At 38.3% G+C, this 272383-nt stretch overlaps 17 protein-coding genes across 32 annotated transcripts; 8 read left to right on the top strand and 9 right to left on the bottom strand.

Annotated features, from left to right (window-relative positions):
* Positions 1–50018: 50018 nt before the first annotated feature.
* arl4aa (ADP-ribosylation factor-like 4aa) lies at positions 50019–53957 on the bottom strand. Its single transcript, XM_017696880.2, has 2 exons — positions 53870–53957; positions 50019–52932 (listed from the first exon to the last, which is right to left on the bottom strand). The coding sequence occupies exon 2, from the start codon at positions 52851–52853 to the stop codon at positions 52257–52259; it is 597 nt and encodes a 198-aa protein (XP_017552369.1). The 5' UTR covers positions 52854–52932; positions 53870–53957; the 3' UTR covers positions 50019–52256.
* Positions 53958–54602: 645 nt separating this feature from the next.
* Positions 54603–61576, bottom strand: si:dkey-30e9.6 (uncharacterized protein LOC564083 homolog). Its single transcript, XM_017696729.2, has 6 exons — positions 61492–61576; positions 58664–58770; positions 56009–56464; positions 55818–55902; positions 55361–55503; positions 54603–55023 (listed from the first exon to the last, which is right to left on the bottom strand). The coding sequence occupies exons 2-6, from the start codon at positions 58724–58726 to the stop codon at positions 54940–54942; spliced, it is 831 nt and encodes a 276-aa protein (XP_017552218.2). The 5' UTR covers positions 58727–58770; positions 61492–61576; the 3' UTR covers positions 54603–54939.
* Positions 61577–61655: 79 nt separating this feature from the next.
* Positions 61656–91024, top strand: vwde (von Willebrand factor D and EGF domains). The gene is made up of 32 exons (XM_017696730.2): positions 61656–61728; positions 65063–65253; positions 66326–66557; positions 66658–66723; positions 68173–68405; positions 70610–70699; positions 70802–70931; positions 71694–71908; positions 72383–72456; positions 72586–72862; positions 74079–74275; positions 74642–75345; positions 76273–76409; positions 76645–76791; positions 80106–80210; positions 81159–81273; positions 81640–81890; positions 82853–83072; positions 83191–83328; positions 84232–84318; positions 84546–84692; positions 84862–85227; positions 85737–85832; positions 85917–86012; positions 87651–87746; positions 87907–88002; positions 88149–88244; positions 89065–89160; positions 89382–89477; positions 90102–90197; positions 90422–90519; positions 90678–91024. Exons 1-32 carry the CDS (start codon positions 61671–61673, stop codon positions 90684–90686), a joined length of 5055 nt encoding a protein of 1684 aa, XP_017552219.2. The 5' UTR covers positions 61656–61670; the 3' UTR covers positions 90687–91024.
* An 857-nt stretch (positions 91025–91881) lies between these two features.
* Positions 91882–95373, bottom strand: LOC108426917 (von Willebrand factor D and EGF domains). The gene is made up of 5 exons (XM_017696731.2): positions 95127–95373; positions 94820–94915; positions 94299–94403; positions 93927–94022; positions 91882–92637 (listed from the first exon to the last, which is right to left on the bottom strand). The coding sequence occupies exons 1-5, from the start codon at positions 95353–95355 to the stop codon at positions 92525–92527; spliced, it is 639 nt and encodes a 212-aa protein (XP_017552220.1). The 5' UTR covers positions 95356–95373; the 3' UTR covers positions 91882–92524.
* A 7325-nt stretch (positions 95374–102698) lies between these two features.
* On the bottom strand, positions 102699–110496 carry tmem106ba (transmembrane protein 106Ba). Its single transcript, XM_017696889.2, has 8 exons — positions 110265–110496; positions 109201–109399; positions 108810–108873; positions 108220–108379; positions 107533–107673; positions 105814–105863; positions 105654–105707; positions 102699–103831 (listed from the first exon to the last, which is right to left on the bottom strand). Exons 2-8 carry the CDS (start codon positions 109385–109387, stop codon positions 103711–103713), a joined length of 777 nt encoding a protein of 258 aa, XP_017552378.1. The 5' UTR covers positions 109388–109399; positions 110265–110496; the 3' UTR covers positions 102699–103710.
* A 3406-nt stretch (positions 110497–113902) lies between these two features.
* On the top strand, positions 113903–125345 carry lsr (lipolysis stimulated lipoprotein receptor). Of its 8 annotated transcripts, none has more exons than XM_017696885.2 (11): positions 113903–114118; positions 116771–117097; positions 119136–119255; positions 119600–119656; positions 120504–120650; positions 121035–121232; positions 121352–121408; positions 121605–121718; positions 122116–122431; positions 123892–124345; positions 124559–125345. In XM_017696885.2, exons 1-11 carry the CDS (start codon positions 114076–114078, stop codon positions 124592–124594), a joined length of 1869 nt encoding a protein of 622 aa, XP_017552374.1. In that variant the 5' UTR covers positions 113903–114075; the 3' UTR covers positions 124595–125345. The 8 variants fall into 8 exon arrangements, with proteins under 8 accessions (XP_017552374.1, XP_017552373.1, XP_017552372.1 ...); XM_017696884.2 differs by having other exon boundaries at positions 122113–122431; XM_017696883.2 differs by having other exon boundaries at positions 121605–121733.
* A 2130-nt stretch (positions 125346–127475) lies between these two features.
* Positions 127476–154162, top strand: mag (myelin associated glycoprotein). 4 transcript variants are annotated; one of them, XM_037546384.1, is made up of 13 exons: positions 127476–127577; positions 137267–137349; positions 139635–139733; positions 141539–141612; positions 141722–142090; positions 143929–144225; positions 145524–145781; positions 145984–146244; positions 147885–148193; positions 150014–150113; positions 150622–150724; positions 151362–151415; positions 151729–154162. In XM_037546384.1, exons 4-13 carry the CDS (start codon positions 141567–141569, stop codon positions 151885–151887), a joined length of 1956 nt encoding a protein of 651 aa, XP_037402281.1. In that variant the 5' UTR covers positions 127476–127577; positions 137267–137349; positions 139635–139733; positions 141539–141566; the 3' UTR covers positions 151888–154162. The 4 variants fall into 4 exon arrangements, with proteins under 4 accessions (XP_037402281.1, XP_017552380.1, XP_017552381.1 ...); XM_017696891.2 differs by lacking the exon at positions 127476–127577 and adding an exon at positions 132324–132453; XM_017696892.2 differs by lacking the exons at positions 127476–127577; positions 151362–151415 and adding an exon at positions 132324–132453.
* Positions 154163–158972: 4810 nt separating this feature from the next.
* Positions 158973–172357, top strand: si:dkey-24p1.7 (sialic acid-binding Ig-like lectin 9). Of its 5 annotated transcripts, XM_017696897.2 has the most exons (9): positions 158974–159150; positions 159899–159994; positions 161318–161374; positions 161486–161638; positions 162006–162290; positions 165172–165216; positions 166999–167155; positions 167958–168030; positions 169243–172357. In XM_017696897.2, the coding sequence occupies exons 2-9, from the start codon at positions 159931–159933 to the stop codon at positions 169627–169629; spliced, it is 1221 nt and encodes a 406-aa protein (XP_017552386.2). In that variant the 5' UTR covers positions 158974–159150; positions 159899–159930; the 3' UTR covers positions 169630–172357. The 5 variants fall into 5 exon arrangements, with proteins under 5 accessions (XP_017552387.2, XP_017552386.2, XP_017552383.2 ...); XM_017696898.2 differs by lacking the exon at positions 161486–161638 and having other exon boundaries at positions 158973–159150; XM_017696894.2 differs by having other exon boundaries at positions 158975–159150; positions 161318–161638.
* Positions 172358–173771: 1414 nt separating this feature from the next.
* On the top strand, positions 173772–177727 carry irgq2 (immunity-related GTPase family, q2). Of its 2 annotated transcripts, XM_017696733.2 has the most exons (3): positions 173785–173844; positions 175403–175480; positions 175557–177727. In XM_017696733.2, the coding sequence occupies exon 3, from the start codon at positions 175567–175569 to the stop codon at positions 176704–176706; it is 1140 nt and encodes a 379-aa protein (XP_017552222.1). In that variant the 5' UTR covers positions 173785–173844; positions 175403–175480; positions 175557–175566; the 3' UTR covers positions 176707–177727. The 2 variants fall into 2 exon arrangements, with proteins under 2 accessions (XP_017552221.1, XP_017552222.1); XM_017696732.2 differs by lacking the exon at positions 175403–175480 and having other exon boundaries at positions 173772–173844.
* An 807-nt stretch (positions 177728–178534) lies between these two features.
* On the bottom strand, positions 178535–180409 carry LOC119265791 (protein FAM200A-like). Its single transcript, XM_037546797.1, has one exon. It carries the CDS (start codon positions 180407–180409, stop codon positions 178535–178537), a length of 1875 nt encoding a protein of 624 aa, XP_037402694.1.
* A 2536-nt stretch (positions 180410–182945) lies between these two features.
* Positions 182946–187645, top strand: LOC119265810 (B-cell receptor CD22-like). The gene is made up of 6 exons (XM_037546902.1): positions 182946–183094; positions 184179–184580; positions 184713–185000; positions 186168–186425; positions 186561–186827; positions 186997–187645. The coding sequence occupies exons 1-6, from the start codon at positions 183061–183063 to the stop codon at positions 187272–187274; spliced, it is 1527 nt and encodes a 508-aa protein (XP_037402799.1). The 5' UTR covers positions 182946–183060; the 3' UTR covers positions 187275–187645.
* Positions 187646–193718: 6073 nt separating this feature from the next.
* Positions 193719–213921, top strand: si:dkey-24p1.1 (uncharacterized protein LOC556718 homolog). Its single transcript, XM_037546901.1, has 16 exons — positions 193719–193898; positions 197658–198056; positions 198188–198475; positions 200795–201052; positions 201223–201489; positions 201783–202064; positions 203099–203377; positions 203491–203760; positions 206372–206629; positions 206881–206965; positions 207207–207306; positions 209066–209196; positions 209299–209356; positions 209490–209551; positions 210493–210550; positions 213416–213921. Exons 1-16 carry the CDS (start codon positions 193865–193867, stop codon positions 213641–213643), a joined length of 3057 nt encoding a protein of 1018 aa, XP_037402798.1. The 5' UTR covers positions 193719–193864; the 3' UTR covers positions 213644–213921.
* Positions 213922–219066: 5145 nt separating this feature from the next.
* LOC119265747 (putative uncharacterized protein DDB_G0290521) lies at positions 219067–227520 on the top strand. Its single transcript, XM_037546434.1, has 9 exons — positions 219067–220235; positions 220992–221462; positions 221553–221724; positions 221907–222137; positions 222916–223170; positions 224183–224248; positions 225511–225581; positions 227093–227136; positions 227321–227520. The coding sequence occupies exons 2-9, from the start codon at positions 221262–221264 to the stop codon at positions 227370–227372; spliced, it is 1092 nt and encodes a 363-aa protein (XP_037402331.1). The 5' UTR covers positions 219067–220235; positions 220992–221261; the 3' UTR covers positions 227373–227520.
* Positions 227521–230586: 3066 nt separating this feature from the next.
* On the bottom strand, positions 230587–239631 carry LOC119265790. Its single transcript, XM_037546795.1, has 18 exons — positions 238457–239631; positions 237374–237699; positions 237125–237239; positions 236955–237017; positions 236480–236863; positions 236282–236380; positions 235974–236206; positions 235286–235464; positions 235084–235177; positions 234593–234940; positions 234408–234470; positions 234244–234298; positions 234051–234142; positions 233841–233955; positions 233653–233763; positions 233205–233372; positions 232111–232263; positions 230587–231970 (listed from the first exon to the last, which is right to left on the bottom strand). The coding sequence occupies exons 2-18, from the start codon at positions 237458–237460 to the stop codon at positions 231765–231767; spliced, it is 2565 nt and encodes an 854-aa protein (XP_037402692.1). The 5' UTR covers positions 237461–237699; positions 238457–239631; the 3' UTR covers positions 230587–231764.
* A 5054-nt stretch (positions 239632–244685) lies between these two features.
* Positions 244686–255072, bottom strand: LOC108426921. Its single transcript, XM_037546794.1, has 15 exons — positions 254709–255072; positions 249270–249611; positions 248078–248374; positions 247880–248000; positions 247719–247751; positions 247400–247426; positions 247167–247214; positions 246985–247017; positions 246828–246854; positions 246602–246643; positions 246354–246386; positions 246199–246225; positions 246059–246088; positions 245034–245076; positions 244686–244880 (listed from the first exon to the last, which is right to left on the bottom strand). The coding sequence occupies exons 1-15, from the start codon at positions 255070–255072 to the stop codon at positions 244842–244844; spliced, it is 1506 nt and encodes a 501-aa protein (XP_037402691.1). The 3' UTR covers positions 244686–244841.
* Positions 255073–255629: 557 nt separating this feature from the next.
* On the bottom strand, positions 255630–262193 carry LOC119265789. Its single transcript, XM_037546793.1, has 4 exons — positions 262049–262193; positions 261665–261952; positions 255800–256093; positions 255630–255697 (listed from the first exon to the last, which is right to left on the bottom strand). Exons 1-4 carry the CDS (start codon positions 262149–262151, stop codon positions 255630–255632), a joined length of 753 nt encoding a protein of 250 aa, XP_037402690.1. The 5' UTR covers positions 262152–262193.
* A 779-nt stretch (positions 262194–262972) lies between these two features.
* LOC108415740 lies at positions 262973–269654 on the bottom strand. Its single transcript, XM_037546792.1, has 9 exons — positions 269345–269654; positions 269107–269178; positions 268825–268888; positions 268172–268555; positions 267728–268018; positions 267251–267541; positions 266368–266742; positions 263854–264216; positions 262973–263073 (listed from the first exon to the last, which is right to left on the bottom strand). The coding sequence occupies exons 3-9, from the start codon at positions 268859–268861 to the stop codon at positions 262973–262975; spliced, it is 1842 nt and encodes a 613-aa protein (XP_037402689.1). The 5' UTR covers positions 268862–268888; positions 269107–269178; positions 269345–269654.
* Positions 269655–272383: the final 2729 nt, after the last annotated feature.

Here is a 272383-nt window from a genome sequence, read left to right as displayed (position 1 = left end):
ACAGTTTTAATGTCTGGAGCCTATATCTGCTAATTCATCCTTTAACTCTGAAGATTGGCACATTGGTCACACAGCAACGCAGACAGCAAACTTGCCCAGCTAGTAGCTAACAAAAAGTCAAAGAGAGAGAGACGAACATCGATAATTTGGAGACAAATGGACTTGTTGGCATTTAAAGCTCAGCTGGTTTCCTGATACATTAAATCTGCAACAAGAAACTGTCAAACGCTAAAAAGTCCCATTCACCAGCTTTGTAAAAGTTGAATGTTAAGAGACATTTTACAATGAACTATTCTACTTTTACAGAAGTTTCCTGTTGGAGATATGAGAAAAGCAGGTACAGCTGAGCTAAAGCTTTAAGCAGAGCAAAGTAAGTTTGCATTGGTGTTCATATTATATTGTTGAGCCTATACTGGTTCATTAATACATACTGAGACATATTCACAGCCATGATGGTAAAAAAGGCATAAAATGTTGTGGCTCCCAAGGTTGTTTGATTCTTGTTGAAAGAACAGTATGGCTCTTCTTAACATGTTGGTTACCGACCACTGACCTAACCTAATCAGAGTCAATCAGTCATAGTTGAGCACATTTGTTGTCCAAAGTTTGCTTCTTTAGTTTGGCACTGGAGTTACCTGGCATTTCTTTAACATACATTAAGTTAAGAATGTTAGGAACATTATCCTTTTTTGGAGATATAAGGTTTTGTAAGCACACCCTTGATTTACAATCTCATTTTATCCAGCTCAGTTTTCATTCTTATTTTGTGTTTGCTGGACATTTTAGCGTGGATGGATTTACAGACTTCTAAAAAATGCAACATTATTCCTCAGAATCTCTCTAGAACAACAACAACAACAACAAAAACACTGCATGTTACGTTGCTTGCTTAAGCTTACATTTTGATCTTATATCAGATTTACACACCAAGGCTTTGTTTGGTAATTGCTCTTAGCAAGCCGATCAAAGACGGCAGCAGCGCTGACTCCAGAGAGCATCGTAGTGGTAGAACAGTAATTGACGCTGAGCAGAGACTGAATCCAGGCATTGCCACTGGTTGACACTCATTACATCCTTCCCTGTTGCTCTCTTTGCGGGCTTTAAGGCAGATGAAACACCAAAGGACTGGGGCTTTTTAGACACATGGATGGCACTGATGAATAGCCCTTAATGTGTGCTCACACACTGGTGAAATTGGTTATAATGCATCTCTGTAGCTCTGGGTTACATGTGTCCAGAGAAGGAGTAAAGGATTGCGATGGTGAATTATGTGGAGCTGAAAGTTCCATGCAAAGGATATTTTAAAATCAATGTAAGATGCACCTGTTTGGGGGCATCTAGGAAATGACTACTATAACATCACTAACCTCAGTTTGTAGGAAAAAGCATGTTAAAAGTAGGACTTTGGAGTGATTCCCATTTTCACTATATTTTCCATTTTTGTTGTTGAGTCGCACTGAGAAAAGTTAAAGCCTGTCACAATGCAAAAAACTATGTTACAATAATACTTCAAATATCAAGCTGCTAATAGCTGACTGCACTCTTAATTAAAGTTGTAAAAAGGATTTTTTGAGACATGTCATAGTAGGGGTGTTCAGTCTTATCCGCAAAGAGCTGGTGTGGCTGCAGGTTTTTGTTGCAGCAAAGCAGAGCACACATGATCAGTTGTGTAAAGACTGAGAGTGATTGATTAAATAAGTGGAATCAGCTGAGCTCTTCTTTTTTGGAACCAAAACCTGCACCCACATTGCCTCTTTGCGGATAAGATGGGACATCCCTGCCAGACCCACTCATGGTTCCTCAGAGAACCTTTCAGTATATGTTTTTTAAAGACTCATTTCTGTAAATGAGACGTGTAAGTGTGAAGAAACTTTATAAAGTTTAATAACCTCACAAAATGTAAAGGTCTTATAGCAATTAAAGCCTTTTCCTAGAGCAGTATGTCTATGCTAATAACAGGGAGGTGTAAAAAGCATGCATAATCAGAAAAGATCAGTGAATTAAATTATTGAGTGTCTAATGTAAATGAAGTCTTCCTACACTATAAACCTATATGTTTAGCTTCAAAACATGAGCTAAACTAATTTCTGTGATACTTACATGCTTAAAAATGTCAGTGTTTAGCTGAGCTGTTGCCCAGTTTGAGAACACATTGGGTAAAGATTATGATTCCAAGCAATTCACAGAATCCAAATGTAAGAAAGAAAGAAAGACAGAAAAGAAGAAAGGATCAGAAAGGAAGACAGAAAGAGAGGTTCATAGGAAGGAAAGAAGAAATAAAGGTTGAAGTGTTGAAGTATGAAAAAAGAAGTGAATAGGAAACAAAGAATAAAGGAGCAGACACTTTGCAGTCACACCCAGAAAGGAGCACTCATGTGTGCAGGACTCTAAAACGCACTCGATGCTGTGAATTTGAAAAACCTGCGCTATGCACAACACTAGAGCTCCTGATAGCACAAAGTAACTTCGTGGAAAGAGCAGCGTTATATATCATTATTGATGATTTGCCACGTAGGACAAACAGCACATTATCCATCATATGCTCACTGCCGGCAGCCTGTGCCATCGTTTTGTACACAAAACAGGGTCACACGCTGTTTGAAGCCGTCCCAGCCAGTCAGGCTGCAACTGGCCCCCTTTGCCACAGCATCACACAGCGATGCTGGCGAATAAAGAGGCTCTTCACCTTCCACAATGTCGTTTGATCTCTGCCATCCTGTCGGGCACACACAGGTCTGCATAAGACTGTCCTCAGAGAGGTGGGCCAACCCATCTGTCGCCAATAGAGAAACAGAGAAAAAGAAAGAAAGAGAGAAGGGTAGAGAGAGGTGGGAGAGGTCTAGAAATATGATACCCCAAGATTTTTATGCCATTTCATAACAGAACTGTGTAAGGCCCTTCCTAATGTTCCTCTCAGATCTTCCAGGTATGAACAGATATCGCACTTAAATTGAAAAGAAATGACCCAACACGTCACGTACCTTTGCCCAAGTAATTTTCACAGATGAAGTGTGGTCATCGAAATGCCTAATATACTGATAGGGGCAGCGTGAAGACTAATGTTGAAGAGGTAAATTTAGGCCGAGACATTTATAACAAGTCCTGGATCCTGAAATAGCCATTAAAAAAGAAACCTAGAAATAGGTTCCTTGAATAATGACGTTTCTTTCTCTGCTTTGCTTAGTTTTTACAGAGAAATTGGATTTTTGCGCTAACATATGGCCCCTGTGTCAAATCTGATAAATAATGCATTTATTACAATGTACCTTAACTCCTTAATGATGGAAATTAATGTGTCTTACCCCTACAGGCAACAGGATTGCAGTTGTAACCCTTGTAGACAGAGACGCAATTCTCAGCTCTCTTGGGAAACGGATAAAGTGGCATCAAATTGAACCCCCTCGGGTTGTTAAATTAAATAAAAAGCCTCCCAAAATAGTACCTCAAAAACAAGACATACAAATATTTCATTTACTGAGAGCTTGATTAGCCTGACCTGCAAGGGTGAAAATAGCCAATGCACATAGCACACAGGTTCAACATCTTTAACATAAACAAAACAGTGTCCTGTATGTTGATCTTTGACTTTAAATGTGAAACCCGAAGAACAATGTGACCACTGTGGAAATGAGGTGCGCTGTATGTGTGATTTATGGCTGTACAGAGTTGCTCGGCTGTTAAGGTGGTTAGGTCAATTTGTATCAGAGCAATCAGAAACTGATTTAAGCCGAATGTTTCAACCATGTTGCATTTATCCAAATAAGCAGTATTTGTGCAGCATTAATGACTTTCTGAGATTTCCACCACTGGATTGTTCATAATTCTTACTACATTTACATTTACAGTATTTAGCAGACGCTCTTATCCAGAGCGACTTACAAGAAGTGCTTTGTCTGTCTTGAAAGTATCTTTGCTAGTTACCAATAGGGTAGAGAGAAAGCTAGTCCTGAGCTCAGAAACCGCCAGAAACAAAAAAGTCACTGCTGATCCTGAGAGAAAATGTGCTTGTTATCTTACCACCAGCACAGAAAAAGAGCATTTTGAGAAGCCTAGCCAAGTCCAATGACATTAAATGTCTGCATGGGCTAGCATTAGCAAATCGACACAGCACTTGTGCTTTAGCTAACATAAAGCTGTGAGCATAAACCCCTCAAAAATTCTTGTTTGTTGTTATGCTGCTTCAGAAAGAGTGCACGTGATGTGGTGTTAGGAGGGACATTTATTTCGTTCTCTTTTTTTGCCTTAAAAACAGATGGTTCCTTGTGTGTGGAGCGGAAGTGTCTGTTAACTCGGTTGGCTCATGATTGGTGGCTGTCGTCCAACGACAACACGGCGATTGGGGAGGGGTGTGAGCAACAGTGCAGTTTTGCTATCTTCAGATGTGCTGTGAAGAGAACAGAAGGAAGTCAGGTGGTATTGCTGCACTACACTGCTGCTCTCCAGGTCGATAGGCCTTGTAATGGGCGGAGGTTCGGGTCTTGTGGGTGCAGACATATGTAAACGCATAAGCAGAACGCAGGAAGAAAGCGCTGATCTCGACTCCTTCCAGTGAAAGTCAGCCAACAAGCTCATGATGAAGCCTGCTGGGAGGCTAATGGGTTATTTGTTTAGCCTCTGCTCAACCTCACTGCTGTATGGAGATGGACAGCCAGCAGAGGAGGCACAGGCTTAGTCTTTAGGTCCAAACTGCTGAACGTAGACCAGGGTAGCCTTGCTTTGTAGTAATTCAGACTTACATTTGGGTGTAACTTTGTTTTAAACAGTTCTGGGACAGGGATGAGATGGGACATTAGGTTAAAATAAATAAATAAATAAATGCATGTATGTGTAAGTCCCAGTGCCCCTGTTAAACACTTCTGGTCTAAGCTGAACTTGCTTGCAAGCCATTCTTCATTTCCATGCTGAACTTTTTTTTTCCACTTTGTAGAACTCCTTAATGCTATTGTTACATTTAATTGATACGTAATGAAAGTGGTCTAACAAAGACAAAAATTCTGAGGCTTTTATACGTTGTCCATCAAAAGTTGCCATTCGGAACAAGAAAACACAGGAATAAGAATATAAGTCACTCAGTCACGCTTTAGTGTTACTGTGATTAAACAAAACCACAATGTACAGTTACTGATCTAAATTTTTTTTCTGAATGAGCTCAAAAAAATATGTGTGCTTCCACCAAAAAAAAAAAGCCTTATGCATATTGTACATAGTGATAGAAAACATGCCCGCACACAGAAAGCTCAGCTGAAATTCATATGATCATTTTACTGTAATGGGAATATGTATGTGACTGTATCAGGCTTGTCACGTTCATGTGGTTAAATCATAATGTAGGTTGCTAGCTAACAGCTCTTGCTACTGACGCACAAAAGAATTCATGTTTTATGTGTAGTACACAGTGACAGCAAACACCTCTCAAAAAATTGGAAAAATGTAGCATTTAGCTATTTTTTCATTATCTCAGCAAACACAAGTGTCCTTATTTATTGTCAGTACATTTCAAAGAGTACTGAGGACCAACACCCACTGTCTCCTGTGTAAACTATAGACAGTGGTGGACATGGACAGTAACTAAGTAAGTGTAATGCATTACTGTACTTAAGTATGTTTTTCGTGTATCTGTACTTTACTGAAGTATTTCCATTTTGGGCGACTTTTGACTTTCAAATATCTTGCTTTTTTCTCCACTACATTTCGCTGAATCTGTCGTTCCTTTTGGTTTATGTGTGTATAAAAATGTAACATGTCAAAATGAAAGAACACCAATTAGGGCACAGCGCGCACTTAGTTTTGAGCTTGTTTTGACCTGTTGGACATACCGACCCAGTACAAGCACATGGTTCAATGTCAGCACAGCAACGTAAAATTTTGGGAGTGTCTGTTCAACATAAATGATGGAACTAACCTAACTTTATGCAGCGTTGTGTACTTGTAACTGTCGTGTCTTTATTCTGAATTGATAAAAACACTATTTCATGTTATAGTAAATTAGTTTTGGGTAGTTTATATTTGTGAACCGACACCTACAGATAAATATAGTAAAGAAAAACTCATTTGTGAACCTGTGTTTAAAGCAGGTTTTTATTAAACTTAAACTTGTAACTAAGTGGCATTAAGTTAATTAATCTTTTACTTTTGATACTTAAGCACATTTGAAGGCAAATACTTTTGTACTTTTACTCAAATAGAGGTCTAAAGGGAGGAACTTCCACTTTTACTGGAGTAATATTTTGCCTTGAGTATCTCTACTTTAACTCATTCACTTAATTTGTGTACTTCATTCACCACTGACTATAGATATGTTTTATAGTACTGCTGATAATGGCTTTCACTATTGATTACATTACTGTTGGAGTAGCTGATTATTCTGACCATTAATCAAGTGATCAGAGTTATTTTAATGGGATTTTAAAAGACTAGCTCTACTGTTGATATTTAAAATGCTTATAATGTGTGGATTGCTTTGTTGCCTTTAATTATTTAAGACAAGATGCTGGGAAATTAGAATATGACATCAGCAAACATGCAATAGAAAACAGTATACAATAAATAATCATAAAATATGACACAAACAACACTGACAAACAAGACAGAAAAATAGAATATAGATAGGAAAAATAGTATAAAATTATATTGCAAAAATGTATTATCACGGATGATTATAATGCAGCAACTATGTAAAAGATGGAGTGAGGTAGTGCAAAAGTCCAACACAGAACTGCAGAGTACACCTGTGTAAAGAGTTATTAAACTGTGTAGTTACAGTTCAGTGAAAAATTCTGTGTATGGAATTCAGAAGTAAAATGTGTGTTTGATGTGCAAAATGATATGTCAGTGTTGAATGGGCAAATGTCTTTAAAAGTATGAAAAGTAAAATACTCCTAAATAAACAATATGAAATCTATCACACTTTGTCATACGTGACCACATTTAAAATCGTTGTAAAAGCATAACATAATTTGAAGTAACAAGAGCTCATAACACTTCACATTAAACCATCTTTGCAGCTGTAATCTCATGAGTCTCAGTAGGAGGGTATTATCTTCATCACAAAAGAAGGCCTTTTTTATGCATATGCTCCTGGGCTAACACCAACATGTGCTGCTGTATCCAGGGTTTTATATATAATGAAAATTCCACGCCTGACGCGTTCACTTAGATTTCTTCCATTTCATGGGTAAAGGGCCTTTACAGCAAACAGCTGCTGATCTCTTCTCATTCTAGATTCAGTGCACAGATAATACACATAACTTGTACTATTGGTAAGAAAAACAGGCAAGCTGACTAGCACATTTAAACAATAACTATAGCAGAGAAGTTGTTGTAATTTCAGAGTTGGGGGTACAGATAAAGGATCAGGTGTGAGTTCAGTAGAAAGCAAGCAGTTTAGCTTTTTGTGGGCCCATCCCCTGCTGGACCTTACATTGTCTGCCAGTAACCTTTCTTTTGACACAGTGTTTTATCGAATTATACATATTTGGATCAAGCACATTCGTCATCATGTACGAACTGTACAGCCTTAATGTAAAACACAATTGCAATTAATGTTAATATTTTTTATTTGCAACTCAAACACCCCACTTAGTAATCAAACTGCATTATCATTCAGTTTTATTATGCAATGGTTATTTCAGAATCATTCTGTATTATAGTTAAATACACATTATGTGTGTCACAGCATTACAATTTAAACCTTATTTGCTAATGTAAGAGGGTGGAATACTCAGTCAAGATAAGTTGGCATCTACATTATATGTAAATATATATTTATATTTGAAAATATTGATAAATACTGAATATTTAATTTTCTGTTACACTCTGAAGAAGATCCAGAATCATTCAAGTTTGAATCCAAGCACAAACTCCCTTGTCCATATGGTTTTATTTGTGTGCATCTGGCTCAGCAAGAGGCATACAGTTACAAACCTATATTTCCAGCTTTATTCTCACCTCGCTACGAGAGCCAAACGTGAAAATTGAAGGCAGAAGGATCGTGTGACGGGATTAATTAGACAAGGCCAAGTGAAGTCACACTCTTCATGGCAACACACTTGAACCTTCAATTACACACTGCACAAAGCAATTAAAAGCCTCCTTCTCCTGCACTGTCCTATGGAGTCTACCTGTTACTGGAGCTCTTTCTCTCTGTAGGGTCCCCCCAGGGACACCAGACAGACTACAGGTCCAATCCGCAGGTCGGTAATTACAATTGATCAATTGTTGTCAGGAGGTGAAATGACTTGGTTGTTTTAGCCAGGGCTCAATTTGAGGACTCCATTTTTAAAGTCTTATTTATATGTCAGGCAGTTAAGAAAACAAAGGGAGGGAGAGAGACAGAAAGAGAGAGAGAGAGAGAGAGAGAGAGAGAGAGAGAGAGAGAGAGAGAGATAGAATTGACAATTTCTAATCATGATGGCTTTTGCCCTTTTTTGTTTCTTTGTTTCTGAGAGCCTGAATTGACAGAGAATTGGCCAATTTTATACACAGTTCAGCTGAGCCCATTCCATTTCCCCCTCTTTATTTTTGCAAGTTGGTGTAAAAATCAGCTAATAAAGATTTACATCATTTCGGTGCTTGTGTGGCTACAGTACATATGGAAAAAGATGTGTAAACCTTGTCTACTAGATAATCTACATTCAGAAACCTCAGTAATTGTTTTAATGGTCCACTTTAGATGCTTTGTACCTGTCTTTTCTATGACATAGGATGTTGGGTGCAGATCTAACTTTTTACGTAGATCATTTTGACATATATGAACAGTCCATTTGTACTAGGGTGCACACTAAACAACTGAACCACTTTTCACACCTAAAATCATGGGTCTCCATTCGCTACCAAGTGAACCCTGCTGGTGGGAACACCTTTTACAAACCCATTTCCAAAAATGTTGGTGAAATGACAATAAAAACAGAAAGCAGTGATTAATAAATTCTGTTTGATCTGGATTAAATTGAAAACTGTACAAAAACAAAAGGTTTTATGTTTTCCCATATGAACATTTTTGTAAATACATATATATATATATATATATATATATATATATATATATAAAACAATAATTGTTTGGACACTGAAGACACCAAGTGATTCACTTTTGGATGTGGAATTTTTACCCTTCAGTCTTCATCTGTACAACCACCAGGCCTTCATTGTCATATTTAGCTTGATAATGCACCACACGTTTTCAATGGGAGCCATTTCTGGACTGCAGGGAGGCCAGTCTAATAGCTGCAGTCTCTGATTATGCAGCAGTGCTGTTATGGTACATGCAAAAAGTTTCTTGATGTTGTCATGTTGAAATAAGCATATGGGTCCCTGAAAAAGACATGGTTCAAAAGGCAGCACATGTTGATCCAAAATATGTTCAGTATTAATGGTGCTTTCACAGAGGTTCAAGGTCCACTAATACCCTCCATACCATAACAGATACTGACTTTTGAATGTTCATTATTTCCATAAGCGCTCTAAAAGGTTAATCAGACCACAGCACACATTTCCACTGTGTATAAGTCTATTTCAGAGGAGCTCAAGCCCAGAGAAATTGGCAGTGTTTCTGGACTTTGTTGACATATGACTTCCACTGTGCAAAGTACAGTCCTAACTTGCATGTGTGGATGCAGCAGCAAACGGTGTTTATTGACAACGGCTTGTAAACATATTTCTGAGCCCATGTGGTGATATCCATCACAGATGCATGTCAGCTTTTATAGCAGTGCCTTCAGAGAGATCAAAGGTCATAGGCATTAAATGTGGTTTTCAGCCTTGCCCTTTAAGCACAGAGATTGCTCTGAATTCCCTGAATGTTCTGATGATATTATGCATTGCTGAGTGTGAAATACTTCAAATTCCTGCAGTTCATGGTTGAGGGACAGTATTTTTAAACTGCTGGATTTTTTTGCTGATATATTTTTGGCAAAGTGGTGAGCCTCAACACATCCTTGCTTATAGATGACCAGACCCTTCATGAATCATCCCTTTATATCACCTGTTTACAATGGTTTTTGACAATATTCACAATTCACGATATTTCTAGTCTGACCACACTAAATGAAAAATGTTACAAATGTCACTAAATGTCACAAAAAAACAAACTCTGAAAATTCACCTAACAAACTACAGTCATGTGAAAAAATTAGGACACCCCATGAAAACATGGGCTTTTAAACACATTATCTTCATTTTAACCATACTGAGTGATTGGGGTAATATAACTAAACAAATAAAACTGAAGAAGTGTCTTTGAAAGATCATTTTAAAAATGACATCATTAAAAATGTGATTATTAGAAATTAGAAGTTTTATTGAGAGAAAAAAAAGTTAAGACACCCCCACATTTATTACTACTTAAAATGTCTAAAATTAGATTTAAGTGCACCATATCAGCTGCAAATTGTTAGAACGTCTTTAGAGAGGATTTTGGATGAGACGGTCTTATGTAAACCTCAGACAAATAGTTTGACTTGCTCTTTATTGTTGAAGTAAATGGTATCACCTTGGTGAGGTCCAAAGAGTTCTCAGTGTCAAAGTGCATGCATCTACCATCAGAAAAAGACTTGAATTTGATTTTCATGAGGAATGAGTAAATGGCAAAACCTTGCTGTCAAAAAATCATCAGGGCAGGACTAAAGTTTGCCGGAGAACACATGAGTTGGACAGATCCACAGTTGAATTATTTGGCCACAGTAACAGAAGACATGTTTGGCATAAACCAAACCCAGCATTTGAGCACAAGTACTTCCTCGCAACTGTGAAGCGTGGAGGTGGAAATGTTATGATTTGTGGCTGCTTTGCTGCAGCAAGGCCTGGCAAGCTCTCCTTCATTGAATCCACTATGAATTCCTTACTGTGTCAGTGGATGCTTGAGGAGAATGTGAGACCATCTGTCCCAAAACTGAAGCTGAAGTGGAGGTGGACCATTTGACATGACAATGACCCAAAACATTCCAGTAAATCCACCAAGGAATGGCTCAAAAGAAAGAAATGAAGAGTTCCGGAATGGCCTAGCCAAAGCCTGGATCTTAATCCTATTGAGATATTTTGGGTTGATTAGAAATGGGCTTGCAAGAAACCCCTCAAACATCACACAGCTGAAAGAATTCTGCACGGAGGAGTGGAAAAAATATTCGCATGGCTGATGACTGGTAAATGATTAATTGAGGTTACTTCAGCCAATGAATAAAAAACAGGTATTAGGACATATGGTGTCCTAACTTTTTCCTCAGCTGGAATTGCCATAAATAAATGATAAAGTCAAATTCTCATTGTTCTGGCAAATGTTATGCAATCATATGACCCTTATCTATATTGTTTTGAAGATGATCAAACACTGATATGTCCATATTTCTTAATAAAGAACTAAATATTTAATGCAATGTCTTAATTATTTCACATAGGTGTGAAAACAGCCTAACATTCAACTACCTATTCATTCATCTGTCAATACATATCAAAGAAAATCACAGGGCATTTTCCTTCTGTACTGTGATGTATTGTCAGCGAAGGTCTCTGAGCTAGCTAAACACTTGATAGGTTCAGGTGGTTGGAGATGGAAGTGAAACATAATATTATAATAACATAATGTTATTATTATCATAACACTAACCATAATGCAACCCTAATTAATGCTGTTACTCATCTTTATCAGATAGTTTGTTTACAGTTTGAACTATTGCAGAGATTAAAATAAAGTGTGACTGGAAGATCTCTTTGAAGATTTATACAAAACCCTCTTAGATAGCAGGCATGTAATTCATTAACATGTCACAAAAAGACAGCCAGTTCACCGTGTCTGTGAACTTGATGTATACACTGTATGCAATACAATGCAGTCTTTGATACTTGATATATGGTCAGTGTTGTATTGAGTTGACAGTGGTAGATGACACCCAGCCTATGTTTCACAGTAGGTCCTTTCTCCTGGATGGGATGTACTTTACTCTCCTCTGGTTGGTGTTGGCCTTAGGGATGGCACCCCCAGCACTGCCTGCATCCATATGGGACACTTGATTGATTTACACTCATTCTTCACTGGCCTCACTGATCTTTAGCACACATGATGCTAGACCAGGTCCTGCTGACTGGATGGTGCCAATAAACTTTATTTATTTCTGCAGTGAGTCTATGTCTCTCTCTCTCTCTCTCTTTCTCTCTCTGATCCTTGTCCTGAAGCCATGTTTAGCCCAGAGCTGTATGCTATAAATCAAGACACAACAACCAGAAAGCCATGAGAAGAGCAATAGAGGGAGACAGAGAGATATAGAGATGTAGAGACAGAGAGAGAGCAGGAGACAGAGTAAGCCCTTCCTCTTCTTTAAATTCAGCCTCATAAAGCTGCAGTTTAGTTTGTTTCTTATTTATAGCCCAGAAAAAGTATTTGATTTGATAACTATTCCACCAGGACAGGAGGTCTATGATATAATTTATGCGCAGCCGTGTTCCGTAAGACCAAATTAGGCGTGTTTTTCTGTGTTTACACTGTCATTGATAGTTTCTGCCCACTGGATATTCCTTAAAAATTCAGTCTGTATGAATATGCAAAACATAGACATGATGATGTTCAGGGGGAGGAAAAAAAAAATCAGAAATCATAAGCTAATTGCCCCCTTTTTATTGCCAGTGTGGGTAAATTAGCAAAGAACACAACAAACTGTGCGAAGCCGTTATTTCGTAGTAAACATTTGTGGGGCTGTTTTTGGCGAGTGACAGACTGAAGCTGAAGAATGTTCATGGCTCTGGCTCTGCTGTTGTGATGTGTACCTTGTTAACTCGATTATTTTCCTGTTCGAAAAACAGACCCTAACTTGAACAATGCTGGCCTTAATTCTCATTGAGGCAGTAAATTGACAGACCTCCTTTAAGATCCTGACAAGTAATGAAGATTTAATGCTGAAATTATGATCATTATAACAAAATGACTGATCCAGAGGGCAGATGATGAGCTATTAATTTAACCTTGCCTTCCTGTAATAATGCTGGACAGTCTGCCAGTTATTAGATCATAATTAGCTTGGGCTATCTGCATGGAATCAGCGGCACAGGGGACCAGGCACTGGGTCACAATACTTCTCCATAGCTCCATGCTACAGATATTTTATGATCTATTAAACATTTACAGGATGACAGTCATTCACACATGTGAGGGGACGAAGTAATTATGATATTACACTATTCGATTATGTGAAAAACAAATACCTAAAAAATGTTGAACAAAAACATGAGCATGGAATAAAAATGAGCACACAGAACACAAGCACCTACAGACAAACACAAACAAAAGAAAACAGACACACAGTAAGAAGTCTCACCCAGAGATTGTGGAGAATAAGCATGTGTAGAGAGAACGTGGGGAGAGAGAGAAAAAGAGATAAGGTGAGAGAGAGAGAGAGAGAGAGAGAGAGAGAGAGCGCTCCAAGTGGCAGTCAGCCATATGGAAGAGTCCTACGCAGAACTGGCCAGCAGTTTGTTGTTGTGATACTGTGACCACATAAACAAGAAACATTTAACAAATGTTTTGATTGACTGTTTCTGCAACATTTACCATTAATTATCATTCAGAGCACAGGTCAGTTTTAAATTGTTCTTGCATCCATAGCAAAGAGAACTGTCCGCATGTCAAATGTGGTATGGTCACAAATCCATTTTCTTTTTTCTTTTCTTTGCCTTTTCATTTGGCCTTATACAATAGTTAGGTACGATGGCACATTCTATATGATTAAGAATTGTTCTAATTGTGATAATAACACATTTCACATTAACGGGATCTTTCAGGTCTTGTTGCTAAGTAATGACTCACATTACTCTGCATCATTAATACATTTCTATTGTAGCACAGTGAAAAATAACTGAAGATCATAATACTAGTACTAATGATAATAGTAATACCTTAGATAACTTCTGTCCTGATAATATTTGACCTGCAGCCTATTTGTTTAGACTCTTTTCAGTCTACATCTGTGATGATGGAACAACTACACAAGCTGGAAACCGAGAGTCTGGGATGACAGACTAAAAGGAACAAAAACGTTCAGATAAATCTGGAAAATATTGTAAAAACAGGACTGAAGCTGATATTGCAATAGTTTATGGGGTATATCTGTAATGCAAAAGGCTACTACACTTTTTTGGCAGAAGAAACAATTAATATCAAAGCACATTAACTATCTAAGCCTGGCCTTCAGGATGCCAAAAAGGACAAAAATATGAAATAAAAAACACTTCTACAATAATATTAATTTCTTCTAGCATCCCTGTGGGATTCTAATGGTATATTTAGTGTGTTTTTTTGGCCATTCTAGACTGAAATCTGTAAATGACATTTTATATTTTATTTGCTGCTTGTAACAAGTATATTAACATATATTTGACCTTGTATCAGCTTTGACTTTAGTAAAGAGCCTTAGCACAGAGCTGCTGATGTTCCCATTTTCTAACCATCTGGCTAGTTGGTCAGGCAACCACTAATTAACAGACAGTGCTGCATCTAGAACCCCCAAAAGCCTAGAGTGACATTTTTTCTCAATAAATCAGTCCCACTCATTGTGAATCCAAACAGTTTCATTGTGTTTCAAGAATTTAACCCCTATATAATGAAAATACTTTAGATATTAGATACACTTTAGGGTTTAGATACACAGAGCATGGTGATGCTATTAAATAAAAAATAATAAAAAAAATTACAGACATTTTTTTTAATTTCACAGATATTACTAGTTCTCCATTTGAACACTCAAAGCTGTGCATTATCACAAATAACTTCACGCTTAATATGACATCACAGCTGTAATGTTATTCGCGATAACACACTCCCTCTAGTGCTTTGTTGCTTAGGTGAGACATGTGTGTGATTTAATCAATTGACAACTCAGAGCACGTGTATAACTCATGATAACTTGCACACAAAACATGATTTTTCATTTCATTAATTTGCTCTGCCTCTTGGTGAATTTTAAACTCACTGACCAATCAGTCTGACTGTTGTCTTTGGTGTTGGCATAGCGACAACCAAGCTGACGGATGGACTGTGTCCCAGCAGCTAGAACTTTTGGAAAAACACTAAGAGGATGTTGCTTTGTCACCAATGGTGTTAGCATCTCCAACAGGTCAGCAGCTCGAACAGGATATCTGAGTTACATGTGGAAGAATACATAATGTTTGAGCTCTCCACACTAGTTTGACTTTTCCAAAATGGAGAGTAGCCTGTCCGAAGTTTGTCCTGTTTTGTCTGCTTTGAAAGGAGCAAAGGATATCTTTTTGTACTTGAAAATGTCCCATCTGTTTGAACAACTCTGCAAAATTCTACAAAAATTGTTGATGTCATAAATGATTTTGATGCCAGAAATTGTGTCCAAATATTTGGCTTTGTCGGGCTGTTTATTTGTATCATGCTTGGTGTGTTACAGCCCAGACACTGAGGAAATGTTTATGTGGCACATATAGTGTCTGTGTAGTGTCTAGTTGAATGTCATAAATAAGCTGAACATTAAGTGGGTGTGTTAGTTATCAGAATTTGTGTGTGTGTGTGTGTGTGTGTGTATGGTAGTATGCCAGCACAGTGGTAAGAATCTGCTTTCTCAGCAATTTTCTCTCCTCTCTCTCTCACACACACACATACACATACCATAGAGTATTGCACTTCTGGCATTCACCCACAGTTTCTCCCGGCACTGCTCCAGGTACTACTCACCAACCAGCCTATTAATAGGCAACATATTTGCTTTGCAGTGCGCACTTATCGTGTCATGTTCTAATAACTCCCCACCTCTCTACTGTGGCAGTGCAGGGGGCTGCGTTCTAATATGTGAGGAAGTCACTGCTGTGGATGAGGTGTGATTGCACCCAGGGGTGCTCAGCCTGTCTCCTTTGGGTGAGAAATATGAAGCTGAGAATTCAGAGTGGAGCTTCACATGTCAAAGCCCCGAGCCTGCGGTGTTTGGAACGTGATGGCTCATGCAATTAAATGCACTTGTGTTTTTTTTTCTCTCTCCTTGTCACAGTATGATTTGTACTGTTGCAACCCAGGGTGCTTTCCTGAGACCAAGTATTGCTAATTATAAAGAAGTTGCGATGCCACTTTTTAAGCAAATAATTCAAGCTATGTTTGGTAATAAGCTACACAATAAGATATAGACAGAGATGATGGAAATAGACTAGGAAAGATGTACAAAAAGTAGCTAAAAGGAATATGAATGACCTACAATTTACGACATAGTGCCCTCAACCAATGACAGTGAGGTTCTTTATGTTTAGCACAACAACTGCCTTGTCGATAGCTATTTTTGTTCCAAACTAATAAGAATTGTCAGAGACATACAGAACTATACAGAAAGCAGAAACCACACATAATTTTTTTAAATTATGCATTTAATTTACACTCATCAGCATCAGTGAATGTGTTTAGGATTATTTGGGTTGTGAGACGCAGAAAATATAACCAACATTTAAGACTGAACTTTGGAGGTGTGGAAAAATATCCCTGCAGATTTCATCAAAAAACTGAAAGCAAGTCTCCCAAAAAGAATGTTAGCCATAATAAAAGCAAAGAGTGGACATTTTGAATACTGAAAAATGTGATATTATGTTTAGCTGTTGAGGCTTATGTGTAATTTTGGGTAACGATTTATTTGGATGGTCCACTGTAGATGCTTGGTAGATCATCACTCTATTTTTAACTAACTTTCAACTAAATACATATGTCACGATTGACCCCTCCCAGTCCTGTCCATGTGCGTTTGTTTTGGTTTAGCCCCCTTGTTTCGTGACTCCGCCCCTGATTGTCTCCACCTGTTTTCCACCTGTCCCTCATTTTCCATGTGTATTTAAGCCCTGTGTTTGTCCCTTGTGTTTGCTGGTATTTGTGCTGTTCTTTGCATTGGTCTTTGCTTGATCGTGCTGTTTGTTTGATGTATGTTGGCAGAACTGCTTGAATCTCTGTCTGTGTTTGGATGTTTATGCCTGTGTTGATTTTGTCATGTCTGTCTCTCCTGCTCTCCATATTGGCTATTTGAACCTGGACCGTTTGGACTATGACCCTGGACCTGCCCTTAATAAATCTGGCTTATCTCAGCACGTGTGTCCGCCTCCTTGCTCCCCGTTACAACCTATCAAATGCAACTGACCTTCCATGTGAAAGACTATATTCAATCTGTATCTAAACCTAACCCTAACCCTAACCTCAAGGTAAAACCTCCTAAAAAGTATCATCAGAACTTTTGTTGATAATATAAGTATCCATAGATCATCTATAGGGGACAATCCAAATAAAGTGTGACCTAACTTTCTGTTAATTATAGGTTTTTGCTTTTTTCCTCATGCTCAGAAATGAATAGCTTGTACTCAACAACCGTTTTGACAGGAAGATAATCATTTGTGTTCTTTTGCACCGTAATGTATACTTGCCAAAATATTTTACAAGTCACATTAAGAGACGACCTCACATATGAAATATATGTGAAATATAAGCTTCTGTAAATTCAGGACAAACACTGACATGCTAAAGTCTCAAGTTTGTTCTAAAACTATAACTGTAAAAAACAATCATAGAAATATTTTAGCCCAAACAAGTTTCCATCAGAAGACTGTCAGAAATGAAGGTACTCTGCAGGTACATTTTTCATTCCTCAAGGGACAAACAATGTAAATGTTCCCTCAAAGGTACAACAGTGGTTTTAAGGTCCAATTGTGTACCTTAAATAAGTTAATCACAGGTGAAAAATACATATTTGTACCTTTCCATAAACTAATGTTTTAAAACAGATCAACAAAATCAAAAGTCTGTAGTTGAGACGGGGAGCGTGGAATCAATACAACTTACAGAATATAATTTCAGTGGTTTACAGTACAGTTATGTTCCCCGACTAAAGGTACTGAGATATGCCCTTGAGGTTACCACTTCAGTGACAAGAGGGGTACTGCCCCAGTGACAGTTTCATGCTATACAATGTGTACAAGTCAATTGACAGTGAATGAAAGCACAGGACTACTTTTACCAAACACAGACATAACAAAACTTATTATGTCTTAGGTAAGTGTACTGACACTAAACTCATAAATCCGCAGACCTGTGAATGTGTTTATCAGCTGTGCCGCAGAGCATCATTGTCTAAAATAGCATTAGTGGCGGAGCTGAGCTCCATGTCCTGTTGATTGGAGCGCTGATGGCCCACCGTTTGTCAGCGCTCTCTAAAGCCTCATCGCAGAGCAGCAGGGCTCCCTGATTACTTAATTGCTTGTAAGAAGCTCATTAAGGCCTCCTATCCATCATAAGTTGTGTGGTGAGGAAGATGAGCCAGAGAGGAGAGAGATGGAGAGTAACAGAGCCACCATCAGAGCAGCTGGAGAGCTTGGAAATCAAACTTGGGCTTGGAGGATCACGTTAATACTCAAAAGTCTATAAGAGCAAAAAAGTGTTTTAATAAAAGTACAGGACTAACTTAACTGGTATGTTTCATGTTTTTAGAAGGCCTGTGAGTGTGAATACTTATTTAGTAGAAACATTCAAAGACGTTATATGAGCAATGCTAAGAACCAGAACAGTGAATGATGAATTTTGAATCATAGTCATCATATGTACGTTGCCTTGGGCAGATTTCCAATCGTACTAAATGCAAGAATGTCATTTGAATATTTCTTTTTTTCCCCTGAAAGTGTAATTTGCATTTACCACAGTTTTAACTTCCTAAAATGGCTGACTGGAAAAATGTAAATAATGTTCTTTTATTCTGCTCTGAGGGTTCGTTTTCGCTCTCAGGTGCGCAGTGCATTATCAGCCTGGAACTATCCTCAGAGTTTTGGAAAAACACAGCGGATCACCATGAGACAAATGCAGCTACAGTTCAAGACAATGTGTGGAGCACCTTAAACATGATGTGCTCATAAAGTCCATAAAGGCTTAATATATTTATCTATTACTCACACAGAGAACTCACAGAGTGACTATTTCCAACAATAATGTCTTTTGCAGCTGAACCAGATATTAAGAAAAATCTAAAGCATTTGTACCTAGACACAGTACATTACCCCGAGTTTAAACTTACACATAAACAGGTGCAGAATAAGGCTTGGATGCTTGGCATATTAATTGCCGATCATTTGCAAAACGGGGTGAAAAAAAATCCTTTGCCAAAAGCAAGTCTTACAAGCCTCCAGCTGGGACCGTCAGGGGCAGGCTTGTTGGCATCGTGGCAGCATATGTTTGGTGCCAAGAACACCAATGATTTGCATTTTCTTTATATCAATTTTACAAAGCCAAAATGCTCGCTCTTGTGTAGAAATGATCTGGATTTGAGTCTTGCAATTAATCACAAGTGAAATATATTTGCCGATGAAAAGCCCTAATTCTAGTTGGGATTTTTTTTTTTTTGTTGAAAGTGGGAGCAATCAGTTACTTGCGTAACATCTGCACAGAGCTTCTCCACGCAGGGTGATGAATGTGCCTTTAGGGTTGTATAGTTTGGCTTCATTTAGACTGGCTTGAAGGATAGAAAGAAAAATAGCACCGTGGTGTAAGTGAGGTACCGCAAACACAATCAGTCATTCGTGGGGTGAAGCAAACCATTTTCTTTGTCTCAAAGACTAAAATGCACATTTTCTACGAAAGCTCTCGCTGAATATGAAATGGCATAAGGCCACGTTTTGACTTTGTATGGCCGACATTGTATGAAACTCATGTACACTTTCCAAAACGCATTCACCCATTTGAGGATTTTCACAGTGCCTTCCAAGTTTCTTGTAGCAAATTTGTATGGTTGATGACAAGCAGTGGGCACCGAGATGAGCAAGCTGCTTATTTTTTGTGTGTACAGTTGAAAAAGGTGATCTTATTGAAAGTTGAAGATTTTCATTGATAAAATACAATGATGTTAAAAGCAAAAGTAGTGAATCAGCCACAGATGCAGAGACATTGTGAATGAGCACATGTACAATTTGCTGGCAATGATATATGACCAGTTTCTCTGTCTGTTAGGTGTTTTGACTGGCCGTGTCACAAGCCTGTGGGTAGGAGTTACATGTTCCATTCTGTTTAGGAAGGGCCTTGATGTCTATGAACTTTTCAAACAATGTTTATGCAACAAGTTTAATGTAATAAAATATTGAGGTTGTTATATTTTGAAAAAGGAAGCAAAACAATTGTATTATACAGCGTGATATGCTTCAGTTCAATCTCAATGTGAGCTCAAGGCTTTAACCATGCTTTTGTACAACCATAATAATGCATGGCCAGTGGCACAATGGAGGTCATCTGACATTTGACCCATTGCTTTTCAAATGAATGCCTCACCACTCCTTGAGTTGATTATTTAAAAAAAAATAAAAACAAAACAAAAAAACATTCTTCAGAGATTCTTCAAAGTTAACTATCTGAGCTTTGTCCAGTGAACCCCACAGCATCAAAACTAACAACACTGACATTGTTTGTGAAGAGGTGACAAACCAGGACTGCTTCCAAAAATAATTAGAAGATATGGAGAAAATGGGACTCCTAATAACCATTAAAGACCTGCTAAATCATCAAGACTTTCACCATTAGATAAACATCCTTAACACGTTGCTCTTTTTTCTGTTTCTGTCCATCCTTCTACTGTGAGAGAAATGTTGAAAGGATGTGTAGCTGTCAAAAAACAATTACAAAACAGAACATTCGTGAATCAAAGAAGCTGCGGGCGATACCAAAACAATAAACTGACCACTCCCGAGTCCAGACCTCAACATCACAATGTATTTGGACCTTCTTAGATAGTGAGAAGCAGGAAAAGCAGAAAAGCAGAAAATGTCTAATACTGAACTTTGGAGATGTCCCTGCAGATCTTTTAGAAAAACTGAAAGTATCCTGAAAAGAGCGTCAGATATAATAAAGGCAGAGGGTGGACACACTAAGTACTGAAAATACTGACATTACTTGTAGTTGATGATGCGTCTGTGTAATTTTTTGTCAGATATATATTTTAAGCCAATATTAAATAAATAACTTTTGACTTTTGCATGGTAGACAGTGACCTAACTATGTTTTGTCAGTCGGAGAAAGAGATCAGCTCCCTTATACTAGTGTGCTTTAGTCAAGTCAAGCCAAGTTTTTTATTTTTTTAAATATTACATTTTCTTTCACAACTTTTAGAGGTCAGTCTCTACCCATGGAATGATAAAGGTATACTTAATCTTTCTTTTGAAGCTTTGGAAGTTTACTGTATAACCTCCTTGTACAACAACAGGATCTCCTAAGAATGATGTTGTTTGGATGTGCCCAGTTAAAGTAAGGGTAGTGCTGAGAGTACCTCAGAGAGAGGCCTGAACTCCTCCAACATTTCCACCATGAACCAACTCTTCTCTTCACAGTTCCTAATTTCAGGCCCTGGAGTTAGTTTAATTAAGCATGTTACTTGTAATGCTGCCAAATCCCATTTGAGCTCCCTAAGTAGATTCCCAAGTGGTGCGAAGTTTACAACAAACACAAGAATTACTGACTTAAAGAGGAAAAAAAAAACTTTAACCAGTGACCCCACTTCTCATCCGCAACTTTTTCCCCTTACACCTTACGTTTTCAAGTTTCGGCGGCGAAATCATGGGTGCTTTTTTTTCTTAGGATAATGATTTACAAAATGCCTCTCATCAAAGAATTCATTAACAAAGAACATTAATTAAAAAATAAATGAGTAAACATCAATATCAAAATCTCAGCACTGTGGAAGTGAATACATTATGCGCGGTAATGATGTTTGAAAGGGATTTTAGCACCTCAGTGGGACTCTTTTAAACCCCTTACCTCTTAGGCAGTTGCTTATTTTGCAACCCTTTGTTGTTAAACAACAAAGAGAATGGGCTCTCATAATGTTATATTAATCAGCGGATTAATATTTCAATTTGATTTTCTTTATAGTTGAGGTGCTGTTGGCATTTCCATTTTCCCTCCATATGTGCAGCGATGTTAAGTGGTATCATTACCATTTCTACCTGGGGGTTCTGGAGATAACAGGCACCCGTGATAGCTCTATTCGACGCAGCGAGAGCAACGTTGGGTAGCGGCTCATGCATTTTTAAAGGCGCTGTTTGCTGCCGCTCCGCTGCCATTCTTTTATAATGCAGCATGCAAACAGCTGAGTCACAGACTTTGTGTTCTCCTCAACATTTCCCCTTTGACTGGAGCGAAGAACCACAACAGAGGGAGAAGATCTCCACACTTCGACCGCAAAACCCTCAGCGACCTGTGCATTCATGCTAAGTTTGGATCGGAATTGGGGACATTGTCTTTCTTTGACTTCAGAGAAGGAGAAGGTTTCATCAGATGTTAGATCTGTTCAGGTATGAGTCAAACATTGACTCAGTTGTACAACACCATCTCATGAAAAGGGAGTGCAAGTGTATCACTACTGTGCTCATGCTCATTTGGGCCTCTTATAGCCCACTGCTAATGTCCAGAGAAGTTTTCCTAGCTTTATCTGCTCCATTCTCTCTCACGCAATGTTGTCTATGCAGCTCACTTATATTCCAAGCCAATTTATTTAATGTTCTCAATCACACTGGTGGCTAATCAAACAGCGCGCCGCTTAGGTAACACTCACCGCAATTACATAAGGCTCCATTTCTCATAAACATCATGCAATTCGGAATAAAAATAACATAATTGCAAAACACTTTTTTGACTGACAGGCTTTGATTGACATGCCATTAGGTAATTGTTTGCAACAGCTGATTAGTCAATGACAAGTATTATTCAAATATCACAGCAACACCCTGGAAACCAGAGCAAAGCAAGTTCTCATCTGCATGCAAAGTGATACCTCTGTGTGATATACGATTAGGTTCATTATATCAAGAACTGACATAGGAAATAAAATGATTTAACACCTTTCCCACAAATTATGAGATGTGTAAATATTTTCCCAGTGGATTATGGGAGTTTGGGAACAAAATCTGGCACCACCAGTTTCAGCAGAGAATCTGCCGGCTCGGAAAACATCCAAATTCCCACATTTCAACATGATGCTTTGGTTACGGTATAGAACTTTTAAATTGTGAAGTGGATTGTTAAATTTGCTCAAATGGTTCTCTTGTTCTTTTGACTCATTTTTATAACATCATTTGCGTTTATTTACTTAGTTCATTAAACTTCATCGAACAATTAAATGCCACCCATCTCATTTTCCATAACCCATTTGAAGAAACTCATTTGTTAAGATGATGTCAGTGGAAAATCATTTCTGTATATTATCTGAGTATACTTCCAATGCATTCATGTCATAATACTTTACGAACTACCTGAATTCACAGTTGTTTCACGGTTTCATGCTGGGTTTCTTAGCATCTTAGCATAAAAAAGATTAAATGGCAGCCTGAGCATCTCAATGAACGCTCTCTCTACCAGTTAAGATGATCTGATCACTAAGACATTTTGGGACTTTGAGGCTAAAAGACTTCATCTACACTCTTAAAATTGAAAGTGTCAAAGACATTTTCTTTGGAGAGATTCTGTATAAGAATCACTTCTGGTTATTTAAAAACCTTTGTAGAGGCTCAACTTGTCTTTATAACTAACATATAAGTAAATATCTATTAAACAGTATTAAACTTTAACATGCAAAACTTATTCAGATCTATATTATTTTCTAAAAAAAAACAACAACACACGTATGGCCTCAGACGCTGAGAAAAAGATTAATGAGAGTCAAAAATGAAGTGGTTGCAAGGATAAGCACTAAAATATGTAGGCCAGTAGACCATCAGGACGACTAGGGCTGGGAAAAAGTACATTCTTAAAAAAGATGGTTTACTAAAGCGTTACTTAGTGAACTAAATAGCTCTATAGAACCATGAGTTCTATGTAGGACCATTTGCTTAAATGGCATTTGGCGTGTGGAAATCTTCAGATTGATGGAAAACATGTTGTATATTATTCTATTAGAATCTTTTTAAAAATGATTCTATATGGCACCAAAAATGGTTTTTCTATAGATACACGCTCATATCGCAACAATAACAGAACCCTTTTTGGTGTTATATAGAATCCTTTCAAACATGGTTCTTCATAGAACCATATACAACACTATTGCTATAAATTTGAAGAACCCTTTCAAGATACAACAAACCCTTTAATCATGCAAAAGGTTCATGGTTCTATACATTTTCTTTGCTAAAGAACCCTTAAAGAAGCATCATTTTTATAGGTGTAAATAAGCCTCAGTTGTTGGCACCTCTTCATGTAACACTTTGTTCGGTCTCTCTTTGCAAAGGTGACAGCTTTGTTTCTTCTCCTATGATGCTTAATGACACTGGAGAACACATGGCAAGAGATCTGAGACCATTCCTCCGTACAGAACCTCTCCAGATCTTCTAGATTCTAAGGTCAAAGCTTATAGACTCTCCTCTTCAGCTTATCTTTAAGTTGTGTATGGAGTTTAAGTTGAAGACTAAGCAGGCCATGTCAAAACCTTAATTCTGCGGTCAGTGGACGTTTCTGTGTTGATTTTGAGACGTGCTGTTAATCATTATCCTGCTGGAAGGTCAGTTTGAGCTTCCTGGCTGAGGGAGTCAGGCTTTGATTTAATATCTCCATCCATCCATCCATCCATCTTCTAAGCCGCTTCTCCGTCAGGGTCGCGGGGGGGTGCTGGAGCCTATCCCAGCAGTCTTCGGGCGGAAGGCAGGATACAGATTTAATATCTGGTGGTACTTAATGGAGTCCATGATACTGTGTATCATGAGGAAGTTGTCTAGGGCCTTTAGAAGAAAAAAAACCCCACAATATCACAGATCCACCACCATACTTCACAGTGGAGATGAGATACTGATCTGCATGGCTATCTTTGTCTCTATGGCAAACTCCCATCTGGTGCCTGTTACAAAATGCTCTGTTTTGCTCTATCCTTACCATTGAACATGGTCTCAATGAAAGTTCCTGTTACGTCTGGTGAACTGTTGAAGTTTGACGAACATTGACAGCAGAGGCTTTGTTCTGGCGACCCTTCCTAACAACTTCTGGTTATGTTTGTGTTGTACTGGTCTTGGTTTGGGAAACTTTCTGACCCTAACTAATGCCTGCAATTCTCCAGCTGTAATAATTTAGTATTTCCTGCTAAACTTCTTAATTATTGCCCTGATTGTGGAAATTTTAAACTATTTTGATCATTTTTGTAGGCATTTCCTGATCTGTGCCACTCAACAACCATTCGTCGCACATCATTGCTGTATTCTCTGTTCTTTCTCAAAGTGATGAATGGCTAAAGGAATTTAATCTGTGTGTCACCTAATATTCATACCCCTCTGAAACAGGAAGTTGCTAACCATTTAAGTGTTCCTAAGTGCTCAGTTGAACTTTAAAGCCTAAAATAGTTATGAGAAGATACTTCAGTTAGATTTCACTCATAAGAATTTTAGGGGTGCCAATAATTGTGGGTCATATGGACTTAAGAAAAACATTTATTTCATCATAAGATTTAGGTTTACTTTTGCAATCATTGTACTTCAGAATTAAGATTTTTTTTTACAATTTACAGAAATAATAAAAAGTTTTTTTACAGTTTACAGAAATAAACATCCCATCCATTGCAAACAGATATCCCATGAGTTCCCTAAAAAAAAAAAAAGCACAAAAAAATCACAGTGGAAATACCCTTTATGGCATTAGTGTGAATTTGCAATGACTCAATACAAATGAACACTTAGCAGCAAATAAAAGCTGATTTGCTAATATCTAATCTAAAGCACTCAATATCTAATTTTACCTCCTGACTCGCTGACCTAAGGCCTGCACGTATTATTAGCATCTAATAGGACAGCTTATACTCCCTAATTCCCTCAGTGACCTATGAGCTCCAACACACACACACACACGGTCACCCCCTTCCACACACGCTGCTCACACACACAGACACACACACACACACACACACACACACACACACACACACACACACACACACACATATACCCACATATACACTGATAATGAGCCTGTGATAAAGGCCCTTCAGACTGAATTGCCCACAGCTGCAGGGCCCCTTGTTGCGCTGGCAGCAGTGCCCCTGTCATCGAGCGCATGTGCCTATCTGACCTGCTAATTTGGAGCATATGTAAGTGCTCTTAAAGTGGCGGGCCTTTTGACATGCCACAAACAGCAGCTGCCGCAGCTGCCCTCCAGAAGCTTCATTTAATTCAATTACATCTCTGGGAGATATGTAAACGAGGCCAGGGCTTGGAGAGAGAGCTGCCGTAGGGGTGGCACGCGGCACTGGAGGGGGGGGAAAAGGGGGTGGGGGGTGGGGGCTGGATGAGGACGGAGAAAGGCTTGGAGAATGCTGAAACTCCCACCTCCCTTTAAGCCTTCCCTAAGCCAGCCTACCACAGCTATTCACATATACACAAACCCAAACCACCTCCCCTCAACCACCACTGTCACCAGCGTCGAGGCCCAGGTGGCTCAGTAGGCAAATGGCTGGGGTGACGATCCAAACTTTCCTCCCCCACTTCATTGCCACTGCCACCTTTGCTGCAGATCAGAGGGTGAGGGGGGCATGGCATTGGGGCTAAGTAGGGGGGGAGTGGGGGGGCTTAATCAGGGTCATAGGCTTCTATCACTCTGATCACGGGAAAACTCAGCCCCCGGGCAGCCCTGCAATTAATGCAACTTTTGAGTGAAGAAGGGGGAGATAAATATTCACCATCTGGCAATTAGGCTTCGCAAGGCTCGTCTGGCTCAGTCGCCATGACTGCGAGATGATCTGCTATGATGGAAGTGCGCTAGGGCTGCTAGCGCTGGTCTAGCACCCACTAGATGCACGACAAAGCCCTCAAAAGGCCGATTTTGATCCCATTTTTGCCTCTTCTTTTTCTGGCCTGCTTATGGCGAGCATTTAGGGACCATGCCCCCCAGCTGCTGGCTGGCTGTGTTGGAGCGCATGCCTGAAAGGAGCCCAGATCATGGTGATCAAATTAAACCCCCCCCCCCTCAAAGGGGCGCAAAGGTTGTCAATGTGCAGCACGTCGCATTTCAGCGCCTCATTGATGTTATGATTACTCATTTAACCGAACAATGAGTGCCAAGCAGCTCTTCTGAATGCCCTCCCGTGTAAAAAAAAAAAAAAAAAAAAGGGAGAGTGCCGCTTGTTGAAAGATAGTGATTTAATAGGAGCGGTGATTCTTTTCATCCCTTTTTTTCCATCTGTGTATTGTGAAACACAAATGGATGGAAGACAAATACAGTGATTAGCTTGGGTGATTAATCTCAATTATTTGAGTTGCAAATGTGGGACCTTTTACCCTACCAAAATGTGCAGAATAAGAGCATTGGCTTAAGACAAAAGGCAGACAAAGAGGAGCAATGAGGTAGCAGAACCTTCTGTCAACAACAACAATGCTGCAAATGCTGCTACTACTAGTCACATGTTTGAATACAAAGGAATACTAAAGGTCAGAGGTGAGGTAATAGTGTCCATTTCACTTCATGGCTGTACCTTTTATGCAGCATTTGAACTGTAAAAGAGAGCTTCAAGAGGTCTTGATCCCTTTTGACATTTGCCATAATAATCACCTACATAATTAGCTGACACTGTCAGTGACATTGCTTTAAACTGCCATACATATAGATGCATATATATATATATATATATATATATATTTTTTTTTTTTCCAAAAATGATTGATTACATTACTAAAAAAAAATCTTTTAAGCCAATGTTTTGGCAGGTAAGACTATCCACTGTGATGATGTTCTAATGCGGTCAATGTAGCCTCCTTCTGGGTCTGATCGGATGACCTCGATCTTCCACTAATTGCCAAAATCCCTCCAGCTTCCCGCCGCTGTTGTGCTTCTCTGTAAAGGGATAATTACACACTTTGAATTATTAAGTGTCATTATCAAAGCTTGTGCTTAACTTGTTTTGCTGTACTGTACGGTTCCTCTGATCTTTGGCGATCATTACTTATTAAAGGCACTGGATGCTTTTTCCCAGTAGGAATATGTCGACGTGTGGCTTAATAATGCAACCATCTTGCATGCCCTCATATTTTAACTCCAACTAAACGGCGGCAAAATATTAGGGTTAGTCGCCACCACCGTCCCCGCTGATAATGTGAGCAAAAAAAGTGTGGATATTGGCTCAATTGGAGTCATTATCATATTGGCAAATTAATTAAACTACTATTTTGATATGAGTGTGTACTTAGCTGAGAAGCCCAGTGTTTATAAAGTCTGTTTCTCCAGGGCACCAGCTACTATGGCACTTAATGGCTGTGACTGCCTCCAACTGAAGAACTCCAGTTTTAGTACTAGTTCTAGTGTTATTTCTCTAAGAGAAACTGGGGATGGCTAAATAAAGAGATTGCATTATAAAAGCACTCCTCTTTATTGATAAAAAGTAATCAAAAATATGGACTAATGATGGTCATAAGCAATTGAAGTAAATGAAAAACACAAGCTGTGCCACAGTCATCTGAAAGGTTATGGAGGACACAAATGAAAAACTTCTTTATGAACCAAACTTCTCAAAATATTCATGTGTCATTCTAATAACAGAATTATCTGCCTGAGATAAAACTGTGAAAATATTTGTTTTGAAATGTAACAACACATCAACAGCACTGTTTTCTGTTCTGTAAAACCACAGGTGGTTGCATGTGGAGGGCTTCAGTGGGTATTTCTGGAGTGTTTGCTATATCAGTCACTAGGTCGGGTCAGTTGAAAATGTGATTAGTTATGTAAATAGTAAGGAAAACAGTCAGGATTAGAAAGCTGGAGAAAGAGGTGTGGTTTAGAGTCTATATCTGCCTTTCTTGGTGTATTTCAGCCCTGAAAATAACATGCTTATGTAAAGTGCTGACCAGAAACTATCATGTGTCAAAACATATCAACCTGCTGTTTAGGAGGTTCGTTTATGAGAGCGCACTCCAAACAAACAGTGCCAACCACATGGATGAGCGTTCACCTCTGCGTGACCCAGGCTGTTACTGTATTGGGCACTGAAGTGTACACACATACAAAGAGAATTATAATGCTTCACTATGAGTGTAGTTGCTGTGGATACGAATTTTTGATATGATTCAATTTTAAAAAAAGGTGTCACTGAAATGGAAGTTTCATAGATGAAGGAAAAATGTTCCATAACTTTCAAGCATGTTAATGTAGTGAGACTTTATTCCAAGTATTTTTGGATTATTTCTTTTGGCCCATTCGTCATGTAGTGTCCACACAATATAATGAGGAACTAGCATTTTCAAATGGTGTGAAAAAATTGTAATATGGGTAATATTGTTTACTGTCTGTTGTACTTTGGCAGGAAAATAACACGTTGTTTTGTTCTATAAATGGCAGCTATTTGTTTGCGTCAGGAAAAAAGCAGAAAACACATATTCAGCAGAAAATTACACAGAAACTCAATGACTAAAGTAAGTAATGACCCTTAGCCTTTTGTACAGCTTCCATTCTTTTTCAGGAGACTTGCTTTGAGTGTTTTAAAGAACTCTGAAGGGATATTTTTCTGCACCTCCAAAGTTCAAACTTTGAAGTTGGTTGTTTTTTTTCTGCTTCTCACAACTCTAGCAATCCTAAACACATTCAGTGATGTTGCAGTCTGGACTCTGGGGTGGGCAGCCCATTGTTCTGAAAACACCAGCAGCTTCTTTGTTTGATTTCCAAATTTTCCTCTGTTTTGTCTTATTTTGTCTAACAGCTTCTTGACAGCTACACATCCTTTCAGACCCATAGCATTGAGTTTTTTTCTTGCACTAGAAGGATAGACACCTGTGGATTTTTTCAGATCTAAGTCAAGATCTCTCACAGATGAAAGCTTTAAGTACCTTTACCTGATCAAAATGGTTTTGGTGGTCTACCACGTCTTGCACAGTTGTAAGGTGTCCCATCTTCTCCTTCTATTTTTTTTTTAATATTTATATTTTTTTATGTTCATATTTCCCTTTGACTTTCCCTTTCATTATGCAAGTGAAATATCTTACATATGATATCCTCAAAAATATCTCCTTTAAAATGAATTAAAAAAATAGAAATCTGTGTGTAAAACCACACCTGCGCGATGGATATTATCGCATGTGCTCAGGAATACTTTGAAACTCTGATGACAATAAACACTGTTAAACGTTGCATCAGAAATGCAAATTCTATACACAGTGGAAGCCAAAAAAGAACAGAATCATCCAAACTGTTACCAGTGTAAAGTTCAAAAGCCAGGGTATGTCATAGTATGGGGGGTATTAGTGCTCACTTGAACATCTGTGAAGGCACCATTATTACATATATTGGAGTAATATGTGCTTTCTTTTAGACAATGTCTTTTTCATGAACATCCATGCTTATTTCAACATGACAACAGCATGTCTGCATAATCAGAGAGTGCGGTTGCTAGACTTATTTGCCCACTGTGTAGACATATCTCCCCTTAAAAACATGTGGCACATTATAAAGCGTAAAATAGACAAACAAATGTCCTGTATGGTTGTGCAGATGAAGACTTGTATAACACAAGAATGTCAAAAACTCTACTTTCAAAACTGGAGCTACTGGTCATTCCAGTCCTTAAATAATTTACAGGGCTGTTTTTAAAAGAAAAGGTGATGTAGCCCAGCGATAAACATCCTCCCGTCTTAACTTTTTTAGAATACGTTGCAGGCATTAACTTGGACTGTATATTTACAAATCAATCAATAAATAAAGTAATAAGGGAAAACATCAAATATTGAGTTTTTGTACTGTTTTCAATTAAATACAGGTCAAACAACTTCCAAACAACTGCTTTCTGTTTTTATTTGCAAACTGTCGCAACCTTCTTGGAACTGAGGTATATTGTATATGTGTGTAGGTTTAAATGTGTAAATCTTTATGTGTAAAACTGAGAGAAAAATAATTCCCACAAACGCACACCAGTACCTCCTTGTTCAGCCTTGATTTCCTGCTCCCTGCACTGCACTGTAAGCATGCTTTCACCAGACAACACGTGTCCGTTCCCTCACCTGTAGACCAAGCCTATCTTCTGACAAGCATGTAAAAAAAAAAGGCCATTTGTCCCTCTCCCTTTTAGAGCGATGCGTGAGTCAGATTAAATAATCATTGGGAGCAGGGTGCGTTTCACCTTGGGGACATATTGTCCCCTGTCAGTAGAACCTTCGGGGACAGAAGGCTGCGCGGTGGGGGAGCGCAGTGGGGAGTGCGCGGCGCTGATGAAACGGAGCTGGCTTAATGAAGGCATGGCCCATGGCTTCCGCGGCTACGCCATATGTTTCGCCAAATGCAAATGGCCCCCCAATTCAAACAACTTTTTCATCTTGATCTATGCAAATGTGTTTATAAATACAGCCTTATAAATATGGCATTGTGCGTTTAAAGGAGAAAGCTCAAACCACCCCCACCCCCCCACCACACCACACAAGCTTGAGCGAAAATGGCCATCAGACGTGGGAAGGATTAATGGCGTCCCGTGGGACAGTCATGGACTCCTTCACGTGCACACACAGTTAGGGCCCACACACACACACACACACACACTTTTGATACAGTGGTTTGGCATTATAGGGGAACTCCACCATTTTCTCAAAATTTTCTGTGTTGTTAAGATGTAAACAAAGACATTTAGAGTGGTTTGCTGCAAAATCCTCTATTCTCGCAAAATGTATAAAATTGCATTTTTCACAGCAGTGGTGATAGGAACCAGACGTCTGAGAAGTTCAATGCCTCGAAAAGCTGCTTCACTGAAAGTTATTACATTAAACGTTACAAATGCACTACCTGATACCAGAAACTGTTTGACAATATTTTTGAGGCAAGCTGTGGGAAACATTCAACTATCTTTAAATTCATTCATGGCAGAGGTAAACAGGAGTGTTGTAAGGCAAACATAAAACCCCCAAAAAAACACATTTTTGTAGATTCTCCACTATTCTACCATTTTCAACACGTGTAGCTTGTGGTACACTGAGTGAATTAACTGGCTATGTTTGCATTGTAGATATTGTTACTTCTGGTTCTTATTACCTGTATTGTAAAGAAATTTGAGTCTGTACATTTTTCTACAAAGTTTTCATTTCCCAAGTGCAAATATTTGTTTCTGAAATATTTCAGAAACTTACATCCTGATTTTATTATAAATAAAAAAAAATCAAATAATCACTGACATGTAAACAAAGTCATTCAGAGTGTTTTAATGTGAAATGATGATGGAGAGAAACTTACTGACTCAGATTTCTTTACAATGATAAGAGGAACCAGCGGTTGCAATGTCTGCAATGTAGTTATAGTCATTGTATTTACTATCCTAAACAACCATTGGACCTACATGTGTCTTCTGAGTTTATATAAGTATGTTGATGATGGTAAATTAGTGGTTTATCTGATGGATACTATTGTCCCTAACAATGCCCTGCATGTACCCATCCTCTTGTATCTGGCAACAATGTCTCAGGCATCAATGAGTGCATTCATAACCATTTTATTTAGTAACTTTCTTTTTAGCGTTTAGCACTTATTCATTTTTGTACTGCACATTGTATTTTATGGGTGTATTAGTATATTTTGTTGTTTATCTTATCTAGTATATTTTGTTGTATACTTCTTCTATTTATGCTTCTGTATAATAGAATATGGCAATACTTTTGCTCTTTTGTTCTTTACTTTGTGCTGTTGTAATAGATGATTTTCCCGATTAATAAATCTATCTATCAAATACTTCAGACATCTGTCTTCTATCCCCATCACTGTAAACACTTCTAGTAATCTGTCTACATGTAAATTTCTCTAGAATGACATTTTCACATCAGATCATTCTGAATAACTTTGTTTACATGTTAATGACTGCATTGGAGAACCTTTGATGTGACATGATTAAAGACCAGTCAGCACTATTTTGACCAAACTTTTTACATTTGTTCGATTACATGACTTGACATCTGGAACATCCGAATCTTGGCGAAAATTCTCAAAGCACAGACACAAAAACCATAAAAAAAACTTGTTTAAACTGAATTTGGATTTGTACCTTTCTGCAAGATCAGTTCTGCAAAAGACACTATTGCCACTGACTTCCAATGTATTGCACAGAATTAGCTTCATTAGCATCCTAGTTTCACTCTCTATCACTCTCTGCCATCACTTAGCAGAGAGGTGATCAGATTGTCAGGAGAGCTGTGGTAACCGTAGTGACTGCACCTGAGGCACTGACTGCATGCCAATGTCTTTATCATGGCCCTGTGGCCTGCTCAGTGCCAGACCCGTGACAGACCTGTGCCCAGCGAGAGACACTGCGCTGAATCAAATTCTGTGGCCATACCTGCTCAGCTTAAACAGCCGCCTATACAGCCCATCCTGCACTCAACCTCTACAACCAGCATTCACTTTAAAGTCTCTTTGTTCTTCATACAAATGGAAAAGGCAATAATATCCAACACAAGAGATACAGATTCCAAGATTCTGGTTTAATTCCATGCTATCAGAAAAAACAGTGAGATATGAAGAATGATGATTTGTTTAATAAATGTTTCTTGGATAATCATAATGAATACAGGTTATTGTTGTGGTCTCTGTTGTTTTTTGTACTGGCCTTTGCATGCATGTTTGTATGTAGTTATTATAGATATTTCTGTAAATGTGGCACATAAGTAAAAGTAAGTACACATTCTCTAGTAAAACTGTATGTGATGTAAAGAATATAACATGAATTTGCTTAGAAAAGTCAAACAAGCTAGTACTAATCCTGCCATCCACTGACCACTAAAAACAACTTTTAAAAAGTAAATGCACAGCACAGTTATGGCACAGACATTGTAATATTGGGACTGTTCTGATTGAAAGTACTTTTACTGTTTATTTTATCAGCTGTACTTTACTAAAAAAAAAAAGTCTAGGCTTCTCCCTCTCACTGGTTCTGTCTTGACTATCACCCTATTACATATAGGGGTCACTGAATAATTGAAAACATATGTGACATATATGTGACTATGTACCAGCCTATATGCAACAACAGCAAGAATAATAATAAGAAGAATCATCATCATCATCATCATCATATGTTCCATAATGTATATCATCACTGATGGGACTGACCCGCATTTCTTCATTTTTATTGTTGGTCTTTCTTTCACATCATTTAAATACTTTAGTTACCCTTTACATTGTGTCAAAACTTTTAGAGGCCAGAAAGTACATGGGATTAGCCATTTTTCTCCATTATCTTCCATTAAAAGTTAGGAACACTCTTCCTCTCTCCTTTAACTTTTTGGAGAGGACGTTTTTGTTCTGACAATACTTCATACCTATGTGTGATAAGAATGTTATAAGGGTAACTCTAAATCTAATCCTAATCTTAATCTCAGTCATCTTAAACTTTAAGTTTTCATTCCTCGTTCTTTGAATTCCTATCTTTGGGCATTTCCATTGACTTCTATATGACAGTAGGCAAATGCTGCTTTGCTAACCTCAGCAGCCAGAGCACAACCTGCTTCACTTTTTCTAACAAAAGCTACATTAAAAATCCTCATGGGAACTATTCAGATGTCTCCACAACCAGGGACAGATCATGGTTTTGTGAAGCCCCTGGAGACCCTCTGCACTCCAATGATAATGCATTAAAACCTGAAAACAACATTGCAGTCTTTTTTTAATAAAAAATAAAATGAGTCTTATTAATTGGCCTCATTATTGATTACTGAACAACGTCCTATTGTGTCTACATTGTAACAGTTTGTGCTGTTTTGTAAGATTTGAATTTTGTGGGGTTTTTTTGTGTAAGGTTTAAATCACGATTTCTTTTCTTTTTCTGTCAGCCTACATAATGCAATGAGTCATAATGCAAAAACAGTTCAGTGGGAAGAATAAATTCTAACAACACAATCACATGCCATCTAAAACATCCTATTTGACTGCCAGTGAAATCCTATAAGTGGAGAGTAATGTAAAAGCTGAGGGCCCTGAGATCCCCACAGATCACATTTCATCATTCACTCTGTTTATTTAGCCATGTGTACAGGTTGAGGAACGATTCCTTCATCTAATATTTACATCTGCAGTGGACTGTCCCAAGTATTTGAGCCACCTAGATAAGGACCTCAGAGGCCCTTAGCCATCAGTGGCTCCTGGGTACTGGCCCCTAAGGCCCCCTCAGTAATCCATCCCTGCCCACGATGTTGGGGATATTTGATCCCCACAAAGAGCTGAAAACATTCACATGTCCCTCTTTCCTGCACACACCCCCCTGTCTCTCTGTAACCCTCCTAAACGCGGTGAAGCTCATCAGCGCGCGCGCACCCCGTAACGTGGGGCTTGCGGACCGGATGCTAATGAAGCACGCGGCGCCTGTGAGCGCGCATATCAAACAGACCGCGCGACTTGAGTGGTGTTGTTTATGCAGAACGACGCGAGCGAGGTGTTAGCAAAGAGCAAGGTGTGTGTGTGTGTGTGTGTGTGTGTGTGTGTGTGTGTGTGTGTGTGTGTGTGTGTGTGTGTGTGAGTAAGAGAGAGAGAGAGAGAGAGAGAGAGAGAGACAGAGAAAGAGAGACTATCAAATTGTTTTATTGTTTTATATAAACATTTTGTATATTGTATATATTATATATGCATATTTAACATTGCACTAAAGTAAAATAACTAGTTGTTAATATATTTAGATATAAAGAGCCTTCAGTGATAATTCAGTGCATAAGAAGTGTTCAATACAGTGTGCTTTTATTAATCTGTATTATTTGGCTGAGACCTTTTTTGCTGACCTATGGGTTAAAGGGATCAGTGCTGTGGACGAGTGGTCTTCAAACTGAGTCTGTGAGTCAGTGCCACAGGCACAGAAGAAAATGAGTCCTTATAACAAAACTCAAACAAAATTGTAGATGATCACGAGTGCTGAACGCTTAAAATTGTTGTGTGGCTAAAATGTTACAACAAACTAACTTACAGCTCAGTTGGTGGATGATCCTTTTCATACCTGGCGTCTAAACTCTGGAATAGCAGAGTTGAGCATATCAGAAATGCATCTTGATAAGTCTGTAAAAGTATATTTCCTTATGTTATCATATGCCTAGAGTGGTAGGGCTCAGTTCCTCAGATCACTTTGCCATGAAAGCACTTTGGGACAAAAGAAAAATTGCTATATAAATAAAAAAGTATTGTTATTAGTTATAATAGTAGATGTTATAGTAGTATTAGTATTGTGGTCATGTTAACTTTAGAGTTACATGTCATAAAGTAAGTAAATGTTGCCTGGGGGGATGGGGGGCACAAATAACTCTGTAAGACAGTTCCCTCCAATTAAAAATAAAACACTGGACCCCCACTTTACCCTCGTGAGCAGGTCAACATATCATGATTATGTTCTAATAAGCTGCAATGGCTCCATCTACTGGAAGACTATAAAGCTTGCAGTTTGAAGTAGACCGGCTGGGGGATTCATCCTTTAAGGAAAAACTGCTCAATTAATCAGTCAATAAAAGTAATCAACAATAAAAGTAAACAATAAAAGAAGTTGAAAGAAAGTAAGATTGCACTTTTTTCAGTATTTGATTAAAAATATAATTTAACTAAGGGGCAGTAATGGGGTAAAATAACCTGTTCCAAGAGGCACAACCCAAAAGGCCACAGGAGTCCAAGTATAAATGAATAACAATTCTAGTTGCAAGATCATTTTACTGTAACCCAGACTGTTTTAAGCACTGTATTCTTAAAATCCATAATCTTGTACTAATAAAAAGTAAGATCAATTTATCTCTGAATTATTTTATTCATAAACTTATGTAGATGAGGCTAAACAGATCCACCTGAAGTGTTAAAAATAAGATTGGCTGCATTTTGCGATTTGGTGGACAGGTAATCTTGGGTGGTGTTCTACTCCAGGGACAGTTTAATCCCAACCTGCATTCATTTAGCTCAGTTCGTTCATGATTTTACCTTGAATAACTTCATTCTGGACTACAAATTATGTCTGACATCCTTTAAAGTTTGCGTTTCAAGTTGCTGATATCTGTCACTTCACAATCAACTCTTGACTCATAGATTCCTCAGTTTGAGACGTGCTGTTCAAAAGCAAAAGTGAAATACGAGAGAGAGTAACTGCTCTCTGCTCATCATTGAAGCAGGAGTAGCTTGTGACCAATAGAGGGGGATGCGGCATCATGTGGTCAGTTGTCACAGTGTTTGACAGGCATGGAAATGTGAGGGAGAATCATGTGCTTTTATGTAACTACACCTCTGATGAACGGGGAATTCCACTGAATTTCTGATTAGCTTTCTTCATCACTCATTCACCTGAGTTGTAAACAGTCTTACATAATGCTTTGTTATGAAATCCTGCACTGCAGAGAAACGTGCTGACTGAGACTTCTGTAAAACTTTATTTTGAGTGGTCTTTTTTTAGATGAAATAAACACTCAACAGACATATAACATTTAAACAACATACCAATGATTTGACGTTCAGTAAATGTGTAACTAAAATGTATTTATAATCTGCTGAATTCAGTTATTTTCACTTTTTTGTTGTGTCCAAGTTCATATCTGTAAGTGTTTAACCTGAGACGTCACTGAACATGTAACAGGTTTAATACAGACTATCTCGACATCCTCAACAAGCTGTTATAGACACACTGCTGACACCATTAGGTAAGTGGAGCTGAACTGGATTAGTCTTAAAGTTAGGGTTGAGGGTTAGGATTAGGTTTTGGGTCGAGGTTAACGTTAAGATTAGGGTTCGGTTAGTGTGGGTTAAGATTAGGTTTTGGGTTGAGGTTAAGGTTAGGATTAGAGTTAAGTTAGTGTGGGTTAAGATTAGTTTTTGGGTTGAGGTTAAGGTTAGGATTAGAGTTAAGTTAGTGTGGGTTAAGATTAGTTTTTGGGTTGAGGTTAAGGTTGGGATTAGAGTTAAATTAGTGTGGGTTAAGATTAGTTTTTGGGTTGAGGTTAAGGTTAGTTTTAGGTCTAGGGTGTATGTGAGTATTAGGCTTTGGGTTAAGGTTAAGGTTAGAATTTGGTTTAGGGCTAGGGTAAGGGTTAGGAATAGTTTTTGGTTCGAGGTTAAAGTTAGCATTAGATCCAGGTTGTGGGTTAGGATTAGGATTTTGGGTTGAGGTTAAGGTTACGTTTGAGATTAAAGCCAGGGTTAGCGGTAGGTTTGGAGACTGTTGGGTAATGTAAGTAACATATTAAGTCCACTTCATGTAACATAATAACACATCTACTTAAGTGTAGTTAAGTCTAGTTAAGTAATGTATCAACAATCTATCTCTTCAATGTTTGTATTAGGCAGGTATTAATATGACAAATACTATATCTCTCCACTTGCAACCCACCCTCAATACTGATATCAAGCAATATCTCCTCACTTCTGAGGCTTCAGGGGCATCAAACATCTCACAACTAATTAGGTAAACTGGCAGCAGGTAAGTGACATTATTGGGCATAAAAAAGCAGCCCAGAGAGGCTGAGTCCTTCAGAAGTAACGGTGAAGAAGTTTCCCCACTCTATGAAAGACTGTGCAGCCAAATAGTACAACAATCCTACAACCCCAACTCCAATGATTGTTGGGACAATCTCCTCAGTACCCAAACACTTACAGAGTGCTGTTTAAAGAAGTGGTGATGAAACAAAGTGGTAAACATGCCAACTTTATTGAAATGTGTTGCTGGCATCAAATTCAAAATGGGCAAATATTTTTCAATATTTAATATATTGTCTTTGTACTATTTTCACATAGGGTTTAAATGATTTGCACATCATGTGACCGTATCACTGACATTAACATACTATTAAAAACAGTCTATGGTTGTGAATGTCTCAAACAGGGATGCATCAATACCAACACTTGTCTTGGTTATCGGCCCTATACCATAGTCATTTACTCATATTCATATAAATTCAACATTTGAGACCACCTGATACTGTGTGATGTAAGCTGAGTGTACTCTGCCATGCTAATGAACAAATGACTGAAGCTGGCAATATATGAGGGTTTGCTGACTCTGTGTCAGTTGAACACAAAGCCAGCCATATTGACCATAATTTTCATGAATTTGTATTGTAGATAGAAAACTTCACTCTGGAACTACTTACCACTTCACTCTTTGTGTGAAGTATTGTGAACAAGGTCTAATGTTTACTGTTTAATGTTTACAGTATTAGCTAAACTCCTGTCTCAATTTTAATGGTTTCCAACTGACTTTACTTTGCAGGGCGATTAGCACCAGAGCCCCGCCCCCATATCTGCTATTATTGGCTTACAACTCTGAAATAAAAATATAGTGATGCCTAGTGATGCCCTCACATTTCACATCAAACCACTCTTAATTATTTAAATATGCTTCAATCTTATTAATTCTAATAATTTAATTCTACAGAATATGTTTTAAAATTACTGGAATTTCTGTAGTTCAGCTCACATTTAAGCCACTCAACCAGTTTTAGTTGTCATCAAGAGCAACTTATGGCCTATGCAAAAAAAGAAAGAGAGAAAGAAAGAAAAAGAGAAAGAAAGAAAGAAAGAAAGAAAGAGAGAAAGAAAGAAAGAGAGAAAGAAAGAAAGAAAGAAAGAAAGAAAGAAAGAAAGAAAGAAAGAAAGAAAGAAAGAAAGAAAGAAAGAAAGAAAGAAACAAACAAACATACTCATTCTTGCCTTCATATTTACTGAACAGAAGGTATTTGGCAATGATATAACTCTTTTTATTGCCAAAGATCCCACAGAGCTTTCCACCACAACACTACTGAAAAGGTTTGTAATGTTTGCCAGCTGAAATTTTTAGTCCCCACAGCTTCAAAGCAAACTCATTTTCTGTCTTATTAAACCAATACAGTCAAAATGTAAACATGAAACCCACCACAGAAATCAGGAGGACCTCTGGAGTGCTATGTGTCTACAAGACCTAATGAGCTTGTTAGAAAAGGCCAAAGGAACATATATTCCCAGCACAGGGGCTGCTTAATGCAATTACTCTCACATTCAAAGCACAACGGTTCCAGTAATAACATTCTCTTATTGATGCTCTGTTTTCCAGTCAGTACTGTACAGCAGCAAATGACTTCTGTTGATATTCATCAAGGCACCTACTTAACTTTGCTGTACTGCATTATTCACACACAGCTGCATCCTCTCTGTGTAAAAAGGAAAGGTTTGTGGGGACGGTGTGTTCTCAACGTTGAACTTGTACCACATAAACAGAGAACATTATCTAGCCAGTAAGACTTTGCCATTAACCCATTAATGTCCATCTGAAATGCTACATTTCCTGCTTTCTCTGAACTTTCCAGAGCACAAATCTGAAGCCGTGTTTGGATCATTGAATTCATATAGCTATAAGTGAGTTTTAGCACTTAATGTATCATAATAAATTGATTGTATGATTTGATTGTAGATGAAAGTGTGAAAATTAAACCTACATGTAACCAAAAAAAAATCAAATGGGTATAGTCAGATGCTTATCCAAGATATAAGTACACAGAATTTCATCATTTTAGACCAGGGATCTCAAACTACCAGCCCATGGTGCAGGAGACAGTTTCATATGCCCATCACATGAGGTTGTGCCATAAATCCAGCTCACAATTATTTTTTTCCTAATCTTTGCAGCTAAATATTTACATCCAATGTGTAGATTTTCTTTATCCACAGACACTGCGGCTGGTTATTCAACACAAGCTCTATAAAGTCAGTTTAGGCTGATGCTTATGATGTTAAAAGCAAAACAGAGCCACATGCAAGAAGAATCATTTAAATGAAAACCCAGTGCAGTATGAATGCTGTGCACTGTGCAGGCATGGCTGTAATTTAGCTTTAATTACTTTACCTGTTATTTTTATCAATTTCTCTTACAAAATCCATTGCACTCACAAAACATTTGCAAAATTTATGTGAGGGAATGCAAAACATTTGCAAGGGAACACAATAATTCAATAATTAACTCAATAATTGAATTTTGTAGAAATTTTGAAGAAAAAAACAAACAAACAATGGAATTACCCTTTGATTGGTGGGTTTAAATTCACACATAATCACATTAGCCTCTAAGCTCCAGTCTAAAGTAAAGGTTGGACACCAAACATGTATTGGCTGATTGACTATAATTGAGAAAATTATTTTGGGCAAACCATCACTTTAAGACAGGAATGTTAACTACTGCCTAAAAACATGTTTCTAATGATTATTCTCTTTCCTGACAGAGTTCAACACAGATCTCAAGTCAAAATAGAGTACAGAGACGAACTAACAAAACTACATATCTAAATGTAATTTGTTTTATGTAAGTTACCTCCCAGGCTCTCAACATTGCTGTAGATGGATCTAATGTAATTAAAATGTCTTTCCAGGTGCTGCTTTTGGGCTAAAACAGTGGCATTAAATATGAATGAATGTAGGCACGACTGTTTAGTGCTTGCTCAGCAAATGTAAAAAATGAGCTAGTAGGCCTACATATCACTTCTGCAAACAAAGACACACTTTTTAGCTTCATTACAGCTATCGAAGCTCTGCCTCGAGTGTCTTCTGCGCCCAGAAAATCCAGAGAATCCCCACAGACAGTGAAATTTAATTAAGACTCGGGCTAATCTGTGCCTTGAAATCTGGCTCTTGGTGCGAGACTGATTCCCAAAAGTCTTGGATTAATAGGGATTTTTGTTAATACATAGATAAGAGAAAATATAAAGCCAACCACGATGGCCCACACATTAATACTTCCATGGAATGGCATCTCTTCACTGCTGTGGAGTTGATCTCACAGGCACCAAGTTGGCATGTGATTAGTATTAGCACTAATACAGCTGTATGTACACTATGAATAAGAATGCGGCAGTTAAAGAGTGAATGCAGAGCGGCACATGACACAGCTGACTCACACATAGCCAGTGCATCTGTGTGAGACAGAACAACTCTCGACAGCAGCAGCTGCAATAGTCGGTAAAACTGAAAATTGCAACGTTCAAAATTGTTTGAATGTTTTACAAGCTTCAAATGCCGTGTTTAAGCTAAACATAGAGTGAAAGTAAAAGTAAACCACCGTTATCTGGGCTGGGTGGGTCAAAAGGACACTTAAAGGTGAATGTTCGTGCATTAAAACTGAAATAAAATGTGCATATTTATAATTATATCACATGAATTGAGTGAATGTCTTGTGTTTTGTTTCATGTTGTTGTTTTATCAGAGCACCTTTAAACCTCTTGTGCATCTGAGGTAATGCATATTTTTTCTCATTAGGAATAGACTAGTCTAATGCTGTTTAAATTTGTTTAAAAATGTTGACATTCGAATAATAATAGACATGATCATGTAGTAGTGATAAAATGTGGCTAATTGTACTGACAGTGTACTGAAAAATCAAAATGTTGTCTGGGTTTGTCCTCTTGAGACTGTTGTCTGCTCACTTTGCTTTCTTTCAACTCTCTCTCACTGCTGACCACCCATGCCGATTTGACATGGTCAGTCAGACAAAGCTGCACCGACTAGAATCCAGTGCAAGACACATGGCACAAACTATGGGCTATGGACACTCCCCAATGGCCTGACAATATCCGATGGCTGGTGGCTTGCCTGGTTTGTCAGGGCCTTTAAGGATTATTTCAGCCTGGGCTGCTTTTAGGTCACTGCTTTTATAGGTCTATCTTAAAGGCACAGTAACAGAAACAAGCTGTTTAATTAAGGGATAAAGATGGTGTTAAAGGGATGCAGATAATCTCATGATCAAATTTGAATCTTCTTAATATAGAATATTTTGTTTATGAATATATTTATTATACTTTGGAATAACAGTTCTTTGGCTTTTGTGTCTCTGTGAGGCCTGCGATGTTAACCTGAGAAGGACGCTGTGACCTGAAGTAAGGACTTTATGCCCACCTCCAATCTATCCCACCAGACATGGTGGCAACCTGCACCGTAAACTTAAATTAGTCAACTTAAAAAAAATGCAAACTTAATGCCTCAGAAAAATGAAGTAAAGTTACTTAACAGGTTCAGGCTTAAAGAGCTTTCTGTATGAGTTATAGAGACTTTCTAAGTTTCAGTAATACACGCTTCTGTAGCAGCTAAGGTAATTGAAACAGCCCATTAGTTATAAATGGTTTCTGCTAAACTGGCTTCACTCTGCCTTTTCAAGTACTGCTTACTGCTGAATTAGTTAGCCTTGAAGCAAATGTTCTTTTTTGTGTATTGTTCAAGCTGTATTGGCATCAATTTAAACAACAAATAATATGGTAAAAAAAATGGGTATGATTATACTAGAACCCCCCATTTCTGAGAAATTGTGATAGCTTAATGCTGTTCTGCCATCCTGATAACTTTCATAATGATAGACTGAACTTGTAAACCTGAACACAAAACACCATCATGGTAAGAAGAGCAAGCACGTAAAATGCATTCAAACTTTACATTTAACGTGGCAGTTTGCTGAGATACAAAACTAACATTTGCCAAGAGAATTATATTTATAAATTAGACAAAAGTTAATTAACAGAAACCAGCAAAGCTGCTGGGAATTCTGGGAAGCTTCTTGGGCACCAGACTCAATTTACCATGGTAACTAAGGATTATACAGGAAATAGCAGGCGTTACTAGTCTTGTATTATTCATTTAATTAGTTTGTACGAAGTCAGTGCAATCATTGCGCTTTACAGTGAGTGAGCGCTACAGGACTTAGAACTGGGTATTTATATCTTCATATAACTGGGTCAAAAGTGATCATTTGGGAACCTTCAAGGCCTTTGGCCTGACTGAGACCCTTGCTGACGTCTTTCAGAGGGACACTCTCTTTGGTAACTGAATCTCACCAATGACAATGTGTTCAATGATGAACCCATCCAAATCTGCATTATAGTCATTTTTTGATTGTAATGATGAATCAGCAATTGTATATGTAGAATATGTTTAATTTACATATCATTTGCTTAAAGGTACAACTGCTTTGACCAAGTCTGTGTTAAGCAGGAAAGACACCTTCGTGTTTTTTCGGGTTTCTCTATCTCTCTCTTTCTGCTCTTAGTTCTAGCCTGCTGATTTCCTTTAAGCTTTTGACATAGTTAAGCTTTGACATGTGAGGTCATGTGAGTTTGTGTGAATGTCAACCTGTTGAGATATTTTTGTATTTATTGATTCTTTTATGTTGCTGTAATACTGAAGAATATTTTTCTTATTAAATGTTATAATCTATTTAACTTTTAAAATTCAAATTAGGGACTTATCTGCTTAGTTTTTGGTGTATATTGCATCACAAATACAAAATGAATATTGATGAATGATTGTTTTTCATACATTTATACGTTTTTATTTCAATTATGCTGTTCAACAGTCTAAAATGTAATCATGTATGAATTTTTGGTACATAAATGCACACAAACACTCAAAGTGGACTAAAATATGATAAAGTTTAGTATAGGAATCCTTTAAACACTACAAATGCATTAAAGTGTAGGCCATATCTTTAAGTAATGCACTGAAATAGTGCAAGGCCAAAACATTTCTCACTGCTGATTTAAAATGTGCTTTTTCTGTTTCTTATGTGCGGATGAAGAGAAGCTAAACCTCAAGACCAGCTCTAACAGTTCCAGTGCACCAGGCCAGTTCTCATTGTCATTACCGTTAATTCCTCAAAGAGGTAGGTTACATCTAGGCATTGTTCAAAACTGCTGATGTTTCTGCTATAATTTATAAAGCTGGATGTAAAAGAAGGAAATTTTCCGCTGAGACCAGCATATCAGGATTACTTCTACCCGTTAGGCAAGATTCCTGTTCACAAGTGCCACATCCTTCTCAATGTGTAGAGTGAGACACCTCGAACTTCCTCTTGAGGAAACACCTGGTTCACTGGAAAAAAGTATTTGCTGAGGCAAATGAATAGTATTCACGTCATCTAGTCCCTAAAGGACTGGATAAATGTTCAGTGGATGGCTGAAAAATATACAGCTGAACACTAAGAGCAGTCCCTGTTTGTTCTCTGCAAATGGTACTATATCATTATTGATTATATATTTTCCTTACAAAGAACTTCAAAGATTGTAATAAAACATTGTTATTAAAGAGTCAGTTACTCTGTTGAGTTTCCAATACAGCTTCACTATTCGAAAGAATGACTACAGAGTTCTTCACATAGTTGTGCCTTCTATGTGTTTCAGTTCTCAAGTACTTTTGTATTCAGTCTACAGGAAGGTCTTCTGCACTTAAGGCTGTCTAATGATGTTTTGCAATTCTCCCAAAGAAACCTGAAGATCAACCCCTGGCACCATTCCATCACACCTCCTCCACCCTCTGGAAAGTGACTGAGACCGACAGTGTGGGGTAAATCATTTCCCTGTTCAAGTCAAATGAAACAAAACAAAGACTTGCTGTTTGTTCTTTTATCTCTCATTTTTTCTTGAAACTAATGTTTATTGTTTTCTCTGAGAATATTACTGGCATAAAAACTTTACAGGCATTAATGAGTGTCAGAGAGTCTGTGTGCACATGGAACTGCAAAAACTCACCGGCTATGTTTCATTATAAAAAAATCTAATTGAATAAAAACATGATTGACTGATGCTGTCTGATATGTAAATGTGTGATTTGTTATTTGCGTGTGTGTGCTGTAAATGCATGTGTATATTCATATAGACTTTGTAGTGGAGATAAAAACAAACTCAACACTCTCCAAACATGTAGAAATTTCCATGTAGAACAAAAAGCATTAGTCATGGCAGCCATTTTTAGCATACAGAAAGGTAAAACATTCTTCTTTTCATATCTTCAAGGGTTATCTCTCTGCTCGAGCTGTGGGCCTTACCTATGGCACAATGAATGGACCATTTCAGAAAGAAAGAAAAGCAGCATGTAGTTCAGACAAGAGGGAGTAATCTGACATGCCTGGCCTGTTCATTTACATCACTACATGCTCTAAAAAAAAAATAAAAAAAAGAAACACACCTGTTCTAGCTTCCACTAAGGTTGTATCTGGCAGAATATATATATATATATATATATATATATATATATAAATATAATAAATAAATAAATAAAAAACACACACACACACACACATCCTAGATGTGAATGAATGAAATATTCTCATTGAATACTTTGTTCTGTACAAAGTTGAATGTGCTGACAAAAATCACACAAAAATCAATGGAAAGTCAAATTTATTAACCAATGGAGGCCTGGATTTGGAGTCACACACAAAATTAAAGTGGAAAAACACTACAGGCTGATCCAACTTTGATGTGATGTCCTTAAAACTAGTCAAAATGAGGCTCAGTATTGTGTGTGGCCTCCACGTGCCTGTATGACCTCCCTACAACGCCTGGGCATGCTCCTGATGAGGTGGCGGAGGGTCTCCTGAGGGATCTCCTCCCAGACCTGGACTAAAGCATCCGCCAACTCCTGGACAGTCTGTGGTGCAACGTGGCGTTGGTGGATGGAGCGAGACATGATGTCCCAGATGTGCTCAATCGGATTCAGGTCTGGGGAACGGGCGGGCCAGTCCATAGCTTCAATGCCTTCATCTTGCAGGAACTGCTGACACACTCCAGCCACATGAGGTCTAGCATTGTCCTGCATTAGGAGGAACCCAGGGCCAACCGCACCAGCATATGGTCTCACAAGGGGTCTGAGGATCTCATCTCGGTACCTAATGGCAGTCAGGCTACCTCTGGCGAGCACATGGAGAAATGCCACCCCACACCATTACTGACCCACTGCCAAACCGGTCATGCTGAAGGATGTTGCAGGCAGCAGATCGCTCTCCATGGCGTCTCCAGACTCTGTCACCTCTGTCACACATGCTCAATGTGAACCTGCCTTCATCTGTGAAGAGCACAAGGCGCCAGTGGCGAATTTGCCAATCCTGGTGTTCTCTGGCAAGCGTCCTGCACGGTGTTGGGCTGTGAGCACAACCCTCATCTGTGGACGTCGGGCCCTCATACCATCCTCATGGAGTCGGTTTCTAACAGTTTGTGCAGACACATGCACATTTGTGGCCTGCTGGATGTCATTTTGCAGGGCTCTGGCAGTGCTCCTCCTGTTCCTCCTTGCACAAAGGCAGATGTAGTGGTCCTGCTGCTGGGTTGTTGCCCTCCTATGGCCTCCTCCACGTCTCCTGGTAGCGCCTCCAGCCTCTGGACACTACGCTGACAGACACAGCAAACCTTCTTGCTACAGCTTGCATTGATGTGCCGTCCTGGATGAGCTGCACTACCTGAGCCACTTGTGTGGGTTGTAGAGTCCGTCTCATGCTACCATGATTGTGAAAGCACCACCAACATTCAAAAGTGACCAAAACATCAGCCAGAAAGCAGAAAGGTACTGAGAAGTGGTCTGTGGTCCCCACCTGCAGAACCACTCCTTTATTGAGTGTGTCTTGCTAATTGCCAATAATTTCCATCTGTTGTCTTTTCCATTTGCACAACAGCTGTGAAATTGATTGTCAATCAGTGTTGTTTCCTAAGTGGACAGTTTGATTTCACAGAAGTTTGATTTACTTGGAGTTATATTGTGTTGTTTAAGTGTTCCCTTTATTTTTTTTGAGCAGTGTATATATATGTCATGGTTCATTGCCTTTACCTGAATATTTTCTTATCACTCTTCAATTCTTAGAATTAAACAGGCTATTTTTGTTACTCTGCCTTCAGGCTGATATATGTAAATGACCTGTTTTTCATGTATTATGCCCCATTCAAAAAGCAGTCCAGGCTAACATGTTTAGAATAGCAATGTTTGGGGAGAGATGTTTCATCACGAATAGGTGAGCTGAACCAAAGCAGGTCAAACAGGCAAATTTATATTAATTTGTTTTATATATGTATATACGAACTGTGGAACAAACATTTTGAAACTTTAACAGTGTTTATCTAGCCTAACTTTTATGCTCAAAAAAAAAGAAGAAACGAATATCCCATGATGTAGCCAGTGACCGCCTTAAACCACAGTTTTACCTGTGCAATGTTTGGGAAACCTACACCCTCTTACAGCATTTCAGCTTGATTTAGATCTGATGATAGTACTGCCTGGAAATCGAGGCTTGATCAGAAGATTCACTCGAGCCACATGCCATTTCCTCCACTGTCTGCAATTTGAGTTATTTTCAACCCCACACTCTCCTTTCATTCATTTGCATTGTTGTTCATTTCCTCCCTTCATTCAACATTAATATGTTTTAAACTCTTATCCATACCTTCATGACCAACTCATCCCAGTTCTGTAAATGTCTGGGTGCCAGGCTCCGTTCTATAAGACTAAAGACTCTGCAGCCAGATTATGCACCCAAACCACAATATTAGCTTACATAAGCAAGGCCTTCTACAATGGCTTTCCATTTCAGCATGCATATAGCTCTTCACAATACCGATGTTTTATTAGGAGCTCAGAGCATCCTGACCAATCACACATGTTCTTTGGATGCTGGAAAGAATAAAAGAATAAAAAGCACCATCGATTCTCAGGGCATGCTTTGTGTGGATGGGAGGCAGATCCAAAGAAAAAAAAAAAATCATTCCAGTGTTGTAGTTTACCTATTTAACCAGTGGAGCTTGACTATCTTAAAATAATGCACCTCTTAAATCCCTCTAAATGTGCTCTTTCAATTGGCAAGAGTGCTAATCAGACCTGGCATCAGCAATTCTTTTAGTGGGCCAATGTCCCAGCTACCTTTATTTTTCTGGGTAGTACTGCTATGACTATTTCGCAGCATCATTCAGCCATTGCCTTACTCTTCATACACTCCTAGGTCCTGACACTCGTATACCTACCACATGCCTTACACCAGTTTCCTCCTGGGTGGCACATTGTTCAGCACAGTAGCTTAAAAACCCACTGAAACTTACTTCTCCACCACATCTATCATTAGTCTTTCCATTTTGAAAGCTCAGGTCGACACCTTTTTACACAAACATATGGGTATTTAGGAGTTATCTGGTGTCTCTCTCTCTCTCACCCGTTTAGGATTCCTTGTCTTTACATCTTAACAAGTATGCACCTTCTACCCTTTTATCTAGTGCAAACATCTGTGTTTTGTTTGTGTTGCTTGTATCTGCTGTCTTAATCTTTCCTTGTAATGTGTCTTAAGGTGCGAGAAAGACACTAGAAAAATAAGTGTTATTAAAGCAAAGGTAAATTAAGAAGCTGAAAGGGGGATTCAAAGCTGGAGTTGTTGGACAGGAGAAATCAGTGTCCTATAGCCGTCTACTAGATACCATTTAGTCATATAAGTTACACTTGAATAGCAGTACAGAAAATAGTAGGTCACACTGAAGAAGTGAGGCTAAGCCCTGGTGCTAAACATTTAGTGGAAGTTTAGTCCAGTCAAGCTGATTTTGTGTAATCTTGCATGACCAGTCTTGTCAGAAGTCCATTCAACTCAATTACACACACTCCTGAAAAAAAGAAAACCTAGGGGTGGACGATAATAAAGGGCAAAAATATTAATTTTATCTTTCTTAAGGGGGTATTATGACAATATTGTGTTGCATGGTGCACTTACAGTTGTACAGAAAGGTTTAGGCATCCCCCTGCAATATATCACTTAACTCAATATTAAAAGTACTGAAAAAAGTGGTTCAGGAATCAAGGCATCAGTATTTTTATCGATGTCAGAAAGGAACAAAAACTGAAGATATTTCGGTCTGTGCCTACTCTATTGCTACAATGACGGCAGGTTGTAGTTAATCACTGGGTGAAACTTTAAAATTTATACCAACCATATGGCAACATTAAAGATGTTAAAAGTCTAAGTGTCTTGTCACAATAATGAAAATAAACCCAAACTTGCACTTTACACATGCAAAAAAAAAAAAAAAAAAGAAAAAAAAAAAGTCATCTGAATATTGCCTTGAAGCGCATTCACTTCAGCCAATTGCAGGTGGCACAGTTCTCATGGCTCATGTTTCAGAGGATGTGAGAGAGAGGGATTCAGATGTAAATGTGCTGCTTCCCTTCACAAAAGGAAAATGAATCTACCAATAACAAGAGTGCACAATGAAACGAGGGCACAGTCTGTTCACAAGCAGATCCATAGGGCAAACGTAGGGGAAATAATCTGAGGCCTAGTGTGAAGGAATGCAGTTTTGTAGGCTACTCCTCAGTCAGTGTTGGGCATGAGAAACAGGGCAGATTCAATGAATACAGCCAACAGGCCATTTATGTATTCAACAGAATACAGAGGTTCCATTCTGAATTAAAAAAAAAAAAAAAAAAAAAGTACATATCAACCTGAAAGCGATAAATAATACACCGTACATCATGAAGCTACACTAGATTTTTTTCTTTTTTAAATTTAGTATCTTTGTCTAGAATTGATTTCAGCCAACCATAACCTGTACATTTTGATGTACTTTGTAAGCACATATTGCAGATAAAGCTCAATTCTGGTCTAGATGTACCACCCTGCAGAGTTTAGCTCCAACCCTAATTTAACACAACTGATCCACATAATGAAGGATTTCATGAACATCTGTGTATTAGAGCCAGGTGTGTCAGATCTTAACTCTCCAGGGTGGAAGATCTCCAGGATTTGTGTTACAATACGCTTTTCTGAGCCTTTCAGGACTATCAGCAGTCCTAAAAACACTGATCTGAGTGCATGTTTAATTACAAAGAGAGCATATTTAGTCCTGGTTATCTGGATCATGTGCAGCTCAGTAGGTAAAATACAGAATACAATCAATGTATTTATTTATAAATGTGACGCTGCAAATTCCACAAGATGTCTGGAAAAAAAAAGTGACAAAACGTCTAGAAGCGTTGTGATATACTTTTCCATATAGCCCAGCTCTAACTGTATACATACATTTACTACTCATAACAGTAAGATAAGACTAATAGTGAAAGTAATAAAACACCAAAAGACACAGGTGTGACACTAGCCTGTAGATATCAACAAAATGAGTGTGGGAAAGGAAGCCAGTTACTGTCCTAGCTCACTCTTACGACAGCTAAGTGGAACAGAGGGAAGAGGCCTTGTCAGTTTGGATTTATGGGGTGTAGCTGTAACAAAGGAAACCATGTGACGCACAGTGGCTGAACCCACATTTCCACCACCCCCCTCCCTTCACACTCATTATTTCAGCATTATAGTCCAAGAGGGGAGGATTTAGGTCTACTGCCTTCACAAGAACAACATTTAACCCTCTAGGGCCAGAAAGAAGCCAGGCTTCAGAGCTAAACAGTAACTTCTGCTTCCCTGTTCACCAAAGTGTTAAAGTCTACAAGGTATGTCACAGTGTAAGCAATGATATTTACTCAAACAAGAGGGAGTGAACTCTACAGAACACTGGTCAATATGGGTGTGACCACAAAACTCGTCAAACAGAAACAAATAAGGGCCATATAAGGGCTTATGTCTGTTTCACCTACAACATGTACACGCACATCGGGAAACATTCATTTATTAAAATTTAGTCAAATAAATGTATTGCAGAATAAAACCCATGTGCAAAACATTTTCTTCCAATCTTTAGACTAATATTTTTATATCAAGTCAGTCTCAAAGTCATTCAAATAAAAGATCATGACTAAAGTGCTGTAAACAACTTGTATAGAAATGAGAGGAAACTAGACTTTGACACAGGAAAATAAGAAAGCAGCTGATAGAAAAGCATTTTCAAGTACAAAACCATTCCTACCCAAGAGGGATGCGCGATGAGGTCATCATATCAATATGGGCAGTTATTGGTATCTAACTGATGTTTAGATTTGACTGATACTATAAACTCAAATCAAAGTACATTTTATTGTTTTCTATTTCTAGTATAGTGGGATACTTTGCTAAAATATGTGCATTTTATTCATTTTACTGCATTTGTAATCATGTATTAACTTCAGCAGATATCTACATGAAAAATAGAGAGCAGCACTGGCCCACAGCTCCTTCCTACTAGATATGAAACTAAATAAGTAGCAAATGTCTTATACCTTTAAAATATAACAATACAATGAATTAAATATTTGTTGTTTAGCTGACCTGCAGTGTTCTATATTTACCGTAACCCAGAAAGTTCTCAATTTAATATGTTCTCATGACCCTTACTACTCACTTTCCCTCCACATTCAACTAACAGGTTTCAGATAGGTCTGCACTTCTCAAGTATGACATGTGTGTGTGCGTGTGTGTATACACACACACACACACACACACACACTTTCCACAAAATATCCAGTAAAAAGACCAAGAAATACAGTTTGTGCCATTTATAGCTACAAACTCTTTTATGCTCTTTTTAGGAGCTTCCTTTAGAAAACCATGGGCTTTAATATGTAGTAAAATATCAGTCTGTAAAACTGATAAAACTCAGTCAACTGATAAACTTTTATGCCTTCATAACACCTTGTCCCATAAAAAATAAAGCATCAGAAATAGTGTTCACTTCTTTTTCTGCAGTTTTAATATCTTCCTCCGTTTGAGAATCATGTCATAGAGTCTTTCAAGTCCCTCTTTTAGACCATCACCTATTATAGCACAGGTTGGCTGCAAATGCCATGGCGTGGTGGCTCCTAGTTCATTGAGTGCCAGCATCTTCTCAACTTCTGCCACGGTTAGAGAGTGCCTAAGGTCCTGCTTGTTTGCGACAATAAGCACAGGAACGCCTTGTGTCTCTGAAGCACGGGTAATCTTGTGCAGTTCAGTTTTGGCCTCCTCCATCCTCTCAGCGTCCACCGAATCCACCACAAACACAACGCCGTCTGTGCAGCGAGTGTATGACTTCCATAGTGGACGGAGCTTCTCCTGACCACCAACATCCCAGAAGTGAAATGCCACTGTAGAGCCCCCAAGCACTAGTTTTACCTTCTCAGCATTGAAACCTTTAGTGGGGACAGTGTTCACAAATTCATTGAACTGCAGTCTGTAAAGCACAGTGGTCTTCCCTGCAGAGTCCAATCCCAAAATAGCAATGTGAAGAGACTTGAAGAAGGGAAGATTTGAAAATATGCTGGACTGATCTGATATTCCGTTCCCCATTTTCCTCTGGCGTTGGTATCAGATCAACCCAAAAAGATTCATAACTTTACCCAGACTCCTGCTTATCCTCCCAGAGGTTCTTAGGAAAAAGAAATAATTTAAGAGGTAACTTCTACCAACTATAACGTGAGATACGTTTATATTAAAAACAAACAAACAAAATCAGTAGGCTGGATAACAGATCAGACTATCAGACCAACAGAGAGCATATTAACAGCTACAAAATTTTTAGTTAAACTCTTAAAAAAAAGATGGTTCTTCATGGGTTCCTTAATTAAGGCGTTCTATTTAGAACCACAAGTTCTTCATAGAACCATTTCATGCTTAAGTGATTCTTTACATGGTGATTAACGGTGAATGTGTTGCAAATGGTTCTATATATACAATCTTTCTTGAAAATAGTTGTAACCTGTGTAAAAGGGTTCCGCTACTGTTCCGCTGTCAAACCTGAAGTCTTTTTGGTGCTTCATAGAACTGCGTTCAAAAAGGGTCAATACACAACACGCGGTCCATCAATCATTTAACGTTTAGCATGAAATGGTTCTATGTAGAAAGCATGAAGCCATACCCTTCAGTATAGAACCATGGAAGAGGTGTGCAGTTTTACAACACCAAGCTAATTCTGTTCACCAGATTCAAGACCAGACTTCACACCTGTTGTTGATATAATAAGCCCCACTGCCACATTAACCTAACTCAGCGTGGGCATCAACATGTATGACGCAATGCTAGCTTTGCTCTGATGTAACATCCCAGTATTTAGTATTTTAGACCAAAGGGGCTAAAGTCAGTCAGCCAACGACCTGAACACTTAAACTGCAACGAAATAACGTTAGCTAAGCTAGCAAAGCTAGCCATAACGCCGCACAGCTAACTAGTAATGTGATAAGCCACGAGGTAAACGAATTAACAAACGTATTATAAGTATTTCAGTTATGATGCCCTTTTTATTTAGGAATCTGCTTCCAGATGTTTAACGAAGGAGAAACGAGTTTCTGCCCTATTCTTCCACTCACCACTGTGCCTTTACAGGCGGTTAAAAGTTTTCAGGTGACTCCAGCAGCAGCCGCTCTCCTCCAGCCCACAGCGCCGCTCCTCTCACTCTGAAACCGCGACTGTTGGCACGTAGCTGCTCATTTGTTTACCTTTGAAATGATTGGTGGACAGGCTGTGACGTAGGCTGCCACTCACGAAGGCGTGAAGAGTCGACAAACTGCTTTATTTGATGACGTACAATGGAAAAAAGTGTAAGATAAATAATTATGGCATTAATATTATGCTAAAAAAATGTCATTTAAGGTATTACACCTAATTTATCCAGTGAAACTTGTTTTGGAAAGATTCGTTAGGATATGAACGACACCTGCTTTTTTTTGTTCAGTTTTTTTTTTTTGTTAGATTAGAAAAGTAAACGATTCTCCATTTGTTTCATGGTGGTAATAATATTAAAAAATGATAATATATATTTAATATAAAAATATATAATATATATTTTATATATATATATATATATATATATATATGGTTGTGAAATTGCTTCATTTGTTTTGGCACGGTGCTGATGAAAAGCTGTTTTGGAAAGGCGTAGATGTGTAATTGGTTATCTTGTTAGTTATGTTTATACTGTGTTGTAAATGACCTCATACCACCTAATGAAATACCTGAGCTCACGTAAATACAACAAACCTGTCTTATATATGCTATGTAGAATAAAATAAAAACAAAAAACAAATACATTGTGACATTGTCTTTTTATATAGCCTGTAAATACTGGCTGCCTCCAAGTGACACAGTGAAAAGAATCACATAGACAGTGCATTTTCTCCAATATTACCAGAGATGTTTAATTGAGAAAATATGCATACTTCAAAAACCACAGCCATTATGAATTGAATCCCTTTTGCCCACCCCAGCTCCTACTGTGGAGCAGGATCATGTCTGTGCCATGAGAGAAAGGTTATGCAATGCTAATTTTTTTTTGCAAAGGATCAGGTGAAAGACAGTTTAGACAATAAGTCACCTACACCTGCCTGAACTTGTTTTGTCTGACTTGACTGAAGGAATTTTTCCACGATCAGAAAATATACTATTCTTTCATCCAAGATCTGGTGAGCTTCTCCTCCACACGGTCCATGAAAGCACTGTGCACTCCTCTTCTGCGTCGATGCCTCTGGAAAAAGTGGAGAAATGTGTATTTTTAGCCTGGAGATCATTCCTAAAATCACACAATCACGCCAAAGCAAGGTTACTCTTATAGAAAGCTGCTGGGAATATTACGCTGGTTGTTTAGAATGAACGCCTCTGTGAAAGTGAAATATATTATTACATCTTGTCAGTACTCCAAAACCTAAATAACGATATGTTTTAAACACATTAGATGTTTTTTTATGGGCAAATATATGCATTATTCAAATATCATGTAGTCTTTTTAAAGTCCACAGCCAGTCAAGCTGTGGTCAGTGGTTGATCTATACACAGCGCATTCAACCACACCATACTCCACTCACTGTGTATGAAGCCGACTTGGGTGGCCAAGGAGACTTTGGCAGTATGAGTCTTGGATCCCACTTAAGTTCTGCTGGTTTGAAGGTGTCCATGCTCCTTGTTGGCTCTCTATGCGGATGGTCTGATTCAGCTCTTACTTCTGCAACTGTTTGATATTTATAAATCTGTTATTTTCTATCTTATATGCAACTTTCCCACTGGTGCAAAAGACAAACCTAGCATTCCTGATACATCAGAGGCCTTCAATACATTTTGCTTCCCAGTTCTAACTTTTCTTCTTTCTCCAAATGTAGATGATAGGCTAAGACATGTCTGGGGTCTAAAGTTTGCCTCTTTGGTTTTGCAAAGGAAATATACAGTATACATAATGTAGCTAAAAAGTAATAAACGTCTATATGCAAGCCATTCTGTTAACATAGCTGTAAGCTGTGTTAAAATGGAAAAAAATACTAAGCTTACTTGCACCCAAGGACTGAGTCTTAAACTTCAAGTTTCCAGGATCCTTTTCTATACAGGTCACCATATCAGGCAACTCTTCAGCACACTGCGGTTAAACAGAAGTACAGGTAAAATCCTCTTAAAGGCTGCCATCTAGTGTTAATGTTGTACAATGGATTGAATAAAAGGAACAAACCTCAGTGTAAACTTACAGGTCTGAAATTGTGAGGCTTTGGGTCCTTGTAAGGAATGCTGGGAAACTGTCCTGACTTCACAAACAGTATCCTCAATTCTAGCAACCCAGGGGGTCCATATGATGTTATGAACGGTGGTTTATTCCTGTTCTCTTCCAGTTTTGGTAGCATGAGTAGAGACATTTCACCAACCATTGGAGACAATTCTGCCAAGCCATCTTTGAGTGTGGCTGGGTTGAGGGTTTTTTTCTTGATCCGTGGCAAGTTTAGACTCCGGTACAGCTTAGGGCTAAAGTCGGGGGGCTTTATTTTCCACAAGTCAGTCTGACTGACAGCTATGTTTGGAAGGGTAAGCTTATGGCCACGGGTTGAGGTCAGTTTTTGACTGGCAGAGAACAGGAGCTTTCTGTTGAAATGAATGGACGTTCCTGAATCCAATATATCCCCAGAACTCATTGCTGTGTGCATTCTCTCCTAGATTCAGTCAGCAGATAATGACATTGCTTGATATATATCTCATTTGTCAGCAGATTCAGTGTTTCTGAAGCACGTGACACATATGAGATCTGTAATTTTTTTCATCCATTTAAATGTTAATGAGATAATGAAATACAAATGTTCAGCAAAACCACTTTAACAACAACATTACATTTACACCATTTGGCTGACGTTCTTATCCAGAGCGACTTACAATTGGATCATTTTACACATTGAGGCCAAGGCGGTGTTGGGAGTCTTGCCCAAGGACTTTTATTGGTATAGTGTAGGGTGTTTACCCAGGTGGGGATTGAACCCCAGTCTACAGTGTTCAACCACTACACTAACCAACCACCTGGAGATTAACAAAAAAGATAGAAAAAGGGAGGGGAGGAAGACAGGGGAAGATGAGAGAACATTACATTCATTCAAGCTAAAAATGAAATGTAATATAACTCATAGTTTTATGATTAAGGGCTGATGATCTTAAAGCTAACACACGATGATATTCAACTGATCTCAAATATGACATTTATACAGTATACTTCTCAATCCTAGTGATAAAAAAGAGACAAGTCTAAAGAGTGTGTGTTGACAGAACAATATCAAAACTCTAGCAGTAAAAAGTAGTTGAATGTTGGTTTTGGATTTTTTTACCTGAAAAAAGACACACATCAAATAAGGTTATATTTTAAAATAAAGCTAACTTACCCTTAGCACTTCGGCCATCAGTCATGTCTGAGGGCAGTGGGGAGTTGATTGAGTTGTGTCTGTGAGTCTAAGCACAGCACAGCATGGGGCGTGGAGTACAATACAAAGGTTGCTAGGAAGCTTAGAGTTTGGAGCTTTTACTCAGAGAGCAGGGTTATGAAAAAGCACTGTGGGGAGACTGTCAAGAAAATAAAGGAATGTCCTAGTAACCACCCAGCCATGCACGAGGACAAGTTTAACAGCAAGTGCTTGACACTGTCATGTAGCTATTTTTTAGTGTAGCAACCACACCATTTAGGCTAATTCCCCATTAAAACCAATAGAGGGCAGCAGAAGACACATTTAGGACATCTTATTCTTCTTTAGCTCTATGCTTAATATTCAAAACAATGTTGGTGAGTTTAGCTTCTTCCACAGGCAGTTCTGAGGACATACTGTGGTTAGAATAGATTAATAGATTTAGATTAACTTTGCGACACTGTACATGTGAACATGGGCTATGCACATAACATCTTGTCGAGGGTGATGGAAAAAACGAAGGTAATTTGCCTTCAGGCTGTGGAATAATGTATATTCAAATGATTGTCAGATTTCCAAGTGACTTTGTCACTGTCAATTGGACCTGAGGTGGAATTGGAGGAAAGCGGTGCATTTTCTTCTATGGAGTCAAGTAATTGCATTATATAGATCTACCAAGTTAGAATTAATATACAGAATATATAAACCAACAGAGAGTACACAGAGTGCAGTATGCATTGCCCAAATGAGGATGGAAGACCGGAATTGAGTCTAAAGTCTCTTCACAGGCTGTTCACTCAATAGGTCAGGGGTCACACCTGGGTTTTATTGGGTTAAAGCTTAAGGGGGAGGAGAAGCCTGGAACAAACCCTCATTTGCTCGTCACAGCAGACACAGTTTTTGTGGTGCTAAGTTTATTTAGGAAGACCTGAAGTGCCGAATCAGTGTAGGGAAAAAGGTAACAAGCCTCTGGGTCCTTTCAAGGATGAGTTATACCCAATGCCCATGACCTTCTTAAGCCTTTTGCCTTTGGAAGAGCTTGAAGAGCCATTGCTTTAGTTGACTTCTGCAGACTTTGTTGAGAAGATAACAGATTTACTGCACAAAGGTTGCTGGTTGACCCATGAAGGAAGAGAGGAATAAATACACTTTACACTTTAATGCAATCCTTTGATCGACATGCTGCATTTTAAAACTGGGGAATTCACTCACAGACTTCACTAATGCATAGAATGGCCTTGGAAAGATAAAGGTGAAAGGAGGCCGTTTTTTTTATGTAGATGGGCCATTAAAATGAGTCCACCATGCTGCTAATGAGGCACTTTTCCCCATATAGGCTCATCGTGGCTGTGTTGCTCTGTGTTAAATGTATGTAAATTCATAGTCCCTTGATAACCAACCACCATTTGGGCCCCACAAATTTTACAGTCATGTAGTGGTGTGTACTGTTCAAAGGCACAACCATACCTCTGAATGTTGTTGGAGGGTTTGTCCTTCTACTGAATAAAGGTTTCTTGGCAACAAGGTCATAACATGACAGGCTGGGCATTGTCTGCCCCTGCGCACACAAGCCACTGAAAAACAAAGTAATAACCAAAAGCAGTCAGTGAACATTGTATGTTGTGGATAATTCCTGCATTTTCCTCTTATTGTTTATTGTGTGTGGAAAGCAGCTTGTCAAATAAGTTGTATTAGTCATCCACTCTTAAAAGTCTTAACGGTAGACTGAATTACTTTGAAAGTAAAAGAGTTTTATGTGTTATATAAATAGGTTTGAAGTTTTCAAACATATCTTCACTCCCTGGTCCATAGAGTCCATATATGGAAACTAAGCTGCAACAAACAGTCTGTTTTGAATTCACTGATTATTGCAAACAGGTGAAAATAGATTGGAAAATGATTGTGTGAAGGTGAATGAAAGCAACAAAAGTTCTTCCGACAGGTGCTATCACACCTTCAGTGAGTCATGTTTGTTTGTTTGAGCTCATGATGTGTCTTCAGTTGGTTTTGTTAAAAAAAAGATGTTTGGAAAAAATGCTAGCAGGTAATATCAGCTATGGAATATTGTGATCAGCCAGCGGATTCCTGACTAATGCTATGTTGGATTTTGTGAAATAGATATTATTCCCCTGGATTAACTTTCCTTGTGTCTATGTGGAGCTTAATGCTATATTTTATGTGTGGTTTACTTTCTAATGACTAGAACAAAACATTGGGCCTCAGCTACCATCCCTTCTTAAGAAGAAACGTCTTCTTAAAAGCCACTTACGCAGTTTTTACGAAGATTCTGACATTCAACATTGTTTTCTTATTAGAGATTTGTTCTTAGGTAAGAACAGAATCTACACACACTCAAGAGCACAAAGGTACAAACAATTCTGTGGTTTAAGAACACGTCATGAAGCCGATCTAGACTGACGTAGAACAAATTTAAGAAGACACATAGTAAGATATTGACGAATGAGGCCCATTGTCTTTGTGAAGGATAGCATCTTGTTACATTGAATGTAACCTTGCTTTGAAAGCCTAGGAGAGCCAAAACACATATGTGGGTATGTCTGTATTTTGTGTATCTATGTTATCATAGACTTTGCAGTGTAACTACTGTGTCTATGAACAGCTAATTGTTACAAATAAGTGCATTTACATTCTGCTTATAATAATGATAGTGTGAATAGTGTGAGACAGTCATTTAATTAATTTCATACAGTGTATAAATACCCCTCGGTCTCAGAACAGATGGCTGTACGAGATCTCAGTATTCATCCTGTGAATGTTATTCACATCTTAGAAAGGGGCCTGGGACAGCCTTGATAAAAACAGTTTAACAGATGCCTTCTGGTGAACTGACTCCTTCACATAGTCTCATAGGCATCACACAACAGATTGTGTTTGGCTTTTCTTGAGAGAAAGTCTTTGGCTGCTACACAGTGTTGATGCATATAGTCAAACAATGAGTGATCAATAGTGTATGAAGCTGCAACAAAAGGTCATTTGCTTCATTTGACCAAGCTGTTTTTTTTCTCTTTTATGGTCAAATCTCTGAGGTTTTGACAGCTTTCTCCCAACAAGGAAGAGACTCTCCAAGTACAAAGCATTGTTTACTACTGATTTATAGAAGCCATTTGTGTCACTGTATATTCCTGTAATCAACCATATCTGCTAAAGTATTAAAGCTGCTGAGACAAACTGAAGAGACTGTCATGTTTTGCCAAAGTCATACTCATATTTCCTCAGAAAAAGACACTGTGGGACATCTGGTTCCCTCTTTAAAATGTTACATCTAAATGGCATTGGATCAGGCTGAATATTAAAAAGAAAATTTTGTGTCCGATTCATTTTTACCAGATTACTATCCGCTGACTGTTTTATCGATACAGGCCTTTTGTTTATGCCAATGTCTGTTATTCACATATTAACAGATGCGTGCTGGATGTCTCCGTTTCATACACTCACTTCATTCAACTTAGCGGAATCATCCACACAGAACCCCAGGCTGAAGTAACACACAGCCACAGAAAATAGCTGGATTATTTTATGAGTTAAACATTCTCCACCAGCTGAGTGTAAAATCTTTAAAAAAACACGCTACTTCAAAGGTTGTTTGATGAAAGCATTGCTTGGAAGAAATCATGCTAGCTGTTAATAACAGTTATGGAATAATGAGGTCAGCCAGTGGATTCCTGACTAATGTCATGTTGGATTTTTGCCCTCAGGGCAACTTTCCTTGCATCTGTGCGGAGCTAAATACTATATTTCATATATCTAGTTTACTTTCTGATGACTAGTACAAAACACTGGGCCTTTAGTAAAGGGAATGGCTCTATTCAGAACCATGAGTTCTCTATAGAACCATGTCATGCTTAAATAGTTCTTTGAAAAGATTCTTCAAATTGATGCAGAATGTTTTGTTCTATATAGAACCCTTTTTGAAAATGGGTCTGCACCGCATTAAAAAGCGTTCTTCTATTGTTACAAGTTTGGCAACAGAGCCCTTTTTGGCGCTATGTAAAAGGTTCTACATAGAACCATACACCACACACTTTCCATCAATCTGAAGAACCATATGACCATGCGAAGAACCTATTAGGCATGCAAATGGACTCAGTTCTAAACAGAACCATTCCCTTCACTAAGGAACCCCTGAAGAACCATCTTTTTTAAGGGTGTGGGAGTTTGACTCTATAGCGGATAATTGAGTGCTTGTGATTCGAGCTCCAGCTGTGAATGACTGCGTCTCGGACTCGAATCAGGGAACACTCCGCAGAGCTGTGTCGGTTCACAGCCATTTTTACCTGCATTCGGAAGTTTATGACAGTTCTCTTCGTCGCCGTCTTCAATATATCCCTCAAATCAGCCGGTAAACCGGGTGGCAGCTCTTGGACTAAGTTGTCTGAACGCCGCTTCTGGTCAGGCGTTGAAAATCAGAGGACGTCGCGGTGAAACTTCGCTAGTACGTGCAGCGGGTCTGAAAATGTGGCTGGATTACTTTTACCTGGCTCTGGTTCTCTACGCCGACGGCTCTCAGGCAGGTAAGTTTGCTCGCTGAGCTGCTTTACTGTACATTACGGCTTGATACGGAACAGCTTAACACCCTGAAGACTGTTTCGAGACCAGACTGCAACCTGAAATACTGTCAGCTGGACTTTACATGACGACGTTTTTCACATAAAACGTGAACCTGCCTCGCCTGTAATTAATTTATGTCAGTTATTCCGCCCTTTTCCCAGGACGTCGATGTCAGTTTGCATGTTTTTGGAATATGCCAGTCTAGTCTAGCTCTGATAGTCTTCCAGCATCTGTGTGAAATTCTAAGCCCACCAAACTATTTCATCTACCTGTAACGAGGCTTCTCATAGTGCCCTGCATACTGCATTTCAAACAAGGCATTTTAGCAGAATTGCACTTTAAAGCCCCAGATGTATTTACTGTTTACTGTAAATAGCCCAAATATATTATTCCTAATAATCCAATAGGTATTTTTGAAATACGTTCTCCAGTCTATGATCAGAATGTAGATTCAGCATCATTTTTATTGGTTGCCCTCAGTGTCTTGATTGTGACACCCAGGTTATATCTCTGTGGTTCAGCTCTTAAGTTCTTAATGGGGAACTCCATAATTTGTTCTAAATTTCTGCATAAATCATTGGTTGTGATATAAATAAAGGCAGAAGTAGTTTGATGTGCAATTCTTCGTCTGCCTCATAGAAAGTTATTACATGAAGGTTAAGCCTGAGACATTGCTTTGCAGTAGATTTGAGAGGAGATTTTTAGTTTGAAATATATTTTTTAAATCCATTCATGCAGAGAGCTGTACAGCAAAACAATCCGCACAGAAAACTTGATTTTTCAGACTATTTTACCTTTATCAACATAGCATATTAAAATCCAGAAGACGTGCAAATTCATTGGCTGTTTTGGATAGTGAATATAAAGTAGACTCCTGGTTCCTACAACCACTGTAAAGAAAAAGTTTTATCTACAATGTACTGTTTCATATCAAACAACTTCAAGTTACTTTGTTTATGTACGGAATTCTCCTTTAATTTGTTCCACTGGTGTTGAATGGAAGTCTCTTTTTTACCTGGTTATACAGCCAAATCATATGCCCTACAGCAGAGACGTTGTTCTCAGGGTACGCTGGCATTTAGTTCCATGAGTTTGTTTCCATTCCATTTCCATTGCACGTGAATCTCTGTAAGTCTGCTGATTTACTTCCAGTGTTCACTCATGCATACTTATCATCCATTTGGTTTGCATGCTTACAAAGGATGTCCAGTATTACCTACAAAGTGTCAGAGTGGCTGCAGGTTGTTATTCCAAACCAACAGGAGCACACCTGACTCATGTAATAAACACATGTTTATTATTGATTTTAGTCTTCAAACAATTGATCAGATGTGGTCCTGATTCAAATGAAAACATGCAGACACCTCTGTGTCTATTTGTACACCTCTGTCATAAAGTGTCAGTATTGTCATTGTCAGTCAACAGTGAATAGAAATAGTGAAACAGGCAACATCAATACATCCATCCATACATTTTCTAAGCTGCTCCTCCCTCAGGGTCGCGGCGGGGGTGGGGGGTGGAGGTTGTGTGCTGGAGCCTCTCCCAGCGGTCATCGGGCGGAAGGCAGGATACACCCTGGACAGGTCGCCAGTAACATTAATACATGTATAAGGTCAACTTTTAACGTGATAATCTGTTTTCTCTTCATGCTAAGTTCCTTCATGCTTGTACTTCTTAGACTTGACAGCACTTTTTATGTGGATGACAACAGGAACAGACAGAAATTTGCCTTAGTAGACTTTGCTGACAATGTCATATAATAAAAGTAATCTTGACCTTTTATATTACTTTTATATTCATTTTCCATGGATGCACTCATATGGAAACTGTGGACCGAATACTGTTATCTAGTATATATAACAAACAATAGAAACTGGGACTGGGACTGTATTCACAAAACTCCTCAGAGTAGAAGTGGTGATCTGGAATCAGGTTCTTTTGTCATTTAGGTTGACTTCACTGACAGAAATGGATCCTCAGATCCACAGATCAGCACTCCGACTCTGAGGAGCTTTGTGAATATGACCAGGATTAGCATTACAGAGCACTATCAGTCAAATCTAGTCATCTGTTTGGTACCATTCTCCAGTGAATACATTTCTCTGTCTGTCAGTATGTTGGCTAAGCCTAGTGACTCTAGCTGCCTGCTCCCTTTCATGTTGGTCATTACACCTCATCTCCTCTCACTCCTTCTGCTGCCAATTTGTGATAGGTCTAGAGGACTCATTGAGACAGGAGAAGGTTCTGATCTGACATTGTGCTGAACGCGGCTTGTAGCTGCTTTCATTTTAGCGCCTGTTTATTTCCTTTTAGCACATGAGAAAACTTTATGGAGACCTTTTACCAATTTCAGATCAAGCACTACCTTTGTAAAGGTGCGAGAATGGCCTGGTATGTCTCTTGAGGTAGAGGTAGACATAATAGATTTGTGTGGTGGAGGTCTATGGCACTCGTCAGAGGCTTGTCCGATGGTTTGGAGTGTTCACAAACTTCTTTCTCAAGGGAAACTGTTTCTCCAGACATGTCTAATAATGTTTCAGAGTCTATGGGCTCTGGATCCTGTCTTCACACAGACTTTGCCTATGGTCCCATGTTTGTTGAAGACCTGAATGGATCAAATCCAAATCCAATCAAAAATTGATTGGAAATTGTAACTTTTTCTGATGTTGTTCAAAATCTTCTTGAAATGCAGGAGGTTAATTTTTTTACCCTTATTTCCTTGTGTCCTTGTTTATATGTAAATGATGCAATTTTATAAAAGTATAAACATTATAAAAGTACAACAGAGACCTTAGAATGGGGCAAAGGAGTTCTACCTGGTTTCTTAGTAGCTTAGAAACTCTAAACAAAAGCTGTTCTTTGTAATGTAACAAAATCAAATCAAACAATCAGATTTGGTGTGAAAAACAAACACAAACAGCAGGAAATGTCATCTAACAACCACAGCCACAAGCAAATGCATTAACAGCAAGCTAATGCTGTAGCCCCGTGCAGACGTGCAAGCCACAATACAACCAAGCAATATGACATAATGCATTATGATACAACATGATGCATTGCATTGTTACATCCTAATAAATAGAATAGATTCTATTTCTGTTTGATTCCAGGTTATTCATTCAACTAATCTGTGCCATTTCAGATGTGGTCATCAAATACATTTTTTGTGCATTCTGTGTGATCATTGTGCTCTGAATGGTCAGATATTTATGGAAATCTGCACATTCTGCATTTTAGAATCTGTGTACATGTTTCATTTGTGGGGTTTTTTGTGTGTGTATGTATATACCTTCCTAGTACCTCCAGAGTGCAGTCCAGGGGGTCACACTGTTCTGCAGAACCCCTACCGGAGCACAAGTTTCACCTCTCAGCAGCTGCCCCAGTCAGCCCTGCAGGAGAAGCTCATCTGTGACCACTCACTGGCTCCTGGGTGGTACCAGTTCCAGATCTTTGATAAACCAGCCCGTATGCCCACCAAATGTGTGGAGGTAGTGTAAATATGTTTCATTTGCCCCCGCTGAGATCAAAAGCTAGATCTGACTTTATCAAGACCTTGCTTAATCTCTAGTTGTAAATTCAGTAGTTGGTAAATGCTTCAAGTGCTCAGATGTTAACAAGAAGAACATTTTCGTTGTTGATTAGAATAGAACAGCTCATCATTGCAGTGGATATCAGAGATGTAAGTGTTTCTAATTTGGCCACAGTAAGGGTAAGCCACCTACACCTAAAAGCTAAATCTTACTAAATAAAGTAGCCTTTTATGTTACACCACCAATAAACACTACTGATTTTAAATGATTTCAAATCAATTTATTTGCTGATAAATAATAATTCTAATACTGTACAACTGCATAGGTTTCAAATAGTTAGCAGGAAGCAATGAAACCTCTGGTGTCTTGTTTACAATATTTAAATTTCACTGTTAAGGATGAGGTGAGCATTAATTTTTTTGGCCCATTCTGATTATGATTTCTTAATAGCTGATTTTTATTAGCATCTAGATTTTTTAACCCAAAGTTTTAACACTATCTGGACTAAATAAACACATGAAACACAGTAGCACTTTTTCAGTACTTGCAATTTACACTTCTGTTGCATTTAAAAATCAGTTACCTATTTAAATAACATGAATCAAATATAGCACTACATTGACAGTAACTGGTTGTTTAACAGTTACCTTGGATGTAGTGATTTATGGTAATTATGCCTTGACATTTTGGTGTTGGTTTAGCAGAAGCTTAAACATGCAGCACTAGTGCACGCACTTGGCTCGTGTTATTTACCTCATAAAATTGCATCACAGACAAATCGACCAACTGCTTATTGCATTGTTGGAGCAAAAATCTACTGTTTCCAGTTTAAACTGATTTCAATCGTGCTTGCTTTATCTCAAAGGTGGATTGGTGTACTTTAGGAATAACTTTGTTTATACACATTCAGAGCTTTACTGTAACTGTAATGTGACTGCTATATGCTCTTTTTCCAAAGCCCTACAGTACTGGCCCGCTCAGAGAACACTTACAATTGAACTTATCTTTTGTTTTTCTGTGATCTCACTAGGTGAATCACTGTGGAACCCAAGCTCCTGTTTGGCTCTCTCTGGCTGAGGGGGAGAGTCTCCCCCAGGCCCTAGAAGTAAAGCAGCTGACCGCTTGTGCTACCTGGCAGTTCTTCAATGGACCCAGTAAGGACTGCTGTCTGTTCCGGCTGCCTGTGTCTGTGCGTAACTGTGGGGAGTTCTTCGTGTACCTGCTCCAGCCTACACAGGGCTGTATGGCTTACTGCGCTGAGGGTAAGTCATCTGGGTTCACACTGTTCCACAGATAACACATTTAATCATTTTTCCAGTCAAGTTCGTTAATGCATTTATTTCTTTAATTTTATATGCACAGAAATGTCAGACTCCACACAGCTGAGCTGCGAGCCAGCACACAGGAATACAGATGGAACTTGCAATGGTAAGCAAACCAAATAACATGGCCGTTGCAACTTTCACCTTACAGGCTTTGCAGAGTTATGAAGACATAAAATGTAGAGGAAACTTAGGGAAAACGCTCCCCTTAAGAACAGTGCCCATTTACTGTAAAGCTAAACCATATTATCTGTGCATGAGTTTAGCATTTACAGGATGATATTGTTGTCGGGAAATGAACTGGAACAGCAGGCTGTTCTGTTGTTATGCTACAAACAAGAATTTCTTTACAGCCCTCTTGCCCCGATAGTGGGCCTCCCTACCTGGGGTAAGAAGACCTCCTGGTGAATCTTGCATCAGTTTGTCATCTAGGTTTTAAAGAATGTACAGTTTAGATATCAGTTAAGACCTCTTTCAATTTATATCTTAATGATTTTAGTACATTTTGACAGATGACAGTAAAATTGAAAAACTTGAAATGTCAGTTGTGATTTTATTCAATACAAAATTATATGATGATGATGATGATTATTATATGTACATGTAAATAATTATTAGGTGCAACAGGACAGATCAGGTTCATCTCAAATGGGTTCATCTCCAGCTGATGGAGTTTTCACCAGTGATGAAAACCATCCATCCATCCACCCATCCATTTTCTAAGCCGCTTCTCCGTCAGGGTCGCGGGGGTGATGAAAACCTTATAATAAAACTTATCTATAACATAACTAAGCAGAACTTTGTGAATATGCAATGCATTTTTCAGTTTCAATCCTTGTTTCTATGTCATGCTCTTTTGTACAGTTCTATCAAGCTATTTTTACTAAGAATGTTAATGGATGTTTTTTGCATGGAATATTCACTTGCCTTTCAATTTTGAATCTGATTTTTTTAAATCAGTTTTTGGTATCTGGATTGTTTCAAGACTTCATTTGTCTTTCAGGAATTCTTGGTCATACAGGCACCAAAATAATTAGGGCCAGAGTTGCCAAGCCTGTGGAATGTTCCTCTCTTTAATGAGCTTAGCATGTGTGTTTGTGTGTTGGGGGCAGCTTGAGATGTTGCCATGGGTTCCAGGTTATAAGTGATCATTCAGCTGGTGTCGATGGGCCCCAGTAGAGGCTCTCCGTAACTACACAGGCAACAAAACACCCACCTAGAGCTTCTGATCACTATGATCGTGTCTTTTGAGAGCTTATAGACAGTTAATAATTACAGCCTGATTTCAGTTTTAGCAGGATGTGTGTAGAAATGGCTTTGTGATGTATTTCTTTTATATAAGCCATTTGGCTTGATTGTGCCTTCAATGGCAATGTTGCCTAAATTCAGAACAGTCTTAGCCATTTCCTCTTTGCTTCTTCATTTTGTTATTTAGAAACTCCACATACATTGGTGTCATACACATTATTGTTGTCTACGTTAGCAACCCTAGTGGGGAACTTTGTACTGAGGATATTGTATAAAATCTTTAACTGTGATTTTTTTACTCCTGCAGATAAGCAGCCCCCATCTCCCTCTGTGCCTGAGATTGTGGCTGAGCTGTCGGGAACCAGTGTGTACCTAAAGTGCATGTTTAATGGTCTCAGTGGGAACAGTTCTCTGGGTTATGTTGTGACGTGGTGGCGTCTGTCCCCGGACAGCAGCAAAGAGGATCTCAGGCAGGAGACCACCATACAGACCTTTGCCTTCATTGAGTTAGATGGCATCAACCTGCGACTAGGAGACAGGGTATCCGCTCAATACAATCATTTTTAATGACTACATACACTGCACACACATACAGTTGTATTGTATTTACAGTCAATGGCTATTTTATCAGCTACACCTATCATATAGATTTAGATGTACTGATCGTACCCTCTGTGTTGCTCCAGGATTTACCTTTTCTCTACCTCATCCATCTATGGAAAGGGACCACCACAGGTCCACCATAGTCCAGACATCATTTGGATGGTGGACCATTCTCTGTTGCTGTGTCAGCATTGTTGCTGACATGACAATGACATATTACTGTGTGTTTAAACACCTCACTGTTAGTCTGAGTCTTTAATAACATTACTTTTCCAGTAGTATGAATAATGCAGTGAAGTTTATTGATGGATTTGTTTCTTCAGTTTTGTCTGTGTAGAGTCTGACAGCCAAGCTGAGAATCAGAACACAGGAATATAGATGGAACCTGCAATAACAATATCCAGCTAGCAGTGGTCCTGTCAGAAACTGACACTGACCACTGATGAAGGGCCAGAAGGTGACTAACACACACTGTGCATGGAAAAAGACAAAAGATAGATATTAAGTAAGTAAGTTTTATTTATATAGCACATATAAAACCAAAGTGCTTTACAATAAAGCACAAAAAGGATTTCCACCTTCTGATCAGATGGACCGCGACCCTGACGGAGAAGCGGCTTAGAAAATGGATGGATGGATGGATGGATGATCAGATGGAAAGCAGTTACAGTCAGTAATTCAGTCATCAGTCAGTAAGCCAGCAAAACGCTCTTACATGGAAGGTGTACCTGATAAAATGGCCAGTGAGTGTGGACACAAGGTGCAATGCCATGAAAAAGCATTTGCCTGATTTCTGCTATATTTGAATGTTTGTCACACTAAAAGGTTTCAAAAATGCCATGAAAATTGTGTTTGTAAGATAAGATGAACATGAACACATTTTTTAAAAGATCATTCCTTTTTTAAAAGAAAAATGTTTTGCAATACCCCATCTGAAAAAGTAATCGTGTGCCCCCATGTAAACTTAATAACTGGTTGTGCCATCACAACACCTGCAACCATACGCCTCCTATAACTGGGATTAGTCTTTCACATTACTGTAGAGGAGACATGTCAGTCTGGGGACCTTCCAGGCCAAAGTGCTGCAGACATCAACGTTTACCCTCATCTAACGATCTAAACTCAGTTCATGAAGGCCCTGCAAATTAATGAATGAGCATCAGATGTGTTTAATAAGGCAATGTAGTGAAGTCTACAGTTTTTTGACCCATTTTTGACCGCAGAATTCATGGTCCTGTCAATTGGCAAGTCGTCTAGGCCCCAAAGCAGCAAAGTGTCCCCACACTGTCACGCTGCCACCACCATGTTTTACTGTTGATATGATTTTCTTATTGTGGAATGCTGTGTTAGCTTTATGCCCGATGTAACAGGACCTCTTTCTGCCCCCAGAACAATACTCCCAAAGGTTTGGGGGTCATCAAGGTGTGTTTTGGCAAATGTGAGACAAGCCTTTACATTCATCTTGGTTTGCATTCTGCTTGGTTGCAACTCTCCCATAAATACAATTTTTGCCTGATCTCTTTCTAATGGTGGGATCATGATGGCTGACCTTATCTGTGATGAGTGAGGCCTGCATTTCCTTAGATGTTTGTGTAGGTTCTTTTGTGACTTCCTGGATGAATCATTGCTGCACTCTTGGAGGTATTTTATTAGGCAAGCCACTTCTTGGAAGAATCCCCACTGTTTCAGGTTTTCTCCATTTGGATATATTGGCTCTCACTGTGGTTCAGTTGAGTCACAGAGCTTTTGAAATTCTGAGAAACGGTGTATGTCTAGTTTAATTGATCCTAATTATCAAATAAATTGGTTAATTTAATAGTTAAGTTTAAGTTACTTTTTCGTATTGGGCCAGTTGTTGGTGGTGTTTTTCCTTCGACAAATCAAGATCAAAAACAATAAAGTATGAAAAATATTTATGCAAAACAGAAGAAATCAGGTGGGGGCAAATACTTGTTTCATGGCACCACAGAAATACCTGTTTTTGTAGGGTTAATGTATAGGTAAATTACAGGTGCATGCATACTGAATTAAGATTCCACTACAACATTATCAGAGGTCACCATAAAATGCGGTTTTCTCTGATACATATAAACATGTTCTTTTTCCATCCTTGCTCTCTCTCACTCTCTCACTCTGTTCAGATCTATTGTAGTTGCTCTAGTTTCTTTCTGGATGCTCCAGATGTACAGGGTCTCTCAGTGGAGAGTGAGGAGTTCTTTGCTGGGATTCGGGTATGTTACCTTATATTCTTTTTTCGTTTGTTTTATCAGTGTGAATGGACTCTGCGTCACAACTTATAACATCATAGCTTCTTTGGTTGGGTTGGGTCTTAGCTGAAGCCTGAGCTTGCCTCCATCTCAGAGGATGGGAAGGAGTATGAGCTGGTGATAGAAAGCACTGTTCCTGTACCCTGCATTTCAGAGACATGCACACTTCCATTACAACTCAGCACCAGCAGCCAAGGTACACATGTATACTACCCTACACTCAAATTATAACTGCATTTTCCTTGCCTTGTATTTAAAGTAGATAATTAATGAACATTGCAATGTTCACCCATGTGCAATGCTTGAAGAAGTACAGTAAAGAACAACATATTATTGATGAAGTAGCACTATATTGTTTATCATAGTGTTTGCAGAATTTTGGCTTTTTGCTGCAGCAGTAGGACCTTCCAGGCAACTCTGCTACCAGTAATTTATGTAAAATAAACACTGTTAAATGAACTATTAATCTTACCGTGCACATCACTTTAAGCAGTGCAGTACTTGTGAATTATTTATGGTACGTTACCGAATGCTTTGTTATTCATAGTACATTTTACAAATATTTGCAGCACATTCCAGTGAATTATTTTGAAATAACCACAGTAAGAGTTTGGTGTAGTATGTAAACATTGTTATAGTGTCAAAACATGCTTTTCACTCCTCAGTTCATACAGTCCAAATATAGAAACTAAGCCACTAAAACAGTCAGTTTTGAACTCACTGGTTTTGTGCTGTCATGAAAACTGTCTTATTTACATATATTCACCTGTTTGGCCCACAGCAGTTTAGTTTCTCCCCTTCATGCCGATGTTAGTGTAAGTGTTTCATCATTGACTGTCTCAATAGCATTTCTCTCATTTCTGACGTAAAACATTATCCATGTGTGATCAACTATTAAACAGGTCCAGTCTGTCCTAATACATTATTATGGGTAACTAAAATATTGTGTGTTGCTCAGATGAGGAGTCTCTGGGTGCCGACCTGGTTCTGTCCTCCTGCGAGGTGAAGCTGTCTCAGGCGTTATGCCACAGTGGAGTGTGCGGTCAGGCACTGCTGCACTACAGCCCAGTCACTGACACCATCACAGATGGAGACAGAAGCACCCAGATTTACATTAAGCCTATAGTCAGCACCAACTTTCTCTGGAATGGATACACACCTCAAAATGTGCAGGTTGTTTTATTAATCAAATATAAAAAGTTTATATCTTTTTTAAAACCTTGTTGTTCTGAATAGAAAAATAGTAATAGTCATGTGCAAAAGTTTGAACACCCCTGGTCAGATTACACATTCTTTACAAGGAAATACAGTTTAACATATGGGAAAACAATGAAATATGTAGGTGCCATAACTTTGCACATGTCACATTTTATTTCATTTTTTTCTTCAATATGTTAAATTCAGCAGATAAACAGGATTAGTTTTAATTGTGCATTAAAATGTGCAGAGGTTTTCTGTAGAGGATGTGTTCTCATATTTTCACTTAGAAAATCAAAAGCATGTGTCATTTGACCAGGGTTGCCAAACCTTTGCAACCAACTATACTAATGTGTCATGTGTCATGCTTTGTTTAATATTTTATATTATATTTTTATATTCTTAAATATTTATTTATATACGTTATTATCATTATTACTTTTTTTTCAGATAATTGTAAAAGACATCCCATCTGCTTACTGTTATGTTTTCACTGATCCACACATCATCACCTTTGATGGCAGGTACAGTAATGCATCTATAATCATAATTACAGCCTTATTTCTTTTGTGCATCTCATGGTAAGAAGTGAAGATACCACAAGGGCTGTTACTTATCTGTTTATCTATTTATCTGTTGCTCTTTGTTCTCAGGAGGTATGATAATTTCCAGATAGGCACTTTTGTGCTGTACCGGAGCTCAGCTCGGCCATTTGAGGTGCACGTGCGTCAGTGGGAGTGTGCTAGTGTGACAGCCCACCCCACATCCTGTGTGTGTGGCTTTGCAGTCAGAGATGGTGGCAATGTTATCACTTTTGACATGTGTAACGGCTTGGCTGGAGAGACAAAACCACGCCTGACAGTGAAGAGTGGAAGCCTGGTGAAGAGTGGAATCCGCATCACTGAGTCCTATCAGGGCCGCAAAGTCACTGTGAGTCACCATTTCCTGAACTATATCACCTGTTCTCTATATTAAACAGTGTTAATGTTCTCTTCATATTGAGTTAATGTTACTGTGTTTGTCTGCTCTCGCAAGTATGTGGCAAGTATGTGGCTTTAGGGATGAGACAGTTACCAGTTATAATGATAAATCATGATATAAAACACAAACTCATTTAATAAGACAGTATGATCAACACATTTTTCAAAAATAGCGCTTAATAGCGTATAGTCTCTCTACAAGTCCCTTGCCACAACAGAAACGTTTTACATGGTTATAATCTGATCAGTAGACAGTAGTAGTGGCGGTGATACATAAAGATTTTATCTAGTCACGGTCCAAAAAATAATGTATTTTCAAAATAGTAGCTTTTTCCAAGGTGGCAAAGATCATTTTAATGCACATTAATGTAGAAGAATTTATTCCAATTAATTTGGGTGCATTTCTGTTTGTCCATTAACATTGTCTGAAAAAGGTACTAAGCAGATACGGTTTTCATTCAAGATACAAACAATGTAAATGTACCCTCAAAGGTACGGCCGTGGTTTTAAGGTCCATCTGTTTATCTTAAATCGTTTTTTTCTTCCTATGAGAAAGGTATGTTGGTAGCTTTTCACAACCTAACAATGTTTAAAAAATAAAATAAAATTCTGGAGTGCAGACAGGATAATAATACAATAAATGTTTCTTTCAACGTTATATGGTACAATTATGTTCCCTGACATAAGGTACCACCCCAGTGACAAGAGGGGCACCACCCCAGTGATAGTTTGGTACCATTTTTTCTGAGTGTGTATCATAAAATTTACACAATATAAATTATGCAGAAAAAATACAAAAGTTTCTTTTCCAAAAAATGCAAAAACTTACTTTACAAGTGAAAAAAAGTTATTTTTAAATTAATTTGTAAATCAACCAAACATTTCATTTATACATGCTGTACGTTTGTTTTTGGACAATGAAATATTTATTTATATTGTAGGTTTTTTTTGGTGTTATAAAGTAATATAGGAGTCTGTAAATGCAGTAATTTTGATGTGACATCAATGTGTTTTTATTGCTTTTTAAATATTTTAATATATTTGAACAATGCTGTAATAATATCAAAACTAGTGATCATTTAATCATCTTTATGTGAAGAGCTAAACTTGTATGTTTGGGGAATTGTAGTCTTTAAAGTACTTTAAATGCTCTCTCTTGGTTCTAGCTGTCATTTTCTTCAGACACATTTGTGCGGGCAGATGTGGCTGACTGGGGCATGAGCCTGACTGTTAGGGCCCCTAGTTCTGATAGAGGCCACACTGAGGGCCTGTGTGGAACCTTTGATGGACGTCCACTCAATGACTACCACAAGGAGGGAGGAGAGGCCGTGGAAGACAGCGCTTCTTTCATTAACACATGGAGGTGGGTAGGAGTTTTTGTTAACCATAGATTTAGGATCTTTCTTTCTTCCTTCCTTTCTTTCTTTCTTTCTTTCTTTCTTTCTAATTTAATAAATGATTAATTATTTAACTGGTGAACACAGTATGTTGTTAGTACGTTTTCCATTGACATTAGTCCATTACTGTATAGTTTGTAAAGAACCGCATCACATCAACATCACTGCACTTGCCTGGCTTAAATAGTCAAAGTTAATAAGGCATGAACTTTCATAAATTTATCTGTTTACAAAATGTTGCTGCCCTCTCTAAATTTGGCATTCAGTGTAAATCTTTTACTGGCTTTAACTGTAACTGTGAGCTTTTAAAAAGTATATTTGTAATTTGCTAGGATAACACCAAGCACCAGCCTTTTTGACAAGGTCCCACCCGATGAGGGCACCCAAAACACCCAGCGCTACTGCCAATGTAATCAGGAGCCCCGCCAGTCAGGCCTTAGAGCCCGACCTCAGTTTAGCCCCTCCTCTTGCTCTCATTTGGCCCACCTCCATTCTCCTTCCATCATCCCTGCTCTGGATGTCACGGCAGACTACATCAGCTATCAGACCGTCAAACAAGCCTCCTTCTCCTCAGCTTATCAGAGTCTAAGTCAGTCAGACCTGGAAGGCTTTACCTATTTTTTCCCTGAGGACCATGTGGTGTCTAACCAGCCTGAACTGTCCACACCAGCCTGGCCCACTGAATCTGGCCTGACGGAGCCAGCTGCCCGGCAACTCTGCAGGGGAGCCCTGCGGAACTCCACTGCTGGACTGGGTTGTGGTGATCTCCTGGTTGGAGTGATGGAGCATGCCCTGGAAATGTGTGTGCTGGACCTGCAGCTGAAGGATGACCAGGCCTGGCTGATAGGCACTGTGCCCCTGCTGGAGAATGAGTGTGAGAGGAGACTTGTGGAGGAGGTGGGAAGAAGGGAGGAGCTCCGCAGTATACTAACTTTCCTCAGGTGCCCCAACCTTTGTAGTGGCAATGGACAGTGCACTGAGCGAGGCTGCACATGCTTCCCTGGGTTTGGCTCGTATGACTGTAGCCACGTCTCTGGTGAGTGTAGAGGCAGGCAAATATTCTGTAAAAACAAGTAAACGCCCTCCTAGGTCCCCCAAACATGTATGCCTTAAAATGCCTTTTTCAGCATTTTGTTTACTTGATGTTCATAGCTGCTTGGAAACAGTTGTGATTCTAAACTTGCAATCAATACCACATTTGTATAAGTAGAAAAGGAAGTGGTTCATAATTTGAACTAGGTGAAAGCATACAGTCTTGTACTGCATAAAGAATGCAGAATGTAAATGTAATTCGTGGTATAACTAACTGTGTAATTTTATATGTAATTATGTTATAATGTACACTGCAATGTATGTAATGTAAATTGAATGTATAGAAAAATTCTAACAATCCCTTTAGAGCTGTAGGGGTTTAAAGGTAAGAAAAATGCAGTTATTTTATTTATTTATTTATTTATTTTAATCATCTCCAGTCATATGAAAATGTTTGGCACCCCTGGTCAAATTACATGTGTTATGAAAATAAGTTAACATGTTCCCTGCAGAAAACACACTTTGGCACATTTTAATGCACAATTACTGTTTCATTTACCACACTGGGGAAAAATGAAACATAAAAATGGCCTGTGCAAAACACATTTTAGATTTTATGTTTTATTCCAATGTTAAACATTGAAACAAGAGCTGAAATTTGCAGGAAAATGATGTTTAAGTTTATTCCCTGTTAAGATTGTGTAACTTGTTGTCATTTAAAATTAACAAAACATGTCATTTGACTGAGGGTGTTTTTTTTTCAGATGACTGTTTGAGACATTCTGTGTGCATATTGGGAAAGTAGAACAGCATTAGCAGTAGATATTTGTTTACCCACCACATTATATGTAATTACTGTCAGACTCATGTCAGTTTATGAAAGCTCTACTGGCATCTCTGGTACATGTCTTCTCTGTTTCATTTTTTTCAGATGAGACTTCAGAGATCACTGAGCTGGAGGGTGGAGGACTCTGTGATGTTAGACACAGCTCCTGCTCTACCGTCCGAGTTCTGGGACAGGGCTTCAGAAACGCTTTTGAACTGAAATGTGAGGTTATGAAGGAGAAGGTGAGATCTTTCTTCCCAGTGCATCCAGTTTGACTCAGACAAAACTTCTTTTTACAATTCTTAATGGATTATTTTTACAAATATCAGCCATGTGCATTTCAAAAGTTATTTGTACATCTCTTCATATGATTCAGTTATTAATTGTAATAATTATATTCACTGATTACAGTAAATGAGGACTGAAGTGGTAATGACACCTCTTGCAGAATCTGTATTATGTTTGCTGTTTGTACAGGTAGTAGATGGTGAGTGGTCACTTGGTGATTCTCTGATGGTTCCTGCATCGTTCCTCAGCTCTTCTGCATTAGAGTGTCAGCTCCCTGTAGAAGACATGCAGTCTGCTGATGGCCCACATCCACCAGTCACTCGCTGGCAAATCAAGGTGGGTCAGTGCTTTTAGAATAATGTCACTTAAAATACTGTCAAAAAACAGTAACCCTATAAGAGAAGAAAAACTTTTCCATTTCACCTCACACCCATGAGCCATTACATTAAAAGCACCTCCTTGTTTCTACGCTCACTGTCCATTTACTATTACAATACACACTTATTATATAGGTGCACTTTGTAGTTCTACAATTACAGACTGTAGTCCATCTGTTTCTCCGCATACTTTGTTACCCCCTTTTACCCTGTTCTTCAGTGGTCAGGACCTTCACAGAGCAGGCACTATTTGGGTGGTGGATCATTCTCAGCGTTGCAGTGACACTGACATGGTGGTGGTGTGTTCATGTGTGTTGCGCTGGTATGAGTGGATCAGACACAGAAGTGCTGCTGGAGTTTTTAAACACCTCAGTGTCACTGCTGGACTGGACTGCTGGACACCGTCCTGTGGGCAGCATCCAGTAACCACTGATGAAGGACTAGAGGATGACCAACACAAACTGTGCACAACAGATGAGTTACTGTCCCTGAGACATCTGCTAGGTGGAGCAACAAGGTAGGAGTGTCTAATAGAGTGGACAGTGAGTGGACAGGGTTTAAAAACTCCAGCAGCACTGCTGTGTCTGATCCACTCGTACCAGCACAAAGCAAACTAACACACCACCATGGTATTGTCAGTGTCAGTGGTGTCAGTGTCACTGCAGGGCCAAGAATGGTCCACCGCCCAAACTCTGTGGTGGTTCTGTGGGGGGCTTGACTATTGAAACAGTGAAAAAGAGGGGTAATAAAGTATACAGAGAAATAGATGACCTATATTTCAAAACACTGCTGACACAGCGCATGAGGCAGGGCATCCAGGCCATCACCAACTACAAGTTACCTCCACTTGCTTGTGACAGTGATGGCTCCCTTCCAGACGCACTTAATAACTTCTGTGCTCGGTTTGAGGCACAGAATGGCACGGCAGCGAAGAAAACCACACCTTCTCCAAGTGAACAGGTACTGTGTCTGTCCACAGCTGATGTGTGGAGAACTCTACACAGAGTCAACCCACGAAAAGCACCAGGCTCCAGAGAATGCGCAGAAAAGCTGGCTGATGTTCTCACAGACATATTCAACATCTCTCTGAGCACTGCAGTCGTTCCAATATGCTTCAAGTCCACCATCATCATCCCTGTGCTGAAGAAGTTTCCAGTGTCCTGCCTCAATGACTACTATCCTGTTGCCCTCAGTCCCATCATGATGAAGTGCTTCGAGAGGCTTGTCATGAGGCACATTAAAGACCAGCTTACTCCTTCACTGATCCACTACAGTTTGCGTATCATCCCATATTGCTCAACAGACAATGCCATCTCCACCACACTCCAGCTGGCTCTCACCCTGGACAATAAAGACACCTATGTCAGAATATTGTTCATAGACTTCAGTTCAGCATTCAACACCATCCTCCCTCAGCAGCTTATTGGAAAACTGAGCCTGCTGGGCCTGAACACCTCCCTCTGTAACTGGGTCCTGGATTTCCTGACTGAGAGACCTCAGTTAGTCAGGATAGGTAATAACACCTCCAGCACCACCATACTGAGCACCGGTACCCCTCAGGGCTGTGTGCTGAGTCCACTGCTGTTTACTCTGCTGACTCATGACTGTACTGCAAAGTACAGGTCAAATCACATCAAGTTTACTGATGACACGACTGTGGTGGGTCTGATCAGCAAGAATGATGAGTCAGCATACAGAGAAGAGGTGCAGCAGTTAGCGGACTAGTGTGGAACCAACAACCTGTCTCTGAATGTGGACAAAACTAAGGAAAACTAAGAGTTGTTGACTTCCGAAGAGTGTGAGGTGACACCCCCCACTTAACATCACTGGCTCTGCTGTGGAAATCATCAAGAGCACCAAGTTCCTTTGTGTCCACATCACAGAGAACCTCATCTGGTCCCACAACACCAACTCCATAGCCAAGAGAGCCCAGCAGTGCCTCTACTTCCTGCGGAGACTGAAGAAGGCTCATTTCCCCCTTCCCATCCTCACCATGTTCTACAGGGGGACTGTGGAAAGCATCCTGAGCAGCCGCATCATCACTTGGTTTGGAAATTGCACTGCCTCAGACCGCAAGACCCTGCAGCGTATAGTGAGGACAGCTGAGAAGATCGCTGGGGTCTCCCTCCCCTCCATCATGGACATAAAATAAGATAAGATAAGATGCCTTTATTGTCATTGCACAGTGTACAAAGAAATTGAGCAGAGGTCCAATGGCACTTTACACACAAAATAATTAAATATAAGGCAAAAATATATAAAGAAAATATTAAGAAAAATAGTATAAAAATCTTAAAAATAAAGAAAAATGACTATAAAACCATATATTCTAAACAGACTATAGACAAGTGAGGTAGCAGTTAGTTATTGCACATTCCTTGTTATTGCACATCTACACCACATGTTGTATCCAGAAAGCCACTAGCATTGTGAACGGCCCCATCCATCCCTCACACTGACCTTTTTCACTGCTGCCATCTGGCAGAAAGTACTGGAGCATCCATGCCACCACTGCCAGACTCTGCATTAGCTTTGTTCCTCAAGCAATTAGGTCTTTAAACTCACAAGGACTGAGCTGACACCCACCCCCCTCACACACATACTCCACACACACAACTCTTTTGGTGCTGTACTTGCACTATCTGGAACATTACTGCTACACTGTGTTTACACTGTTTTAGTACCTCGGTAGCTGCTGTGTTTATGTATGTCACCTGACTGCGAGATTCACGGATCACAGCATGTTAAATATCTCTGCACCTTATTCTCACTACCTCATGTCCAGAATGAGTGTTGTGTCGGTGCTGCACTGTCCTGTCTGTTTACTGTGTCTAATGTCTGTTTAATTTATCATATTTATTGTTTCTTGTTACATTTTATGTTTGCACACTATGTCTGCACGTTCGCACTTTGTTCTTTTCGTTCCTTGTTGCACCGTGTTGTTCCTGGAGGAACGTAATTTCACTCCACTGTGTCTTTGTACGTAGACAGAATGACAATAAAAGCCTCTTGACTTGACTTGACTATAGTCTGTAACTGTGAAACTACAAAGTGCACCTACATGGTAAGTGGAGCTGGTAAAATGGACAAAGACTGTAAAAACAAGGATTTAAAGGTTTAAGAATTTGTTAAATGTGATTTTAGATTTCTATTGATCAGTTCACCATGAAATGTTTACAAACTCTTATCCAAAGATAAAAAAAAAAATTAGAGTACTGAGATTTTTGGGTTTTGTTATGACAGTGACAGGAGTTGCTCCCGGTGTTTTTACAGGTTTCCAATGATGGCTACAGCTTCAGCAATGCCAAGATTCTTACTCTGTTTGATGGAACATGTCAAGAGTGCACACTCAGCGACGGGGTTCACTGCACTTTGAAGGTGTGTGTAGTTTATTGCTTTTAAGTTTGCTTTTTTAATCCTGTATGAAGTTACTATTGCATGTAAATTAAATGAATTTAAGAAACATTAATAATAAATCAAAAGAGCATAAAACCGGCCAGTATTGTGCTTAAAATGCTTTGAACTGGTCCTGTTGGCCAATGTTAGAAGTTAAATGTTTTCACAGAACTGATTCTAAGCCATTAAGTGTGTTTGCATTTTTGAGGCACCTACTGGAAACAATTTAGCACAGTTTGTGCTTTTTTGCTGTGTAGACCAAAGGCTTTGCATTGATCAGACAAAGCTGGCATTGTTCTTTTGACTTACAGTTGATGAACTCAAAATTTGAAGGCAAGCAGATGACTTACTTTTTAACTTTGAATCATTCTTTACAGAGCAGTAGTAGAGGGCTTTATTGGTATTCATCATTGTCATGGCCAACAGGAATGTTTTTACAGTGTTTTCTGCAATCAAAGATGAATAATTTAGTAAGCTTTTTTTTTTTACATCATGTGAAATGTCATGATGAATGGACCAATAGAAATTCTCAAAATTCACCTATGTATGTATGTAAAACCCACCCATCAGGAGGGTGGAGGAGCTGTATACATGCATACAGTATGGGTGGTACATGCATACAGTAGGGTGGTTGGTATAGTGTAGTGGTTAACACCTCTGGCTTCTACACTGTGGACTGGGGTTCAATCCTGTGGAGTTCTGTGTTCAACTCTGTTCCTTTTTTTGGGTATCTACAGGGACTTTTGTTTCTAGCAGTATCTGAGCTCAGGACTGTCTTTCTCTCTAACCCATTGGTAACTAGCAAAGATACTTTCTCTAGATAGACAAAGCACTTCTTGTAAGTTGCTCTGGATAAGACCGTCTGCTAAATGCTGTAAATGTAAATGTAAATGGTGGTTGTGTCTTGGTTTGTTTGTTTCACATCCTCAGAACAGAAGCTGTAACATTGATGGTCAGTGTTATGGAGAAGCCGAGCGCAGTCCCAGCAGCCTGTGCCTTACCTGTCGGCCTGAGCTTGCCAAATATACCTGGTCCATCAGTGAGAGTAAGGTCTAGAGACACAGTCTAATCTAAAAATGCTAGCCATGATTCTGTCTGACCACTGCTGTATGTACTCAGGGGCCACTCATCTCTATCAGTGTAACCTAAAGCTAGCATTTTTCATGCTCTTACAGTAATGGAATATTTAACAACACAGTTTCCTGAATTAAAGAGGAATGTCATTTACTCTCTCTCTAGTAATCTGGGGAGGTAGTCATGTAAAGCTTATGATTGTTTGCAATGGTTAATAATTAAGTGATCTTTGCATATATGCTTCTTGGCCCTGAACTCTGTTTAGCAGTGTAATCAACATCAAGACTTAAGTGTGCACAGTAATGTGCAGCTTTAGGATTCTCTCTTTATGTTCCAGAAAACGAGCCTCCAGTGTTCCACTCAGAGCAAACTTACCTGCGGACGTTTTACGGGGAAAACTTTGTGTACCAGTTTTTAGCCACTGACCCTGAAGGTTCTGCAGTTCTGTTTACACTGGTGTCAGGACCTAGAAGTGCAGTACTCTCTCCTGCTGGCTTGCTCATTTGGAAAGCTCTGTCATCCTCCCCTGTGACCTTTGAACTGGCCATAACAGATGACTGTAATGCAGAGACTCAGGCGGCAGTAGAGGTGAGTGAGGAAGGCACACTTGGTTTAGGTTTGCCATTTGGCTACTCAATTAGGTAAGCTGTATGATGAACAGTTGTTCTAGAAGACAATTTCCTTTAGATGCCTCTGGATCTGAGGGCATCTTATTTATCTCTTCAGATAATGTTTGAGGTTTTTTGTTTACAGTGATCATATAAAGCAGCCTAAACAAAGCAATTTCAATTAATATCTTCCATTTTCAACTAGAAAGCATTTTACTGTATTATTTTTTTAACATGCAAGATTTCATTTAACTTGACATTAAGACTGAAACTAGTCTGAGTGTTGTTTATCTGCTGTTTATGCTACTTATTGTGCATGTGTATATTTTTATAACTGTCATGACCACGAGGGGGTGCCGTGTGTCTTCCTGCAATATGAACGTATCTAAGCTTTCTACATTATTTCTGTCATGTCTAGTTTTAAAAGAATATCCTAGTGTTTGCTAATCAAATGTTCTAACTGCACATCTGTATTTCATTAACCACAATCACATCACATTTTACAATAATAAATTCTTTTCAGACCACAGAACAAAAGTCAGAGACCACCCATTATTTATTTAATTTCCAGTAAAACATGCCAGTAAGAACAAGAAGTTTTTCAGGAGTTCTTTCTGAGGAGATTAGATATAAGATAATCCACTTGCGTAAGGAAGAAGAAAGTCAAATGAAAATGTGGGAAAAACAGGACTTTCCGAAACTGGAGTTCAAAAACAGAGAAAATGGGACTCCTCTCAACAGTTCAATACCTGGAAAAAACCTGATGTTAATTGCATTTTGACTGGACGTCAAGTAAGTAAAAGAAGGGTGGTTTCTGGCTTTTACAGAGTACTGTCAGCATCTCTTGTGCTAAATGATCTCAGCCTTTGACTTGTGATTGCATAAAAACACTGCTCTTTGATTGACTGCTTTATCTGAGTAATATAACCGCATATCTCACAGGTTTCAGTTCGTCAGTGTGAGTGCCATCATGGAGCCTCCTGTGTTACCAACATTAACTTCCCTCCTGGCAGTGGAGAGTACCTATGTGTGTGCCCAGCTGGTCTAGAGGGAGAGAAATGTGAGACTGACAAGAATGACTGCAGATCTAACCCATGCTGGAGGGGTGAATGTGTAGATGGGCTGAATTCTTTCACATGTCGCTGCCCAGAGGGTTTCACCGGTAAATACATCTCAATCAAATCACTTTGCCTAAAAGAGACTGTGGCATATGTTCCTATAGCTTTAATGAATACATTTGTGGCTTCAGTTTAGTCATTTTGATGCTGTTCGTCTGGCAGGTGTGATATGTGAGGAGGACATTGATGAGTGTCTGTTAGCTCCATGTTTCCCTGGAGTGGCCTGTGAAAACACACTTGGGTCATTTAAGTGTGGACCCTGCCCTGACCACCTTAGTGGGGATGGAAGAAGCTGCAGCCGTAAGTTCCTTTCTCTTATCTCTCTCGTTAACCCTTGAGAAATCTGCAGTTTAAGCTCACTAAAGCCTCCAGTGTAAGCCTAAATCTATAGAGTTATTATTGTTATAACATTTTATTACACATTACAATTTAATCTTTAATAACCATTAATTACGCAGCTACACTACCTGCTCATCCAATGTTTCTTCCAAAATGAAGAGTATTTAAAAGGAGTGCTTATGAGCTCTGCTACTGATAATGGATGATTAGTTCTGGATCTCAAACGCCACTCCAGCTCATCCAACAGGTATTGGCTGGTGTTCCATCATTCTAGAGAATGCAACTCCACTGCCCCACAGCCCAGTGCTGGGGGGCTTCATACCCCCTAGCCTACGCTTTGCATTAGACCTGATGACCATCATATGCATCTGCTCCGTAGCATCCTGTTCTATTGTCTATTGTGCACCTTAATGCAGCCAAATTCACTAATAAGAAGGGGTGTCCACAAAATTTTGGACATAATTTTACATTTACATTCCAATGGGTTCCAGTCTGCCTTCTTTCTATTTGTTTTGATGTAAGAAAATGACAAGAACAGCAAACATGTGAAGATTTTTATTTTGTAACAAACACAAATATAGTATTGATGGTTTAGAATCTAATGATATAATACATAATATAGTAGATATGATTTTATTAATAATATAATGGACATAAATGTTCTACTTGTTTCATTGAATAAGATATAATTAACAAAAATTAATAAAATGTAAAAAGAGGTATTAAATGTGTTTACCATGGGGACCTAGCAGGCTTGTGAAAGAACACTGTGCACAAATACCACTTTGGTATCATGACCATTATTGCAGTCATTCTAATTAATGGAGCGTATTGTAACAGAACTCACTCATCCTGTTTTGAAAGGTAAATCGGGGCTTGATGTAGATAGAGAACACCTGGGAGCTGACAGGGGAATTAAGTTTGGACATTCTAAACCCAACCTTGGGCGAGGTAGGATAATAAACCTCAATACAAAACAATGGGAATATTACAAATGACCTAAAATTCTATTTTGTCAAAATATATTTTCATTATTGCGTTGATATTAAATGCTGATATTAAATGTCAGGAACGTCTGACAGTGTGTATATATATATATATATATATATATATATATATATATATATACATCGTTCTGCTTGCCTTCCATTCAATTTTTTTTCTATCTGCCTGCTCAGTAAATCAGAGCCCATGCTCCAATCAGCCCTGTGATCCAAGAGTCCAGTGCTTTGAGAGTGTGTATACATCTGCTGGCTACGTTTGTGGTCCCTGTCCCCCAGGACTCCATGGCAATGGGCAGACCTGCACCTCAAGATCAGCAAACAGTGAGTGGCAATAGCATAATGATGGAAAAGCATATGAAGGAGAGAGTGAAAGTGCTGTGAAAGTAGTTTGGACATGGTGGCTGATTTTGGAATTAAGTTTCAAAATAGTGTGATTCGATTAGCATTTCAGTTCATCAAGCTTGGCCTTCTGACCTTCAGTGTTTTGCAGGGCAAACACCAGGTACTAGAGAAAGAGACAGGCCTGAAGTCATTCCCCCCACTTCCTCCACTTCTCAGAAAGCTGCTGAACCTCCTGTGAGAGCTGAAAGACCAACCCCTAGCAAGAAGAGACCCTCACCCACTAACCGAAAAACCTCTTTAAGCAGTGCTGACCAGACTATCAACCATGCTAAAGCTTCTGAGACTGGAGAGCAGCTGCATGAGGAAGAATTTGTGCCTGCGTTGGTTGAGGATGGCAGGACTTGTGCAGACTCCCCCTGCTTCTCTGGTGTGGCTTGTGAGCCTACATCCACTGGACACTTCAAGTGTGGCCGCTGTCCCCATGGCTATAAGGGGGATGGAATCACCTGCAAAGGTTAGCGCTAACTCCTAAGGCTAACACAAATGCAGAAATCAGGGATTATCATAATATATGCAGTTTTAGTCACCAGCAGTATATGGTATTAACATGTAATTGACGGGGATATTTTACAGGGGTGCACTTATGTGAGACATGGGGACACTGACATTTTCTAACATCTTCATATACATATCTGCCAGTGCCAATACATAACCAGTTACAAAACGTAAAAATCTGGAGAACATCTATGCTCATTAGCATTAGCATTAGCACACAGAAGCAGGATGTTTATTTCTGTATAAAATGTAATACAATGCAGGCATTTTGGAACAGTAGCTCGGCATCACATAAACCTGAAGTACAATAAAAGTATCATCAAACATTGGTTTGAAATGTTAATCAAATCTAAACATCCATCCAGTGACAATAATTTTAAGTAATTAATGTTGATTTCAATATCATTCTGATATGATTGTGCATCCATAATGTTTGAATATGTGGCTGAGTTTGTCTTGTGTGCACAGCGGTATGTCGCTACCAGTGTGGTGAGAACATGGAGTGCACTCTTCCTAATACTTGCAGCTGCAAAGAAGGATACACTGGCTACAACTGCCACATTGGTGAGTCACATTCTACCCAACATTTTTCATAAACCTTTGCATGATACTCGCCTTTCAAACAAATGATGTTGATGATGTTGGCAGCTGTTTGTCGTCCTGACTGCAAGAACAGAGGGAAGTGTGTAAAGCCCAATGTCTGTGAGTGCCCTGCAGGATACAGTGGCCCAACCTGTGAGGAAGGTGAGCACTGTCATAGATAAATATTACTGTCTTAACTGTTACTTTTAAAACCTTACAACCGTTGAACTTAAACTGCATTAGGTGCATTATTCAGATATTAAGAGGACTTCCACTGATAGTTCACAAGGTCAGTAAAATTCAGTTGCTGAGACATACAAAGTCATTTAGAGTGGCTTAATGTGAAATGTTGCATTGTAGAACTATGTACCGACTCACATTTCATTACAATGTGTGACAGGAACCAGGCTCTACAACAAATAAAGCCATTTTATTGACTATCCAAAGTGATCAGTGAATCTATCTTCTGAGTTTTTTATGTAATGTTGTCAATGATAAAATAGTAAATCCAAAAAAAATAATAATTCTTTGTATACAGTTTTGCCACAACCCACAACACCCTGCCTGTCCACCATAGATATATATTAAGCCCTTTTTGCATGCCATTCTGGCATTGAAATGGACTCTTTTTTCAGTAATATAATCAAATAAAATAGTTTAATTCAAAATATAATTTCATTTGAATTAAAATGTTTTTTATTAAATTGTATAACAAATATTACAATTCAGAGCTGAACTGAGGGACCTCTGAAATAGGCAGAAATTTGACTTTATGGCTACTGTGAAAAGGGATTAAACATATATTTTAGCCCAAAACTATCACAAAATAATCTCACAGGGATTAGACATCATCCTCAGAACCATTTCGAATAATAACAAGGAAGCTTATACACTGTTAGAAATAAAGGTACCATGCAGGTACATGTTTCGTTCATCAAGGTACAAACAGTGTAAATGTTCCCTCAAAGGTACAACAGTGGTTTTCATTTCCAATTGTGTACTTTAAAGTTTTTCCTAGTGGAAAAGTAGACATTTGTATCTTTTTATAAACAAATTTTTTAAAACAGAACCATTTAATAAAAAGTCTGGAGGCGAGACGGGGTGTGTGGAGTCAGTACGTCTTAGAAAATATCATTTCAGTGGATTATAGTACAGTCATGTTCCATGAGTAAAGGTACTGAGATGTACCCCTGAGGGTACCACCACAGTGACAAGAGGGGTACTGCCCCAGTGACAGTGTTGTACCTTTTTTACTGAGAGTGTATAGGCAATAATCTCTTCAGACATCTGGTTCCTTTCACCACCACTGTGAACTACTACTGGCTCAAGACATTTCTCTACAGTGGTGCTTCCCATGTTACACCATTTTGATTGTCTATAATATATGTAATATATAATGACTTAATTGTGCAGAAATTTGGAAAAAATGTGGGAATTTTCTTAATTCTTTAATCTTACTATTCAGTAACTACTATAAATTATTTGGCAACTCAGATTTAAGTGTTGTACTTGTGAAAATGAACAATTTAAGGGTGGGCCCATGTATCATTCCTTGCAATTTAGGGGGTTAACCTTTATCACTTTTCTCCACTCTCTCCTCCTCCTGAACTCTTTGTCACAGCAACTATAGGTGTCACTATAAGTGTACAGATGTCCTTCCAAGAAGAAGAGGGATTTTTTTGTTATTTTTGTTCAAATACACTGCTACTTTTACAATAGACCACAAAAATGGGAAAAGGTCATTTAAGAAGCTGTGTTTGTAGCTGAAACTGTGTTATTGGTCTCCACTTTGTGTTTCAGTAAACTGTGATCCACCATGTGAAAATGAAGGCAGCTGTCTGTCCAGAAACCTGTGCACTTGCCCCTATGGCTATGTGGGGCCACGTTGTGAAATTAGTGAGTTTTTATGTGTCTCATAAATAACATCTTTCAGACAAAGAGATGCACTGAATTGGTTAATAATGCATCACACTATGAGATGCAGTTACTGAACAATACAAATCATTCCATTTTCTCAGCTGTTCTTAATGCTGTTCTGGTGTCTGTATGTGTACAGTGGTGTGTAACAGACACTGTGAGAATGGCGGGGAGTGTGTATCTCCTGACGTGTGTAAGTGTAAGCCAGGCTGGTATGGACCAACATGTAACTCAGGTACCTTCTCTCTTCTCTTCCCCAAGATGTGTTTCAGCACATTTTGGTGGGTTTAATTTACCCACACACTTGTTTTGCATTCCAGTCTAGGCTGCGTTCCAACAACATAATTGATTACGATCGTTTGCAATTTGTTTGTCTTACAGCTGATTGTAAGCCTGTGTGCCTGAACGGCGGCACCTGCATCAAGCCTAACATCTGTGCATGTCCCACTGGCTTTTATGGATCACAGTGCCAAATAGGTACAGCGCAAGAACATCTTGACTATTTAGAGTTAATTGGCCATTAGTTTAATCTAATATGTAAGTGACATAAGCATTTATCAGCAATGGTTATTAATGTGATAATGTACAATGATATGGGTAAACAAATTGTGTAAAGCTTTTCTTTGGTAATACAGTGACAATAGTTTACACAGCGTGTTGTGTTTGGTGTAAAGGGAAATGCGCCTAAATGTAATTTTTTCAGTATTGAATAGTGTTTTCACCCTTTTTTGCCTTCCATTCTTTTCATGAGACTTTCTCTTAGTTTTCCAAAGAAACCTGCAAGGACACATATCCACATATCCACAGCGCCAAAGCCCAGTCTTAGAATTTGGTTGCATTTTCTGCTTCTCGTGATCCAATTATTCCCAAACACATTCAATGATATTGAGCTTGGGACGATGGGGTGGTCACTTTCAGAACACCAGTAGTTTCTTTGTTTGTTTTACAATTTTTTTTTGTCTATTTTCTTTTCTCAGTGAGGGCTTCTTGACAGCTACACATCCTGTCAGACTGTTGGGAGTGCCATTTTCTCAAGTTTTAATCATTTTTTGGACACTTTGGACATTTTTTGAACATATTCCCTTGGCATCTCTCCTTCCTAATGCTAGCCGATTATCTTGTATCTGATGTCTTCAGAAAAATCTACTGAAAAATGACTAAATCAATAACTTGGCAGTAGAAGTTTTGACTGGAAATTTAATAAATAAAGATGGTCTCTGGCCTTTATTATATTTTCAATGTGTAACATTTTTATGAGTGACCAAACTGAAGTGGTGCACTGTATTCTGTGTTACAGCTGTGTGCAGCCCACCCTGCAAAAACCGCGGACAATGCATGAGAAACAACGTGTGCTCCTGTCCTGAAGGTTACACCGGCAAGAGATGCCAAAAAAGTGAGTTTGGTATTTACTGGAAGGCATGATATAGTGTTTAATATCTGGCAATTAACAAGCATAGACTGGTATAGTCTGGATTTCTGCTACCTTGAACTCTACTGTGACTTTTATCTGAACAGTCAGGAAATCAACTTGTTTTCTGATATCATTTTTATGGCTGGAAGGTCACATACACTATTTTACCCATGCACATGTAAAATCTTTATGTTTGTGTTTAGGTGTGTGTGATCCCATGTGCATGAACAAAGGAAAGTGTGTGGGTCCAAACACTTGTTCCTGTGCCTCTGGTTGGCGGGGGAACATCTGCAACATCCGTGAGTGAATTTTAATGTACAAAATATCCTCCTTTATTTAAAAACCTTGGCATCACTGTTTTCAATAATAATATAATAAATAATGTTGCTACAGGTACAAAAAAAGAAAATAAATGATATTTGTATTAAATAATGATGTATCCAGTGTGGTGAGCATAGCTGTACTTGATTCCTTAATGACTGAGAAAGCTGTAAAACATTGAGAATGAACTATAAAAGTAACATTCAGAATGTCTCATATTGGAAATGTGGTGATCAAATCTCAGATGTACAATTTATCAAGAAATGACAATAAATAAATAATTACTGTACAGTATTTATCATTTAATTACTCCTTGGCATTCCCAAAGAACTTGAAATATTGAAAGAAAGTCTTGAAAATCTCAAAATGTGGTGTGTAGCTTTTAGTAGTTCAATCTATGTTGTATAATTTGTCACTGAATCAAATGACAGCAATTCTTAACAGGATTCCAAACTTCTGAATGCCACTGTATGTTTGCCATGTTATGACATGTTTCAGTAGTGGTTTCACTTATTTTGAGCAACATTTTAAAACATTTTGAATTCTGTATGTGTATTAATAAATATATTAAACATAATGTGTGATCTCTGTTCTTTATATAGCGGTGTGCTTACAGAAATGTAAAAACGGGGGTGAGTGTGTGGGTCCCAATACCTGCCACTGTCCTGCTGGATGGGAGGGTTTGCAATGTCAGAATCGTAAGTCCAGTTAATGTCCTATTAATAGCTGACATCTAGTGCAGGATATTTAGTTCAAAGACTTGGAATTTTGATTGGAACTGGAAATGTTTTTGATAGATAATGACAAGTAAGGCTATTCCTGATTGAGATGCTTGAGATGTATGTGAATATGTGAGTGCATCAAAGAAACTAACAGTGGCATTGAATCTAATGGATTTTAATGAATGACGTAACTGCCTCAGCCATCTGCAAGAATAAGTGTCTCCATGGTGGAAGGTGTGTGCTGCCCAACTACTGCCACTGTCGCCCGGGGTACAGCGGGCCCACCTGTGCCACTAGAGTAAGCCAAGCTTCAGTTCATCACTCTTACTTGCAGCTTTGTGATAGATTTTTTGTGCATTCATATTAATCTAAAACATTGTTTTGATAATATGTGCTTCATATGTCTTGTTAAAATGCTGTGACTTTGACAGCTGAACATTAATTCTGCATTTTCAGACCAGATGATGAAAGAAGAGCAGGAGACCAGGCAGACTTGAGGAACTGGCTTTGATGAAGGTCCTGTCTGTGGTCTGCCTCAGAGAAACTATGAGCAGTTTAGTAGTGTGCGTATGAGGGTGTGTGTCATACAGACACTACCGGTCAAAAGTTGGAATTACTGTTTTTAAAAACCATGTTTGTTGCAGATTCATGCATTAAGTTATTGAAATATGATGCTAATATTCCAGGTTTCAAATGTGACAAAATCTCACTCATCAAATAAATAACAAGTAATGACTATATGGAAAACTTTGATTTTTGAATTATATTTTGATGTTTTTCAAAATCAGTAAAGTAAAAGTACATGAACTCATCACCTCATTATCTCTAATAATAATTTTTGCACATTTTTATGCACGGTTCCTGTTTATTTGCTGGATATAACTATAAAAAACATACAGTAAAACAAAAACTGTGCAAAAGTTATGGCACATTTAATATTTTTTGGGTTTTTTTTGTTTAAAATAATGTTCCCTGTAGAGGATGCGTTAATGTATTGTCACTTAGACAAAACATCAGTATAAATCAACAAAACATCATTTGACCAGAATTGTTCAAATTTTGCCAACAACTGCATGTTATTATTTAAGAACATTTGCAATTTGTCAGAACATTTTATTATTTCCAAAATACGGTACATTGGTGACTAGTTTTGGTGTCTAGTTTATAATATTTCACTCTAAACTGTAAAAGTTATTATCAAATAACAATTACTAATAAGACCAGTGATTCCAAACTTTTCAACGGTATAATAAACAGAAAATAAAAATTATTTCCTTCAGGATTTCCTGTTTTGGATCCTGTTCAGGATACCACACTGCTTACTGTTTCACTCTGGGACGTAGGGTTGCTGGAACTGAGTGCCTACAGAATGCTGTCTGACTCTCCACAAGTTTCTCTTATTGTCTGTTTTCAGCTAGTTTTGCCAGATTTCTTAACTTGGAGATTTGTAATGTCTTTAATCATATTTCACAAAGTGGAAATCTGCACTGTACAACCCAGAACTTGTTGAACATAGAACATGTACAACATAAGAGCTTTAAATTTATACAGGTTCGTTTCTTTCTACTGTATTTTACTGGCATATTTTGTTTCTATTTTGTAAAATCAGGTATAGAAAAATATGTTGAATGGTTAATGTGTATGTATATGATTCCTTGAAGTCTGTAAATTAATGTTTTTATTGGTTTCAAAATATACTGTTGACACTGGGTATATGTATATGTAACTCCTGTATCAGTATATATAAACTCCTATATCAGGAATTAAGTTGATGCTTACTAAAATAGAATAAAGTACAAAAACAACAATAGACACTGTTGATTATATTACATGTATATCTTTTATCGTTACTGTCAGGATAAAATGTATCTCCATTTTTTGTTATTTTGACATAATCTGAAATTGCCAGGTGCCCTTTATATTGTGTCAAAATTTAATGATGAACAGTCCAGTAGAAATGGTCCAAAATGCCTTGGAATAACTGTTGACTACCATGACAATTGAAGGAGGTTGTTCAGGTCCACCTTTTTTGGAGGTTTTATTCTGACAGTAATGATATAGCACATTAAAATTGGTCGATACACCTCCAAATGAACCTTCTCACACACACACTCACAGTCTCACAGTTTTTTAGTTACCATGAAGTACAAGAAATAATCAATTACACAGCGTATTTTGTAATAAGTCCAGTAAATGTAAACACATAAGCAAAACATCAGTCACATAGTCTAATGAACAAGCACAATCTAATAGCACCATTTCGAAGAGGCTTGAGTCCTGGTGTGTGAATGACTGTGCTGAGGTTAGAAGAGCTTTTTCCTCTCCTCACACTGGGGGCCGGAGAATGGAGCACGACAGCGACAGGTGTCAGGAGACACACACTTCCCCCCATTCAGACACGGCTTCTTGCACACGGCTGTGGGGGGAGAGGCAGCTGTTAAAATGTGTTACCCTGCCTGTGGCTGCTCTGAGATCTGTTTTGAATGGCTAAACGCAGCACCAATCCAGCAAAAATGTTCTGCCTTATATTTATGTGTGTTAGCATGGTGATAATAATGGAACCACCACCATAAGATTATTTAAAAGGCACATATCATAGAAAACCAAGGTTTTAAATAAAAGTTTGCAGCAGGACATAAACATTTTTCATAAGCTTCAAATTGTATTTATATTAAGCTACATATAACCTAGTTTTGAATTCATTGTTTTTGTGATGTCAAGAAAACCAACACATTCACATCTATCAGTCTCCTCAGTGTACAGCAGTTTAGCTCCACCCATTCACACTAAAGTCATAATGAAGTGTTTCAGCCTGGGCTGCTTTTTGAAGGAGGCACAATACAGGGAAGCCAGTCACAACAGAGATCATTTACACACAGTTGCGGGCAAAAGTTTAAAATATGTTAGTAAAAATGAGTTAACAACTCTACAAAGAACACACTTTCTCACATTTGACACAGATACTACATGTAGCTTCTGCAAAAGTTATGCCACGTTTTAGATTTTATGTTTTGTTTTTTCCAATATGCTAAATCAGCAAATAAATTGTGCCCAAAATGTGCAAAAAGATGCCATATTTAAATGCGTTTTCTGTAGAGGATGTACCTTATTTTCGCTTAGAAAATCTACCAAACATGTAATATGACAGGTTCAAACTTTTGCACACAATTGTACATCAGTCTGAAAGACATAGCAACAAATAACAAAAACAGCATGTTTCATTCTATAGGATTCTGTAGGTTGTTTGAAAATGCTCATGTAAGAATGAATTATGGTAGTTTTGGCTGACTGAGGAGCCCTTGGGCAGGCACCTAACCCCCAACTGCTCCCTGGGCACTGCAGATAGGGCTGCCCACTACTCCAGGCAAGTGTGCTCACTGCCCCCTAGTGTGTGTGTTCACTAGTGTGTATGTGGTTCACAGCATGGATGGGTTATATGTGGAGGTGAAATATCTCCGTTGTGGAACTAATAAGGGTCACATAATCTTAATCATAAAACTTAAAATGGACATCAGGGATAAAAATAAATACAAGAAAAACATAGAATATGGGCCTTTTAATGTACTTACACACAGTTACATTAATCAGTGATGTCATAGCAACAAGTAATTTAAGTAGGTTGGAATCATAGCTAGCTAACATCACAAGACATAGTGACTGTATACAGTCATTGTCAGAGGTTATGCTATGTTTATGTGATCTGACCTGTGTGACAGGCTCCCCCTAGCCATCCCTCTGGGCAGCTGCAGATTCCCGGAGCCACACAGCTGCCCCCATTCCTGCAGCCCTGTGGACAGATTGCTGTAGAAAAAAAAGAACACATGCTCAAAACATCATGCAGTTATTAATCACCCATCTGGACGAGTTCATTTGGACCTCATAATGAGGCATTCTGAGAAATTTCACCTCTAACTGTGGACTGTAAAAACTGCCAGAGGAGGAAGGTGCATCAGGGTTCATCACTAAAACTCATCACTCAAATTACAGTTAACTACATAAATTAAATGAAGTTGATTTATCCCTGTGTATATACATGCATGTGTGATTTGGATGCATTAGTAGATAACATCATCATACCCTCCTGACATCTGGAGCCAGTCCAGCTGGATGGACAGATGCACTTGGCTTCTCCATTCACAGCAATGCAGTCCCCACCATTCCAGCAGCCGCCATCACACATCACTGTTAAACGCAAACACTCAATTTACAATCCTATACACCCCCACCCCTTACCCTCTTACTGCTCCCCCACTCTCGTTTTTCTTATGTCTGCTGTAAATGATAAATCCCTCCCCTCAAACATTTCATTCCAAAATACTGTATATCCAACTGTAACATCTTGGGAAAAAGTTTTTTTGAAAGAACAGCAGCGGTTGTGAAATGAAAACACATTATTTTTTTCCAGTAAAAGTGATATTTATTGTAATACAGCTTTGATATTTCTTGTATGTGTAAGCCCACTCCCAGCAATGTATATCATGAAAAAGAAGACGTTCTTGGAAATGGAGACAAAATCCTTCATTTACAAATATACAGTAAACAGACAAACATTTGAAAAGTATTAGAAAAACCTAGCTTTAGATTAAGTGTCCAAATACCTTTGTGGCAGTATCTTCCCCCAAATCCTGGAGGACATCTGCATTTCCCAGGTCGAAGACATTCACCTCCGTTTTTACACTTCGGGTAGCAGTTTGCTGAAATCAACAAGCATTTCTGTTCAGTTTAGCTCCTTCTTAGAAAACATGTCAGTCTAAAAGAGAACATGATCACTGTACTTCACTGTAAACTGTTAAGCATGTTCCTCAGAGAGAATCACAATGGAAATCTGATGCATTTGTACATACACACACAAAAACCCCTGACCTCCCACATTCTTTAAATAAGTAAACAACATGGTAACTTCACCATACTGGCAGGTCTCTCCCTCATATCCCTGTGAGCAGAAGCAGGTGTTGTTTCGGATGCAGATTCCAGCGTGTTTACAGGGAGGATCACATACTGCTTTGACGTCGAAGACAAAAGGCAGGGAGACCCCACGGGGCGCATCTGACCGGCCTAGGCACACACCGGCCAACAAGGCCAGAGTGGCCAGCAGGAGCTGTGTCCGTAACAGGGTGGATGAATGGCTGAGCATGGTCAGGAACGGTCTCAAATGCACACTCACACAGGCAACTGAGAAGAGTGCAGCTCCTGGAGCTGTGAACTAGTCCCTGCATATTCCACCCCCCTCAACAGCACCCCTGCTGGACAGAGGAGAAAAGCACAAAGCAGCAGCTGGGAAAGTCTGAACAGAGAGAGAGGAAGACATAACAAAGAAGTGATGGTTATTTCCATCAAAAGTAAGACCCTGTATGTAGACCTACTGTTGGTGGGTTGGTAGAATGTGCATTTGTGTTCATGCTTCAATTTAAGATCCGTCCATCTCAGAGTCACATTATATAAATGATACTGTAATATAAATAATCCACAGACCATTTCATTAGAATTTAATGAAAAGATTCTTATACCTAAAATGAATGTAAAGGCTAACAGTGATGATACACTGTATATCTCTATGAGTTTCAGTCCACAAAAACAGGAGTGTAGTCATGAAACTCTCAGTCTCATTGTAAAGTATCACATTCCCAGATGTAAGGAAATGGTTTCTCCAGATGTGCACCAAATAATTCCCCCCAACCCAAGTACAACTTAATGTTTTCAGACCACTGCTGACCCATTTCCTTCTCTCAGTCAAAGACAAACTGTCTGCATCCAGCATTCTTACATCATGGATTAAAGAGCAGTTAACTGTTATAGAAAGTGTGATTCTTTCATCTCATAATGATCTATGACTACGACTATTTCCCAATAATCGTCATAGTTCTATAAAATCTTATTTGCAAACATAACTGCTGCAAAGTCTGCAAAGGCTTCAGTTTTCATTGTTGAGTGCAAAACACGATCTTTAACTACTGCCTGAAAAATCCACTGAGTGCACATATTAGTCTGTTCACAAATGTTGTGTCAAAGCAGACAGAATGACTGTATATAGATAATCATCCATCCTGGAAATGGTTATAACCACTGGCTGTTGCTTCAGGGCTCCTATAAAGTAGAACTAGAATAGGTATTTCTCTTAACACTGGCAGAGGAAGTGTGGAACTTAATGGCATCAACAGATGTGCATAGTCGTTTCCTCAAAAGACATGCAATGTACTGCATTTGAGCCTGTAAATAGATGGCCCACTAACACAGCTATGGCCATATTAAAGGGTCCATATCATGGAAAACTGGATTTTTGCCACTTGTTTATTTAAATAAAAGAGTTTGATGTAGTATGGAAACATTGCTTCAAATATATATTCACTCCCCACCCCATACAGCCCAGGGAAACTAAACTGGGAAAAGACAGCATATGGCCTAGTGTATAAATGTGAAGAATTTTCGCTGAACAAAGAACATTTACTCTCGGCATAAAATGAATGCAGATCTAGGCTTAATGTGTGAGGCAAACCACTGCACAATTAGAGACAACATGATACCTTCTTTCTTTTTTTCAGATAGCAATACCGATATTGAAAGCTGATACTGATCTCACACTTTTTTATTTAAAAACTACTACTTGCCATTAATTGAAGCATTTCGCTTAAGATGAGTATCTAAAAGCAGTCTATCATGCTGAACCATCTCGACTAACCCACAGAAGGAAACACACAGCTATCAACAACACATCATATAAGACAGACTTTTTACAGGATTGGATCTGATTCATTTATTTTTCTCCCTCTGATATCTGATACAGCATTTTCTGGTGATTTCAGTGATATTGATATGGGGATTATAACTGCATAACTACATCACACACAGCACACAGCTGATTTTACACTGATAGCTTTTCACTTTCATAGTCACATAAACTCTGTTTTATCCTGCCCTAATTATAGTCTGCCATAAATTCTTTGGTTACACAAGCAGCCTGCACACCACCTGCCCTGCACATTTCCATGTTTTCCTGTTCTAACACACTCAGGAATGGTTCGTTAATGAGCTAATGCGTTTAATGTTTTAGTGAACCCACTAAAATGGCCAGGATGGTGATACTCCTGAGAATATGTGACCTAGGCATTTTTGTACATATTCAGGTAGATCTTATTAATTATTAATGCTATGGATATATGTAATTGCTCACAGTCAATTTTTATGCTGTTAGATAAAAATACTTAATTTTGCTAAACATTGCATTTTATTTTAGGGTTTATGGTTCATTGTCATGTATAATTTGCCTGACTTAAAGGCCATAAATGGTCAGACAACACGGCTGCACTTTACAGGAAAGGACAGAGCAGACTCTACCTGCTCAGGAGACTGAGGTCATTTGGAGTGCAGGGGCCACTCCTGAGGACCTTTTTTGAAACAGTGGTGGCATCAGCCATCTTCTATGGAGTGGTCTGCTGGGGTGGCAGCATCTCCACTGCAGACAGGAAGAAACTGGACAAACTGATCAGGAGGGCCGGCTCGGTCCTGGAAACCCCTATAGACCCAGTGCAGGCGGTGGGAGAAAGGAGGATGCTAAACAAGCTAGCATCCATGCTGGAGAACGACTCCCACCCCATGCATGAGACTCTGGCAGCACTGGGCAGTTCCTTCAGTGACCAGCTCCTTCACCCCAAGTGTGTAAAGGAGCGCTATTGCAGGTCCTTCCTTCCTGCTGCTGTGAGACTGTTCAGCTAGCATTGCTCCCGGTAGACCATACACACATACAATATACACACATTCAGAATGCGAACATTTTTTCATTGTACAATATGTTCCTAAGTGCAATACAGATTTATATGCAACTCTTATTTTATTATTATTATTATTTTGTTGTAAATAGTCTTGATTTAACTTTAATTTATATTATTTATAATGTTTATACTGTTTCCCATTTCTATTACTGAGTGCCTAACTTCTATTACTGCTGCTGCTGTAATACTGTGAATTTCCCCACTGTAGGACTAATAAAGGATTATCTTATTTTATCTTATCTTATCTTAAATTACAAACAAACTTAAACTTGGCATTTATGTCAAAAAGTGGTCCATAGTGACACTCGTAGTTAATTCTATGCAAAGTGTTAGTACAATTGCGCCATCTCGTGACTATAAGTTGTACTTGCACCACACTTCTACACCATGCAGGCAGAATTTTTTAGGCTCCACTCGAGGATGTCAGGTTTGAGATATATATATATTATAATATTATAATTATATATAATTAATATATTATTAATTAATAATGATTATGCAGTTAAAAAGCAGCTCCTGGTTTGACCAATCGGTGCTTCAGTAAATTGTACTAATGATGTAATTGATGATATTAACGAGTCTCTGTGGTGGCTGTGAAGGTGTCAAGGAAAAATATGGCCCAAGAAATTCTTGTTATTTTTTATTGTTTTTATGTTTATTTGAATTATGAATATGACTTTATTCTGATGTATATTGTGATAAACTCACTGCTGAGGTCAATTGTTAAAAAAATTGCTTAGGTGCCTAAAACTTTTGCACAGTACTGTATACACACACACACACACACACACACACAAACACACACACATATATATATATATATATATATATATACATACACACACGTCTGTGTATGCAAAGTGTTTGGCCACTCTTGATCCTCAAATTACATATTTCTGATTTTTCTATGTGAAAAATAGAAAAAATAGAATATGAATATATATATATATATATATATAAAACAAAAACAAACAACCCTACAATGTAATGGGGGTGTGAGCCCTCAATGAATAGAGGTGAATAGAGCTAACTGGCTAAAAATGAAAAGCTAAAATCGTTTCTAACCACTTGACCAGAGCTTTCCTTTAAATCTATAGAGTTGGAGTTCGTATGTCACTAACAAAGCAAAGAAAACCTACCGGCATGTTTCCTTTTTCTACAGCAAACGGGCTTGGAGCAGCAGGACTCCAGCCTCGCTGCTAATGACGGCTGATTGGTTGGCGAGCGGAGCAGCTCATTGGCTGTTGGCGCTCACTGACGTCATGAACACGCATGAAGCGCCGTTTCAAACTCTTATCCATCCATCCATCCATCCATCATCTTCCGCTTCTCCGGGGTTCGGGTCGCGGGGGCAGCATCCTGAGCAATGAAGCCCAGACCTCCCTTTCCCCAGCCACTTCCACTAGCTCCCTGGGAGGGATTCCGAGGCGCTCCCAGGCCAGCTGGGCGATATAGTCACGCCAGCGTGTCCTGGGTCTTCCCCGGGGTCTCCTCCCCGGTGGACTTGCCTGTGACACCTAACAAGATGCCCGAACCACCTCAACTGGCTCCTCTCGACGTGAAGAAGCAGCGGCTCTACTCCGAGTCCCTCTCGGATGACCGAACTTCTCACCCTATCAAACTCTTATAACTCTTAAAACTCTTAAAAATATAACAGCGGTGTTTCATGTTTTACGCTCTTCTGTGTTCCGGGAGTTTGTTTGTTTGTTTATTTGTTTATTTATTTATATATATATATATATATATATATATATATATATATATATATATATATATAAAGTTTAAACTAAAATGTTAAAAATTTTATAAACTATGTTTTTGTTCAAACGCTCCATCTATACTTATTTGTTTCGGACCCGCTTCGAGTAAATCAGATAACTTGAGAAGGCGCTCGCGAGCGGGTCCAAAACGTGAGGGCGTTTCTTGTTTTGCAGACACGCTCACTGACTTCAGTTTATGGACTTCCCATTTCTCCCATTAAACTAAAAACGTGATTGTAAATTGCTAAAGCCAGTCCTCAATTACTGGGAATGAATGAATGGGGCTAAAACCGAAAGATTAAGCATGTTAATCATTTATCTGGGACATTCCTTTAATTGGGGAAAGTAGAAGGATGTATTCCATTAAAACGTGTAAAGAAAACTTAGCAGTATTCCATCTTTCTGTCAAACTGGATTTGGCCAGTAGGATGATAGCATTACTGCTGCTGAGTGCTAATTGGTTGGTGGGCTGATCAGCTCGTTGGCTGAATAATGATGATGGTAAAAAGTAAAAATAAAAAGTGCAAAATAAATTCAGTTGTAACACCCCACATATCTCTTCAGAGTGAATGGAAAATGTCCCACTCCAAAACCTTATCGTAAAACAATATCTCAGACATCAGGGATCCCATTTGTACATTGTGAGAAAGGTTTTGGAGGCATTCAGTGCTTTGGATATCTGTTTCCTGTCACCACCACTGCAAACAGTTCTGACTCAGTGTCTCTAAAACGCACATTTCATATCAAACAACTTAACCACTTAATTATGTAGAAAATGTGAAAATCTGGGAAGCTCATTTAAAGGGGAAGTGTGCTTTATCTTTGAGATTTCCAGTGATGTGGTGCCTGCATCTGTGACAGGAATGACAAATAAATCTCAACAGGCAGCCGTTACTACACTAAAGGGGCGCCCGAGAACAATGGAGCTTGTGAATATTGAGCCAAACAGCTAATTCTAGTTGCAGGCTGTGGAGAAGACTACCCAGGGCTTAGTTGGTAGGGGCCCTCAAAGGGCCTGGACTAAAAAGTTGGCTTTGGTGTGGTGTAGTACTATTGGAAATGTACTGCATGTTGGAAATATTGGAGGATCTCCCTTGCTTCTCCTGCTCTCTGTAATCACAAATTGTGTCGGTTGCTCTTTAATTAGATTTCACTAGAACATGCACTCAGCATATGGGGCACATTCAGCACGAGGCACATCTACAGCCATGTTGGAAAATCATTCCTGGAGGCTCCTCATGAAGCTGCTTGAAAGAATGCTAAGAAGATGCTTTGAGGCACAGGAGGAGCTAGGCTGAAAAATAAATATAAGATAGCTTTAATTTTGTCAGTTCCACATGTTGTTATTTTGGTGTCTTAACTGTAGTTTCAAAATGTAGAAAATAGCTCCACATTCTTTGACTAGGTGTGTCTAAACTTTTGACTGGCAATAAACAACACTGATGTGACACGTTACTTGTTGAAATGCAAGATTTATGTGAAAGAGGGGTGTGTGTCTAATCAACTATGAATTCAATGTTTATGGATGCTTTTTCCATAATCCTGTATTGTAAATTCAGTACATATGATTCTTAATTATATGCAGGCTTTCCTGTTGTTTGTCTGACAGATGGAAAACCAATTACAAAACAATAGAGCAATGAAATTCTGTTGGAAAAAATAGAACATAACTGTTCACTGCTCATGTTCATAGCCAAAGTAATATTTTTGTGAGCATTTTTGTGGTAGACATTTAAGGAGACTACAGTCCAGAATGTCCACCAGTGGAATAAAGCATTTTTCACCATGTTTTGGAATTTCTTTAAAGAAACTGCTTTATGTGCATAAAGGTTTGTTTCTCATTAAATAAGAGTTCTACAGGAAAACAAAGCTTTGGAAATGATCCATGTATGAGATAGGAACTGAAACTATTATCACATACATTATATGGCCAAAAGTATATGGACACTCCTCCTAACTAGAATTCATGTGTTTCAGCCACACCTTCTGCTAATAGATGTATAAACACAAGTGCAGCCATGCTATCTCCATAGACAAACATTGGCAGTGGAATGAGTCATATTTAAGAGCTCAGTGACTTTAAATGTGGCACTGTCGTATGATTGCTTTGCTATAAGTCAGTTTGTGAACTTTCTGCCCTGCTAGATCAGCCCTGGTCCACTGGAAGTTCTATTGTTGTGCGATAGAATCTAGGAGCAACAACAGCTTAGAGTGTTGAAGTGTGTAAAAATGGTCTATGTTCTGTTGTATCACTGTGTGGAGTTACAAACTGTGTCTGAAAGCAACATCAGCACAAGAATTGTGTGTCAAAAGCTTTGTGAAATGGGTTTCCTTGGCCAAGCAGCTGCACACAAACCTGAGACCACAATGCACGAAACCATGTGTCGGCTGGAGAAGTGTAAATTACATTTCCACTGGACTCTTAAGCAGTGGAAACATGTTTTCTGGAGTAATGAATCTCAATTCATTATGTGGGAGTCTGACAGACAGATCTGGGTCTGGCTAATAGAAGGTGAATGTTACCTACTAGAACACATGGCATCAACTATAAAGTTTGGTGGAGGAAGGATAATGGGTTGGGGCCTACAGCATACAAAGACATTTTAGACAATTTACAAGTCTGGTGTAGAGGAACTGAAGTGCACAGATCTCAGACCACAACTTCACGGAACACATCCGAGATAAACTGGAACATCGATTGCAAGCCAGACCTTCTCATCCAACATCAATGCCTGACCTCACATGTGCTCTCAATGGGCACAAATTACCATAGATGCACTCCAAAACATTGTAGCTAGCAGCCCCAAAAGAGTGGAGGCTGCTATGGCTGCATAGAGGGAGAAACTCCATTGGAATGCCCATGATTTTGGTATGTGATGTCTAATAAGCACATACAGGTGTGATGGTCAGGTGCCACATATTTTCAGTTCTGCATAGCTACTTAACAGTACTTCATAGTGCTTAATTATTTTAATTGATTCATGAAATTCTTATCACAAATTACACAAATGACAAACACGTATCAAAAGCATTCATTCATACTGCACTAGTATGAACCAACCGATAGTTCATGACTTTATTGTAAACAGACCATCCTGGAAAACTGACATAAGGAGTAAAACATTTGTCTGTAGATTCCCTTCACAAATGATGTGGACTTAAAAATCACTCACAACACTGCACATGTCCTATATACAGTTACAACAGATGAATATAACAACACTTGAGCAGGGTGGCAGCTGAAGACACAACAGAAAATTGATTAGCCATGGTACCTTTACGCATAACAAATTTTTATCTTACAAAATAAATGTCTTTTACATGTCACTGAAACATGCATGTTCTCTTCTGTTTATGCCTTTGAAACTAAAAGGCTTTTAACATTAAAGAAATGTTTGTAAAAAATATATACAAAATATAAAATGCCTTTATTTGTAATGTACCAACATATTTCACTAAAGGCAGTTTACATTTCATAACTCATAGCTGTGCCTGGAAATTGGCTTCTACACTTGCTTTAGAAATCTAATTAAATTTTCATTCTCTGTACATGTCATATCTGTGTAAAGGTCAGAAAATGGTAGTGGTTCATGACTGAAGCCTATTGGTTTGTGATTGCAGTCCATAACTGGCAATACATTTTGCATGTATGTGATTTGTTCAAAATAAAACTCTCTTTACATCAGACTCTTCTTGGATAAAGTAAGTGAAGGACAACTAAGGAGTAGTGGACCAACAAGCCACTGAGGATATTTCTCTAATGAACTCTGTGGCATAAACTACGTTTCCTACCATGCTTCTATCTCCCAAATACAACCCTGAAGCCTGCTCTGATAAGTTCATAATGAGAACCTTCTGACCGAAACCTTACAGTCTTTCAGACATGACCATGCATGGGCACACAAAATTGATTAGGGCAAGAACCATAGTAAGTCAGTGGGTTTGGTTTCAGGGGAAAGAAGGTCACTGGATCACCATCATATGTCCATTGAGGCTAGTGGTGTTCGTGCCACAGTCAACATACAGGTATTTCTCCTGAGAGATCTGCTCGGCATGCCCAAAGTACACGGTGGTCACGGTCATCCTAAAGGGCACAGGTGAAAAAAAGAAGGTGAAAAAAATGATAAACCCAAGAACAAAATGTAGGAGTCTCTAAACTAAAGAAATAAACAATATTCCTCATACACCAACACACTAGTTCCTTTCAAGGTTGGGCGATATGGCAAAAATAGTACAAAATTAGTTTGTTTTTTTTTTTCTTTCTTTGGTTTGATAAGTTGAGACTGACACAAAGCCAGAGTGGTTCCACTAACAATACTATTAAAAACTATTAACACAAGTACAAGGTGCAAAAAAATAGCAGATACAAAACCTAGCAAACTCAAACAAAATATGTTACAGTAAGAAGCTCAAGTTCATTTTGCACCCAGATACATGGTGAAAAAACAACGCAACAAGGCTTGCAAGGTTAGCCGAGGTAACGGATGATTAGTGGTCATCTTTAAAGGCTTTAGACTGACTGCCTTTATGTAAATTGCAAGCATTTTTGTGACCTGGCTGAGAGTTTAATTTAATGTAGTAAAAACAAAATGCTGAGTAGCATGCTTTGGCACTTCAAGAAATTGGACATTGCTGGTAGTCAGTGAATGTTGGCAGTGTTGTATGCGGCTTCATTGCAGACAATAGTTTTACATTTTTTGGACACAGCACATCACTTGAGCCTGTAGATGCAACAAGGGCTGCATTGGTCTAATTTGGATATTAAATGCAACATTCATTAAAGCTGCAGGATATCAGGATGACAATATAAGAAATAATAAATGATTATAAAAATATTTTGCCTCTGACTGGATGTGACAAATACATGTACAATCTAAACTGCCTCACCTATAGCCACATAACAAAATACTGAATTACAACAGCACCATTCACTATTGTGCAAAATAAAAAGAAACGAAATACTAACAGCTGCTTACATCAGAATTACAAGCACATTTTTAAGCACTGAAAGGCTGAGACAGTCAGCATTACCCAAACAGCATTTTCTACAAAAAACATTCATATTTATTTTTATACAAGCACATGAGAATAAAGAAATATTTTTGATTAATTATACCTCATATACTTAAAATACAGGGTGTAAGAGCAATCAGGCTCGTAGTTCAGGATGGAGTAGTTCTTGAGCTGTGTGTTTTTAAATGAAATGTTTAGCTGAATAATTAAGTTACTCATCCCCTGCAGGAGACACCAGGGTTCAATCCCAACCCAGAGAAACACTGATTGGGTGTCTGTCATTGCAGCTCTTTACTGTTTGTCCATCATGGAAACTGATTTATCATGAAGCCCAAAATTCTGCCTGAACAGTTTTTGAAAAATGTCCTAACAAAGTCATACGACAGATTTATGATACGTTTTTAAACTGCAGAATTGCTCGCACCTTTGTGCAATAGTGTGTAGTTTTCATTCTAACCAAACAATAAATCCCAAATAGGAAAACACTGGTGAATCTTTGTGAAAGATTTCTTCTTGAAACTGAGCTTCTAGAAGAAATTTCTTCTGAGTGGTTGGGGAATGAGGCACAATGTTCCTAATCAGTTCTTTGCTTGGACGTACATTTGTAGCAAAAGACTTTATTAAGTACAGAACCATCATATTTATAACTTTGGTTTCTTCACATTCACATATTTTATTTACAAGAACCAACCACTGAAAAGTTTTAGTGAACTAAACATGGTTCTTTCATGGCATCACTGAAAATTTTTGGGAACATATTTGACAAACTCAGAACATACAAAATAACTAATTACTAATGATTTGTAATGATCTCTACAAGCAATGACCTCCTAATATATTATTGATATATTACCCACCATATATTTTACTCAAGGTAACAAATCTTAACTTACTGCATCATGATCACAATATTGTGCACCTTTATGGACTGCATGGTGCAGAAGTCACTGAAAAACAAAGACAAATTTTAACACACACACAAACACGCACACAACATATCAGTACATATAGCTTAATAAACACAAGTCAGAACTTAAAAAAAAGAAAACTTACAAGATGTAGCTCATCTCATTGGCTATGACAGTAGGAACAGAGAAGTCAACCTGAACAGGAGCAGACGGAGATTCAGAACAGAGATTAGCTTTTAATGTTATTCACAGTATTTACTCAACACTCAGTTGTCTGATTACAAAGACGCATGCAACAGGAAAAGGGTGCGCTTTAAAAACTCAAAGGTCATTTGCTGTGGAAAAACATTACTATACTACTCTACACTACCGTTTGTTTGTTTGTTTTTCTTTTAAATAAAAGCCTCATAGCACAAAAGATGTTGAGGAAACTCATTTCAATCCCTCAACATTAAAAAGTTCATCTAATTCATAAACAGTCAATAAACATTTTTATTGTTCATTTATTATTAGAATTTACAAAAATGGATTGTGAAATAATTAACCAGTTTTGTTACTATGGTGAGAAAATATTTCTGGAACATTCACATCTACTCTGCTTCTCCAGTGTACATTCTACTGTTATCATGGTTTCATGCTGACTAAGAGCTCATTGGGGTGATGACTTACTCTGAATAGGATCTGAAAAGCACCATTCAAAGGCACTCCCTAATCTTATCTAGCACGGCATGAAAGCAGTGACTGCATTCAGGCCACAACCATAACCAGGAAGTGAAGACTTGGACATCTGATTTCAGAAAGACTCATAGTTAATCTTAACATACAATGATGCTTAAGATACTATAGGGATTTTTATATTTCTTTAGTTTGTACATGGCGAACAAAAAGCAGCTTTTTGTTCCAAGATTAAAACTTTGCTAAAAAACAAAATGTTGCTTTCTAACATCCAGGTTATCTAGTACCGCTAGAGATGCCCAACCCATCGTGGACTGACAATACCATCATGGGAGGGCTGTGGGGGTTATGTCTTAACACCATGTTACTTTCCATGCCTGCTTAACAGGTGAAAAACACGCTTTCTGGTCAGACACTTGCAACTTAACTTCGTTTTAATGTGTTTTGTTAGCTGTTGGCATATCAGCTTTTGCTATAGGTCTAATACTTTGTGTTTACATCTTATAAAATGCTTAAAGTAATAAAATCAGCTAACCAGTGTGAAGTAGCCTAAAGACTGTTTAGTGCAGCTATGTGTGTAAAGACTGATGTAATCATATTGTAAAAATCTACCATGCACATTTGTGAGGGAAGCCATTCCATGTCTGGAAGGCTGCTCAACAGCATTATCGCTTTAACAAGCACCACCACACGTACGTCACTGCTACTAAAATGTTCTGAAAATGTTCTGGACAACAAATCATGGCTGATTCAGGAGATGAGGCATCAATACAGTAACTTTTGTGCATCTTAATGTCACTGATGTCATGTTTTTGGACATTTAAACTATCCAACATGATCGTAAAATCATGTCAGGTGGAAACTACTTGCTAACTACCATGTTTTTATTCCAAAACATGCCATTTCATGTGCATGAAACATGATCATACTAGCTAACTGTAGCTAGATGTCCATTAACAGCTAGCTGTAAGCAAAAACTTTAATCTTGGAAAAACAGGCTGTAACACTCAAAGTAGAAGCGTCTTTTTTCCATTTAGGATTATTTGCTGACAAGCACGCTAATGCAGACTAGAAAAGGTCAGTGATCATATATTAAGATCACATATGCATGGATATGTGGAACAAAAATCACAGGTAAAACTTATGACAACTGAAATATGACATTAATACACCATCATTTATAACCTACCTGTTGCATATCCAGAGGCACAACAGTGGTCACGTTGCTCATGAGAGATTTTCCAATCACTGTCTTATAGAACTGCACCTGCGCTGTGATATTCGTCACTTCTACTGGGTAGTAGTTGTTGTTGGTGATGTTGAGAGTGTTCTAAAGCAACAAAAACAAAAGCAGATTCTTTAAATATAATTTACTATATCAAAGTTTTAAATGCCTATTTGTCATGACTGAGTCAAATTAGGCTGGTTACAGCTACAGGGTGAAGTTTCATGCAACTAGTTGCACAAGTCCCATGCAACAATTTAACATTCACAAGGTATTATTTACATATTTGCAGCATTTTTATTATCACTGTATTTTTATCATTTGTATTTTTTTATCGTAACTTTTTATTTAAATAACTACATGTGCGAATTTTGTCCGTGTACGATTCTTTGTTAAATATTTGACCTTTTGTTGGACAGCATGCCTTATTCCGTGAAGTTAAAATACTTGCAGCTGCTGAGTTTCAGGGATGCAGGGTGTGCAATTTATTCTCAAGTAGGTTTCAAACAAATAAAGTTGCACAAAAGTTTCACTGTGTAAACCAACCTTTAAAGTTCATCCAGAAAAGTGATTAACCCTGTGTGGGCCAATGTTTCAGGTGAAGGCTTAAAAACAGCATTTACTAACTTACATACAGATATAAGATCTTACAGTGATGTTGATATAGACGATTCGATTATCTGTATCAAAAGTGACATATGAAGACTTCACGCCAATGTAGGAGACATCAATGGTGCGGGGGAACAGGAAGAAGACAGCCAGGCCAGAAAGCAGGAGGCACAGCAGGACTGACAAACATACATACAGCTTTCTGCAAAAGTAGAGGAGTCCTAATTACAGTCAAATTGATCTTTCTACAAGGTAACTGGAGTATAATACAGCTCAATTACACTGAAAAGGGATTATAAAGACTCTAATCAAGCTGAGGCATCTTTTCTAATAACACACTCAGGAATTGTGATCAAAAATATTAGCATCAAATAATCAAATTGATTAAAACCTGTCCCAATATAAATTTGTTGGCAGGGAACAGGATTGGCGCACCAACCTATGAGTCAAAGTCCAGGCCATGGTCAGCATGGTTGTAAATACGTTAACTTGTACAAAGAGCCATGGAAAGTTATATGGCATGACTGAAGTAACTGCAGTCATACATTAACTACACAACTTGAAACAATGCTTTTCATCAAGTTAAAAAGCATTTTTAAAAAAAAATGCATACTATACAAGAACAAACTTACGTTCGTCTTGGCCTCAGCCTTTGGTCACTGTATGGGATTAAAGCAACAAGCTGGTTTTCTTGTTCTGAGCAGAAAAAGAATGCATACCAGAAATTAGGTTTAAAATGCTTAGCCACTCTTTCGGAAACTTCACAAAATTATAGGCACACTAATAGGTACCATGTAAGCATTATCTTGGTACTAAAATAACACTGGCGTTCTGTTCTGGTGCTCTGCAACTTAAAACAGCCATTTTAAGTGTTATTTTCAGTTGGGAGCATAAATCAATTAATGCAATACAACTGATCAACTTACAGTCTACACAAGCTTCCTGGTGCTCATTTAATAAAGAATTGTGCAAGTGCACCTCAAGTTAACAGTAAACAAGAGCTGATGGGAGATGACTTCTTACCTCTTGGTATTCTTCCTGTGCCTTGACAAGTGGGACAAGTAACACTGTCCCTGCCTGTAAATTCAACATATGGGAACTGTGAAATATCATTCTTGTCCTCTTCTGTATCTGACTCAGACTCCTTTGGTGTTAGATCCTCATTGCCCTCAGATTTTTGCTTCGGCAAGCAGAAAAGTGCCTTCCCCATGGCTAGTTTATCCTATAAGAAAAAGGAAACGCAATCAGCGAAATACACCATGTGCCATCAATGTTTTTAGACCTACTCCTTGATGAAATAACTAAGACAGCTTTTCAACATGAATACTAAAACCACGTCTGAAAGCCACATAAGGGAAAACAAGGTTTTTGACTAATTAAAGCCACAGTTAGGGATTTATCATCAGTAAAAACTAAGGCTGTGTCTTAATACGTACTTGTGCACTAATAAGAACGCGTATCTAATGTACAGAAGCCGTCCGCCGCGAAACTATCCGCACTAGCTAGAAGTTCTCGTTAGTACGCAAGCTCGTAATTAGGATGAAGCCCAACATCTCCATCACTTATTCTGGTCAGCGTGAGATGTACAAATTATTTCATGTTGTAGCATAAATGCCACAAAAACTGCCCTTACTCTATAGCGTTACTTTGTCAGCAGACAAACAGAAGAGCAGACCAAAACATCACGTGCTCGCGCTAAGAAAGTTAACGAGCACAACAGAGGACAATAAAGCCGGAGACGAGTCGGCCTGAGGGTGTAGGAGTTATGGCCGGCTGTCAACAAGAACACGGTGTACTTTTCCAAAGAAAAGACCACCTACCACCCGTGATTCTCCTGTCAGGTGGTTTATTTTAAAGCGAACAGGGAGCTCTACACGTAACTAGGTTAGTGGATAGCGGCAGGTTAGGATCTGCGCGTTCATGCAACAACTAGCTTAGTTAACGTTAACTAGGTTAGCTAATCGTCTTGACCACACATTAAAATGTGACTGACGGAGCACGAAGACACAGACGCCATGCACTACAGACCGTGACAAACACATATATTCTGAGGAATGGACACCAAACAAACCGAGATCACTTCTTACCTTCCCTGTTACGGCTATTCAGACGGTCGTCCCTGTGTTGACAGCAGCACGACGCCCTCTTCATCTCAGGACGCCACGCCCATGCTGTCTTCTTATTGGCTGCTGCGCGGCGTGACCGGGAACGTCACGTTGTTTCTGTGGCTTGCCTGCTTTACTGTCGTTTCCTAGAGGAGGTCAGTGGATCACTATGAAGAGCAATACCACTGATTTTATTTCCGAGCTGATAACAAGTAATGCCAGTGCTAATATGCCGATACCGATACAGACACTGACCCTTTAAAAGTGTAAAAAAAACCCAACTTTTTTGTGATTTCACAAAAACGGTAAATAAGGACAAAACCTGCCATAAGGTATCAATATTTTTATGCAAGGACTGATTCTCAAAAGGAACTGTAAGGAGGGAACGTACTGATGCTTCATTATTGACCCACCCATCCCTACAGATCCTATGAGTCAAACATGACCTGGCCCATGACACAATCCTATCTGGACCACAAAAGTGTTTTAATTTTCTAATGCACTACAATCCCCAGCAAGCACTGCAACATATGTGCTCCAACTCTCCTGCTCCAACAACAGTCTATGGGACAGCGGACACACCTCAGTTCTACACACTTCTACACAGTTCCACACCAGTCATATCACCAAACACACTAGCTAATCTATATTATACATGCTATATACATACATTACACACAATATACACTTTACTTTTGCTCAGCAGCTCAGAAATTGAGCCCAAGGATTAATGAACAAGGAAATTATGGGGTCTTGTTCAAGCAGATAGATAGGTTTAAAACAGAGAACTCCTAGGGACATTTAAATTTTGAATATTTCAAGAATCTTGTCTATACAACATTTGAACTGTCTATATATAAGTGTCTATAATTTTTCTGTTGAAGTTTCTGCTTATTTTGAACAGTGGTCAGCTCGAGTTATAGCAATAAAACACAGGGGTTCTCTGGCCTTCGGATTTGTTCAGATTTTTAATATGGCCCTTTTAGTGACACCCCAGGTATAGATAATTTACCATCAAGTACTTCTAACTGATCCTTTTTAAAGGTGGATTCTGCCGATTTTTAAAACGTTCTGCATAATTACATGTAAACAAAGACATTCAGAGTGGTTTAATGTGAAACGCTGCTCTAGAGAAATGACCAAGTTAGAATTGTTCATAGCGTTGATGATAGGAGACAGATGTTTTTAGATAAGATTTTGACCTGAAAATGAATTTTAAATGCATTCATGGTGGAGAGATACATGCCGGGTGTTGTACATAAAACTTAAGCTGTCTAATTTGTCACTTTTTTCTTCTATAAACGATGCATATAAAAACTCTGAAGATGAGTGGGTCCACTGGTTGCTTTAGGCATAACATGGGCTCTATCTGTGTTCATGACTCCTGGTTCCCATCGCTGCCACTGTAAAGAATGACAGTCATTCTCAATGATCAATAATAAACTATTTCACGCCATATGAGTAGAGGAGTATATATATATATATATATATATATATATATATATATATATATATATATATATATGTGTATAACTGTTTAAAGCTGTGTTTGCTAGAGTTCTGCTCAGGATCTGTTAAAATTGTCATCATCGAAACGGTCACTGCAGAAACATTTGCTAAAGTGCCAGTAGTAAAGTGTCTTGATCGTTATATATCCTTAGCCATTTGTGTTGTTCAGTGTTGTAAGTTTTTAGTTGTGTATGTGTTAGCTGTGTTGTTCTGTGTCAGATGGTATGGGTTTTGTGGGGGTTGGGGTTGGTTAGCCTCAGGGTGAAACATGTGGCTAGTGGTGACTTTCCCTGGTTTCGGTGTTCTGCAGGTGTTCCTTCCTGCTGGTGCGTTTAGTAAAGAGCTCTTCTCTTCTCTTGCAGCAGATCATGGCCTCCTCTGTGTCTTACTCTCCGCCACAATGCAAAGTTGATTCCTGTGAATTTATATTACGTTGATGAGAAGTTTGGTTTGAATTATTAAAGATCTGAGTCATCTTGCTGGAGATCCGTCTTTAATGTAACAGTTACACCTGGTTTGTTGTATTACTTTTCAATTAGTTGCACACATCATTTAAATGTTATTGCTTTGTTTCTTACATTTACAGCATTTAGCAGACGCTCTTATCCAGAGCGACTTACAAGAAGTGCTTTGTCTACTAGAGAAAGTATCTTTGCTAGGTACCAATAGTTTAGAGAAAAAGACAGTCCTGAGCTCAGATACTGCTAGAAACAAAAGTCAGTGAATATTTTTTAAATTGTGGGGTCAAAAAACACCAATTGTTTTTATTACTGCCCCAAAGAAGTAAAAAATAAAAATCCATTGCTTGTTTCTTGGTGAAGACATTTAAGGTTTAAGTGATTAAGTGATACTTTTTTGATCCCACAACCGGGGAAATTCCACCTCCGCATTTAACCCATCCGTGAAGTGAAACACCACATACACACTAGTGAACACACACTAGGGGGCAGTGAGCACACGCTTGCCCAGAGCGGTGGGCAGCCCTATCCACGGCGTCCGGGGAGCAGTTAGGGGTTAGGTGTCTTGCTCAAGGACACCTCAGTCATGGACTGTCGGCCCTGGGGATCGAACTGGCAACCTTCCGGTACCAGGGCCAGTTCCCTAACCTTATTATTATTATTAATCATCAGTTTGCATAAAATTAGTAATGACTGAACAAATATGCAAAATTCACATTTCCTATTTGATGGAGGACATGTTTATTTTACTGTGCTTTGTAGTTTGCTCTGGCTTCCTAGCATTATAATGAAGTGTAACAGACATAAATTGCTCAATGGTCTTAATTTTAATGCATATTTAATGGTGTACCTCAGAGTAAAAACATGTTTTGTAAAGAATGCAAAAACAAGAAATGATTTGACATATAGACTTCACAATGTAATAATCATGCCAACTGATGAATTTCTCTCAGGGGCTTTCCTTCTAAAACCTTTAATGTCTTCACCAAGAAGCAAGCAATGGGTTTTTTATTTTTATTTTTTACTTGTTTGGGGCAGTTATAAAAACAACTGGTGTTTCTCGACCCCACAATTTTAAAAATATTCACGTCTACCAAACGGTCGAGAGGCACTCGGTGGAATGAACAGTCACTCAAAATGTGCTCCACCAAACGGTTGAGAAGAACATTAAAGGTAAGGTAGTTGGACACCTTTCCCCAAAACTCATGCAGAGACGGTTTTAACAGTGCGTTTAAATACATACAGCAGTGCTTTCTCTTCCCCCACGCTTAGCTTGGTGAACACGAAATCTGGCCTCATGATAAAAGACTACGTTCCCATTCTGTTATCTTACTGAGCCTCTCGCCGCCAAACCGCCGTCGCACTGTTTCAGCAATTATTAACCTTTCTGCTTGTGTACAGGACCAAACCATCTTCACTCCTTTCGAGGACTGTTGGGCGTCGCCGGTCAGCGCAGAACGTCCAAATTCCTAAAGACATGCCGAAAAGAGAAGAGATGAACCAAACTAGCGTAAAGCAGTTACTTTAAAAGAACTACTAGAAAGATACTGCCTCGTAATTCAGAGATACATGTGAAGTGGTTTCACTGTGAACCCCTATCAGAGCAGATAAGACCTTCCTGCTTCACCTGCTAAGTTTCAGGTTGCAGTCTCATACCTCCACAACACGACAGTGACAAAATGGAGGACTCACCTGTGTGAGGGAGCGAGTCGAGAGGTCTTCGGATACGTGTTTCCTGATGAGTGGTCGAGTTTTCCGTTCGTGCTTTTGTTTTTAACGTTGGGGAAAAGTAGTTTTGACTGTTGAAGAGTACCGTGTTTCAGAAAATGCGCCACTTTTTAATTCTAGCCGTCCTCTTGATGGTAACAGGTACGGACGTTTTATTTTCGGTTCGAATTCTTTTCTCCGGTTGTTTATGTCTGTCTAGAAATCTATAATTTAGGAGTTTTTGGTAAGACTGGCATTTAGGCATTGCTTAATATATTAACTATAGTATAACAGATCAGGCCTCATGTTGTGGTGTCAGGTGCCTATATAAGGTGCTATTAACACCTTTTACTGTTATGATGACTTACTGTCGTGTGAAACTGGCCTTATACTGGCTTCTCAATAGAAAAGACACTCTTGATTTGTTATTGGTGCGTGATGCAGGATTAATTTGCTGAAGCTCCACTGTTGGAAGTCAAACAGGGCTTTAACATATGACTAAATCGCGAATTGAATATACTGTTTTTAAACACAAGCAGCAATGAATCCCTAAAAGCTAAAAGGCTGAGTTGTGGTAAAGTAGGGAGGTGCTTAGTACATGTCTCAACAGCTCAGTTTCCACAAAACTTGAGTCATGTGCAGTGCAGTCATATCGGTTTCGGTAACAATGCTTTAAAGTTATGTATCAGTTTGCAGTTTATTGAAACAATTTATTCTTCTTGCCAGAAGTAACTCTATATTATTGTCATATCTTTATGTATAAGGTTAATTTTGTGCAAGAAGTTTCCAAACGAGTGGTCGAGTTTCCATTCATGCTTTTATTTTTAACGTTGGGTGAAAGTATTTTTGACTGTTGAAGAGGACCGTATTTCAAAAAATGTGCCACTTTTTAATTCTAGCCGTCATCTTGATGGTAACAGGTATGGACGTTTTATTTTCAGTTTGAATTCTTTTCTTTGGTTGTTTATGTCTGTTTAGAAATCTGTAGTTCAGGAGTTTTTGGTAAGACAGGCATTTAGATGATGCTAAATACCTAAACAATAAGTTCACCTGTTCTCTCTAATCAAGTCAAAGTTTATTTATATAGCGCTTTTTACAACAGACGTTGTCAGAAAGCAGCTTTACAGAAAAGGAAAAAAAAAAACCACATTCTGGGTGTGAGCCCCCATGAGCAAGCCGACAGTGACCGTGGCAGAGAAAACTCCCTAAGAGCAAGAGGAACAAACCTAGAGAGAAACCAAGACTCAAAAAAGGAAACTATCCTTCTCTGGTCGACACCAGATAGCAAAAATAACAATAGTAGCAGGGGATTTAAACAATTAGTGTGATACAAAAAAGGGGGAAAAGCAGATAATAGCCAGCTGTCTGTAACTTTACATGTTCTGCTATGCTGGGGGCGGTTCATGTTGAGTAGCTATGTGTTCAGAAGACCTGTTACTCCAAATCAGTTGAATAGAAATCTTTTTGAAATTAATAAGTTTGAGTTAGTGCGCATAATTGGCGACCACTTTCTGCAGAGTCAATCACTACAGACCTCCAAACTTCCTGTGGCCTTCAGATTAGCTCAAGAACAGTGTAGAGAGCCTCATGGAATGGGTTTCCATGGCCGAGCAGCTGCATCCAAGCCTTACATCACCGAGCGCAATGCAAAGCGTCGAATGCAGTGGTTTAAAGTGCCGCCACTGGACTCTAGAGCAGTGAAGACGTGGATGAGTGTGTTTGGTATGGAAGAATTTGACTGGCCTGCACCTGACCTGATGGAACACCTTTGGGATGAATTAGAGCAGAGACTGTGAGCCAGGCCTTCTCGTCCAACGTCAGTTTCTAACCTCACAAATGCGCTTCTTGAAGAATGGTTAAAAATTCCCATAGACACACTCCTAAACCTTGAGGAAAGCCTTCTCAAAAGAGTTGAAGCTGTTATAGCTGCAAAGGGTGAGCCGACATCATATTAAACCCTATGGATTAAGAATGGGATGTCACTCGATCATATGTGTGTGAAGGCAGACGAGTGAATACTTTTGGCAATATAGTATAATGTGTTCCTCTGAGGACTCACTTTTTTTCTAGTTATTTCAGATTCAAAACTGGTGTTTGGTGATGTATTTATTAATATTGTCTTGTTATTACTTGAGCAACACATAATGAACAGCATTTAATTTCCACTTAAACTAATACACCTCTTTACATCTGAGGCCCGTAGACAATAACAGAATTAACAGAAATCCTGAGACTAGCTGCTGACCCTTCATAAACAGGAACAATAAGCCTGGGATTTATGTATTCTTTGATGGCCAATGTAGAAAGCATCAGAAGTACATTATATCCCCTATTTGCAAAGAAATAATTGTGTAGTGGAATTGTTGTTAACTAAGGAGCAAAGGTTTTGGACATCTCGTCCCCTTGGAATGATAAGGTTTTATATGCGTTCTGAGCAATTTTGAGATATTGAGCTTCAGAGACTTTGCATTCCAAATAGCAACACCGTAATGTGGAACACGTCTCTGTCATACCTGAAAATGACAGATACCTAAATTGTATTCTAAATGCACAGCATCAGGATTATATCAAATTTGTAAATGAGTTTTGTTAAACAGGCCAAATGGAGAAAGAAGCTTCTAATCCCTTTCTGCTTGGAATGATGAGGTTTTATCTGGCAAAGCATGAAAGAAGCAATGATTTTCAATAAACACAAACTCAGGAGTCTCATTTGTTGACTTATGTTGAATTTCATTCAACCATGCTTGACACTGACTTTTCATGTGTTGACATTTTGTACAATATTAACTACGTCTGCCTCTTCTTTTCCTACAGACTTCACTGTGGGAGTGAATGTCTTTTGTCCAACGAAACGCTATGTGGTCATCCTATTTCAGCCTGTGACTCTTAATTGTGACTACACCACCACAGCCACATCGCCTCCTATCATCACCTGGAAGTATAAGTCATTCTGCAGAGACCCAATTCAAGCCGCCTTAAACCCTGGAAGTGCAGAGAACACCTTGGCCCAGGCCAACCCCAACTATAACCCTAACATTGAGTGTGCAGACAGTGCGAGGACCGTACGCATCGTGGCTTCTAAACAGACTGCAGTCACGCTAGGAACCGATTACCAGGGCCGCAAAATGAGCATCCTCAACAGTAAGTATCAGTGAGGGCTGAAATGAAGACTATGTGAACTCTGGTTTGGGTCCTTGATTTAATGCTTTTTTTGGGCGTCCAACAATTTACAGTTAAGAACGTTTCTAGGAAAGCTGCCTTTACCTTGGGTTTAAAGATTTCAAAAGATTTCAAAATAATGCAACACCAGCAGTGATTTGTTAGGATTAGTAGCATTAGTGGTAAGATTGTGATAATAGTTACAGTTAAATGCCGCTTTAGCATTAGTCATTAGTTACGTATCTGGACGAGATATTTAAAAAGAGCCTAAATGCAAACAGAATGATAATATGGTTTCACAGCAACATATTAGTAAGTAGGTAGTAAGTCAAAAGTGTTTATAAAGCATGTTTTTTTTGTTTTTTTTTGCTGCCCAGCAGCTTGTTTCCATCAAAATGGGTTTTAGTGATAATGCTGTACATAATAATGTAATTTCCAACGTAGGATTGTGCAATATTATAAGTACTGATTAAAAATGTTCTAGGACTGTCATGGATATGTAATTTTAGCTGATGATTAATTGTCATACATAATTGTGGTCAATTTAACTAAAACACAAGTCAAAAGTGACCAAATTGGCTGATTAGCCACCTTACTTGCTATTTACATTTATCTAGTAGCTAACACTGGTTTTACTGTCAAACCAACACTGTTGCACAATTTTGCATAATTGCATAATTTTGCATAATTTTGAATTAGTGTAAAGAATTAAGCAAAGCTACATGTTCTTCTGGAGTGAAATATAAAATTAATTCTGCCAGCATACCTGTTAAATATAGAAGAATTAGCTATGTGGCATACAAAAAACAGCATAAAAACATTATTCAGTGATGTTTTAATAAAATTCTTATATTTACAGTAATGTGCCTCAACACAATGCACCCAGTTCAGTTTTGCTGCATAATATGATGGTGAAATCTAAGGACCGTGGAATATGACTGCAGTCAGCTCAAATAATTGTGATCATGTCAAATACATATGTTTTGTGTAATAATTGTGATAGGCCTACAATATTCTGTTAAACATGAATGGGGAACGTTATATGAACATTCAGAAAATATTAGTCAGTTTCTATTTACATTTCCTTTCTGAAGCATTAAATTCATTTTAAAAAATCTGTTGGATGGAAATGCAGCTACAGTCTCTCTGATGGGCTTCTAAGAGAAGTCATTGGTTTTCAGTGGTTAACCTAAATACTTCTGTCTAATGACTAATTGCTCCTCTTTTCCCCTTTATCACCTATTGTATATTCATTAGTCAATATTCCATTCTTTATTCATATTGCTCTTGTCGTATTATTGTTCTGCCGTCTAGTGTCCACCAGAGGTGGAGGGGTTCCATGGATTCATAGTTTCTTCCTCTTGCTCTAAGAGAATTCATCTTAGTGTCATCTTATAGTGACAACAGCTGTTGTAGAAGGCGGTAAACAAAAAAAAGGTATTGATAGTTGTATTAAATAAATATGAACAAATAAATCATAAAATAGAACAAAGACAAACGTGAGACAGAGCAGTAGCTGCCTTACTTACATCCTTAAAATATGATAACAAATGACAAAAAAGAAAGTGCTCAAAATACTAAAAAGTATGCTTTAGGTCTTGTTTTAAAAATGTTAATCAAGTTGATTTCACAGCTAGGAGGGCCTGGGTTCGATTCCCTGGCTGGGCCACTGGGGTCCTCTCTGTGTGGAGTCTGCATGTTCTCCCCGTGTCTGCGTGGGTTTCCTCCGGGTTCTCCGGTTTCCTCCCACAGTCCAAAGACATGCAGTCAGACCAATTGGACGTGCTAAATTACCCCTAGTTGTGAGTGTGTGAAAGTGTCTGTCTGCCCTGCGATGGACTGGTGACCTGTCCAGGGTGAATCCTGCCTTCTGCCCAATAACCGCTGGGATAGGCTCCAGCACCCCCAGCCCCCGCCCCCTCGACCCTGAAGCAGCTTAGAAAGTGTGTGTGTGAGTGAGAGTTGTTGTCTTGGGCATGTTATGTGTTGTATGACACACATTTGTCTATCTCTGTCTCAGAAGCGGACCTCAACATTGCACAGACTGCATGGGGTGACAGCGGTGTGTATGTCTGCAGTGTTGCTTCATCAGAGGACCTCTCGGGAAATGGGGAGGACTACACTGAGCTTATTGTGTTGGGTAAGATTTATGGATTGTGTTGATCTCCACAGGTATACTTAAAATCTAATCCATCATTCTTCTGTTATGAAATCATCCTTTTGCCACTGTACACTTCTGGTTGTTTTCTTTGGTGAGTGATGCAGTTATTTTAGAGTATTATAGAGGATGTGGGAGTGTGAAGTGCTCTTTTGCTTTGTGATGACTAACTGGCTGGTGTTGGTCCAACTTGAGCAGCCACATCTTGTTATTTAATGAATTTGTAGACTACAGAAATTCAAGAGGAAAATATATATTTTTTTAATGTTTGGGTAGATGCAGCAGAGCCTTTTTTTAATAATTATGGCTTTGTTGTTCTTTCACAGAGAGAAAGTCAAATACTACAGACCTGCTGCCTGGCATTGACTTACTGATCATGGAAGGTACACAAAGTGCACCTCTGTAGTCCTAGAAGGCTACTTGAGCTATGGACTTTTATCTGCTCTGAGGTCTTCACAAGGGAGGCTACTGTCTGAACAGATAAAACTGAAGGTCATGGGGTGTTTCTCAAAAATCAGTAATGTCATAGTTTCTGAACATGCAAGCACCAGCACTGGCCAGTGGCTTTTAAAAATTGGACTTGCAAAATGACCCTTTCAGGAGGAGCCCTGTGGTTGATGAAGATCTCAACATAATTCAGTTTCTTGCTTCTAAATTCTAACACTTCAGTGAACAGCTCTACAGGTTGCTGTGGAAGGTGCTTCATATCAGGGATAGTGACAGTAGATGTTGTGGCGTTTTTTTTGTGCAGTTTTTATGTGAATGGAGGGGTTGTTATGATTTTTGTGGCAGCTCGACTGGTGGTGTTTTAAAGGCAACCTGTCGGACAGGTTTTTCTGTCTCTGCTTTTTTTTTTTTTTTTTCTTTCCCTGATCTGCAGCACTACATTGTGATGTGTTATGTTTGTTGCATTACTCATACATTTGGAGGCATTACAGCGTCTCCCGTTTAAGCAGTATGCACAACACATACACAGATGTTCTGTTGAGAATATTTATTTTAAGGGCAAGTCACCCAATTTTTCAGAATCATCCACTCTCAAAGACATCTTTAAAGGAGAATAAGCTGTATCTGCTGCCTTTAAGTTCTGAACGAATGTGTATGCAGTTCTGAAAAATTGTTGACTCTTTTCATAAACCCTGTCCTGACAGTATCTGATGAAGCAAGTTATTCATTACTTGTGAGTTTTAATTTGACCTTGTTCTTTATCTTAACCCCCATTTCTCTCAGACTGGCTGTTGGTAGTGTTGGTGGTGCTCGGGTTCCTGTTGCTGCTGCTCTTGATCGGCATCTGTTGGTGTCAGTGTTGTCCTCACACATGTTGCTGTTATGTGAGCTGTCCCTGCTGCCCAGATCGCTGCTGCTGCCCACGGGCACGTAAGTACACATGTTCAGTCATTTACCCTCCATGCTACGTCTGTCCCTTCAAACATTGGTGAATCAACTTCAACATAAAAGGCAAAATTTTACACTTAAAAATACGCAGGAATAAATTAGTGCAGTTTCTTTGATTTGATTTATAAAGAGCTGCAAGGATCTTACAAAGCTGGGATTAAATCAGTGTATAGTAAATGCATACTGATCTGAACGGCATTCCGAGTACGGTTTCACAGAGCATCCAACAAAGCATCCAACAATAAAGTCAGCATTGTTCTTCTTTTATATAGCACTCAAAGCTCCAATTTCACATGCTGATCCGTTTTACTGTGGTCAAGGTGAACGTCATTAGACATTCTTATCACTGTTTTCTTCCATTTAAAGTCTATGAAGCTGGTAAAGCAGTGAAGGCAGGAGTTCCCAGCCAGTATGCAGCAAGTCTCTTTGCCCCCAGCATGTATGGGCAGCCGGTATATGCTGTGGGGGCTCAACCGCCTCCCATCCCAATGCTTCCTATGCCACAGGGTGTGACTGGCGTGCCCCCTAGTGGCTATGGCAGGGAGTTTGACACAGCCAGTTCAGGTGAGTACCCCTTTTATGCACAGTGTTTTTCTCTTCTTTAATTTCTGTTCTATAAAAAGATAACTTGTTAGCAGATTTTTGTAAAAATGCTCTCTAATCTTTAACCCTTATTGATGTAGTTGGTCATGGATCTCAGGTACCACTGCTACATGACCATGAAGGAGGTGCAGGCCAGAGTAAGTGTAAAAGAGAACACTTAAAGCTTATAAAATTATGCTGTGCCATAAATTGCCATGTGATCTATGAACAGGAAACCAGATAAATCAAGTTTGAATGTTTTCACTGGCTGTGTCAGTTATATTGCATATGTTTTTAATATTTTGAAAACTTCATGTAAAATTTAGCTTGTGGGACAAACTGGTTGTGTTTCAGCTCGCAGTGGTTATCGCATCCAGGCAAATGAAAATGGGGACCCTACTCGAGTGCTGTACTACATGGAACGAGAATTGGCCAACCTGGACCCCACTCGCCCAGGAGATGCAGCAGGCAAATACAGTCGCCGTGAGTGATCTTGGGCTTGGGTCTGTCCTGTACTTTGTTTGGGGTATCACTTATATCTTTTGTGAAATGATGGTGGTGAATGCAAAAAGCCAATCTGGGAGATACTTAAGTTTCTCCTACATTTACTTTTTGCCTAAAAAATTGAAGAGGGTGGTTGTTTTTGTGATTTTTGTGGTGTAAAAAAATAAATTTTTCTTTTTTGGTGTCTTTACCTTTTTTCTTGCTTCTGTTCACTTTTTTCTTTTTCACTTAACCTGTTGTTCAATTACTCTCTTACTCACCTACTCACTCAAACCTGTACTTCCTCTCTCACGCATCCCATCCTCTTTCTTTCTTTCTATCGATTTCTCTGCCGTTCTCTTTCTCTCGTTATCTCCAGCAGTGGATAGCCTAAGTGAGATCAGCTCCCTGCATGATGGCGGTGACCCTCGTAATCGTGGTCGTGCCAGACCTCCACAGCTGACCACAGTGTATGATGACGAAAACATGAGTACCATCAGCAGTGTGTCACAGAACATTCGCAGAGATGACCCCAGAAGGCCTGGGCCTGGACCTGGACCTGCACATGGACCTGGGCATGGACCTGGACCTGTGGGCAGCCGTGGCCGTGCTCGTTCAATGGATAATCTTGATGATATTGGCCGCCGTTACAGAGACCATGATAATTCTTCCCCTAGGGACAGAGGAGGCAGGAGAGGGTGAGTTAAGAGATCTTCATGGTAACTCTCACCTATAAATTAGTTTTTATACACTCATAGCTTTTATGATTTTGTTTCAGATAAGACGATGCTCATTCCACAAGTCATCTAAACTGATAGTCACATGAACTTTAAGCTTTATTTTAGTAAACTTCTAGTTCACTTGATTTAAATGGCATGGGAATGTCAGTCAAGAGGCTTTTATTGTCATTCCATCTATGTACAAGTACACAGTGGAGTGAAATTATGTTCCTCCAGGAACAACACGGTGCAACAAGGAACAGAAAGTGCGATCGTGCAGACATAGTGTGCAAACAAAAAATTTAACTAGAAACAATAAATATGATCAATTAAACAGACATTAGACACAGTAAATAGACAGGACAGTGCAGCACCAACAACTCATTCTGGACATGAGGTACTGAGAATAAGGTGCAGAGATATTTAACATGCTGTGATCCGTGAATCTCGCAGTCAGATGACATACATAAACACAGCAGCTACCAAGGTACTAAAACAGTGTAAACACAGTGTTAGCAGCAATGTTCCAGATAGTGCAAGTAGAGTGTCAAGAGTCAGTTGTCCTCATCAAATGCTGTAGGGTCTTGCGGTCTGAGGCGGTGCAATTCCTAAACCAAGCGATGATGCAGCTGCTCAGGATGCTCTCCACAGTCCCCCTGTAGAACATGGTGAGGATGGGAGGGGGAGATGAGCCTTCTTCAGTCTTGGCAGGAGCGCTGCTGGGCTCTCTTGGCTATGGAGTTGGTGTTGAGGGACCAGGTGAGGTTATCTGTGATGTGGACACCGAGGAACTTGCTCCTGATGATTTCCGTAGCAGAGCCAGTGATGTTCAGTGGGGGGTGGTCACCTCACACTCTTCGGAAGTCAACAACCATCTCTTTAGTTTTATATTTAGTCTTAGTCCTTATATATTATTCCATAAATGGAAACTAAGAAAAAAAAATCATTATTTTTGTGAGGTCATACAAACTGACACAATACACATCCACCTATTCATCCAAAAGCAGTTTAGCCCTGTGAATTCTCATTCAAGTTATATGGAGTGTTTCAGCCTGAGGTGCTTTTTGAATGAGGCACAGTAGAACAGAGGTCATTTACATGTCTTTTATTGGAAGAAAACCTTGTATCTCCAAAGTGGTCACTTTACAGGAGCAGGGAAAAAACAAGCTTTATTTTTAATGTAAGTTAATGCAACATTTTTGGGCAACTATTTGTAATTTTTAAAGGCAAACAGTAATTTTCAAATTATGTCAAAAACTGAAAGAACCAAACAGAAGATGAGATTTTCTTCCAGCAGCAGCGATTTGTCAGTCTTAAATGCAAATGCAGTATGTGGGTGAAATTCTAGAAAAATGTAGACTGTGGACTCTTTAAACGGATTAAGATATACATTTGCTCTCTGTTCACATTGTTGTTTTATGTGCCATGTCTCGTTGCAGCTCGGGTGATGAATGGAGCAGCAGTGCTCGTGGATATGATCGAGACTTTGAAGATCGACGCCGGCGTGACTACTCCCCAGATGATCATCGCAGTGGTGACTCTAGGGGTGTAGGCTTTCAGGGCCGTCGCAGCCGTAGCCGTGATGACCTGATGGACCTGGAGCGTGAGAGGGGTCGTGGAGGCCGAGAGGCATATGATGACAGCTTCCTACGGGAAGCTATGGAGAGGAAGAAACTGGGCGAGCAGCAGCGGGCTCGGAGCCGCGAGCGCCTGGGCAGCGACAGTGATCGCTCTGACCGCTACAGGGGTGCTCAAGGGGGGCCACCCCCACTCCCCCTCACCCGGCCTGCAGGAAACCCTGATCGCCGTGGCAACAGCAGCTTCCCACCTCCTCCTCCCTACAATGAGGATACTGATAGCTTAGCGTCGTCCAAGAAGAGTAACCTGCGCAAGGTAAGGAGTTAATGCCTGTCTTTACTTTTTGTTTTAGTTTATAAATTGCTTTCATTTTTATTATCTTTACACCACTCATGGTTCATACGCCATAGTTTTAGACCATGACAGTTGTATTTGTATCAAAAGATACCATGGAAACTACAGTTTCTGGAATTTATAGTACAACCTAATGCATTGCTTTGTGTCTGAAAAAATGTCTCTCTTTCACAGAATGGGGCTGTGAGTCGTGAGAGTTTGGTGGTGTGAAGCATAAGCTCAGTGAGCTCTCTCAGCAAGACGCTTATTTGATGTATTTTGTAAGTTTGTGTCTTTCAGTGTCAGTTACATGTTCATCACAATGAGCGTGTGATGCCATACTCATTTACTGTATTGTTACTGTTTTAATCTTTTTATGAATTTGTGTGGTGTTACGAGCAAAATTTGCATCTGTATATTTTTATGCTTACATTTAAAAAGCTATATTTTGCTAAACTGAGATTTTGAAAACTCTTGAGTCCATCACACCTTTTATTCATTGTAGAATTGAGTATTTTTTAATGGTGTACAGATGACTGCAGTAATAATTGATTTAACAGATATGTTTCAGCTTTTTAAGCTCAAAAACAAAGTGTAAAAAAGAACTTTTCAGATTTCTTGCTTTGTAATATTTTTTTTCTACAATAACTAAACTTAATATAATAAAGGTTTCCTTGCTGCTCAGTTTATTACCATAACGGCAATGCGTAGTCATACCTGTACCTTGCTAATGTCTAATGATCCTTGCATACAAAAAGCTGTTGGCTGTCTCTTGTATGTTAATATTTGAAATGTGATAAATGTGCATTTCCCGTATTGTCTGGTTTGCCTCTGAATTAACCAGAGATTGTGTAAATTGTTTCATACATTTTCATAAAGATTTTCAGTAATTTGCTGTAGTTGTATATTTTTTCAGCTATGATGTCTTAGCTGTTTTGTTATTGGTTTACAAATCATCTGGCAATAAATCTTTCCTACATGACACGAGTATGTGTTCATGTGTAGCCACTAGGTGGCATTAGTCGTTTTTTTTTTTAAAACGGCAGCAAGGGAAGCAGAGCCACTTAGGATTTGATGTGCAAATCTTTATTTTAAAACAAAGTTAGTGATCTGTTCTGGATGTTGTTCCTTTCACATTCATAAACAGCTTTAGAGACTAACACCAATATTAATTAATCTACAAAGAGCCTTAATTCTAAAAGTTTAGAGAAAGCAAGTGTTGTTACTGAAACCCCTTGGAATGACTCATGATGAAATGAGAAGGATATTGTTGTGAGTTCATAGAAGTACATAAAGATTTTTATTTATTCATATATTTATTTAGCCTAAGCTGTACATCTCAGGAATAGAAAAGAAAAGCTTGGTTGAGCAGTAAGCATTCCAGTCATATTCATCTGATATAAAATGTGTTTAAAGTCAACCAACATGTTCTCAAATATAATCAAGAAGCAACTTTGTTGTTTGATTAGGTTTTAGGGTGATTTATATATATCAATAGTGAAACGTAGCTACACTTCATCAGATCTGTAGAAGACTGCCAGCATTTTGCAGTTGAGTCTTTCTGTTTCTCGGGTTTTCTTTATTCGCTTTAGTTTTTCAAACAAGGTTATTTAAGATGATGAGTAAATCTACCAACACCACAAGTCAGAAGGTAGCACTAGAAGGATTGCTGGCCTTTTAGCTTCACTGTCAATGTAAAGATATTATCAGAAGATCACAGACATCTCTAGATTTCAGCTTCAGAAGCCCCAGAACTTCTTTGCTTGCCAAGATAACTGCAGAAATGCACACATAGACCTTTCCTCCATCTGGTGTCTTAAAGCAGACTGCTGCTCTTGACGCTACCCAAAAAGATGTTTCTTAAAGAGATAAAACAGGAGGGATGGCAACAGCCTCATTAGATCTGATAACCACTTGGCCATCTTCAGCAGACAAGATTCCCTCAAGAAAAAAATCCCTTGAAGTTGACCAACAACCAGGACACAACACTGGCAGAGGAAAAGCTTATGTACTGTGGCCAACTATAGGTGGGACATTAGGCACCACGGCTTGTATGTGTACCTGAGGATGTGCACATTGACATTTTGGAAACGTGTGGAGAAGGTACTGTTGTGTATTTGGCCAGCTGTAGTCTTACTGTGAAAGGCTGTGAAAGATTGCCCTTAGGGCTGAGGCCGGCTGCCTGCACTGAAACAATGAAACCTCAAGTCATGTTATGTCATTAACATAATCAGCAAAGATATTCAGATACACCGGCACATGCACAGATGAGTAAAAGCCTCCTTGGTCAGGATGTATAATAATTCTCTTCTTCTGAATCATCTGAATCATGATTTGACTGTCTTTAAAAATGCATGCAATGTGCTTAATTTGTGTTCTGGTTGCCCTTTTTCCCTTTGAGACCTTGACCGACCCCCTACCAAAAAAAAAAAAAGACTCTGCACAGGTTTGCAGGTTCACCACACCACTGGGGCCATCACACTGCCAACACTGGCTTAGAAGAGTTCCATGGACTCATGTTGGACCAAATTTGAATCCACTAATTATGACACAAAAAGCAACTTTTTTCTGCTCCTCAACAGTCCAGTGTTGACGCTCCTCTGCCTATTAGAGACATGCTTTCTTGTTCTTGTTGTAGCCCAATTAATGGAACGTCTGATAAGTGGTGCTTTCAGAGATAGCATACTGCCCACCAGTTGAACTCTCTCATGAGAAAGCTGTTTTCATCCACAAGATCTGTGGCTGTCCTTTTTTTTTCACACCATTTTTGGTAATTGCTTGGAACCTTACCTAACAGGCTGCCAACTCCATGTGAATGCCAACAGTTCTTCATCATTTATATGCGGTGAACAATAGTTACAGTATGAAAGTAATTACATACAGTGAATAAAAGTGGTCCAATTACATGAAAATGGTTGTACACGGTAGTAAATGTTTTCAAAGACGTAACCAGTCTCGGAATAAGATTACGATTACTGTTACCATGCACTTCCACATCTTAATGATCAGAGCACCACATACTGCTAAAGAATACATATGGTGCTGATAAACTGAGCTGAATGTGCAAGAGAGTGAGTGTGGTGGGGGGTTTGGAAAACAGGGATGAAGAGGGAGGGCTTGGGAGCACAGATGCCATAGGGAAAGAGACTGCCATCATACTGGCTTTGCTGGCATTTTGTTTTGGCTGTTTATGGAGTGAAGATCATCCACGAAGGTAAGCCTTCTCTTCCTTTATCATCCACTCATTCATGATTTCATGCTTAAAATACGATGCCATTGGTCTAAACAAATGAAAGGTTGTAGTTATGCAGTTATATTTTGTTAATGTTTGAGAATGATCAGCAGCACATGATGTGTGACAAAGCGTGTCATTTTGTTTGCAAATGGACACAGACAGTAAGTGTGTAATATGGGGTAGTTCACATGTGAAAAGTATGTAGACGTCCGTTAAAGGCTCCTATTGCCAAAGCATGAATATTGTAACTAGAAATTATATATTCTCTTACTACATTTTGGAGTGTGATAGCATCCAAATGAGGTGATTTGTGGGTTATTTATTATTTTTGTAAGTTAAATGATCATTTCTGAATTTGAAAGATCAGTAGATAAAAATAAAAATGTAGATTTATTATCTTTTGAAAACTTTGACTGTTCAAATACATTAATACTGCATGCCTGATGTGAAGCACACAGACATTCATTTCATGAGTGCTTATGTGTTGAGTGAGGCTCTGAAGTGTTAAGGGTGTAATGATATACTGTAGTACACAAGTGGGTGGTGCTACACACACACACCCTCACAGGGGTTGCTTGGCCAGATAGGAAACAGATTGCAGACTGATTTCAATCGCCTCCGGAGTGAAAAGAGGTGGCCATGTAATAGAGCATGCAGCATCTTGCTTTGAACAACACTGCTACTTCTATTTACACTTGACTCAGAAACTTTATCATTGTTGTTAGTTATTTTGAAGATTGGTGTTGTGATGTTTAATAGAAAATGAAAAACAGTGCTAATTTTCAGTAAAAAATAATAGTTGTTTAGTGGTTATTGTCACAACTGAAGGACCAAAATATATAGATTATTAGTGACTATGCTTTGGTGTCTGTATGTAGACGCTCTTAAACAACCTGTATGATTGAAACCCAAACTTGCCTCACTTGGTGATGTTATATGTAAGTTTCAGTACATGCGTTCTAACCTCAGGCCAAGTCTGACATGCAAACTAGGCTACGAAAACAGCTCGTTTTGAAATGTTTTGTGTTGTGTGACGTCATTGAAGCACATTCTCATTTCCACCTCTTCAGCCTAGAGCAGGTTAGTTCCGATGATTCATGCTGAAGTTATACGTACACTGTAATAAATGGACCAAAAAATCAGATCAACCAAATAAATACTTCATGTAGTAACATGTAGTTGAACTTGTTTTATTCAACTCAAAAATCATTTTGATTGAAAAACATTCATTTTCTTGTTTCTATGTACCAAATTTCTTTTAGGTTCAACTGATAAGCCATTTTTTACAGTGTAGTGTTTCAGCTCAGACTGCTTTTTGAATGAGGCACAGTACAGGGCAGCCAATCAGGACTGAGGTCATTTACATGCACTAGCCTTAAAGGCACAGCAACAAAAACAGCATTTAATTCTAGAGGATAAAGAGAAAATGGCCATGTGAAGATGAATTGTGTCTGTTTTGGTACACAAACACACAAAAACATTATAATTGGACCACGGGAGAAAAAAAGTAAAAGAGAAAAGAAGTGTAAGTTGAAGGGCCCTTTATACTATCTCTCACACCTGTAGCATGAGGTCAAATAAAACAGATAATGCACACTAACAAAAGCCTTTACGTGTGGTGCTCTTGTAAACTAGTAAATAAAGCATTTTTCCTTTTTAGATAGAAGAGTGCCTTGGCTTTGGCTCAATTACTTTTGTTGGACCTTCCAACCACCACAGACATTTAGTTTGACCACAGATAATGATTTTGACAATTACCTTTTTTGTGAGAAGAACAGAAAACCTGTCCAACTAAGCAAACCTATAAGATAAGCTGGACAGGTATGAAAGCAATTGCCCAATGGCTTTTATAATAAGAGAATTTTGAGTCAATAGGTTTCCTGATGATTTTTTTGGTGGTAATCAGCAGTGAGTTACAGGCATTGGAGAATGAGGTTAAGTTGAAAAATACTGGAGTGTGTCTTTAAACTTTGCAGAATTCCTGTAAAATATACCCTGAAAGTGAATACTGTGGAAATGTAAGTGATTATGCTGTACTAAAGCTCTGACACTCTGCTGTTTGATTATCTCAGGCCTCTATAGCTGCTCCTAGTTCAGGTCCTTCACACATCATTATAATATGTCATGACCTTGGATGTGGATATTGCTGAAGTTTAGCAAGTTTAAGTGATTATGCTATAAGACAGTAGTAACATGCACTCTCATCCATGCATTTTTCCTTTGAGAAGATCAGCTGCCCTTTACATTGTATGAAAATGTCATGATAATTGGACCAAAAGAAAAGCTTGAAATAAAATCTCTTTATATTAATTTACATTCAAAGTAAGGAATGGTGTGCCTTCTCCTAAAAAGATGCCAAGTCGGAAATATTTGTTTTTTTCTTTTTACAGTGATGATATGCAGTTCTACTGTATGCTTATCTCAGGCTTCTAAAGCTGGTTCTGGTTCAGATTCTTCACACATTATCATCAGAGTCAGTCTGTTCCATGACTGCTCTCTCTCCAAACCCTTCCATCTTTCCATTTCACCGCAAAACTGTCTGTTACTCCAGGCACAATCCATCAAGCCTGTCTCCCTGACACACAATAGAAGGACAATCGTCCTTTTCTCCAGCAGTGTGAGCCCAGGAGCATGCTCTGCAGGGCACGAGCTTTGGCCCGAGATACGCTGACATCATGGCCTGTACAAATGAACTGGAGTGCGTTCCGGAGGGGGTGTAGGTGTGTTGACATAGTGTGATGTTGCCATGGCAGTATTGGTGAAGGTACATTTTTTATGTGATACATCATACGACTGATGGATAGAGAAAAAGGAAAAAAACAAGGTCAAGACTGATATTGCAGCTAATTTGCAAAAAGAAAGGGGGAATTGTTGTGATTTGAAGGACAATCAGCAGTGTACATCAACTTCCCTGTGTTGCGTGGTGTCAGGCTCAAGCTGGCCTGCCCTGTTCTCCTCTCAGGCATTCAAGACAATAGACCCTGTGTGTGGAAGCACAAGGGCAGGGGTGTGTGTGTGTGTGTGCGTGATGTATGGTGGGTGTTTGAGGGTGTTGAGGGTAGCATTCAGATCGTCACTTCACTTTGGAGAAGTGTGCTGCTATTGTCAGATGACATAAGCATGAATAAGTGTTATACTGTATTCGCTAAAGCCACACCCTCATCTCTGATATCACATCTGTACCATAAGACTACGTAAAGCATACATCAGGCCAAAATGACTGCCTTCTGGTAGAGAGACTCGAGGTTAAATACAGCACGTCCCCCTGACTGTGCATTAACTGGCTAGGAGTCCAGGCTTCCAGTCCTCACATCTTCTTGCATTTTTTTTTTTGAAAGTCTAAGGACATAATTTATATAATATATAATTGAAACCCTTTGCTTTCAAGGGTGTAAGCTTCTATCAAACCCCAGTTTTATTTGGAATTGGACAAATTGTAGTTTCATACTACTTAAAGATGGGCCTTAATATGTTGTTATATTATGAGTTTCAATGAACACAGACCAGAATTTATTGGAAATAATAATAATAACTATGGAGGATTTTACTGTATTAGTTCAAACCCTTATTTGAAAAAGGAATCAGCCTGTAGTTTCAGTAGTTATGATTACTTTGTTTGTGACAAAATAGAATTACAATTAAAATATATACATAATTAAGGCACATGGTAACTGAAAGCTAAAGGATTTTAGTCTAAAGTCTAAGTCAGTTAAAAGTCTATAGTTGCTTCATGAAACAGCAATGTGCAGATTTTGAGTTTTGATCCCTACTGAGCTGAACTTTGGAGACAGATGTCTGATTTTCCAGACTTAGCCTAAGCCTAGACTAAAAAGGATTTTGGTAAAACTCTTCCTGAACCCTGCTACATAATCGCACCATAAATATGCCAAAACACGACATTGCAGATGTCATATGCTGTCTGGAGTCGCTTTATCAGACTATGTTCAGAGATATCACAGTGTCATGTACCATTTCCAGTAACAGAAGTCATAATGGTTGAAGACAGGATGGCTAACAGCAAAAATAAGCATGTCATGACATCAGTCATCATAGCACTGTTGTATTGAAAGGTTCAGGTAAAGTTTTGGTGTATTTTTAATGGTGAACAGGTTTGCATTGCAGTTTATTCTAAGACTTTAATAGATCTAATCAGGTTTAATACATGCTTAAGAAACAGTCCTGAGTGACTGTGTTGTTTATTTGTAAGGTGCTGATGACACACTTTAAAGCTATTTTTAAATGGTCTGGAGGAACATTGTGTTGATCCTCTGTGTGAGTCAGCACAACTTCATACCAGAGAAGTCAGAAAAGAGCCAAACATTACTAAACTGGTCCAAGACATTGTATCATCTTCTCTCTCTGTCTCTCTTCTCTCTCTCTCTCTCTCTCTCGCTCCCTACTCCATCCATTCTCCACACAAACAGCTTCTTGCATTCTTCTCATTCCACCCAGCCTAAGTGATGCATATCATTTATTCCTTTTGTCTTCATCTTCTCAGATTTTTTCCTTTTTCTTTGTTGGATAAGCTAAGCTACCTCTGCCTCACCCATATTTTGTTGTGCCAGAGGAACAGTGGGTCTCTTTGTGGGCAGTGGGCAGTGCGGGGGGTCAGTTTATGAATGGCCTGAGGGCCAGAACAATGCTGTGTACACTGGGGTCCTGACATTTCCATATAGAATAGGGGGAGTGGAGAGGGAGCTGGGGCGTGGTACAGAGCGAGGCGAGAGAGAGATGCTCATCCAGGGCGGGTGGTGTAAGGGGGGTGTGTGCGAGTGTGTATCAGGGTACGGCTGCTTGCACTGCTGATTAATGCTCGCTATTGGATGAGGAGAGGAGGCCTGGGGTGATTTGCTGGGTGAGTCTTAATGATAATATTAATATTTAATTCTACCTTTTTATGCTCCGATGTAAAAACTATGACCCTACATTTCTCTGTCTTTGCTGCCTGTATGTAATGTTTATATCTGGAGTGACCCTTTGGTCCTGGTGATGTACAGCCCTGGAGAGTTTGGCTCTACTATTTAGATGCTCCTCAAGGCCTTTATTTACTGTGTCAACTGCATTAGTTTACATTTAGAGCAGACCACAGGTGGACAAATGGGATTTTATAATTTGATAAATGGTTTATACTGTAGAAATATTTAATATATTCAAGTTTTTTAAGGATATGACTCTACTATCTTGGTGCTTTTATTGTCCGAGACTGTAGTGGGTCACCTGCCCCCTCGGTGTGGTGCCCATGACTGTGCTGTGCTGTTTTGGACAGTATCTTGAGAGTGGGTGTCTTGACGGAGATTAGCTTCACTGGCATGAGCACACAGGATGTTACTGAGACAGAGCCAGCACAGGGATGGAGTGTAAGAAAGACAGAGAGAGAGGTGCTCAGGTGAAGGAGGGGGTGGAAGGGGTGGGGTCTAATCTTCATGCTCCTCAGTCATGCAGTAATCAGCAGGCAGATTTATCTGTGTCATGCAGTGACAGGACACTGCAGCTACTGTTTCATGTTCATTTAGACTAATAGTGAAAATTCATTATTTAACTGTTTGTGGTCTCTTTATTTTTCCTCTCCCAGTCACTCTTTATATTGTGTGAACATTTCATGACCAAGGGCCAGGAAATTGAAATAAAAATTAGAGATGCATGATGACATGAGAATCTTAGCAGTATTGGCAAATAACTGCTCGAAAATAGTATTGACAGATGTTTATAGACAGATGTTTGATCCGACTGATATTTGATGATGTCTTTACTGTACTCCAGAAAAGCAGAACATTTGGATGATGCTGGGTTCTCTGCAAAAATAACATCTTTTGAAGTCAAATGATCTTATTCTAATTGATTAATATAATATTTGTTACTTTGAGATGCTTATGCCCTCATTATAGGATTATTTAGATTATTTAGATCAGCACATTTAAAACAAGCTAAATTATCTGCCAATATAGTGCGATACATTGACAATAAAATCACTTAAAACAAGTAAAAAATGATTTTTTTTAAAGAAGTTATAATCTATAAATAATCTTAAAATAAACACACAACAATCTCAACAGGAGAAATATTAATTTATTGACTAGATTTAAGAAAATTGTACTTGACAAGCCACATCAAAGTCACTGAATGTGTATGTGATTACTTGGATTGTGAGGAGCATAAAATGCAACAAACTTCTATGACTGAACTTTGGAGGTGTGGAAAACAGCCCTGGCTTTTTCTATTGAAAAACTCAAAGCAAGAATCCTGAAAGGAACAGAAGCTGTAATAAAGACAAAAGGTAAAGATAATAAATGCTATAAATTTGATAATATATATTTAGTTGTTTTCTGTTAATTATATGTTTTTGTCTTTTCTGAAAAATGAATGGTGGTATTGACCTAAAATAAAATAAATGAAAAGTAGTTTCTGACCTTTGCACAGAACTAATAACCAGTTGACGTAGTCCTCATTTCTACTCTTTACAGCTGTTTATATATCAGCACAGATATAGGCATCAGCATGTACATGTGAAATATTAGATATTGGCAGTACCTCACAATTCACAATTGAAATGGTCTAAACCTGGAATAAAATCTCGTTATCTTAATTTAAATTATATGAATTAAATTACTAGAGATAAAAGGTTTACTTACTTGCTTCAGAATTATGACACTATGGCGACCGCCCTAGGAATATGAGATAATCTTTTTTGCAGCTTAGAAATATCAATATTAAAGAATAGTTTTGCGATTAGCAGTGCTTTGTGCTTCTATGCAATGGGTCGAACCATATCCTTGAAGAACATCAAACTACTCCACCAATTTTATCTTTCAGTTGAACATTTGTCACATTTTTGGATTGTGGTGATTTGATTTCAAGACAAACAGAGATAAATGATGCTGATTGCTTTTGTCCCTTATTATCAATGCTCTGTGTCTTCTTATTGCTTTTAAACTATAGCTTTGCATGTCTCAAACCTTTTTGGTGGGTGGTTTTTGAGAATGATTGCACTTTTGCTTAGCGCTGCTCATCTTTAAAAAGCACACAGTTTTAAGACAGTTGGATTTGATTGACAGGTTTTTATTAAGAATAACAACCACCCACTTTGCAACACGGATTTTCCAAAGCACACATAAGAGGAGGAGAGTCACGAGAGGTTCCTCTGAATTGGAACTGGGCCTCTGACTAACCACCCTGAGGTGTGGGCAGGAAGCTACTGCACAGCACAGAGCGACTACTGAGTCCACCATCTGCCCATATCTCCCTACAAGACAGTATACAGCACGGAAATAACATACTAATCTGCCAGCACAGAAAAGCTCACAGTATTATTCATATGTGAAGGAATGTGCTGTATTATCATGGTTGCTATTTAATTGCTCATAATCTTTAACATAATGAAGGGTCAACTGTCAGACTGTTGTTGGCGCTCTGGCTTTAGTTTAGTTTGACTAATTCTGATTGGATTTTAATGTTTGGTCACAAAACCCAAGACCTCTGCTCATAATAATAATAATAATAATATAACCTTTAATTTCCTTTCATTGTAATGTCAATCTAAATGCATTGCCTGTTTCTTTCACAAGGGAGCAGTCATGTTTTAGGACCATCTGGTCCTCTGGTAATTTTAGTGAGCACCTGTGCAGGCGTATGGGGTCCACGTCACATGCTAACAGCAAAGCAAGCTGTGCATAGACCTGTTCTGGAAAAATACTTTTATTCCTTTTAACACAAAACAAACACTCATACCACAGATATTAAATGGAGCCCTGCATTTAAATAAGATCTTCACTCCAACGGCCATGTTCATGTCTGTATTATGCCGTGCGTAATGTCTTACAAAAAGTATTCTACCCAGCATTCATTCTTTGACAGAGATGCTCCCCACTGTAGAGGCATGCTGCTTTATATAGGGGGCAGAGTTGCTTCTGATTGGTTGATCCAAGCTTGGGAGCTGCTTACGTGTTTGTTGGTCAAGGTTAGGTTCTCTTTCATTCAGAGACAGACAGATAAGCATCATTGGGAAAGGTCATGTTGCTGCTTGGTTGCAATAGCAGTCTCATAGAGCCGTGTGCTGCAATGTCTGTGTGGGAGGGACTTATCCCTGTGTGGGGTTGCTGTGGCATGTTGTGTGTCATGAACTTACACAGGCTCCCTGTTGTACTTTCACTCTGACTGATCCCCTTCCATCTTTACCACATATGGTTGTTCACTTTTTCCTGCTCAGGATGTTTTAATCACAGAGAAGTAGAATTCAATTGATTTTTCAAAAGAAATTCAACAGAATTTAATGGATAAGATTTAAACACGGCCATTGAGAGTGGTTTGATGTGAAATGGTGCACTGTAGAGAAACATAACAACTGATTTCTTTAGTGGTGGTGATAGGTACCAGGGCTCACAGTGTCTATAATGCAAACATAGCTATAGTATTTGCTATCCAAAAGCACCAGTGAGCCTACATGGCTTCTGAGTTTTAGTATAGTATATTAAGTCCTATGTCCTATGTTCCTCTGATTGAGGTTGAGTTTCTTCAGGTTTGAGGAGTTTAAACTCAAGACTAAAGTAAGAAAACCACAGTCCACACTCCTACCACCACAGTTTAATGCATGAGTATCACAATGACATACATTACCAAAATCCCCATCCAACACCATGCAGCGCCTTTATAAGCACAACAGGAACCATTTATTCAGTCCACGCTGTTATAAGCAGGTGGGTTCTTTGAGTGATGCCTTAGAAGAACCCCTTTTGGTTTATAAAGAACAATGGGCCTCATTCACTAATATCTTCCTATTTTTTTCTGAAATGTGTTCTTGAGAAAGGTCCTTAGAAAAAGTTTACATCAGATTCATGATGTGTTCTTAAACCACAGAACTGTTTGCCCCTTTATGCTTTTGAGTGTGTGTAGATTCTGTTCTTACCTAAGAACAAATCCAACCTTAAAAAAAAAACACTGGTGAATGTCAGAATCTTCATGAAAACTATGTAAGTGGGATTTAACAAGAAATTTCTTCTAAAGAACAGTTGGTGAACAAGGCCCAGTGTGTGGAAAAGAGATTAGTTTTTACTAAAGTTTACTAAAGTTTTTAGTTAATACTAAACTACTTTCTAAGGGTTTAAGGTGTCCTTCACATAATGTAACAATTCAAGAGCTTCTCTTATAATCTTTACATTATTTGAAGCTCTTTAAGCTTTAAAAAAGTTCTTATCCCACATCAAATTTACAAAAAGGGATATTTAAAGAACCACACATAGAAAGATTCTTTAGGGAATCAAAAATGGTTCTTTAGTAGCATCACACAAAGACCCCTTTGCAGAACATTTACTAAGTGTAAGATATCCGAATTTTTAAAACGAAGATGATTTGAACATTTTAAAGTGTGCTATAGTGTGTGCTGATGCTTCTACCACTGTAGAGCATATATATGAAGAGCAAAGTGGTGTAGGCCCGAGTCTTACCCAGGAAGGCTGCTTTGAGAAGGGATTAATGGGCAGAGTGGATTGACAGATAGCATGGAGTGGAATGTTTGGTGTGGGTTTTTTAAGTATGGAGAGAAATGTCTGCATATTCACTACTGCCCACGGCACGCATTCACACAAGTCCGCAGCTAATGCACCCTTTATGCTCTCCCTATCTTTCCCTGTCCATCTCTTTGTCTCCCTCTTTCTTTCTCTGTCCCTGTCCTTCAGCAGTGGGGCTTTTGGAGAAGCGGAGCTGGAAGAGCCGTGCTTTAGCCTTCAGAAGGCCAGGGCAGAGCAGGGAGCTGGAGCTGGTATGAGGCAAGTGCTTTGGTCATGATGTGAGAGACTTGTTTGTCTGCTATGAATGCTCTGTTTGTTTTGCTGGAGCATTGTCTCACTGCCTGAACTACACGAAATGTTTTCTCTCAGCTATAGCTGTCTGCTGTTTAGGTCTTCGTAGGTATGATGCATGGAGTTTGCACTGCTTCCATGAACTGGTTTTAAGAAAAGCAGTCATTATGTTTTAAAGGTGCCATAAAGGGTTTTTACATGGAGGCCACAGAAGAACCATTTTTGGTTGCATAAACATAAAATATAAAATAAATAAAAAGGATAATGTTTGCAAATGTGATGCATGAGCATCCAGATCCTTTAACGTTTAAAGAACCACAACATAATGTAAAGGTTCCATATGAGGTAGCAAACGTTTTTCCTAGAATACCTCTAAAAACTGTTTACCCTTTCTTTAAGAGTGTAGGACAACACAGATTGAAGTGTTCAAAGGTTTTAATTGGTATGTGATGTTAGTTTGTCTTGGCATGTCTTGGTCTTTCAGAGGCCTGGGATTTTCAACCTGGTTTTTAAATTGTGTGGTAGATTCTTTGGCTATGGTAAGCCAAACAAGCTGGAAAACATCTAACTCCACTTGTTTAATCAGTTTGTCTCAGGCCTCAAAACCATTGATCAGGTGATATCCTGCTTTTTGTTGGACTGGAAATCTGCAGCCACACTCGCCCTTTGCAGATAAGATTGGACACCCTGGTCCACATACAGTATATGTGACAGTAAGAGCCTCTACTCTTCTCGAAGGACTTCATGCTAATTCTTGCAAAATTATTATAAATATTTGATTGCATTCAGCCGCAAGAGCCATTTCATGTACATCTCCTTCCAACATACTGGATGGTCTTCAGTCACTCTAGTCACTGCATTTCCACTGCTCCACAGCCCAGTGCTGGGGGCTTTAAATCACTCTTGCTAATGCTTAGCATTAAGCATGGTGACCTTTGGTTCATATGTGGCTGCTGCAGAGTACCCCATTCCACTGATCAGTGCTTTTCTCTGGAGATTATACCCAACTTTATTTGCACAACTGAATATCTATGTCAGCAATGTCTGCACATTTTTGTATTTTTTTCCATTTTGTCTCGATTTTTGTACTAAAATATCCTTGCATTACTATTTTCCTGTCTCTCTTTATCTTAGAATAGTAGTTTCGCATTTTTGATCCAACCCAGCTTACAACATATAGGGTTGAAGGAAAATTGTCAACTGTCTGGAGGGTTCCTGAGGTTTGGGGGGGGGGTTGTTTGGGGGCTACTGCCTGAATATTGGGCTGTTTTTGTTACTGTGCCTTTCTGATTAATTCTGATTAACAACCCTGTATTTTGCCTCATTCAAAATGTAGTCCAGGCCACAACACTCCTTTTAACTTCAATTTAAATGGACAGAGCTAAACTGCTGTATGCTGAATAAGTGGATATATGTAAATATGTCAAGATTTTTATGTAATATGGGCCCTTTAAAGTAACTGATTTAAATAGATAGAAGGGTTGTCTGGATGCTTTTGTGTATCTGGCTTATGAACTCCGGTCAGCTTGTCTGTGATGAAGTGACTATTTCAGTGCAGTATGTAACTATTTGTAAAATGAATGATGAGCAAGCTTTGTACCTTTCTCTCCCTTCCAAAAATGAACAAAACTTCTCTATTTTCATCAGTGCATAAGGCGTTTGATCTTCAGATTTCTTCTACAATCCATTCCAAGGCCCACCATCTGTGGCCCCCCGTCTGTTCTTAAGGGTGCTTAAAGAGTGCGTGTGTTTGTGACACAGAGAACATCAGTGAGGAAGAGAGAGAGAGAAGGAAAGAAAGAAAGAAAGAAAGAAAGAAAGAAAGAAAGAAAGAAAGGAGAGAGGGTGGGATAGAGAGACAGACTGAGAGACAGAGTAAGAAAGAAAAAAGAAAATGCATGACATAAACCAGGGGACTCACTCTGACAGCATGCCTCCTCAGCCCATAAATAAAATAAACAGAAGCAGTTGGTGATGCCGTGCCTCTCTGGATGACGACCTCTGAATGATGTGTCATTTTACCAAACAGTGCGACCAGTATTTGTGTCAGAGACGCAGAGGCTGACGTTGTGCCATTATAATGAGCAATACTGTTCTCCCACACACTGCAGCTCTGTAGGAAACAGGTGCGGACTGTCTGATGTATATGCGTGTGTGTGTGTCTGTGAGTATGTGTTTTCTGCTGGGAGTAATGCTAATGTCATTGGTTGGTCCTGTGTCTGACTTTTCTGTTGTCTTCTTGTAGAGCGGTCAGCTGAGCTGAACTATAGCGAGAGTACCACAGTGAGCACGCGAGAGAGGGAATAAACCTGGTGCCTGTTTGACTCCCAACCAGCAGTTCAAGGTGGTTTTCCTCAATTTCAATTAACATTATGAACAAATAAACAAAATGCAGAAAACAGCTCATCAAAGAACTTCACAGTGCTAATATAAAACAATACACAGCCACTCAAGAGTTGGGAATCGCTTCTGCACTTTGTAAATCCTAATTTTATTTTATTTATATGCAATAACGTTTACATTGTTGAACTGAATATTAAACTAGACATGTTTAGATGTTTTATTCAACATTTTTATCATAGATAATTATTTTGGAAACAGGTTAGAAGAAGTTATTAAATGATAACATACTGTAATGCTCTGGTTAGCATAGTGTTTTTATAAAATGATCTGCCACAGGATTTTATCACTACTTTTGTGTTACAAAAGCAGAAGAGACTGGATGCACGCGCAGGCAGTTTAGTAGATCCACAAACCAGAATCAACAAACAAACAGTCCATGAGTCTGACGGAGGCTTTAAAAGGAAAGGGCTAATGATCTGCAGCTGTGAGTGTGGTGAAAGGGAGGGCAGAGCTGGTGATCAGTAGGCCTGAAGAGTCCAGGCCAGAGATGTGACATTTTGAAATGCAATACGTTCAGGATATTAATTTCATGATAACTTTACTGTGGGTGCAGTAGAATCTGGAGCTCATTTTTAAGCTCAATTTTTCTAATTTTAACAGCTCATTAGCTTCATACTACATGTTTGAAACCTGTACAATTGAAGAGGGAAAGTATATTAGAATAATTTCAAACATATGCTAATATAATAAAGTTTTCAATGCTATATTACAGTACTATATTACTATCACGGTGGCGTGGCGGGTAGCACTGTTGCCTCACGGTGAGGAAGGCCTGGGTTCGATTCCCTGGCTGGGTGACCGGGGTCCTCTCTGTGTGGAGTTTCTCTGTGTGGGGCATGTTCTCCCTGTGTCTGCGTGGGTTTCCTCCGGGTTCTCTGTTTCCTCCTACAGTCCAAAGACATGCAGTCAGGCCGATTGGACATGCTAAATTGCCCCTAGGTGTGAGTGTGTGAGTGACTGTGTCTGTCTGTCTGCCCTGCGATGTCCCAACTTTTAAAAAACTGCTTTGTAATATTTGAACTGATCTCAAACTCTTGCATGATAGCGTATGTTAAGTAACTCATTTTGCAGTCACAAGTATTAGCAGTCACTATATATAATTTGCTGTTGAGTGATTGCGTGATAAGATGTAAAAGACACTTACACCTTAAAGTTACGTCTTTTAGAAAAGAAAGACGAGTTTCTACATAGTCAAAGTTAAATCAGGCAAAGTAACCTACAGCACCTGTCTGACCTCCCATTGTATTTATGACAATGAAACTTTATAAACATCTCTTAAACCAATTATATATTATAATGAGCAGGGCTGTTTCTTGCTATAAGATGTATATGCTGGTTGCTAAGGCCCCCAAACCATCAGGGTTCGTCTTTGAAAGGGCCCTCCTTTCAAAAGTTCTACTTTGTGCAGTAATTTGTTACACATTTGGAGTTGATACTAGCTCAGTGCTCTGTTCTCTTGTTAGCTTGCTACTTATAGCGCTTTAGTGTTTCACTGAAAACCTAAGGTCGTAGTCAATGGGGGATGTTAATAGCATGTTGCTAGTAGGATGTGGCATCCAAATGTTTAGAAACAACCCGGACCATTAGAAAATATTTCTGAATATTTATTTATTTATGCCATTTATTCACTGTGGTGTACAATGTTTATAGTGTCCAAAATGATATCAAACATACATGTAAAGTTTCTTTCTCTAAATCTTCATTTGTGCTTTGATGACTAATGAATATGTGCTGAATTGTTTTAAGGTTAATGGTCCTACAATAAACTAAGATCATGAAGTGCTTGAAACTGCTGCTGCCCTTACTGCTGCTTGTAAGAGGTAATAAACCAACCTGTTTCTTTATTTGCTGTGGACTATAGCATATGGAGCCAGTGGAGAAGCGAGAAGAACATCTTCACTTAAGCTTTTTCTTTCTCTTTTCTCCCAGATATAAGTACTCAGTGGACTGTATGGATGCCCAGGGATATTTCAGCCATGACTAACTCCTGTGTGGTAATTCCATGCACGTTCACGTACCCCTCTGCCGTCAGGCCTTACCGGGGCACCCATGGTATCTGGTACTTTGGCCAGCCATATCCACAACTCTTCCCTCCAGTTGTTTATAAGTCTCGCACGGAAATTGTACATGAAAGCTACAAAGGGCGGACCAAGCTCCTGGGTGACTTATCGCAGAAAAACTGCACATTGCAGATCAACAATGTTGGAACTGAACTTTCAGGGAGGTACTACTTCAGAGCAGATCTAGGAGGAGCAAACATCTACACCTACCCAGATTTCACTGAGCTCAAAGTCTTGGGTAAGTCCTCCAACTATAATGAGAAAGGCTGTCAATTATGGCTTAGAATGTTTACTGTAAATTATACAGTGGTTTGTTCTGACCACATAATCCAATTGGCTCAAATGGGCTTTACCTGTGTTGTTTTATATTTGTATTACTCCATTAACTTGGCAAATCATCACTTAATTAGAACTGGTTACTTTATGGTTACTTAATTAGAAATGGTTACTTTACTGTAAAGCGGGGGTGTCCACACAGGGCTGGTGTGGCTACATGTTTTTATACTAAACAAGCTGGAGCACAACTCATTCTACTCATTAAATCAGTTTGTCTGAGTCTTCAAATCATTGGTCATGTGTTCTTCTGCTTTTTTGGAATTAATACCTGTAGTCACATTAACTTTGTGCATAAAAAAGTGGACACCCCTGCTGTAATCTGTTGGAACCAGTTCAGGCCTTGAAAATCTTTACTTTAATGCTAATTTTGACAAGTACCCCATGATAATGCTGGTGCACATGAACATTTTTGGCCATTCTAGATTAAAGAGACATTGTAAAAGACATTCCATATGTAACAGACATTACTATATATTTTATTTTGCATGTAGCGGTTTAACAGGGTGACTCAGTAAAGAGCCCTGGCATAGAGCAGTTTTGAATATCTAACTACTGAAACACATTGGTAAGGCTACTGCTAATGTTCACAATCATTGGCTTTTGAGAAGACATAAAGACTGTCTACACTTTGCATTAATATGTGTTTCATGCTCAGATCTGATCTGAATTTATTTTGGTCAGTTTCCATTTATATGTTTCATTAAAATGCACCCCTGTGTGAAAAGATGAGATCTGACCTTACTTGGCTGCGTGAAAAGCATATTACATTTTTAGATTTACTTCTGCTAACCTACTGTAATCTCATGCTTTGCTACCCAGAGTGAAGGCTTTGTCCAGCTGCTGTAATTGCTTTTGAAATTGAGGAATTTCCGCTTATGTAATTGTGTGCAGATATAGAAAATGCTTTCCATTTACAATGTGTTGAATGTGGTTAAGATTCATCTCTAACCACCTCAAATGTTGTTAAGTGATCAGAATCTGATCAGTGCATCCTGGGTGTGTTTACATGTAGTGTTTTTATTCAATGTGATACAGTCAAAAAATGCATGTTGATGCTGGGTGCATAACAGCCTCTTAGAGTGAGGTTGTTCTCACATGTTTGGTCCCACCCATTAGAAATATGTACAGTCTTTAAGGCCTAACCAGTGGAAGAGTTAGCCTAGCTGCCTGTATTTACCAAAGTAGCACTAGTTTTTTTTTTTTTTTTGTTCGTTTGGTTTTCTTTTTTTTATTATTATTGTTGAGCATGGTAAAATAAAAAAATCTACTTTTGTTTCAGATGAAAACTTGACAATTAATTAGGAGTATTAGTACAATAGTTAGAGTTTAAATGCAACAATTATTATTGTTAATTAAAAATGAACAAAAACTACAGATGTGTTTTGTTAAGTTGCTGAAAATCATCGTGGAGGAAGTTGAAGAAAGCCCTGAGAGTTCCATTGGTTGGAACTACTTTTTTGTACCCTTGACCACTTTTGTACCACTCCAGTGACAAGAGGGGAACTGCCAAAGTGACTTTAATTTGCAACTTTAGTATAATTTTTTGAACGTTTTTGAAAAGTGTTATTGAGAATAACATCATGACTGTGATGATCTGTAACTGTTATTTACAATAACACCATACTCTTGTAGCCTGTTGCTTAATGCTCACTTTGGGACACAGGCTTGAACTTGGTAAAGTAAGATATGTTTTAATTATAAAAAATGAAAAAGCATCTGAGACCTCTGCTTCTTTCTTAGATCAGCCCAACATTGATGTCCCAGCAGAGATAGTCAGTGATGAGAGCTTGGACTTGACATGCTATGCGCCGGACAACTGCCCAGACATGATTCCAGAGATCCACTGGATGTACACAGACTACCTGCCTGAACCTCTCTTCACCTCAGACTATGTGGAGGACAGCAACACCGCAGTGTTGGCCAGCACACTCACCTTCACGCCAAGACCTATACATAATGGCCAGCTGCTGGGCTGCAGGGTTCACTACCCCAACACAAGCTTTGTCTATGAGCGCCTCATCTCTCTGGACATCAAGTGTAAGCCATTTAAAGCATCAATATATCTTCTAATTAGGGATTAACCAAATATTTTGAATAATAAAATAGACTTGTATCATGATAGATGTTAAGAGGTTCATCTAGTGCTGCAAGTGTCGTGGATTAAAATGTAAGCTCATCTGTTCTGTCGGACAGACTCATAAAACACTTCAAATATTACTGTTTTTAAGGTTGATCTTGAGAATGAGTACTTGTTCAGAAATATTAATGCATATTCAAAGCTTGTAAAGTACTGTGTTTTATGTGGTTCTATATAGATCCTTTTTGACAAGGGTTCTATATCAATTTCATAGATCCATTTAACCATGCAAAGAAAGTTATTTGAGTGTTCAAGGTTCTGTATATTACCATTTTAGAACCAGAATCCAAAAATAGACATGGTTCTTGATCAGGGTGCTGCCAATTCAAAATGGAATGATCAACGGACTACAGATCCAAAAGATTTAAAAATTACAGTGATTAAAATATTTCTGTATTGAATATGTGACCAGAGACCAGCTGACCAGACGATGCTTCTTCCATCTGGTTGATGAATAAGTGCCGGTCTGCTGAAATATGTGGGCCAAATTAATGTCAGGAATGAGAACGTCTTCGGTTTGGCTGCTTTTGACAAATCTGATGCAGAAAAAAAGTGTATTTTGCAATGTTTTTAAATGTAATGTCATGAAGTCATAATGTCATAATCATGAAGTTAGAAAAACAAACCATTTCATTTGGAATAACCGGAGTACAGGATCAGAAGACAACAGATCTAATGAGGTTGAGCAAGCTACACTAACATTCAGCCAATCTTCAGTCACAAGCCAGAAAACTGCTAATTGAATCAGTCCATCAAAGCGTTAATCAGTCCATCCCTATTGGCAATAGATTTTAGCAGAACTAGCATTGTTCTTACTCATGCCAAAACCACTGAGCAGGTAAGGCACAGCTCTGAAAATCCCATCTGTGCTGTATTCCACCTGCAGCTGGACGTTCAGTATAATCCAGCTGGCCCAGATCCCAGGCAGATGAACTGAATGGCATATATTACTGCACTGTGCGTGCAGATTCAGTCAGAGCATCTATGTAATCCCATAGTCAAGTCATTAGTATTCTACTTAAAGCATGTTTAGGAACTTACAGAAGGCTTCAGCTGTCTTAGAGCAAATACCTGCAGTCTTCACCCTCCTTGACTGAATAAACAAGAACTTTCAGTGAAATATACCAAAAAGAAAAGCAGCAGATGTTTCAACTGCTCATGTATTCCATACTCAGACTGATTTTCTCTTTCCCTGTAGATCCCCCTCGCACAGTGTGGGTGAACGTATCCCAGGAGGTCATGGAGGGAAGTTTGGTTATACTACACTGCGATGTGGACAGCAACCCTGTGCCACGGATTTCCTGGCTTTTTGGAGATGAAGAGTTGATGTCGGACACAGCCTCAAATGCTTCGCTTTATCTGGAGTCTCTGACTCCTGAGCAGGAGGGCGTATACACCTGTGTAGGGGACAACGGCTATGGAATCATGAACACCTCCATGTATCTGGCTGTAAAATGTAAGTCTGTTGGTTCCCTTTTTAATGGTCCTTCATTCCTTTAATTTACACAACACTGTCTATCCATTAATCCATCCATCCATTTCACACACCCATTCATAATTCCTATCTAGATGTTACATCTGAACATTTCAGAAAACCCATTGGCTCTGTGACTGAACTGTTTCTCATACACACTTGCGTGGTTTGTTGGTGTCCATAGATCCCCCAAGGGAGCCATGGGTGAATGGTTCCCTCACGGTCCAGGAGGGCTCCTCTCTAGCTCTCCACTGCACCACTCAAGGCAATCCTGCTCCCACACTTACCTGGCTAAAGGATGGGGAGTTGGTAGGAACAATAACAGCCGATGAGGTGTCCATACTGGAACTGCTGGAGATCACGCCGCAGGTCGATGGCACCTACCGCTGCCTGGCCGAGAATGAACACGGCCGCTCCAGCAGCTCTCTAAACATCACCGTGGAGTGTAAGATAACTTCTTAACTTCTATCTGAGCTGAAAGTGTTAGAAAAAGACTAATGATTAAGTTTAATCTTAACCCTCTATGTCCTTAGCTCTTAGAAATCCGTTATTACCAGCAATAGCATATTAATTATTTTTCACTCATTGCTTATTAAAAATATATCATTCAATTAGGGCTGGGCAATAAAGCGATAATGAGATAGAACTTTTCCAGGATAGAGCGATAAGAAATGTGAGATATAATACTCCATTCTCTCACACTTCCACATTCAGCAGCAGCCATGGTGGCGTTTTCTACTGCAAGGAAAGCGACACTACTCTGCTGTCGCCAGGACAGGGCGCACTTCCATGTTTTTCAACATGATTGGAGAGGGAGGGGCGACATGTAAAAAAAGGGTCGCCAAATATACTTTAGCAACGTCTGAAACGTGGAGTTATACATTCCCTGTTTGAGTGGAGCGACCGGCGACCTGTTCTCCTGTGACCACGTGTGAGTGACAAGATCAGTGGCGTAGCTGTGCTGATCTCCAGTGAACTCACCTCTTTCTGTACACCCTAATAAGCTTTAGCAGCGTTAAATCACAATCCTCTCAACTACAGCGCCGTCAAAAAGTCATATTTGAGTATTAGTGCATTCCCAAGCAAAGAAAGTGAAAGAATGAAGTGAGTTCATGTTACAGTTACAGCCCTGATTTAAGCGAAAGTGAACGGAGGAAGCTGTGAGGTACTGGAGAGCGGGAGAACGCTCTCTTACAGGCTAGCTGTTTTACACAACAGCGATTTGATGATACTGTAGATCAAACACGACACAAAAGAACCGCTTTTAGTTTAAACTTACCTGAAAGCAGGACTCCGTTTAACTGGTGTTACATATATTTCGGTTCAGCCCTCAAACTACTATAGAGAAGCTCGTCTGCTAGCTGGGTTTGAATACCGTGATTTGCTCTGACACGGTTGCGGTAGGACTGATGACAGAAAGGCTGTTTTTGGCCACTTGTATAGCATTTGTAACGGGATAGCCCAATATTCATCACCTGATATCTAAAAATAATCTGTTTTCTTTCTTAAATTATGACTATTACAAACACTGAGGCCGTGCTTTTCCAGCTGGTAAAAACAGCTCACCAGACACTTTCTCCCACTGTCCCATGACAGATTTGTGAAATGTTCCACTGTCTGGTGAGTGTTTGTTGTGTTCCGACTATAAAGGATTTAACCACCCAGGAGCAAAAATCAGCCTTCAAACTTCAAAGAAATAATGATTTGACATTTAACGTGATATGTATCGATATCGACCGATATGAATTTAGTTTAACCTGATAACATTTTTGGCCATATCGCCCAGCTCTACGTTCAACTGATATTATTACAAAATAAACATAAAACCTCTCGACTTCCAGGGGACTTCTACTGAAGAAAGCTTCGGTCAAAACTTAGATTATTCTTTGGTTTTTAGGGGACCTTTGACCATTTAGGGTCAATCACTCCTGAGGAATAAATCCTTAATACAGACTGTTTTGTAAGGAAACCAATTATATTTGAGTGTTAGAAGAAGTAGAACAGTGATACTAGAAAGATCCAACTGGAAGTAGATAAATATGAACACGTGAATATATTTCATATTTTTTCCCTTTGTCTCTGTAGTTGCTCCCATTCTACTGGAAGATTCCAAGTGCACTATAGTACGAGAGGGAGTACAGTGTGTCTGCATGGCATCAGGGAACCCTGAGCCCTCCATTGAGTTCTACCTGCCTGACCTCAACATCACCATTAACGAGACAAATGGCCGATTCAACTACTACACGCATTCAGATGGCTACACGTCGACCGGCATGATCAAACTGAGGGAAAAGGGGGAAAGGGGGAATAATGGTGGCACAGCTGTTCATGTGCACTGTAGCATCAGCAACATATATGGCACTGAGACTATCCGGCTTGAGCTGCAGCAAGAGAGTGAGTTCATAAGCCAGCTTTCAAGGAGAGTTTCGGTGAACAATCAAGACGTAGTTGATCAGACATTTTTAGTGGCCAGATTTTGCTTCTTTAGTTTTAACCTGGAGCTTCAAGGCTAATGTTGCTGGCAAACACTAGAAGTCAACAGGTGCCCAAATCTTTTCCACAAATGCACCACAAAACCTTTCTCAACCCACTCAAACCACATCAAGGTCTTCATTAAAGTTTCACAGAATTCAGCAAAACATTTGTTGTCAGAAGTTGCTACCTGCTGCATTCTGCTACACAGAGACATTTTGTTCATTTTAATAGTTCACAGTCAGTCATACTGAGTCCTAAACTAGGGGTTCTCAACAGTTTCCACCCCAAGGCCAGCTTGTTTATAACTACAAAGCATAGCAGCACATAGGAAAACTAAAATCAACTCTTTTAATACAATCTTCTTTTTTTCTTTCTTTCCTAAATGCTAACACTGAAAACCTGAGAATCTTGGAAAGACTAAGATCATTCAGTTGTACATAGATTTGCAAAATTTGCAGATATATTAAAAAAAAACGTTAAATATACAAATGTCTGCAGTGATATTAAAAGGAGCAGAGATAAGAATAGAAATTTATGAGGGAGATGTGGCTGATGATCTGGAACTGCAGTCTGTTGTATGTATGTTCACTGAAAATGCTCCAATGGCTATCCCCAGATGAGCAATCATTGGACTCTTTAGTTTTGAGGGTTTAGTGCCACATCTGAAATAGTCAAACTACACTCCACACAACTGGGCTTGTGGATTAGCGCTGTCACAATCAACAATAATAATCAGTTTTACTTAATATCTGCTTCTTTTTTCTTTTTTTTCTGCTTCTCTTTCATTGGTTTATCAGTTTTAGTTTAACCACTCAGGTCACTGATGCTCGGCCAAAAACATGCTCTGCTACGATCGATATGTTGGAATCAAATGCATCTCTTCGCTATTATTGATTGGCTCGTCTGTCGTTTTTAACAGCAGCTTGTGCTGGGAGTCTGTAAAAAGTCAGACATGAAAACAGGCAGATTATGCTGACAGTACGGCACCGACATGCTTCTAGAAAAGGAAAGACAGCTCTGTTGAATTCAGAGAAAGCATTCCCACCAGCCCCGAACCAAACAGTTTTCGTTTGGACAGAGACCCGCAGGTTTTCCTGGAACGCAGTTCAGCTGTCTGTTTGCGGAGTGTTCATATATATCAAAATGGAGTGAACAAAAGAAAAAAAGGTGTGATAAATCCACACCAAACAATGAAGGTGTGAAGGCACCAGAGAAATTTCTCAATCTCTGGCTAGTTGGCTGCATAGCGCTCTCAGTTGCGTCTCAAAATGATGATGTTTAATCAGCCTGCTACTGTAACGTTTTTAATATTTATATCAGTCATAAGTGGGATGAGAGAAGTTTTGAGTATGGATTTACAGAAAACATTTGGGTGACTGTTGACTATTAGATAAATGGAAAATGTTTTTGCTGAACCATTCTTTTAAGATTATATGTTTAAGGTCAGCTTTACTGTTATTGGGTAATATAAAATGAATTAGGGAGATTTGCTTAATTTTATTGACAAAACACCTTATGTTTTGTAACTTCTTTTAATGTGATATGTGTCTAATTTATAGTTAAAAAGAAAACTGCAGTTGGTAATATGTACAAGTTTACCACTCAGATGTTCTACTCTAATCATCCAAATCAAGAAATCCACTACACTACTGACATAAACTTTAGTGCTCAAATCTTTGACATGTGGAAAATTGAAGATATTGAAATTCTTCTAATTCAGAGTTTATGCCATGTTTCAGAAAAATACATGATGGCTGTGATAGTGGGAACCATTGGAGGAGTGGCAGTCATCGCTTTTATCATTGCAGCTGTAAGATACGTGGGCCAAAATAACAAAAAGTGAGTAACCTGTGATTCCTATGGGACACAGCTGGGGAAAGAGGGATAACAAGGAAACACCCAAGCCTAGTCATCCATTCTCAAATGTGTTTCTTTTGGCATTTGCTATATAAACCATAACCCATCCACAGATGAAACAATTGGATCAAATGGTAAGACGGTATCTGTGCAATGAGTAGGGAAACAATATGACATGTGGATTCCAGATGACCAGACTAACAAGACAGGCTCTATTGCCCCTCCATTGCTTTCTAGCCTCAAACCGCTAAGCTATGCAAAGCAAAGCCACTTAACCTCAAGTGTTTCAGCAAACATCCAACCACTATTTTGTTTTTCCCAATGAAGAAAATTACAGAAGCAATTATATCGCAGTAGCCTCTTGGTTAGGGAGGCGAAAGCGATCCCCTTTTTATTAAAATGGATGCCCAGGCTTACAGTGTTGCCCTGAGCTAGTCAGTGGCGTCATTCCGTGTGAGACAGAGTCTGATCCTCTGACTCCACCCTCCAGAGAGAATGGCAACCCTGGGCAGGACGTGGGATCTAGAGTGGAGAATCCCTCCATGTTCTACAGCGCAGTCAAGAAGGACAAACAAAGTCTCAGGAAAAAAGTGGTGAGATATTATGCTAATGAATGACATACATATATTATTATAATACCATTTTTACATGTGCGGTTGTGATTACAGTGGTTTTTGCTGATGTCTTGGGGTTGTTAGATGCTATGCAATCACTGCGAAAAGATAATCACATTCTACCAATCACCACCATTAAATCTCTATTGCATACATTGACAAAGGACTGAGTAGTTATCCAGCTCCCGTTGTAAATAGACTGCGGAATACCTTATATTATTATTGTACTTACAGAAATCTACAAACCCAATTCCTACATGTAATAACAACAGGAGCAAGGAAAATATGTGTTTGTTGTCTGTTTTGGTGGTTTAAGATCTAACCCTGAAATGGCAGGATTGGGATTTTGCTGGTCGCTAACAGTTTGAAAAGGCAATAACAGTGTGTTTTATCTGTCTGTAAATAATTATTTGTGCAGCTTTATATGGTAAAGCATACATAGGTCTTGCCATCTATGCAAGATCATCACAGACTTTCTTGCATGCCAAGTATGGATGGTGGTTTATGATGAAGAGTCATAGTGTGGCCTTAGCTTCAAAGCATTTCCTGACTGTTCTCTCCTCCTTCATCGCTTTTCTGCATTTTCTGTCTCTCTTTCTTCCTCCTAACTTAACAGCTTAAGACTGAGCTGCTGGGCTCTAAGTTTAATTCCATCCTAGAGGAGAGCACGGTAAGGCTGCAACTTAAGACGAGCTCACAAATCAATGATTGGAGTACGAATACTAGCCTTAAACAATAGAGAAAGACAACAGTGAGAAACTATTCCTTTAAACAGCAGATTCTTTGTGCCTCATTCACTTGTAACCTTGCTTTAATACGACTGCCTATTGTCTATGCTAACAGGATATCATGCCTGCTTCCTTTGCCTGTGCTATAGTTAACTAACAATTTGCCATCTCATAACATTATTTTAAGGGCACACATTGGAGAAACTGACCAGGTGACAATTTACATTAATGCAGAATTTCCTTGCTCTTCTGCAGGGAGAGGACGGTGATTACCAGTCTGTTGGCTCAATGGCAGGCCTGGAGAGGCAAGAGCTGAACTACGCAGCCCTGGAATTCGTACGAGGGCGCCCTCGCGAGGGAGGTTTAGGGAGGGGGGATGATGGCAGTGACTACACAGAGATCAAAGCCAAATGAATCGCGATCCTTCCCTGAAGCCTCGACAAAAAGGGATATGGTGGCCACTAGGGCCATGTCAATTCCTCCTCCCAATTTGTTTGCAAATCAGTCTTTTCACTCCCCTTTTACTTACTCCGAATTTACCGTAGCCATAATTCTTTTGGCTGGAGCTGCCTGTAGCAATGTCCTATTCATCAGATTTTCTCCTATTTTGTTTTGACATGCTTTCTGCTTCAGCCCTTAGCTGCAACCATATCATATTTTCAGCAGCATTCCCATTGTGAAAGATATATATTAAGGTTTTTGAAAGTGCTTTATATCAAAAACTCAAGGGAAGTGCATGCTGATTGGTTGCAGCCCAGGGCTCACACTTATAAAGCTCCTCAGAGTAGGAGTGCTGAAATGGGATCTGTTCCTGACTGTAAAGACATAGTAACTAAAAGTGGAATCTGATCCTACATCAGTGGTCCTAGTCTGAGAAGGCCCAGATCTACACTCTTAAAAAAAAAGGTGCCAGAAAGGGTTCTTTGGAGTGATGCCACAGAAGAACTACTTTCGGTTCCCTAAAAATCTTTCAAATGATGACTATTAAAGAATCATTTTTTGGAAATGAGATGTTTTAGTGTGAAGAACCTCCAGATAATGTAAACATTGTAACCATATGACCAAGCCAAGAACTATTTAGGAACCTTCATTTTCAAGAGTGTTTTCCACTGGTGGTTCAACACTGTGTCCGCAGCAAGCCGAAGCGTCAGGGAACGAGACAGTGTATCTCGATGTTCTAGCACTACCTCCAACTGGGGGTTTGCAGACAGAATGTTTTCGCTAATCCAGAGGGTTTCTCCTCCACATCCTAAATGTACCAGGTTATACACTCAATGCAATACGCATTCAGTGGTTCTCTGACATTGTGCTATAAAGTGATTGTTTTAAGTGTCTGGGTTTCCACTGCAGATATTAACTGATAACGAAATTGTTTCCCCATGTGAGCAACTGAGCAGGAACCAATTTCTTGGAAGATGGTTTACAGAACAGCTGTCAAAGTTTTGGGTCGTTTGATTCTCTACCATTTCAGTGGAACAGAAGCTTCTTTAGTTCGCTTATGACAAAATGACACATGACATGCGCTCTTAGAAAAGGTCCTTAGAAAAGATGGTGGGCTCGTTAAGGGAAAATGTTCGACTGCTTGAAGTACAATTTCAAAAAGAGAGGTAGTCATAGGCTCAAGGACCTTTCTAGGACTGTACGTGTAAGACAAATGGCAGATAAACTAACATTAGGAGTGAAGTGGACTGTTACAGCCCTTCTTTTGCCGACATATCATTGCGTGTTGTCTTACGTTCATATGCTGAACAAACTCAGCCCTCAACTTTTCACAGTTCTGAACAAAAACACTTTGACAGACTTAAGTTTTAAAAACTTAACACTCTATGACTGGATATGGTTGTAGCAAAATATAGGTTGAACCAACCAGTATAGCAGAATGCAATCCAACAGGTCAAAGTAGGTATCTGAAGCAGAGAGTCATATGAGAACCATTAAATAAATACACATTGCTAGACAAAAGAAAAAAGAAGCATCATGCAGAAAAGTATCACTTTACTTAACGGTGCTTTGGATAAATGTATATTTATTCTTAAAAAACTCTATTGAGGTTGTATCAAATTAATTAGAATAAGTTATCTTGATGTACAATGTATGTACATATCTCAAATCTCAAAACTCATACAACTTGATATTACTAACAGTGTAACACATAGAATGACTTACCTTACATTCATATTCATTAAAGGCACCTTGGTTGGTAAAGGGATACAGTAATGTGTAAATATGTATCTGCTCTCTGTTATGAATCCTTGAAAATACATTAAAGATGATATACTTGCTCAATGTTTTTCAGGATTTCCAGCACAAAATGACATTAAATATGCAATTAGTAACACTGATTGTCCTTATTTAAGAACACAAACATATGCTTCACAATGTTTTATTTATTTGTAAACAAACATTATGACAGTTTTGTTAGTGCAGTCTAATTTTTCCCTTTGTGTATTGTAAAAAAAAAAAACATTTGTAAGCATCTGACTGTGTGACGATGATAACGTTGAAAATATTTTTTTCTTTATTTACGTAATAATTCAGACAGGAACTCTGCAATCTTTGAATGAAAAAAAGCATTGTTCAGAGCTAATCATGTATTTGATGTTTTGCTTGTTATCTTTTTGTTAAAAAACCTTTTCATCCTCAATGCCATCTTCCTTAAAGCAAACATTAAAGTGAAATGAGAAGGAAAGTATGTCTTTTGATTGTTTTTGTTAAAATGAATTGCACAAGTCATGTAAAAGACCCTGACGGAGAAGCGGCTTAGAAAATGGATGGATGGATGGATGGATGGATGGATGGATGGATGGATGGATGGATGTTAAAGACATTATTACCATATATTAGAACATGGCCAGAGTGGGACTTGTTTTCACACCAGGAGTTCCATGATGCAGACCAGCCCACCCCTGCTACACACATGCAAAACATTGGGCAAAATAACCTTTTCTGAAATGTGTGCATTTTCAGCTTCTTTACTTTTTTATTTCTTATATAATGTTTATATGCTACACTGAGATAAGCAAGGTGGCTAATTGGTGATAATTAGCTAATAACATGCATGAGTTTATACATAGACCACAAATACACCACCGGCCCACCAGGAATTCTCCTCACTTTGATTCTCCCCCTGGTATTGTATTAAAATCGCTAATAGTACCTAGAACTAATAAAGTTACATCAGGGGGGAGAGCCTTCTCATACAAAGCCCCCCAGCTTTGGAATAATCTTTCTGTCAATATTCGAGACTCAGACACAGCCTCAGTCTTTAATTCTAGGCTAAAAGTGTACTTGTTTAGTCAAGCCTTTGGTAATTAGTTTTTCCTGTTAGATTAGAGGTGCAGATCTTGAGGTTCATGGTCATAGAGTATTATATTAAACTGGGAGTATTGGTGCTGTTGTCCCGCTGCTGGCAGTGGAGCAGAGGGGCGATGACATTTCAGGGAGCCTCATGTCTCTGTTACCTTTCTGGTTTCTCCCTTTTAGTTAGGCTGGAATATCTAGACCTGCTGGAGTCTGTGCTGTTCTGTTAATACTGTAATCTGTGATCAGTCACTCTTTACAGAACTAACTCTTTTACTTTCTTTGCCGAGTTGAACAGCTTGCGTCTGATGCTGCTGCTTCTGCTGCCTTGATTGGGTGCTCACTGCTTGCCAGCCTTCTGGACCAGCTTGACCACCATTGAGCTTCATGCTGTACAACTCGGTGCAATCCTCACCCTCATGACCTGATCCTCCTGGTGAAGCTGTTGCTGCTGTATAAGCTTAAACTAATCTAATTAACCACTCTTACACCTGTTTTCCCCATTTTGTACTATAATATTTTATACTAACACTTTTTGCTATCTGGTGTCAACCAGAGGAGGATGGGTTCTCCTTCTGAGTCTTGGTTGCTCTCAAGGTTTCTTCCTCTTGCTTTTAGAGAGTTTTTCCTTGCCACTGTCGCCACTGGCTCATGGGTGCTTGTACCTAGATTGTACCTAGATTTACCTAGACCTAGACCTATATAAATAAACTTTGCTTGCTATTAAAATGTTAAAAAAATTCAACATGATAGTAAATGGAAAAATACATTAGAATTAAACCAATTCACTGCATTTATATGTAACCCAGTCAAATTTCCCAATTATTGAATTTATTTATTTTGTTTCAGAGGAAATTCTAGAAAGCTCATTTTAAGTTGTGCAGTAGTTTGTATGCGCTCACACACCTTAATTCACTGATTTCCCTTGAGATGTATATATATATTTATATTTCTTCAGACTAAGGAATATTACATGAAGCACTAAAACTCAACTGGGGTGGGAGAAAAAGGGAGACACCTGGTGGCGGTTTGAGTTGAATTTCATTAGAGCCTCTAAGTCCATTTAATTTTTGTTTACATCAAACAAATTGTAACACATCCTGTTTGTCGCCCCTAGTCAATTGGACCCAGGGTCCTGCCTTTATTTCACAGAGAGTTAGGCAGGGTGTTACATATACAACACTGTGGAATCCAATGTTATGTGCATTTGTATTACTTAAACACATAAAACCATATCCCAAATTTGCTGCAAGCATTTTTGTGCGGCTGTGCCATGTAACAGTGGCACTGACTGTGATAGGAATGGGCATGATTTTTCAAACATATGGATATAAATTTTCTTACTTTCAGTATTTAATCAGGTATTTGAAACACACACACACACACACACACACACACACACACACACACACACACACACACACACACACACACACACACACACGCACACACACACACACACACACACACATACACACACACACACACACACACACATACACACACACACACACACACACACACACACACACACACACACACATCTTCTAAGCTGCTTCTCCTTTTGGGATGCGGGGGGTGCTGGGGCCTATCCCAGCGGTCATCAGGTAGAAGGCAGAATACATCCTGGACAGGTGTATTTGAGACAAGTTTACTCAATTGGTTATTTAATCTACATCCTGGGCCAGTGTGGCAAGCAAAAAGCTCATCATGAATACAAACAAACATTTGGGGTTGACTGACTGAACAAGTAGTGATGAAGTTGTAAGTCATTTGAAAAAAGTCTCTAAACTTGTAAATGAATTTTAGATTAAGAGGACATAAAGCAATGCAACAAGACAAGGCTGCCTTCATTTTATGTTGGCCTTTTGATCATTAGAGAAGTGACTTATCATGATGAAATAGTTCCTACTGTCTTTGTTGCCTGCAGCAACGGCCTAACCAGCTTAAACAAAACATTGCAGAGTGAAACATCACATTAGGAAGGCATGTCCCCTGAGCTAGTTGAGCATTTTCACTTAATGATAGGTGGACGTGGTGGGGAGGTGAAACATGATTTATCTTCTGAATCAGGGGTCTCAAACTCAAATTACTTGGGAGAAAACTTTCCAAAGGGGACTGTTTGAAAAAATGTAGGTGAAAAACATTTATGAAGTAATCACCTAAACATATATTTAACAGTAAAATTAAACAGGACTCTTATTCTGACAGCTGACATCCTGCTGAATACTAAAACTAAATCTGCATTCTCAGATTCACTTCATAATTACACTCATTTCTTAATTCAGATGTACTGTATCTACTGCTGTCATGAACAAATCAGATATAATTAACTATTGGTCTAAATTGGAATAATAGCCAAGTTATTTAAAGCTAAATTACAGCCATGGCTGCTCAGTGTGCAGCATCCATGCTGTGCCAGGTCTTCATCTGAATGGTTTCTCTTGCAGACAGCAGCTCTATTTTTCCTTTCAGAATGTAAGAATTGGCCTAATGTCATTTTGTATGGCTTATTGGAGGTAACGAGTCAGAATGTCAAGAATTCTATCAGAAGTAAATATTTAGCTGTAGAAAAATAATTATAATGTGACAGGCTGTGTGGAGCTTCACAGGTCTGGTAGTTTGAGACCCTCGTTTTAAATGGGCTGATAAAGTGACTCATATTTAATATGTCCAAGAACTCACAAGGTAAAATTTCTTATTTTCTATTCTTATTTCAGGTTGAATTTAATGAAAATTTTCAGCTAAAAATCTAATTTATCAAATTTTCCACTTTACCCAGATATAGTCAATTGGCAGCGACATGTTTGGAGTTTAAATTTTGCTTTTTTAGTTTAGAACTGAAGTGGTGAAGAAACGTTGCTAACAAACACTAGAATGTAATCGTCATGTAAATAGTCCAAATTGTTCCTGTATGAATAAATTTCCAAAACTTTAAACATGCTTGCATGACATCTCGGTCTTTATTAAGGTTACTCAGAATTGTTGACGTGGTTAAGAGCACAGTTTGACTATAAAAATAAACTAAAGTGTGAGCAGCCACTTCAGATAACATGACTCATATTCACCAACCACCTCAAAGGTAGGAGTGCTGATCTAGAATCAGTATATGTAATAAATCATTACAATCATAAATCATAAATATGGAGGAATCTGATCCAAGACCAGTCCTGCTTTGTGAATACCAGTCCTGGTGTTGTGTGAAATGGCTGCCTGTAGTGGTGAGGTTTTGCTCATTTTCACAGATCACAGTTAGTCATCCTGTGCTATAAACCACACTGACAAGTCTATGTGACCTGTGTGAATATCAAGGTCTAGTGTCTATTAGCAACTAAACTAAACTAATGAAGCAAAATCTGGACAAAACCTGTCTTGGCGGATCGACTACATTTGGGTTAAGTGAAAAACTGGAAAAAAAGTTTGATTTTCTGCCAACTATTCTTCTTGAACGCAAAGAAGTGTTGAAGAGGAATATGACTAAAAACAGTACAAGTTGGAGTATGTGTTTTTTGAAAAAGACACACTTCCTCTTTCTGCTGTCAGGTGCAGCAATGTTTATGAGTGCCATTTGGTGGCACCTCCTAAACCCACTGTTACAGAATGAACCACAAAGGCATCCAGAAATGCTTTAGTCATAGTTACATCTTGTTGCAGCTTGTATGAACAATTGGATGAATTGAAGCACTACAACTACTACAGCTACATACAATAGACACTTTAGAAAATGTATGGACAGTATAAACATAAGCAAATTATGTGCATAGACCAAATAATAATATTCTGCACACTGTTCTATGGACTGCTGTGTGCATGTACAAATATAGTAATGCAAGATACAAAATATAGACCTATCTAAGTATGGAGGCAATTTTTTTCATAGCATTATTCCTGAGCATGACACTATCAGGATAGATCGTCACTTTATCTCAGTGCATTGCCACTTATTCAGGAGTGGTGTCACTCAGAAACAATAAGAGGGCATTTATTCTGCTGATACTTCATACCTGATATTGTCCATTTCAAACTGTAAGAAAGAAAGTGGTCTTTTGGGGAAGTGTGAGCTTGGACTCTGTACATGCTTCTTTGTGTGGAGAGACGAGTGTATGTATCTTAAAGGCCATGGTGATAAAGGATTTGTTCTCATTCTGAAACAGGCGCATATAAACGAGAAGCCAGTTCAGTTATACTGATCTGTCACACTCTAGTGAGTGCTCGGTGCAGGATGTTGTAAGCAAACTTGTGCAAGGAAATGGTAGAAGTACAGTAAAAGTGGAAGTGGGAAGAAGGTTGTGAAAACAAAACAGCCTGTGACAAAATAAAAAAAAAACACCAGTTGGCAAAATCCTTGAGAGAAGAAGACGTGAAAAGGAGAAAGTGGTAAGTCTTTAAGTTTGTTTTTCAAAAAGCTGGCTGTCTTTGTTGTGTATGAATGCTGTATGAAAGCAAAGCATATAACATTGGTGTTTAATTATTTAGCTGCTGTCATCTTCCAAACACGTCAGAAAGAAACAGGGTTTAATAGTATGGATGATATGGTACCGCTTTTTCTTTTGTGATACTGATGCCAATATGAAAACCTTGAGTATTGAGGCTGATCCGAACCAAAACTGATCTGATGTTTCTTAAGTTTTAAAATGAGCTGTTTTTAAATGCTACTCTTCACTTAAGATGGGCATCAAAAAATAAGCCCAACTTCTTAAACAACCCCACAGGAAGAAACACACAGCTAACAACATCATATCATACAATGTGGATGGATGCTGTTTCAGGATGGATTTGTTAGAGGATTAGATTGGATTACATTTTTTCTGTTTCCAATATTTCTACTAATTTTGGCCTGTTGCTGATAACCATTGATACTCATATGGCATCTTTAGTTCTTAGTCTGTTGTATCATGGCCTCAAACATTAGGTAGCAAATCTTGTGCGTAAAATAATATGTGGAGTTAACTAAAACATGTAAATATTGTTTTAGGAACTGGTCTAGTGATGAATTGTCCTCTGAAGCATGTACTACACTATAATGTAATATTAAGAGCATTTCGTGAAACCCTTCAAAACTGTAAAACCTACACATGGACAGTGTGGGGATGAGTTTGTATATGTTTATTTGCAATATGTGCAGATCAAGTTTTGGGCTGAGCTGAATGGTGAGAGATGAGAATGCAGATAACCGTCTACGTGTTGCTCCTCATGCTATTACAAAAGGTCACGTGCCACGGTATGTGCTCTTCTATACCACAGCCTGTTTCATTCTATTTTATAATGCTGTTTGTAAACTGCAAAAAAGTACTTTTTCCTTTGAGAATGCAGTAGATGTTGTTCTGAGCTCTGTTCTTACCAGGGTTTTAATTGGGGTGGGGGACAGGTCCTCCCATAAAAGAGACAAAATTGACTGAATTCAAGGATTTTCTTGAATAAAAGAAGAAGATTTTGACCACATCAACCTCTCATGAGGTGACTGTCATTTTCTCTAAGTTTTCGTATTGTTATATTAGATTCCTCTCCTTGGATAAGCTGTAAACACCCCCAGACCAATTCCTAATGTACTGTACAACGTAGGACACTGAGCTGCGTCACTCCGGTTTAAAACTGGAGAAAGTTAAGCTTGAGCGCATCTCTAATTGCTTTATGGGAAGCTTTATGTGTAAAGAAGCTGGCAGTAGCCATGAACACAGATGTGTGCGGTAAGCCGCCATGACCAACAGATGTGATTTTTATTAGCAAAGAGTTTTTATTTAATGCTGTTGGTGAACATTCGAGAGGTTTGTTCACATGAGCTGACTGCATTTCGTAATGATGTAGTTTTAGGCAATAAACAACGTACAGATGTATTGCAAAGGTTTGGACGCTTTGGGTGAAATGACAAGTGTCAATAAGTTAACACATCCTCTACAGGGAACAATTCTGCACAGTTTAATGTATTATTACTGTTTAATTGCTGAGTTTAACAAGGTGGCCTGTGGAAAAGTAGTAGCAGATTTTACTTTTTTCCCAATATGTTAAACTCAGCCAATAAATAGAGATTGTGCACTAAATTGTGTGGCACAATGCCATATTTAAGACTGACACAGGATGTAGAGGATGTATTAACTTTTTTATTTCTACTACAAATCATGCCACCTAACTGGGGTTGCTCAAACGTCTTCATATGACTGTATTTATTTGACTAGTTGTAATCTGGTTTTACTGTTTTTTTTGGGACCAGAAAACCTAAAACCTTTTTTCACTACCTAATGAACATATTTTAATTCATTAACTGAGAAAAGGGATGCTATTAGACCTGCTTATCTTGTCTTTTTGACAGCTACCAAGTGTATATATCATTTATATTGATACAGACATGAAGTTAAATCATGCCTGCCTAGTAATACTTGTGAAAAAACTACAGAGGTAAACTTCATGAAAATATATTGTGAAAATACTATTTAATGATACATTGGTCACCTCATAGTCAGACCTTCCACCAGGTGACCCCTAAGACCTCCAGTTGTAACCCTGGTTCTCATTGATAGTAAGTCCTGATGCTTATTCTTTTTTTCAGAGGAACAACAAAACAAAAACGGCACCCATGGTTCCGCTGGGGTAACTGCAGTTCCTGGTGTGTGTGCTGTCATCCCATGTGCTTTTACTGATTCTGGAATCAACAACATCACTAAAGAACAGTATAAATGGTATAAGTGTTCTGATAAAGACTGTAAACATTCAACAGAGATAAAGGATGAAGACTTTAATAGATGGCAAACAGATCCATCAAAGAATTGCTCGGTGATCATTGATCTGATAAGCAGTAATGACGCAGGCTTTTACCAATTCAGACCACAAAACAAATCACAGTATCCTTCTATTAAAGTCACAATTCAAGGTATTACTTTCTCATTTCATTTTTCACTCAATGCTCTCAAATTCAACAAAGCCACATGTATTACACTGTATGTCCTACATTTCCATCTGCATTAAATGCTCTCTTGCTGTAGCCAAGCATGTAACAAACATAGGGATGTAGATGTAAATTACTATTATGGGGTTATTATTGAATTAACTTAAACATAACATAAAAACACTCGGTCTTATCGGGTGCCATTTGTTTCCCTGAGAATGTCATTGAGTTTTCACGTATAGGGCTTCTTAATAATGGATTTAGGTGAGCTGAACATTGCAGTTTAATTCATTAAAGTTGAAGGCAAAAATAAAAAGTAATAGCATTTGTTTGACTTGCTTTATCTCCTTAGAGAAGCCTATGATACTTTCTCCACCTCTAACTGATGGAAGACAGGCCACTCTGAACTGCTCAATTCCAAATCCGTGTCCCACAGCTCAGCCACAAATAACATGGAAGCTGGGAGGCAATTTCACTAGTCTTTTCAATGCTACAACGATTGTGAACCTGAGCAACGGTGACATAACCTCGATGCTGACCTTCACCCCCTCATTTGATCTGGATGGCACTGTTGTCCAGTGTGTTGTGAAGTATGGGAATACTACCACCTACACAAATTGGACTTTAGCAGTGACACGTGAGTTCCATTTACTTTTACTGGCTATTTACTTCTACTGGCTATTAGTGTGAGTTTTAGATGTACAGTGCTAGAAAAAAACAAACTTTGATTCGTATAGAACAGGGGTCGGCAACACTAATGTTAAGACGATCCTTATCGTCCAAAAATCAAACCACCCTGGGAGCCGCAACATTTTATGTCCATTTTACAATCTTGGCTGTAAATATGTCTCAGTATGTCTGAATGTCCTAGTATGGGCTAAAAACTTTTACATTTTAAAAGATTTAGCTCAGCTAGAGCCACTTTTCTCACATCTCCAGCCAATTTAAATCTATTTGTTTCCAAATTAATGATGTTTGTCTAAAATGTGTCTTTGCTTTTTCATTACCTGCTAGCTAGAGGAGATTATTCTTAGCGTTGCTATGGTGACCAGCAGTCTGTGTGTCAATATTCAGGATTAAAGGGTGAATTAGCAGTTATATATTAGCTTCAGTGTAAAAACCATTTATTCTTTAACCTGCTTTAAAAGATCAGCGGAGCTTTATTTTACTTTATTTAAATTTTTACCTAAAAATCTAATTCTGCTGTGGAGCTGCAACAGGACGGTAAAAGAGCCACATGTGGCTCCAGGGATGTATGTTGCCGAACCCTGGTATACAACCTTTACTCAAGCAGGATCAATGGAGGCTCTTTTAAAGGGTTCTTCACACAGACTTATCTCATTTTCTAAAACAAGTGATATATTGTTCACTGAAAGGTTCATTATGAAAAAATGGTTCTACTATGGCACTGCTCCAAGGAACTTTATTTTACAAATGTATACACAGAGAGGAACCATTTGGATCACTATCAGAACAAAATCTTGGAAGTTTTCACTGAAAGTTGCCTTTCACAATATATGAGCATTTCCTGAAGAATAGACTAATAGAAATATTCCAAAATTACTTTGCAATACAATAGTTACATTAAAGGAATAGTTCAGTTTACCCAGTTTTGCATTAATCCCAGATGACGTTGATCAGCCAAGACATTCCTGGTACCCAATTTTTAGTTTAATACTGGAGCTATGAAGCTAATGCTGCTAAGGTCACGCAGATTTGCCAGTGTTGTTTAGATTACAGTATGACTTGCTGTGAACTATAAAAATTACCAAAACTTCACTGTCTAGCTGAAAACTGTGCACAGCCACTTTAGACAGACATTGTGCTACATTCAACTTACCCCTTCCTGTGCACGTATCATACAAGCATATAGAAGATACAGTTATAAGTGTCACTGTAATGCAAAGTATATATTTATAAATTAAACATAACAAATAAATTAATAAAACAATACAAATAACAAATGTAATCGAGCATCTATGTAAAATGGCAAGTCAGATTCTGCAGGACAGTCAGAATATGGCACAACATCTGCTGTCTGAAGATTGAGTCTTTCATAACAACGTTAGCTTCGTAACTCTAATCTGAAGAAGCAAAATGTTGACACCCGATAGCTTTAACCTGCTCATGCCCTGGGGCTACAGGTGGTCGTGGGCCCCATGGCTCCTGTTAAAATCCATAACATTAGTTTAACTTAACATGACGTAACAAGTTCCTGCCAGGCTGATGTGGACAAATTACATCAGATTTAGTAAGCGTGGAAAGATGTAGTCACTTGGATAACAATTAGCAGAACAAGGCAACCGCACAACAAACACACAGCATCCAAATGCTCGAAACCTTTGTTTTTAATCAAGGTCAACGCACCCATCACCACGGCCAGCAGCAACTTCCTGCACTGCCATTCTTCATCTTTCCATTGTTACATTATTTTAAACCCAGAACCAGACCACCATAAATGCTGCAGCAGTTAACAGCTGAACAGGAAGCCAGTTTTAGCTTCACACTTTATCTTTTAGCTCAAAAACAGCAAACTTATGAAGTTAGTTAGCTCATGCCATATGTGATAAATCAACCAAATTTACCATCTGTCCAATCTGCAGAGCGAGTCTGCAATGGTTCTCCAACAGGGTGCAATAGAATTTATTCAGTGAAACAATTAACATCACCAAAATAACTTTAAACTTAATTTCTCATTTTTTAGTGCCCCTTTCAAACTACACTGTTGCAGAACAAGATGTCAGTCAAATGTTAACGTGGTAACGTGGTATGGGCGTTAACCAGTGAGCTTGCTGATGTTAATGCCATGGATAGTGAACTCAAAAAGAATATTTTGGGGAAAGACAAAGGAGTGTGCTTGTGAAGTGTTTTTTACTTTCTGAGCTTTTGTTTGAGCTATTAGTACCTTATTCTAACTTTCCATTCAAATGCATCTGTTAGTGCCACCAATCAACATCAGAGCATCAGAGAGTCTTGGAGAAATCCATCTAATCAACAGGCACGGATGAGTGATGTGTATAAAAATAGTCATTAGTGTATGTGTGTGCATGGCTGGGAGGGAAAAGAATGTAACTACTAATAAAGGAGGCCCTGAATCACTAGGGCATTAGGCCTTGCATTGACTTGCCCCTGCAGATATGTCTTTGTTGATCAACTACATCTGGATACAATAACAGTAAGTCTGAACTGCAGTGCTGAGAGTCACCCACCATCATTAAATATCTCCTGGAGTTTTGGTAAAACCAGAGCTGAACTTAAGTACAAGACTTTCAATGAAATTCTCATCATAACCAATGTTAGCAGTAAAGATTTGGGGGAATACGTGTGTAAAGTGGAGCATTTCAACAAGACTCTGCCAACCTCTGTTCACATCATTCTGAACTTTATGTTATTGTATTGCAATTATTGACATCTACACACCCTAGACTTAAAACTCACACTGTATGTTCTAGAAATAAGGTAATATTTTGATCTTTTTATGTTATAGAACTTTCCTTTCTTTTTAAAACACTCTATAGGTCCAAATGAGAACATCGACAGGCAGAACGATCAAGACTCCAAAGGTACTGTTGCACAAGAACCACAAATATAATATGAAACAGCTCTGGTTCTGAAGGTCTACCATAGACTGATGAATTTCTCTATTCAAGCATGTCCATAATAGATAAGTTGAAGCAGACATGTTTAAACGGTGAATTCACTAAACTGTGTTGAACATTGGAAACCCCAGGATGGAGTTGAAGAGCACTATATAACTTAGGGCTGTAAATGATAATTAATGATCAAATAATTATTCACAGTTATTGCATTAGTTTGTATAACTCATCACAAAGAACTGCAATTGTTTGATTTGTTTTTGAATGTATTCATTACATTCAATAATTCAACTTAAACCTAAGCACAAAATCACATGAAGCCTGGGTAAACTTGAAAATACATAATGCATGAATGTAGTTTCCAATACATCCTCAGTGATGTCATTTGGTAAGTCATTTGGTGAAGTATTTTCAGTTTAGTAGAGTGATTTCAGATGTTATGAGGAGTTATACAAAAATGATCTAACATCTCAGAGGAACAGGCCAAAGCTATAGACATGTTTTAGCTAGTTTTTTATGTCAGTTGAAGGGCTCACTACGTTTGATCAGAAGGTCCACAACATATTCAGTAGTGTTCCAGTCATGCAAATGAGTTTCTCTCCCGGCAACCAGGTTATTTACTTTTTTAAGTTAAAATATAAAACTCAAAGTCATGTTAAAATAAGTCAAAGTACAGGACTCGGTATAGGATTCTACTGCACATAGGAACTGAGGTGTAAGGCATTATTGAGGAACTGAGGCACTATTCTTCTCTTTCTGATGTGTTCTTGGTCTGAAATAAGCTGGTAGACCTCAAAAGTCTGATCTAAACACCAAGCAATACAGATAAAGTCGCCAACATAACATAATGACATTACACACACAAAAAAAGGGAATTAGAAACTAAATGTTAATGAAAGTAAGAGTTCAAAAGCAGCTAACGGTAAAGTAGAATGCAGTTAAAGTTAAAATGTAGCTTCCCTTATTCACAAACATAACTAAGCAGAAATAAAGTACACATATTCTTAATTTCAGTACATGTAAATACAAATAGCACCTCCCTATTTGCTTTGCAAATGTAAATAGATTATTTTAAATTTAGTTAAAGCCTAAATCCTAAATGAATGATATGTTTTCAACATAAAATGCTTTATTGCAACTGAATAACAAACTGAGTGGTGACCAGATACTTTATTCAGACTGAGAATGACTCAGGTTCCCCCAGGACCATGGCAGCTTTTTTGTGATTGAAACATGCTGTACTTAGAAACCAGAAGAACCAAACCAAAAGAAGCAGAACAAAGAGAAGACATACTCAACAGCAGTTGCCTGACACTTCATTTTCTTGCTTGAAGAAAGAAGTGAAGAAGGTCCAGTATGATTCAGTCTCTTTTTTAAGAGTCCAGGAGAAGCCAGTGTAAATGAAATCCAAACTGCTGTGTATATTATTCATGTGGCAAGGTAGTTTATTCAGCCTGATATTTGACCTTGGCCTAAATTCATAGTATTTGTTTTTTTATAATCATGCCGAGTATTGACTGTGCACATCGTGGCTGTCAGAGCAAAATCTCCAAAAATGGGAAAAGGACATTTATAGCTTTCAGTGCAAGTTAATGTTACAAGATTTCATTCCAAACAATTTTGTACCATTTTTATGTATCTGTTCATTATGAAATTGTGCCACAATAAAAAGGTATCTGGTATCATTTTAAAATTATATAAAAAAAAGAAAAATTATACAAATTTAACTACCAAGTTCTGTTTTTAAAGCAGTTGTACAAGAAAATACTCCTCTTCAAGGTGCCCAATGTGATGACAACACGGACAACCTTCTGACAATAAGGACAGTCTTCTCATTTTTAGCAGGATCATCTAGTACAGCAATCATTGCCTGTGCTGTACTGTGCTGTGTGTGCATATGCCAAAGGTAAAGTTTAATATACTTTCTTTAATCACTTTCTATAATTGAAAAAATAATTGATTTTAGGTGAGATTTTATAGATTTTGAACTGTGACCCTCAGGAGAGGTGATTGTCTGTTCATGGTGGCATTTTGTGCTGAAGACATATTCATGAGTGGAAAATACTTCAGAATTTGTATTTAAAAAATGATAAATTTTACTATAAAAGTTAGCATTCCTGCAGGACCCACCACAATATCTTGCAGTGGGGGCTAATCTTCAGTGGCATGTGCCAGAGTGGGTGGCTAACCAGCAGGACAGCACATACGTGTGGAGAAATCCCACAAGTTAACAAACAACCTAAATGATATGACCTCTACTTTGTTATCACACACTCAAGAAAAAAAAAACATGTATGTCCATGTTCATCTTCCTACATCATTTGACCACAGCGGCTGCCCTTTACATTGTGTGAGAATTTAATTACCAATTAATTAAATTAAATTAAAATAAATTAAATTAAATGAATTAAATACTTAATTAAATTACATTAAGAGTAAAAAAGAGTAAAGCTTCCACTTTGGATTTTTGTCTTTCTTGAACATCAACAATACACAAACATTTGTGTGTTTGTGTGTGTTTGTGTGTAATGATGTGTAAAGATATAACTATAGGCTAGTTATAAAGCAGTCCCCCATTACCATGATCCCTGATATTAAGGATGTTAGAAAAAAAGTACATGAAAAAGAAAATAAATATGGGTCATAAATCACATATATGGTTTACACAAAGACCATCACAACAGTTCCACACAAATTTTCTCTTTCAGATGCGGAACTCTCAAAGCAACAGATGGAAACACAAACATTAAATTGGAGACTGTTAAAATTCAACCAAGCCAAGTAAGACATCATCATTTGTAATTTTATTTCATGGACATTTTTAAAAATATGATCTGGATAGTAACCACCCATTCCATAACATTGTTGCTGTCCAAAGAAAACCAATTTACTCAGTTTTTGTCGATTTTATTAGTGTGCATCATTTGAACATGACAGCTGTCCTTTACATTGTGTGAAAATGTCATGACGATTAATAAAATACACTGACTTACATTAAAAGTTAACATTTTTGCCTTCTCCTCTTACATTGCTATTTTGATGATTCTTTGGACAGCAACAGTATATTAAATGTTTTTTAAATGAAGGCAGAAAACCTGTAGACATGAAGTGATTAAATCTTATTGAAATAAACATCCTTTCTGAATAGGCGCTCTGCTATCCTTTCATGATGAAAATAGTGCACAGCCATAACTTATTAAGGCATAGGAAGGAAAGCTTAAAGCATGACTATGTCTCATAGAGGCTTGTGAACAAGATAGTTAAGATGTGATCCCAAATGAATTATCTCTAGTTCCTATGCCTCACTTAGTCTTGACCCAGACTTAAAGCAGCACTATGTATCATTACTGACTAGGCAGAAAAAAGATAGCACTAAAATAAGGTGTGCGTGTGCTGCTGCGAATCACCCTGTAAAGCCTATCATTTAAAAGTCAGATTTGCTGGGAGATTTTCAGACCACGTCATACGTCTTAATGTATTAACGTCACACACACAGGCCGAAAAAGTGACTCGATGTTCAGGCATCAAATGCAAAACCAACATTATACTGATGAAGATACTATGACAGTAATAGATACTTCACCTGCTTCCTTGGGAGACATATCCTTTCCCAAGTTTTGACTTGAGTTCTTTTTGAATACTCTTTCAACGCACTCGAAAGTCAGATTCATTCACTTGTGGAGGTTCAAAGTACAACCTACGTTGCCAAATTTCCCTGTTGGTGGGATTTAAAAGTGTATCTTAATTAATTAAATGTTCTTAGGAATGTTGCAATTACATATTTGTACCAGAGAGGTCTCCAAATCCCCAAACCTTACATAGTGTTGCTTTGACTATCTCATTCCATCGCCTGTCTAAGTCATGCCTGTGACTTAACTATCTTGTTCCCACACCTCATTATGTCATTGCTGTGACTTAATTAACTAGTAATTAAATAAGATGTTAAAAAAGGAACCTTGTTGACATATTGCTTCATGTTTTTGACCTATAATGGAGGCTGTTGCAGACAATGCAGGAGCAAATGAACAGACTCCACTTCAAAAACGACGTTCTGAAGAGGCTAGGTCCAACGGAAGTGGTGGACTGGAAGAGGAGGATACACCAGGAGAAGACAGGAATTTAGGAGTGCATGAGGCAGCAGGAGAAGAAACAAAAGAAGTGGACTACGCCTGTATCGACTACTCACTTATACAGAAGAGACAGGCTGAGGCCCAAAAGCCAAAGAGTGAAGACACAGAATATGCAGAGATCCATATAAAGAAGCAGGCTGAAGGAGAGGGAGATGAGCTCTTGCAGGACGGAACGGATCAGAGTGCCTCAAGGCTAGAGGAGGGGGTAGAGAGTCAGGAGCAGGAGGGAGAGGCTGAGGTAGAAGTTTAATGTGCTCATGCTTTAAAGTAAAGAAGGCATTTTCCATTGTATTAAGCATTAAGACATATGATGATTATTTTTATAAGTAAGGTTATAGAACAATGTATTGGGGAAAAACTCAATTAAGCAGTTCAGAGTTTAAGTGTAATAACACGTAAAAGAATTAATTGTAGTCAAAATTGAGTTTTGACATCATGTAAAAAAAAAGATTTAGTGTTTAGTCCTCATATAGAACCAGTCAAACATTTTGACATACTTGATTATATATGTTTATTATCTTAAAGTAATTTGCCTCTGCTTAAACAATAATCACAAAAATAATCATTTGTTTTGACAAGAGTAGCTTTCATTTAGAACTTAAATGAAATTTAGAGTTGAGAAACCTAGACTAGGAACCATATTTGGACCAGTTGGAACCAATCATTAGTGTCCAATAGTGGTAACTTCTTTGGGTTTCTTATTAAAGCAATAAGCTAAAAAAAAGTCGTGGGTTACTATGATTTTATCACAGGGAAGGGTGTCCTTAAGCTCACCTTCCCTCTGATAAAATCGCTGTAATGCCCAGCTTCAATTGCTTTTATAAATGTTGACCAAAGTGAAATGTGATAAAATACACATTTTTTCAGAAAATAATTGATTATTATTAATAATCAACATAAACAAGTATTCCACAAAGAAATGTAGTTCCATTAAAATATGATAATGTTGCCAAGCAACCATGGACTGCTGAATGCAGAGAAGAATGTTTGGTGGCCCATCACTGTATATTGTAGTCATTTCATGAACTTTTTAACTTTTTGTCATATAATGAACATATGATAATGCAGGCCTGTTTAAAGCAAGAACTTTCACTTTATTAGTATTTTTTATCACCAAATTACCACTGCGGGTCTTATTCAGCTCCAATCTAGCAGTGCCCTCTCCTCATGCTGGGGCTGAATCTCAAATGGCTCCCTGCTCCCTACGTAGTGCACTACATAAAAATTTAAATACTGGATCCTGCACCTCAACAGTGTAAAATGCATCTAAGAAATAATCCTTTGGGACTCGATATCTACATCCACACTCGATAAATGATGCACTATTTCGCTGTAGATGCTAGAATTTTGAAACTTGCATAGCTAGCACACTATTTAGGGAGTATGGAGCCGTTTGGGATTCAGCCTGGGTTTGAAGTGATTTCTGTCTGAAACATGAACATTTGAAGTGTGTCAGCCATTCAGGTGTCATTTTTATGCTTTTATACTGTTGTTTTATAATTCATTATATCAAAGTAATAATTATTTCAAGCCTGTGATATTAATAATGGAGTTGTTAAGCTGTTGGCTATTTTTTAACCTGTTAGCTAGCTGAGCAGACATTCTAGTTAAGAACATAAGTCGCCAGCCCCTCAACACAAAAAACATGTTCTTTATTTATACACTTGGTGGTGCATGTGAGCAGCATAGGAGTCAATTGTTATTCAATTAATGGCACATGGGTTTTTTTGTGCCGTGGTGTAGTAATACACAATTTAGTTGTTGTGAGGTGGTCATAAGTGTGTGTATCAGATTTTAGAACTGGAACTTTCAGTCTGTTTTATTATAAAAGTTAATTAGTGAAATGTCTATCCTTGCTAATGCATTACAGCCAATCAGATGTGTTGTGATGTGGGAGGGCAGAGTTAAATAGTCACAGTAATTCTACATTAACTTTCATAGTTAATTCTTAGTATTGTGTTTATTATTATACTACAATGTGGATAATAGTAAATAAAGAAAATGAAATGAAGACCCAATCTATGAGTCAAGGGTATCCAAAGATTTATGGATGGGGGTCTGGCACATGCTCCCCCATGAACTATTAGCAATAGATGAAAAACGTATCAAAATGCCTATTTGGTCAAGTTAGAAGACAGACGATTTGTTTATTTAAAACGAATAAACCAACATACTTAAATACTATATTTGGCCACCTACATGGATCACGGGTCTTACAAAGGTATTAAAGTCAAGTAATGCTGTCTCGTCTCTCTTGGATAAGCTGTAGCTCCTAAATATGCTATTTAAACACAGATTATGGATTAGTACAGTCTCAGTTTGTGCAACCATATAAAGTGTGATTTGGTTTTGCAGTTGTGCTTACATGTTTAATAGTCTGCGTGATGTTATTATAGTGACATTTGGCAGCTCAAAAATGATAATTTTACATTTTTGTTTAGTCTCACAATTGAAGATATATTAAGTGAACAACATTTCTACAAATTCATTATTTTATCTGAAAACTTAACCAACACTCCCTCACTTTTTTCTTGATCACTGACCTTTATCAGACCTGCTTCAAAACATCTTCACTCTGTAACTACTTACCGATTCAGACTATAAATTATGCATTTTGAATATGACCTGTTCTTTACTTTGCAGAGTGAGTAGCACCAGAGCCCACCCACATGTCTGATGGCTAGTCTAAACAGCAGAGGATTGCCATCTCTTGTTTTGTTAGAAATGCTGATAGCATCATAAGTCAAAGCCTCCCTAAGACTGGAAATGCAATGCCCCTGCTCTAAGTCATAGTGTTAATGTATAAAAACAACGTTCACCTAATGTATCTTTCAAGCATGACTGAAATAGTTGAATATTTTATCATTATTTATGTTTTGAATTGCAAAGCTAAAGCTGTTGATAAGCTAATGCTGGTGGTTTATCAATAACATACCAATATCATGCTGTAATAAACTGTGTCAGTGCTGCCACCTTCAGTTCTTTCTTGGCGTTCTTTCTTCTTTTTCTTTCTTTTTTATTCTTTCTTTGTTCTGAATATTGAACAAGATTAATAAAGAAAAAATCTGATTGTGGGTCATTCTACAGAAATGTCCACTTTTTTACTGATCGTCATTGGGGTTACACATGAGAAAGGTAACACCAGTGACATTTTAATGAAAAAAAGCATTTTATAAAATGGCTGCTACAGAGCGTCAAACCACATGATGTCAATCATGGAATATCCACTAAAATATGTAATTGAATCCATTTGTGTTCTATTTTTTCACAATGACCTAAGAATAAAGCAGGTCACGCCAGTGACTTCATCTAAAAGCTTCATATGAAATCATGAGCTAAATGAGAAAATTCTGATAACTGAAAAACACAGTGGACTTACCATGCATTTTTCCTCACAGATCTTCAGAACACAGGGAAATGGAAGTCAAGTGATGTAATCACTGTGATTGTTTCTTAAAAATAAGAGGTTTTTTGTCATGCGGTAACACCAGTGACATGACTCCTGGGGATAAGAACTTTCATTATATATTTTATATTTATTTGGCATTTGTTTTCTTTATGTCAATTAAATCATATAATTTCATAGTCATGTATAGATTATTGCACTTTAAAGTGCAGAAATAACATGTTTTTTTTTTTTACCTCAAAATATGGTCTCACCCTTTACACATAAATATGGGGATGAGCTCTTCTGTGGTGCTTGGAATTCTATAGAACTGATTTAAAAGCCAATATTGCTAAATTGGTGGCTCAAGAAGAAATTGTGAAAATTAGTTTATTTTTATTTTAAAATATACATTAATAGTAACACTAACATGTTTTTTAAATGTAATAATCTGTAAATGCCAGGGACACAAAAATGGATGTTTCTGTAGAATGTCCCATATACAGTACAAAACACTGTCTTCATCTGAACTCCTGACCTTTACTCCAGACATCTACTTTTTGTTTATGCCTCTCCTCAAGTTCAAAATATATATGAATCACTATGTGCTTTCTCTAATTAACACATTTAGATCAATATAAATCAGTCAACTATTTTTCCCTCACTCTTTATGATACACTTCAGGTTATGTTACTGCTATTGTTTCACTGAAGAGACATTTTAAGTATTCACCATATGGTGGAGCTACACACAAAGGTGTCTGCTAACTAGAATGTCCATCAGTCACTTATTGCTTTGTTATATCTGTTATATCTGTGTTATATCTGTTATATTATATGTTATATCTGCTTTTATGACCTACTTTTATAGTCATGGTCTCCTGCCTTGCTGCATTTGAGGGGTGATGAGAGCTGCTGTGTTTCTATGTGTGGGTAAGAAGATTAAGCCCAAGATTATAGGATTAGAATGTTCCACACACACACACACTGCTGTTCACTCTCAGAACATTCTCACTCCCGAGAAGAGTCTGTGTGTTTACCTTTATCACCCTATCACAACCCAGTGACTAAAAGATTTCAGGTAAGATGATTAATAAGGGCTGAATTAGTATGTGTTCTGTACTGCATTCAAATAGAAACTGCACTTGGTCTTTATTGTAAATAGCTCTCAAGAGTACAGTATTGGTGCACTAGTGCAACATTACTGTATGATATTGCAATATTACTATGTTATATTAAATTTTTGTCCAATTCAATGTTACAATAAGTTATATTAAGTTAAAAGGTCAATTTTATTTATTTAACGTTAAAATTGTGTTTGATTACACATTCTCTTACTTGAACAACTCATGTTCCAATGAACTGCTTAGAAATATCCTTGTTGGATATGCAATACCATTATCAATATCAGTGTATGGGTAGGACCACATATTGTACTGTACAAAAGTCAGAGACTGTGATTTCATTTCTTTGAAAGCATTTTCAGCATCAGCAAAAAACATACCTCTAACATTAAATTTTACAGAAGCCTGAACAACTAAATATAATACATTTTTTACTTTTTAGTGTAATCGTTGTTTTTAATGCATGGCAATGCCAAGTTCTTTTTAATTCCTCACACAATATTTTGTTATTACTCCATAAAATTAACCCCAGAACCACAAAAAAAGCAGTAGTGGATTACATGTGGCTTGAGGGAGGAAGTTAAACTAACGTTTTTAAGATAATCAGCATAGCCTAGCTTTTTCTTACATTTTATCTTTTAGCTTAAAATGAATGAAGTGTGAAGTTAGTTAGCTGATACCAAATGAGGTGATACATTCAAAATGATAAATGTTTCATTTCCTTAAATCTATACAAGTGTAAATGAGCTTGAGCTTGACGTTTTTCAGCACTCTAATTACAACACATTCTATGAAGTGTAGGTGCACTTTACACTGTATCTGCTATGCAACATTCTGCAATGGCATGGCACCCCATGGTCTTTGTTTATCTTTTGAGCATTCAGGTTTTTCAAAAGTAGACTGAACTGCATTTCTGTTGCAATACATGACAAAATGATGAATGAAAAGGAATGTATGTCATGCATGATATTCCATTGTTGCTGTATAAATCTAAACACATATTTAATTCACTCCTCCATCTAGATTTCATTTGTCCATGCTTCTTGTAAAAACCTCCAAAGTTCAGTGTTAGAAGCTGGTTGAATTTTTTCTTTCTCATAATACAAGTAATCCTGAACCCATTCAGTGATGCTGAGGTCTGGACTCTGAGGTGGCCAGTCCATTGTTCTGAGAACACAAGCAGCTTCTCTGTTTGATAAGCACATCTTGAACTTCTCAGCAGTTTGCTTGGGGCAGTTATCTTGGTGTGAAATGAAATTTCAAACAAGGATACTGCATGATATATTAAAATGTGTTTGTATTTATCAGCGTTCATAGCGCCTTCAATAAAAAAAAAAAAAAAAAAAAGACAAACAACAACTACCTTATCCCCAAACTTATGCCGATCTTCCACCATACTTGACTGATTAATATGTTTTCTGCCTTTTATGGCATGGACAATCAGTAACCTTATACTTACTGGCTTTTTTGACTAGAAATTAAATAAATGAAAGGGTGGTCTCTTTTTTTACACAGTACTCTGTGCTGATACATGATGGGGACACACGCCCTGTAATTTATCGTTCTGAGTGTAAACATATCCAGACGTAAACAGTAAGTATGTATAAATAAAGAAATGTAATATACAGTAAGACATTTAATTATTTCTAAAATGATGTTCCCTCTGTAGGTCAACAGACATGGCTGATGTGTTGAAAAGTCTTAACCTCCTGGAGAGCCTGAAAGAGTCTATTGAGAAGAATAACATTTCAGACATAAAGGATGCTGTTGAAGACATGTTGATAAGCCGTATCAACATCGCGGTGGTAGGGGAGAGGGGGACCGAGAAAACAATGTTTCTTAACTCTCTCAGAGGTCTTAGTGTTGGGGATGAAGGGGCTGCTCTTTGTCCCTCTGCTGCAGCTCCAGAGGAATTGGCTGCATTCCCAAATCCAAAGCATCCAGATTTCCGTCTATGGGACCTCCCCACTATCTCAAGTGACCCCACTTTTGACCCTGAGAATTACATGGACCGCTATAAAATCCTGCGATATAATGCTATTATCATGACCTTCACACAAAGCCCTAGCACAAACATGGTTGCAGTTTGGAAAGAGGTGAGATCGCTGCAGAAAGACACATTGTATTTTGCTTTATTGGCATCTGAAAAGGACACTGAGAAAACCCTGGAAGCCAAAAAGATGGCCAGTCTGGAGGTACTGAAAGCAGAAGGACTGTCTCAACCCAAAGTGTTCCTTGTGTGTCCTGCTGCTTTGGAAAAGCTGGAGTTCTTAAAGCTCTTAGAGGTGATGCAAGGTGATCTTCCAGAGATCAGGGCTCATGCACTTCTGCTGGCTCTGCCCACATTTTCCAGCACCTTGGTGGCACAGAAGAAGGAAGCCTTCAAGGCTCTAGGCTGGGCAGCGGCCTCACTATCTGCTGGGGTTTCTGCTATTCCTGTTCCCCTGGTGGCCTCCATGGTGGATGCCAGTGTTGCTGTACGGATTCTAACGAAAGCCCAAATCTCTCTTTGCCTGGATGATGAGTCTGTGGAGAGGTTGGCAAAGCAGAGGGGCATCGAGCCGAACAAGCTTAAGGGACTGCGAACCTGCCTCCTTTCAGTGGAGGTCAGCAAAAGCGAAGTGAAGAGGAGGCTTTCAGTGGCCGAGAAAGATACCACCACAGCAACCACAAAGCTAGTGGAGCTGGCCATGCCACGCCACGCCAGATCCGTCAGCCGCTCCTTCACAGTCATGCTGCAAGCCATGAACTCTGCCATTGATGACATGAGTGCTGATGCAGATAAGATTGTAACAATAGCAACAGGGGTTTCACAGTGAATCATGATTGTCATAAAAAGGACAACATCATGATTTAGCTGATAGAATCATTCAGGGTTCAGAAAACATCTGTTGATGTTGCAGTGTTGCCTGTAGAAGAAGTTCAAATAAGGGACATTCTAATCATCATGGTTCTCTTTTCAAAATGTGGAAGTGCAAGTGCAGGAAAATGTGTTACAAGCAGCAGCAACTCGACATGCATACTGTATGTAAACCACAGAAGAATACGACCCTTAATCATTCTGATTTTCAGCTGATGCTTGTGTAAGTGTAGTGCTGATTAAATGTAAGTGCTTAAGACTTAATACAAGTGCTTGAAAGAGATAAAAGCATGGAATGAAAACAGAAGCAAATGAAGAAAATATGATTTTGCATTCTATCTATCAATTATGATTGTGTGTGCACTAGAAGATGTACAGCTATTAAAGGGGAATTCTACCATTTTTTTAAAATATCTGCATGACTCAAGTCTATTACATGAAATGGTTATGAATATGCTGCTTGGTGCCTATTACCTTTTTTTTTACAATTTGAAAAAAATTTATCCTGAGGCATTTTTTTAAAGCCAAGCATGGCAAATAGGTACATGCAGCGTGTTGTTATGCAAAATGGTTACCACCCCCCCAACCCCCTTCTTTTCAACCAAGACGCATGTAGGCTCACTGGTCATTCTAAATACTAAGTCAAATATATATTTGACATTTTTGTGTTGTAGACATTGTGACCCCTGGTTCCTGTCACCACCTCTGTAAAGGAATCGAGCTGGCAGGTTTCTCAGTGCACCATTTCTGGATAACATTGTTTACATCTAAACAATTGAATTATGCAGAATTTGGTGGCGTTCCCCTTTAAAGAGGAAAAAGTTCCAGAAAAATTGTGTAGTTGCATCGTCAGCAGAACATCTTGTGAGTGAGATGTCTCTGAAGTGTTTATTCAGATTTCATGAGGTAAATATCTGCTATCACTGAACACAGCTTGAAATTATAACTGCTAATAAATAATTGTGCAGCTGGTTAATCCATCTGGAGTGGCCTGTTACTGTCATTTAATATAAATACATTTGACCCTTATTATTGTGGAGTACATTATTTTCATACAATTGCATTTATTTGCAAAATGGAACATCTATGTTAGATCAGCATTACAAGAATGACATTATCCGCTCTATAAACTACAGACCCAAACATATTCATCATTCCTAAAATTCTGTTCTAAACTTTTCAACCCACAGTGGCCATAAAATGCAATGTCTCCTTGTTTTGGAGGACGTCCCTGCAGTTATGTCAGTTTTATCTCAGCAAGGCCATCTTTGTGGAGATGTATGAACGGTTTTCACAGCAGGAATTCTCACCCCTCCTCTTTCACCGCCTACTTAAAATAGGGTCACACAGAAAAGGTAAGGGACTTTAGGGTAACCTGCACCTATAAGGTTGTATAGAGTTGAGTCAAAAAGAAACGCAAAAAATAAGAACCAAGGATGGAGACCACATCCGCAAAAATACAGTAAGACCCTCTAAGTGTATTAAGTGCGCACCCAGAGTGCATGTGTTGACCACACAACTCTCATCTACTTACTGTTTCACTACCCTTATATTTCCTGCCTCCAGGGGTCAGTATAGGCCACAGCTCCTCAAGGCTGTAGCTCAGGGGTCCCCAATTACATTTTCTTAAGGGCCGCATTTAGCCAACAGCACAAAAGCAAGGGCCAGCGCATTAGTTGCATAATGTTACCTAATTAGGCAGACAGTACAGTAGCTACTTGTTTGCTGATTTAGTGGATGTCATTAATTAGGTATATCAAGAGCAGTTGTATTATTTTACTCACCATTCAATGAGAGAAGTGACAGCGGCGGGTAGAAACAAGAGACCTGAAGTTGGGGTGGTGCTCTGTAGTGGCAATGCGAAGACACTGTTCTAGGTGTGCACTGGAGAGTTTATTTCTGTCCTGGCTTTTGATAATGTTCATTGAAGAAAATGAAGACTCACAGATGTAGGTGGAGGGAAATGCTGTGAGAAGCAGCATTGCAATCTGTCTTGCCTGGCTAAACTGGGGAATCATGTTGATCCAGAATTCAGTCACACTAACATCCTTGTGCTGCTCTTTGAGCAAATCTGATTTTGATATTTCCAAGATCTCCATCTGAAGAGATGCTTCATCCAGAGATGGAAGCAGCCTTTTGGCCTCAGCAGTCCACTGACCATCTGCAGAAACAGAAAACGGCTGACGCAAAAACAGGAGGATTTCACTTGAGAGGTTGAAGCTCTCAAATCGTACCTTGAAGTTTTCTATCAGTCTTCCCAAGAATGCTTGCATCACAGCATCCTCTTGCATTTTGTTCTTCTCACAGTGTTGCTGCAGCTGAGGAAAGTGCAGTTTTCTTCCTTGTATATCTCGCTGAAACAAGTCCAGTTTTAAACGGAAAGCTTCAACTGCTTCATACATGTCTGCAATGGTATGATTCTTTCCTTGCAGTTGCAAATTCAGCTGATTAAGATGAGATGTGATGTCGCATAAAAAATGCACAAACGCCATTTCTTTGCTGTCATTCAGGAATTTCAGAAAAGAGTGAGCCTTTTCATTTTGCAAGTTGCCAAGGAAAGAACAGAGTTCATCATGTAATTCGCACACTCTCTCAAACACTCTGCCTTTGCTAAGCCAGCGCACATCATTATGCAGCAACAGGTCATGATGTGCAGCAGACATTTCCTCCAGCAGAGCCCTGAAAAGGCGATGCTGCAAACTAGAACTCTCCCTAATGAAGTTTACGAGCTTCATCACGTTATCCATGGTGTCTTTCATTTTCCCACACAGTTTTGCACACAACACTGATTTGTGAATGATGCAGTGAAATGCTGTTAGAGCGGGGATAACAGCTGCTAGCCTGCTTACCAGACCCTTCTGTTGCCCAACCATGGACGGGGCGCCATCAGTGACAACAGACGTGACTTTGCTTATGTCCAATCCGTTTCTTTCAAAGAACTGAGTTAGTTCGCTAAAAATGGCCTCACCCGTCGTGCGCCCGTGTAGGGGCAGCAAACAAAGCAGCTCTTCTCGAAAATCCTTCTCATCAAAAAATCGCACGAACACGGACAGCTGCTCGATGTCCGTCCTATCACAAGACGTGTCAATGGCGAGCGACACGAAGTCCGTTTTCTTCAGACGTGAGAGCAGGTCACACAAGCAGTCCTCCGCTAAAACCTCCACCCTTCTCATTGCAGTGTTGTCCGATAATGGTACGTGCTTCAACAAATCCACCACAGTTTTCCTTGTTTTTTCATCGTGGCTCAAAACTTCTTCCACCATATCAATCGCACACGTCTTTATCAACTCGGCATCCGTGAAAGGTTTCTTAGCTTTTGCTAAGTTCCATGATACGCGCAGAGACGCCGTTGTTGCGTTTTCCTGTGCAGATGTTGTCTTATGGATAGTAGTAACAGAATGATTGTAGGAGGCAATCAAACTTGCAATCTTTTGTCTTCGAATCTCTGATTTTGCTGGGAAGTTCTCATTGAAATCGCTGTGGCGTGTTTCAAAGTGCCGCCTGATGTTAGCCACCTTGCAGACAGCAACTGTTTGAGAGCATAGCAAGCAAGTTGGCTTAGCATTGGCACAGTCTGGTAAAATAAAACAAAATTCGTCGGTCCAGACGGAACTGAACTGTCTATTTTCGCTAGCAACTTTACGTTTTTTCGCACTGGCCATGGTTTTGTGCAAGCAGGACTTACTTATGCATGCGTATGTGTTTGGCGGCGGGCCAACAGTTTGCCCCTCGCCCGCGGGCCGCCTATTGGGGACCTATGCTGTAGCTGGAAATGCTATGAGTAATATAACACAGGCATACATGAAAAAACAAAGAAAAACATGATCATGTGACCATGACAGTTACATGTAGCAGCTCAACACAAAGTCACAGCATTTCACACAGGAACTATAGCCTTCTGGAGAGATTTCGTTCCTCACTTAATCTGAGTGAAAATGAATGGCAATAAAACTGACTTAGACTTCCACTTTGACACTCACAGCCAACCATGTTCTAGTTGTTCTGATAAGTTAAATATTTTCTTTGATCTACTCCACCAGCTAATTGCCCACTATGGGGGCTGTAAGAAGACACTACAGCACTCTTTTGTCTGCTGTCCTTCAAGTCCACATGTTGAGTTATTCTTTGATATTATTGTGGGCAACAGTTTGAAAAAAGCTGATCACTAGTGCAACAGGGAATACCCCAACATGCACGTATTGAGAAAACCAAGTGGGTTTCCTCCGGGTTCTCCGGTTTCCTCCCACAGTCCGAAGACATGCAGTCAGGCCAATTGGACATGCTAAATTACCCCTGGGTGTGAGTGTGTGAGTGACTGTCTGTGTCTGCCCTGCGATGGACTGGCGACCTGTCCAGGGTGTATCCTGCCTTCCGCCCGAAGACTGCTGGGATAGGCTCCAGCATCCCCCGCGACCCTGACGGAGAAGCGGCTTAGAAAATGGATGGATGGAAGTGTAACATTATATTTCATAATGTTACAGAGCAGCATAAAATGAATGTAAATAATAGAAATTACTAGTTTTTAAATTACATTTCAATTTTAGATAAGAAATAACTCAATGACTCCTTTTTGTAAAGCTGTACATTTAAAATTCATCCACTCTGTTCTGTTCCAAAGCTAAGATTTCTTGTCACCAGACATCCAGAACTCAAGTGCCTAATACCGAGACAAGCAGACCCCTGCCGCTGCTGGCCAAAGTTAAAAATTTGTGGTAAGCATCATCTACGATCATCTGTATGCTATCACACTTGTCTGCAGGACTGAGGTAAGTATAGGTGTATTAAGTATTTCAACTGTATTTTCTTCAAATCTCAACTGAAACAAACATGCAACAATACATACGTTTGCACCACCATAGTTCTGGACTTGATTTAGCCTGAATGAGTGAAGCAATACTGCAGTAGTATTTTGATGGGTTAGATGACATAATGAAGTCTATACTGTCAGTAAATTTTCTTAGAGATTACTGTAAATTTACTGTGTACAATAAATTTCGTTACACCTTAAAGATATTATGCTACAGAAAGTGTGCTACAGGCCTCTGTGCAGATGTTCAGGTGTCAAATATTAGCATAGCATCTTTACCAGAAGTAAAGACTTCCAGACTTCATTTCTTTCCTTTCTGTTTTCTGTAATGGTGGCCATGCAAACAGCTACAGTCCACTGGGGAGTTCTTTTTTATTTTACAGAGAGTTCTCCCTTTGCTTTCAAGTTGCTTTTCTGTTTCAGTTATTATTTACTGTGATTTATATTTGAAATCCGTTGCACATTGCACTCAGGGTACAATACAATGTTCAAATAGATGAAAACATTAATGTGCTTGATAAGAAATAGTTCTTTTTTTACAGATAACGTTGCATGATAGGTCTTTTTATGGAAAGGCCAACAGCTCAGATTACAGAAAAGAAAGCAGAGGATTGGCAGAATATTTTGGAAAACATCATAGATCATTGCAGTAAGAAGTTACGGTAACACTTTATTTGAAGGCTACCCACATAAGGGCTTCATGATGCATTCATAAGCACTAAATAATGTGTTTATGAAGCATTACTTGAACATTTATAAAGTGCTTATGTCAGTTCTTGCAACCTGGCATAAGATGTTTTATGAAATAAATGACATTGTACTGACATAATAAGAATAGTAGTAGTGTCAAGTAATGCTTCATAAACACATTATTCAGTGCTTATGAATGTGTTATGAAGCCCTGATGTAGGTAGCCTTCAAATAAAGTGTTACCGAAGTTACAGACATACAGGATATTTAACCCCATACATCTCAGCCATTTTACATATAAAGGCTTATTTTTTAGGAGCTACAGGGGCTTCAGTGCAAATTTGAGCTATACAGAAGTTTTTTAGTTAAACTTTGGGCCCTGGCCACTTATGGGCTTAAATATTTGGAGGATAGGGAAAAAACATGCATTTCTATAAGATGAATTAATGTGTGGACGTGGACCAATTAATGGAGCAAATGATGGAGCAAATCATTTGGTGAACTATTTTTAGTTATTATCTTTAACAGACTGGACTGGAAATAAAGGTTATATTGTATTTTTCTGCATTTTTCTGAGAGTTGTCTCAGTTCCGTAAAAGCGGCTCTGCAAGACTCACAAAGTTTACATCTTAAAAATGTGCAGCTGTGATCGGCCAAGGTTGACCCCCGCCCCGACCCACCCACACACACACACAGAGCCTGCAGATCGGATGTGTTCGTGTTGTGTTAAACACGTTTAGAAACAAACGTAAACAAGCTGAAACACTGAATGTTTTATTTTTCTCGAGCAGCAGATCACACTGTGAACCCGAAAGGATGTGTCCTGTCTGGAAGCTTCTCCTTCTACTGGGTGTGTACCAAATTTCATTCTAATTCCAGAAAAATGTAAAGTCCTGGTTTCTTATTATATTGATTTTAAAAAAAGAGAAATAACAGTAATAATAATAATAATAATAATAAGAAGAAGAAATACACTTTACATTATGAGACAACAAAAAAATTACTATATATGTTGTTAAGGAGTCTTTGACTATCCATTATAAACATATTGGTTAACTTTTTATTAACCATTAATTACACAGCAACTGGTAGAGTAATTAGTCATTAGTAACTGACACTCTGTTAATCAATAATTTAGTTTGACATTAGTTCAGAGCTTTTTATTTCCTGCTAATTAACTGTTGATTATGACACTGCTGATGAACTGTGTTTACTCATATAAGAAAGTAACATTAAAACTAAGCAATGCTTAATCACTATTCTATATCCCTCCAAGTAAACTGATCATCTTTGTGACTAATTATACTATACAGTAGTTACAGATCTCAATTTCTTTTACTTATTTTTGTGTCATCATAAATAAAGTGAAAAATATACATACTGAGGTTGACTTACTCCATTTTTTTTGGGAGACCCAAACGCTGGAGTTGTTCATGTCAATCATAATTCTCATGATCAAAGAATTCTTTCAATTTTTATTTATTTATTTTTTTAATCTTAAAAAAATTAATTAAAAGATAACGAGATTTTTACACGGACACTAGCTAGTTATCATGTTACTGCTCTGTCTTAGTAAACACATTGATCAGTTCATCACCCATGTAACAAGCAGCAGTTAGTACACAACTAAGTAACTTAGTAAGCTGTAAATCAAGTCAATAAGCTATACATTCAAGACAAACTAGCAGAGTACTTATTACTAAGTAATGAACCATTCTTAATAAGCAGTTAACTAAAATATCAAACATGACTTATAAACAGCATAATTCATATTTACTTGAATAAGTAATTATGTGACATATTACAACAACAGTGGTAGTAGAAGTAGTAGCAGTAGTAGTAATAATAATAATAATAATAATAATAACAACAATAATAATAATAATAATGACCATGCTTGTTTGTGCATTATTGCTTCTGTTTTCTGTCTACAGTCATCTTGAGTTTGAACAGTTCACTGACAACAACAGAAAAGCTCATAACCATAACAGAGAAAACTGCCACAAGAGAGGAGGGATCATGCATCACCATCAACTGCACATACAAAGCTCAGGAAGACATGCAGCTGCTCTGGTTTAAGGATCCTCAGTGGAATGAAACTGTAAACAAGTTTAATGGGATCATTGTATATAGTAACACAAAAGATCGTCCACAGAGTCCTCAGTACTCCAGCAGAGTGGAATACCAGGGGGGTTATGAAAGGAACGGGTCACAATCAGCCTCATGCACATTAAGAATAAAGGATCTGCAAATGAGTGACAGTGGAACCTACAGCTTCAGGTTCATAAAGGGAGAGAACAAATATATGAGTAAACCATTGCATCTCACAATAAACCGTAAGTACACTGATCTCTCTTTCTTTCCATTATTAAAATGCTCCTATTCTTAATTCTTTCATGGTGGAGGAGGGCTTTCTTTGGGTTTTGAGAAGTTTGCTGTGTTACATCTTGTGCTCCTTTGTGTTGTAGCCAATCCTTGCAAGGTTCACCTTCAATATCCACAGAAAGACACTTTCATAGAAAGTGACACAGTGACTCTTCAGTGCTCAACATCAGCCCAGTGTCAGTCTTACCCTGAATGGCAAAGTTACAGCTCAGCTAATGTTTCAGAGCCTACCAGAGAGGATGAAGGTCAGGACAAGGTCAGTGAGCTGCAGTTGAAAGTGACCTGGATGGATGATGGAAGAACTTTGTCATGTCGTCCACCAGGAAGCACAGATGACTGTCAGGCCAGGAAGGTCACTCTGGCTGTGGAATGTAGGTAAAGATGTACAGTAATGACATACTGTACACAGCTTATACTTTTATGAGCTGTGATCGTCATTTTGCACTAAACAGTCCATATTTTAAATTTTTCCTTCATTTATTCATTTATTTATTTTTTACTTGTGAGTTTATGTGCCAACAACAATCCAGATTCATTTTTTACATGACAAATCTTCAACATCTCTTCATCACAATTAAACAATGAAAATAGTTTTTATTACTGTGACTTTAAGACTGATATATCACTGCCGTTGGAAGAAAACTCTCCATTTTTGGTGTGTTTTGGGATCCATTTCAGTTTTTGGGAACGTTTCACGAAGAATAGACCTAAAGAAACGGCCCAAAATGACTTCGAAATAAATCTTGTTCTGCTGATTTACATTAAAGATAAAGTAGGTTTTTCTTTTTCCTGTAAAATTACCATTTTGAAGACATGAGTGTTTTTCCAACAACAGGAATATGTAAATTGGCTTTATTCTGATAGGATGTCTTATACTGTACCTCATTCAAAAGGCAGTCCAGGCTGAAACGTTTCTCATAACATCAATGTATATAATGGGATTTAGACTGCTGTAGGCTGAAAAGGTGGATATATATTAATGCTTTAGTTTTTATGACATTAAAACAACATCAAAATGACTTGTTTTTGCAGCTTAGTTGGCATATATGGACTACATAGACTGTATAGAGTTCAGCATCAAACACTCTTTATTAAAAAAGAAACACAAAGAAAGTTTTTCATGATATGGGCTCTATAAATTCAACATTAATCACTGCGAACTTTTCCTCCATACTGTGACATGTTTATGAGTGAAACACTAGTGAATATGAGGCAGAAGGAGGAAATGAAACATGACATTATATGTTAGAATTATTTTTCAGTGTCCACTGGTGCACTATGCCGTAGAGGAGACCGAGGTACAGATACAGTCAAATAAATAAAATATATCATAAAAAATTATATTTTATTATAATATAAATGTATTGTTCTGATACATCATCTTCATTTTTGAAAATAGTTTTTGTTTGTCTCTTTCGCTTAATTATATCTATTCTGATGAATATATTTTATGTATTTTATGTACATACAAAATTATTAACATCTGCGTATGTATTGTTTATTCGTTTTCTCTTTTTTTTATTCATGTATTAATTAAGACGCGCCCAGAGAAACAAAGATAATGGTGAGCTCTGAGGATGTGAAAGAAGGAGAAACTGTCACCCTCTACTGTTCCAGCAAGGCACGTCCTAATGCTTCCTACATGTGGTATAAAGATGGGAAAAATGTATTTTCCCAGTCTACTGAAAATTATATACTGAATGATGTAAAGCCAGAAGACAGTGGAGAATACCGCTGTCAGGCCTCAAACCATCACGGGAAAAAAGATTCTACTGTCAGGATGTTAAATGTTAAATGTAAGTTTGAGACTGTTAATAAACCCATGAGTCACTTCTCAGTCAGTATTGTTTTTTTGATATTTCATTATGTCTGTAGATTCAATAAGAAGTGACCTACTGATAAAAACGGCATTTGACTCTTTTGTTTCTCAGATGCTCCTAAAGGTGCTCAAGTCAAGGTGGAACCCAGTGATGTTAATAAAGGTGATGAAGTCAGACTGACATGCTTGGTGCAGAAGAGCAATCCAGAAGTTCCACAAAACTCCTACAGATGTTACAAAGATCATTCAGAGTTTCAGGGACACAGAAAGGAATTACATATCCCAAGTGCAACACCAAATCATACCGAATGGTATCACTGTCAGGCCAATAATGGCATCAGATCTACAGACTCTTCTTCAACTGAGATATCTGTGAAGTGTAAGTACCATTATTATTATTATTATTATTATTACTGTATTATTATTATTATTATTAATCATAATATAACATTTGTAAAATGTTGTGTTTTGAATAACACTAGTAACACAAATTTGAATGACATTACTTGTCCTGAGCACTACTGTACTGTATTGCTTTCTCTCCACAGATGCTCCAGAAGGCACTTCCATTCAAGGCTCTTCTGAAATAAAGCTGGGTTCAGCTCTTCACCTCCGCTGTTTCTCTAACGCCAGTCCTGAGGCTGATCGTTATTCCTGGTATTATAAATCAGAAGGCAAGCTGGAGTATGTTGTTCTTTCACACACGACTCAGGAGTTTCGGATTGAGAAGGTGGCCGTTCAAGATTCCGGATGGTATATGTGCAGTTCCAGCAATGTTATTGGTGCAGAATCATTCTCAACTGCATTCAGAGTTGATGTACACTGAAAAGGTGGTTCTTAACATGGTTTTATGATACAGAACCTACTGTGCTGGTGAGAAAAATGTCATTGTCATGCTGGCTTATTTTCTGCAATATTGTGTACAAAACTTTGTTTAAGCTGCATTCATTTGTATGATTATACAGCGTGCAATGCTTATTAAATACCCAAGTTAAAAGGTTTAGCAGGTGAAGATTTCTCCTCTAGGGGCTGCCGTTAGCATGCAAACAGCTGTGTGTATCCATTTTTATGTAATGGACTAGATGAGTAGAAGCAGGGAAAAAAAACAGGTGTTTTTATAAATGAACTCTTATTACTAAAACTTCTATGTATACTTTTTACGTTTGTAACACAGAAGAATTAAAGAATGATATCATTCTGTTTGTTCATGTTTTTTGAATTTTGACAGATTTGATGGTGGTGGTGGTGGTGATTTCTTTGTTGATTGTTTTGTGTGCTGCCTTCTTGGCCAGGGCGCACTTATAATATAGATGTTTAATCTCAGTGTGATTACATTGGTTAAATAAAGGTAAAATAAAATAAAATAAAAAAGTCAAAATGGCCTTTAAATACAACATTTTGCAGCAAAAAAATGTGTAAGCCTCAACAACTAATGGTGTATTCAAATCAGTATTTAGGGTGAACGTTCTTTAGATGTCTAAAACATGACACATGCTGCATCACGCGGTGTCTGAAAATTCAAAACTATTGTTTTCAAATTAGATGGTGTCTTAGCACTTAGTCAACTCTCAAGAAATGCAGTCAGTATAAAATCTTTAAGCTAAACCGATAAATACTAACTGTCTGTCACCTCAGCTAAGATTACTAACAGTCTTTTTTTCAGCTTGTATGTTTTAACTCAAAAACAGGGTATTTGTGAAGAGTTAACTGGCTGTTAGCAAACAAGATTTATACATAACTAATGACGTTGAACATTTTATTCCATTAAATCTACAGGTATACGTGTTAATGATAGTGATAATGTTTATCTGTGTTCTCATTGTACGTTTTCTAGTGTAGCTGTGCTTTGTACTCCATCTTCTATGTGACACCGCCTGTGGCTGTGATATGCCTTTGCTTTTATTACAGCTAAGCTGTCATTACCAAAGTCATTTTGGGGGACTGTTCAGTTTTTCATGGAAATCAGTGGGAATCTTTTTGACGTACAGGTTCCTGTTGGAGGCATGTTTAGGAGTTGTATGAATGTCAGGGTGGGGGAGGTTTCTCTAAAATGTATTCAAGTACAGATTGCTGATTACCTGTATAAAGAATCCAAGTGTACCTAATCCAAAGAATAATTATAGTAAAGTAACTTAATCTGATTTATTGCTGTTACTTTTGGATTATTTGGCCTTTTAAAGTCTTATTTCATGTGCTAAATATACATATGACCCTTCATTTATCAATATTTGGGTTCTTAAACTCTCGTAATGTACAAAATCAGCACTAGCAACAATTGCTGATTTTTCTTCTTTCTATGTTCTCCAACTGGTGCTACAGCACGACCAACTCAAGTTCTCCTGTCAACATAACAACTCTCTAGAGCCAGTGATTTGTTTTTCCATTCTGGGCTACTGTAGAAATACGGCAGCATGACATGGCGCCATCTGTTGGAAGAGAACCTGCTCCCTATGTAGATATGAATGGACCATTCTAAGTTAAACACAAGGATGTGTAGTTACATGTACATACTATACAGTATACACTAATGAAAACATTGTGTGTATACTATATTCCATTTCTGCTAATAGATCCCCATAAAACTCACACACCACACCTTTAACACAAGGCAAAAGAGAACTGTCCTGTTTTATAAAGTAAAATGATAAATTACAGTGACTGTCTGTGTCTGTCTGTCTGCCCTGCGATGGACTGGCGACCTGTCTAGGGTGTGTCCTGCCTTCCGCCCGATGACCGCTGGGATAGGCTCTAGCACCCCTCTGCGACCCTGAGGGAGAAGCAGCTTAGAAAATGGATGGATGGATTGATGGATGGATAAATTACAGTTGACTTAATTGTCCACTCATCATGTGTGCACATTTTATATTTATTCACAAATCAGCTATTCAAATAAGGTGTGATGTAGATCCACAGAAAAGGTAGGACAACAGCAGCTGATATTGAGCCTCACACACTCAGTGATCTCACACTTAAATTGAGCAGTATATTAAACTATTTTAAACCTAAAGATGGCAAATATATAAATTTTTTTAGTTTAGACATGTATGTGTGTGATCAGTAAAAAAGATGACAAGATCCAGTTCACTGAGTTCTGAGCAACTATGCAAATGGAGTATAGTTATATATACTGCTCTCCTGGGACTTCTTTGTTGAAAATATTGCTACTGCTTACCATACCAAAGATCAAAGATCAATCTGGAAGACGACTTCTTCTTTTGACACACCTCATCAACAAGAGTTATAGAGGCCAACTCTGACTTGCCATCATTTGTATGATTGTATGATTGTGTAATGCCATTACATGTATTGTAGCGGGGCAACAATTATGTTCCTGTGTATATAAAGGAGACGGTGAGACGGCTTATGTTCCAGCTCCAAATTGCATTTTTTTTCTTTTTTTATTGAATACAATCTATAACTAAGAGTTTGTTCTTTAATTCATGCAATTTCACAGTTTAGCTCTTCATATAAAAATATACAGAGAAATCTTCATGTATGAATGCTAAATAAAAGCTCATTCTGGATCTTCACATAAAAGTGCAGTTAGACGTGTCTAATATCCATGTAAACATTCATAAATATATGACAAATACCATTATACACTGCTCAAAAAAATAAAGGGAACACTTAAACAACACAATATAACTCCAAGTAAATCAAACTTCTGTGAAATCAAACTGTCCACTTAGGAAGCAACACTGATTGACAATCAATTTCACAGCTGTTATGTAAATGGAATAGACAACAGGTGGAAATTATTGGCAATTAGCAAGACACTCTCAATAAAGGAGTGGTTCTGCAGGTGGGGACCACAGACCGCTTCTCAGTACCTTTCTGCTTTCTGGCTGATGTTTTGGTCACTTTTGAATGTTGGTGGTGCTTTCACAGTCGTGGTAGCATGAGACGGACTCTAGAACCCACACAAGTGGCTCAGGTAGTGCAGCTCATCCAGGATGGCACATCAATGCGAGCTGTAGCAAGAAGGTTTGCTGTGTCTGTCAGCGTAGTGTCCAGAGGCTGGAGGCACTACCAGGAGACAGGCCAGTACACCAGGAGACGTAGAGGAGGCTGTAGGAGGGCAACAACCCAGCAGCAGGACCGCTACCTCCACCTTTGTGCAAGGAGGAACAGGAGGAGCACTGCCAGAGCCCTGCAAAATGACCTCCAGCAGGCCACAAATGTGCATGTGTCTGCACAAACGGTTAGAAACTGACTCCATGAGGATGGTATGAGGGCCCGACGTCCTACACCGTGCAGGACAGTTGGCATTTGCCAGAGAACAACAGGATTGGCAAATTCGCCACTGGCGCCCTGTGCTCTTCACAGATGAAAGCAGGTTCACACTGAGCACATGTGACAGACGTGACAGAGTCTGGAGACACCGTGGAGAGTGATCTGCTGCCTGCAACATCCTTCAGCATGACCGGTTTGGCAGTGGGTCAGCCCTCCATGTGCTCAGACACCTTGTGAGACCATATGCTGGTGCGGTTGGCCCAACCACCAAACACAGACTCGTCCATTGGATTGGCAGACAGAGAAGCGTGATTCGTCACTCCAGAGAACACGTCTCCACTGCTCCAGAGTCCAGTGGCGGTGCTTTACACTACTGCATTTGACGCTTTGCATTGTGCTTGGTGTTGTAAGGCTTGGATGCAGCTGCTCGGCCATGGAAACCCATTCCATGAAGCTCTCTACATTGTTCTTGAGCTAATCTGAAGGCCACATGAGGTCTGTAGTGATTGACTCTGTAGGAAGTTGGCAACCTCGGCACATTATGCGCCTCAGCATCCACTGACCCCGATCTGTCATTTTACATGGCCGACCACTTCACGGTTGAGTTACTGTCATTCCTAATCGCTTCCACTTTGTTAAATTACCACTGAGAGTTCACTGTGGTATATTTAGCAGTGAGGAAATTTCACGACTGGACTGCACAGGTGGCATCCATCACGGTTCTATGTTGGAATTCACTGAGCTCCTGAAAGTGACCCATTCTTTCACAAATGCTTGTAGAAGCAGTCTGCATGACTAGGTGCCTAGTTTTATACACCTGTGGCCATAGAAGTGAATAGAACAGCTGAACTCAATGATATATATATATCGTTTGGGGTTCTTTGCTCTCCCAACTGCTACAGTGACACTATCTGGACTAGCGGTTAATGATGATGATGATGATTTTATACACACATTTTATATATATATATATATATATATATATATAAATATGTGTGTATATACACATACGTACACCTGCTTGTGAACTCACATTAGCAATTACTCTAACATACAAATGCACTGACGCATGAAATAGACTTGAAACTTTCTCAATACTTCACAAACACTCTCAGCTCAATGTGGATCCTTAAGCTCTGTTCAGCATTCTGTTCATAATACCATTTTCGTTGCATTAGCACTTTTCTGCTGTGACTGCTCTACATTCACTGGACTTGACTAAAATATTGGACCCTAACAGATGTAAATGCAAAACCAAAAGTAAACACCATCAATATGACTTCTTTTTCATAACCAGGTGAGCATTAAATTAATGAAGGCAAACTGCAAGTATAAATTAGTTTACAGCTGCAAGTAAATTAGTTAATGCTACCAGTGACTTACTGACGCTCACTGAACAAGGCAAAAAGGGCTCAATGCCAGCAGAGGGTCAAAGTTTGTCTAGACAAGCCAACAGGCTAATGGCAGCAGAGGCTAAAGCTAAAGCTAGCAGTGCCTACAGCCTGTTTATAAGTTTCATAGACATATTATATCAAGACTCTATGACCGCTTGACATACAGCAATTAGGCCCATGTGTACTAGCCGTCTCTTTGCGTGTTTAATTAACACACAAATTCCTGATGAATTCAGACGTTGAAGAAAGCTTTTATATCCTTCATTCATTAGTACATACATGAGGTAATCCTGGGTTTTTTAATCTTATGCTTGTTAGTTTATGACTTATATGAAGAAAACTGCAGTGATGCTTTCCAGCCAAGCCGGAGAGGTGTGAATTGTTTTTACAACAAAAGATTCTCACCACTCCTCTTTCACCCCATTGCTCACTAGCAACTTTTAACACAGAAACTATGCTTCCTAGAGAAACTGTGGTGAGAAGGAACGACAAACCACATTTTCTCCAATTCATCTGAAGATGCAAAAATTTGAACACAAGATGCAATGCATGCTTTTGCAGTATGGAAGTGGGCTTGATTTAGACTGGAGGAGTAAAGTTATACTGCAACTGTTAGTTTTATGGGTTACATGGCATACAATGAATGAATCGACTGTCAATAAACTTTCTTGAAGTGTACTGTAAATGTGTCTTGAACTGTTTTTTTTTCTCACACTAAAAGAAAACTACAGAAAGTAGTTGTCTGTGCATATGTTTAGGCATCAGATTTTACAACTTCTTATCTTTACCAGAAATAAGAACTTTACTTCCTTCCTTTCTGTTTTCTGTAAGGGTGGCGATGCAAATAGCTACAGCACACTGGGGAGTTCTTCTTTTGTTTTGCAGGCAGTTCTCCTTTTGTTTGAAAGTGGCTTTCTGGTTTCAGGCATTTACTTATTGTGATGAACAGTCCATGAAACCATCTGTTTGTTTTTTTTTATAGTACACAGTATTTGATATGTTTGAATTTATAATAGCTTAAATTACATGAAAAACTGAACAATGCTGCACATAAGAATGACACAATATTTCACATGCTTGACCTGAAATAGTTCTTTTTTGCGACAACAAAGAATCATAGGTCTTTTTATGTCGAAGCTGATGGCTCTGATTACAGAAATGAAAGGACTAGTGCAACATTTGACTGTGAAAACCTTGATTGCTGCAGAAAGAAGTTGAAAACACAAATGGTGTTTACAGTTTTGATGAAAGAAACATGGATAAGATAAGATTCTGTGGACCACTTAAGATGAAGCAAATCATTTGGTGAAATATTTTCAGTTATTATCCTTAACAGACCTTATTCCAGTACTTCATGCCTCATGCACCGTGTTGTTCCTGGAGGAACGTAATTTCACCTCACTGTGTACTTGTACATAGATGGAATGACAGTAAAAGCCTCTTGACTTGACTTGAGACTGGACTGTACGTACAGGATACATCGGGCTACAGCTAAGAATCATTGTCTGCAAGCAGAGTTGTCTCAGTTCCGTAAGAGCAGTTCTGCAAGACCCACAAAGTTTACATCTTAAAAATTAGTCATATGCAGCTGTGGTGTGCTAAGGCTGACTGTGTTCACGCACCCACACACAGACACTCTCACACACACACACACACACACACACACACAGCCAGCAGAACGGATGCATTTGTGTTATGTTAAATTCACTCAGAAACAAAACAAACAAGCTGAAATGCTGAAAAGTTTCATTTTTCAAGAGCAGCAGATCACACTGTGAACCGCGAAAGGATGTGTCCTGTCTGGAAGCTTCTCCTTCTAACAGGTAAATGTATCAAATTTCATTCTAATTCCAGAAAAACTGAAAAATAGGAAGTCCTTATTCATTCATATAGTAATTTCACTTAAAATACTACTACTACTAATAATAATGATAATAATGAGAGAAAGAAAAAGAAGAATATCGCTTTACACTACAGGCGACAAACGCAAAATTTATATGTTGTTAATGATTCACTGATTATCCATTATTGATATATTGATTAACTGTTTATTATGCATTAGTTATTACATAGTAACCCTTAAAGTGCTCAGTAATTCCAAGGTCATAGCTTATTTATTTTTTAACTGTGTACCAACTGCTTGCAAAATGCACGCAAAGCAAAGCACTGTGCAACACTATTGCTATCTTATGTGTATTTTATTTCCTTATTCTTTTGGTTCTTTACTTCGGTTCTTTTTTCTGCTGGATTTTTATCGGCTATCTTGTCCTGCAAGTTCCAACTCCTGAATGTTCACTATGACTGCGAATGGTGTGCTTGTATACAGCTTTTTGATCCAATGTACAGTTTTTGTACAATCATCGTTAAATGACTATATTTTTTCCCAAATGAATGAATGAGGTGCAAAAGTTTGTGCACCCAGTTTATATTACAAATGACAGAAGTTCATTAGACACCCTATTAGCCATGAAGGATATCACAGCAACCACCTGTCACCACCTAGCAACCGCCTGGGATGCCATAGCAACTGCCTATCAATACCCTAGCAACCACCTGGGACAACATAGCAACCATCTAGCAACATCTTAACAAGCATAAGCTGTGCAATCCCTCTGCATTTTATTCAGGAAATGCACTTTTATAGCTATATTATATGACATCTTGGTTAAGCCATGACAAGTTACTGATATCTCAGTGCATATTTTTGAGGAAAAACAAGATAAATACTGTCAATGTGTGCATGTTTCATTCTGTTGCATTTTTATGGAAGCTCTCAACTATGTCTTCAATTAAGCAGCCTAGAGGACTGTATCTGTGTTCAGGCTTAACCAAAATGTCCATTTATTGAAGATGCGGTGCATTTTAAGAGAGCTGTTTACCTCTCATATTTGGCGCTTATATATCTCCCATGAACATTCTGCATATGCCCTCCACTGAGAGGGTCAACAAAGTTTCTACCATGATTCACAGTCAAATGTGTGCAGGCTGCTTTCAACCATGAACTTATAGTTTTTTGGTAGTGAAGATCATCACTTTACTGTAGGAACATAGAAAACACTGATGAATGATGAAGTAACATGATTACTAGTGAAAACGTAAAGACAGCTGTAAGCACAGCTGTGAGGAAGTTCAATATGTAGAGATCAAGGAAAGTGGTTGGTAACGTCCAGTGACTCTGTTCCATTTAAAGCCTGTTGTACGCTGTGTGTTAATAGAGGTCTTATTTTAGTTTATTTTATGTCACACTGCAGGAGATGCTGCAAATAGAAAACAGAGCAATGCGAAACGTTCGTTCTCCAAAATGAGCTTAAGGGAAATTGTACATAAAGTTCGTCATTTAAAATGAGCATCATGTAGTCTGTGATTTAGAAAAGTAAAAGGTTCTTCCTTGAAAATGGCATACTAAGTGGGTTTTATAAGGCGGACAGGGTGTATAATGAGGCGTTATCTGCATCAACCAATCTTGAGTGCATTTCCCAAGTTCCATCAGAGGACCCGTCATTAAAGGAGTGAGTGATAAGCTTAAATCAAAGAGAAAGATGGGTGGAGAAAGAACGGCAGGTGCTATAGAGGAGTACAGACAAGAAGTGAAGGCAGGGAGGATCCATCAGCCAGGGCATGGGGCAGTTTGTTTACCTCAGGAAAATTATGCTTAATTATTTCAGGCCTTCACTATCTTGGTTATTACTTATAAGCTTCTCATGGCTTAATATTAGGGTAACTTATCATGAGCCTCAATGAAAAATATTACATTAACTGTTCCACTATTTTTTGTATTATTATTAGTTTTGTTTTCTGTTTTATTTCACATTACAAAGCCAAACTATGCTTTATTTATGCTCAAATATAGGACATCAAACAATACCATAACATGCTTATGATTTTTACCAAGAATGTTTTTTACTACAAGGACATAGCATGATTGGTTATTGTAGTGGTTAACACCTCTGCCTTCTACGCTGTAGACTGGGGTTCAATCCCATCCTGGGTAAGCACCCTACACTATACCAATAGAGTCCTTGGGCAAGACTCCTAACACCACCTTGGCCTACCTGTGTAAACTGATCAAATTGTAAGTCGCTCTGGATAAGAGCGTCAGCCAAATGCTGTAAATGTAAATGATAATGTACTAAAATATCTGATTCAAAGCTTTTCCAAACAATTTAATTTGCTTAATTTGATGTAAAATATGAGTAAAATATATACCTAAAATTTCTTTTTAAAACATCCTAAGAACTATCAGTGTATATTGTGTTATACTAGTAGTAGACAGTCAAAAACACAAAAGTTCACGAGTTGGATTCCTACAGTGAACTTCCCATTTCTCACTTTATTAAGGGAACACTTTGAGCTGTCAGAAAATATCCTCATTTAGATGTAAAATCTTCGAGTACAATGTCAAAGAAATGATTTGAATTATAAGCAACTAAATTTATGATGTGCCACATGTTTTTGCAAAATAAACATATTTTAAGCTATTTAGCAAAAACTGAAATCAATGTAGCTCCATTGCAATGCTATAACCTAGACCGACATACATATTTTAGATAGTATTACTTTTCATGAATTTAATTAAAGCTTAATTTCCTGTTCTATTCGTAGGCATTTTGGCTGTTTATTCAATGCAGATTCCATTAAAGACAGCGGTCACAACACTGCAGTTCAAACTAAGGTGGTTCAGAATAACACAATTCATACTACTGTGGTCCAACTGAGCTACAATGGTTTGGGACACAGTTGTTAGTTGAATAGTCATTAGTCTAACAATTCAGCTACAATCATCAATCAATCCATCTGGTTCTGCAGTGACTTGCATCATTGTTCTGGAAATGCACCCCACTGTGGCCAGCAAATGCAGGATAACCCATTAAAAATCATGTTGCATCCAAGCTCAGCAATAAGCTGGTAACAGGGCTTAGTAGCTTAGCTGTGTTGTCTATTTAAATGAGCTTTCATACTTTTTAAGTGATTTAGTATCAAATCATATAGAAAAAGGTAGCAGCGCTTCAAACTGAGCAAGTCATTTAAAATATATCCTGTTTTTTAGTTAGTGATGGCTGATGTTCGATAGGTTTTGTAGCTTGGTCGGTTTGTTTCCAGCTTGCTAAATTATCATCTCTGCAAAACAGAGAACTAATATGTATAACCTTATATACATGTGGATTTTGATTGGCTCTTGTCTAAGAGACTAGAATACAGCAGTGTTAAAACTGGTGAGCCACAGGGACTTTATGAATAGTTCTTATTTACTGTGTTGCACATTTTGCTTAGTATAGTGCTGAGTTTTATTAATCAGACTCCTTGTACTCTCTTCTTAACAGTATTTAGTATTTCTACTGCTCTAATTAATAGTAAGGTAATAGTAAGGTTATTTTTTTGATAGTAAATAATATGAAAAATAATAATATGGAAACTCACCTAACCACCTCAACACACACTGAAATCTTCTCAGCATGTCAAAACTGCACTGACAGGACATAGAACTACACAACAACAACAACAACAATAATAATAATAATAATAATAATAATAATAATGACCATGCTTGTTTGTGCATTATTGCTTCTGGTTTCTTCCTACAGTCATCTTGAGTTTACACAGTTCACTGACAACAACAGAAGAGCTCATAACCATAACAGAGAAAACTGCCACAAGAGAGGAGGGATCATGCATCACCATCAACTGCACATACAAAGATCAGGAAGACATGCAGCTGCTCTGGTTTAAGGATCCTCAGTGGAATGAAACTGGAAGCAAGTTTAATGGGATCATTGTATATAGTAACACAAAAGATCGTCCACAGAGTCCTCAGTACTCCAGCAGAGTGGAATACCAGGGGGGTATTAAGTACAGGTCATATTCAGCCTCATGCACATTAAGAATAAAGGATCTGCAAATGAGTGACAGTGGAAACTACAGCTTCAGGTTCATAAAGGGAAAGGACAAATATATGAGTAAACCATTGCATCTCACAATAAACCGTAAGTACACTGATCTCTCTTTTTTCCATTATTAAAATGCTCCTATTCTTAATTCTTTCATGGTGGAGGAGGGCTTTCTTTGGGTTTTGAGAAGTTTGCTGTATTACATGTTGTGCTCCTTTGTGTTGTAGCCAATCCTTGCAAGGTTCACCTTCAATATCCACAGAAAGACACTTTCATAGAAAGTGACACAGTGACTCTTCAGTGCTCAACATCAGCCCAGTGTCAGTCTTACGCTGAATGGCAAAGTTACAGCTCAGCTAATGTCTCAGAGCCTACCAGCGAGGATGAAGGTCAGGACAAGGTCAGTGAGCTGCAGTTGAAAGTGACCTGGATGGATGATGGAAGAACTTTGTCATGTCGTCCACCAGGAAGCACAGACGACTGTCAGGCCAGGAAGGTCACTCTGGCTGTGGAATGTAGGTAAAGATGTACAGTAACAATTTACTGTACACAGTTTTGTGAGCTGTGATCATTTCACAGTATATCACTTTACATTAAAGGGCCCAGAGCCTTTTCTCCTTGCTTTTTTCCCCCATATGTGTGCTTAAAACATTTATGTGGGTTTATGTACAAAAACAGTCCATACAAGCCATGCAATTAAACAGGAGTTTGTTTGTTGGTGCCTTTAAGACTATTAGATGTAAATAGAGTAGTGCTGTATCTCATTCACTCCCGGCTGAAACTCTCCTTTTAACATCAATGTAAATGGGCACACTTACACGGCTGCAGGCTGAATAAGAGGATATATGTTCATGGTGTTTGTGACATTACAAAAACAGTGAAATGTTCAAGATGTGCTGTTTTTGCAAACTAGTTTCTATATATGGGCTATGCGAATCAGAGAGTGAATGGTATGTTTTGAAACTTTAGCAGTGTTGACATTGTACATGAGACTCTTATTTCAAAACATGCAAGAAAATTTGTTATTTATGATATGGGCCCTAAAATAAAGTCTATGTGAATCATTACACATTTTCATTTCATATTGTAACATGTTTGAGTAAAACACTACATAATTTGAGGCTGGAGGAGGCGGTGAAACGTGATATTATTGGTTTGAATTAGTTTTCCTCGTCTGCTCGTAAACTATGAGGTAGAGGAGAGTGGGGCACAAACCAATAGGGGGTAAATGCAATTTTAGTTATTTTTTCATACTCTCACATTCAGATCAGAGATTTTTTAATTTAGTCAGCACAGTCTTACAACTAAGGGTACTAAAATAAATGATCAGAGAAGCAAATATCCTTCCACAGAACTATATGCTATGACTCAACAATCACATGGATCACAAGATTACACTTACTAAATATAAACTAGAATTATTCAAGCAATAAAACATGAGAGGGAGTATGTCATCGACTTTGGCTCGTGCCTGTGACCAAATGGCAGCTGTGATGTCACGAGAACATGTGACCTCGGGTGTTCTATTGCTTTTATACAACAGTTAAGTAAATAAAGTAATAAATAAATTGTGCCATGAATGACATTTACTATGTTTTAATGTTCGCAATTTAATATTAGAAAATGTGTGTATGTGTGTGTGTGTGTGTGTGTGTGTGTGTGTGTGTGTGTGTGTGTGTGTGTGTGTGTGTGAGTTTTTTTTTCAATTTTTGCGAGATCAAAATTAATGTTGTTTTGCTCCATCCGGTGTGTAAAGCATCTTACAGCCCATTTGGTTTGGCGAATAGCATACAGTTAATTTCTGATTCCAGGTTGTTTAGATGTTGTTCTGTCACAGCTGCTGACTGAAAAGCTGCTCATTGGTAATGACTGTCTGGGAATTTATTGTAGTCATCTTCAGAGTCTGAAATCAGCTATAGGTCAAATGTGATCTTAAAAGTATCCATTTTCTGTTTCTGCACAAGAAGTAAGAAGTAAAAATATTTAAATGGCTTGAGCGTCTCCTACAGCTGTCGAACTCATTGCTTAGCAACGGCGTCTCAGTGGAGTGATACAATGTTTGTGAAAAAAAAAGTGATGTTATGGTGAAATATCAGCACGATTACAATTCTTCTCAACCAATCAGCTTGTGTGGCCGGAACTAACTGTTGTATTAAATACAGTAATTTCCCATTTTTTACATAACATCTGTAAAAGTAATGGCGTAATGCAGCATATAATTTAGTGTAAAACGTGACATTTTACCTGATGTATAAATTGTTTTTGAAAAATAAGTGACAAATATAAACTAAAATACATTTAAAAATATATTTATGAACAAATTTATTGACCACTATTTTATGGATGTTTTGGTTGTAGAATGGACCACTGTCAGACTGAATTGAACAAGGCTGATGCTGTGCTCACTTGGTCTCTGGCAAATAGAGTTAATAAGAATAAGTATGAAACAGGACCTTAAAAAATGTCGCCCTGTCCAGGGTGTTTCCTGCCTTATATATATATATATATATATATATATATATATATATATATATATATATATATAAACTCAAACTACATTTAAAAGTAAAACATTTGCACCTATTTTACTGTGAAAATAAATAATAAATATTATGACTTCTAATCATTAATAGTGTGTAAATAAACCCAACTATGGAGATTGTTGGATGGATATTTGCATTTCTGCCACTTTCAGTTGAATTGTTCATGAGCCATAATTACAAAAGAGTGTTTTTGTTTTGCAGCAGTGATGTGCAGGTTGCTTATTTACAAAACGACTAATCTTGTTTACCTTGTTCATTTGTATATTTCTTTTGATTCATACATTTATCAAGATGCACCCAGAGAAACCAAGATAGTGGTGAGCTCTGAGGATGTGAAAGAAGGAGAAACTGTCACCCTCTGCTGTTCCAACAAGGCACGTCCTAATGCTTCCTACATGTGGTATAAAGATGGGAAAAATGTATTTTCCCAGTCTACAGAAAATTATATACTGAATGATGTAAAGCCAGAAGACAGTGGAGAATACCGCTGTCAGGCCTCAAACCATCACGGGAAAAACAATTCTACTGTCAGGATGTTAAATGTTAAATGTAAGTGTGAGACTGTTAATAAACCCACAAGTCACTTCTCATTCAGTAAATTTCATTATTTTAATAATACTCTAAAAAGCTATATCTGCAGATTCAATAACAAGTGACCTACTGATGAAAAAGGCATCTTAAAAAAGAGAACGACTCAAAATGACTCTTTTGTTTCTCAGATGCTCCTAAAGGTGTTGAAGTCAAGGTGGAACCCCGTGATGTTAATAAAGGAGATGAAGTCAGACTGACATGCTCGGTACAGAAGAGCAATCCAGAAGTTCCACAAAACTCCTACAGATGGTACAAAGATAATTCAGAGCTTCCGGAACACGGAAAGGAATTACATATCCCAAGTGCAACATCAAATAATACCGGATGGTATCACTGTCGGGCCAATAATGGCATCAGATCTACAGATTCTAATCCAATTGAGATATCTGTGAAGTGTAAGTACTATGTTAATGTATCTCGAACAAACTACAGTTCTGCACATTTTAAAATGTTGAGCTTTTGATGTAACAGATTTTTCATTGTAGGGAGGTCATCTTCTGAGGCAAAATGTCAATAAATAAATAAACAAATCCTTGCAAATGTTTTAGTGTTAGATTCTGTAATTTTTGCATAATAATAGTGATAATAGTAACAATATATAAATAGTAAAACCAACACAAATTTGAATTCTTGATATGAACATTACTTGTCCTGAGCACTACTGTACTGTATTGCTTTCTCTCCACAGATGCTCCAGAAGGCACTTCCATTCAAGGCCCTTCTGAAATAAAGCTGGGTTCAGCTCTTCACCTCCGCTGTTTCTCTAACGCCAATCCTGAGGCTGATCGTTATTCCTGGTATTATAAATCAGAAGACAAGCTGGAGTATGTTGTTCTTTCACACATGACTCCACACAAGGAGCATCAGATTGAGAAAGTGGCTCTTGGAAATTCCGGACGGTATATGTGTAGTTCCAGGAATGTTATTGGTGCAGGATTAAACTCCACTGGATTCAAAGTTTACATACTTTGTAAGTGTATTTGCTTTACTTGGGTGTGTATTCGGGGGGGGGGTGTAATATTAATGTTCAGTGCTAATTTAAATAATATAAAATTTGGCTCTTAATGTTCTTTTAATGTCATGTAAACCTACCATATTGGAGAGAAGATAATGTATTGTACAATATAATGTACACAGCCACGTGCAGTCTAAGTTGTGTTTATTTCTGTGAGAATGCTGTGACAAGAGTCAAGACATTTTAAGTTAAGTTAAGTGATACTTTTTTGATCCCACAACCGGGGAAATTCCACCTCCGCATTTAACCCATTTGTGAAGTGAAACACCACATACACACTAGTGAACACACACACTAGGGGGCAGTGAGCACGCACTTGCCTGGAGCGGTGGGCAGCCCTATCCACGGCGCCCGGGGAGCAGTTGGGGGTTGCAAACTATCAGTGCAACTTTAATCTCAAGACTCAAGACATTGATTAAAAAAAAGAGTATTTTATTTTGAAGCATATGAGATGAGATTTTAAATGTATTTATTGTTATGGTATTTTGGAAGACCAAAAGAATTTGGACAGGTAAAGGTGATAAAGGCACATGCTTGCTTTGATGTGTTTTGCATGTTGTAGTAATTCATTTTGTGTTGCGCAATTAAGCATGTCTACAGAAGCATTTAACACAGGGCTCTGTAATGCTGTGGAGCTCATGAGATATTCTTAATAACTTGATATCCAAATGATTGTAATAGTTCTGTTTGGCTTTCATTATTTCTCCACAGCTGAAGTCATCATATCTTATTCTATTTCCACATGATGCATCACACAGTTGATTTTGGTTTGCTTAATGTTTCAGCTTTTTATCCAATTAACACATTTACATTTTCATTTACATAAATCTGCCTTTTGATACACAGAGAAATACAGTACAACAGGATATTCTAGTGTTTGATGGAAAGCTGTGTAAAAATTGCTGTAGAAGCAAAACTACAAAATATAATATTTTTTATATTTTTTTTTCCTCCTAATTTTTTTTCTTTTCAAAATGTTTCTTTCGTAGATCCCCCAAGGCAACTTAATCTGATCATGGCACCTGTTGTAAGAGAGACTGAAGTGCTTAACATCTATTGCACTGTAGAAAGCTATCCTGAGGCAAAAATGACACTGAGCAGAACTTCTCTCACAAACCCATCCATAAAGACAGAAATGGTAGTGAGTAAATCATCCAACAAGCTCACTTTCTCTGGTAATGTGTCTGATTCATATGCGGGTGAGTACACCTGCACAGCAGAAAACTCAGAGGGAAAAAACTACACAACACAGGAGCTGACGGTTTTGTGTAAGTAAAGATTTGCTTTCCTCAAATCTGTTTGCACAATAAGCATATAAGCATATAATAAGCTGTAAGCAAGATCAATTACCCGTCTTCGATCCTTTGCCTTGTCTTTGCAGATGCTCCTAAAGATGTTGAGGTACTGGTACATCCAAGTGAGGAGCTGAAAGAGGGAACTGAACTAAAACTCACATGTACAGCTCGTTCTAAACCCAGTGTCTCCAAGTACACATGGAAAAAATCATTGGGGACAGACACAAAGATAATAGGAGAGAAACATATACTGACCATGCATGCACTTGTGGTGTCTGATGCTGGAAATTATTACTGCACTGCCAGCAATGTCCTTGGCATAAATCAATCTGCATCAGTACAGATCAGAGTCAAATGTAAGTTTAAACGTTTGGCTCATTTGGCTGTAAACCATGTGAACTAGGACTGTTAGACTAAGATTTAACCTGGCTATAAGATTAACATCACACACTATCAGCATAAGTAGTGTCCTTAATACCTTTAATGCCCTTAATGTAAATTGCAGGGTTATTTCTGTTTCCACATATCTGTGATTCCGGTCAAAGTTATAAAATCCAAAAAAAAAAAAAAAAGAATTGTATTTTAGTTAATAATAAAGCTAAATGGATGTAAATGCTATTCAGTTAGTAAATATAAATGCTGTAAATGAGAATGTAAATGTAGTAGAGAAAAGAAGAATAGTGGCCCTGGACCCTAGGGGTACCTTGACCTTGGGGCTACTGGTGAATGTGGGGCCTAGGTGTCTAGATCGTAGAAAGACAAAGGCAGTATTAACCAGCCCTCTTTCTGGAGACCTACTTTCCCACAGAATTTAGTTCCAACTTACATTAACATGCTCCCTTATCTAGCAGGGGAAACAGGGGAAATGACTCAGTAAGCTTAAAAGATGTTAGATGTTTACATTTTCACAAAGCTTGTTTCAGCCTTTGCAGTAAAATAGCACTGCAAACACTAAATTTGCAGACAACTGACAACAACAACATGCATTTAGCTTTGGAAGGGTAGAAAACACATACTCAATGGGAGGAAACCTCACTTTTGAATGTCTTAATTTTTTACTGCAACTAGAGTTTCAAATTAAAATACTGGAGTGCTGATAAGAAACTGAAGGCTTGGGGGAGGGTAACAGTTGCTGTGGAGTGATAAGAGTGCTGAGATAAGAAGGGGGTATTTGACTGAGAGTGTATGATTAGACAGGCCATAATACAGTGAAAGCACTCACAGAAAAAAATAATTACACCTAAGAACTTCAGCTAATTCTTTAACCATTTGACTCTGTATGCATGTGATCAATCCAGGTAGTCCCAGGAGGTAAAGGGGGAATAAATAATCAGAGACCAATCAGAGGCCCTGAATTACTCTAGGCCCCTGGGTTTTAGCCCAGGTAAGCATGTGCATTAAATCACCCCTGAGTTGGTGAGTATGCTACAATAGAATAGAAAGAATAGAATTTACAACCATTTGTCACTGTGTTTTGCACACTGTGAAATTAGACCTCTGCATTTAACCCATCCGTGCACTGAAAGACCCATATAGTGAACACACACTAGGGGCAGTGAGCACACTTGCCCAGAGCAGTAGGCAGCCCTATCCATGGCCCCCGGGGAGAAATTGGGGGTGAGGTGCCTTGCTCAAGGGCACTTCAGTCAAGGACTTTCAGTCAAGGGGATCGAACTGGCAACCTTCCGGTCACTGCCCCAGTATCTACCAATGAGACAAAACATAATGAACACTCACAGATGAAGCAAATCAGGTTATCCCAAAACAACAGTGCATGTCAAGGTCTGAGATTAGACAGCAAAAGGAAGGTCCCTACAAGGCTTATTGGATGTGGGAGAAATGGTCAGGATGTGGAGACCTAAGCAACTCTGACAAGGAGTACCTCGTTATGGCCAGACAACTGGGTCAGAGCAGGTCTGAAACAACAAGGCTTGTAGGGCGCTTGAACTGCTTACATGGTTTTGGGCACCCAAGGATCATTGATGTGAAAGGGCAATAATGGCTATCTATTATGGTCCGAACCAACACACAGGCTACTATGGCACAAGGGACATACATTTTTAATGATAGAGAAGAAATGTGTCATCCTGCTGTGGACATTGGAGCAATGAAAGAAGCTTGTCGATCAGTCCCATTTTCTATTACATCTGATGGAGGGGTGAGTGAGTATGTGTGATGTTTACCAGGTAGGTGGCCAGATATTTGTGACATTTACCTGGGAAAGTGACTACACCAGGATGCATTGTATGAAGGTGAAAAGCTGGTGGAGGGAATATGATGCTTTGGGCAGTGTTCCGCTGGGAAACCCTGCATCTGGGCATTGAGCTGGATGTCATTTTGACATGTGCCATCTACCTTAATACTGTGGATCAAGTACACGCATTCGTGGCAAAATGCACTCTGCCACGCTGCACACAATGTTCGGGAGAGTTATTAGGAGCATGACAAAGAGTTGAAGTTGTTGACCTGGCCTACAAATTCCCCCAATCTCAGTTGTGCATCTGCAGGATGTGCTGGAACAAGTACAATCTGTGTTGGCTCCACCTAGCAAATTACAGAACTTAAAGATTCTGCTGCTAATGTATTGGTGCCCAGAGAAGGCTGAAGCACACAAACCCCTTAATGAAGTAAATGTACTAGTAATCTAGTAAAAAAAAATACTCAAGAAGTATGACTTACTTTTTTTTTCTCATGTAGAAGTATAATGCTAAAACTTAAAACTAAATTAACAGGCCTTGAATAATCATTCTAAAAAGAAATGTCAGTGGTTTTGGTTTACAGGACATGCAAACAAATTCAGAACACTTAACACTTATGAGTACGGTTGCAACTGAAATGTGACCATTGGTTAGAATTTACCACCAGTTTTTGAGCTACTGATTCTCAGTGGTGTTTTCCAGTGCTCTGGATAAAGGCAGTTCAGACTATGAAAGATGTTTATCTTATAAACTTTTTTTTTCTTTTCAGATCGCCCACACATTACAATTATCCATAACCTGACCTCCTTGGGTCTGTGGGACAGGGAGGCCCCAGTCCAGCTGGCCTGTAAAGCAGACTGTTATCCAGCAGCCACAGACTACAAATGGTACAGGAAGGATGGCAAAACAGACATAACAGTGGCAATTGGTCAGAACTACACTGTTCAACCACAAGACCCAGGAATCTACTTCTGCAAAGCCAAAAATGAAATGGGAGAATCTACATCTGAGCCAGCTGAACTATTTGGTAACTGTGTGAACAAACGTATACATTTAAACTAATAAATATCAATTGCTAGGAGAGCTTGCTTGACAGATATAATGTACTGTAGTATAGGCACAGGCAGACAAACATTCATTATCAATATCAGCTTTCTAGATTTTGTTCAGCGTTCAGTGTTAATTAAATGTCAAATCAATTTCATGTGTTCCAGTTACTTTAAAGTACAGAACTTAACAGCGACATTAATAACACGAATATCTTTCCATTTGTTTCAGGGTTCTTTCATCAAATACTTCCAAAGATCCTGATTTCTATATTTCTCATCTGCATTCTGATTGGTGTCATAATTCTAGTGCACAGGTAGGAACATCTTTTGTTAAACAGTTTTGCTAAATGGTAAAACATTTCCTACTGATTCTCAAAAGCAACATACCCAAAAATTTGCTTAAGCTTTTTAAAATTAAGAGCCTCAATCTGAAAAGACAGTATGTACTGTATGATGAAAAACAGTGCTACTTTCTATGCTTATGTCTATTTTTGTAGTATTAAGACTTTTTATATAATAAACAAACCTATTGACATATTTTCTTTAATTTCACAGAATCTTCATGAGAAAGAGATCATCAGATGGAGCAGTAAGCCAGTCACGGTTATTTGCTGTTATCCCTTCTCGGTCTTCTACAGTATCAAATTTCTTCTTAGTTAGTATCCTTCCTGTATATTCAAGCATGCATACACTACACTATATGGCCAAAAGTACATGGACACGTAATCATAACACCTGAGCTTATGAGCTTATTGGACATCCCATTGCAAAAGCATAAGCATTAATATGGTGTTGGCAACACTTTTGCAGCTATAATAGTGTCTGCTCTTCTGTGAAGTCTTTTCACAATGCTTTGGAGTGTCTATGGGAATGTGTGCCCATTTGTTCACATGAGCATATGTGAGTTCAGGCACTGATGAACGAGAAGACCTGGCTTAAGTTAAGGTCAGGGCTTTGTACAGGAGTTTCTCCACACCAAACATGTCAAACTATGTCTTTATGGATCTCGCTTTTGTGCACAGGGGCATAATTATACTGGAAAAGGAGAGGGATTTGTCCAAAATGATGCCACAAAGTTGGAAGGATTTAATTATTTGATACATCTTTGTATGCTGTAGCATTATCCTTACCCTTCACCAGAACTTATTTTTGGAACTATGCATTCTGGTAGGTAGTGTTTGCCTGGCATCCAAATCCAGATTTATCCATCAGACCGCCAGATAGTGAAGCATGATTCATCATTCAACGCCACATTGGCATTGCTGATAGTATCCTTAGCCTTGTGTGCAGCTGCTTGGCCTATAAACCCATTTCATGAAGCTTCTAATGTACAGGTCTTGTGCTGTTGTTGTTTCTAGAAGCAGTTGGTAAGTAGCGAGTGATGCAATAGAGGCTGGGCAATTTTTACACGCTATACTCTTCAGGATTCTGTGGTCCTGTCTGTAGGTTTGTGAGGACTGCTGCTTCATGGCTGTGTCGTAGTCGCTCTTAAACAATTCCATCTCACAATAGGGCAGGGCAAATCTACTATGGCAGAAATTTCACAAACTGACATGTGGCAAAGGTGCAATCCTATGGCAGTGTCACGTTTAAATGAGCTCTTCAGTGCTACTGTCAATGTATGTCTATGGAGATGGCTATATGCTTGATTTTTGTTGCACCTGTTATCATTGGGTGTGGCTAAAATGCAATAAGAAGGGGGAATGTCCACATACTTTTGGCCATATAATGCAAATTTAACTATTCAAAAGTCAGGAATCACTGTTTTAAATCATTTTTATTTACATATATCAATGATTCTAATATGATACTAATATTCTCTAGGTTTTGAACAATCTGCAGGAAGCTGGAAAAATGAACAAATTATTAAGCAAGCTTTACAGCAACAACTGAGAAAGCTGTATACCATCAAAGACTGAACTGAAATATCTACAATGCGTTGTATTTGAAAAGCAGTGAACAAATCTTGCTGATTAGCTATTCACACTAATTCTGTCACTAGAAACTTTTATGAATGCAAAATTAGTTTATTTCATATTATTTGCTAATTCATACCATGTGATAACTTCTTGTTCCAGCATTTTTCAAATTATGAATAAACAAAATGTTTTTGTATCCCATTTATAACATTTCACTATATACTGTATAGTGCATTACTAAATTACAATTTTTAATATAATAAGATCCCACATGTTTGTACCATTGAGTTAATATTTTAATTACATAAACACAAAATATAGGCATTAAAGCAATATTTTAAAATGGTAGCTTTAAAATGACTAACAGCTCCATTTCCATATATTTGTTCATGATAAATACTAAGAATATAGACCTAGTAAAGTAAATGATCATTTCAGTGATCATTTGAATTAGTGACTATTTGGATTAACAACCTACAACCGTTTTGTGCACAGGGCTCATGGAACCACACTAGAGAGAACTTGATGATAGAGGACGAGATGGATTCTTGGCACCACTCAGGCAACCAGTCAGCTGCTACAGCACACTCTGATAGTTCAACAGACAGACACAACCTAGCAGGAAGGTTATTAGCTCTTGCTATTTCTGGGACTTGCAGCAGCAGTTTGTACACATTAGTGCATAAAACTTTATAACCTCATGTTTTTTCTTCTGCTTGTACTTCAAGGCCAGTTGCCAACATTCATACAGTGTATGATGCTGTAAAGCTTCCACAAGCCATACAGGTATATATTTATATTTATAATGTAATTTTGTACAGACTGAGTTTGTGTTTGTACATTATACTACATTTGTAATAATAACGATCTTATAAAATTAACGATTTTGCACTTTTATCATGGTCATCATTGCAAACAGAAGGATTCAACAGCGTCCACTGTAAACTATGCTAATTTGCAGATCAAGGATCCAACTAAAAGGTAACGTCATAATGATAACTGATAAAATGAACAGTCATTCACAAGTAGCACCATGTCAGACTAAAAAAACAATGATAAGTGCATCATAATACCTTTTATGCACATATTGTCATTGTCAGCAGAAAAAGCATATCTACAAAATGGTAACTTATAAGAAGGAGAAATTTATAACTTAGAATGCAAAGTAATGTAAATATGTACTGTAAATAAATATATACAGAAATGGCTATTTTCCTTAGGTGAGAAAAATACAGCTTTTGTACACAAACTTAGTGTCAAGAGACAGATTTCCCTATGTGCGTCTTACAATAAACACAAATGGCATTTTAAAATAGTTTAACTGTACTGAGAAGAAGATGAGAGCATGTTAAAAAGAATGCTGCCACTTTCCAGTGCACGCAAAGAGAGATGTGACTAGCTCTATATGACTAGAAACATTTCTCCAGAACAGTTCAAAAAATGTAATAAACAAAAAATCCTTAGAAGTACGCTATGAAGAAGCCAACAACCAAAATTCATATGACAGCAGTATTTTTGCAAGATATGACCTCTTTACATAAGGCTTTTTTTGGTAAGTCACTTTTATGGAAAGAAATAACTTTCCATTTTTCAGAAAAAAATAAGATAATTGTTGGATGATAACTACAAATAATATAAGCCTCCCACATGAAAAAGTTTGGAAATAGTTAAGTGAGCACATTGGTCTATACCATATATATATATATATATATATATATGTATATATATATATATAAATCACTCATTATTGTATTAATGTTATATGTTATATGCTGCCCAGATAAATCATTTTCTCAAAACTTTTGCAGTCTTCTGTATATGTATTAAAGTTTTTATTTCATATACTCAGATAGTATATATATATATATATATATATATATATATATATACACACACTATTGTTTTTGTTTTTGTGTATGCAGCAGTGATGGAGAGAGAGCTGTATATGCTGTAGTTTCAAAAAATAAGCAAAACACAAAGGTAAGTCCTACCACACAATTTTTCATTCATTAAAATGAATCATGAAATTATTCAGAGGGGTAATAAAAAATATATGCTTTATAATATTCTACCATATACTACTAACATTGTTAAGCAGGCAAGTTTACTGTTATCATATTTTTTGGTGATCTGTGTTGAAATGACATTAAATTACCTAAATAATCTGTAGTGACTATTATTGATTTAATATTTGACTTGAGACTGACCTGTATTCACTCAGGACTTGACTTGAGACTGACCTGTGTTCACTCAGGAATTGACCTGAGACCGACCTGTGTTCACTCAGGACTTGACTTGAGACTGACCTGTATTCACTCAGGACTTGACTTGAGACCGACCTGTGTTCACTCAGGACTTGACTTGAGACTGACCTGTATTCACTCAGGACTTGACTTGAGACTGACCTGTATTCACTCAGGACTTGACTTGAGACCGACCTGTGTTCACTCAGGACTTGACCTGAGACCGACCTGTGTTCACTCAGGACTTGACTTGAGACTGACCTGTGTTCACTCACGACTTGACTTGAGACTGACCTGTGTTCACTCAGGACTTGACTTGAGACTGACCTGTATTCACTCAGGACTTGACCTGAGACTGACCTGTATTCACTCAGGACTTGACTTGAGACTGACCTGTATTCACTCAGGACTTGACTTGAGACCGACCTGTGTTCACTCAGGACTTGACCTGAGACTGACCTGTGTTCACTCAGGACTTGACTTGAGACTGACCTGTATTCACTCAGGACTTGACCTGAGACTGACCTGTATTCACTCAGGACTTGACCTGAGACCGACCTGTATTCACTCAGGACTTGACCTGAGACTGACCTATATTCACTCAGGACTTGACATGAGACTGATCTATATTCACTCAGGACTTGACCTGAGACTGACCTGTATTCACTCAGGACTTGACTTGAGACTGACCTGTATTCACTCAGGACTTGACTTGAGACTGACCTGTGTTCACTCAGGACTTGACTTGAGACTGACCTGTATTCACTCAGGACTTGACCTGAGACTGATCTATATTCACTCAGGACTTGACCTGAGACTGACCTGTATTCACTCAGGACTTGACTTGAGACTGACCTGTGTTCACTCAGGACTTGACCTGAGACTGACCTGTATTCACTCAGGACTTGACTTGAGACTGACCTGTATTCACTCAGGACTTGACTTGAGACTGACCTGTGTTCACTCAGGACTTGACTTGAGACTGACCTGTGTTCACTCAGGACTTGACTTGAGACTGACCTGTATTCACTCAGGACTTGACTTGAGACCGACCTGTGTTCACTCAGGACTTGACTTGAGACTGACCTGTGTTCACTCAGGACTTGACCTGAGACTGACCTGTATTCACTCAGGACTTGACCTGAGACTGACCTGTATTCACTCAGGACTTGACTTGAGACTTGCCTGTACAGACATGAGGCTTGAGTGTAAAAACTTGAAAGTTACTTGTTACTTGAACTCAGTGACTTGTTCCAACTGTTGTTTTTATCTATGATGTGTCTATGACAAAGTTTTATGGATGATTTAGCCAAATGCAGCTTCAAATCTTAAAGCTAAAGTCACAGAAATGAAATATATTGAATACAGAGAGGAAATATTAGTCTGTTGACATTAACAGTATCCTTCCCTGAAAAGCAGTTAATCACAGTTAACCTTAGGCTGGATTTACACAGTGAAACTTACTTGCAACATTAGTTGCTTGCAATTGACAACTGCACAATATATAGGGTCCTGCAACTCACTTGATACAGCTGCAGTTGCGACAGGTTTCATGAAACAGCCGAGGCGAGGATGATGATATCAACACGATTATATTGTTTCAAACAACTGACTTCACTAGATTTAATGAACAAAAAAAAGAAAGAAAAAAAAAAACAGAAGATGGTTCGTTGTTAATTTGATCAGTTTGTGAGCCATGACAACAAAAAAGTTTTTCAAAGCTAAGCTTTCTAGCGGTGCTTCTGGGAATAAACAGTGAGGAATGAAGGCTTAACGCATGCACAACAGCTTAAAGTCTGAATAAATAATAAATAACTAAAGGAACAAAAGAATATCAATAATGACAAAATACAAAGACAAAACATTTTATATAGCATGGATGATACCTTGCATTAAAAATATGAGCTGCTAATTTGGCAGCTGCTAATGTATTGCATGCAAGCTGTGTTGGTTTTTAATTGATCTGTCACATTGCAGGGCAATACAATTTCTTTAAATCACAACATGCAGTTAGTTTCATGGAAATTTCACCCTGTAAATGTGCATGTTTTCAATTTAATTGTATTTATTTATTTAGCCTATAAAGTAGGCTGCAATACAAAATGGATGTTACTGAAGAAGATACAGCACAAAGCTGGCACCCATAGACTAATGCATGGCATATATCTGTCTCTAGTTTAGAAATGAAAATGACCTTGTAAATGCATAAATTAATTCATTAATCAGTCACCATGATGTTCTCAGGTTAACTGTGAGAATTATGAAAGCATGTGAAAGTGAATTTAGTGCAAAAAAGTTATTCATTTATTAGCTAGATATTCTGGATGTAGTGGCTTCAGTTTGCTTTGTTTCTACTCCTGAGAGGAAGAAAAGTGGAAATATGTATTTTAATGTAAACTGCACCAATGTATTGAATTAATAGCACTGTTCAAAAAAATATTGTGCTGCTGTGTTAGCAGAATCTTAGAGCTCCTAAAAGCCATACTATGTTACTCTATTCACCATGAAAATCTAGAGAAAGTCAATTGTGTATGAATCTTGCTTAATAAGAATCAACTGACTCACAAACCAACCAACCAATCAGTGAATCAATCACTTCCAGGTGGTGCAGGGTGGTAATGAAGATTATGAAAACATATCTGGTGTTAATGCTGCAAGGCCTGATTTTTCCAACATTATCTGGGACTCAAGCAGTAGTGAAGAGGAAGAGGAACTGAATTACACCCAAGTCACTGTCACTGGAACACCACTGCATAAACCCCGGCACAGAGGAAATGATTCCAGTTCTGATGAAGAATATCGGACTGAATATTCTCAAGTCAAAATGTAATATTAAATGAGCATTAATTATGTTTATGCCTCACTTTTCTTGTATAGTATGCACATGATTCCTATACTATGAACATGATTGAGTTCTGTAGGTGTTGATCTACTCATGAGCAGAATTGGGGGAAGAGAAGATCTCAGGGGAAAATTGCTTTCATTGCTTTTCTTTTAACACAGTTGTTTTGCAGATGTGCTGTGTGTGATATTGTAATGTTTATAGCTGTTAGGTGGGATTCACCGAAATGAAATGAAATCTGTGTTAAATAAAACAATATACTCAAACATGTTTGTGTGTTCCATGTTGAAAGATGCACTTGACTCAAACTGACATTTTTAGGTTTATTGGATCTTAAATCCATGTTTGGTGCTTATGCTCCAAAGCCCAGATTACTACCCTTCAGGAAAAATACAGAAAAAAATACTTTTTTTTTCACAGGTAGTGAAGCAACCTCAATTTTGTACTATGAAATAGATCATATAAATAGCAAACAGCATGTGACAAAACTGTAATGACATCAAACATTGTGACATCTGCTATGACAATTACAAATAATGGCCACAAGACATCTTTTACATTCCTGGACATAACCTGTCATGACATGTTATGGCATAATTATCTAAGTATTATGCAGCAAGGTTGAAATAAGGAGTCAAAACAATCAGATTCCAACTAAATAACATTAATAAGTACATTGTTACATTGTTGACTTGGTTAACTAATAAAAATCCAGTACAGTAAATATTAGGAGTGAGATTTTAGATGTGGTTAGTTTATATAGTAGTAACATGCAAGGTAAGGAGGGAAAGTGGAGTAAGTGATCAGATGTGGGAAGTAACTAGTTTTATGAAATAAGAGTTCCAGTCTTGAAATCTGATTGACTGAGCTGCATTTGAAGCCATTGTAAAATCCATAATATACTACAGTTATGACCACTTCACAACAGCTTAACTCTAAATTATTGTAACACTTGAAAAAAAAAAACCCACTTTGCTGTTAACGGACTAATCTTTGATTCTAATGATGATCACATGGAGCACCGAATGTATTGTTGAAGAAAGAACCCGTTTTTGTATCTAGAACTAGGTTGGTCAGCGAGCTAACAGGCTAAAAGGTTAACGTTAATAGTAGTCACAATGTGATTAACTGAAAAACGGCAATATAAAGGTCTGAAGAATTTCACCTGAATGGCTTACATCCTTCAAATGTCAGTCAGCAGTAGCATCAAACCCAGGCTGAATTCCAAACGGCTCTGTACTCCCTAGCTAAATAGTGTGTGTAACATTAACTTTAGATAATCTAGCTTCAGCTTTCAAAGTTCTGTGAAATTCTAGCACTGCTTGTTGAGTATGAATGTAGCTGAATCCCAAATTACCATTTTTAGCAATATTTTGCCTTGTTGGGGTGGAGGAGTCAGCATTTAAATTCCTACCTTGTACTATGTACATACAACCCCAATTCCAATGAAGTTGGGGCGTTGTGTAAAACCTAAATAAAAACAGAATACGATGATTTGCAAATCATCTGCAGGCAGGCCTAGTACCCGCACTATTTTACTACGAAGCCATGCTGTTGTAACACGTGCAGAATGTGGCTTGGCATTGTCTGGCTGAAATAAGCAGGACGTCCCTGAAAACGTTGCTTGGATGGCAGCATATGTTGCTCCAAAACCTGTATGTACCTTTCAGCATTAATGGTGCCTTCACAGATGTGCAAGTTACCCATGCCATGGGCACTAATACACCCCCATACCATCAGAGATGCTGGCTATTTCCAAAAACAGTTTGAAATGTGGACTCGTCAGACCACAGGACACTTTTCCACTTTGCGTCAGTCCATCTCAGATGAGCTCAGGCCCAGAGAAGCCGGCAGCGTATATATTCATATCTGGCTTTCGCTTTGCATGGCAGAGTTTTAACTTGCACTTGTAGATGGAGCGACGAACTGTGTCCACAGTGGTTTTCTGAAGTGTTCCTGAGCCCATGTGGTAATATCCATTACAGAATGATGTCGGTTTTTAATGCAGTGCCGCCTGAGGGATCGAAGGTCACGGGCATTCAATGTTGGTTTTCTGCCTTCCTCTGTTTCTCCAGATTATCTGAATCTTTTGATATTATGGACTGTAGATGATGAAATGCACGTTCAGAAACGTTGTTCTAAACTGTTGGACTATTTGCTCATGCAGTTGTTCACAAAGTGGTGAACCTCGCCCCGTCCTTGCTTGTGAACGACTGAGCCTTTCAGGGATGCTCCCTTTATACCCAATCATGACACTCAGCTGTTTCCAATTAACCTGTTCACCTGTGGAATGTTCCAAACAGGTGTTTTTGAGCATTCCTCAACTTTCCCAGTCTTTTGTTGTCCCAACTTCTTTGGAACATGTTGCAGTCATCAAATTCAAAATGAGTGAATATTTGCAAAAAACAATAAAGTTTAACTGTTTGAACATTAAATATCTTGTCTTTGTAGTGTATTCAACTGAATATAGGTTGAAAAGGATTTGCAAATCATTGTATTCTGTTCTGATATGACAAGATGCTTATTATTAATATTTAGAATACTGTCATTTTTAAAATGCAAATCAATCCACTGAATCAAATCAAAGCAAATAACGTGCATGTCCTACTAAATTTCATTAAAGCTCCTCTTTAAAACAGCTGAAATTGTCTGCAATTGTCTGCAGTTCTCATACTGCATTCATATGAAATCATACAGAAAGACAAGCTACAATCAATGTCCAAAAGTATCCAGACACACCCTCTAATGAATGAATTTAGGCACTTTAACACAGGTGATCAATTACACCAAGATAACTTTTATAATCTCCATAGAAAACAATTCCAACTCTGGAGCAGCTGAGCATGAGCTTAAGGTCAGAATGCCCAATGCGTAGTATTAGCTATAGGGGTATAAAGCCCCTCCAGAAAGCCTGTCTAGAGGAGTAGAGAACATTACTGCAGCAAAGGGGGAACATACTTTCTTTTAATACCCAGAGAAAATGCTGGATGAGCAAGTGTCTACAAACTTTTGGACATTTAGCAAATCAATCTCAGTTATGTATTATTAAACGGACCTTACAAATAATTAGAAATATAACAAGCTTTGTCCTTCACAGAATCCTCACAGCCATTATCATCCATTTCCATATAAGATGAAATCTTCATCATAACGCTGTAATGAACAAAGAAAAAAAATAGTACTTCAGTGTTTATAGTGTTTATGGTAGTGTTTATATGGCTATTAGTAGTAATCATAGTATTTGATATACATATTGATACCAAATACTGATGTAAATGTGAGGGTGATAACATCACTAAATACATACACACAGATACAAACATTCAAGACCAGACTTTAGAATGTACACTAAGATTGTTTTCATTTAAAATGTACAAGAAACTATATATATATATATATATATATATATATATATATATGTATACATATATATATATATATATTTTTTTTTTCTGTCTCTTTGGTGATAGAAAATCAGGTTTCAGAGGGTTCTGCAAACCTAGACATTTCTCTATGAATAGAACAAAGTCTTGTTTTATTATGGTTACACTTTTATTTTGAGTGGTCCTGTTGAAACAAATTACTCTTAGTAATATGTCAAAAAATATGAGGATTAGGATTAGATTTTGGGTTGAGGTTAAGGTTAGTGTTAGGTTTTGCATAAATGAAGTAACATTAACAGTATTTCTGCTTAATGTAGCAACAAAACATATTCAAGATATTTAATTCAATGTATTCAGGTTTTTCAGTACTACTACTAATGTTATTGATGTGTTACTGATAATCTGTTATTACTGAAAATCTGAGTTTATTAATCATCTGCAAAGGACCACTTAAAATAAAGTGTTAACAAATGTATAACCTCAAGTATTGAACCATATCAATAAAAAAAAAATTAAAAACAGGACTTTAGAATACACACTAAGAATCCACACTAAGATTGTTTTCATTTTCAAATAAAATATATAAAAATATGAGAAATGTTTAACTCACCGGTGATTAAAATTTGGGTGGTAAAATTTCTTTAGACTCAGCCATTTCACTATGAATAGAAAAATATTTTATTAAAAATATTTCATGTCAGAGAAAAAAAAACATGGGATTGCTTTCCAAAAGACATAAACATCATCTCAATAAAAGAATTAATCTTCATATCCAAACTAATATCCTTTTTCTCCCCAATTTAGTTCAGTGTTATTTAGTCTTTCCTTTTTTCTGAAAAGTATCAGCATATCAATGTATTTCTTACTGAAACTTATTTCAAGAAATGTGCATTTAATTATCATCAACAAAAGTCTATTATTTGGATGTGTATATTAAAGTGATGACTCTTAAAGGATGCTTTAGCACATTTTGCTAGAATCTTAGGTGCTAAACAGCAATATTGGTTATCAGTACACCCCAGAGTAAATATCTAAAATATATTTAAAGTGTAGTTGAATTTGTCAAAACAATTACTTAAGTTTACACCACTGCTACATAAGCTGTTCTGTTTAGAACAGAGAATCATTTCTACGCATAGAATATACCACTGTTGTTGGAAGAAAACTTTGCATCTCAAAAATGATAACTTCACAGAAGGAAAAAACATATTTTACTTTTAAGTCAATGGAACCAGACTTTGGAACCAGACCAGTAATTCTGAGTCAATTTCTTTTGGTCCATTCATCATGAAATTTACAAACAATGTAAAGGACAACAGGCATTTTTAAATTATGCCAAAAACTGAAAAATGACAAAAATTGAGATGTAAGGTTTTGTAACAGGAGCAGTATGTTTCAAATATACTTTAAATTCAAAGCTTTTTTGTCAAATAGAAGGTAATACACCGTACAGCTAGCAGTGAAATTCTTGGATAACTGGCCACTTACATGAAGCAATAAGGTAATAGGGGGGATATGTGACATGAAGTAAAAGGGATAAGAAAAAAGCAGTAAAATAAAAGAACAGTATTGTACAGAAAAAATAACAAAACATTGATCTATGCAATATGCACTAGAAACACAAAATATGTATGAGTTGTGTTTTCCTAATAGTATTAGTAGTATTCCTAATAATATATTTACATGTGTACTTATTTCTGTTTTTTAAAGGTACACTTAAATGCATGAATCATTCCTTGAATATATTGTAATATATTTAGTAATATTGAAAAAAAAAATGCTAAAATCCATTAGCACATTTTAGTTGGAGTATAATTCCACAATAAGCAGTTAAGTGTATCACTTAAGTGTCCTTTATGGATCTTTTTTTCCCAGGTGTTTAAGCTCTATAAAAGCAGGTATGTAACCACACTCACTTTTAAATATTTTCACAGAACTTAGTCTTTCTATTGATCCTTTTTCTTTATTATCTTGTCATGAATAAACGCAAATAAAGCAGCTGGTGAGATAGATGCTCACCAACCCGGTCTCACTCCCTATGCGTATGAAATCGTACGCAAAACTAAACACTGGGATGCGTACTCATGCGTACGCAGAGAGCTGCGTACAAATGTTACGCCGCTATCAAATACATGTAAATACTCGCCGATTCCCGACAAATCGATCCCTAGGCTATATTTAGGTGTCCAAACTGATCGTAGTATCTACTCTGTACAGTATATTAACGCAAACGCTAAAAAAAGATGAGACATTTGACGTTTTACGAGTTGAGAGAGAGAGACATAGAGAGAGATGCACTTACTGAGCGAATGCCCAGAATACAGTGGGATTCGGTCAGAATTCTTCACTAAAAAGACCAACATAATCGCTTTATTAAAACCCTTCCTGAGCAATGATGTCTGAGGTAAATATAAGCGTGCTATACACTGGAGCACAGTATGTTCAGGCCTGCCACAGAGTAAGGGACGGAGATACACACCAATGAGCACACACGTTATTATTAATTAATAATAATAATAGTATTAATATTAGTAATTAATATATTATTCATAATTCTGTTATTAATTAATAAACTATGAGAGTTTAATAGTTTCATAGTTTAGGGTTTGTTCGGTTTGTTTTTGGCTACTTTTTTCTGATGTGTGGAGACAAACGTAATTTTCACCTAAACGTATTCCTTCTTTTATTCTCTGTTTCTGGTTCTTCTCAGGTTCTGATATGCCTAAATGAACTGATTAGTATCCAAGCTCAAATAATGATGGATTTTACATCTTCAGAAGTGATGTGCGAGGTTGCCAATTTAACAAAGGAATTTACTTTTAGTCATTCTTGTTCGTTTTAGTTAACCTCACTTGTAACAGGAATTCATTCATAATAGACCACGTATGGAAACATCCCAATATATGTATGTATTTAGTTAACAAGAATGTGCTCAGACAAAGACTCTTACTGTGAAGTTCTGGTTGCATTGGTAAGGTTGCTATCCAATTTGAGCGCGATTGCGACCATCGATATCAAGGTTTTGAAGCAAAGATCGTTTAAGGGAGGGTCTAAGTTAGGGCACTACATTTCATACAGCCTCATTTATGAAAGCTAATGCATTGAAGTGAAAGTGAGCGCCCCCCATCTTTCGGACTGTGTGCACTTCCGCCCGATCCTCTGGACACGGAACCACAGCTCGCTTTTCCCTCCACACGGTGAGTGTGTAAGCAGTCCGGTGCTTAACTTGACTTCGTTTTAATAACAGACACATGCAATTCTGAATACATTAACAGTTTTTTTTCATTAATATAAACTTAAATAAAATGCAATATTAAGTAGGAGCTCGGTTTAACATCCCAAGAGTATAAGACAAATGTGCACAGTCTGGTCATGCTGCTAGCTAAACTAGTAAACTAGCTTAGATTAGCTAGCATGCCTTTAATAAACTTGAGATTTTAATCACTCTTCCTTTTGTAAGTATCGCAATTTCTATAAAGTTATGTTGCCCTGTGCACCATGTAGTAGTTTACTTTTGACATGCTAAGAATGCGTGTCGGTGTTTAACAGGTGAAAATGTTCTTTGCTAGCTAGCATTAGAGCTGGCCTAATTAGAGCATGTGCCTAATATGTATACCTAAATAATCCACAGGTCTACACTAACATTACTCAAACTGTATGTCCATTAATGAATGATATAGAAATGACATTACAGCTAGAGCTGGTTGATATGTGAATTGTGAAAACATGAGTAAGAAGTTTTCATGATACGTGGTAGTATTTAATAAATGAGTTAAAATATTTTCAGAGTATAAACGCACAATGATATTTTTTTAAACATTTCACACACTGTGCTCTACCAAATCTAGTTGGAGAGGCCTGATTACTTTTATTACTGACAGTATCTGCAATATGCTCCGAAAAATTATATGGTAACATTAAATGTTTTGACATCTATTTTTTTCTTTTCACAGACCTTTCAGATCCCTCCTCACATCCATCTATCTCTCTATCCTTTATAGCGACCCAACGGCACTTTTAAGAGCCACTCGTCTGTCTGTCTATCCATACATCCGTTTATAATCTGATTATAGATAATCAATTTGTCTATCTACCTATCTGTTTGTCTATCTATATATCTATCTGTCTATCTCTCTATCTACTTACCTACCTACCTCTCTGTCGTTCTACCTTTTTGGCTTTCTTTCTGGCTGTTCATCTGTCTGTCTGGCTGACTGGATACCATGCCAGGTTCAACCCAAAAGACCTGCCAGTCATGCAAGGCACAAATAAATGTTGGCTGTAAACACTGCAAGCTGTGTGGGGCTTCTCAGCCCCAGAAAGTGAAATTGCAGCAGGCCAAAGACAAAGCATCAAAGGAATGGGCCCAAAAAATGTTGAATGGAAGAAACACCTCAAAGCTGATAAATTCCACCAATCTTCTAGTAAGTTAACTAATAATAACTAATCACATGGACTGTTTACATACATGGGTTTTGTAATACTACTAATATGTACTTATTGTTAACTTACAGCTCCACAAGTTTCACATGTTGGGTTATTACCCCCTTCTTCTTCTTGGGAGGAGGAAGACGAGGCAGGCCACAAATTTTAGGGCAGATGTTTTTTATCCTCAGCAGTTTTCTTCAGAAATGGAGAGGACATCAATTTCTACAATTCGTTTGCTGTATGAAGGTCTTCTAAAAGGCATGTTGAAATTAAGTGCATTGAGTATTTCACTCATTCATTTTCTGTGTCTCTCATATCTGCTTATCAAATCAGGAGGAATGAATGTTAATATGTCCTTCAAAGGACTGTAATTACTATAACATTACATTATAATAGTGTGGTATTATAATAACATTATAGTAATGTTTTTCTTCACGTAGTGGCTCTTAATCCAGAAGCCAACCCCAACTCTTCAAATGCTCCTGAGACCAACACCAGCTCTGCCCATACTCCTGAGACCAACACCAGCTTTTCACATGCTCCTGAGACCAACTTCAGCTGTTCAGATGGTCCTACAGAGAACCCCAGCTCTTCAGTTGCTCCCCTTCATACTGAACCTACATACACCTTAATTCTTACTCCTGTTACATCTGAAAAGGAAAATTCCACAGGTGAGACCCTTGCAAGCAAAGAACACAAAAGTTCCTGTCAGATGGTAATATTCACTATTATTACTCTTTCAGTTTATTACATTGAACTGTTAATGGTGTATCACTACGCTCATAAATGTGTTTTATATTTGTGTATTTACACAGTCATTTATACATTGTTTATAGATACATACAGATTAGTCACAAATTTAAGCAATAAACAATAAAAATGTTCATTTGTAAGGTGATCCCAAGCTGCTAGAAAAGTTTATTGCCCCTTGGCATAGATGCAACCACCTTTATAATCCAGTGATTATTCTGGTCAAAATGCATCATTCATGTATGTCTCTTAACTAAAATCAGTCCTTCTGAGAGTGAAAGCAAGTACCAAAAAATAATGCTTAACATTCACTGAATGTGTTTGCGGGTCCAGACTTCTATTTCTCACTCATATAACATAATTTATTAAGGTTTCTATAAAGTAACTGAGTTAGAACATAGATGTTCGTGAAGGCTACATTAACTGGACTTTTTATCTTACGCACTTACTATATGGGCAATAGGCCGACACAATTAATTTTTTATCTTTGTTGGTCCAGTATTGTTCCCTTTCTGTTAATGGAAATAGAAGAGGTTTGCTGATAAATTGTGCAGCACAATCTACACAACGGTCAATTACTGTAAACTTGTAAAATATATTGGCGATGTACTTGGCACCATGAATGAAACACGAGAGGTTTGTATTATCGGTCATGCATTCTGTGGAACTGTAGTTAATAAAATATTTTCCTCAACTTAGTGGTTCTTAATCTGGAAGTCAACCCCAGCTCTTCAGATGATCCTGAGACCAGCCCCATCTGTTCAGATGCTCCTGAGACCAGCCCCTTCTCTTCAGATGGTCCTGAGGCTAGCCCCAGCTTTTCAGCTCCTCCTGAGCCCCGCAGCAGCTCTTTAGATGAACTCAATCCAATTCTCTCCCCTGTTACATCTGGAAATGGGAATTCCACAGACAAGTACCCCTGCAAGAAAAGAACACAAGAAGTAACACCAAATGGTAAATTATTAGCTTCACTATACTTTTTAAGGTTATTGCATTGAACTGTAATCAGTCATTATGCAATAATACGACAGACAAAACAATCTAAGATTACATTTTCACTTTCAGCAGAGAGTTAGCAAAAACAGCTAGCCTCTTGTTTACCATGAAAACTTGATAGTCTGTTTAATTGTTGAACAATGGCACCCATGCCCATCATTTGCCTATTAAGCAACTGACACCCGCAATGCAGACCTAGCCGTGTTTAAATATCCCATAAACTAGTAAAGTAGATGAATGAAACGTTTGTCAAATCGTCAAACAATTAGCACCCACATCGGTACAGTTAATAAAACTATTGTATCATTGGAAACAAATCTAACCTTTATTAGATTCGTATTTGTGTAATCATAATTTTATGTATGTATCTGTAATGTATATGTATATTCAAATAATAATTCTGATGAAGAAATAATGTTGTTATATTTGTCATTGTTTCAGATCACTCTTATTGAACTGCGAATGAAAATAAGTATTAGATTCCTTAACATTCACTGAAGGAACCAGCAGGTTCAGACTTGTAGTCTTCCCTCCTTAAACTTTATAATACCTTGGTTGTTTTGCATTGTTTTCTATGTAGCAACTGAACAACAATGACAGTGCAAGTGAGACAGTAGTTTCTCCAGGTTGGAACCACATGGGTGACCATGTGGTTTATTTGAGACATGAATAGAACACTGAGATGAAATGTGTTTATATGGCCTACTTGTTTTGAACTCATATGAAGCAGAAATAAAATGCAGGGTAACAATACATGTAAAAAAAATATTTAACACTACTATTTAGACTAATTTTATGTGTAGTTATATAGATGCATAGTTATATAGTTTGCCTGTTTACTTCTAAATAAGAGTTGTGTTGATGTCTTCACTCAGCCAGAATGCATTGATGTCACAACTCAGCCAGCTTGTGCTGCAGCGAAAATTTCGATGTCACAGCTCTAACTACTAATATGTTTTCTTTCATCTAGTGTCCAGCTCGACATTTAATCGTACTTTTCCCTGCAAGAAAAGAAGAATAAAGATCAACCCAAGTGGTAAAATCATATTCTCACAATCTGGGGTTCTATTGGGTTCATCTATTTAATTGAATTGATGTATAACTGAAATTGTAATTATTTTTACCTAGACTAGTTTATTTGATTATATTAAGAAGAATGTAATATTTCAGAAATATTTTCTCAGGTGCCTGAAACATTTGCATAGTACCAAATACTGGTGCATGCAGCTCAAAAATTATAATTTCATCAAAAAGTTCATTTATTTCAGTAATTCAGTTCAAAAAGTGAAACTTATATATTGTATAGATACATGACAAACATAGTGATCTATTTCAAGTGTTTTTCTTTTAATGTTGGTAATTCTGGCTTACAGTCAATGAAAACCCAAAAGTCATTACCTTAAAAAATTAGAATATTATATAAGACCAATTTTTAAAAAGATTTTTAATACAGAAATGACTACTGAAAAGTATGTACAGTATATGCACTCAACACTTGGTCAGGGCTCTTTTTGCATGAATTACTGCATCAGTGCGGCGTGTCATGGAGGCGATCAGTCTGTGGCACTGCTGAAGTGTTATGGAAGACCAGGTTGCTTTGATGGCTGCCCAAACCATCACTGATTGTGGAAACTTCACACTAGACCTCAAGCAGCTTGGATTGTATGCCTCTACACTCTTCCTCCAGACTCTGGGACCTTGATTTCCAAATGAAATGCAACATTTACTTTTAGCTGAAAACAAGACCTTGGACCACTGAGCAGCAGTCCAGTCCTTTTTGTCTGTGAACAGCCAGCTTCTTTAGCAATGACCTTTTGTGGCTTACCCATCCTTGTGGAGGGTGTCAACGACTGCCTTCTGGACATCTGTCAAGTCAGCAGTCTTTCCCATGCTAGTGTAGCCTATTGAACCAGACTAAGGGACCGCTTTAAAGGCTTAGAAAACCTTAATTTTCTGAGATAATAACGTTTGGGTTTTCATTGACTGTAAGCCATGAACATCAACATTAAAAGAAATAAACGCCTGAAATAGATCACTACGTTTGTCTATCTATACAATATATGGCTTACACTTTTTGAATTGAATTACTGAAATAAATCAACTTTATGATGAAATTCTAATTTATTGAGATGCACCTGTACATTACAAACACTGGATATCTGGTAGGTTTACAGCAAAAGGTTGGCCCTGAGTACTAGAACCACTGCATTATAGGACATTGCTTTAATTAATCTAAATATATGACTACATACATTAACAAAGCTGGTCATAATGAAATTTGTACTGTTTGTACTTTAGAATGCCCTGTCCACACTATGGCTGACACCTACCCAGTCCAAAAAATTTTATCACAGAGGGTATCAAAAGAGGTGAGTGATCATTGTTTCAGTGTATAAGATAAGATAAGATAACACTTTATTAATCCTGAAGGAAATTGCAGATCCTGAAGGAAATTCATCTTTTGAATGCAAACTGAGATAAAGGGTCCTATTTTTATGATGTGTTAGGATAAACACATGCACAGTGGGAAAAAATATAGGCTATATTCCAAAATGAATGTCTCATCGTCACAAATCATCTACGTATCCAATCCAAGAACACATTAAAAGTAATTCAGCTCTGACTTAAGACTCAGTTCTACCCTGGTATAAACATGTTTAAAGCTACAGGTGTTCTCTGAATGTCTGGTACACCAAACACCCTGATGAGGTAAAATATTATGACCACATGCCTTATATGCTGTTGACCATATGCCGCATGCCACCACAGTAGCTCCAACATGCTGAGGCAAGGCCTCTGAAGGTGCTCCGTGGTATACGGTACCCAGACATTAACTGCAAATCCTTTGCATCCTGTAAGTTGCAAAGTAGAGCTGCTGGATAGGACCTGCTGTTGCAGTACATCACAAATGCTTAATGTGATGTCACAAATGATTAAGCACAGATGCTTAATCTGCTTAAGATCTGGAGGTCAGGGAACTCTTTTGCATGTTCCTCAAACCGTTCCCAAACGGTGTGCAGTGTGGCAGGATGCATTATTAGGAGTCATCCTGAAAGATATCACTGCCATCAGGGAACCTGTACCTGACCCATAACAATGTTTAGGGAGGTGGAATGTGTCAAATTGAGCAACCCTCAGACAACCTTCTTTCATTGTTCCAAGGTATGATTCTCATGACGCATTGTGGGCGCATGGGACAAGCCTGGACACTCTGACAGGACTTTAGCTACAGCTAAACAGCCACATATAAGATAAGATAGCCTTTTATTATCCCACAGGGGTAAATTTGCAGCAAGGTGCAATACATTGTGTAGCTAGTATTAAATGTTTTTTTTTTTATTATTATTTGTGACCCAGTAGCCCAGACAATATAGCCTTCATTCTCTCATCAATGAGCTTTGAGCACCCAACACCTTCTTGCAGGTTTGTGATTTGCCATTTCTGAGATGCTCCAGATGCCCAGGCTTCTGATGATTTGGTCACTCAGGTCTTCAATCTTGCCGATTTCTCCCTAGAACCAACATGCTGACTATGAGAAGCAACTGTTCAGTTGTAATGTATCACAAACCTTGACATGCGTCACTGTCATAATATCGGTGTTTGCTTCATCTGTGAGTGGTCATAATGTTTTTTACTTTGAGGTGTATAAATCTTGTGATTTTATGATGAGTATTATCTTGAAACTGATGCTGTTTATTGTTCTGTCTTTGAGATGACAATATTTGTAGCCAAGTCCTAGACTGAATGAAACCACTGTGGTATTGTGTGTCGATTCAGCATAATGTCTTAGAAGATGTTGTGGTGTATTTGTAGCGAGACCAGGTCAGTAACACTGTAATTGGACTGTGGAGTGTAATGAATAATTTATATTTCATCATAGGGCACAAAAGAGGTCAAAGTCCGTTGGCAGCAGTGTTCTGGGTGGTATGTGAACTTTGTCATTTGTGATTTAATTCTGAAATTAAAATGTGAAAGTTTATGTACTTACATAAGCAAGTCACTGCGGAGGATAGAGAGGATTACAAGGCTCATTTCTATTCACACTCCGATTTATAAGAATGTATTTTACGTAATGTGATGCCTTATATTTTGTTTTCTTTTTTTGCAGTGGCATCAAGTGGAAAGACACATGGGAGCCTTTCAACGAGATATTCCCGTAGTAATGATTTGAAATAATACTCTAAATTATTCATTTTGGAATTTTGATGTTTAGCATAACTATTTCTAGGTGATGTGTTATTTATTCATCATTACCCTTGTCATTCATAAGGTTATTATTGTTCAATAAAGATATTGTGCAACATCTTAAAACAATACTTGTATGTGGAATTAAAGTGTTTACCCCACACACCTTTTCTTTACCTACATATCACTTAAAATTGATATAATATTGTAAAACTTCATGTTGTATTTCTAATTGTTCTTAACTTGTAGCACCACATTCTCAGAATCAGTCATGTTCGCAATTTCAGTGATACACTATATTGTCTGTTTTGCCAAAAGTAACAATCAAAACTTTTGGTCATACAATTACCTGCAGAAAGCTCTGGGGCATTGTTGGGTCATTATCACTTATTTTATTGATTAGTCAGTCACATGCTTACACCAACATTAGATTTGTAATGATTTTCACTTATTCTAAAACATCATTATACTTTAAAATTAATGGTTGGGTTATTTTTGTACCATGAAGTGTATTGCGCAGGTTTATAGACATGGCCCTGTTCTACACTGGCTGTGTACTTCAACATAAACGATAAAGTTGTGTAATGATAAAAACAGATCAGTAACACGATTGGATATAAAAGAGCATCCCAGAGTTTCAGAAGTAAATAAGGAAATCATGGACATGGATCATCATCCGGGCTAGAGGAGGAGAGGGACCATCTGGTTTGTCATCGGAACACAAAAGGCCAGCATGCATGGTGGTATGTGGTAGAGGGCTAAGTGGATAAGTGCATATGGCATTTGGCATTGTGCACAGTTTGGCAACGACAAATGACATTTGATGCATTGTGAAAGGAAAAATAGGACAAAGGACACCCCAAACCATTCATGTATATACCTGTGCCCTTGTAATTCAGGGTGTGAGTTTGAAGAGGATTGGAGAAAGTCAAAAATTTGGTCCAAAGGGTTTTTTTGGACCAAAATTTTGACTTTCTCCAATCCTCTTCAAACTCACACTCTGACTTAGGGAGACCCAAACTTGGACTGTGCTGGTCTTATTTTCAATGTAGGTCACTCCAAAGCAGAGATCTCATAATCCCAATTCCAATCTACTCAAGTCACCAAAATAGGTGGGTTTTGTACAGTAGAATTTTACAACTCTGAAGACATATATGGCTTCAGTGAAACATGTACTATGTTAATTAATGCTTAGTTTGTGAGTTTTAAGCTCATTTCTTAAAATAAACTAGCATCCCATTTCTTGATCCTACTTCACATCTATATGACATAGTTCAAATAGGTGTGAATTTGCATCCCAATTGACATTATTTGACACAGTTCATATAGATGTGAATTTGCATCCCACTCACAAAGAATGTTCATGTGGGCAGGCCCTTGTTGCTAGGTGCTTGTAACAATGGACTAACCATGTATATATAGTGAAGAGTAACACTCTATGAGGGGGTGCAGCTACCTCCATCCATTGGCCCGCACCACCCAAATCCATATTACATTATGATATATGATGTAATATATGTATGTATGTATCTAATATGATGTATCTAAATTTTGGTTCAGCTGCGCTCAGCGGTTGGCCCTGTCTGGCCCTGTCTCCGCCCTTTGACCTAGGGGTCCGTGCTTGCAGTATGTTCATCTAGGGGGACTTTACAATGCGTCCATGCAGCAGCATGTGACTGCATTCATGCGTTGGGCCACAGAAGCATGTTATATGCCTGATTTTGCCCCTATAGTGCTCTATATAGTATAGCCCATAAGGGCACCTTGAAAGGTTTGCCACGTGTCTGCCCTTTGATCTAGGTGTCCGTGCTTCCAATATGTTCATGTGGGGGTCCTATGCAATGCGTCCCCGAGGCAGAAACTGTTGAGCATTCTGTTTTTATTTACATTTTTAGGGTCATAAATCATGTCACATAATTCAATATGTGACATAATTCATCAGCATGATAAAACATTTTTTTATAAACTTGATATTTTCATATAAGCTTGAAAGGTGCCTCCTACTTTATTTCTTATATAAATAATCAATGTATGAAATTTCACATTTATATGTGAATTAGTTGCTGAATTAGAGTTTTTTAAAGTGTGCAAATTTTTGTTATTCCTGGGGGTGTTGCTGGACCTCCAGGGGTCAAATGGCATTAAGAACTGTATATATGACTCTTCTATCATGCAGAACAACCTAGGCAGAGATACTGGGAGTCTGATACCAAAAAATGTTCCCTTCTTCCCAGTTCTTATGTTATTGCTTCTAGTGGCAGTTTGGAGTTGCACAGGCACAAGGTCACCAGGCACAGCGCTGCATTCATATGCAGGCTTTGCAATGCGCAGCGCTGGACTGGTGAAACCTGTGGAAATAAGGGAGACAAGACACCAAACCCAACGAGGACTAGGTGTTTTGGATTAATACTCAGGTGATTGGGAATTGGGTAGGGATGGTGTAAAGTGTGCTCCCCTAGAGGTGGAGGCAGGAATGGAGGGAGTAGTCGTGTCCCCAGAGCTGGGACGCCGACCCCCCGTGACACCGTGCAAACACACAGTGGGGCTGCCGAGTGCTGAAGCATGTAAAAAATACCTATGTCCTCTGTTGCATGATATTCCAGGCAGTTGCTAGGGAGTTACTATGTCATTGCTAGGGTGTTGCTAAGTAGTTGCTAGGGTGTTACCTGGCAGTTGCTATGACATTCCAGGTGGTTACTAGAGTTTTACTATGTTGTTGCTAGGGTATTACTAGGTAGTTGCTAGGGTATCCCAGGTGGCTGCTAGGGTGTTACCAAGTGGTTGCTATAGAGTCCTAACTATGTGGGTATGTGTGTGCATGCATGTTAGTGTATATGTGTATTTAGCAGAAGTGTCATGAGTGTGAGGGAGAGGGACCCTGCGTGTCTGTGAGACTGAGTGGCCTACTGCTGCATCATCGGTTTAAAAAACTGCCCCATTCATTCCTATGGGGATTTTAAAATATTTAAACTTAAATTTATTAAAAACTATAAATCCTATCGGATCCAAAAATACACAGCACAGGTCTCGTCATGATTATCTATGTAACGGTGTTTGCACAATTTTCCATCTGTGTTGGTGACCTACTTTTCCTGCACAGCATGTTTGCCCATTAATATAACTTGAAGATTAATGTAATGTATAGTGCATTTTCATGGTGAATAAAAAAAGACAAAGTTCTCTACCATAAAGATTCAGATACAGTACCATTTATTCACAATGTAAAGCATTTTTTTTCTTGACAATTGTCCATATTAACATTAGACTAAGGATAAATGCACAGAATAATACCAATTCAGCAGTATCCATTATGTGCACTGGAAAGTGTACAGCGCGTTTCATGATAGTATGCAAATTTAACTGTATATGCACAATGAAGACTATATACAAGCTTCAGGGGTCTTGTCTCCTGTGCAAAAACTGCCTCCTCAATTATATAATTACACACATACACACAGATATAACAATGAAATTAATTCAGGCTATTCTCAGGCCTGTGATACATATATAGTAATTCAGCACAGCTCGAATAAGACGTGAATGAGTAGGTGTCCTTTGTAATTTTTGTGATCAAAAGAACAGATTATAAAATTTAATAATAAAAAGTGTTTTTCACTCCCAGAGATGTCTTCTCCACCCAACACAGAATTGGCCAAAGCAATTACAGGTAGTTCTCGACTTACGACGACGACTGGTTCCAACAAACCCGTTGTAAAGCTGATTGGACGTAACTCGAGTAGGCTATATGTACAGTACTGTGTAATGATGTTATGAAAATCTTTAAATCATATTTTATCATCATTTTCCTTATTATTGTTATATGTCATACTTTTCTTTGTTCATTTTATGTCATTTGAAGCGTCTATTAATACACTTTCTTTTTTTTTTACAGTTAATTTAAAGTAAAACACTAATTGCAATTCAGAACATAACATATCTTCCGGGATGATGGTCAACCCCTTGTTATTCCGAGTGCCGATCGTGATTGTTTTTTTCCAGTGTCAATCAAAATACTCTTCTCTTCCATTGTGCGCTCTTTAGCTGAATCTCAAACCGCGTACTACAACACTAGAAAGCAAGCCTAAGTAGTGCACTACGCCAACGGCCGCTACTATTTAGGCAAGTCTCGGTTGTAATTCGGCTGTTGATTCGCTTTTCATTTGAGAAAAAGAACTAAGCACGAATTATAAGTTAAATTCTTAATTCTTAAATTCGTAGCTCACCTTTCATAAAACGGTCGTAAAGTCGAATGGACGTAAGTCGAGAACTACCTGTAAATGATGTGGTGATAATGCACCACATCATGCACCATAAGCTGTTTTGAAGCCCAAAGAACTAGACATGGGTATTTAATAATCTCAATGTACTTATGAAGAATCAATGTCATTGTCATCATCAGATGTGTCCTCCACATCTGACACTTGTTCCTCCCTGTCCTCAGACAGCATATCTTGGGATGTCATTTCTCCATGAAGAGCCAAGCTGAATGATGCTTTTGTGTGATGTACTTGGGCATTCACAACACTCAATCTCCTCCTCAACATGCTGTGATATCCACAGTGTGCGCCATTGCCTAAGAATTGGATGAAAAAGCAGATTAACAATGCCCCCCACACCAGGTTTTGCTGAAGCACAAATAGTCCTTCAATCAAGTTGCATACTCTTGACTACATACTACAAAAATGCTATTAACTGCAATGATGAAAAACTTACTTTGGTCCAGCAGTAAGGTTTTTAGACTCCCAGCAACACCTATGAGGGAGTTCAAGTGCCTCCTCATCTCCTGAACTACAATTTGCTCCTCCTCTTGCATTCTCCTGATCACCATCACCTGGTCAAAGATGGCCTTCTTTGTTCTGAGATCAGCTGTTCATAGAAAGAAATAGAAATATGTAAGCTTACAGCAAGTCAGACCTGCCAACCTGGGAATTCTTTTTGAGTAGCAACTTCTTGCGGTGGGGTGGCACAGCACATCACAGCAAGGCACGGCACAAGGTCAGGTACATTTGCACTCGGGCAACAGGTATCAGTGAATGCATGCATAAAAAACAAAAACATCTCAATCCAATACTCGAACATTTCACAAACATTTCACTCGAGCACAGAAAGCAGTCGAAGGTGACACATGGCGTGCGAAGACAATCGAGAATGAAAAAGGCGGTTTGAGCGCAACATGATGATAAACACGCACGCAGGACTTCTTGCTGTGCTCACGAGTTTCACATTCACGCTCGCAGGGGGATATTTACACAAGCGAAATGCTAAAACTTAAAAAAAAAAAAAGTTTATATTTTGCATCTTGTTTTTGAGTTGCCTAGTTTTGACATTGACAATTCACAATTCCCATATCCTGCCAGTTACCTCTGAAACTGTTTAGTACAGTCCTCCCTTTAAAACCAGTCACAGTATGAAGATGGACTGAGAGGGATGAAAACTAAATTCGTTACTTTCGTTTTGACGGCTCTCCGCTTGTAGCCTGTTTGAAGAGTTTAAAACTACCACTATGATTGGTCAAAGTCTTCCCAACTGGTTGCTGCCCAATGCAGTTACACCCATAGACAACCTGCCCAGTGCGCAAATGCACAGACAGTTGAACTCAAAGCCATCGATGGCTTTTCTCGTATTTTGAAGTGACAAATCGTAGCAGCGTAGTTTGATGTCTAAATGCGTATCTGCTACGCAAAATGCGTAAAGGTTGGCAGGTCTGGCAAGTGCTGGCTCTACCTATTAAGCAACACAAGCAGTTATTTAGGATGTATTTAGTATGCAAAAGCTACATTTGAGCTCTGTATTGTACATGTTCTTACTGGGTCCAAGATAAGTCCAGGACCACACAAAATTTTCAGTCAAGAGAAGCTCATCAACAGCAGGCAGAATGATGTCCGTCTGTTCACGTAGCTCTTCAATAGCAGAAGATAAAGCTGCCTTTTCCTCTGCAATTTTCTGGCGCATCTTATGTCGTCTCTTGTTGCTGTCTGCGGAAGAAAATATCAGTCTACTTATTCAAAGTTTACTTAATCAATATCACTATTCACTTTCACTTCACTGGAGAAATAGGCTGACAGTATTTTGTTGTACTGTACAATCCTATATAGGCATAATGACAATAAAGTTGACCTGAATTGAATATAAAGACCTGAATAACATGCACAACAATATTTACATAATTTACATGATGTTATGTTTAGTACATTACAAAAGAAAGAAACAATCAGTTGGCTGAAAGAAAAATTGCTAAATAATGAGGAATCATACCTGTCTGACGGTAAAGGCGATGTTTCCTCTGCATGACACTAAGGTACAGTCCTTCAATTTTCTTCTTCAGAATGACCTCCCTTGAGGCTTCACCCTCCAAACTAGAATTTGCTATTAGGAAAAAGTGACTTTAGAATAAAATATTACTGAATAAGGACACAAGATCAATATTTACTTCAGTATATTACCTTCAGGCCAGTGTTGCACCTCAGTGACCCACTGTTGGATAACAGCATCATCAATCCTTAACTCAACTTTGAGCTCCTCCAGCTTAAGCTTATCATCTGCCACTCTCTGGACGGCCTTTAATATTACCAAATCATATCACCAAACATTTTTCAGTATTCAGTAACATTTTAAAAGCGTTAAGAACAGTTCCAGTCAGTTAAATGGGGTACCTTAGCATATCTTTGGGCCAATATTTTGTCCATGTTACTCATTTTCTTTTTGTTCCACCCCATTGCCAGAACTGTGAGCATGTCTGTTCTTCCTGTAAACAAAAAGTTTGAAACATTTAACTTCATTGTAATTTCAATGGCTGTGTATCACAAATACATGTGATGGGTTTATTGTATACCAAAAAATACTTACCACCTTTAGACATGTATTTTGTGGAGATAGCAGCCCTGGACAGGAAGCTATTTACCTAACATAGATATAAATGTCAGTAATTTTTCATTATCATGCTCGAACTATCAAGTCTCATTACAACCTCTACACTTCAACAGCTACATAGTGCTTTAAATTATCTTTACCTGCTCCACTTCCTCACCAATGGTATTGCCAGCGCCTTCTTGATTGCGTCCACCCCATTTCAACTGTAACACAGTTTTTGAGAAATCTTGGGAATAGTTTTCAAATTGATTTAAAATTCATATTTTGGTTTGTTTAGCCAACAGTTTTCACATAGCTGTTGAGATTTTATACAACCTTTGCTTACCTCACATGTCCAGGAGTGTGCTTTGGCATGCATCACTGAAAGAAGTGGATGCATCTCCAATAGTCCCTGCAGTTCAGAGCACTTATTGGAGACCTTTTCCAAATACGGATAATACTTGCATGCCACATCTGAACAGAAAAAGGAAACATTTGAGGGGGACAGTTCCTTCTGCAGATACAGAGGGTAAGCATAAATCTCCCCTCTGAACATATTCAGTGCTCTCAAAAGCACCCCATGCCGGCACACAGCGATTTCCAGCCCCTCCTCATCAATTTTTGAGGCAGATTTCCCAGAATGCTCTTTTGCAGCTGTCCATTGTGATGATCCGCACATTCCTTTCCCAGGAGTCTATAATTAAATAAAACAGCACAAAAATGCAAGGATTAGAAAAGAAAAACGAATGTGTTACACAAATAAGTAATTAATTTAAACAGATCAATGAACACAAAATATAAATTCTTAAAAAAAAAAAAACATTAGTGTACATTTACATGTTTGGTTGCCTGCTGGATTTGAGAAACAAAACTTGACACCTCCTCATCTCTGGCCAGGAAGGTGCCATCAAAAAGTCCCTTTGTGGCACTTCTGCACAATAGAAAAAGCTAGATTTCTGTAATGCTACAAACATGAACAGCTTTTGAAACAACATGTGTTCTGTTTGAAAAAAGAAGTATTCTGAACACAACTTCATACCCTGATGCATTCTTAAATCGGTATAATTTTCTATTTCCATCCACTGATACAGCATGCATTTGTGGTGAACATGCTGTACACCGGAAGGGCTCAACTTCCAACAGTTTGTCCACCTCATGCTGCGCGTAGCACCACTCCAGAAATGACCGCTGGAATGTGTCACCACATATTTTTCCGGTCTTGCAAAATAACAGAAAAAACACAAAGGTGATGAACTAATTGTACACATACATTTCTTCATTACATGTAATTAAAAAATACTTCAACACATTGTGTACCACACATTATACACCACACTGACGGCCAGAGTACAGCACAGTAAAGTAATTAGCTGATGAGTTAAACCAGGGGTGCTTGAGCAGGAATAAAATTACCAAACTGTGCAAAACTATCAGGGCATCCAGGTCCAGAGTTCCTTACCTCAAAATATAACAAGAACCACCAACACATTTTAACCTGTAAATGGGCATGTAAAAACCTCATGTGGGCATTTTTCACCCCAACCAAGGTCGCATACCTTCTATGTACAAATTAGAGAATAATGTAAAATAGATAAATGTATTCTACAGCACCTTTAAACAAATAGAAATAGGTTCTGCTTGATTGGAAAGACCATCTGCAGCCACAGTGACCCTTTGTGGATAAGACTGGCCCTGATCTACAACAAAGAAATATGATGCACGCTTACTCTGCCAAAATACTTTGTTCTTTCATCAAGCATTCCAATAAATGCTTGACGAGAAAGCCCAGGAGCCAGCTGCTTCAGATCCTGGAAAGACTGGAACAGGTCTACATGGAAGATGGTCTGGTGGTTGATGGTAGCAGGCCAATATCCACATTGTACTAGTTCATCAAGTCCAGTGGTCCAGCTTTTCATGCACTGAGAACAGCTCAATGTTGGCAAATTTAGTTGGTACCGTCCTGAAATCAAAAAGAGCTGTGTAAGCAGCATGAATTCAGTCGTTTGCATTTAATTGAACTGAACCAAGTACTTACCATTAATTCCAACAAGGATGACCTCTTTGCCACAGGTCAGCTTTAGCTGACTGGGAGAACAGGTACACTGTTGAGGTAGACGAACCGGCAACAGTCGAACTAAAACACAGAAGAAAAAAATTAATGGCAACAAAATTAATCAGAGCTGAAAAAACAGATGGCAAACACATTGCACAACTATTTAAAAGAATTTAAAACCTTCATGCTTTATCTGGTGTGACCCATCATTTTGAAGTTGAATGATCATGTTTGGGGCTAAGGGTTGATAGAATCCCTCAAACATGGCTTCTCGGTTATGGAGGATGTGCTGATGTATCTGTGTATCGCAGGAACTGCACAGGAACTGTCTTGGCAAACAATCTCTGCACCTCACAACAGATGTGTTTTGCAGGCAGATGTCACAGATATAGGTGTCTGTGTGCTCTGCGAGAAATATGTTTTTAACCATGGCTGATCTAGAAGCATTCCACTTCTCTGAGCTTTGAGCTTGCCGTTCAGCCCAGCTTAGTGGCACAGTGCCCTTCTCTTGTGGAGGAATGTCCCTGAGAATGTCTTGCAGTGCATTAAGTTCTTGAGCACTATCTGTAAATGTAAGACAAAAAATATTACTAAATTATTAAATGTGTGACTAACAGTTAGGTATGTATAATCTGTGTAACAGATTTCTACTGACCATAAGGTGTTGGCTCAGGCTGCTGAAATACTGGTTCAGCCACTTCAGAACTGCTCCTTTTACCTGAGTTTGGAACAAAAAGCAATGTGAGACCAAGGTACATTTTCATTATTAAACTATCAGAAGACCTGTACAATTCAAATTTAGAGACCAAAAAGAACATTTATTACGTGTAGTCGAGTTATAAGTCTTTGGGGGAAATTTTGGAATAATTTGTCCTGAATTATCCCTCTGTCTCCAACTAACAACACCAGATACGGGTTTTGCCGACCTTCTTTTCTTTGCCTATGATTGTAAAATAAAAATTAGTACACATACCCAGGCTCATTAAACTGCTTCAGTAAATATCCATAATAAAGATCATGCCATGCTCATACTGTTACCACAACATGTAAAAAGAAAAAAAAACACAGTATTACCAATTTTGGATTGAGCTCTGCTGCAAGTCTCTGTGCTTCCTGAAGAAGCTTGTGGAATTTATTACCAGAGTCTCCTTCAGAGTCCATGGTGTAAATGAAGGCAAAAATATGACACCTACAGATACACAGACAGACAACAGATGCACACACACAGACAATGCAGACAGATAAACAGGTAGACAGATAAACACCAAGACAGACAGACAGATATATGGATGGATGAATGGATGTATGGATAGACAGACAGACGAGTGGCTCTTAAAAGTGCCGTTGGGTCGCTATAAAGGATAGAGAGATAGATGGATGTGAGGAGGGATCTGAAAGGTCTGTGAAAAGAAAAAAAAAAGATGTCAAAACATTTAATGTTACCATATAATTTTTCGGAGCATATTGCAGATACTGTCAGTAATAAAAGTAATTAGGCCTCTCCAACTAGATTTGGTAGAGCACAGTGTGTGAAATGTTTAAAAAAATATCATTGTGCGTTTATACTCTGAAAATATTTTAACTCATTTATTAAATACTACCACGTATCATGAAAACTTCTTACTCATGTTTTCACAATTCACATATCAACCAGCTCTAGCTGTAATGTCATTTCTATATCATTCATTAATGGACATACAGTTTGAGTAATGTTAGTGTAGACCTGTGGATTATTTAGGTATACATATTAGGCACATGCTCTAATTAGGCCAGCTCTAATGCTAGCTAGCAAAGAACATTTTCACCTGTTAAACACCGACACGCATTCTTAGCATGTCAAAAGTAAACTACTACATGGTGCACAGGGCAACATAACTTTATAGAAATTGCGATACTTACAAAAGGAAGAGTGATTAAAATCTCAAGTTTATTAAAGGCATGCTAGCTAATCTAAGCTAGTTTACTAGTTTAGCTAGCAGCATGACCAGACTGTGCACATTTGTCTTATACTCTTGGGATGTTAAACCGAGCTCCTACTTAATATTGCATTTTATTTAAGTTTATATTAATGAAAAAAAACTGTTAATGTATTCAGAATTGCATGTGTCTGTTATTAAAACGAAGTCAAGTTAAGCACCGGACTGCTTACACACTCACCGTGTGGAGGGAAAAGCGAGCTGTGGTTCCGTGTCCAGAGGATCGGGCGGAAGTGCACACAGTCCGAAAGATGGGGGGCGCTCACTTTCACTTCAATGCATTAGCTTTCATAAATGAGGCTGTATGAAATGTAGTGCCCTAACTTAGACCCTCCCTTAAACGATCTTTGCTTCAAAACCTTGATATCGATGGTCGCAATCGCGCTCAAATTGGATAGCAACCTTACCAATGCAACCAGAACTTCACAGTAAGAGTCTTTGTCTGAGCACATTCTTGTTAACTAAATACATACATATATTGGGATGTTTCCATACGTGGTCTATTATGAATGAATTCCTGTTACAAGTGAGGTTAACTAAAACGAACAAGAATGACTAAAAGTAAATTCCTTTGTTAAATTGGCAACCTCGCACATCACTTCTGAAGATGTAAAATCCATCATTATTTGAGCTTGGATACTAATCAGTTCATTTAGGCATATCAGAACCTGAGAAGAACCAGAAACAGAGAATAAAAGAAGGAATACGTTTAGGTGAAAATTACGTTTGTCTCCACACATCAGAAAAAAGTAGCCAAAAACAAACCGAACAAACCCTAAACTATGAAACTATTAAACTCTCATAGTTTATTAATTAATAACAGAATTATGAATAATATATTAATTACTAATATTAATACTATTATTATTATTAATTAATAATAACGTGTGTGCTCATTGGTGTGTATCTCCGTCCCTTACTCTGTGGCAGGCCTGAACATACTGTGCTCCAGTGTATAGCACGCTTATATTTACCTCAGACATCATTGCTCAGGAAGGGTTTTAATAAAGCGATTATGTTGGTCTTTTTAGTGAAGAATTCTGACCGAATCCCACTGTATTCTGGGCATTCGCTCAGTAAGTGCATCTCTCTCTATGTCTCTCTCTCTCAACTCGTAAAACGTCAAATGTCTCATCTTTTTTTAGCGTTTGCGTTAATATACTGTACAGAGTAGATACTACGATCAGTTTGGACACCTAAATATAGCCTAGGGATCGATTTGTCGGGAATCGGCGAGTATTTACATGTATTTGATAGCGGCGTAACATTTGTACGCAGCTCTCTGCGTACGCATGAGTACGCATCCCAGTGTTTAGTTTTGCGTACGATTTCATACGCATAGGGAGTGAGACCGGGTTGGGCAAGTACATGACTACCAAACACAGCTCTGAACAGCTGTACACATTGCTGGGGGAATTTACTCTATAGCCCCTTTAAAGACCCCATAATACTATTTTCATAGTAAATATATGTGTTATTATAATTTTACATGCTGTGTTACCTTTTGTCGTGTGTTTCCTGGCTGTAGATGGGATTAGAGGAATATTCCCTGCTTCCAACAGCTGCAGAGCCAGAGCTAACTCAGCTGCTCTACAGTGATAACCAGTCACTTTTAGTGTTCAGCTGTTTTACTGCAGCGGGTCCCACTGAATCAAGCTGAAGTTCCAGAGCACGTTATGTTATGTTCGTCTTCTCATTCATGTCCGGTGTTCCAGTCCAGGACTTCATGGTTTCCTTGGGCCAATCAGGATAGCTTGCTCCATAAATAAAAATGATAAATAAACCACAGAGTAAGATAAGTAAACAACAAAGAAGTATAGGTAAAAAGATAATCAAGAGTAGAACAACAATGAATAAAAAACCCAATAAATGAAAATTACAAAAGAGACTCAAAATGCAGCAAACAGTAAGGATCATACAAACAAAAGAATAAAGCCGTTTAAAACAAGGAATCAATATACACACATCTTCTAAATGGCATCTCCTTTTGGGTCACGGGGAAGCGGTTTGGAGAGCTGGAGCCTATCCCAGCTGTCAGGATACACCCTGGACAGGTTGCCCGTCCATCACACGGCAGACAGACACATACATTCATACCTAGGGGCAATTTAGCATGTCCAATCGGCATGTCTTTGGACTGTGGGAGGAAACCCACGCAGACACCGGAAAACATGCAAACTCCACACAGCCACACAGGACCCTGGTTGCCTGGCCAGGGAACCGAACACAGGCGCTACTTGCTGTGAGGCGACAGCGCTACCCACCACGTCACCGTGCTACCCAAAATAAATATATAACAATGGTTTAAATAAACAGAACTGATTTAAAGAATAGATTAAATAAATAAATGAAGAAAAAAGCATTTTGTCAATTTTAAGCTTGACTAAAAACGAATGTTTTATGTTCTCGTTTAAAAATGTCCAATGAGCATCATTTCATTTTAGAAAGATTTCAGTAATCCATTGATTAACAGTTGACTGACAGATAGTCAGTCACCTAGAGCATGTATGTCATTCTGCTCAATGGAAATGTAAACGCTGAGTGTCATCAGTGTATGAAAATGAATATTGTGGTCTCTGATGAAATTATACAATGGTTGCATATTTAAACAGAAAAAAGGGACCAAGACAGTTTTTTCTGATCTGTCATATCTCTTTGAGACATGATCTCCAAGGCTTAAATAAAATTGTGTCCTTGTTTTGTAGGTTCGAAACAAGTTAAGGGCACACTGGCAAGACCAGCCCAGTTTTCTAGCTGACTGATTAGAATGCTGTGGTCAATTGTGCCAAATGCAGCACTCAAATCTAAGAGAATAAGAACTGAAATCTTATTTGCAGCAGTATTGAGTCTAAGATCACCAACTATTTTAGTTAGAGCAGTCTCTGTAATGTGATTAGATTTAAAACCTGAGCAGAACTTCTTGAAAATGCCATTTTTATTTAAAAAACTTTAGTTACTTTGATTAAATACTACTTTTTGTGAATCATCTGTTATTGCAAAAGTAAATAATGGTGTTCCACAAGGCTCTGTTTTAAGATCTATGTAATTTACATTATATTCTACCACTGGGTACCATTATCAGTAAACACAGCATCAATTTTCTCTGACACACAGTTATACTGTGGGGCAGTCGTGGGCTGGAGGTTAGGGAACCTGCCTCATGACCAGAAGGTCGCCGGTTCAATCCCCCAAGCTAGACACCTAACCCCCAACTGCTCCCCGGGCGCTGCGGTTTGGGCTGCCCACCGCTCCGGGCAAGTGTGCTCACTGCCCCTTAGTGTGTGTGTGTGTGTGCTCACTAGTCTGTATGTCATGTCTCACTTCACGGATGGGTTAAAAGCAGAGGTTTTAGTCACGTCGTCTTTTTTGGGTCTGCATTTGGAAACTGTGTCTACCAAGTTAGCTTACCCACTTTTTCACAGGTCTACCCAAATATTTATTTCTGTCTATGCCACTGGATCAAAGCTGTAGCTTGTCATGGAATACAATGCTGAAGTCAGCTTCCTGTCCTCCAGCTTCTTGTTTGAATTTTCATGTTCCACCTTAAATGGCGCAAGAAAAAAACTACTGTGTTCACAAGTAGGCCCAGGACGCCTGAGCAGGTTAAGGTGCCCATGCACTTGACTCTAACTGACTCTGAGATGCAGACATCTAAATCTTTTTAAAGCTATCATCAAAGTAAACTTATGATCCAAAGCCTACACCACAACAGATAACAACAGGGTAACACTTTACTTAAACTCTGCTATATAACATGACATAACTATGCCACAAACATGTCACAACAGATTATGTTCAGTAATATACCAGTGTCATGTTACCATTACTGTTAGTTGACATGACAGAATTCATACTGTTTGATCTCATCAAATATCATTATATCTATTTTGATAATTACAGATAAAGTTCATGATACATCTGTTAAATTCCTGGACATAATCTGTCATGACATGTTATGGCATAATTATGTCAGTGTTATGTGTCACGATTGGCCCCTCCCAGTCCTGTCCATGTGTTCGTGTTTTGGTTTACCATGTGAGTTTTTGTTTTGGTTTTGTAACTCCGCCCCTGATTGCTTTCACCTGTCTCTCGTTGCCCCTGTGTATTTAAGCCCTGTGTTTGCCCTTTGTTTTCGCTGGTCGTTGTGTGCTCGTAGTGTTGGTGTTGTTTGCCGTATCCAGCTGTTTGTCATGTCGGAAACTCAACTGTTCGTGTTGGCTATATGACCCTGGACCGTTACGACCCTGATATTGGATTTGCCCTCAATAAAAGTCGCTTACCTCCGCACATGCGTCCACTACCTCGCTCCCCGTTACATTATGCAGAAAGGTTGAAATAAGGAGTCAAAAGAATCTGTTTCCAGCTGAAAGATTTTAATAAGTAAGGCATTATAATGTTGACTTGGTTAACTAATAAAAATACAGTGCAGTAAATATTAGAGGTGAGGCTTTAGATGTGGTTAGTTTATACAGTAATAATATGCAAGGTAAGCAGGAAATTCAAATCATAACTTTAATAACTTTCAAATAATCTTCCTTATAGGAACATTATCTGAAAGAGATAATTGCCATTATTTAAAATGCAAAAATGCTGCTGAAGCTGTAGGAGAAAGGAAATAAAGTATATTTCCTAGTAAATTTGATTAAAACTCCTCTCTTTAACAGCTCAAATTTTTTGTAGGGCCAAAGGCATTAAGCCTGCAGGCAGTGCACACTCTATATGTTTTTAGAATTACTGTTGTTCAAAATTATCTGGTGTTAAAATCAGAAAAAGTAAGCTAACTGCAGCTATTCCTGACTGAGGCTTTACATAAACTGAGGACTCTATTCACAATTTCTCATACTGCAATCAAATAAAATCATACAGAAATAACAAGCTACAATTAATGTCCAAAAGTATCCAGACACCCCCTCTAATGAGTGATTTAAACTACTTTATGTACTCATTGCTAATACAGGTGAACAACTGCACAAACAGCTTTTATAATCTTTGTAGAAAATCATTTCTAGTAGAATGAGAGGCTGTGGAGCAGCTGTACATGAGCTTAATGTCAGCAAGGCAAATGCCAACCACTGGTAAAAGGGGTGTGGGAGCAATGGAACTAGAGTCTCTCGAGTGATGGAGCCCCACTTAGAACCCTTGAGTTCAGTTGGGGTGGCATTTGTCATTCAGGAATACAACAGTGTGTGAAATGTTAATAAAAACAGAAAGCAGTAAATATTAAATTCTGTTTGACCTATATTATATTGAAAAAGGTAGAAAAACAATATTTAATATTGTTCAACTTCATTGTTTGAGCATTGTTCAACTTAATTGCATTGTTTGATGCCTGCAACACTTTCTAAACGAGTTGGGACAGGAGTACATTTACTACTGTGTTACATAAGCTTTACTTTTAACATTACATTAATCATTTGGGGACTGAAGACACAAACTGATCCAGTTTTAAAAGCGAAACTTCTTCCGTTCTTTTGTTATATGAGTCTTCAGCTGTGCAATCCTACAGAGCCTTTGTTATCATATTTTGAGCTTAATAAGACACACATTTTCAGGGACTGGACTGCTGGCCAGTCTAGCACCCTCACTTTCTGATTATGCAGCCATGCTGCTGTAACTCATGCAGAATGTGTTTTGGCACTGTCATGTTGAAATAAGCTTGGATGTCCCTGAAAAAGATGATGTCTGGAAGGCAGCATATGTTGTTCCAAAATGTGCAAGTTATCCACTAATACCCCATCATACCCTGAGAGTCTCTGGCTTTTGATATGTATGCAAGTATCTGGATGGGTCTTTTCTTCTTTAGGTCTTTTATTTCCACTGTTCACAGTCTTAACTTGCGTTTATTGATGCAGCAACAAATAGCGTTTATTGAAAGTATTCTTGAGACCATGTAGGGGATAAAATCCTTGCAATCACTAGCTGCAGAACATTCTTTTCAAACACTCACATTTTTTGTTGATGCATTTTTGTCAAAGTGGCAAGCCTTGACCCATCCTTCCTAGCAAAGGACTAAGTTTTTCTAGATGCTTCTTCTATATGCAAGCATAACTGCATCACCTGTGTAGTATGTTTTTTGAACATTTCACAGTGTTCCTAGACTTAATTTGCCCCTGTTTCAACTTGGTTGCAGGCATCAATTTCAGAATGAGTGTAAATTTATAAAGAACAATGAAGTTGATGAGGTAAAACTTTAAATTTATTGTCTTTGCTCTTCTTTCTGTTCAACTTCAGGTCAAAGTAGATTTATACATCACTGTGCCCTGATTTTATTTGCATTTATCTACTGTCCCAACATATTGGAATTGTGTTTGTAATCATTCAGTAACTGATCTCACCAATGCTCTTGTGGCAATCAAGAGGTCATTCCTGCAGCAAAGGGAAAATAAATTCTCTATTAATACTCAGAAAAAATGCTGGATGAGCAGGTGTCTACAAACTTTTGGACATATTGTAAATCAAATCTTAATTAGGTGCTATGAAATGGATCGTATAGAAGTACAGAACATATATCATTAAAAAGGAAACATGTTGTTGCTTTGTCCTTCATAGAATCTTCGCATCCATCATCATGCATTTCCATATAAGCCGAAATCTTCATCATAATGCTGTAATGAAAAAAAGAATGAAATACTCAGCTTAACAAGATTAAATAGGGAAATAGTTAAAGGGAGTGGTTCAATGTTTATGGTAGTGCTTATATGACTATTAGTAGCTTTGGAAGTTGGATGATAACATCAGTGAATAGAAGATATACTTACAGCCGAACAGCCTCCTCCTGATTTGTTGTAGGATTTTGGGACACTATGGTAATGTTTACAAATAGAAACATAAACAGAGAGAGAGACATCAAGGGAGAGAGAGAGAGAGAGAGAGAGAGAGAGAGAGAGAGAGAGAGAGAGAGAGATAAGAGAGAAAGTTAGCAATGTTCTGCATTGCATTTTGACTTTGACTGCAGAATTAAGTGTTGGTTGGTTTATGTTTTTATCTATGTTGCTTTCTAATACGATGTGAGAAAGAAGTGGATTTCTCTGCACTAATACAACAACTAGACTTGGTGTGCTTCAGCAGAAAAATCGCCAAACTCTGCAGAAACCCTGCTGCCCATGACTGGAGATCACTGCAAATAATGTAATCTTTATATCCACATTTATATCTTCTATTTTGTATACTCAATTTTTTCCCCAGTGTAGTCATGCCCAGTTCTGCCCAGTAGTTACCCTCAAAAAAAAAGTTTACTTATGTACATCAGTAGTTTGCTTAGAGTACAAAGCCATTTCCAAAGCAGCAGGTAAAATGTTAATAAAAACAGAAAGCAGCAATTTATAAATTTACTTTGACCTGTTTTTGAACTAAAACTGCACAATGATGTGTAACGTTTTACCTTCTGAACTTTGATTTTTGTAACTTTACACTTCTTCTGAAATTGATGCCTACAGCGTGTTCCAAAACCTCAGGAAAATGCAGTTTAAGTCTAAGCACTTTGTGAAATGTTCAAAAAACATTGGTCTGAGAAAGTACATTAATTTGTAGCTGATCTGCTGACAGCACTGACATTTCCTTATCACTGATGATTTAAAAGCTTGCCACAGATCCTTAAAGACTTTATTACAGATCACTTTATATATATATTCACTCCGTCACCATTAAAACCTTAAATGTATTAGGACTCTGTATTAGGAAATTTTCCATCTATATGATTACATAATACACATTCCATACTAAAGTATTGTGAGTTAATAACACATCCCACCTTAGTCAACTGCTTAAATAATGTATTACTTACTTGTACCCCACTGTCTGATCTGGAACTCTCCTGTGATTACAAATTAATATTCAAATTATTACTATTGGAATTTGGTGGAAATAATTCTAAATAAAAAAGTGCAAGAAGCAAAGTGAACTAAACACACAGATATAAATCACCTGGAAAAGCGACTCCAGATGCTGCGCCTGCTCCCAAAGAAAAAAAACAAACAGTTCATTGTGCTGTAGACTAATTTAATTAGATTTCTTCTTATTACTTATTCTGTGATATGTGCTTTGAATTGATTTAGATATTTGATTTATTCACAGCTTGCCTTTTCTCAGGTTTCGGTGGCCTTTGGGGTGCGCTATAGATGATATCAGCAATGTTACAGCGGCAAACGCATGTAAAACACATATTTGCTAGATGTATATTCTGTTGTAAAGATGAAAAGACAGAGAAAAGCAACACAGAACTACTTACAGCTAAAACTGAGAAATAAATCTACCTAATATTATACGTTATCTAAGTAGTCTGCTAACTGTACTACTCTATTGACTGCTTTACTGACACTTTACTTACTTGCACTCCACCATCAGAGCGGCACTGTCTACTGGACCTCTTCTGTGATGACAAAATAATATTAATATTGTTACTGTATTTAATTTTGGCTCCCAAAATTATACATAAACACATATACATATACATAATACAAATATAAAATAATACAATAATAAAAAAATTATACATATACAAAAAACACTAAGAAAGTGCACTCTAAATGCACAAGAATGTCAAAGATAATCACCTGGAAAAGCGGTTCCAGATGCTCTGTCTACTCTCAAGGGAAAAGGAAGACATATGTAATCACAGTATAAAAATTTGCTTATATTAAAGTTCAATTCAAATTGTTAATTTTTTTAATTATTATCAAATATTTCAATTGAATTGTATTCAAAGCTTGCCTTTTCTCAGGTTTTGGTGGCCGTGCTGGTACACTGTGGATGAAATAAACAACCTTACAGCCTATTTTCAGTGTGAAGTGTAAGTCATAAAAGATTAAATAAGAAATATTTCATAGTTGTCTTATGTTTCCACAGAAAAGTAATATTTTGCTGTAGTTGGTGTAATATTCTCAAATAGTTACTTGTTTCTTTTTACAGATGGCAGCCAGCTTGCAGTTCCATCAGCTCTCCTTTAGTAGACATAAAGTAGCAATTTGAATAGATACAAAGTTAATTCTCTTATATCTCCATATAAAACTATGGAAAACTGGAATAACTTTATTACTAATACAGTACTTTACCTAAAATACAGTATTTTAGCCAACATTATTTTGCATGATAATAATAAAGATAATAGAGAATAATTTAATCTAACCTGGATAATTGGGCCCACACTGATCTCCTATTAAAAATTGAAGAGCAAATGAAACAAATTAAGCAAATAGCACTGTGCAGAGAAATATAATATTAATGTTCTCAAACAATTGAATATAAAGTAACTTCCGAGTAGCATACTTAAAGCATTCAAATAACAGTTTTGTAGTTAATGACAAAAAATGGCATTTCATTAAAATTGAATTAAAACAGGAAGTCAGTTTCACTAATTAAAAAGAAAGATGGGACACATTAACTTGCTGTGAATTTAATTCTATGCATAAATCATATGAATAAAAATAAAGTAATATCTTGCTCACCTTTTCTCAGTCCTCTCTCCGTCTGAAGGCATCCTATAATGCAGCAAAGAATATCAGATAAATTAAGGATTTGAATAATAAAAATAATAAAATAATTGTTGGAAGAATAATTCTGCAGCCTAGAGGAAAACTCTTTACTATTTACATACACATAAACTTACCGCCTAGCCCTCTTCTTATAAATGATAGTTCCAGCTATAGCTACACCACAAAGAAGTAAAACTAGGAACAGTGGTGCGAGGATGTAAGGTCCTACGGTCTCCATTCCCAGCCCCTCATATCCTAAAAACAGTGCACTCATTAGTCTTCAGTTGTGCAGTGAACCATCACAGCATTGCACTGTTGTTTTACATACTCACTTTTCAAAGGAAGCTCGACTGAATGCTCTTGTTTCTTTCCTCTCCAGAATGAGGCTGTGCAAATAAGGTCTTCTTCTTTTTCGTAGCCAGTTGGTACGTAAGTAACTGTTGAGATTGTTTTCCACTGGCCTCCACTTGTCTCTGTGTGGCTCACCACTTTCTTGACAGTTGGAATACTCCAGGTTATAGTTGGGGGGTGTGAGGGGCACGTGTGGGTGACAGAACAGCTAATTGTATACCTCTTGCCTGGCTCCAGCTCTTCAGGAAGATCCGAGATCACAGGCTTGTCAGGAGTTGCTTAATAAAAAAAAAGCGAGGACATTTTTCAAAGCAATGTTAACGGTTTTGTACTCTAGCAGAGACCAACCTTGATTATCAATGCTAGACCTTCATTTTGGGCCACAAATGTCAAAGGCTGGTCAAAAAATGAGAAAAACACATTGGCTGGCATCCTTATAACATTCCTAACAGTATGTTAGCATGTCGATAATGCTGGTGCAAATTAACAGATCCATACAATGGAAAACTGAATTTTTTTGAGACAAAAGATGTGTATGTGGTTAGACGTGTATGTAAACACTGTTGAAGTGTGAAAACATGCAGCTAGTTTCCCATCACATGCAGTCCAAAACTGGAATTGAAGCTGCAAAAACAGCCTATTTTGATTTTAATATTTACGTGATGTCACAACAAGCAATGCATTCACATACAACAGTCTACTCAGCCTATAGAGTTTAGCTACACCCAGTCATGTTTAAGTTAAAAGCAGTGTTTCAGCCCAGATTGCATTTGTACAATCAGGGAAATGGTCATTTATATGAATTAGTCTTAAAGGCACAGTAACATAAATATCTGGTTTAATTCTAAAGGTTGGAAAATGGTCATGTATAAATGAATTATCACCATTTTTGGTACATAAACTCCAATATACCACCAAAAGTTCAACAAGTTGTTTCTAGACATGTATTCTCGTTACGAGATCACGTTTTGCCCTGTGAGATTAACAAAAGCCTAGAGTGACCTTTTTTTTTCTCACAAAATAGGTCTCACCCATAGTAAATAAAAATGTGACTGGTTGATTCCACTTTGAGTTTTTATCTGTGTTGGTTGTTCATCTAAAGTTTTAATCAAAAAGGTTCTGAAAACACATGCACACATACATTTTCATTGTATAACAGAGTTATCTTCTCACCTTTCATCACAATGAAAACGCAGCTGTGGTTAAACCTATACTTGTCGCTACCCTTTTCTGCATGGAAACAAAATGGCCCATTATCATGGGCTTGGACATCATCGATCTCTAAAGTGCAGTTCTGCTCATTTGTGTCCCCCAACAGCTTTGTGCGACCTTTAAAGTTGTCCAGAATGTTGGTCTGTCCAGTATGGTAAACATATTCCCCGTTGTTGGTGTACCACAGGCCACGGAGCCGGGTGACAGGCACGTCTCCGATCTGGAAGGTGCACGGTATCACCACACAGGAGCGGGTCAGGGCACTGATCCTGGACACCACGTTTGCCTCGAAAATGTGCAAAGCTGAAATTGAGTAAAGATATGTCACTGTTATTTGTCAGTGATCAAATGGTTATTGTAAAGTGCATGAACTGCTGCAAACTATTAGTATATTACTTATATTCTGAAACCACTGATGTGTCACTCAATGGTTATATATCTCTGAGGGAACATCCACATAGCTGGGGGTGCAGCACTCACCACTATCATTTGTCATTTCAGAGAAGTTCAATGTCATGTTTGCTCTCCTTCTGCATTACGTTTATGGTCTATCTTTATTAGTTTGAATCTTTTTTGGTTGGTTTTCACTGTTTTGCATAATTTAAGAATCATTTGCACTGTGTTAAAAAAATATGTTGAATGGACCAATAGAAATGGTCCAAATCTTCTGAAATTAATTTCCATTAAAAGTTACTTTTTCTTTTTTTTAATTCTCATATAAAGCTACCATTTTGTAGGTACAATGTTTTGTCCCAGTAACAATATTAAAGAAAAAAATATTTGTTTGGCTAATTTTAATTGCACAATTAAATGGGTGGCAGCCCCATATTGAAGGAAATTGCTTTGGAATGGGATGTCCAAGAAAGGTGTGATGGTCAGTCGTCCACATACTTTTGGCCATATCGTGTATATTGAAAATTGTCAGACTATACTGTTTATACTCAAAACAGTGAAACAACCGCTCACAGTGTCATGAAAGAAATTCTTTCTTAAATTTTATTGTCTAAAAATTTGGACAGCCATGTACCTGTGGAAACAACCATACACCGATCAGGCATAACATTATGACTATTTCTATGCTCATTGTCCATTTATCAGCTTCACCTACTATGTAGGTGCACTTTGTAGTTCTACAATTACAGATTATAGTCCACCTGTTTCTCTGCACACTTTGTTAGCCCCCTTTTACCCTGATCTTATAATAATAATAATACATTTTATTTCATGGCGCCTTTCAAAAACCCAAGGTCATCTTACAAGACAGGAAAAAGCAATAATAATAATAAATGTGAATCAACAATCATTTGAATACGTCAAAATAAAACAATACTAAAATACTAAAAGGGTCACGGTAAAACAACAAACCAGTTTAAATAGAATATGCTTGCTTAAACAGGTATGTTTTCAATAGAGATTTAAAAGAGAGAAGAGAGTCTGCATTCCTAATAACAGGGGGGAGGGAATTCCATAGCTGAGGGGCACAGCGACTAAAGGCGCTGTTGCCCATAGTAACAAGGCGGGCAGAAGGAACAAAAAGATGAGTGGAGGATGAGGATCTGAGGGAACGGGACGGAGTAGAGATGTGTAACAGTTCAGACAGGTAAGGAGGAGCAAGGTTATGAATGGATTTGAATGTTAGAGTTAAAATTTTAAAATTAATTCTAGCTTCAATGGGTAACCAGTGGAGCTGTTGCAGAACCGGGGTGATGTGTTTTCTGGGTGGAGTACGAGTAATGACCCGGGCAGCAGAGTTCTGGAGAAGTTTCAGTTTATGGAGAGTCTTATTCGGGAGACCAAACAGAAGAGAGTTGCAGTAATCTAACTTGGATGTGATAAGGCTATGGACAAGGACAGCAGCAGCATGAGGAGTAAGAAAGGGACGAAGTCGGTTAATGTTACGCAAGTGAAAGTAGGCAGAACGGGTGATAGAATTAATATGAGATGAAAAAGAAAACGTACCATCAAGTATGACACCCAAACTCTTTACCTGAGGGGAAGGATATACATGAGAATTATCAATAATAATGGGAAAATTTGGAGATTTGGTTAAAGTGGAAGGAGTGCCAACAAGTAAAACTTCTGTTTTCTTACTATTGAGTTTAAGAAAATTAAAGGAAAACCATGACTGAATTTCCATCAGACAGTCCGAAATGGAGGAAGTTGGTAGAGATGAAGTAGGTTTAGAGGAAATGTAGAGCTGGGTGTCATCAGCATAACAATGAAAATTGATATTATATTTGCGAAATATGTAGCCAAGGGGGAGCAAATAAATAATAAATAAAAGGGGCCCTAGTACGGAACCCTGGGGCACACCAGCAGCAACAGGAAACAGGAATGAGATTTAAACTGAAGAAACTGAGTGCGGCCAGAAAGATATGAACTAAACCATGCAAGCGGAGTTTGACTAATACCGATGGATGCTAATCTGTTCAGAAGGATATCATGAGAAATAGTATCAAATGCTGCGCTGAGATCCAGGAGGATGAGAATAGTGAGAAAACCAGAATCAGCAGCCATCAAAAGGTCATTAGTGATCTTTTTTTTTTTTTTTTTTTTTTTTTTAACCTGTCATGTCTGGCCATTTTTGCAATCGGAATGGTAATCCGAATGTACTGATGTACCAAACATATTTGTTTTCACAAGAAAAAGCTCTATAGGTTACTAAAGCCTATTCTTGTTAAAGTTTGTATTTTATTTGTTTGGCCAGGCCTGACAGGCAATAAAAAAGAGGACAGGAAAGAAAGAGAAGAAGGGAGGAAGGAGAAAAAAAAAGATAATAATAATAATAAATCATAATAATGATAATTAAATAAGTAAATAAATAAATAGAAAAAAAATAATAAAAAAAAAGAAAGAAAAATCAAATCAAATAAGTAAATAAACAGACAACTAAATAAAAATAAATAGATAAATAAGTAAATAAAAAAAAAAAGAGAAGGGAAAAAAAAATTATACAGATATACATACATATACATATTCACATATGTATTCGGTCACCCACTCATGTACACACACGGAACATACATGGACTCACAGTGTCGGCGGGCCAGCGGCAACCCAGGGAGGCAGCCACCCCGGCCCCGAACGACCGGCCAGTCCCCCCACCAGGCAGGGTGCACCAAACCGGGGTGTGAGAACCAGAACCTGGTTGTCCCCCTACTTGAGTGCCCCACCCCTCCTCCCGGGAGGCATCCAGAATCCCGGAATGCCAGACAGACACCCCGGCACGTCCCAAACCCCCCACCACCCGGCGGTGCGCCCAGGGGGGCACAGACCCTTCCAGCGCAGGGAGGAGCCCAAACGGGGGACGGGCGACCCCAGGCGCCAAGGCCCTAGACCCCGCACCCCGGCCCACACAGAGGAGGCCAGCCCCCCGGACGGGGCCAGCACCCACCCCCACGGGCCCCCAGATCCCCACCCCAAGACCGTGAGCGCACACATCCAGGCCCCCCACCATCAACAACAGGGCTCCGCACACAGAAACCGCAGAGCGGCAGCCCCCATCTCCAGTCCAAGAGCCATCAGACACCCAAAGAGTGAGACTTGGATATCACAATGGAACCATGTGGATAAGTCTTCACATATCGTCTGCCCAAATCTCTGAACAGGCATGCAAGACCATATAGCATGCATATAATTTTCAGTATAATTACCTGTGCAGTTAGTGCATATATTTGTTTCTCTGAGGCCCATTTGGAACATTCTGTGCCCTGTATAATGTATTCTATGGAGAGTTTTGTATTGTATAAGTTGTAAATTTGGATTTTTAGTCATTTTAAAAGTGTTTAGACATATCTGTGTCCAGAAGTCATTTTATGTCATTAGTGATCCTTAACAAAGCTGTTTCAGTACTGTGGTGGGGGCGGAAACCAGATTGGAATTGTTCATAGAGATTATGTGTACTGAGGTATGAGTGGAGCTGGGAAGCAACGACTTTCTCCAGAATTTTTGCAAGAAAAGGAAGATTAGATATAGGGCGAAGATTATCGAAGTTGTTAGGATCTAATCCAGGCTTTTTTAGAATTGGAGTGACGGAAGCTGTTTTCAAAGATAACGGAACAGTTCCATTATTAAGGGAAGAGCAAATGATAGTGGTAATGAGAGGAGCTAAGGTAGGTAGACAAGCTTTAACCAACTTTGTGGGAAGAGGGTCAAGCTGGCAGGTGGATGAGTTCGATTTATGAATAATATTTATTACATCAGATAAAGACGGAAGAGTGAAAGTTGAAAAGGAATGACAGACGGACAACGAGGAGAACAGCGAATCAGCTTCAGTATAGAGAGTTCTTACAGAGCTAAGTTGTTGGTGGATATTAGAGACTTTATCAGAAAAGAAAGACAGGAGAGAATTGCAAAAATCAGGAGAGTGCATGTGAGAGGGAAATGGGTCAGGAGGCTTAGTTAAACTGGCAAACAGAGAAAACAGAGACTTGGAGTGACCTTCATTAGAGCTAACTAAACCAGAATAATATGCAGATTTTGCTGAGACAATACAGTCCTTATAATATAAAATATGGTTGTCATACATTTCTCTATGTATTGTAAGTCCAGTTTTTCTAAACAGACGTTCCAGTTGGCGTCCTTTGGCTTTGAGAAGCCGCAGGTTAGAAGTAAACCATGGAGCTGAACGAGCAAATGAAACAGATCTGTGTTTGAGTGGAGCAAATGCATTTAGAAGGTTTTGAAGATTGACATTATAGTGGGAAATGAGTTCATCAAGAGTTGACAGACTGTGAACAAACGGAAGGTCAGATATAGCAGAGGAGAAAATGACAGGATCAATATCATTAATTTTCCTAAATGTAATGACACGAGGTACACAGATTTTCAAGGCTATTATATTAACATTAAAAGAAATGATCTTATGATCAGAAAGGGAAAACAGATCGGCTTTACAGTGAGTAGGGGTGACACCAGAACAACAAACCAAATCCAGAATATGACCTTTAGAATGTGTCGGAAAATTGATGTATTGTTGCAAACCAAAACTACCCAAACAGGAGGTGAAGTCTCTGGAGAGAAGGTTATTGCCATTGTCCATGTGGATATTAAAATCACCAACAATAATCATATTGGGAGAGAGAACAGAGAGATGCGTGAGAAGAGCAGCAAAGTCATATAAGAAATCCTTGTTAGGTTTAGGTCGTCGATAAACAGTACATAAATTAGTAGGAGCAGATCCAGGGAGATGTACTGCAGTGTATTCAAATGAGTGGAAGAGTGGAGCAGAGACAGGGAGGACTTTCCAGTGCTTTCGGTAAATTATCGCGAGACCTCCGCCCCTACCCGAATTGCGGGGGTGACAAATGTAAACAAACTCGGATGGAGTTGACTCGTTAAGAGAAACAAAGTCGTTGGGATGTTGCCAAGTTTCAGTCAAACAAAGAACGTCCAACTTACAGTCGCGAAGGACATCCTGGATGAGATGACCCTTACCAGTAAGAGAGCGGACGTTTAAAAGACCGAAGTTCACGTTGGAACTGCGGTGCTTGATGGAAGAGTTAGCCGACTTTGCCAGGTGGGCTAATACATCGCGGTTGACACCCCGGTCAGTATTGCGGGGAGGACGACGAGTTCTAGACCAGAAGGATTGTATAGAGTCACTGTTACTGGTAGTGAAGTTTAGCCGTGACCCACGGTGAATGTATTTGCGACGGGGATTGAAAGCGATGTCCGGATGGAGGTGAAGCGCCACAGGTGGAGGGCCAGCCGGGTGGAAGCGGAGTCGAAGAAGCTCTGCAGCAGTGTACTGAAGGAGGGCCATCACCGGGTGATAAACAACGGATAAAACAGCCCAGGTGAGCACCAACCAGACACACACTCTGTGGATCCACATCGTAATCCCGCCGACGTCAACAGTACAAAAACTCTACACAAACTTAGAAAGTGAGCCGGTGAGCAGCGGCAGCCAGACACGCCAGCGTTCACTCAACCGGAAGATTGTCATCGGACCACCTTCGGTAGCACTGCTGTGCCTGATCCACTTGTACCAGCACATCACACACTAATACACCACGTCAGTGTTACTGCAATGTTGAGAATGTTCCACCTCCCAAATAATACCTGCTCTGGGTCCATGGGGGTCCTGACCACTGAAGAACAGGTAAAATGGGGCTAACAAAGTCTGCAGAGAAACAGATGGACTACAGTCTGTAACTGTAGAACTAGAAAGTGCACCTATGTAGTAAGTGGAGCTGATAAATAGACAATAAGCATAGAAACAAGACACAGCACTGATCACTGATCATAATGTTATGTCTGATCAGTGTATATGAAGGAGCAGGAGTGCACTGTGTTACTCAGATGTTCATAATAAAGCTTTTATGCAGAGAAAGAAAAGAAAAACCTACTGTCATTCTCAAATGGATCCACTATTTTGGGAACAAACTCTGGAGAAGAATAGAAATAAGACATGATATATGAAGACGTAATGCACACTGTAGGCAAATTCACTGTGAATGTTTAGCTTTAATTATGCAGTTTTTACTTACTTTGAACATATAAAACCACAGAAGCTGTGATTTCTCCATGAGGAAATTTTGCAGTGCAGGTGAGCTTCTTTCCATGATCCTCCATTGATGCTAAAAATGATACATTTGATTTGGTGACCCAGCCAGATCCTCGGTTTTGTTTAGTCTTCACAGTCTCGGGCATGTTTTCATAGTTCCAGGTGATATCTGGAGTTTGTTTTTTACAAGAATGGAAAACTTCACAGGTAAAGTTTTTTGCGACTCCCTCTGTGACATCAGCCAGCTCTGGCTCAATCATTATATCTTTGTGGATACCTGAAACATCAGTGTAGGAGAGAGAATTGAGCAGAACTATACATGCAAGCAGACCCAAAGTCAAACTGCAGCCCTGATAAAAAAGAGTGGAAAGAACTTACACTAAAAAATGGAACAAGGAGGAAGTTGATCAGAAATGATTTGGACTGATGAAATATATCGCTTTGGTTTATTTAAACAAAAGAAGTGATAATACAAAAAAGCACCTGTATTAAATTGAAAAATATACAAATGTTCATTCAGGAAATATTTAGGAAATATTTTGTTTCCATTTTTAGTAAGTTTTATATGGTGTTATGGCTCTGAAGAGCAGCAGAATGACCCCCTTAGGATGCAGAGCAGGCATCAATTACAGCAAATGCAACCCTGATTAAGACAGACACAGCGTGATGGAGGAATCAGGGTGGAGGCGGACTGTGAAGTGGCTGCAGAGGATTTGGCGAGAAAGGGCAGGTTAGAGCAGCTTAAATAAACACCCTAATGAATTTAGCCAGTAGTATGTATCACAGGCAATCATCTGAGACATCATATGATTTAGATCAGCTAATAACTGTTGGTGACCTGAGATTGGGGCCTGAAACACATGGTTTTTCATTTGACAGTAGCATTTTCATATACAGTACTGTGCAAGAGTCAGAGACCAACTTTTGTTTGGATAATTTAATAATAAAGAGATATTCGAGGATAGTTATTCATGTAGGGGCCAACGATATCCGTCTGCGGCAGTCAGAGATAACTAAGGCTAATATTAGAGAGGTGGTTAAACAGGCCCAGACGATGTCCTATGCCGTAATCTGCTCTGGCCCCATCCCAATGCGGCGCGGCGCTGAGGCCTACAGCAGGCTTACGGTGTTAAACTGCTGGATGTCCAAGTGGTGTTCCGAAAATCAAGTGGGCTTTATAGATAATTGGTTACGTTTTGAGGGCAAGCCTGGTCTCATAGGTAGGGATGGTGTCCACCCCACGCGGGAGGGTGCTGCCTTACTTTCGTGCAGCATAGCACATAGTCTTTTAGTTAGTCGGCAGAGTAGTGTAAACCGCTGCTGACAGTCCAGAGCCGGGACCAGGCCGCAGACAGACAGGCTAAACCGACCGTCTGCGATCCGCCTTGAGGCGTCACCCAAGATTAATCGTATTGAGACTGTGTCTTTGCCACGAATTAAAACTAAATTTAATCATAGAAAAACTCAATCAGTCCGCTTAAATAACCTTATCAACATATATCCATGTTCTGATGATAGCACTAGCACCTTAAATCTAAAACTTGGACTACTTAATATAAGATCACTAAACTCTAAAGCAGTCGTCGTAAATGAAATTATAAGCGATCATAAATTTGACTTTTTTTGTCTTACTGAAACGTGGGTTAGACCAGATGAATATTTAGCTTTAAATGAAGCCACGCCTGTAGGCTATAATTATGCACATAGGCCAAGACTAACAGGCAAGGGAGGTGGAGTCTGTATAATATACCAAAATACTCTCGATATTAGTCAGAAACAATGTGACACTTTCACTTCCTTTGAGGTCCTCTCTATTCACGTCACAAATCCGGTCACAAAAAAGAAGGCATTCTCATTATTTAACATTTACAGACCACCAGGGCCATACTCTGAATTTATAAAAGAATTTAGTGACTTCGCTGCAAACCTGGCTGTGTGCAACGATAAAGTAATAATTGTAGGGGATTTTAATATTCACTTTGAGAAGGTAGACGACCCATTAAAAAGGGCATTTACCTCAATCCTAGACTCAGTTGGTCTTACCCAAAATGTAACAGGGCCGACCCACGACTGTAGTCATACGTTAGATTTGGTTTTGACACTAGGTCTTAACATAGACAAGCTGAATATCCTACCGCAAACCACAGTGATCTCCGACCATTACTTAATTTCGTATGAGCTACGATTTAGCCATAATATATATACGTCCCCTCGTTATTCAACAAAGCGCACAATACAACCTTTTACCGCCCTACAATTTATAGAAAATCTCCCAGAGTTATCAACCCCAGTCTCCACTCCATCAGATCCAATGGAACTAGATTCACTAACCGATTATTTAGAAAATACATTACGATCCACTTTAGAAAATGTGGCCCCACTTAAAATAAAAAGAATAAGGCAGAAAAGGCTCGCCCCGTGGTACAACGATAAAACCCGGACCTTAAAACAAACAGCTCGGAAATTAGAGCGGAAATGGCGTCATACCAAACTACAAGTGTTCCACAGTGCCTGGAAGGACAGCCTTATAGAGTATAGAAATGTTCTCACTGAAGCTCGCTCAGCATATCTGGCCTTGCTGATCGAGAATAATAAGTATAATCCTAGAGTTCTGTTTAATGTGATTTCCCAAATCACACAAAATCAGGCAGGTAATGAACCAGAAATCCCAGCAACTCTCACCAGTGAAGTTTTTATGGACTTCTTTAATAATAAAATTGATAATATTAGACAACAAATTCAACCCACAGTATCAAATTCAAATCCAGCTTGGCTGTCATCTGACTTGGCTGATATAGAACAAAACACAGCTGTAGAAAAGAATCTGGAAACCTTTTACCCCCTCCCACAGCTGGAGCTAGAGAAGATTATCTCCTCTGCAAATTGCACAACCTGCACACTCGATGCAATTCCATCAAAATTACTTAAAGAAGTACTGCCAGCCATTATAAACCCTATTTTAACTATAGTAAACTCGTCCCTTAGTCTGGGCCATGTACCCAAAGCTTTTAAACTAGCAGTTATCAAACCTCTGATCAAGAAACCAAATCTTGATGTCACCGTTTTGTCTAATTACAGGCCTGTCTCTAACTTACTGTTTATATCTAAGATCTTAGAAAAAGCTGTGGCCCAACAACTTAGTTCATATCTACATAAGAACCATATATATGAAAAATTCCAGTCTGGATTCAGGCCACACCACAGCACTGAGACGGCTCTAGTTAAGATAACTAATGATCTTTTTCTTGCCTCTGATCAAGGCTGCGTATCCCTGTTAGTGCTACTTGACCTCAGCGCGGCTTTTGATACAATAGACCACAATATTCTCTTAGAAAGGTTAGAAAACATGGTTGGAGTCACAGGGACGGCCCTATCATGGTTCAGATCTTACCTATCAGAACGTTATCAGTTCGTTAGGGTAAACAATTTATCTTCCACTTATTCAAAAGTGAGATTTGGAGTTCCGCAGGGCTCTATATTAGGACCTTTATTATTTACCCTATACATGTTACCGTTAGGCACAGTTATAAGTAACCATGGCGTAAACTTTCATTGTTATGCAGACGATACTCAACTGTACATATCAGCCAAGCCTGATGACCAATACAGGTTAAAGAAAATGGAGGACTGTGTAAAAGACGTGAAAGGCTGGATGTCACAGAACTTCCTCCTACTAAACAGTAACAAAACAGAGGTTCTCCTTCTGGGTCCAAAATTAGCAAGAAGTAAATCACCAGATTTAATCTTAAATCTCGCCGACTTTCCAGCCACACCTGGATCAGCAGCAAAAAATCTCTGAGTTATAATAGATTCAGATTTATCATTCGATCAACACATAGGCAGCATCACTAGGACAGCTTTTCTACATCTTCGCAACATTGCCAATATCAGAAATGCCCTGTCCCTGCGTGATGCAGAAACACTAGTACACGCCTTTATTACTTCCAGGTTAGACTACTGTAACGCACTACTGTCAGGATGCACGAGCAGGAATTTAAACAAACTCCAATTAGTCCAAAACGCCGCAGCCAGGGTCCTCACTAAAACTAGAAAATTTTAACATATTAGTCCAGTGCTATCATCACTTCATTGGCAACCTATTAAATTCCGTATTGATTATAAAATCCTTTTATTGACGTATAAAGCCCTACATGGTCTCGCTCCCGAGTACCTGCAAGACCTTATTTCTCATTATGAGCCATCACGACCACTCAGATCCCAGAGCGCTGGATTATTAATAGTCCCCAAAATTCAGAAGGTTTCAGCTGGGGGAAGAGCTTTTTCTTATAAAGCCCCCAAACTCTGGAATGACCTTCCAGAAACTGTTCAGGACTCAGACACAGTCTCAATCTTTAAGACTAGGCTGAAAACTCACTTGTTCAGTTTAGCTTTTGGTAGCTAATGTCCCCCCTTAGATAAAGGTAGCAGATCCAGGGGTCCATGGACACAGGGAATTATAGTAAACTGAGACGCTGGTGCTATCGTCCTGCTGCTCGCACGCGGTCACTCAAGTTTGTGGACGGTGGAGTGGAGGGATGCCGAATTGTTCCAGAGTGCTGCCGTGTCTGTGTGTCCTTCTGGTTCTCTCCTTTCAGTTAAGCTGTCATAGTCAGATCTGCCGGAGTCGTTAGCCACACTCTGTAAATGTTTACATTCCCTGTTTATGTACAAATGGATAGAACAAAACTAATTCCATTTACCTACTTTCTTTCCGAGTACACAATCACCCATATGGCCGGCTGGACACTGAAGGACGACTGACTGCCGAGCCCTCCTGCTACCTACTTCAGACCAACTGCCCATGCCCCAACCACCTACCTCGGATGAGCTGCCCACCCTACGCTGATGTTTTCATAGACTCCTAGTTATTCATAATACCAATATTACTGCTGTTAATATTAGTAATAAAATCACTTGTAGGTAGTTTGACCAGAGGAGGATGGGTCCCCCCTGGTGAGCCTGGTTCCTCCCAAGGTTTCTTCCTCAGTTCTGAGGGAGTTTTTCCTTGCCACTGTTGCCTCTGGCTTGCCCACCGGGGGGTTTCTGTACATTCTTAGAGTTCTCTTGAAACTTTTTCTTTTCTGAAACTCTGTAAAGCTGCTTTGTGACAACATCCGTTGTAAAAAAGCGCTATACAAATAAATTTGATTTGATTTTGATTTGATAATTTCCAATAAAACCAGTTATTATATCACTGCTATCAGAAAAAAAACTTACATCTCCACTTTTGTCATATTCAGGTTTTGACATAATTCACGAATACCTGTTGCTCTTCACATTGTGTGTAAATGATGAATGGACCAGAAGAAATGGACCAAAATGAAAACAATCTGGTTACACAGACTTACACTTAAAGTAAAGTATTTTCTTCTCCTGTAAAGTAATCATTCTGAAGATACGAGGTTTTGATCCAACAGCAACGATATACAAATTGTTTACTTTTCATAAGACATTTCTTGATGTGTTTAGATATAACAATCAGCTTTCAATGACAGGGAAGGGAAAGTCAAAAGAAAATAAGTGGAAAAACCAGAAGTTTCCACACTCAAAAAACCCACCCGCATATCAAACAAGAAAGCTGCTGGTGTCTCAGAACAATAAGCCAGCAACCTAAAGCCACCTCTTCCTTTGTTGAGGCGTTTTCTGTTAAATACACATGTTTTACTGTTTCTTTTTTTTGCTGTTTGAATAACTTCTTGTTTTAACTAATAAAAATTTATATGGTTAAATCAATGAAGGCTGGTCTGTGACTTCTACACAATACTGCATTTTTACAGTGTAGGTTCAATACATTTTCCAAGGTCTGTATCTGCTGCTGTTAACTTCAACTTTTTGGATTATTACTTACATTGAGCATTGAGGTTGATCGACGCTTCTGATGTCTGCCCACCTGGAAATGTAGCTTTACATGTAACAGTTTGCTCATCTTCTTTAATTACAAAGGTGTGTTGTTTGGTGATCACCCAGACTCCATCCTGCCCTGGAACATGTGCAGTGGTGTCAGTATGGAGAGCTTCACCCATGCTCAGTGTTGGAGGACTAGGTGGACAGGTATGATATGCACTGCAGGACACTGTGATTTGCTCTCCCACTCGGGGAACACCAAGGATGCTGAGCTCTGGTTTATCAGCATGTTCTGTCAGAAGGAAGCAGAAGGGAATTTAAGAATTCAGTCATTAATCATTAATGAAACAAATCTGTATTAGCGAGACTTTTCTTAAACACTGTTGACCTGTTACTTGAAGTTCCACAAAATTGTCATAGTTTTCTTTGTGGAATGATTCAACTGGATTTTGATCCATCCAGGGATACAGTTTCTCTTCATTTTGTGGCATTATTAGTGGGTTAATCTTCAAACTGCAGTTTCCCGCACTGGACGATCCATACAACTCTGTCTTCCCCCAGATCTTACTAGTGACACCGCGGCCGTCTTCATCATACACTAAAGGATACTGTTTAGTGGAGAGCTCATACCATCTCACCCTGACTTTGCTGGGCCGTGGGGTTTTGAAGTCAAAGCTACAGGGAATGACCAGACAGGAGCCTTGAAGACCTTTAATCTTGCTTGGCATTGAGTACGTCCAGTCCAGTGAGGACATTCCTCCTTTATTAAGGAGCAAAAAAATTATGAGTGCCGAATGCAACATTATATTAATAAATACTAATAAATACAATATTAATATTGAAATTATTCCTATTGAAGAATACAGTATTCATACTGAAATGTGAGCTAGAAGCACTGGCTTGCTGGGTTTGTAATCTGAAAGATGGAAGTAAACTTACTCTTTACTGTTAAAACAACAGAATCTGAAGACTCTTCCTGTGAAGTCTGAGCTGTGCATGTCAATGACTTTCCATGATCATCCTTCACTGCTCTTAATTGTAATGTTGAAACTGTTTCCCAGGTGGTGGAGTTAAACTTTTGAGTTTGAACTGATACAGGCATGTTTTGATAGTTCCAGCTGAGGGTTGGTTTCTGTTTTTGGCATGTGTGATGCACAGTACAAGTAAAGATCTTCTCAATTCCCTCCATGACATCATCTTGTGTTGGACTTATTTTGGGCTTCTCAAAAGCACCTAAAGGAAAAAAAATCAGAAATCACAAATTAGGGTAACTGAATATCCTTAAAGACTCTAAGGAATAAATAAATGTCTCTCAAACTGAAGCATAACTATAATAAACACATTCCCCCCACACATATTCAAACTTTTTCCCTGAGAAGCCACCTTCCCTTTTGATTTTTTTAAGGATCAACCCTAAGAAACAACCATTTAACAACAATAATCAGTCTTATAGCTGATATATGTAAATGAGCTCTGTTTTGATGGGATGCCCTGTTTTGTGCTTCATTCAAAAAACAGGTCAGGCTGAGAGACATCTTATGATTTCATTGTGAAAGTTGAATAGGTTCTGTATGTTGAATATGTGGAGATGAAGTGATGATTTTTGTGACCTCACAGAAACAATATATTCGAAATGGGCTGTTTTTTGCAGTTTAGTTTTATGAACTGTGTTGGGGAAGAAGGAACTGGGGTGCCTTTTTCCCTAATGCAGCATTTTAAATAAATCCTAACTATGTTTGTTGCACTGGATGCTCTAAAATGTCACCCTCTCAGACTGGAATGCAGTGCTTATTTCACTTGCACATACATGCACTGTGCAGAAGTATATTAAAATATTGATAAGCCACAATTGTACTGAGCTTATTAACACAACAGGGCCATATTGATATTTTGAACAGCACTGGTAATGATACAGTCATTTAAATATTTAGGTTTTGAAATTTCCATCTCCCTCCAAGCCCTTTTTAATAATTTTCTGTAAATCATCATGTCTGACTGGTTGAGTAAGTGGATTACAAGTAGGGATTTTTGTTATGAAGAACAGTATATCGCTGCTGCTGGAAGAAAATGTTTTTCAGTTTTTGGTACAATTGTAAAATGCCTGTTGTTCTTTTTATGAAGAATGGACACAAAGAAATGACCCAACATGACTTTGGTTCCACTGACTTACTTTAAAAGTAATGTAGGTTTTTCCTTTTCCTGTCAAGTTGTCATTTTGGAGATACAATGTATTCTTCCAACAACAGCAATATACTGTATGAGACTCACATGAGGGGTAGAACCTGACTTCAGTCACAGCAGTCTGTCCACTTGGGTAACTAACAGTGCAAGTAACAGAAACATCATCCTCCTGGAGGTTCCATGTAATTTCTTTGGTTATCTTCCATTTGCCTTCATTTAGGGGTGTGTGCAGCAGACGTTCAGTTCCATGGGAGATACTGAAGCTCAGTGTTGGAGGTGTTGGAGGACAGGTGTGCATCACACTGCAGGACAAGGTGATCGGCTCACCGACCTGCTCACTGCCAATAATATCCACCTTTGGTTTCTCAATAATGTCTAGAAAAGATAAACATGTTTATTAATGAGTAATAAAAACTCACAAGTGCTATTGATGTGATACTAAAGTAAAAATAACCCAACTATAAGACTGCAAATTACAAAAATGAATTTATACATGAAGAAATTTTTGGAAAGGGAGAAATGACTGTCAACTAGACATCATTAAAAGATGTTTTTTTAATCCTTCAATGCAAATTTCATACTTAAGTACTACATCTGTGAACATAAAATCTAAGTAGTAAATCCTAAAGGTATAAACCTTTTTCTAATTAAGCTGTGTCAAGTAATCTGCATATCACCTTGTTACCCTGAACCCTACACTTTCAGTAGAAATACTATAGTAAATACATGATCTAGATACTTTTGGAGTTATGAATTACTCTTGATATTTACTGGGACACTAAGTCTATGAAGTGCAATTCAAACCTCAGCCAGATGGTGTCAGTGTAAGATGGACCAAGTAGTAACTTCTAACATTCCTTGCCCAGTTACAAGTTTGCTCTTAGCTCTCACAGTTATGGTACTGCAAGTACTGAAACACACAGTTCTATACTTTTGCAGCAGTGGTACTGTTGTTATCTGATTTATGTTCTTCTCCATTTTTTTTTGCCACATTTTTGTCCACTACGTTTTGGAGTCCAGAATGTTCTAATTAGGTAATTTTTCTTCATAAAATCATACAGATGTATAACTGATGCCAAAGAAGTATATCATCACACAGCATTTAAATAAAGAATAAATGCAATTCACTGAAACCATCTCAGCAAATTAAAGTAACGCCTTTAATTTTATGATAATAAAACAGACAAAAGAACTTAGAAAATATCAACACATACACAAATTTAACACACATACACTAACGCAGGAAAGCCAATCAGTCATTTATAAATCAATCTTCAAAAAGCTGATTATAACAGTTTAGTTCACCATATAGTAACAATTTGTTATACCACAGCAACTACCCAACAATGCCTTAGCAACCATTTAAAACTATGCTATAGCAAACACCTAGTAAAACCTTAGCAACCACATTGGATGCCATAGAAACCATTGACATTATCCTAGTAGCCACTGAAAATACAATAGTGACCACCATAGCAACAACCTAGCAACTATCTAGCAACACCATAGTAACTACCTGGAATGTTATAGCAACCATCTCACAAGAGAGGGGAGTTGCTTAAGCTGTGTAATCATTATTTTCAGAAAATGCATGTTTTTAGTTTAAACTCAAATGACGATCGTCTAAATTGAACTACTGATGTATGTGGCAGAAGCATCATTTGGCAATTGTGTGACAGGTTTTATCTTCTGACGCAATCATAAAGCTGCACAACTCACATGTGCAAAAATGGTTTTCATATGTACCAAGGAGCTGACCTATTGACCCCTAACACTGCCACCAAAAACAAGTAAATAATAAGTCAGTGCACCATTCACCAGAAATACATTTTATGTCCAAATACCACTTATAATTACTGAATTTATCTGTTTTAAAGTGCGTCCATTGCTAAAACAGGTATTCAATTGATCACAACAGTTTTTTTTTTCAAAGGAAAGCCTTGCCAATAAAATGTGATGTACTGGAGTAGCTGCACATGATTCTAAGGTCATTTTTCAGCATCAGCTATAGGAGTATAAAGATCCCCAACATTGGGCTGTGAAGCAGTGGGACTGTGTTGTCTGGGTTGTTGGAGATCCAGGCTGAGCTTGAGTGGTGTTTCTGATCTAGAACTAACAGTCCAGCATCAGTATCTGACCTCTCTAATGCTTTTGTTTCAGTGAAATACTTGTTTAAAGATTTTTAGTTCATGCCTTCCTTATAAATCAAATATTTTAATGGCATAAACTTCAAATGTAATATTTCACTTCTTTTAACTGCTTCCCTGAGGTGTGAATAATTTCACTAATACTGTAATAACCATGGTGACTTAATTTACATATGCTTTTGTACTGTTACTGTATTGACTGACTGATATGTTTGCACTTGATCTTACTAAACTGCTTAGATTGCAAAGACTGACTTCAGGTCCTTTAGTCCTCAGTTTAGCAGAAGCAATGTTTTAGTAAAGGTAAGGAGTTTAATGTAGGTATTGTAATGACAATAAGCATACATAATACAACAACCAGTAAAGGCTTGGGTCTTACCTGTTACTTCAAGGGCGATCGTTACTTCAAGGTAATTTTCTCTGTGGTAAGTTACAATAGACTTTGGATCCATCCATGGATACAGTCTCTCCTGGTTATGCTGCAGTTCAAGATGCTGGATCTTCAAGCTACAGTTTCCCTCATTTGGAGATCCGTACAAGCTCGTCTTCCCTCTGAACTTGGGGACGACTTTCTGTGTTGATTGATCGTACACTAAAGGATACTGTGTTTCAGAGAATTCATACCATTTCACATTGACATTCCTGGGCTTGGAGGTTTTGAAGTCAAAACTGCAGGGAATGACCACACATGAGCCCCGGACCCCTCTGATCGCATTGGGCATGGAGAAGGTCCATTCACGGGAGAACATTGACCCTTTCAAGAAAATGGTACAGTAATGTTTATAGTGCAGTAAGTGTCCACCTTTCAGCCCCAAAATGTACAGATTCTGTGTAATCACTGTGACCGACTGCAACCTGATGCTCTTTGATGCTTACATGAGACTTGTGGGATGGCAGGCCATTGTATATGTAGCTTAAAAGAAAAGACGTGGTGGGTTTGATTTAAAAATAATTCTCCAGCTAGTGCCAGTGCCACCTAATTTTTACACTCTTCAGCTTGAGTATGCAGAAGATTTGAGCAAAGACTGTCACCCAGTAAAACCTAAAATCATGACCTTAGCGCTAGAACTTCAGACCCACATTTTCAGACTTGTACTTCCAGCTGTCTTATAAGTATACCTCTAGTGGTACATTTTAGAATTGCAGCCAATGGCTATATATCTATTTATGCAAAGTATAATTAACAACACATGTAGCATAAATACATCAAAAGAAACACAAGAGAATCAGTAAAAAAAGAGAACCTAAGGGTTTTTACTTACGCTTCACTTTTAAAGTAATTCTCTCTGTTTGAACACTTCCTTTAAATTCTACGAAGCAGGTAAGGACTTTCCCATGGTCAGTAGCCCTTGCAGTGAATTTTAGTGTTGATCTAGCTTCCTGTTGTGCTCCTGGTACAAAAGACATGCTGCCAGGTAACTGTCCACCATTCCAAGTGATGTAAGGTCGATCTCCGGGGCACTTGTACATAACCGAGCAAACGATGTCTGTTTCCACTCCCTCAAGAAACTCTGTGCTGGAATCAGGTGTAATCTGGGGTGTGTAAATGGGACCTGTTGATAAGAAAGATAAAATCTGACATTAAAACATCCACAATGCAACTACACAATGTGTTAATGTGTTTCTAAACATTGGAAAGGAGTAAATGAGAGCATGCTTTGATATTATTTGCTTTTCCAGGGTCCACACAATTAATTTCTCTATTATTCTGAAACATCCAAAAAATAAATGCCTCTTACACGTCGCAGTGTGTGTTCTAGTAGCTGAAGCTGAAAGGCCTCCAGGATGTCGGACCACACAGTCAACTCTCTGGTTAACAGATGTAACAATCCCTGTACGTATCAGTGTGATTTTCCAGGTGCCACTTCCAATGTATGTGTGTTCCGGGCTGCCATCTGTTCCTTCTATCCCACTCAGAGTCAGAGTGGGATTTCTGTAAGGGCAGGTGTGGGATGTGCTACACTGAACAGTGACAGTTTCCCCAATTCGGTTTCCTCCATAAATGTCAATGCTGGGTGGTTGTGCTGATGCTGTAACCGGCAAATGAACATTAGAGAATATCAGCACTGAATTAGGGAAAGAAAAGACATTATATCTGAGACATTTTTACAACACAGTTTAATTAAGTGTAAAAAAGTGCAGCAGTGATTTATGAAAATCAAAGTGAGAAGATAAATACTTACTTTCAATATAAATCGTACTGGTAACATCATAGAATGTGTAAGTACTGCTTCCAACATTTTCTGGGTCTATCCAGGTATAAAGTTTTTCTCCATGGTGGGAATGATCAAGGTCCTCAATCAGCAGGCTGCAGCCCCTCCTGTATGTGCTTCCATATAAACTGGTTTTTCCTCTGAACTTGTCAATCACTGATCCAGGGTGCCAACTATCATACACTAAAGGGTATCCACGACTAACATACTGATACCACACGACTCGATAAGGGTTTGTAGGTGGATATGAGTAGTAGGAGTATCTACATGGTATAACCAGGCAGGAACGATATAGGCCTTTAATGCTCCCTGGCATTGTTACTGACCATGTCCAAGTACCACTAAACAGGATGCCTGTGTGCCAGAAAAAATAAAAGTTTTTAAAGAGGGAATTATTACTAAACTAAACATTCTATATTTTAGGTCTTTTCCTTTATATTTTAAATGTTTTTTTTTTTTTTGCTCTAGAAACTGCTGTTGTGACTAAAAAGGTTCTAATATAACTTTTTAAAATATTGTCAATAAAATTATAGACCTCTGCCTGTTAAAGTAGATAAGTGTATGTGTTACTGTGAATAACAATTTTTATTTGCATAAAGAGTGTAAATAAAAACACACTGTACCATGAAAAATCACGTGCAGCAGCAGAAGTCTTGCCATGTTCTCGACTGCAGATAAATCAAAATTCTGACAACAGGACAGATATTTTACTGGTTAATATATGAATATGAATAACTATGGATAAGTTTAGTTTATTCCAAGATTCATTATATTGTGATGACACCACAATAAATACACTGTATACTACCACTTTCAGTTCTTATTTTTATTATTATATATTCATCCAGCTTAAATTAACAATTTTCAAAGGCTACAATCTCTGTGTAACTGAAATGTCAACTTACAAGGCCACAACTGCAGTGGAGACCGTTTCAAATGCAGTGCAGGGCTGTTAAATTCACTTTATTAGAATAATACTGTAAAACAATAAAAGTTTCAAATTACTAGTAATTCTTCTGGCAATACTGAACAATCTATTCTATATAGTTTTAAAGTAGTTAAATGATTAATTAGATAAAACATGAAATCTTGATTAAAAAGTCATCTGATATTAAAATAATAATCTATTTTTAAATAGCTTACCTTCCTCTTTAGAAAATCAGACACAAACTGCAACTCAGGAAAAACAACACTATTAATATCCATAAATTCTCGCTGCTTAGATTTGTTTTTTTTTTCATTAGTTAGTAAAAACGTTATATAGCACTCAGTGTAATGACAAAGATGACAGAACTGGACCATCAGAGTGCTGCCGTACTTAGAATATGCTCTTAGACCAAGCCCCTTCCTTCCTAATTTAACTACTTTTAGTATGACATCTGTGATGTGCCTGAAAAACTTTCATTACAAGGAAACATCACACTGAACCACAGTACGCTTTGTGCTCTGCTTTCTGGTTTTCTACTGTGGTTTTGAATCATTCTGTTGCAATAGAATTTCTTAATGTGATTAACCTGATGGGCAGGAATTTCACAGAGGGTCTACTCTCACTTAAGTGGTCTCCTGACTAGTCACTGTTGGCTCAGGCTGGTCACAGACAACCATCTAATGTGAAAATCAATGCTGAAAATGTTATAGACAGAATTCCAATTTAAATGCTGAATTTGTGTCAATATGTGATGAGAAAGCCAGTTCATCATAAGTATGATCACCAGTATGAAGTACAAGAGCTGATGCAAATACTGAACAGAGATGACTGTCTTTAAGAATGCAAAGTGGGGGTTTTAAAATCAAGGGGTTCCACAGATCACACAGGTTACTCCTTTCCTTTACTCATAGCTCATTTTAGTTGCCATCTGAAGTGGAGGGAAGATTATCCTAAAACATCACACACTTCTGCTATTGTGTCTAAACAGAATTATTAAAATGTAAGTTGTATTGACCTTTCGTCAATCTGACTTGAAAGTATTTGGCAGACTTTCCACAAATATGGTGAACTCAGAACTTGACAACTTCTTCCTTAAAATATTTGTCAACCAAAGTACAGCACATTAATATAGTCCTAATAAATCAGATTCTTAACGTGTAAAAAGGTTAATAGTTAAGCAAAGCTGTTACAGCAGCACAGCATGAAGATGAAAGAAAGCTGTTGTCTCCAGTCAGCCACTTGAGACGTCTAACTTGAGAGGTAACTCTAATACTTGGGCCGGAAGTCCTCTTCATGGGTAATTGTTTTCAGGCCACCAGAGGGGGTAATAAACAATAAACAAAAGCTATAACATAACCATCACCAAGGGACTGATTAATAAATCCTGGGGATGAACCCACAAACAACAATGAACAAATGTCAGTGTTCAAGCTACAGCTACCAAAAATTGTATAAAAAGTGTGGGAAACACTTTAAAATTCTCATTGTGATATTTCAATACCATTTTTTTAAATTGTGGATATTCTCTATTGTTTTAAAATGTGTCGTTTTTTTACAAACATCTCAGAAGAAAGAAATGAATATAAGCCCACCAACGAAGACTTCAAAAATGTTAGTACATTATTCTTAGTTTATTAGAAAATATTATATTCAATCTTTATTTGATATTGTTATCTAGAAACGATCTTATATTTTTTATTATGATTACTGGTATTATGTAGTAACATTAGTAGCATTATATAAATCATTCTAGTAAATTGGTTCAGAAAGCATTTCTGAATTTTAACTGATTTAGACTCTAGATTTTAAATACATTGTTCCATTTTATTTTTACTCTACTGTAGCCTAACCGCCTTTTAATGCCCCATAATAACCCAATGTTGTGAAGGTAAATGTGAATAAAAATTGCGTATGTATCATTTTACATGATGTGTTACCTTTTGTCTGATGCTGGTTCCTGACTGTAGATGGGATTAGCTGTGGCAAATGCCTTTCCCGTGGCCCCAATTACAGCCTCAAAAGCTGGCAAGCCACGAAAGCTGGCAAGAAGGCGTGGCCCAAATGCTAAGCACAGATGAGACCCTGCAAGGACAGTGAGAGAATGAGATCTGAGAGGATGAGATAATACTTCTTGTTAAAACTGTCTTTTCTGGAATTCTGTGAAGGTGCTTTGCGACAACATCTGTTGTAAAAAGCGCTATACAAACAAATTTGATTTGATTTGTTGTGCAAGGCATCAGTGGATGTTGCACCCAGTGGTCATATGCCTCAAAACAAATTACAACTACATGGTTGTGCTCCTTGCACACAAGCCTGATGCACTGAGAACACCAGCTACTATGCTGCTCCTCTTCCCTTGGCCTTCCTGTATGATGTCCTCTTGTTGCTGGGTGGCTTTGTTTGGTTTGAAATTTGTGGGGAACAACCTCCACATACCACCTGTCTTGAAGATATCAAAATCAACAGAGATAAACAGCAGAGAATTCGGGTTCAATAGCAACATGACCTTGGTGAACTATGTGCCAATAAAGGAAAAGGTTGTTCTCCTCTGGAGCACTGTGTCTGATGGATGACAATACTGTGAAAAAAACAGAAGTGATACAGTACTATACTGTAACAAAACAAAAAACAGAGTGGACAAAAAAGATCAGATGCGAATGGTGCCCTGCTACAATATAATGGATGCTACCTTGCTTAATGCTTATACCAGGGGTTGGCAACATGCAGCTCTGGAGCCACATGTGGCTCTTTTACTGCCTTGTTGTGGTACCACAGCAGAATTAGATTTGTAGATAAAAATAAAAAAAACTCCTTTGCAGTAAAATAAAACTCTGCTGTTCATTCTAACACAGTTTTAACAATAAATGGTCTTGAATGCTGTTAGCCAATACCTTACAAAAACACAAAGAGGAAGCCTTAAGACAAACATTGATCATTTGACGACAAACAGGCCTATTTCCATTTATAATGACTCCAGCTATAATGATATGTTTAATCTGCAACGAGAAATTCACAAAATCATGAAGCTGGAGTCTACGTCTCAGTCTGCTTCTTGTTTTAATTTTGCCATCCAGGCGTCCAGGAGGCATCCTAACCAGATGCCCGAACCACCTCAGCTGGCTCCTCTCAATGTGGAGAAGCAGCGGATCTACTCCGAGTCCCTCCCGGATGACCGAACTTCTCACCCTATCTCTAGGGAAGAGTCCAGACACCCTGTGGAGGGAACTCATTTCGGCCGCTTGTATTCGTGATCT

Source organism: Pygocentrus nattereri, chromosome 17 (assembly GCF_015220715.1).
Source record: "Pygocentrus nattereri isolate fPygNat1 chromosome 17, fPygNat1.pri, whole genome shotgun sequence".
Classification (NCBI taxonomy): Eukaryota; Metazoa; Chordata; class Actinopteri; order Characiformes; family Serrasalmidae; genus Pygocentrus; species Pygocentrus nattereri.
This window is presented reverse-complemented; position numbering and strand designations above follow the sequence as displayed.

Excerpts from the sequence above, each read along its gene's own strand:
- LOC108415740 (XM_037546792.1), bottom strand. The coding sequence starts at position 268,861 with ATGGCAAGACTTCTGCTGCTGCACGTGATTTTTCATG. Across the intron at positions 267,542-267,727 it reads TAGAACACACACTGCGACGT|GTCCCATTTACACACCCCAG; the intron begins GTAAGAGGCATT and ends TCTTATCAACAG. Across the intron at positions 263,074-263,853 it reads TGACAACTTGACAGGAAAAG|GGTTGATCCTTAAAAAAATC; the intron begins GAAAAACCTACA and ends GTTGTTTCTTAG.
- LOC119265789 (XM_037546793.1), bottom strand. The coding sequence starts at position 262,151 with ATGCCACAAAATGAAGAGAAACTGTATCCCTGGATGGATCAAAATCCA. Across the intron at positions 256,094-261,664 it reads GATCAACCTCAATGCTCAAT|GTATCCACAAAGATATAATG; the intron begins GTAAGTAATAAT and ends CTGATGTTTCAG. Across the intron at positions 255,698-255,799 it reads TGTGGTTTTATATGTTCAAA|AGTTTGTTCCCAAAATAGTG; the intron begins GTAAGTAAAAAC and ends ATTCTTCTCCAG.
- mag (XM_037546384.1), top strand. The coding sequence starts at position 141,567 with ATGAAGTGCTTGAAACTGCTGCTGCCCTTACTGCTGCTTGTAAGAG. Across the intron at positions 141,613-141,721 it reads CTTACTGCTGCTTGTAAGAG|ATATAAGTACTCAGTGGACT; the intron begins GTAATAAACCAA and ends CTTTTCTCCCAG. Across the intron at positions 146,245-147,884 it reads TCTAAACATCACCGTGGAGT|TTGCTCCCATTCTACTGGAA; the intron begins GTAAGATAACTT and ends TTGTCTCTGTAG.
- vwde (XM_017696730.2), top strand. The coding sequence starts at position 61,671 with ATGTGGCTGGATTACTTTTACCTGGCTCTGGTTCTCTACGCCGACGGC. Across the intron at positions 76,792-80,105 it reads TCACTCGCTGGCAAATCAAG|GTTTCCAATGATGGCTACAG; the intron begins GTGGGTCAGTGC and ends GTGTTTTTACAG. Across the intron at positions 85,833-85,916 it reads TGGCTACAACTGCCACATTG|CTGTTTGTCGTCCTGACTGC; the intron begins GTGAGTCACATT and ends TGATGTTGGCAG.
- LOC108426917 (XM_017696731.2), bottom strand. The coding sequence starts at position 95,355 with ATGCTCAGCCATTCATCCACCCTGTTACGGACACAGCTCCTGCTGGCC. Across the intron at positions 94,916-95,126 it reads GGGAGAGACCTGCCAGTATG|CAAACTGCTACCCGAAGTGT; the intron begins GTGAAGTTACCA and ends TGTTGATTTCAG. Across the intron at positions 94,023-94,298 it reads TGGCTCCAGATGTCAGGAGG|CAATCTGTCCACAGGGCTGC; the intron begins GTATGATGATGT and ends TTTTTTCTACAG.
- tmem106ba (XM_017696889.2), bottom strand. The coding sequence starts at position 109,387 with ATGGGGAAGGCACTTTTCTGCTTGCCGAAGCAAAAATCTGAGGGCAAT. Across the intron at positions 105,864-107,532 it reads TGCCTCTGGATATGCAACAG|GTTGACTTCTCTGTTCCTAC; the intron begins GTAGGTTATAAA and ends GCTCCTGTTCAG. Across the intron at positions 103,832-105,653 it reads AATATTGTGATCATGATGCA|GATGACCGTGACCACCGTGT; the intron begins GTAAGTTAAGAT and ends TGTGCCCTTTAG.
- si:dkey-24p1.7 (XM_017696894.2), top strand. The coding sequence starts at position 159,931 with ATGAGAATGCAGATAACCGTCTACGTGTTGCTCCTCATGCTATTACAA. Across the intron at positions 159,995-161,317 it reads ACAAAAGGTCACGTGCCACG|AGGAACAACAAAACAAAAAC; the intron begins GTATGTGCTCTT and ends TCTTTTTTTCAG. Across the intron at positions 161,639-162,005 it reads TATTAAAGTCACAATTCAAG|AGAAGCCTATGATACTTTCT; the intron begins GTATTACTTTCT and ends TTATCTCCTTAG.
- si:dkey-24p1.1 (XM_037546901.1), top strand. The coding sequence starts at position 193,865 with ATGTGTCCTGTCTGGAAGCTTCTCCTTCTAACAG. Across the intron at positions 202,065-203,098 it reads ATTCAAAGTTTACATACTTT|ATCCCCCAAGGCAACTTAAT; the intron begins GTAAGTGTATTT and ends TTTCTTTCGTAG. Across the intron at positions 206,966-207,206 it reads GTCATAATTCTAGTGCACAG|AATCTTCATGAGAAAGAGAT; the intron begins GTAGGAACATCT and ends TTAATTTCACAG.
- LOC108426921 (XM_037546794.1), bottom strand. The coding sequence starts at position 255,072 with ATGGCCCTCCTTCAGTACACTGCTGCAGAGCTTCTTCGACTCCGCTTC. Across the intron at positions 248,375-249,269 it reads CGTTTTCATTGTGATGAAAG|CAACTCCTGACAAGCCTGTG; the intron begins GTGAGAAGATAA and ends TTTTTTATTAAG. Across the intron at positions 244,881-245,033 it reads CAGGAGGAGGCTGTTCGGCT|CATTATGATGAAGATTTCGG; the intron begins GTAAGTATATCT and ends TTTTCATTACAG.
- arl4aa (XM_017696880.2), bottom strand. The coding sequence starts at position 52,853 with ATGGGGAACGGAATATCAGATCAGTCCAGCATATTTTCAAATCTTCCC.
- LOC119265747 (XM_037546434.1), top strand. The coding sequence starts at position 221,262 with ATGCCAGGTTCAACCCAAAAGACCTGCCAGTCATGCAAGGCACAAATA. Across the intron at positions 222,138-222,915 it reads TGAAAAGGAAAATTCCACAG|TGGTTCTTAATCTGGAAGTC; the intron begins GTGAGACCCTTG and ends TCCTCAACTTAG. Across the intron at positions 224,249-225,510 it reads AATAAAGATCAACCCAAGTG|AATGCCCTGTCCACACTATG; the intron begins GTAAAATCATAT and ends TTTGTACTTTAG.
- lsr (XM_017696881.2), top strand. The coding sequence starts at position 114,076 with ATGCGCCACTTTTTAATTCTAGCCGTCCTCTTGATGGTAACAG. Across the intron at positions 117,098-119,135 it reads CAAAATGAGCATCCTCAACA|AAGCGGACCTCAACATTGCA; the intron begins GTAAGTATCAGT and ends TCTCTGTCTCAG. Across the intron at positions 121,734-122,112 it reads AGCAGGCAAATACAGTCGCC|CAGTGGATAGCCTAAGTGAG; the intron begins GTGAGTGATCTT and ends CGTTATCTCCAG.
- irgq2 (XM_017696732.2), top strand. The coding sequence starts at position 175,567 with ATGGCTGATGTGTTGAAAAGTCTTAACCTCCTGGAGAGCCTGAAAGAG.
- LOC119265810 (XM_037546902.1), top strand. The coding sequence starts at position 183,061 with ATGTGTCCTGTCTGGAAGCTTCTCCTTCTACTGG. Across the intron at positions 186,426-186,560 it reads CAGGATGTTAAATGTTAAAT|ATGCTCCTAAAGGTGCTCAA; the intron begins GTAAGTTTGAGA and ends TTTGTTTCTCAG. Across the intron at positions 186,828-186,996 it reads AACTGAGATATCTGTGAAGT|ATGCTCCAGAAGGCACTTCC; the intron begins GTAAGTACCATT and ends TTCTCTCCACAG.
- si:dkey-30e9.6 (XM_017696729.2), bottom strand. The coding sequence starts at position 58,726 with ATGACCTTGTTGCCAAGAAACCTTTATTCAGTAGAAGGACAAACCCTC. Across the intron at positions 56,465-58,663 it reads CCCTCCAACAACATTCAGAG|GAGAGAATGCACACAGCAAT; the intron begins GTATGGTTGTGC and ends GACTGAATCTAG. Across the intron at positions 55,024-55,360 it reads CCAAGTCGGCTTCATACACA|AGGCATCGACGCAGAAGAGG; the intron begins GTGAGTGGAGTA and ends CACTTTTTCCAG.
- LOC119265791 (XM_037546797.1), bottom strand. The coding sequence starts at position 180,409 with ATGGCCAGTGCGAAAAAACGTAAAGTTGCTAGCGAAAATAGACAGTTC.
- LOC119265790 (XM_037546795.1), bottom strand. The coding sequence starts at position 237,460 with ATGGACTCTGAAGGAGACTCTGGTAATAAATTCCACAAGCTTCTTCAG. Across the intron at positions 235,178-235,285 it reads CGATTTAAGAATGCATCAGG|AAGTGCCACAAAGGGACTTT; the intron begins GTATGAAGTTGT and ends TCTATTGTGCAG. Across the intron at positions 234,143-234,243 it reads AAAATACATGTCTAAAGGTG|GAAGAACAGACATGCTCACA; the intron begins GTAAGTATTTTT and ends TTTTGTTTACAG.